The following is a 254,586-nucleotide window of genomic DNA, read 5'->3' on the forward strand; positions in this document are numbered from 1 at the left end:
GATACTGTATGGCGACCGGAAACAGGGATCGTCCAGCGATTTACCGCCAGAAAGGAGCGATATGGGGATTAAGGTCGGATGACGAGATTATCAGATGTTACAATCGCGAGGTTGTGTAGAGGGGATCTAGTGGGGGTTGGCATCTCACATGTAGCTTAATATGTGCCTGATTTTCCGGAGTTTTGTTTTCGTATCGGAGTTGCGATTTATATGCAGATGTGATCTGTGTTAAAGAAACTTATTGTTGAGAGTGTTATGGGCTATATTCGTCAGTTACCCGTAACTTCGAGAAGGTACCTCATAGAGCTTAGGTGTTCAACGACCCCATTTTCCATCAGTTGATCCCCTATGTTCAGGTGCGGGAGCTGCATGCACGACCAGAGTGTGCCATCGCGAACAGAGTCCTGCCTTCGCCAATACTTCGGCCAGATTGGGCCGTGTCTACCGAAGGGATCCCATCGACACGAAGCGTGGCAACGGTATTAGTTGCTGATACGAGGAGTGTGGTACAGAGGTGAGTGGCATAAAATATAAGTTTATTTTTCATCTTAACTCTTTTCAACTATGTATTTTTAGCTTACCACTCCCTGGGTCATCGGTCCGACTTGTATACGACTCATCCAGAGTCTCAGCTTCCGAATCAGTACTCGTCATGGGCTTGTTGCCTGAGAAAATTGATCCCGATCTTCGACTGGTGCACATTTCGATTGATATCGCTGGTAGAACATTTGAGAAAAAGTATGTGAATTTGTTTAATTTGGGATTTATTTATTTTTTGCTTGTTTTGTTTGTCGGTTAAGGTTCACTCTCTATGCTCATCAGAACAATAGAACACGGAAATACATTAATACATTACATTATTTTTGGGAATAAAAGAAGTAAAAAAAATCCGTTCAATACTTTCTGTATCCTTGGTGTGTGCAAGTGTGCTGTGCTCAGTTAGAAACAACAAAAATTTTATATCTATTAACCTCTTCACCATTTTTCTAATTTTACAGGTTGGCACCACGTGAAAATTTGACGTTTATATGGTCGTGGGATAGACAGAACATCTACAGACAAAGTGACCATGGAATGGTTCCTGCAAATGGTTGGTTATCGAAGGGACAGCAAATATTGTCGAAATTTTCAAATTTCTCCTGTTTTCTTTCCGTAATTAATTATCGATCTAGTGAGAGTTGGCTATGAGTATCGAGGATGCAGTCGACCTACTGAAATAGCGTGGATCAAACGACGCATCTTTATGGAAGGCGCGAGAGCACGACGCCTCGAGGGTGGGGCGTGGAGTGTTGACATCCATCATCATTTGGATGCTGTTAATAGTAAGTTGCTAATAGACTTCGGGTGGTTTGCGTTTAAAAAAAACGTCGAGTTAAGAATGCCCAGATTGGCTCATTCATCTGCATCCTTCCTTCGATAATAACTCGTACTGTTTTCTTCTGTTTAACAATTAATGCAAAATGAGTTTACATAGATATTTGAACTTTGAAGGAGAGGAAAAACAGTTACTACCGAGGTCGTAGAGCAAACGTATGAAAATTAAGACATCAATTTATGTGATCCCCTCCCACCACTCGTTTTTCTCTAAACCTTTAATGACACATTACTTGGAAGTTTAGGCGTGCTTGAAATGGGCAACGGTGGTCGACGATTCATATCAAATTCTGTGCCAATGTTGGAACTTTTTGTCGGGTCAAACAAACGTCGTCCATTGGAGTGTCAAAATTGCAACGGTCAAGCAGCCGATGTGAGACTTAATTTACAAAATTTCTCCACTATTGGCCACTGTATGGATTTTTACAGGCATCCCTTTTTCGTCCTTCAACGTTAGCGCACGGTTTGGATGGTAGCGTATTTATTGGTGATCACAATTTGATCAGAAGAGTGAGCCTTGATGGACAAATTTCAACAGTATTGTCGCTGAGGTGAGCAGTTTAGTTATTCAAACTTTAATTTCTAATTAATTAATTTAGTTAACCAGTTAGCTAGTTTTTTGATTAATTTTTAGTTGATTTTTAAATACTGTAATTCTAGTCTTCCCGACACATCATACCCGTACTATTTGACTGTGAGTCCGGTGGATGGATCATTAGCCATATCACTACCATTACATAAACAGATTTGGAGGGTATCAAATTATTCACCACTGGATCCAGCGGCTAATCATGAGGTAGGTTGCCATTTTATATTAGATAGAACCATAACGATGAATACTACTGCTATATCATCGCACAATAACGAAAATAGTTAGTTTGAAGTTAGAGCGGATTCCCTTTATTTTGTAGTTTACTTTATTCCTTTATTCTGTAGTCGCATCCGTAGAGAACGCTCATTCCACTATTAATCGAACTTTTCGGTTCATTACTAACGAAATCAAAAATAGTTGCCCAAAGACCAAGTTGAATCAGCAAAACTCATGAATACAGGTACTCGCTGGTGATGGAACGGTGTGCTCTTCTGCCGCAGACGCATGCGGTGACGGTGGACCTGCAGTGGACGCGCAACTATTTTTTCCCAAGGGTCTTGCCTACGACGGAGAAGGGAACTTGTATGGTGAGTAAGGTTGCTATTTTGTGTTTTTGGTAAAATGCTTCAAAAATAATAATAAGCAATGATAGTAATGGTAATAATCATACTCATAATACTTATGTTAGTGATACTAATGTTACTTATAGTTCTAATACCAATACTAGTTATAAAAATAATAGTTATAAAATAATACATAGTGCCGACGATAATGCTAATAGCAATGTAAGATAAAAATTTTGATTTATAATATAGTAGTAGTGTTAACAGTAGCATTAATAAAATATTGTAGAGGTTATGTAGTTTCACCATAACCTGAAGGTAACGATAGCGGAACGTTTTGTTCCTTCACTCTCTTCACTAAACACAAGATAACGGTCTCACTTTTATGTCTGTCTGATGCGGCCCAACCGCTCCGGGTGCAGTTGCGCCGCTTTGCGTCGTGGCCAACTCTTCCTGCATTAGTCGCTCTGGCGCCACACGCTCGAGCCATTCGCTTGGGTTTGGGTCCTCAAGCTGAGACTCCAAAGGAGTTCTGAGTCCTGTCGACGACCTCTCGCTTACCACAACCTCGGCTACAACCTTTCCCACTTTTGGGAGAAATTCTTAGGGACGGTGTCGCCTCTTTGAGTCTCGTCTCAGGTCGGAGGAGATTTCCAATCACTCGCAGTCGAACCTCGGCTCTTCGCAGCGAGGTATAGTACTAAGCTGGAGGACTCTTTCTGACAGTGAATGAGCTCTTTATCTGGAGATATTTCCCGCGCGATATCACATGGCTAGCGCGCACACCTCTCCACCTCGCGCACTTACGAATTCTATAGGGCAGACGTAATGAAAGGACTACAGTAACAGCATGCAACAAATAGACATAACATACTATATGTACCAGTACAGAGTATTGACGGTATTTTTCAGTCACTGACGGACGCCGATTACGGGTTGTCGATGCTTCTGGTACGATACGTTCCATAGGTGACACATCCTTCGACAGAGCACCTTCCTGCGACAAAGCACTATTTTCGCTAGCGAAACTTCAGGTTAGTGTTCACTCATCAACGGCCAAAATCTTCATTTATTTCCCTGTTTAATCTTAAGTTGGAATGGCCTACTTCGTTGACGGTTCACCTTCCCACTGGACAAATATTTGTTTTGGATTCTAATGTCGTGTACCAGCTGGACAGAGTGCAAGATACAGTGGAAATTGTAATTGGTGAGTTGGTTGACCTTCGTTTTTTTGAGGCACCGCATACAAAAAGTTATGTTTTAGGTGCGTTATCAACGTGCCAGAACGCATCATCTCGTCACATTCTACGAAATGCGCGTGATATCGCAGCGTCAGCAGATGGATCGTTGTATGTAATAGAGTCCGATGGAAAGAAGTTGAATCAGGTATCAATACGGTTTATCATCTTTGTTTACCGGGAAAGAGGAAGAATCACCGTGCGCGACGATTCAGATTCGTCGCCTATCAGCAGATCGGATGAGTTTTCCCGTATTCGCCGGACAGAAGACCGCGTGCGCTTGTGATCTCGCGGCATGCGGCTGCGATGACAGCGCATCTCCCTCGTCGGTACTTTCAGCCAAAGTAGCGCTATTCAGTTCTCCAGCTTCTGTCAGCATCGACGCTGTTGGTCGTGTCTATGTCGCAGATGCAGCAAACGGAAAGGTGAAGAGAATAGTTCAGCGAGTTGCACGGTATGATCCGGCGTCACGGCAGTACAGCGTTGTGGATGCGGATAGAAATGAAGTAAGTTTATGTGGTATCTCTTGTTATTGAGATAAAAAAAATGAAGGATCGTTATTTTAGCTGTACTCGTTCAATCGCTATGGGTTGCATACCTCGACGCAGTCTCTGATAACCGGAGCAGTGCTGTATAATTTCACATACAACGTCGACACAAGGTTGGCGAAATCATCTAGTTTTTGTAAACAAACAAATGAAAAAAAAAACTCACAAGTGCACAATAGACTCATAAGTCAAGAAACAGTCAAGAAACAACGAAAACAGAAACAGTGGAAGAGTTTGTCCCTTCATTCTCTTTACTATAGACAAGATAGCCGGCGTACTTCCTTAACATATTATCCTATTATTTTATCCTTAACACAAATACCAAATACATTGAAAGGATAAAAGTACAATTGAGCAATCACGCACAACCTCGCCTCTTGACTGTTCCTCCGCGCCCCTCGTTTATGCAGCGATGCATAAACGAGGGGCGCGGAAGAAACCTCTCCGGCTGCAGCTCCGCTTATTCTAGTAGCAGTACATTTAGAAAAAAAACTAGTAGATACCGAAATTTCGAAGGGCATGAAGAACACTTGCATTCACATTTTTGTATGCATTCTCTAACATAGTCGAAGCTTTATTTTTGTGTGAAGGTTGGGTTGCTAGTGGCTTTTTTTTTGAAGACAATTCTGGGAAGCCTGACTGTTTTGTTACGGTACCCTATTGCTTACGGTACGATGTTTAGCCTTGGCCGTCTCACATCAATTCATGGAGCTGGTGGTTATCAGCTGCGGTTCATTCGTGCGAACGAATCTCATTGCACGATTGAGACACCGTCCGGGCAACGTACTGTATTAGTGGCTAGCATCTATGATGGAGTGATAGAAAGTGTGCAAACGGGTACAAGTGGTACGTTCTGACTCTTCGCTTCAGGCATATTTGAGGAGCTTACGTCAATTTAATCAATTAAAAATGCACGAGTGATTTGCAGAACCAGTGCGATTGAACTACCTCTCTGGTGGTTTGTTAGTAACGCGTTCGCAAGGAGGTTCGGCTGTTGTATTCGACTACAACAGCAGAGGACAAGCGGAAGCTATGCGAAGAGATGGAGAGGTGTTCAGGATTGAAGATGAGGAGGTAAAGAAAGCTATTGTAACTCCGGTGATTTTAGCTACAGTATTTTGCCGCTCGCATTCTTGTTCCGATTCGCTTCGGAGTGTTTCCGCGCACATAATTGTTCTAAGTGGAAACTAAACTATTTTCTTTACCACCTTTTGTTCTCTTTTCTTTTTCGAACAAAACTATACGTGTAAAAACCTTCTGTAATCCGCTTTTCCCTCTAATTAGTATCAAATGTTTTTATGTGCTGTAAATTGGAGTTATTTGTGATTTCTTATCGAAGTTCTGGACCACTGTTCATTAGTTAAGGTTTCTTCTGGTCGTGTGTTCACAAATGTTCTCAGAAACGGAATCCCATTTGCCACCTTTTCCTCCCGCTGGTCAGAAGTTGCTTACGAAGGTTAGTGTTCCGATAAGTACGCGAGTATACAACAGTTTTTTTGTTTTGCAGCTCAGGCTACTTCCTGCAGGGCAAATCCGTTTTCACTGCTTTTTTTTAATACTAGCCTATTTTCTTTGTGGAACTTGGATTTTCTTCAGATTCTTCTCCAACACGCATAATATACATGGACGATGGATTCTCCGTGTCACATGCTGGCATGAATTCGCTGCTGGATGCCCATACACATCCGGCTCATGGGGAGACGAGCATCCTAAAGATGAAGACCACAATCGACGCAATTCAAGTAATTTTTTTGGCCTTTGGCTGGACAAAGATTTGGGATAGAATCTTATCGCAGTGCTTTTCAGAACCCTACAAGACGATCGTTGACATCGCGTTTCGATTGGCGTCCTTTCGTGAAGCGCGGAGGGGCGGAACGTCGTATCGCTGAGGTTGGGGCTCGGCCGAGGGTTAGTCGAGCAGACGGTAGCGACGGTTTGCGAGAGTGTAACTGGCTTTGGGTTGTATCTAATGTTTGAACAGCTTAATCGCATGTGCTTTATCTTCCTTACACACGAAGTTTGATTGTTCGTTTTCTTCCTGTTCTTTTTTAGCCGATTTAAGGCATTCTCATGTCAAAACTCATCTTTTTAGGTCCAAATTTTGATTGTAACGCACATTTGCCCTTGAGTCTTTATTTCCTTTTGTAGTGAGCGTGATCTTAGTAATGCCGGAGAATTAGCCACTTTCTTACTAGTCGACAAAGTAGTATGATTAAGAGCTCCTATGGTGGAAGAAGACTTACAAAAGCTCTTTCTAATCTTTGAAATTTCTTCCTTAAAAGGCTATCTATCCCTGAAAATCACATGATCTTTTTTAGTGGTAATTCACCTAGAAATTTTTTTTAATGGCAGGTATTTAGAGTAATTCAGCCAGTTGCCCTTTGTAGGAGATAGCATGCTTATACGCAACTCAACCGACACTGTTCCGGAGACTATTCTCTAGCAGTCCTCAGCACAGCACAGAACCCGTGCAACTGTGCTTACAAGTATTCCGATTTTGCCCACTCTATAACAAATCCCCCTTTTGAAATGGTTTCCCGCATCCCTAACTAAGTCCTACTGTGTGCTCGATTAACCTGTGGTTTGTTTGGTTATTGATTTTTTTGTTCTCTCAATATGTTCATACTCATACCGTTGATGTATCATGTTTAGGTGAACGGTGTGAATGCATTCACTGTTACATTCGATCGAGTAACTCGAAGTGACGTCATCAGTGCGAAATCCGAGGATGAGACTCTACGCTTGACGTATATGGATAGCGGGGAGTTGAAGACAATCGCTCAGGAGGCTGTGATGGATCTGGAACCGGGTTATCAATTAGCAAATCTCACTATCAATTACGATTCACTGGGAAGAAGGTGAGGGTTCCAGAATTTGAATGCAGTAGTTATTGTTTTAGAAATACGTGTATTTATTTGCTTCTCATTTTCCATTGTATTCATACTTATATTTGCCTGTGAGCGATATTTGCTGTTGCAGAAATGAAATTGTATGGGGGAATCGCAGTACACAGGTGGCGTATGATCGGCAGAATCGCATTGTTGAAAGAAGTGTGAAAGGTGGTGTTACGACAAAATACACGTACATCAAGGAGCTACGCCATCCAGCAACGGTTGAATTTCCCGGAGGCTTGAAATATTCGCTAAAGGTTGGTCAACTTTTGGGACAATCAATCGGAACATTGTTCTCCGTGCTCCTCAAAATTGAATGTCGGTCACCACATTCACCACTCACAGCATGTAAAGGATCCAATAAATCATCATTTCACTCCCATCACATTAGAGGGAGCACTGTAGTGACTAGCAAGGCGATTATACAGTTGATTGATCTCCGTTGTATACTGAATAAAAAAATAAAGGAGAAAAATTCCAAAAAAAAAAAAAAAACTGGCAACACCTCATCGACCCAATGTAATCCTTGTGAACAGCTGACGAGGTTTCCACATTAGTTTATTGATTATCGATAACTTTTCAGTACGACTCTCGTGGACGTCTTCGTGAGCTGACTACTCCTGCAGCTGAAACTCATCTTTTCTCAGCAACACCTTTTGGTAGTGGACAGGTCATCAAAAGAAGGTAATTTTTGAGGGTTAATTACATTGACAGGTTTCAATTCCACTATGATAACGATTTATTCAAAAATCGTTTGCTGAGTTTTTATTAATCTATGTAGAATATATTTTTATTTGAACAAAATTTCTAGTATTGCCCATGTTTAACTGTCTTTGAATCTTGAAGCGTAGTTTTTAATTGATTTTCTTGATCAATACCAATCTTGGCTACAGCTCAAGAAAATCAATTTAAAAATTTCTAGTGTTGTTTCCATTTCTGTGACACCGATGGGACATATGACTCAGGTGGCTAAGCTCCAAGTCCATTGTAGCATTGGGATTAGTGATTAGCGCCTTGAAGATGAAATAGTTCCTTCTGTTAGGAAAGATTTGCGGTTCTTTCTTTTTTACCATTGAGAAGTATCCTGGAAGCGGTCATACCTGAAAATCGAAAATTAGTAATCACCATTGAAAGATCACCTATAAAATTCAAATGTTTTATTTTATACGTGGAAAAAAACGAAAACATCAACGTTGTATTCCTTCTTGATCACAATTTCTTGTTCATTGTGGCTCATCCATAGTAAGAAGCACGCATTGTGTTAGTCTGTGTACATTGTGCATAAGCGGCGCTTTTAAGTCGCTGGTATACATAGAAACGGTCAAGCTGAGGTCTGCTTTAACCAGAATAAAATCCAGGCTTTAGTTTGTTTTGCAAACAAAACTGGGGGAGCTCTGGTGAAGAACGCCCTCTTTTCGAATTGTTCAATATTACATCCTCTTCGTTCTTTTTTTTTGAACTTTCAAAGCCTTTTATATTCTTTCACTCTAAAGATCACTAGCTACACTTAGCTACAACGCCTAAAAGCACCCAGCACGTTTATCAGATTCTATGTCCCAGGAAGTTACCTACAGACGACAATTTTATTATGTTGAGATGTATGTTTTTGAGAGGAAGCTGTTTGTTTTCGGTCCGACATAATTTGGAACTTGCTCTTTTTACTTATTTGATATTTTTTATAAGTCTGCTTAAATTTCGTTGTTTTTCACAGCTTAGTCATACACTCGCCGCACGCACAGGTTCGCTCTTTGCGTGAATACGGTTTTAGTGCGGCTCATCTCCAAATTCTTGAAATTCCAGAGTGCCATATACTAAGAAGCCGTTTGTGGCCGTTGAAGATAGCGAGGGTCGACTGCTAGAATGGGTCACAGCAGACGAACAACACCATGTCCTGAAAGAACACGATCAATACGGGAGAGTTGTCAAGGTGGGGACTAAGAGAAAGACGAAAACGAGTGCTATGTTGGGCGCTGCTCTGTTACACCTTCAAAACATCTGTTGGTTGATTACAGGAAGTTTGTGATGGAAGCCCGACCGCATTCACCTACCATAGCGACCGTATTGCATCTGTGACGTCGGCTCAACTTACGGCGAACTTCACTTGGCAGGGGCCGTTGCTCGTGTCGATTAGTGAGCGAAGGATGATGAAAAGGTATTGTTCGGACCTTACGATGGTTTTCAAGGAGCGCAGCGTGGTCGAATGACCTAAACACTCTGTTGAGTGTAATTGTATTTGTGTTCTGTTTTAGATGGCGTGATTCATCGTTTGCCGTTGAACATGATGAGCTATTGAGACCTACTTCTATACAAGCAGTGATAGCTGGAACTGCGGTTGAACCGATTCAGGTGAGCATTCTGAAGTTAAATGAAAACTCTATTGCTTCGGGATACTCTGACCTTTTCGTTAAAGTAATGAATTAATAATGACGAATACAATAACATTTTGCGAATAAAAAAGAAACAATGAAAATACTCTGACATTTGTGCAAAAAATAATCACCTACAAAAGTGTTTATAGTGATTCTTTTGGACATAAAGCATAACATTCGGTTTTTTCAAGAATCTTCTCGAGAAAAAATCGCTCTATCAGGTCCCCAGTACCCAGAATCTCCCATGGAGCACGTTTTCAGCTCAATTTTGCTGACATTTGTACAAAGTGCACACAGTCCTTTCGGGTCTACCGTATCGTAGTGAGTCTTTTCAAAAACGAAGCTTATTGTTGTGTTCTTCAATCCCGAGAGTTTGGATAGAGGATTATAGTTTTCTATCGCTAAAGGGAAGGTGAAAGGAACAGGCACAAATATAAACACACAGGGTTATTGAACACCTAAACCTGTTACTACATGAAAGACATGTTAAGATAGGGTTCCGGGAGACACAATGTGGTTTTGGGGGTTTCGTCCACCCATTCGAAGACTTGAAATAAAAATATTTTAACTTCAGCTCTCTTATGACGATCGCACCGCCTTCCTGTCATCCTTTGCCGGTTATCAGATTCTGCGAGAGTCGACGATGGTCAGAATTCAAGGATTCAAGGTCTGGTGATCTTTTTACCTATGACTAAAAAATCTCTTAGTGTTGTAATGATTTTTAGATGATGCACGAGACCTCATTGGATGCATACCGGCTCCCAGCTTCACTGAAAATTGTAATCGGTGATGTGAGGCTGTCGCTAGCGACAATGCGCGACAGTGCTGGGCGAACGAGTATGAATATGTGGCGAACAATAAACGGAGAGTTTCGAGAGACGAAGACATATGATGTGCAAGGCCGGCTAGCTAATTGTGAAATAAACGGAAAAGAGAGGTGATCCTGTTTATCATTAACGTGGTCCTGAAGAGAATGGCTTTATTCTAGAATTTTAAGATGGTCATTCACCTACAATGACGACAGTCGACCGCTACTCGTGAACGATCAAACTTTCGATTGGCATGCAGGTGGTGTTCCGAAGAAGGCGGGACGTTCGGAATATATTTTAGATGGAAATGGCTGGACGATTAAACGAGGTGAGTGGGCAGTTGGTCCTCTAGTACAAAATAGTACCGTACCAGATCTCTCGAGACGATATTCAGGTGACATATCATTCGAGTTAGACGGTTACGGTAGGTTAATTGGAGCACAAGGTCCTTCGATAGACATGAAGATGATATACGACTATGAGAGTCGATTGATCGCTTACAGAAATGGGGCGGTGAGTTGGCGCTAATCTTTTTGTGCAAAATTGTTTTTTGAAGAAAAATTTGGCGCCTGAATTCGTTTTCTTTTAGATTCTTCACTCGCTGTACTATGCATTTCCACATCTGCCTCGACACGTTTCTCACTTCCAGTCGTCCTCACATTCCTCTGCTACTTCTATTCTATATACTGAGGAGGGTGTAGCGTTTGCAATGAGCCGTGATGGTTATAGATATGCGTTGGCTGCGGATGACGAAGGAAGCCTGAGGTGAGGAGCAATTTTTTACTCATGGAGGAGTTTTTTCTAATGTGTATTTTTAATTTGGTTAGTATCACATGAGCTCTGCATGGTCACAAACCATGCTGAGGTCCTTTAACGCAACCTGCTGGTGCACTTCTATGTATAATCCATGAGGGTTGTCCATATTCGACTATCCTTGAATCTGGCTCCTTGGTCTGTTGAATTCGTAGCTTTCGTTGTGATTTTCTTGAGCTGTAGCCAGAATTGGTACTGATCTTTATTAACAGCTAACGCTTCGGCGTTATCGGCTTTGTCAAAGCTTGGAAAAATCAAATACATCAATAATTCATCCTCTCAAGAGCCCTATTATCCTACAAAAAGCATCCAGACGATAAGGATGCTCAACGAACAACATATCGTCTAGTGCTACCTCTTTAGTTGAATCTGGCAACGTAACGGAGCACCACGTACCACAACTACGAATCACAAGGGTTGAAACGTTGTCTGTTAGTAAAGATCAATAGTAATCTTGGCTGCGGCTCAAGCAAATCATTATAAAAACTGCGAATATAACACAACTTTTTCACACAGATACTAAAGGGGAGTTTCCATAATTTTTTTCTAGAAATTAAATCCTGTTGAATGCGGACTTTGTCCTTTATCATACGTTTGATTGTAGTAAGCAGCTCTTTACGTTTTCATCCTAGAAGTCACATAAACGATCCTGGAGTTTCATCAAGAATTTCCTTAAATCCGTCCGATGATTACATATATGACTTTCATGTGGTATAGAACTTACGACATCGACAAACATATACTTTTCAAAAACACCAAATATGACTGCAATTTTCGTAAGATCCTAGCTATGTTGAAAGAGATCGTTAGCGTATTTTTCTACCTTTACGTAATCCTTATCACATCTGACTTTGAATGGATTGGGCGAACTTGCTGGATTGCACTGGTCTTACTGTTTTTTCTTGCAGATATGTTCTCAGCGAGTCCGGCGTCGACAAGGAGATTCACCGTGATCCATTTGGACGTGTTATTGCCGACACTCAGTCGTCGTTGTGGATTCCACTCGGATTTCGTGGTGGTAAGTAAATTCATGTATGTAGTGAGAGCCCCACTTTTATCTTATCCCTTCAGGAGTGGATATACCCGAACTCTCTGTGGTCATAATGCCGAATTCTCGACCTTATGACGCCATGACTGGCCGATACATGTCGTTCGGTCCTACGCACACTGCACGAGTTCGTTTCAATGATATTATTCGCTCTGTGGATCCGTTCGCATTGGAAACTTCTGATACGACTCCATTGATACCGACAGGTATGTAGAATCAGTTCGATTTATGCAGTAATCACCGAAATTAGGACAGAGAGAAAGTCCTAAGTACATTTTGATCCTGAAAAAATCCCTAAAAAAATTTCATCCTGTTTGTTAATGATGGAAGTAATGCAGAGTAAATATATTATTGACATTAAGTGAATCTGAGCGCAACCACAGTGTCTGAAATTTTCAAAGATCGACAGATTGTAAAGGTGTGATCATAGGAAAGTTCTAGAGACTGTGATACTGCTAATGTAATAAACTAGGTGGTGGAGTTGAAAAATGGCAACCTTTAAGCAAGCGCTTAGTCGAATTAAACTAGTAAGTGCTTGAGGACTAAAGACAGTTCAGCTATAAAGATTTGACCTTTACGAAACAAAGAACAGTAGTTGGAATGCATATACAAGTAAAAACTATCATATTTACGCTGAACGCTGTTTCAGATCTGAAGTCATGGTTCCGATTGGCCGGCCTATCAACCTCCCTGCTACCGCCCTCCGATCTTCATCTCTCATGTCAGCACAGCGTTTGCGCTCGTTCTCTCGCCTCGTTCCCCTCACGACTGCGCGTGTTCTCCCAACTGCCTAGCCTACCATCTTCTGACCTACTGGATGAGACCTTCACCGGAATGTATCCGCTGAATGACATCACTTTAGCCGTAGAAGATGCTGGATTCCACGAATTGTTGGTGTTGACACCGAACAACAAGGCTGTAAGTCCCTTTGAAAAACTCATTAATTGGTTGGTTCGCTAGTGGAATATATCTAGCATTTTACTTTTAGACTACCGTCGAAACGCTGCACGGTTTGAACGCCAATGAATCGGCAATCATCAAATCGATAATTGAACCTGCTCATGAAGTGCGCTTCTTTGTCGGTTTCTTACATTGATTGGTAGATATTCGCAACATATGTATCTTTTTTCCTCATCACTTCGTTTTTAGACCGGGTGGCGAGTTTTCGGCACATCCTGGGAGCGCCACCTTGTTCGTCCTGATACTGTACCTCAATCGCTGACCTCAACGTCTCTGCCACATTTCACTTTAGTCGTTTCCCGTGACACTGTAGAACTTCGTAACGGAAAGACTAAAATATTTGTACATTTTGGTAGTAATGCGGTTAGTTGTCAGTTTTCAATACTTTACTTCAGACCAAGCTTCATTAGGCCTTTTTTAGGAAGCAGTGAATAAGGCATTAGTGGAAGATCTTCGTCGTAAGGAAGGTCCTGCTGTCTGGAGAGCAGAGCGCAGACGAGTGGAGCGTGGCGAGAGTCAACACCCATGGACAGAAAGAGAGAAACGGTAGGAACCTATAAGGAATCCAAAATAACAGAAATTAACGGTTAAAATAAACTTTCGTTTACAGAGAACTTCTGTCAAAGGGTGCTGTTGCGGGTTACACGATCGAAATGGACGAGTTGTCACGCGCACGGTTCCCATCGGTGCACATTTGGCATTTCGTCAAAGCGATATAGTCATCAATCTAGAATCAATTTATTCATTTGTTCCTACTAATTTCCGATTACTAGTTGCCATATGTTGATACATGTACACATTTATTTTTACACTCATTTTCTTTCACCACCATTCATTGTTCCGGGTCTAATGTATCAACTGATTTCCGTGAAATTACGTAAATTCTGTGAAGTGCTCAAAAGTATTGCGAAGTACTGCTAGTCTGCGGTATTACGTACTTTATACACTTTATATTGACTTTTATTCTTGATGATCTACTCATTCGGTGCTGGAATGCTTTATTGAATGCATTTTTTACGTCATTCTCTCGAATATCAGCTTTAAGCTGTTAATATTATTATTAATAATTAATTATTGATCAATTCTGTGTTACAGAACGTGTCGTTCGTTCGTTGCAATTACTGTTAATCATGTTGTGGATGTTGATAGATGATATATGAATAAAATTTCTCTATTCTGTTGAAATAATTGTTAAAATAACGAATTTTTCTATAGTAAAGTCGCCTGTCGTGTGTTAATTGCCTCACATCAATTCATGCAGCACAGGGGCAAAGCTCAATCAAAAAGTGATTAGGTCAAGGGGCTTGAGTTGAAGATATTATGGGCACACTTTCAGGTATGCCTGAATTATCCCAGCTACAGAAAAGTGTCCACCAACATACACATTTTTTTCTTTCACAGTTTTTGAATTTTTGAAAATTTTTCTTTTCTCCGGTTCGCTTTTCACGAGAAGTGTAATACTTTTCGGATAGACAAAAAAAAAGAAAAACAAACTAATGGCTAAACTAAATAGGAATGAACGAACTACGGTAGTGCGAAGTGGGTGACGGTATTTCCAATAGATCCCGACTATGTGTTATGCTGAAGCTGGATCTATATGCAATAAAATTTTTGGTCGCTAATTGGTGTTCTAGAGTCAGGTTATGACCAACCTTCCAACTCGTCATATAATTAAACGAGTAGAAAGGACGTAAATTAACTCTAAATTTAATTTTCCACTAAAAGTACACTCAATCGTAGCGTTCGTGGCGCTCAGTCGCTGACGTTTACTCTTGTGCAAAACCTAAAATGCAGGGTGATTACAAATAATCTAACGAGTTTTGACGTCTTACATTTTTAAACATGTAATGCCAACCCATTTATACTAATAACCAATAGAAGGGGCAATCTTCAAAGTTTTATTTTTGATGTTGCAAGTTCCATTTTGACTCACCAAGTGGCAAGGTGATAACAGTTTCCAAAATGGTGACGAATCAACAAAAAGCACTTTATGTCTTGAAATATGAGAAGACAGAATTCGTGGCCACCGTGAAGCGTGCGTTTTGAAGACAGTAAAACATACAGCCATCAACCCACCAAAGCATTCTGCGGCGGTATTGACAGTTTAGGGAAAAGGAAGAGGATCCGGACGACCACCTGCCTGGGGAGGGGGGGTGTCTTAAAATCATCACTCCACGAATCTGAGGTGGTACGGATTTCAGGTGGAGGATTCGTATACGGGGTCGTAGATTATGGAGAGGAGGGTGATTTCGTCCATTTCTTCCTAATTGCCGTAAAAAACGGCCCGGAAGATACGGCTTCGGGCTTTCTGGGCGCGATTTTCTACAAGGAGTTCCATAGGAGCGCGCCAGCCTTGTACCGCGTCGAATATTCCGGACCGTTTTTTACGGCAGCTAGGAACAAATGGACGGAATCACCCTCCTCTCCATAATCTACTATCCCTTATAAGAATACTCTGCCTGAAATCTGCAACACCTCAGATTCGTGGGGTGATGCCCTTAAGGTGGCTCTCAAGATCGCCCGACCTTACAGTTTGTGATTTTTTTATCTTTGTACACCGCACAGATATGAGTGGGCGAAACACATAAAACATTTGTATTGATCTATAAGAAACTTGAAAATATGTTCTTTCATCCAAAGTATCAGTCACTATTTTTTGTGCAATAAATTTATTTTGTAAAATAAATCCATTCAAAAGCCGATGAATCATTTGTAATCATGCAATTTGAATTTGAAAAATCAGAATAGAAAAATAGGTGAATCGGAGTAAAGATCTATCCAATTACAGTTGTTTTGATTCATTCAGTGAATTAAATATACGTTTCTGTAATAGTTCGTTGATCATTCATTGATCCATATTTTAATAAAACATTTATTTAAAAACTTCGCAAACAAGGAAATGATGAATGAAGAACGGGAATATTTCCTACAAACAAGAAAGGAGAAATTTTTAAAAACGGGAAGAAAAGAAACATGTGACTATTTTAGAAATGTGCTGCGATTAAGGAGTGTTGATTGTTTACAAAAGAGGACACCTTGCCTCTTAAATCAACAATAAACAAAAGCTATAGCTCAGTGGGACGAAACAAGTGATTTTAACTTTTCGCGTGACTGACTATCTGATGGAATGCTAACCGGTGAAATGGCGGATGTGTGAAGGGAATTTATACAAGCATCTATGAAGATATTCCTATCATCCGACTAACTTTAGCTCCATATTTACCGTAACCGGCGAACTTTTCGTATTTACTTTCTAAACCTTTTGGCAGCGGATGTTGTGCACATGTTATTACCTGGAAAGAAGATATGACAAATTGGTCCTTGAATGAATTTGACTTTAAAATAAATGAAACAGTAAAATTACTAGCCGCACCAAATTTGATCTACTATGTGCTTGTTTCAGGATACAATATTTGAATGCTTGGTTGAAGATGTTTTGTACCTAGGGAAATCATTTGTGTTATGGATGATTTGTTTTGCTCAGGAATAATTTTACTTTTTACCATGGTACCAATCACTTTCTTATGACGAATGCTTAAAACGTTGACTATGAGAGATCCTGAAAAATAGCACCTATTATCGGAAGGCTGTCTCTGATTGGTTGAAAAATTTGATTTTCTACAATTCTCGTTAACTGTTTTTTGATAAATCAAACTGGGGAAGTTTTTGTTCGTTGGCGTCTTAAATGCACTCTAAACATCATTCAGTCCGTTGATTTTCGATGCACTAGAAAAATGCCCGGATGTTCTGATGAGGGATCCTCTAGTGAAACTGCGACTGCGTTTCATGCGTCTAATGGAATGGTAACGTGCCTTTATCTGTGAGTAACTCTGCAAATTTCTTTACAACTTCTGGTACGACGAAATCGTTTGCTGGACATATAATCCATGCGTTGGTGTCTGAAGTGCATGCATCCACAAGTATCGCATCGTATTTTCGACCTGAATATGAAGTGTATTCTCAAATTTTAAAACACTGCTAAAAAAACAAAGAACACTACTAAAAGAAAAGTGTTGTGAGATCACTCGCTCATACACTATAAACTCAAATGATTTTTTGGTTTTTTTGTTCATTGTCGAATATTTCATTGAAAAAAAAGATTGCATTTGTCTTTGGTAAATAAAATGATGGACGAATGAAAAGTGTGGAAGTGTTGCAAGTCATAGTCCTTATTATTTTAAGGGATTAAGGACATATAAAAGCAACAGATTGAGCAAAGTGAAGTGGAACCACACGGCTCAACCCTTACTCTCTTTTCGCTTCAATTTTTCGGCGAGAATTTAAAACTTTATTATTAAGTTTGGCTTCGCGATTTTAAGAAATTTAAATACTGTTCTTGAACAGGCCTGAAAACATTTATGGAATTTATGGTGTTTTATCATAGAAAAAATTCCTGATTGTCATGCTGAGCTCTCTGTGAACCTCCGCGGACGTTATGTATTCCTTAGTTTCGAGATCCACTATGGACAAACAAGAAATTTAATGCGCTTTTGGACGTCCAAGACTTCTATGCTACTGTATTCAGGAGTACGTCAGAACATTTTTTACAACGTTATCAAATTCCATCGTACTTGACAAATCTCAAACGTTTTCCTACATTTAGAATTTCAACTGAAAACTGGGCCCCTCTTAAGTTTTCTTCTAGTTGCACTTCGAATTGTTCACAAAGACCCCACCTGCGTGGCTTCGAAACTGGTTCTGAGAACGAATTGGTGAAAATAAATTTGGAAAGAATAATCAATTGTTTTTGCACATAGTAATTTATTATTTTGTACCTTCAGTGACTGCGTTTCTCACAAAGTGTACTCCATCCATTAAAAATACTCGTTGTCGTTGATCTAATTTTAAACCGAACCATTTTTTAGAAATCTCCAACATCTGGGGATCCAGTTCAACAACCGTAATGTCCATCTAAAAAAGAAAGGAAATATATATTGACGTTTGAAATAATTACATCTTCGGAAGAACTACGCTTACGTTAGGAAACTTGTGATGGAGATAAGAGTTAATATAACCTCCACCAAGGCCAAGCATTAAGATGTGAGCAGAATTATACGGGGACATCTGTGCCGCTCCACTAATAAATATTTCCTCTATAAAAATGTTCGTAACATGAAGGCAAAGGTTCAGATAGAAGTGAGTGAGAACGCGAATTTGTGTTTTGGCCTGTTTTAAATGTTTTAGAGTAAAATGGATAAACGGGTCGTCGTTTATCGGATGTTCTGGGATGCGCCAGTCCAATCGAATTAAAGGCATCGCCCCACGAATCTGAGGTGGTACGGATTTCAAGTGGAGTATTCGTATACGGAATCGTAGATTAAGTAGAGGGGGGTGATTCCGTCCATTTCTTCCTAATTGCGGTAAAAACCAGCTAGGAAGATACGGCTTCGAGCGTTCCTGCGCGCTATTTTCTACAACGAGTCCGATTGGAGCGCGCCAGCCTTGTGCACGCGCCGCATCTTCTGGGCCGTTTTTTGCGCCAATTAACAAGAAATGGAATGAATCATTCACCTCTCCATAATCTACGATCACGTATACGAATACTCCACCTGAAATCCATACCACAGCAGATTCGTGGAGTGATGCCTCTAAAAATTGTTTGAGCTTTATGAACGTGTAATTATCCTATACAATTGATTATGTCAATTAACAATCGACTTCACATGTCACTGTTTTAAATCTTCTAAATAATGAACCACATCACAAATTTCTGACCACTCTACAATGCATCCACAGTTTAGGTCAAAGTGGTGAGGAACTGCCGATCACGTTTACTTTTTGCTGCTACTTCGATGGATAATGCAGATACCACAACTAACCTATCATCGTAGTAACGTAGCTCTCAAATGTAATTGCTCCGCTGTCAACTTCCCATTTAGTTGTATCCATGATGCTAGCAGTCAATTCTGAATTTATGGCTCTAAGTTCCTAAATATACATGGAACAGTTTTCGTGCAAAGACTCATACACCTACGAAAAACTTTCCGACAACGTGCAAGATTTTATGAGCCGCACCACAAAAAACTACTTGTAACGTAAAGTAGTTATTGAAAGGTCATTTTTTCGAACCTCTTTGAGTCAATGAGTGCCTATCTCCCAGATATGATTTCCTGGCTCACAACTCACTCTTTGGCGTTTTCAGAAACATCGTGGACGTTCGCAACATGCCTGCGGTAATTTCCCGAGCAACCAAATATCTTCAACATTATTGTTAATGCAGAAACGATATAGAATGGATTGTTCCAAACATACTTCCTTCCGTCATGCACAAGACGTTCGCGTATATCTACACACGTTCCATCCATTAGACACACGGAATGTTCGCTGTAATCCTTTATTATAATTGAGTAGCCAAAGAAGAGGACATCGCGACCATGTGAAGAGACAAAATTGGCAATTTTCTTCAGTGAACGGATACTATTCATGGTTTTAGTCACAAATATGATTTACATCCTGTAAAGGGGTTGTGGATACGAATCTTAGTGCTACGTGCTCGCGGTGGTCCTGCTTAGACAATCAGGAATTTCAATATACGCTTTGGGCACGTACGAACTATATATACTAATAACTTCACACATTCATATTGCGGCAGTTACACAGACATCCTTAAAACGTTGCTATTGTCCAGCAAATTTCCAAAGACCAACTCAAATAAGTCAAATACCAAGGGGGAGCGTAGGATCCCTGGTAGCAACTCTTCGTTTCTCTACGCTGAACTGCTGGACATTGTCGATCTGAGACATGAAACACTGACGAATGAATGGATTCTAGGCGAGCTTTTGCTGCAAATCGAGAAGGTTAGGCAATGTTGTGTCCATGGACGATGCGCATTAGTGTGGATTTGGGCAACCGCATTAGGCAGTGATACCAACCCTAAGATTGGGTGAAAAATTTTGTATCAACTCTTATTTCTGAAGTACAGTGTGTGTCATTTAATTCGAACTTATTTCTGCCTAATTTTTCTATTTTTGCAAAGATTTCTCCATATTTTGTGTGTCTGTTTAATACCGAAGCGAATCCACTGTTGCTTCCACGTGCAGCTTCTCTTGCATAATTCTTCAAAGTCGGCATGCTACTCTCTCGAAAGAATTCCATAGCGATAATTCGCGCGCCAATTTGACTTCACTCTTATGCGCTGCTGTTAGACCCGGGATTGGTGCAATCAGTCAGTTCAATCATTGGTTGTTGATATATCAGGTTGTTTTTCTCACTGACCAATTTCTCATTGAAAGCAGTTAAAGGTTTCAGTTATGCAGTCATAAGATTTTTCTGAGTCTATAATTGAAGGAAGCACAGCACCAAATTGACGTAGTATGGAAACCTGATGGATAACAAAGAGATTGGGATGAAGAGTACGAGTGTGAGCGTACTCATACTTAGTTTTTTCCAGTCGTACTGAAAAATGGCGTGGGAAGTGCCGCATGTTCTCATGAGGTACGTAAAAACGCTCCACTCCGCGTCCAAGAGCGACCGGATGGAGATCAATGAGGTCTCCTCATTGGCATATTCTAGTAAAACCAATGAATATGGTGCTGAGGGGACCTAAGCATGCACAAGAGGGCGCGTTTTAACATAGGAATTCGCCGTTTCCACGCATTTTTTTTAAAGACGATTAGGAGAAATTATCCAGGATCACGCATTCGTAATCTACACTTCGAACTCCGTTTTTCGTTAGTTCTCCACAATAACTAATTCTTAATATGCTGCCTGTAAAGATGTGCAACAGTTGAGTCTACTCTTGCCAGATTGAACGACGCCTGGATTATAGTGCTGTTGCCGGCACATGATTTTCCTCTGCGGCGTACATTATCATAAATTTCAAATTGTACTGGTAGCTTTGGATCATTTGTTGCCTTGTGTTTATTCAGATTTTTGTTTGCTTTCTTCTTTTTCCGTGGTGTTGGAGATGTTCTATTCGCTGCACACTATTTTACACCTCCGCCAATTGTCTTACTCTGAGTGCAACTTCGTTGTTACAGTGTGTTTTTTGTATCTCCTCCTTAATATAGTTCGACAAAAAGAGAATTTGCCCTCTTTTACAAGATTATTAAGATATACTTGAGAATTTCAACTCACATGATTCTCTCCCTTCCATAAGTTTTAGAGAACAGGTTGAACAATGTGCTCTCTTTTATATCTTCCTCATTTTGTAATCGTCTCAATATTTGTCGATTGATGGTCAAATAGAATAACGCCGCCGTCTAAAAGTTTTAGTAAAATGACGTAGTCACTGCGTGCTCGATGGTTTGAAACAGCTCTATTGCTAATCAATCCTTTCATTCCTCTGTGTAGATAAATTGCACCAGACTTGTCTGGGAGATTAAAAGCACTGACTCGATGCACCGTCTCAACCTTCATCCTTTCTCCTCTAGTAATCATGGTACATTTAGGCTAGGAAGTGGGCATCCACTCGATTTAGCTTGTTTTTTTAGGTTTAGTTCTCAGTGAGGTGAATTAGAATTAAATTTGTCGCTATTCCATATCCTTCGAAAACCTATATCTCTCCTGAACTGCCTATCCACACCGAGTGTCCTCAGGTCCTCTTTCACCACCTCAGTCCAGAACTTTCGTTTTCAGCCAGGTGGCCTTTTCCATCTTGAACCCGACAAACTCCTCAGAACTCGTTCAACAAGGCGATCAGCTGGTCTCCTCAGCACATGACTAAAGGAGCAAAAACACTTTTATGTAGCCAATTTTGACGGTGGTGCAAGATGTTGATATCATCCGTTTGTCAACGATAGGTTGTCGTCCATCCTGATTTCCCTTTTGAGGCTCTCGAAGAGATCCACATCTGCTTGCACTTATCAGGGCATAGACGTGGTCCATAGGCTGCAGCCAGCTTCGATACAAGGTTGACAATATGTTGAAGTTTTCTACTACTTTCCGCGAATATCACAATATCGTTAGCATACTCGAGATCGAGGAGTAACCTGATAATGCTTGGACGATATCGGCAGGACATCAATTGATCGTTTTTTGCATGGTGTAATAGATGGCAAAGTTGAACAGTAAGGATCCTGCTGCTGCCCTTTGCCTGAGTCCAGTTACCAATTCAAACGGTGTTGTACATCCTAGTGGTGTTCAAGCTGCAGCAGCTGTTCGTTTGTCTGCTTGATTCATGTCATCAGGCAGACAAACGAATTTTCCTGGTACTCCATCGCCGTGAGAAGACGGCCACGATGAGGAGAGCCAAAAGCGGCTTTAAAGTCGAGGCAGGTTAATTGCACTGGCTTTGAATACCAGCTTCCATATTTCGATCACTCCTGACGATGAACACCTGGTCAATCTTAAAGCGATCAAGACGAAAGCGAACTTGCTCCTCAATTTGTTTCTTCGCGGTGTTTAATAAGTCGCTTCAGGATAATCCGCTCTAAAACCTTGTACATAACAGGCAGTAATGAGATACAGCCTGTGTTTACGAGTCAGGTATCCTTTCTTCGATCCGTATGGAAACGGACCCCTATCGTCATCCATTCAAGCCGCAGGTGGATCCCTGAAACCAATTCCGTTGTCCCCACCAAAATTTTCACTTTTTTAAATCTTTTGGATAAAGACTAGAACCTCCAACTCAGTCGGTGGCTCCTGTTAACCGCGTGCGTCGATCCATGAACGTGCTCGAGTTCAGGAGTTGAAGGCGCTTGCCGGTTCAGCAAGATGTTGAAGTTGTCCCTCCTCTTTGGTATGGCTGCTTTATCGACAGCCAGTCCATTGGTTTTGTTGAAGAATGCGAACATCTTTTCATCTTGTCGCTGTATTGTTTAAGTAAAGCATAGATATTTCGCGAGTTCTTATCCGCCTACACCTTTTCGAGCTCCTTCGCTCTTGACGTCCATTCGTTTTCGCGGTCTTTTTACAGTTGGCAACGAAACTTCCTTCCCAAGCGCTTTTTCTGGCTGAATCGCCAGTACTGTGGGCACCACATGAAGAGTTATATGTGGATTTTGCGGTATGGTATTATGTGGTATTAGAAAAGGGGGAGGGGGCTTTTTCAGGTTGTTGTTCAATCTCATCTTCGCATTTGCACCGATTCTCACAATGATCACCTACTGGCCCGGTATTTGAGACATTAACATTTTTGAGATCTTTCTCTTGAATATCCGTTTGCCATTTATATGACCAAGTTTTATCGATTTCTTATATCCTTCATTTGTTTACTTGTTTCAGACTTACCTACGTTATTCATGAATTTCACATGAGCGAGAGCAATTTGGACTTTCAAAAGCTTTGTTCAATTTGGACTTCAAAAGTTGGAGGTTACAGAACATCCATTATCCTCACCTCCGTTACTTTTTAGAAGTATTATGAAGTAGAGTGATCTCAAACTTGTAACTGTACCAGAAGTAAAAGAAATCAGAAATCAAATTTGGGAAGGGTGCATGATGGCTGATGGCTTCAAGTTACTTATACAAATTTCTATGTTCAAAACAGTAGAGATTCCTCCAAGGCTTATAAGGAAATTCTAATGAATATTTCTGAATTCCGGAAACAGTTTGCAGTCTCCGAACTATTTCTAGCTTACTTCGTAGTTGTAGCTTAACCACAATTTTTCTGTTTCCAAGGAGAATGATCTCTATAACTTCGAGGTCTATCCCAAATAGACAGCAAATCTCTTTCCTTCAGTATATTTGTAACTTCTGGTAAAAAAAAATAGAGGACTAAAGAACAGAGTGCTTGCTGTTGGCCAATCCTACTGAGATGCACCAGTCCGATCTGCTTCACTCCAGAATCATGGAGGTAAGTGAACGTATATACGCTCCAAGTAATGGGTTCCAAGGAGGATCCGGGCAACAATTATGTGTCCATATGCTTCTAGACAAAACTGGTGCCGATTTATCTACTCTGGAGAGATGGATTGACTAAGTAGTATTTTGTGGCTGAAGATATTTCACAGATGTCAATAGAAACATTCACTTTTAACACACCAAAGAACTGGATACACAATGATTACAAAATTGTTCGTTCAAAACTACTGTATCCTGCGGATTCTAATGTATTTCTGTTGCAGTTACCTTCCACAGCAGAGAGACAGGATTTCTCATCTAATAGGAAGTTCAAGAACTAGCTCTTTCTGAAAAAGCCGCTGGTCTTTCCTTTCATTATGTTTCAATACAATCTTTGTGTCATGTTAATGATACTTCCATATAATCCTTTTGGAACTTATTCTGCCTTATTCAATTTGTTGATTTTTTCTACAAATCCATGGTACCTTAAAGATTAGTGGAGATGTACTGCTGAAATGATTGTTTTGCTTCTCTTCTCCCACAACAGAAGTGAATGTAGTGTAATCTTGTCCTTGTTGCGTAGTTGTACACTCACCAATAATGAAGCTGCAATGAATCTCTGCCACCTCTTTGAAGCCATGTCACTCATAAATGAGGTGAAATTTGAGGAAGATGAGATAACGTAAAATCTTGTTCATTACGTGTTCTGGAAATCTACAATGATCACGCAACTGTTGCCGAAAAAACTGTGTTCTTGTGCCTCATTCTTTGATTTTCGAGCACTTTGTTGTTCTTAATTCTCTACATTATGTGTGTTTCTCATTTTTTTTTCGTGTGTTCATACTAATAAAGTGGATAAAGTGCATTGACAGACGTTGATCAAACATTATGGGGACACACTTACGCGCTGAACTGGTTTTTTCTTCCAGAGAATGAAAAAGCCAAAGGGAATGGGCGACCACAGTGACTCATTCCTTCTAATATCTCTTCGTTTTTGTTCTGTGTCACACTACAACACCGCTACTAACTTGTGTCCCAAAATCCGTCGCCGACGGATTAATCCGTCGCAAACCGTCGGAATTCTTGGAAGTGGGCAAAATTAAATTTTGAAAATACCATTCGAAAGTAAATGAGCTGCTGATTTCAAATATACTTCGAGAATTTACTTTTGACAAATGTGTGGCCTGAAAACGGGCAAAGTTTCCTAAAGCCCCGTTAATTACTTTCACACCTCCGCAATCCTGCCATTGGCATATCCTGCGGATACATCTCCATGGAAGGAAGGGGTGTTCATAGGATTTCCGCTTATTTCTCGAAATTGGACAAAATGTTTATTACATCCGTAATCAGGAAATTATTTAGAGCATTCCGGTACCTCACATCATATGTTGGTTCAAAATTTCCATTCTCTTCAGAAATTGACGAAAGTGCTATATCGAAGACTAATAAAAAAAACCATACTTTCCAAGCTGTGAAAAATCTCCTTGGAAATTTTTCAGCGAATAAATTGTACTTGACAATAATTCATACTGAAAGTTTCTAGCTTTGAAAATGTCTAGTTTTTCCAGTGTCAAACTTACAACATTACTCTACTTCGTTACTTGGTCCAATTTCTAAACAGCTGTCAACGGCTTAGAATGAACGCTTAAGTCTCGCGATTCGGTACTTGCCTAGAACTCTTCTTCCTTTACGAGAAGTGAATTAGGCGCTAACATTGGATGACAGCCGGTCATGGTTTTCGAGTGACCAAATTGGAGAAAATTTCGTCTGTTTTCACAAAACAGGAATTTTTGCAGCCTCTATGAATTTTTCCCGTACCTCAAATAGCCAGTTCTTCTCACAAAAAGACGCTCTTTCGAGTGATGTTGAATTCAATTCTATTTACAAACTTCAAAATTTCAACACTGACTCCGCCCTCTTATAGAGCAGGCGATATTCTATAGCTGGAATAGTTGTCGCGGCCCAGGCATGATGCCAGGCATCTCACACCTTCGATAGGTGACTCCTCTGGCGATTCGGCGTTACAGAGAGACAATAATGTTTTGAACATAAATGAACAGTGACAACAATTCTACACAGTTCTTAGTCATCGGAACGTGTAGTATCCGTGTACGGGTTCGTAGATTAAGGAGACCGGGGTGGTTCCACTCATCTCTCTCATACTCCACCTTAAATCCGGACCACCCCAGACTTGTGCAAACAGCCGCCTCCAGAATGCTGTTTTGTGCGACATCATTTATTGCAACGCTCCACCCCTTGCGCCGCCTCCGCCCTGCGATTCGTCCTAAACCAATTCGGACTTCCCGTGATAGGCAGTAAAGGAGCTACGCGTGCAAGGGTGGCGCGCTGCAATAGAAGGGATCGTACAAAGCAGCATTCAGGGGCGCGCATTCAAATGTTCCTTAATTTGCGGTTGAGTAACTTTGTTGGTGATCGTCAGCTAATAGGTAAAGCAAGGTAAGTTAGGTCACGAGGGCGAATTTTTCGGGTGTCTTATTCAAATCAGAAGGGCCATAGAGATATGTCGTGATAATTGCCGCGCAATCGATGAGAGACGTTGTAAGGTAGTCAATTACAGGACATTTTTTTCTGAAAACTATATTTATATTTTCTAAAAAGTGTGGTGTATCTTTGAAGCACACTCATAGACCTCGTATAGACCTTTCTTTCGCTTTCTTTTCAAATTGAATTTCATTTATTTCCACGAATGAAATAACATAGAGAAACAGACACATTTACTCGGAATGCTGTGCTGTTGTCATCGATGTCGAAGTTCCCCAACGAAATAACAATCATTACTTTGATAAATTGCTGAAGTGTTTCATCTCATAAAAACAATCTGAGCATCCTTTATGATACAATGCCTCGCCGAGGTCTTTACAAACCCGTTTTCGTCTTGCGATTCGTTTGTTAATGTATGCTTTAATGCATCTTAACTGAGTTTTCCTTCATTAGTATTTATAAGAGCTACAACTACAACGTAAGAATATATCACTCTTACTCATGCCTTCATTCGCAGTAAAATCTCTTCAAAATCTAAATACCTCTACCACCGTCCTTCAAGCTACTATTGCTCTACCAAGCAAATCTCTAGGGATAAAATTTCTTTTTCAAGCCCAGCTTTTGTTATTTGAGCGACTAGCTATACTAACTTCATATTAGTAAATCCTAAGCAGTATCTAAGCAATACTTTAAGCGTCCCACAAATGCATATTGCACTGACGACTTGCTACTCATGCATATTCCTGATAATATAGTTGGGTCAAAACGACATGCAGCACGGAGAGTTGCGTAAGCGGCTGCATTCAAAGCGGTTGCATCGCGTGAAGATCCTCGCTACCGCCACCCATCTCAGCGGTTCGTCATAGTCCCATCTCGATTCCAACCGCTGCTTCCACCGCACCGTTTCGAGCGCAACGGCATACTCGACTGTCCGTGCTTCATGTTGTTTTGAACCGACTATATAAAGAGTGCGCCATAATCATAGCAAAAGGGCATTGAAATCGCTTAGAGCGTGTAGCGTGAAATATAACAATTTTGAGAAGTCAACGATGTAACAATATTTATCGGTCTATTGTAAACTAAAGACAACATTAGATTTCAAAAATACCTCCGTTGTCATCGATGCAGGCCCTGAGGCGCTTCGGGAAGGGATCGGCTGTGGCCCGCAAGTATGGAGCGTCGATCTCGTCCCATACCTTCTGGATGGCTTTCTTCAAAGAACCCACAAAGCGATGAGGTTTCGAGCAGGCTTTTGTTTCCAAAATCGACCAGACGGTATAGTCCATCCAAATCAAACCCGGAGATTGGCTAGTCAAAGCTGATGAAGTCAGAAAAGTTTGCCTTGCACCAGTTCTGCACTATACAGGCCTTGTGAGGGGGGTGCTCCGTCCTGCTGCTAGGTCCAAGGGCGGTTTCTAAAGTTAGCACAGTGTAGCAATCTGTTCTTCAGGAGACGTTTTCTCGTGACATTCTCGAACCGAGCGAGCCGGGTCTCTGCGAATTTGTCGCGTACCATTTTGAGATTACTCGTAGTGGTCACAGGTACATGTCTTTCTCACCCAGATCGATTATCTTCGGCTCCTAGGTCCTTGTAGCGTCTAATGGATCTATAGATAGCAGTTTAATGTGCTTCAAGAACCTGGTGAAGCTTGGGTGCCGAAAACGTTGGCAATGAAGCTCATTGATTGAAAAGCGGTGGTAGAATTGACCATCTTAAGAATGACATATTTTCATGCTTGAATGGGATAAGCGCGATCGAATCTCTTAAAATATCAGTTGAAAATAACAAGAAGGGCATTCATTAACAAGCAACAAGAACATTTTGGTAAAATACAGAATTCCTAGTCATATCAATATCGTTGCGATGTCACACCAACTCCACATTTGGCAGCTTTCGATCTGGTGACGTTGGGTACTTCATGAACACTCCGTACTTTTCTTCTAGACTTTTCGGTCTGGGATGATTTGTGCATGTCATGATCTGTTACAGAAATTCAGGAGCACTTTTGTATGAGTTCATTCATCCATATGCACTTATACGAGGATCACATGACTTACCAAATTGCTGTTTGGGGATTTTCGTAACGAGCAGTATTTAAAGGCACTGCCGTAAGAAGTCTTCAGCTAAAACCATATGATTTCTTTACCATGCTGTCATTGGTTTTTCTCGTTTTCGTTTTATATTCATGGATCAACTGTACCAAACAAGACATGGATTGAGGAGTCTTACTGCGCATTTGCCTACTTACTGCTACATCTATTTAAGGCTGGTGTAGTGCGTCCGGTAAGAGATCCGAGTGCTAACCAAGCCCTTCGCTGTTACATAGTCAACAAGTTGGTATCAGACTAGTACGGGAGGATAAAAGCACTGACTTATCCTTCCTATCTCTTATCTTAGATAGAGAATCGTAGTCCACTTTCTCCTCAATGCTATAGCTTTTGCACTTTTAACATTTGTTTTTTGTTCTTCATGATGAGAGTTCTCATGTGTAAATCCTGAGGCAAAGTGAGAAATGTTAGGCATTGAGGAATTCTTCGATGCTGAGAACTATCATCAGGGAATCATGTCTTCACTGAAATACAGGCTATTCCTTTTGGTGTAGCTGCTTGATTTTTTTGGTATTCAAAAGGAAGAATCTCGAGAATTGAAATCACCATTAAATGTGATAACTACGCCTTAAAACTGGAGAATTGAAGGGCAGTGCGCGGGTGCGGGACAAGAGGTACCCGTGAAAACCGGCTGACCGCTCCTGTTCCCCCCCCCTCCACTTCCCCCTCCTCCCCCCCCCCTTCCCTTCCCCCCCCCCCCCCTTTTCTCCCTCCCCCCCCCCCCGTGCGGGGTTCGGGCGTCGCTGGGGGTGAAGGGGGGGGGGGGGGGAGTTTGAGGGGGGGGAGTGAAAAGAGAGATATAAAGAAAAAAAATTTAATTTCCAGGAAAAGAAAACACATAATTTTCAAACATATTAATTTTTTATTTCCCTAATTTTTTTTTTAAAAAATAGTGTATAAATGTGTGTTTGTCACATCATTAACGAGTGGTTAACTTTCAATGCGGCAGTTATAATAACATCAACTTTATGCGCTTATTACTTTGTATACATTCTTCAAACTCCTTTCTACATTTTACCTTTTCAAAATTTTACATAGATATAATGTTTATGAGAACAATTTTAAATATCCAATATTTGACATATTTCAATACTTGCTCGTACGTCTTATACAGTTTTATATAATAGAACTTTGTATAGCCTTCAAACTTCTTCGTTTTATCGCTCCATTTTCTATCTTCTCTGCATAAAATCAAAAATACTTTTATGTTAGATATTCGCGCCCCGTTAATCGTTGGATGCCAGTTTTACCCAGCTAAAAAAACAAAAAGAAATCATTAAGAAAAAAAAAAAAAAAAAAAAACCCCAATCAGTTTGAAACATATCTCGCATTCCCAGAAATGGATGAGTGTTTTCCACCTAACAAGTCGAGACAGGATAATTTCATTTTCACTCGCATTTCTAAATGGCATATCACTTATACGAACCTATTTCATTCTTCCTCTTTTATATTAATTTACATTATTCTTCTTTTATATTAATTTACAAGCACACTTTATGTAGACCTTCAAAGAACATCTAATACCAGGTACTTTCCTTTCCGTTCGACTTTAAAAGGCATCATAAGAGCTGTAAGCGCGGCGGAAAAAAGTCGTCGTAAGATTGGCAGACGCGGCGAAATGGGTGGGGAGGGTGGCGTGGGTGGGGCGTCTTGAAGACATAGCACAAGAGGAGCAACCAGGCTACTGTAGCGATCATGACGGTATCAGGAGACGCGCGGTGCAATTAACGACACTCATTAGCCTCCTAGATACGCGGCGGCACATCATACGGGTACCCAGTGCGCAGGTAAGAGTGATAAGGAGTGATAGAGATAAAGGAATAAAGTGTCTGACGTTAATCAATCCTTGGGATGTGCCACGTTCACTTAAGTTCAGATTAATTTTAACGTGTAACTAGCCTATACAGTGATGTGGGCGCTAGCCACTGTGTCAGGTCAGAGTTTTTATCCTTTCAAACGAGTCTGCACCAATTCATCGGCTCCAGAGGAACGAAAGGCTTGGTTGCCACCTGCGGCTGATAGTGTAGACACAGTAGAACCTCTTATCGACAGGGCTACACTCGCTCGAGATCTCTACATAGACGGGGATAATGGAAGAGTTCAAATTTCACATGAATTAATGCTCTCAACCTCAAGCATTTAAGTTGTGTGCGGTTGCAGTAATTTTCCAATTCTCGTAATGCCAAGACAATACTTTCCTACATTTAAAATACTGTCTGTGGAAGTGGAGGTGGTCTTTACATGCTAAGGAAAGGTTTTCTAACATAGCTAATTGTAGAGGTGATATCATACACTTCTCAGCTCAATTCAAAACTGCTGCTACCAGTACATTAGGTATTACCAGTAGAATCACTGCACTCAAAAAAAGCAAAGCCTCCATTCAACGCGTCAGAGATCTTTTGGCATACCTGTTGTAACCTGTTGCATTTCTGTCGCCACCTGTCGAGTAGCTGTCGTAAACTGTTGCATAGCTGTTGCAACCTGTTGGAACAGGTACGCCAAAATTAGAAACCATTAGATATTGAAGTATTCGACAGCGCATTGACTGCTAATCCATGATTTGTAATCGCCACAATTTTATTTTTCACTCCGTTTTAAATCCAACATTACTGCGTTGAAAGAAGGAGCAGCAAAGTCTTTGTTTTCTTGGCGTATTTAGTGCACGAAGAAGCGAACGCGTAGCCAAATCTTCAACAAAGTGGCTCCATACTTTCCTTTCCAACCTACGTTAAAATCAGCAATTAATACCACCAGTTTTCTCGTAGGTCGGTGGTATGTGTCAGTAGCGAAAATGAAGACAAGAAATACGAATTAGATGGCTAGCCTACAATATTGTCATTAGAAGGCTTCGTGCCAAAGCTAGTTGTGAAGAAATAGAAGAATTGGACCGTTTTGACACTAAAGTTGCATAACGCACTGCCGAAGCAGAGGTACACTCGTTAATTTCACTCAGGGAAATGGTCTAATTTCCAAATTCCTACGCATAAAGTGCAATAAAGTTCTTAATAAGCATAGAAACTTGGCAAGTAACAGATAACGATCGTGATCAACAAATGCCTTCATTGCAACATTTTCAAATGACCAGGAAAATACTAATGAATTGAAGGACTGGCTATGAGACAAAGGCTTACTCCAGTTCTAGCTACTTGCTTTGTGAGCAGAACAAAACAGCCAAAAATAGAATGCCTTCCACACATGTACTCCCGATATATCGATTATTGCTTTATTGTAACATCAACACAATCCGAAATGGACGAGTGCTATAGAATTTTGGATGAACAATCGTGTACAATCAGTGGTGTGTCCTTTACCGGTATCGACGACATGTTGCCAGTTTGCAAATTCCTTCCTTGTGGAGCTGTCCGAGGACTTGCCTTCAAAGAATGACTAAGGGTTCGTTTTGCGCTCATCCTTATCGACGAAACAGTAACGTTGAGCCAGAGATCAGAACAAGTGGTAGTCGGACAACGCAATGTACGGGCTGTATGGTGGATGGGGAACGATGGTGTGGTTGAGACTTCGCGGATTCTTCCGAGTCAACTTTACGACATGTGTGCGCGCACTGTCATGCAAGAAGAAGACTATCTTTGTGTTCTTCTAAACTTTGCAGTCACTCAGGACAAGAGCTCGCAGCACTTCTCAGCATTGATAGTAGGATCGTGTGGCAGGAGTTCCCAATAAATGGCTCCCTTGACATTTCACCAACAACAAAAGCAGCCTCAGTGGAGCGTTAATGATTGAATACGAAGTACGCGGGATTAATAATCTGTAATACCAGATAAACTAAAATTCCTAGGGTGAAATCATTAGTTGCCATCATAATACAAGATGTTATACTGGTGAACATTTCAAATAACACTGTCAAACGACAGCTGGTTCGTAATAGACCCTACGATAAACAGTATATGTCGAAATGTCGTATTTGTTGTCCATGTGGTAACACTGGAGATTGCACGAGAATTTGTGTCATCTACTAGATGTAGTACCTAACGTACGATGCTACTTATATTGGAGAAACAGGAAGGATCCTGAGCTTGCGTATAAAAAAAGACGTTTCGCTGGTTAGAGGCGTGGAAATTCCATGACGCCTTTAGGACAGTACAAGAATGAGAAACATGATGGAAATAAGTTTGAAATAAAGTGCACGATATCAGCCGGCAAGAAGGAAATATCTGCTAGGACGGCAGCAGAAGCAGTTAAAATTTCTATCAAGAGTCCATCCAAGAACAACTTAAATGAGTGCTTATCAATAACTAAGGACTTTTTGCTGTTCACAACACTGTGAGCTAAAATACTGTCTCATATGCAATTCCTTAAAACTATTGAGACCAATATTTAGGGTTACTGCACAGTGTGTAAATCTTGTTCGTCCTGGCTGACGATCTACAGGAACGCAGTGGTTCACCAGCACCGCTAAATGGTGAGACTAGTCAGTTTGACGCAACTTGAAGATCATCAAGTCAGTGTTTACGTTTGCTCACACGTCAGGTACCAATTTATCGGCTGGAGGGATGAAAGGTTTATTTAGCACTAGAACCGTTTCAAACCATCGACCGATTATGCGACTGAAAGCTTGCCAACTGCCATACACCAACCTTGAGTACGAGATAGAGACTTTGAGATCTTGAGGGACAACCAAACCCCCAGAAACGATTTAGAGGATTTCGTTAGTGCCAGAATTGAGAGAAACATGAATGAGCAACGCTACCACTGACTTACCCAGGCGGAGAAGAAGCGCAGAGTGACACTTTACACTTGCGATGTCGTTCAAAAAGGAAAAAAAATTCGTTGTCGGATTTTCAGGAAAGCCTAATCTTGGTCTACGAAGGAGCTTGAGCCATTTCTGAGTAATTACCAAGCCTTTTTTGGGTTGTATGCAAATAAACTACTAATTAAAGAAATTGACTCAAAAAGTCTCCTACGTGAAACACTAGCAAAGGAAATATCAGTTTCCTTCCCAGTAACTTTTCCAGGAAAAAAGCGAAACCAAACAGTTTTTGTTGCAAACAAATGGGTCAGTGTTGGTTTTTGGCTGGGAAGACGAGACAAGCTTTTTGATGGTACTACCTGAAGACCGTGTTGGAGGGGTTCATTAGACATACTGAAAACGTTCGCAATGAGGGCACCTAAAAAACCCGCGATTCTGACTTCTACAATTATTAAAAATGAAATAATTTCTCTAGTATATTTTGACAAACCTTTGCCGTTGAGAAGCAGAGAAAACTTTTTTGCGGTCTCTTTCTTGATGGCTTTTCCCGCAGGACAAACATCTTCTAATGAGCAGACATCAAGCAGAACGATGTCGTACATTTCCCCTAGAGTGGTTCTCTTATTTTTAAAAACCTAAATGTTCTACCTTTCAAACGAGTTACCACACCTTTTTCGACTGAGGTGTCGATGAATTGCCAAGCATCTCCCATTACTAGGTGGTGCCTCCTATCCAGTGACAAATCAAACCATTTCTTTGCGATTTCAACCATTTTTGGGTACAACTCGACAACAGTAATGTCCATCTTAGATATTGGTTATGGCTATGTTTTTTTTTCTAGAATTGATGGAAAATCCTGCGCACCTTAGGGAAGTGGTGATGTAGGTATGAGTTCACATAACCGCCCCCAAGGCCTAAGCAGAGGACCCTCACGTTCGCCTCCTCATCCATCCTTACCGTTCCACTGAGGAACATCTCCTCTGAAAGTAATAGAAGACGGATTTGAACTTTTCTTTTTGCTAGTTTTCTTGCATTTCTTTAGTGGTACCGTGTGAACGAAACTTCAAAAAAAAAGAAGCTGTCGAGAAATGTTCTTCACCAGTTCCTCAAAAAAAAAAGATGAGAAAATGCACTATGACTTTCCAGAAGGAATGGTGAGCACTTTTCACAGTTAACCTATAAATTTTTGCTATAGCTACAAACTGCGCTGGGGTAAAAACCAGATTAGTTTGAAAATGGTAGTGGCGCCATTTAGAAACGATAATTTCGGGGAAGTTTTGAGAAATCAGAAACTTCGGAGTCTTTCTAGTTATCATTACTGCTGAAGACATGTGCACTATTTTTGAGGTTCTAGGTTGTTTTCTAATAGTGTGCCTACTAGTGTTTTAGATGGAACCTTTACTTGCCTGACGTTTCAGCTTTGTCTTCAGAGGTTGATTGGAACAATACTACGTTTATTCCGTCAAGTACCACACCAGTCTGTGTCAATATTTCGATAATCTTTCAAGGTAGTGAAAATAGAAGCCATATACATTGAAAATAGTCGTATGTAGTGTGTAGTGACGACGATTTGATCTATAATGATGGTTTGGTGATATGATCCACACACACGATATCAGGCATAGAGTCACAGAGCGGTACAGGTCGAAGAAACTCATTCGTTCGACAAGCATTCATTCGTATCATTCATTGAAGGGTTTCTTTTAAGTGAAAAAGCCGAAAAGTGAGTGAAGTAAAGGTTCCATCTTTCCTTGCCGTTAAAGTAATGCAGGCATTAATTCATGGTACCTATCATTGTGAGTGTGTATCTATTAAAATTGTGTGCTCCCTTATCCACTTTCCAGTTGAATGTATCCATTTTCTTCGCATTCAATCCTGAAAAATACGAATTACAACTTTTCGTGTAGTTTACTTTAGGAATAGTAAGTCAGAATTCTACTGACTTTCCGGATGCTTCAATAGCATGCTTGACATTTCCATTTTCCCAGCAATGATTTGACGACGGAATTGGAACCTGGTGGAAAGCAAAAGTAAAATGTTGCTGCTTAAAATTTAAAGCTTTTTGTACTGATCTATTATTTTGTGGAGTAGCATCGACATTTTCTAGTTGTTAAAACCTCATTTTATTAAGCTATTATTATTTTAGATTTGGAATGATAATGGTGAAAGAGATAGTTTTATGTGATATTTCCCGCCTTTGTTATAAAACCTATTTCTCGTACTTCCTCCTAGCAATTCTCGGAATTTGGATTCTGAACAGTGGTCCATGCTTGACGTGGAACATAAATGTTCGCAATTGTCGTGTGCAACACACCGCGCCTACGAGTGAGCGGTCGAAAACCAATGAGGTCCACTCAGCAGCACATTCAAGTGAAACCTACGAATGGAACGTTCTAACGATGAGACAAAGATAGGAAAAATCGCATTTTCCCCACCTTTGATACATCAAAAATTTGAAAGAACGGCGAGACCAGGAAATCGAGTGTTAAAACATCTGATAGAGAAGGTCATTTGCTACAGGTTACTGGGAGATGATTTGCTTCGCGCTAAGTTTCTCTGAGTCTGAGTTTATTCAAGACCACATACTTTTCAGAAAAAAAATTGGGATTCTGGCAAGTTTTCCCATAACAGAAAAATGAGACAGCGTTTCTAAAATCTATATATTCGGATAGTGGGACTAAGGAAACCCTTATGTGCAGAATTTCTTCTTTCCGGATCCCCTGGCTCTCTCAAAATTTAGATGGGACAAATCCAAAAGTAGTCGGAAAATGCTAAATTTTGTCCCATCGAAATTTCAAAAAGACTAAGAGATAAAAAACAGCAGTATGACTGTTTTTAGAGCAAAATTTCTTCTCTGAAAAGCTACCTAAATTTTTTTCTTTCGGGGCTCTTATAACGAAGTAATTCATGATCTAACAGACGTAACAATGTGCACATAATCTGAGCTTTTTTGGTCATTGAATCCTATTCAATCCACATTTAAACTGCTGTGAACTCCGCAAAATCAAATTCTTTATTTTTTTAGAAATGGTTTTGAGTTTCGAATTCTTCTGCAAAAATTTGACTCAGCTGGAAATCGAACCTACGAGATCTCCAACATTCTGTCGTGGTTATCATGTTATCCTCCATTCACTACAGCCCACCGCACATTCCCTTGGGACCCCCTTTCCTCGCAACTCTTTCCCATTACGACGTCCCGCTGGGAAACTCCCACCGCACGCTTGACGCCTGGGAGGGGAGGGTGAGCGGAGCCACTCTTGCTTCGGTTATCCACAAATTTTTTCTGAAGTTTTCGTACTCCGTCAATTTCGTTACGGGCCCCCTTTATAGCATTTTTTTAAATCTGCGTTAACAATCCTCTTATCTACTCATCTGTCAAGCAAACTAGCAAGATAGCACAGTCTCAGCAGACTCTGACTTGCTATAGCTTCAGGCTATAACCTTTCCCTCCTAACTGCTTATGTGACATCAAAATCTATCCCATGAGATACGCTTCCTCGTATGGATCATATTCAGCTTGACACTTTTAGTTCCTGAGAGGTTCGCCAAAACTCTGTGTGGAACGAGTAAAGTCTAAATTAACTTCGTTGAAGTGCAATTAAGACGGAAACCAACAGATCATAATGGTGAGACTTATGATGAGTTCGATATAGTTACCATATTTTGAAATGTTGGTGTAATAACGGATGATATTTTGAACAACAACGGATATAATATGATTATATTAATTAATATATTAATAATATTATTATAATACTACAATTAATATTTATACTAATTATATTATATTTTTAAACTGAAAAGGGCATAACAATGACAAAATCCAAAAATTGTTCTTTAAAGAACACTCACATATTATCGTCGTGTATGAATCGGTCTCTTATATCGAAACACATTTCATTGTTCAGACAAACTGATTTCTCTCTGAAATTTGTGAATTCCAAGTTTTCCATCATCATTTTCTAAATGTTCGATACGGTATTGTAGAAGAGGAGAAAAAGAAGAAAAAAAAAACAGAACATGGATAGAAGGCGACAACTCGATGTTTCCACAAATTTGAACTAAAATGCGCTACTGCTCCTTTTGTGCATCAAGCTGCTATTAGTTACGCTACATTCCGGAAATAGTACAAAACTTATAAAAATTGGTCGTTCAAATATCTGCGTGTATGGTTATACTGTAGATTATTTCAACACTTTAAACAGTTCGTAACAAGCATGCATCCATCCTTTCTTAAAGGCATCACCCCACGAATCTGATGTGGTGCAGATTTCAGGTGGAGTATTCGTATACGCGATCGTAGATTATGGAGAGGAGGGTGATTCCGTCCATTTCTTCCTAATTGTCGCAAAAAACGGCCCGGAAGATACGGCTTCAGGCGTTTTGGCGCACTATTTTCTACAGGGAGTTCGAATGGAGCGCGCCAGCCTTGTGCGGAGCCGTATCTTCCGGGCGGTTTTTTATGGCAATTAGGAAGAAATGGACGGAATCACCCTCCTCTCCATAGTCTCCCATCCCGTATACGAATACTCCACCTGAAATCTGCACCACCTCAGATTCGTGGGCTGATGCCTTTAAGGTGTAAGCAACCCACCGAGTACGTACGCCAAAAAATATCATGCAGTAATTCGATAATTGATTTTCCTAGTCATTTACATCCCATAGTATCCTGTTTTTTGTTACTTACACAATTTTTGGCTTCCCATATTTTTCTGCCATTTCTTTTATTTGGGAACGCGTCATTTTTCTATTCGCATCAATCACAAACTCATTCGAATCGGTTGTTATGTAGGATTGATGGTGTTCACGTCTGAGGTATACAAGCAGAGCGGCCTGAATTGCTAGTAGCCTATATTAATGGGAATGGAAAAGGAAAAATGCTTACGCGACCCACAAAAATGCAAACAAGCACATAAAATCGCCACTTCGCTGGTTGATGCATGAGAAATGGGAATGATGCATTTTAAAATGTGGATGTGATGGTGATAGCATCATCATCGTTCACTTAACATGTCAAGTGCGGTGTTATCTGTTGCAGGAATGCTAGTTTCTCTGACAATCATTAATCTGTGTACAAATTCTCTTTCTACAAATTATGGCAGCTGATTTGAGGACATAATCTCGAGTGAGAAGGAACACTTCTTAAATTGCAGGACAGCTGCGAGTGCAGCGCATAGGTGCGAAGTTATCGAAAACTCTACAGAAATCCAAATGAGAAAGTAAATGAGTAAGCGTCGCGCAGTGGAAGCAGCTCTCAACCAGAAGCACAGGTAGCACTTACCTTAGTTCAGCCGTCGCTCCTGCTCGGAGACTCCATGATGAACTCGTGCTCAGCGTCGCTGTCCCCTGTGCCGGTGACGGCGTACCATGTGTCCTTGCGCGGGCGGTGTCAAGCGGGCACGGTTTGTCACGCGTACTCTGGGACCTCTTATGAGCCCAACCGCGAAGGTACTCCGCCTCCAGTGACAGGGAGCTCCGTCCGTGCAAGGAAATAAACAAAATTGTGCTCTTAACCTTGCTCCAGACTTAAAAAGTCGGTCAAACGATCGATCAAACGATCGGGTTAAAACGGTATGACTTGTGCTGCTGCTGCTTAAGTGGTCTTCGTTGTGGAACCCTTGCTCTTTTCGGCAGCTAATGAGGATCCCCCACAACCGCTCATATAACTGCATCGAATACACTACACAAGGACCGTTTTGCCACACGAACTGAGATGTAAATGGTTTCGGGTGAGTTAAATCAGTAGGATGAGTCAAGATAAGTCAAGTCAGTCAGTCAAGCCAAGTCATGAGTGTAGTGCAACGGTTAGAGGTTCCGCTTCCTGCAACGAGGTTCGAATCCGCCCTAGTGCTCACCAAGCCTTTCATCCATTCGCGGCCGATAAATTGGTACCAGAATTGTCTGGGAGGGTAAAAACACCGACTTAACACATCAGCTAGCCCCCCAAGTCATTGTATAGGCCACTCACACGTTCGCAAACCTCAACCGATTCTGAATTGGAGTGAACGTAATGGCGCATCCCAAGCGGATTGATTAACTCTAGACACTCCATCCTTTATCATTGATGTTGATGTTTTTCTCCTAACAATGATTTCTTCTGAAGAAGCAACGTTTTTGACGGCTGAACTCTTCTTGTACTTCTCTGTTCTGTTGGTTCTCACATTTATTTTGTGCTGGTTTATTTTCGTTGACCATCCACGCTTGAAAACGTTGATCTCGTGATTTGTTATTGTCACTATGGAATATGTTTATCACTATGGATTTCAGTTTTTCAACATCCGAACAAAACACTAAATGAGATCCTTAATAGTCCTCTCTGCATGTATAGCGACAACTCAAGCATGCACTTGTGGAGCGTTTCCAACGTTAAAACAAACATTCTGTGCAATGGACTTCGGTGAGACCTGATTGTTCTCTCCAAAAAAAAAATCCTGCTACGAATTGAGCCTTATTACGCAACGTTTCAATAATTCAGAGTTATTATGTTACAATTTTATCATAGCTTCAATTCTTCTTCGATTTGGAATAGAATAGTGTGCGATAATAGTGTGGATAATTATATAGGGCCGTACCATCATACTGCGGTACCTCTCCGTTATTTCAGTATTTTCTCAAAAATTAAGGTAAAGACAAACTTTATCGATGTAAAATATGGTTTTCTTTGTTTACTACAATATCATTCAACCCTGAAAAAATTAGATTTCATGAAATAAAAAAAATTGGATTGGAAATTTTGGAAATATGAAATTGTGTAGTTGACAAACTGCCCTATTTATGGAATGACCATAAATACAATAAATGACAACTGATCGCAGAGAGAAAATTTCTTACGAAATTAATTAAATTAACTATTTAAATACCGACGAACCAACAATAAACTTCTTCATTGAGACGAAGAAGCTTATTGTTGGTTCGTTGGTATTTAATTAAAGTTCAATAATATTTTTAATTTAAGTGAAAAGAAGAGAAATATGTAGTATTTATAGCTCCTATTCAGTATCTCATGTTAAAGTTCTTGAACAAAACTCCGATAATTCGAAAATGGTCAGCTTGCTAGTTTATTCTGTCGAGCATTTGGATGTTTTTAAGGTGGGCATCATCTTTGTATTGTTTTTATTTTTATATAATTAGTTTTACATTTAAGTTTATTTGTCGCGTATTTTTGTTTGTTAAGTTCCATCCTAAGTTTCTGTAACTGATTTCATTCAGAAACCACTTTCGGATGAACTTTCCCGCAAAATAAAAACACCGTCATTATCAGGTTTTTGTGGGGCTCGTCTTAAGGTCGGCGAGGAGTACTTGTTGGGAGGTGCTGCTGTTCCAAGCAGAAGCTGTAGCATCAAGCGGTGGATATACTTCTTCAGGAATGATCGACAATGACGGAGTTGCTAATATTTCACTGTGTGGCCTCAACAAGGAGTGGAATGCATTAGAACCGAATGAAAAAGAGGAATTGGCAACCTACACATGCGAACAGAGCTAAATTTTTCAACAGGAAAAATTCTGTGGAATATTTCAAAATAAATTATGATGAAAACATGGCTGGTGTTATTAACAGTCAATAGTAGTGATTTTTCAATATTTTATTGCACCATCAGTAAAACAGAAATATCAAATAAATAAATAAATAAATAAATAAATAAATGATAAAATGAATGGTAAATGTATTCATATATGTAAGCGCCCTACGTGATCAAAGTTGCCCAATAAGATAGTCTGAAACAGTGGCTCATCGGCACCTCTAGCGATCCTCCTGATCCCGAAAAATGAATTTCTTTGAGAACGTAAAGTAAATGCGGAGTATCGAAAGTTAATATCGTTTTCGTTCGTTTTGTCTGATACCATCGTCCTATCGATTTTCTCTTGATCTCTACAAACCGGCTTTCGTAAAAACGCATGCATTGCAATTATTCAAGGCGATGATCGTTCCTTTGTAATTTTATGATTTGATCCTCCAAAAAAATTTTAAGCAAACAAAATTATAGTTCCTATAATCTACCAGTTATTATTTGAATTTCTTTGCTTCAGTTATTATTTTAATTTTTTTGCTAATTTGCTCTGCTCAATGTCACATCAATGTTATTCCACTTTGCATTAAACTGTGAAATCAGTTTCTTGGTGCAATGAACGGATGCAAATGCAGAAATGAAAATGAAGAAAAAAAAATCAAAGATCAAAAATCAATGCAATGATATGTATTTTAATAAAAAGTAACGATGATGGCAAACACTGCGAGTCGGCGATAGATTAAAATGATAATGAAAAGATATGGATTGCACCGTAATCATCACCTCGAATCATTCGACGTCCGACACAGATTTACTTGGTGTTGAAAGTATGAAAATTGCGGCTTTATGGCCGAACCACGAACATAACCGCATCGCTCTCGTAATCGCCTTTCAAATTATAAAAGTGTGACCAATTAAAACACCTAAATATTAAAAGTTATTAAGGGTTATTGCTTACAATGAAGACTTGTGAAGCTTTTTCCAGTTAGGTGTGTCAGAAATAGCGTAATCTTCTTCTACACCGTATTCGTCCCATCCAGATGCTGCGACTTACTTCAACTTAATTCCATCTAAGATTGTAGGTACAGTAAAATAGCTAATTTTTTGCTAGAAAGTAAAGAATGCGCGAATCTGTGTTTTTTTCTTTTTTCTTCATAACATGCCTCATTTTGATCTCTATTATAAATCTAAACATCGCATCTATCGATGGTTTATAATTAGAACTCTTGAAACCTACCACACAAGTATAAATGTACCACGCAAATGATAAAATGATCAAAGCTTTTGTATGGTAGGGTGCATGAAGCACGTACGCAATTGCGTACGCGGCACCTCTTGAGGCGGTGCGGTGGAGCGTAGCAGCTAAGGGCGTACTGGAACCCTTGCTGGCACCATCCATCACTGTAGTTTGCTGTGGTCTCACCTCGGTTCCAACCTCCACCCTATTTGTGTCATAATGGCTTTGAAGCAGCTTTCACGAGTGCAGATGTACCTACGAGTTTGATTGCTGCCTGCCGGCGGTGGCCCTGTTTGTACCAAACGGAAACGAGCATTCGAGGATGCACTCTGGGCACAAACGTGCTGCATAACTTGCACATTTCTACGGCCGAAGGTACACAATTACTGCAGATGGGTCATCCAGGAAAGCACAAAAACCCATGGATAGGTCGAATGCATGTGAGAAAGATGGTATTTTTGCCAATAACTGCAGTTTCGTTACGCTGAAATGAATGACATTGTCAAGATCTGAAACCTGTCAGCGTTGATAGGCAGGTCAGACGAGGCGTCAGACGAGTCGCAGAACACGAATAGGCTCTGTTCTGGATTTTGCTGTATATCGAGAAGGTTGAGCAGAGCTACGGTAAAGGAAATCAACAGAGAAGATGCGGGCCACAGCGTCAGAAGATATCGATGATGGATATAATGTCGGTTTAGTATCGTGGAGATCGAGTAATTCAGAAGCTTTCTTTATTAAAAAAAAAGCTCTCACCAGGAATAGATTGGTAGAAATGCAAGAATGTATAAAAGTTTGCACTCGATAACTTGATTCGCATTGACGAAGATAGCGTTCTTGTCTTGTAGATGTTAACATCAGTGTGAAACATTTCCTTTCAAAAAAAGAAAATGTTTTAGTTTCTCTGCCTAAAGTGCCTCTTGACAGAGTTAGCAGAGCTCTTGGCAGAGGCAGAGGCAAATAGCAACAGTAGAATGATATAGTTTTTCAGTACTTTCAAATTTATGTACGAGAATGAATGTTAAAACAAGCCGCACAGGACAAACTACGGATAGGCTCAAATGAATACTGAAGCAATAGCTATCAGCTGATGATTGTCTTCCTTCTCATTTCACATTCGATTTCTCACAATATCCAACCAATTTCTGACTGCTTGAAGGCATCACCCCACGAATCTGAGGTGGTACGGATTTCAGGTGTAGTATTCGTATACGGGACGGGAAACTATGGAGAGGGGGGTGATTCCGTTCATTTCTTCCTAATTGCCGTAGAAAACGGCCCGGAAGATACGGCTTCGAGAGTTCCGGCGCGCTATTTTCCACAATGAGTCCGATTGGAGCGCGCCAGCCTCCTGCACGCGCCGCATCTTCCGGACTGTTTTTTATGACAATTAGGAAGAAATGGACGGAATCACACCCCTCTCCATAATCTACTATCCCGTATACGAATACTCCACCTGAAATCCGTACCACCTCAGATTCGTAGGGTGTTGCCTTTAAAACTTCAACGAGAACAGAGTTGATTTGATCAAAATCGGACCAAGAGACAAATAAATACATGGAACGACAAGTATTTTCTTTTAAAAAAGCATATTCTAGCGTGGATCAATTGCTACCAACAAAAATACAACGACTATGAGTACAATTTGGTTGACAATTTTTTGTTGAGTTCCTTCATCGCACTTCTAATATGTCTTGGATATCAGATGCAAGTTTTTGTTCATTTTCAGTGGCAAACATAAAAACACCTTTTGTTCACCAATTATAATAGATGAAATTTTGGTCCGCAAGCTCCGCAGGAAGACACTTTGGATCAAAATACCCGATGTGTTGAAAACAAGTGTATCATCTCATAGGACTTGACAAAATATAAATTTAATAGCAACCTGGAGAGATTTTGACTTGGAGATATGCACTTTCATTCGAGAATGGGTGCTCGAGAAACAATATGTGAAATGAAGTTAAAACCTCAGCGAGCCTCAACTTCTTCAAGATGGATGGATTGGAGTCAACTCTCATGGAAAGAGAGCTGTATTGGCGGATAAAAAACCTCAAAAAACTATAAAAACCACAACGGAGTGGCTATTTTTTCAGATCTCATCCAATGAAATCATGCAAAAATCCTTCTCCATCCATCCAGACCGTTCATCTCATTATTGGAGACATCTTTGGTTAGGGTCCGAGAATTAAATATTACATTGCAATATTGCACAGAAATTACAAATTACAAGACTGAAAATGAGAAAATTTGAACATTAAAGAAAGGAAGTGAAATAAGGCAAAGAGCCATCAGATGACATAGAAAGGTACGTCTTCAAAATACAGAGGACGATCGTGCAAAATAAATAGGTTGGAAACATTTAAAGGCAGCATACCACGAATCCGGAGTGGTACGGATCTCAGGTGGAGTATCCGTATACGGAGTCGTAGATTATGGAGACCGGGGTGATTCCGCTCATCTCTTCCTGAATCATTCGCCCCCAGAATGCCATTTTGTACGATGCCTTCTATTGCAGCGCGCCACCTTCGCATGAGTAGCGTCCCTTACTGCCTATCGGGGCAGTCCGAATTGATCTTCGACGAATCGCGGGGCGGAGGCGGTGCAGGGGGTGGAGCGTTGCAATTGATGCCGTCCTTCAGCATTCTGGAGGCGGCTGTTTGTAGTGATGCAGGGAGAGATGAGCGGAACTATCCCGGTCTCCATAATCTACGACCCCGTATACGGATACTCCACCTGAAATCCGCACCACCTCAGATTCGTAGTATGCTGCCTTTAAAATAAACAAAATGTGAGCAATGATGGTGCGTCGACCCTCCTAACAGCCGTCTCAGCTGTTTTGGAATGATGGTTCATCTATGTGCATTAGAAGAGTGATTTTCTCTATTACCTGTGATGTGAATTTGAATCATCCGTATTGCTCCAGTGTGAATCCGTAGTGTGTGAATGCCTCAGATAGGTTTCAGTAGTTGACTGAACGACAGCAAATTACCAGCAATCCAAATCAATACATGGGATATGAAAGCTATGCCGGTAGAACCTCACTCAAATGCATCGAGCTAGAAAATATTTGTATATATTTTCTTGGAATAATATAATATTAATTCGAAGAAACAGGTAAAGAAACCACATGATATTAAGTAGATGGATTTTACACGCATGCGTTCCCTTAGCACATGTAGCTTTTCATTAGTCCAGATGTGATCCAACTATATCAATCACCTTCGACTAAAGCAATACGCCTCATATTTTTATCCATCTTTCTTCAAATTACACGCTATTTTTTTCAAGAAGTTTCTGGTAAGCGCCCTTAGCAGTTTGCAGGCGCACATTACCAGTTAATAGCTCCTTTTCAGCATTAGCTTAAAGCACTTCTCATCTGGTGGGATTGTGAGCAGGTAAAAACGATGTTCTCCTCTGAATTTGCGTCACTTTGTTGTAGTCAACATTGTGCTTTCTGAATGAGGTATTTGTATTGTTCAAAAGTGCGAATTCAGTAATAAGCAAAGTAAATCGCGTTCTAAACAACGTTGTTATACAGATTACCATCGCACCAATTTATTTCGTACCAGAACTCCGTGGAAAAATTTATTTCGAAGTCTACGTAATCTTGAAAGTAACTTACTTAAAAACTGGCGAACCGCTTAATTTTACTGCTATGCTTCGCTATAAACCTTATTTTGTGAATTGTAATATCAGGAGTGAGTCTTCAAGAATGTGGCAAAGTCCGGATCCATCGGGCCCTTGAAACATTCACACACATTCTGGTTCCTAACCCACTCGCTGCAAATTGGCAAAAAAGGCATTTTGTGTTTTTGGTCGAAGATCAGGGGGCAGGTACAGACAATCTGAGCGCGTACGGTGAAAATCGCTACAGTCACGATTAGGTGTCGCGGCTTTATTGTTACGAGGTCATTAATATTTGTTTGAGCTGTTTCCACTTCTGTTTGCTCAAGTCGAATTGTTCAGAGCGCAGCATCTTTCGCACTCCCCATGTGCTCATCGCTTGAACGCCACTGAGTCGTTCACAGAAAAATTATTGCATTCTTTGCTCTGAATTCTGATTGTTTTCCGGTATGGTCGTGATAATTTTGATTTTGAGATATTTGACAACGCATAGCTTCTTCCTCTTCTTTAAGGAAAGAGCATATTACGACCAAAACAGTCACATCAATTCATTCTTCTATTTGATTCGTTTATTAAATCTGAATGTTGTTTCTTCCTCTTTTTTTTCTTCTTTTTTCTTGTCTTCATTTTTTGAGTTGCTTTAGTATAGGCATTTTTACTTTTCGAGATTTGTTCTACACAATTTTCAAGTTCAGGTTTAAGAACTCCTGATTTTGATCAGGACTTCAGAAATTGACGCAAAATTCATGTGTATCTCAGAATACCCTTAGAAGCAACTCATCGTCTTCGTCGTTTCTTTTTGTGGGACTTAGACACATTTTGCCTTCTATGGGTCTTCGTCATTAGCCAAATGATCACATAATGAATGGTTTTTTCTAAACTGCACAACTGGAAACAGTGACAACAGTAACGAACAGCAGTTAATCACGTATAGAATCTCTTTCGTTTTTCTTTTCTCTTTCTAAATCCATAAAATTGAAAAAATGACTCGTGTGGAACTATTATAAGTTTGTGTAAGACAGTAGAAAAGAAAAATCTACAAATAATTTTCCCCGAAAAGTAGCATTGTTTGCTACTCAAAACTATATAAAATTCTTATTTTCTCTTTCGGTAGCTATTTACTGATTGAGTGAGCAACTAAGAAAATAAGGAAATTATAAACTCGGAGAGATTTTGACTTCGGAATTAATCCAAGAGTTATACTAGGAATTATATAACTGATTCTAGGCTTGTTACATTTGAAAAAAATTGAGGCGACGTTCTTACTGTTTTCTGACTCTTTATCGTTTAAGATGACATGGTGTCGCTTAAAACATCACTCCACGAATCTGAGGTGGTACGGGTTTCAGGTGGAGTGTTCGTACACGAGATAGTAGATTATGGAGAGGGGTGTGATTCCGTCCATTTCCTATCGTAAAACGAAAATCGCGCCGGAACGCCCGAAGACTATCTTTCTTGTCGTTTTTTACGGCAATTAGGAAGAAATGGAAGGAATCATCCCCTCTCAATAATCTACTATCACTTATACGAATACTTCATCTAAAATCCGTACCACCTCAGATTCGTGGGGTGATGCCTTTAAGGTGAGTGGCGGTCTGGTAATGTGGAACTGCAGGCCGTCTTACGAAGAAACCACCAGAGCATCAGCTGAAATCCCTTCACAAGCAGTACAAGGTTATAAAACTCGCATAGAAATTCCAACGTAGTTGCCAGCCATTAGGGCCTGGGTTTAGGCCCTGGAAGAAGGTTACTTCTCCTGCCACCTGGCCGGAATCAAACAACTGTTCTGGAGTCCTTGTGGCTACCTCCTTTCTTGTCTCCCTTTCGCCTAGCTGAGTCACGTAGCCAAACAGTGGTGACAACTATCCATAAATGCATATTTCTACAATAAATAGAATAAAAGATAAGGTGTTTGACGTCAAACTTTCATATAATGCACTTGCTTTTGCATAAACCCAGATAGGAAGATTTTTGAAAATTCCATTGTAAACCTTAGGAACATTTTCATAGGCTTAGGATCGTTCTTGACTTGTTGAATTGTTTTTGGTTGTTTTTCTTTGCAAACGTATTCGTTGGGTCTACTTTACCGGAATTACAAGACCATTTTTCCGTTTTGACCCTGGCTTATGATGAAATCCGAGAAATTTTCCTGAAAATTTGGAGTAATTTAGGATTCTTTAAGCAGGTTTATGATTTAGAAGTGTCATGACCTACCGAAGAGAATCTCGACCGCGTATCAGACTTGATGAGACATAAGAGGAACCAAATTTGGCGTTTGCTCACGGAACTATTTTGAATTTTGCTCCGTAACTCCTTGCCACATACAATTTTCGGCATTTTCACTCTTCTAATATTTTGTCGCCGCCGAAGTTCTGCCGAATGCTCCTGGATTCTAAGTTCAAAATGAAGATAATCCCTGCGTATGTTAATGTTCTTTGAGTAATTCAAGAGAAAGAGTAGTAATAAATTATTTCACCTCCTACGATTTCAGACTATCTTGCCCTCGATTCTCTTCTTAATTTTTTGTTTAATTTTTATTTTTTTTTACTTTTAACCTTTATCTTCGGTTTTCATGATGCAGTATTTGAGAAATTGAATTGAACACGAGATTGTTATAATCCTTTCTCCGTGGCTACAATTTCTTGGCGAGTTCGTCTCCTTCAGAATCTGAAAGGATGACGTCGAACGTGATTATCCGATCAAACGCCCTATCCGAGAAACAAGAAATCCTGAGTTTACTGTTGGGTCTTATAGTAGAAGTAGAGGCATTGAGGGTCGGAGAGCTTTCCTGTCGCTGCTAGCTATGCACCTGTAGTGAAGTGGCTACCGCATTCAGATATTATATTTTATGACATATTTTGATCGCAGAAGTGTGAGGTTCTTAGGTCTATCCACGGAGAAGTTATAGGATGGAGAGCAGTGCAACATTTATAGATCATAATCGAATAAACAAAACCAGTCGAGAGATAAAGTAAAATTAGACGTATGCTTTCTTCTATTCTATAAGTTCAAAACTCTCCTTTAAGCTCTAAAACACACTTTAAGGGTTAAAGACATCATCCCACGAATCTGAGGTGGTATGGATTTCAGGTGGAGTATTCGTATACTGGATAGTAGATTATGGAGAGGGGGTGATTCCGTTCATTTCTTGCTAACTGGCGTAAAAAACGGTCCGGAAGATGCGGCATGTGCACAAGGCTGACGCGCTCCAATCGAACTCGTTGAAGAAAATAGCGCGCCGGAACGCTCGAGGTCGTATCTTCCGGACTGTTTTTACGGCAATTAGGAAGAAAAAGACGGAATCACCCTTCTCTCCATAATCTACGATCCCGTATAGGAATAATCCACCTGAAACCCGTATCACCACAGATTTGTGATATGCTACCTTTATGAGTCTAACAGGTTGGACCAACTTTTGGATTATTTCAAAGTTTTTAAAACCAACTTCTGTTCGTTCGATTTTCACCAAACAATTCAAATGTAATGGAAAACAAAAAAATATGAATCTCATATTGTGATATTTGTGTTTGCTGACAATGTTAGACGTTTCCAGCTTAATGAATAACAGGATCTCGATACAGTATTGAGTAGATCGGGTTTTATCCTCGTTCCGCTTCAGGGCACGTATCTTTAGTCGGCTGCCTATTAGCGCCTCTATCGCGCTAAGGTAAATATAAGCGCCGCAAACGGTTGGCAGGAGCTGGTCGCTATGCGATCTCATTCTCGTTTTCGTCGCGCATATTTCAGTTTAGCTTCATCCGAGAAATAATCGTTGCAGCTTTTCTTTACAGAAGTTTTATAGGCTTGGAATTTCCAGTAAAATGTTACTTCCCACGTTGAATTTGTTGCATCTCTCTCCATCTAGCTCCAACCACATCTTCTTCGAATTAAAGACATCACTCCACGAAACTGAGGTGGTACGGGTTTCAGGGGGAGTATTCGTATACGGCATAGTAGATTATGGAGAGGTGGGTGATTCTGTCCATTTCTCCCTAATTGCCGTGAAAAACGGCCTGGAGGTGACGGCTTCGTGGGTTCTGGTGCATTATTTTCTACAACGAGTTCGATTGGAGCGCGCCAGCCTTGTGCGGCGCCGCATCTTCTGGGCCGTTTTTTACGGCAATTAGGAAGAAATGGACGGGATCACCCCCCTCTCCATAGTCTCCCATCCCGTATACGAATACTCCACTTGAAATCCGTACCACCTCAGACTCTGCCCCACGTGTTGTACTGCAGTTCGTAACCATTGAGGTTTGTCATTCATAATGCACAGTGATCCAAATTTACTCACAATTTGAGCTATTTATCTCAACTCCCAACTTTTCCTTACTCCTGTTTTAATTCCAATTTGGATTTTTTTTCGAATTTATTTTCTAAAATTTCAATTTCTTTAAGTCTAACTTGCTTTTCATTTTAAGCAACAGAAAGTGCGGCTGATCCCATCATGTCGTGAAGCATCCAAGAGTTTTTTTTCGCCATCTCGATCCTTTACCAGACTCCATCCAGGTGAATAGAATAGAAGCAGTCGCGCAAACATCCGACGTTAGTTTTTGTCTTAGCGCAGCCTTTGTGTATCAAAGAGGTCGTAGGCCGACACCTTTGCGCCTCCGCAGCTATTCCTGTGTTCGGCTCCGGAAAAAAAAGAACCGAATGCAAAGGTTAGATTTTATTTTCAGTAACGTTTTGCAATAGTACTTAGGAAAAAAAGGATTCTGAGTGCTACAATATAATCGCTTTGAATTCAAATACCTTCAGCCACTGGGAAAGTACTGACAATTTCATACAACGAAAAGAGAGTCTTTTTGTCTGTCCTTAACTTGTCCATGTAAATATTCCAATTTGACACACTTCATCTTATGTTTCCAGTCTTTTCCTGAATCTACGATCCTTTTTATGTGATTATTGGTGGGATTTTACTCTAATTTAATTTTAAATTTCTAGTTTTAACGCGACCAAAAACAGAGATATTTTGGGATAATTCAAAGGATGAGAAGACTTCCTTTGAAGAACCACTCATTGTCCGTCTTCCACTGGAAGAAGGAATGTTCTGTAACTCTTCTAAATGTTCACATCAAGGAACGACCATATGTAGATATAGAAAAGAGTTCGGAAAGTATGTATATGTCGAAGAACAGCGTCCTAATGGGACGTGATCTTCTGACGGCTGTACTGTAGATAATTATATCACTATATATTTTACACAAATCATTTGTTATAGTCCATCTTCTCCGGATTTTTTTCTTCCTAAAAACCTCCAAAAATCCATGTAGTATCTGGATTTTGTGATTTGAAACTGGTCTCTTTCGACGAGTGAGGACGGATATCTTAACTTTAAAACCCTCAAAGAGACTATCTATTTAGGCCAAAACTCTAAAAAATCGTAAAAAGATCGTAAAGACTCTTGTCCCACCCTTTCTGTTGTTTTTTTTTTCTTTTTGCACTTTGTTTGTCGTAGTGCTGCTCTTCTACAAATCTGTACTGTTGAAATGTTGATATCGCTCCAAATCATTGAACATTTTTGTCTCAAACTATCTAAATGTGTTTTTTTTTGTTGTTAGTTTTCATTCACAATAATGGCTATAAGACACTACCATCACACTAGAAGTTCCGACAATCGATAACGTTTCGGTGGCTAAGGTTGGTTATGGTTGGTTCTAATTTCTCGTTCTCATCACCACCATTCATGAAAAGCATTGCTTCCTATTCCTTCTATGTTTTCCTCCTGTCTTTCCTCCACTCCTATTTTTTCGCAGCTTATTTTGTTAAACCGCTTATTTCGCAAAGTGCAGCACATTCTTATCCTGTGGTTGCTGTCGCCATTCTTTTCGTTTCTAATTTCTCGTCCTTGTTTTTCATCGTTTTAAAATTGATATTATATCCATTTGGATATATATTATACAGATATTTTCTTTACGTGGGCGGGGGAGGCGGATTCGGCTAGCGATCCGCTGTGGCAGCACATTTGATGGTTCGAAACCGCTCTAGTGCAACCGAGCCCTTCCTTCCTCCGGGGTCGATACCAGTCTTGTCTGGGAGAACAAAAACACTGACTTGATGATCGGCTGACCCCAGCAAGTCCTTGTACAGGCCAGCACGGGTTCCAAAACCTCAATGATTACGAATTCCAGTAAAACGCGTAAGGGCATCCTCAGTGGATTCATATGCCACTGACTCTATCTTTTTATCTATACTTTCTACTGCGCTCGACATTTTTACATTTTTTTTCTGCTATTTTCAAACAACTCTTGTTAAGTAAGCGATTCGAAAGAGTCCAATCCAACCACTGATGAAATAAATGAAATGATAGAAATGAAAACAAAATGTTAATCATCGTACTTTCTATGAAAGAAGGAAGGGGAAGGAAAAGAAAGAAGAAGAAGGAAGATTTTCATTCCGAAATAGTCCTTTCTTAGGACCATTTCAGAATGAAAAATTTGTAATCAGAAACAATTCATCGCGGACTCGATGATTCAGGTGATTCTGAAAATATGCATATGTGCGAAATTGAAATGGTGCGATATGAATGCAATGGACTGGCCTGTCAGGTGTAATTTTGTCTCTTACGTTGCACGAGTACAGGAAGACTTCGGCTAACGTCGGACGCGAGTTACGAGGTTTCTCGGTTACGTTGCGCTAGTGTACAAGTTAGTAACCTAAGTAAATGTTAGACTACATGTGAGTGATGTAGGTATAGTCAAGTCAAGTCACAATGACATGAAGCCCAGTGCAGTTGCGAAAGCTGTTGCGCTCGAAGGGGTGGAGCTAGCGTTTAGGATCGAGGTGGGACCGTCACGAATTGTAGCGATGAGTGGTTCCAGCAATGGTTCCCTGCCTCCCACCCTGACTCTAACCTCTGTGCTCCTCACCGCAGCCGCCTACGCAACTGCTCCGAGCGTCACGTCGTTTTGATCTGACTATAACTGCATAGGTAGGCGGTCTTCGGGAGAAGTTGACCCATTGTGTTTAATTTTGCCTGTTATTTTAAATATTGCATGCTTCGCTGTCCTGTTTCTCTTAGACTCCCAGCAAAATTTTAGTATGCATTAGGTTGACGAAAAAAAGCTGAATGAAATCCTCCTTTTACTCGAGCGCTCATATGTTTATTACGATATGATCTCAATCAGTGTTATAGTTTTCTTCATGACCTATGAAACGTATCCAACGATCCGGTAGCTACTCCAACCCCATGGTCCATAACTGCGAGCTGGAGAAGTGTGTGACCTCAGTTTCCGACTTATTAAATTAAATTTATTTAGATTTGAGGGCTTCCGACTTACCTTTAAATTTCCTCTGATTCTAGTGCACTTGGAAGCATAGAACAAGTGGCATGAATAAACAATATGGGCTGCCATTTCCTATTCGGCTTCAGCGATGTTCTGGTGGATCAAATTCCCCACATGAGCAAGAGCGTTGTCGTGAAGCAGATGTACATTGTGGCTGTTTGGCGGTTTCTGGCGGGAAGCGTTGGAAAACTTGTCAAGTTGAGTGACGTGCACCTTTGCGTGCTCCGTGGCTCCGATGGAACGAATTTGCTGGGAATTCGCCTCGAATCCCTTCAACAATAAAGATAAATCTTTCTCTGGTATCAATCATCTTTGGGCCCTTTTTGAGGTAATTCATCGCGGATACTCACTGCCGTTGTCCCGTAGCGTTCACACGAATCACGAACTTGGCGATGTTCTAGTTTCTCATGGGGAATATAGGGTTTGTGGTGAAGAGCAGGACCCAACTCTCGCTTCTACTAATGATTCCCTCGAGAAACTTTTACATTTGTTAATGGAGAAGCAACGATCCACAGACATCGTCCTCGACATTTTATGCGAGTCACGTAGTTCGCGTGGTAGCCGAGCCGAGACGATTTTACGATCCTTGATATAACACCGTAGAGGTATTGACGATGATTTTCTGGTCGCATCAAAGTGTCGTCGGCAATTCGCAAGTACTGGAGTTGAACATCACTTTCAAAAGATCACATGGATTTCCGTTTTTCAGGACAGTAGAAGGTCCAGAACGAGGTTTTTCTCCGGACTGATCAGAAAAGATGTCACCAACAATGAATTTTGGGTTGGGCCATGATGTCTTTCCTCACGCAGCGGAGATGCTGGCGACGACGGTCGTTGGACTATGTATGGGTTTGTAGGAACTTTTAGTAGCTTCTTTTGATTAGTGGAGATCATAGTTTCTTTTCGCTGATACGCGCGTGCTTATTCCTCGAGGTAAAGCCTTAGGAACCTTCTACCCTATTCTAAAAATGGATCGTAACTGTTAAGCTATAAAGGAATTCTGGAAAAAAAAGAAAATTTCATTCCCGGCTTCCTCTCAAGCCCATATGTCTGCGTACGGTTGCCCTCAGGCAATAGATTGGTTTATCCCATGACCTTGTAATTTCCCGGAGAAGAGAAACTGATGCTAGACTTGTCCGAGAGGATAAGAACACTGACTTGATACGTCTGTGGTCTCTTGCAGGCCACTGCACATTTACGAGTGAACTAATATAAATAAAATATAGAAGTTGAATAAAAATAAATTAAATAAGGCTCAATGGAAATATAAATGAAGCATAAACTTCAAACGACTTCAATTTGGTTGACGTTGATGTTGACGCAATCGAAGGGCAGTGATCAGCGTTGAGTATTCTGTCGTTTTGCTTCAGCCTCTTTCGCATACTTTCTCGCTCGAGTTCTTCTGCATCGCTGCGTTCTTCTGTATCTGTGAGGCATGGCGAGTCACGGTTGAACTCCTCAATGAGGTCCCCAAAAAACATTTGCAATACGTCTCGCTTAGCTTCTTGCAGATTAACCACCCGGTTCTCCTCGAGTGATAGGAGGTTGCTTTAAATTTAGGTCTAATCCCTTAGTTCAAAGTGAGTTTAGCGCTAAGCTGATTGCTGAGAAAAAGTTCTAAGCACGCGATGCTTAGACGCAATCAGCAGTTTGGATGTGTCGTGTACTAAAAGACAGGCCAAACGACCTGGTTGTTAACTAAAAAATTGTGGAAAGGATAGATTTAGAAATATTTTTGACTTGCTGACTTCGCATGCTGGACATTGGGGCGCCAGGCACGGATACAGACACAGACCGAGCCAGCTGGCTATACTTGCTGCTACTGTCAATGCGATAGATCACTAGATTTTTTAACGATTCAAGATGCCAAAATTACTTTGCTACAGACTGCCGATGCACGGAGGTCAGACCATAAATCCTTGCAGAAGCGTCACATTTCATTAAAGGCATCACTCCACGAATCTGAGGTGGTACGGATTTTAGGTGGAGTATTCGTATACGGGACATTAGATTATGGAGAGGGGGGTGATTCCGTCCATTTCTTTCTAATTGCTGTAAAAAAACGGCACGGAAGATACGGCTTCGCGGTTCTGGCCGCACCATTCATTCTTGTACAAAAAGTGCGCCAGAACGCGTGCCGAAGTCTTGTGCACGCGCCGTAACTTCCGGACCGTTTTTTACGGCAATTAGGAAGAAATGGACGGAATCACCCCCCTCTCCATGATTTACTATGCCGTATACGAATACTCCACCTGAAACCCGCACCACTTCAGATTCGTGGGGTGATGCCTTTAACGCGCAAAAATGAAGAGGATCTGAAAGCGTTCGTTGTTTTCACGGTGTGATGTAAAGCGAGGGATGCAAGTACGGCTTTTTTTCCAAATGTTTGCGTAACTCGTCAGCAACTTTTATGACTTCTGGACTTAGACGTATCGAAATGTGAATGGGCACTTTTTACTGGGAGCTTTAGCGAAAGGTGATGATTAGTAGTTGTACCGCAGTGGTACATATTTCGTCTTTACATATCTTCTTTCCCACTTTGGTGGGGAAAAAATTGGGAATTTTCTATTTTGATGGTACAAATCAAGAATAAAAAGAATTCAAATACAACGAAAAAAATACAAAATCTAACCCGATATCGTTTCGTAAATATTCTTGAAAGGAAGCTTCGAGAATGTTCTACAACATAGTTGAATCGTTAAAGAAATTATTTTAAACAAACTAGAATAAAAACTTATAATGAAAAGTGGGAAGAGATTTCCGAAAACCCAAAACCTGGTGATAGAGCCGTCATTGTGATGTGAGTTGTGATGTGAGTGAAGAGCTACCTTCGTGGATTCGTTGGAGTATGCGTTCTCCGATGATGCGGTCCCATTCCGATCAACACCGTTAATCCGGTCATTTACGGTGATGCGTAAGCTTGGCATTTACGCTTACTATTACATAAAACAATACATAACTATATGTAGTTTTGTAAACTGGCCTTCCCTATTGAGGAGGCTCAGAGAAGGCTGATGTAAAAATGGAAATTGTCTAGGAAGAGATGAAACAATCCAATAATCCAACAATCGAAACAATCCTTTTTTCATTTTTAGCGTCTTTATTTGTTCTATTATTCTTTTTGATCTATTTTATCTCTTATTATTATATTCTGATCTTTATGGTTTTGCTTTAAGTTCTGTAGAAACATTGCTCAACTCTCGGTATTTAATAGAACCTAATTTAAGCACTTTGTGGAGTTGTTGGGCGATCTCATGCACTTCAACGGATTTGAATTAAAAAAGGGGGAGAACCTTGCAAGGAGGCTATTTCCGAGATCTTTTTTTGAAAGAAATTTTTCATTTTCGGGATTTTTTCAAAATTGTTCAAAGTCCAGTCCTTGTTCTCTCTTTGCTAGTAGTAATCAGAGGATATGTGTTTGCTCCTCTTGGAGATAAATCTTCCCTTTTTCTGGAAGTACCGTCGGGTCAGAACGTACTGATTTATGGTGCAGTTAAGTCAGATGTCGCGAAAAATTCGTGAACGTTTCAAAAGTAAAAGAGGAAGATGTAGAAATTTTCGGAGCCGTATCAACAAAGCGCTTATTTGATGGGAAAAGGTCCAACTGTTTCCTCTTTTTTGGAAATTTTTCTATGCATAGGATGTCCTCAGGCTTCCCATTTGTTGTATGTGCTTTGTTGTGCAGATGTGGTCTGGTTAATGACTCTTCTTGAGAGCCGGTCGTGTATGGATGTCAAGAACTTTTAACGACTGGTTGCGGCAAAGCCATCGGCGACCACATCAGTCGCCGGCCGGCGGCCCGGCCCATACGTACTCAATTTAGACGTCGCCGCTGCTCGTGCTGCCGCTATTCGCCTTCTTATCAGTTAATCTCCGGTGAGGATTTGTGTCGAATCCTGGCCAACACAACTGGTTTTCGTCGGCTAACGCCTGTGTGCTTTCGATGAGATTAGCGTATTTTGATAGGGCTTCCGTCGTTCTTCGTCGCTCGATGTTTGCTGAGAATGTTGATGGCGATGTTACCGGACACCACACGCACACGCATTTTTTGCCGTAGTCGCAGTTCTCCTCGCTGTCGCCATTTCCCTTCAAATCACATGCGTTGAATCACGTTAGCACCGTCAACGTTCTATCATTTGCAAGGCTGAAGCTTCGTAGACGGCTGCTCCGATTATTTTAGCTCCATTTTCGTTCCATAATTTGAATATCCTACAGCTATTCCGGGCACTGACAAAATTTTCTATGGTTGACTGGATTTCATCTATTCTTCCTGTCACACTTCCATTTTTCCGAGCAATATGTGACTTTGAACTCTAGAAAAAGGACAGAAACAACGAGAGCAGTGGGCCCATCCAAATTAACTTTGTGGATAATATTAAAGGTCCGAAACGTTCTATTAAAGATCTATTTTGCAGTAGGAGTGGATAAAGCTCAGCTCTCGAATTCCTCTCAATTTTCTCTCTCACTTTTTTTCGAATCCAAACACTAGTCGCAAGTGGTGGAGTGTTTTTTTTCACATTACGAAGTCTAGCAGAATTTTTTGGATTATGATGCAATGTGATGTGAGTGGTTATGTAAAAAAAAGCCTGCACCGGGACGTGTCTTTCATCCGTCGAAGTATCAAGAAATCTTGAAAAATTCTTCAACCTTTTTCTTAATCCCTGTTTTACTCAAACTTCTCTACATGTGGCTTCTAATTGATGTTGCTAAAGGAGGAAATTAGAGGTTCGGTTCCAACCTCGTAAATCAGTATTTCATTGAAAACGTCTTTTCGAAAGAACCCTAATACTTCACTTATTGAAAAAAGAAGTTCTTTTGATTGGAAAAAACCTTACAGCTTTTCAACTTAACCAATCTATATGCGTTAGATGGAAATTAGAGAATTCTGTACGTGTTTTTTTTTCTTAATTTCTAACGAAAACTCGAAGAATCAATGATTCAGACATGTAAGGAGGAACGAATGATGTGAAGTCTCTCCGAATATATGGTCCTCCCAAAATGGATAGATTGAAATTTGTACATTTTTCCTTGGAATTCTCCTTGGAACAACATTAACGGGGTGTAAGTCAAGGTCGCATCGATTCCATGGACTTCGGATAATAGAAGATTTTCCTCATCCTTCCCTTCAGCAACCCCATTTGTTATTTTTTGCCTTATTTTCCTTACGTTTTCCTTAATTTCACCACACACTATCGCAAACCCCCTACTTTGCTTCTTTTTCAAGAAAATTTCTGAGAAATTATTCCAGCCTAAATTGTGACCATTTTGAAATACGTTTTGTAGAATTTAGAAAACCAACTGAAAATTGTGCTCAAAATAAAGTAACCAAGAAAGGAAATAATAATAACAACAATAATAATAATAATAATAATAATAATAATAATAATAATAATAATAATAATAATAATAATAATAATAATAATAATAAAGTAACAGCATAAGTAAAAAAACAAACAGTGAAATAAATAGAAAATTTCTGAGCAAAACACGTAACAAAGCATGGTTTATCGGTCAATTTGGCACCGAACGGTTTTTCGTCGGTGCGGTTATCCTTGAACTTGGTGCCGTTTTTCCTGCTGTTCATCGTCTCAAGGAGTTCACTGAATGAGTTCAAATCGGCTGCTGCAAATGCAGTCCGCAAATACACATTACCAAATCTACCTTACTAAAAATATGAAAGTAGGCTAGCGTTGCCCTCCATTTGTCCGAACTCGATGCGTTTTTCGCTTATCTCCACTTCAAAGACCTCGAACAGACCAGGTCAATGTAAGGTGTGTTAGGTCAGCTCCCGCCTATGGGTTCAACGTAAGCGTAGGCGTTGAAGATCTCTTGACATCGTAACGGTTCTATTTAAGAGAGGAACCTTTCGGCTTCAGCGCTTAGCGCCAACATATGCCGTCGTTGCTGATGAGCGTTTCCGGCTCCGGCTCATATATTATTCTTCATAATATTATTATTACTACTATCTTCATAATATTTTCTCCAAAAATATTTCTTGTTCCATTAATTTCCTAGTTTATTCATTATTTATTATTATTTGCATTATTATTATTCGACAGTAAACTTAATAAACTCTGAGAATCTGCGTTCGTAATTAGCAATTGTAGGTAAAAACCACTATAACTGTTTAGCGGAGATGTGAACAGAACAGAATCTGCTATTTCAATAAATTTCTGTGAAAATATCCAACGAAATCACTATTTTGTTCCAGAAGTAGACTCAAATTCTCCAAGTTTTTTTTTGTGTAATTTACACAAAATCCTTTAGGTTAAGTAACATGCTCCAAAAATAGAACTATGTAATCCTCTGAATTCCTTTGAAATCCATGAAATCTAAAGAAATACCTTTAATTTCCTTTACCGCTCAAATTCTCAGGTGAACTTCTTTGGTATCGATGAAATCTAGGAGTTGACCTTACTGTAAACATTATTTTCTAGGATTTTTTCGTTATTTCATACATTTCGTGCCTTTTTAGCGTTTATTATCGTTTTATATTTCTCCAAAACCATTCTTATTAGTCAGTTCTGATGGTATGCAGGTATTTTCTCTATTATTTTTTTAAAATCTGTCCCTTTTTATTTGTACTTTTTTGCCTTTCCCTATCTCTTTATTCTTGCATCTCCTTACCTTTTCTTTCGCTTTTTTCTTCGTTCATTCGTTCTTTTCTTTCTTTTCTCTGTGTTTTCAATGGAACGAGATTCATGAAACTCCCTCTTCTGTGTCTACATACATATGTACATAATATACGTAATATGGTACTACATACATATTAACGTATTTTTTAAATATATTTTTTGTACATTGTCTGTATTTTTGTGCTCTACTTTCGTTGAGTATCTCATTTTTCCATCATTTCATAAATTCACGAAAGGAATAGCTGCTATTCAACCAACCCTATAATTGCCGTTGCCGACCGTAACCAACACCAAGAGCTTTTCCGTGGCGAATCCGCTGAGTGACCAATTAACGGATGGTTTTGTTAGCCACGCGAGTAGACTAGCCCAACCCAAGGTCGTTTATTTTTCTCAGCAACTGTCCTCAGCTCCTCAAATATGCAAATCATCTTAACTCACGGTTCTAATCATTAAAACTGACATTTTTTTCCAGAATTAATCCTGAGACCCTCCGAAGAAATGTTTCGTTGTCACATGTGACTCTAAACCTGACCTGAGCAGATGAGAAGGCGACGTAGTGGATTGCTCCTAGAAACAGGAAAAAACGCTGACCATTCTCTCATCCTATTGTCCTGGATGATGAAAAACGTCCTGTGTGACTTTTGCAGTTTGGAGGCTTTTAAGCCTAAGCCCATCTATTTTTGTTTGCTTGGGAAACTTCCAGAATTTGTCGCATTTTCTCTGCAGTTCGACTCGACTACTTTAGTACCGTAGTGCCTCTATAATTTATTTATTAGGTTTAGTTTGCTTTTCATTTAATTTTTATGTGACTCACTTTGTGTTTTAGGGATTCCACAGGACACAATTTGAGTGATCACCATACACTTTTTACCGTACTCCAGACACAGGTCTTGTTTTTCTTCCCCTAGTTGAAAAACAGGAATAATTTTCACAAAACTAAAATTAATTTGTTTTTGAGATTGGGGTGCATTCTGCAGCTTAAAGAAAAATAAAAAAAATTAGAGAATAGTGGGTTGGAATTTCTGCAGAGGTGGCAAAATTAACGTGAATGAGAAGTAATTTTGTGCAGTTCATTTTTGCGTTTAGGTTTCATTTGCCAAAAAAAAACCCATAAAAGTCAGACTTTGTTTCTGTTCTCATGTATACCCTGGTTATTTTTTAAAGTGGCTCTATGTTATATTTCTGAATGAAAGCAGGGACTTGAAGTCCTTCTGTCCAGGGAAAAATTGCCATTACTGTTCCCGTATCACGAAAAGACAACTATTCCCTCAATTTCAAACTCAAACCAACTGCCACGTCTTTCCTTTGCAAGTGTGAGAGGCCCAAACCTCAAGAAAATCCATGATCAGTTAAGAGCGAGTAGCGGATCCGTTTATATTCATGAGTGAAAACTTACCTGGGGAGCAACCAATCCCTTGAAACCTTCACCTTGATGGGAAATTTGACCACAGAAATTCTTGCAGTAATAATAAAATCTGCTAAAAAGAACAAGGACCTGTATCCAGCATAATTCGTCCAACTCAACAAACGTGGCCTGATGGATAAATAGGTCTGTACTGGACATTCCTATCTAGCAGAAATCCGTCCTTGGATAACTTCATCGCACAGCGGAGATATGTGTCCACCCATTTTAGGACTATAAATCTATATTCTGCTAACGGGTAGGTCCCGTGACGAAGCGCCATCGCATGGCGTCAGAAAATCAACCACGCAGTACCTGGTAGCATGGTTGGAAAAGAAATGAGCCGATGACTTTAATTCTATCGTATTTATCCCCCAAGAACAAACAAATTGGATGTAAGTCTACGTATTTCTGGTGGAGTTTGGAATTACTAATCCGAACATTATCTTCTTTTATTTGCTATTATTTAAAAAAAAAACAGAAAAAATGTAAAAAACGTAGGAAATAAACATAAAGTAGATAAATAAATAAATACAAGGTGAAAAATCTCTAAAAAATATTTGTTATAACCATTTGTTATCTTTGAGTTTATGATTGGTGTTGAGTCTGTTGGTTTAAAATTTGCTCGCAATAATCTTTCTAATCTTTCTAGTTCTTTCCAATCTAAAGGTTGATAGTGACTGCGCTACGACTTCCCTTACAATCCTTAGTTGAACGGTCTCCGGTGGCGCCATGTGGTCAGCGTTCGCAACGCATCGCTGCCACTTCGGCATCCCATCCGGTATCTCGTGGATGATCTCATCTACGAGACAACAGGCAGCCGACAAGTTATGTAAATGAGTGTGCTATTGTACTTGTAACGTCGGCCTAGTTTTTCGCAGTAAAAAAGACGTTCGGCGCGTCTTTTGTCGGCCTTTAGTCGCCGTACGTACGTACGTCGGCCTCCGTCGCTCATTCCGTCTCTTCATTTGTTGTCACCTCATAATTGCGACGTTCACTTCGGTAACGGTCAAACGAATGATTGGCAGCGATCCCCAACGAATACGAACTCAAAAACGTTTTATGACGTGTTTGCTTTCCATGACTTGCAAGAGTTAGAAACTTTCCTTTGAAATATTCGTAAATTGAAAGCAGCTGAAAAATCTGTGGTGTACATTCATCATCCTTTAAGTAACGGAGCTGTGATGCCCCAGGGAAAAGGGAAATATCTCAGTGGATTGTCGTCTAATCATCTACTTACCTCTTTCCACCTTACATCGAGGAACTGTTTCTAATTTCCATTTAATTTTGAGTAACCCCATGAATATTGCGATTTTTATCGGTACCATCGGTCCCATAAACTAAAGTTTTGGGTGATTATGGGAGAAGCGCATCGAAAGCCTCTTGGGGATGTGAGGAAGGATTAAAGGGAAGGAACCAGCGTATGATTCATATGAAGGAGTCCTGTTTATCTTGAATTTGAAAACAGAGTGACTGTGAAATTATTCATTATTTTAAGAGCGATGTAATAGTAAAAAAATTTCATCTAATTTCATGGATGACTGCATCCTCTCCTCTTTTGTCAGTTTTCTTTCCTTTCATTTCTGAAGAGAAGAGAATGAAAAAAACCATTTTGGTCCTCATCGACTTCGCTAAAAATCCTCTTTTCTTCTGTAAAACTGAAGAATATAGTCAGAGATCGCGTTTCATCTCTTATATCTGTCTTGTCACAAGGGGAACTTCATCTACTTCTACTTTCTTAAATTTTTTTTTTGAAATTTGTCCTCTCACATTTCAAATTTTAGTATTTGAGGCGGTTGCAAAGTCTTGAAAGAAAGAACACCAAACTGTCCACGAGAAACCTAAAAAAATCTTGATTTCTCATATTTTTGTTTGTTTAACATTTGAAGTCTCGCGAAAAAAAATTCTTACATGGAGAAAAATTTCAAGTGGCAAGATACGCCGCACTATATGTGTATAGCCGAATTTTGCATTTAATTGAATTTATTTGAATTTTGTCTGTGTGGGCGGGTGTAGTGTAGCGGCTAGAGGTTCCGCTTCCTGCACGATCGATTGGGGGTTCGAATCAGTCCTAGTGCTCACCAAGCATTTCATCCCTCCGGGGTCGACAAATTGGTGCAAGAATTGTCTGGGAGGATAAAAACACTGACTTGACACATCGGCTAGCCACCGCAAGTCACTGTATAGGCCAGATACACTTTCGTGAACCTCAAACGATACTGAATTGAAGTGAACGTGGGGGCGCATCCCAAGCGGATTGATTACGCCAGAAACTTTACCTTTTTTTTAATTTTGTATAGCTGGTGCCATTACATCAATGGTACTGTAGTTATTATGAATGTTGCCAATGTGATGGTTCTACTAATTGGTAGATGTAAATTTATATTTCAACTATGGTTAACATGTACATATGTTAGGAGTGTGGTGATATGAACAAAGGAAGAAATTTTTCTTCCATTCTTTCTACCAATGTACAGAATTGCGATGAGAATGAAATAAATTCCGAGGATAGAAAAACGATGAAGAAATGATTGTCAAAAGCATCTTCGAGGAGTTCTCATTCACAATTCTCTGTCTTTATTTCATGACAATCTCCTTCGGAAGTAGAGCACTTCCAGAACACGAGAACAAAACGCTCCACGTTCCAGAAAAACGTTCGGAACTATCGATTTTTATGGGATACTTTGGATTTTGAGTAGTTCTCAAGTGCACTCATCCTGTATGCGCTTTTTCGTTCGTCCTTCCCGCTCTAGGACACTCTTCAACGTTGACCGCGGAATGCTCTCAAAAAGTCACGCCTTGTCACGTTCTAGAACTAGTGACATCGAATTAACAAATAACTGAACGTACTCATACAAAGTAGTCGGTTAACTCGTGTAGAGCCCGTAAAAGAACGAGTGATGATGCATTCGGGCGAATTCCCGAAAAGAACTAATCGATGCTTTGGAAAAATAAGAGAACACAAGTATTTCTTCAGCAATCCTCTGATCAGCTCACGTCCGCCGTTACATCTTTGGAACTAAGGTCATCTCGGCGGTGTGCTAGGATCTTCGGATATGAGTTGAAAGCACGAATGAAGCCAATATTTCATGAACTGTTCCTAATACTGCTCTTGTATTATTTCGGCACTTTAAGAGAGAAAAATACCGAGACATTGCGTCATTTACGGACGCCTTTCTTTTTTAATTGGAAAAAAAATTAAAAATTAGAACTATAGGATTTTTCTTTCAGCTTTCCCTTGATCCTTCATTAGTCCTTACTAAAAAAAAATGTTTGCGGATCGTAGCACCAAACATGAGCTCGATACAATCAAACAGCAAGACATCTAAGGTGCTCGAAAACTAAAATCTGCTCCATAGGTAGAAATCTCGAACTATTAGCTAATTCTGAACTTTTCTTCTATTTCTTGAGGGATTTTGGTGGTGATCATAGCTTGTTCTCGTCTGCCTAACATTTTTGTCCTTTTCCTTATTAATAACAGATAAGTTAGAATCCATATTCCTGAAATCCTTTCCTTTTATAGTGTTGTATTCATCGAATCGAAAGGAAAAGGATCGAAAGGACCAGAAAACCTTTGAAAAAGACCTCATTAATTGAAAGAACCTGAAAAAAATCGTAACGTACATTTATCAACCTCTGAGATGAGGGAAGCTCTGAGAAGGTTCTCAATGGTCGTCCATGAAAACTGCCATAGTGATGTGTGAGAATGAGGACTCTTTCTTGGCGAAACTCATCTAAGCCCCGATGAGGTTCTGAGGCGTGGACGTCGAGCTAATATTAGAACTAAAAACCGATTTCCAACGTGATCCGACGACGATTATCCATGCAGATTACGGAAATCCCTGCTCGGATCGAATTCTATACTCCGTCGTTATGTAAGCGACGTAGTCAAGATCGCCAATGTTATGGATTCTCTGAAAATTGCGTTGAAACCTCATTAAAACTAATTTGGTGTCGTAAAAACGTCTATCTCGTACGACTCGAAACTGGCCTCGAAGACTTCTTCATTTGGAAGGAAAAAACTACCGAGTTTGCTTATGCTTTCAAGCGTGGCGAGGACGAGTTTGGACGACCTTTTCCTCCTCGAAATTCATTCATGTTTAGTCTATTGTTTAGGAGTATCTTGTTCTCCTCAGGAACTCAGAACAATACTTACTCCTGTCAATGTAACCTACTTTATTTACTTTTTTATTTATTTGTTATATTCAACAGAGCGTATTAGAACTGAGCACTAATAACCCTGAAGTTTGTATTGCGTTTAGAAAAAAATAAGCATAAAATGGAAAAATGGAAAAATGGAAAAATCAAATATTTATTTTAAGAGTACTCTCTTCAAAGTTCTTCGACATTAAAACCTCATGCACTGTAATTTAACGAAATTTGTACATGTAATTCTAGGTATAGTTGGTCCCAAATCTGTTCAACCGCGTGAACGCGACGCCTTTTGTCGCAGCGCGCACCTTTTCTTCGCCCCAAACACCTTTTCCTCGTTCATTCCGTTTTTCCTCTCCTTTGCTGAAATCAAAGCCGAAATACCCGATTGGAAACATTCGGCGGCAACCATTCGAAGATTGATATTAAGTGTAGAATTTCTGTAGTGATCTGGTCCAATCATAGAAGAGTTGAAGTTGGGTCCTGTCAGGAACTCGAATCTATTGTTCTGATTTCTTTTCTGCAGATTTTCTGTCCTAGGGATCAGGGATGATGTAATGCTCTTCTCATGGAAATTAGAGCTCAGCTCCGTCTCTCCAGGACGCCTATCACACGAACGCTACCAAAACTTGCTTGAAGGTCTTCTCTATTAATTAGAAATCACTTTGTAAAGCACTCAGCCATTGGACCACCGTCTCCATCTCCGCGCTCAAACCGGAACCTCAGCAGAAATCATCGTGTGACTAGTTAGAGTTACTTGCACGGTGTTTTATGGTGTACTGAGGTTTCGTGTACGAACGTAAGTTCATCCTCAGTAGTTACATTGTTGTTTTTTCTCGTCTTCATCGTTTCTTTGACTTTTTAAAGAGGCGGAAAGATGGTGAACTGTTACCAATGGTTCCACTCCATTCCTTACATTTGCCCTTGGCGCACCGGTCCAGTGATGCTGTGGATTCTCGCTTCGTCAAAGTTTGCCCTGATTTCCACTAATTTTATTTTGATTGACCGGTCCGCTTTAATCCTACATCGTACGTCGTCTCCGTCGACGGGGGCTGCGTACCATTGCGCAATTCGTTAATGGTGGTTGTACGGACCGGTCTCGCTCGTATCTCGTCGTTTTCCTGCATTACTGCATTACACCTAAGATGCTGGAATTTATTAGCAAAGTAATTACTCTTTTATTAAATTTCTCAAGAGTTTTGTCCCTAAAAAATGAAGGCACTTCAAACTGGTACTTGCACAACCACAAATTGGAATAAATTCCCATGAATTTATTCTAATTACCGTTAAAGCATTTCTATAAAATTCATATGAAAATCCAAGAATAAAATGAGGAGATCCTAGATGCACTTGATTGTTTGTTTCTTTTCTTTACCGCTTCGTCCATGGTCTTTTTTTGCTTTGGCCAGCTACTTCCGCAATTTTTTTTTTATATTTTTTAAACGTTTTTTGTCTATATCAGGTTCCTCGCACATATTATTTATTCATATATTTATTTATTATTAAACGCTCGTTCTAAAATGCGTCTAATCATTACTGCAGAACAGCTTCAAAAAAACATAGCGAATGGTCCTAAATGGAATAGGTTCAGGGAGTTAATTTCAGCAAAGTATTTTCTTAGTGTAAATCGTGTCAAATTTGCTTTGTGTCATCGCCAGATGCTTTCTGCAGTTTTTGCGGTTTCTGTCTGGCAAAGTCGGAACCATGGACGCCACGGTTTTTCCGCTCCGCAGCTGCAGAAAGTGCTTTTCATACTATGAATGACTGAAATGCCATCCCACAAACGATTCCGCTACTAATTTCACGGAAGGGTTCACTTCTTTTTTTATTCGAATGATTCGAAGAGATCTAAAGCTCTGGAAATTCGTAGACGCAAAATCCAGATATAAACTGTAACACCTTATGTTTGAGAGGAGATTCCTCTTATTTTTCTCTTTTTTTGAAACTTTTGTTGTTTGAAAACATCACCGTTACGTAAAATATGTTCCACATTGTCTAGTCATACTTTTTCTTCTTTCTTTCTTTTTTCGTTCCTCATTTCTTACGATGGAAAGCATTTTCTGCCGGTGTGGAACGAAAAAGCTGTTGCTTCCATCATCCATAGTTGCAAGGAACGGGATACCTTAATTAAATAATTCTTTTCTAATTTAATTTTTATTTTCACATTTTTATTCACTTCGTAGTCTTATTTAATTTCAATTTTACTTTTTTATAATTTTACTCATTTATGTTTATGTTATTACTTATCTAGATTTTTATTATTTTTTTCGAGATATTTTTGATTTTTCCCACAATCTGCTTCGGTCATTGCGTCGTTCCTTTTTATAGCCTGTATCAATCCCTTATAGCTGTGTTCGGCTAATCACGTGGTTGTCGTAAATAATCTGAAATCTATTTATTTACGTGTTAATCGCGACCGCACCGTAACACGCCGCGTTCATCGGTGTTTTCGCTTTGTTTTCGTGTTTTTTGCTTTGGTTCAACAACAAAATTTGCAGTATGGTTGACCACATGTTTGTGTTTGGATTTCACGACAAAAATGCGTTCGCAAACAAACAAATCCTCGAGGATCACAGAATACAACAATTCGGTTTCTTGCCCCTGGAAAGTTCTTTTCTCGTTCCTCCTGGTTCTGTTCACTCTTTGATGTTTAGTTATCTAATCCAGTATTTTGTTCGACGATCCATTTTCTCACGCTTGAGTTTGCCTGAGACCAGTGCTACTGGGTACAATAAACAGTAAACCGGAGATAATTGATGTGCAATCATCTCCAGAAATCTTGGTGGTCGCAGAGAGGTCATTTCTTCTGGGTAATGCCTATGGTGCGATCATTTTTCTTGGATACCAAAGCACTCCACGCAGGAGCATCAACTGTTCTCTCTAGTTCCATTATGAAAGTCCATCGCACATCTAAAATTTTCAACTCGACCGTACTTCGACTTTTTATGGATATCTATGACTACTTCGGCTCTCTATAAGTGCCTATTTTAAGGAATTAATCAAAAGAATTACTGATATGTAGCTCACATGCATTTTTGGAGTGCAATTTTATGGATTTACTACACCGCGGGTGGTCACCCATTTCCATGGGGCTAAGGAAAAGTGACCTACCGGTGACCCATGCAGATCACAAAGCGCAAAGGATACTTCTTGAGGCTTGTATAATTGGCTGCAAAAAAAGTATTTAATGTAGTCTTTTTTATCTCAGGACTAATTTTTTTAGCTTTTTTGAGTCGTTCAATGAAGTTCATTGTTTTTTTTTTGCTGAGCCTACATCTACAGATTTACCTTATAGAGACCCTCAATTCTGACATAATCTTTTCTCCAGGAATTGTTTTTGTGAGTTATTTATTATGCCTACTTCTAACTGCACTTATGGAGATCATAAAAAGAAAAATACTAAATTCTAGGACACGTAAAATAACATTATTCTTCCTTCAAGAATTTACCCGTACCCACGATCTATCGCTGTCAACATTATGACAGATGTTGGGGTTAGGGAGCCTTAGTTCAGGTATGGGTTTTCAAGCATTTATTTTTGTTTCACGTTTTAAATGAATGTGCCAGATCTGACAAGGAGATTATACAAGATTATTCTATTCTAATCTACAACCCATAAAATAGATGATCTGTTTCTAGGTTGTTTCTTTGTGTTTTCTCTGTTGTGGTAAATACTGATATTTGGCACCTAATTTTTGCATTACATTTTTGTACCTTCTAGAGAAACGAACCCACGTAAGAAAAATTTCTTCTTCTGAAAAGTCAGAGTCTGAAAATTCTTCTTTTCAGAACACTTATTTAGATGGTATTTAGATTTTTTCGTTTGATGCAAAAGATGTCACTTAGCCCAAAACTCCTGCAAGTTAAAAATGCCTTCTAACGTTCCGACAATACTTCTCGTTTCCCCCCGCCCTCCCTCTCTCAATTTCTTCCGAGTCGTAATTCTTCCTTGATATTCGTCAGTTTCATCCTCTTGAAGTTATCAAAAAAAAAAGAAGGAAAAGAAAGAAAAAAATGTTACACTGTTCGATTTTCCAAGAACCAGAATCCAGTTGTACTATTTTTCCTTAAGAATCAACATTTAAATGCATGTGAACAGATGAGAGCAATCCTACGGTTGAAATTGTGAAGAATTCAAATACCCCTGTGTTGACTTTAAATGTTCGCGTGCAGAATTCGCTCTCATTCTGAATTCGCACATGTGACTCGCCAACGTATCCATGTATGTACGTATGTATTTTCCATCGAATTTTCGATTTAGCTGCAAATGCAGCCGTGCAACTGATTGAATTCCTCTCTCCCTTTTTTCTTCCATAATGTCTTCACTCCCGACTTTCATTATTCCTGTCCTTAAGAGACGTTTTCTATACCGACCGTTTTCTTGATGATCTTAAATCCAGACCAATTTACGTTGTTTTTCACGGAATGCGAAAGGAAAATCCGTATGCTGGCGAATCACGCGGGCGTATTCCGAAGGGGGAACGAATGTAAAACATTTACTTATTTTTGTTCAAAATTTTCACATTAGGCGATTAAGTCAAGAAAGTCGATTTCTATTCAACAAAACTTTCATTTTCATGACTTCAAATTTTTACATTTCCCTCTTTTCAATTTCGGATCAGTTGAAGGGAAAGCAGATGCAAATATACAACATTTTTGGGGGAACATGGTTACTATTTAACGCCTTAAATGCATCAGAGTTGTTCTGTTAATACGACCGTTTTTTTTCTTAAGGACCAATATCTCAAATGCTTGAATTTCACCAAATTGAGTAGTAAATTCAAAAAATGATGGGAATATTGAAGCTGCTGGTGAGAATTTTCTCGTAGAGTAAACCCAGCGCTCAACTAATTATGATCTTTGGCACTGGGCAACAACTGCGTAACTCAGTGATCGTTATTAGTTTGAATAGTAAAATGTGAATATTGCTATTTCATTTAATTACGTTAATTACGATTTGATTTTGATTGATTTAATTATTTAATTATGTTAACTTATCAACTGAAAATAAGTGAGCTAACTTTTGATTTACTTCAATTTTTCTTGACTATATTAATTTTATTTGTATCATATTAGCTATTAGCTGTTATATTATTTGACACTGAAATGTTCAAATAAATTTTCAAAAAAAAAATAAAATAAAATCATGGACGGACCAGCTATGATTATGACTCTCCATTTTCTGGATTTTCCTCACGTGACTATTCACCGCTCGTTGCTCTCTGTTCCTGTCTTGTGACAGAGTTATTGCATTTCTTTCCCATAAAAATCTATTAATTCCCTATTTTTTGACTTTTTTGAAATCAAATTTCACCATTGGAGAATTTCCCTTTGTTAACTTTTTCTCCGTGCACACTTCTCGCAGCGTATACAGTACTATTCCGATTATTATAGTTTTTATGTACATTTTATGAGAATGAATTCTTTTGACGATTGTCCGTTAATAATTCTATTGTTTTCGCATCACCACTTCCTTTGAATCCGTCTCGCACCAATTCATATAACCGCCAATACACGCGATTCTTACTGTACTCGTCTCCGATCCCCTCCGTCAATGCACATTCGGTTATTCAGATGACGTTATCGTTCTCATCAAAAAAGCATCGATATTCCGTCTACGACGTCCTACTCGACACATCGGTCGACAGTCAACTCTACTCGGAGAAGAACAATAATAAAATTATAGGTGATTAACTTACATACTCTTGATTTGATCTGATCTTAATCTTCGGTTCTTTTTTCTGTTCACTTCGAAATTTTCCCTAATAATCAGGTCAACCGTTTCCACGGATAATTAGTAGCGATTTCAGCTGTCACCGGCTGGCACATCTTCGTTTTTTTTTTGTTGTTTCGCAGTCGTTTAAAGCGTTATCGTGCTTCTTCTCAATTGTTTGTCCATAACAGTATCAGTCATTCGCGAATTGATTGCGTCGAGGCGTGACGGAAGAATGATCGGTCGCCTGTCATTCTTTTCCTCGGCTTCTCTGCTCTTCGCTTCACATCTTCTCACACTTCACATCGACATAGTGAATATTAAACTTTTTTACACGGGTTGAAATCTTTTCAAGTAGCGAAACGCTCCTTTTAAATTACATCCAGGACTTGGAATTACTGGATTTTCTAGATTTTCTCACAAACTTTCTAGATTCTCCGGGTTTTATCAAGAAATCCCTTATTTAAGTGTTTTTTCTTTTATATTTTCGTTCCGACCCCTAATTTCTCAGCTATATTTTCTCCATTTTCATTGAAATAAAAATAATTTCACCCTTCTATGTCTTACTATTATAGATCAGCCATCCATTCCTCGAATTTCAATGTTTCTTAACTTCAATGTTTCTTCGTTTTCTTCTCTTTTTTTTGTTGATTATTTCTCTTTCTTTGAAATTTCCTCTGACAGCTCAATTGAGCTATGTGGTTTTCTGGACACAAGTATTCCGCAGTGGCGGAGTGATTTTAGATTTTTTTTTTAGATCCCTACATCCTATTTTTATTTAAAGGCGTTCTCGAGTAAGTTTTCAAAACGGCTCATAGGAACCCCAGAAAAATTCTAAAATCCTTCTTCGAGGCAGTTATCTTCGATCATAAAGTGGACAGGGCTTATTCACACATATTTTGATTGTAGGATCCGGTTAGGTGCTAGCCTTTAGAACCAGTTACCTGTTGCAATTTGCATATACATGTGTGTACATATGTAATTACTGTATAAGCATCGTAGCATAAAATGTTCACCGAATCAAGAAAAAATTCATTTTCACCGAAAAATTCGTGCTGTAAAGAATAGAATTCGTTGAGCACGATGATTTACTTTATTGATTCCCCTTTAATTATGTATCTGCCTCTTTCGACCCTCTCCTAACCTAGAATTTCTTTCTTTCTTTATTTCACCTTGTTATCACATAACAATAACTTTTTGATGTCATTTTAGGACCTTATTGGGAGTCCGATTTTAGGATTTTTTTCAGTATTTTTTGTTCTCCCAATGTTGGCTGTTTTTATTTGTTGTGGCTGCATTTAAAAACTACTAGTAAATAACATTTCTCTGTCCAGAGCTTGAAATTTGGCGGATAGAGTCCTATTTAATAGTATTTTCTTAATAGCATTACTTTTTGCGTTTCTTTTGTTCACCTTTTTTCTTCCAAGTAGAAATTTTCCAGTTTAAGGCACCCATCTGCGCTAGAATTGCAATTCTATGAGAACGTTCCTCCGAACGTTTATTTTTTGGACGATTTCGTTTTCTGAGAACACTTTGACGATTTGATCTTTTATTAAGATGGAATCTAAGCAGTGTGATTTTTATTTTTTTATCCTCTTCGATTTGTAGTTGGTGGGTTCAAGTGGTCAGCAATTGTTCTAATTTTCAACGATTTCACACAATTAACTTCAGGATTGTGTTTTTCCAGTTTTATTTTTATTGCGATCTAATCCGAGAAGCTAATGCTATCGAAGTCGGTTAACTTTGTGAAAACATCAAGGCCATTAGCGCTGTGTTGCGCTATGCTCGAGAAATCAGATCCATGGGCGCCTCTTTGATCTTTGCCTCGTAATGGCGCTATAACTTAGCGCTATTACGAGGTAAACATTGGGAGGGCGGGACTTTTTGTGTTCGATGCCAGTAAGGCACAAAAAAGTGTCCACATAGTAAGTGACATGGAAAATTCTAGAAATTGATAAGGATGAACTCTCTATGCACGACTTCCAAAAGCCTCTTCACGATAAATCTGTACTTATCTTTTTCTGTTGATCATGAGACGAGATGGTGCAGTCCCTCATTATTTGCTAACGTCTCACCGTGTTCGCTTTCTTCATATCCTGAAAGGGTGAAATCGATCGTTATTTATCCAATCAAACCCCTCCCCCCATCCGCTCAACAAAGAAAATCCTAAGTCTACTGCTGGATCTCATAGTTTTCAATGAAAGTGTAAGTCGTACTTCAGGATCCGCTCAAACGTTAGCCAACATTAAAGTACTAAAATAAAAAAAAAGTCAAAAAAAGTCACTGGCGTATCAATCCACTTGGGATGCGCCAACGCGTTTTACTGGAATTCGTGATCGTTGAGGTTTTGGAACGCGTGTTGGCCTATACAATGACTTGCGGGGGCCAGCCGATGATCAAGTCAGTGTTTTTGTCCTCCCAGACAAGTCTGGTACCAATTTATCGACTCCGGAGGGATGAAAGGCTTGGTGAGCACTGGGGCGGATTCGAACCCTCGACCGTGTGGCTATAACGGACCTCTAACCGACTGCGCCACACCCGCCCAAAGTACTAAAATAAAACAAGAATAAAATACTGCTATAGCAACCTCGTGTCACACTGAACACAAATGTTCTGTTAAACGTTATGCTCTGAGGTCCAAGTGCTACAAACAAAATCCCTGTGGGTGACGAGAAAAATCCTCGAAACCTGTACAGCTTGTCAGAGTCATTTAATCAAATGTTGTTGAGATTCATTGAGTCTAGCGACCGTAACTGTAGGTCAAAGATCTGAGAACAATGACTTTTTGCTGATGAATCACGGAATATGTTGGTGAACAGTGGAAAAATTAATTCTGAGATAAGAAAGGGCACAGTAAGATGTGCGATGTTAGTTTGATAAGCGGAGATTAAAGGCATCACTCCACGAATCTGGGGCGGATTTCCGGTGAAGTATTCGTATACGGGATCGTAGATTATTGATAGAGGGGTGATTCCGTCCATTTCTTCCTAATTGCCGTAGAAAACGCCTCGGAAGATACGGCTTCGAACGTTCTGGCGCACTATTTTCTACAACGAGTTCGATTGGAGCGCGCCAGCCCTTTGCGGAGCCGCATCTTCCGGGCCGTTTTTTTACGGCAATTAGGAAGAAATGGACGGAATCACCCTTTTCTCCATAATCTACATACGATCTCATATACGAATACTCCACCTGAAATCCGTACCACCTCAGATTCGTGGAGTGATGCCTTTAATTCCCATGAGTTGGTATTACTGATGATTGCACTAATTGGGCAACGGAGAAAGGTTTTTCTAGCGGACTTCTTCATAGGCAAAATTTTCTAGTCAAAACAGGAGATAAAACAAATGATTTAGTGGTTGTTGCTGGAACAAAAAGAAAAAGGTGGAGAGAAGAACGAAAACGTAGAATTAAGGGATTGGATATTCAGCCATTCATTCGTTATCCATCATATTTTGGGGATTCGGGACCATGCGACCGTTCTTCCCGTTCTCAAACTCGGAAAAAAAATTCGGGAAAAAAACGGGATGAAGAATATCTCTTAGAATAAGAAAGTCGTAATTGCAGCCAGTGAATTGGTTTGCTTGTGATAACCTACTTTTTGATGATGTCAAAAAGTGTCTATCAGAGAGGGTGAGGATTAGTTTATTTTACTCCATTTTTTTACACATGTATTACATTGTTTAAAATTACTATCATTACTTTTATTATTGTTATTATTACTATTAAAAGGGGTCTACTATTAAAGGTATAGCACTATTAAATTAAGCACCAGTACTATCAAAAGGAGTTCTCACCCGGAAATTTTTTTGTTCATTTCCCATATTGCCATTGACCTGCAAGTTTAGGATTTCCGCACAGCTCCACCAACGCGAGTAAAACGCGCGCGCGTAAAAGCAGCAAACTCGTGAATATCGATTGAACGGTTTAGCACAGTAGAAACTGAAGAAGGACGAATTTTCAGCTGCGCATAGGTACGGTAATAAAGTGGCAAGAAGTTACGTGTACATACCGTATGCACGCATACAACGACCTCTCTGCTATTCCGTGCTGGATTATTTAAAGGCGGCGATTAAAGGTCCCATTACTCACACTTATCGATCGCGGAAGCAACAATTTTCGGCCGCGCGCGTATTTTATGGGCGTTGGTGAGACTCTGGAGGCTCTCTTGCTCAATTACTCTTTGACTCTTGAATCAGGATAGAGCATTTTTACAGTCTTCAAAATATAAATGTACCAGAAGTCATTAAGAAAAATGTAAATTACTAAGTACTATTGCTATACTACTTACTACTATAGGGAACGTACAATTGCAACATAACTAGGTCCAAACGGCTTACAAAATGTAAATCTCTATTGAAGAGTTGCTTTGGTCCTGATTGGAAAAGTGATTTCGTTCACTTTTCGTTTAGAAAGTTCTTACGGTGACTCAGAACGAGGCTTTATTGAAGTGTGAGCAATAAAATCCTCTAAAAATCAACTCCACAGCGAAATAATCACAACGAAAGTGTTTATCCCTTCTAATCCTTGCAATAAGCAGCTGAACGCGCTGAAACGACATATTTTTTAGGGAAACAGATAAGAGTCACTCAAGATCAGCGCTCGTCCGAACTTCCAACGTCAGATTCCTATTTTTAGTATGTGTAGTCCCAGATGTACACATTTTTAAAGAATCACAAAGAAAAAAAAACTCGAAACCCTACCTACATACTATATCCAGAAATCAAAATCATTCAATTCACCCAACGAAGCAACTCTTCACATTGTGCAGGTGATGAAATCCATGAATGATGAAATTGTGCGCTTGATCTCATCATTCGTAACTGTCTAAAGGGTTGCTTTGTCGAAAGCTAAACTGTCGAAATATGCTAAGACTTTCTTTTTTTGAGAGGTTTCTCACGCCTGGATTTCGGGATTTTTTTTTTTAGTTTCGCTCTTACGTTCTATCTTTTAGTGGAAAGAATCCAGTTTTGATTCTTGTGGACATTATCGTTAATCTAAAATATGCTGTTGTTTATTGTTTGCTTCCGTTTCTCCAATCCTTTCTATCTATAATCAAATAATACTGCGCTGCTGCCATCCATGAAGCCATAAAGCAGCATGTAGGGAGTTCTCGGGTTACGTGGAACTCAAACTGCGGTTCCCGGTTGCATCGCCATCACTTTTTCCGCCATTCTATCATATCACTCTACAAACCAAGAATAGTACTGAAGGCTAGGTTATAAATATGCGCAGCAACAAATCTACATGGGATACTGTATCCCAAATATGCTCCTGTGTTATCCTTGTTCTTACTTTTCAACTAATACCGTCAGTGGTTGGACTGCACCTCTCGAACTCAAATCGTAATAATATAATATAAATCAATACAATGACATAATATTATATATAATAATATACAATGCAAAACAATATGTAAAGATCGTAAAAATTAATTCTGTAGTCTGTTACAAGAGCAGAACTAAGCAGATAACAGCATATCACTAGCTCTTCCGAGGCTTTTTCCGATATTACCGGAAAAAGTGCACTATTCGTGCGATTGAATTGTTTCGCAGAAATGTACTAAAACATGTAATCAGCTATTTCCGTTAATGGTCTGCTTTGTTTTTTCTTCCAATTGTTTTAAGAAGAATCTGTGATTATCATACGTGTCTATCTGTAGCGGCGGTCATTATCACCACAATTACAGCGACGTTAGCGACGAATGTGGTCCCATTCATAGTCCCACGATTCAACGCATACATAATTCATTGAATTAATTGCATATTATTTTATTCAACCAGTGCATTTCTCAGCAGTAAACTTTTAAAATTCCTATATATTCGCATTAGACCCGCACTTCTGGATTTAAACTGTTCTGGAGAAACCGGCATCCGTACCGTAAATAAAACCAGCCTTATGGCTATCTTGAAATCCTGAAATTCAATATCCAAATTCTTCTCCTACATCGGTCATGACTCATTTCACTTTATTGCATTGAATAAAACCAACAAAGTGTTGGAAAAGTAGTTTTGGGAACCAGAGTAATTTACTTAGTTTGCAGAAAGAAACTAAAAATTTAGATTCACATACTATTCTGTTATTTAGTAGTAGTGTTTTGTTATTAACTATAATATTAGTATTTAGTATAATATTAGTAGTTACATGTTAATTATGTGGTAGTATTAGAAACTGAGAATATGTATTATGAAGTTAATTCTCAGTAGTTTTTAGTTCTCCGTCATTTCTTTTCCAGTTTTGCATTTATTATGCTTTTTTTTAGCCCTATACACAAATAAATAAATATTTGAGATTCAAAGTTTAACTGTTTCATGTTGTTGGTGATAATTTTTAGCAATTTATTTACTTATAACTAAGTACTACTTTCACTTACCTATTACTAAGTTGTTGAAGCCAGCTGTACATAGAAGTAAGAACAGACACCTCTAGCTTTTCGACGCCGTGGGACCCACCCCATCCCCATTTTACCGCTTTTCAGCACTGATTCACCAAACTTACGCCGTGGGACCCGTCTTCCTCTCTTCTTTGATTTGGAATTTCGTGACACGCACAGACACAAAAAGGGACCAAGCGCTTTATTATACCACCGTGATTATTACTTACTCTTTTTACTTACTTATTACTAGCTTGTTAAAGCCAGGTGTACATACAATTATGAACATACACCTCTACCAGTTTTTTATCCTTGTTTTTTTTTTGAAACTTTCATGCTCAATTCAACTAAAAATTTGTTCGCTTATTGTTTACTTTTTGTTAAATCATAAAACAAACAAAGAGTTCTAATTTCTGCATGCACACTATTTCGTATTCCGAGCCTAGTCGAATCTATACAGCTGCCTTTGTGCAAATAAGCTGGAGGCTGGTTGAATTGACTCGTTCCATACCTGTCACACGCACAGTTCCTTCGCAGTCGCATAGAACCGATTACGATTCATTCATACAATACTTCAACGTACAACCTTTCAATCTTTTCGTATAGTAGTCAAATGTTCATTCTATAAATGTCGAATGTACACGCACACACCCGCGGCCGCACCGTCGGTTTTGTCATCCACCACTGATTCAGCTCGTTAAATTCACAAAGCAGTCGGTACTGGCCACTGCCAATGCACAAACGACTTTCTACTTCTGGATGCTCTCCTCACTTGCTCCTCCTGGTTTTTTCTCTCAGGAATATGCAGTTTTCTCAAATATGGTTTTTTCTTTTCAGAATCTCTATTATATGACTCGGAAGAAATTATCTATAGGACACCAATGGCTATAGTCGATCTACGGAATGAAATGTACGACATGTCGAGGAGTACAACTCCAAAAATGTAAGTTTCATCTCAGAAAAAAAGTAATCTACACGAAAAACTTGTATAATTTTTTCAGTGCTCGTGAAAATCGAATTTCTACTCACCTAACCAGCGATGAGCAACGTAGCATCCTTTCTTATTTGGAACCATCAGCGAAGGTTGGTCATTTCCTGATTTTACGATGGATTTTCCATCTATTCTCATAGATTTACAGGGCACTTGTTTATTTGTTTATTCGAATATACCTCGGTGTGTGCCAAGATCTAAACAGTGCACAACTCCACAAGCACCGAAAAATCTTATTGCGAACGTACTGTCTCAAAATACCATATCATTTTCACTTTATTATAGTACGTTATTGCATCCAGGACATGTTCCATGGTTTTTACTGTATTATATTTATATTATATTAATTACTAACTGACTGAATTATTGCTACCATCGACTTAATTGGAGCATGGTTCATACTGTATTTAGAGCTGCTGTAATCAGTGTATCGATACAGTAGAGAATCAGACCATTCTCCTCCTGGGAAAAATGGGAAAAATCCTCAGAAGGAATGATTAGGTGATTTTTCTGCGCCTTCTGTATGACCTACTTATGACGACCTGCACGACCGCGCTGCGAGCGCAATCGCGGCAGAGCGTAGACGGCGAGAGCGCGCGTGGACCATTGAAGCTGCTTGCGTTGCGGTTGATGCGTTGCGACTTCGTGGGTAAAAATGCGTGCCGGCGACTAAAACGTCGACAACGCTGAGTCAGGAAAACTTTTTTCTTCTTAAACACAAAACGATGATTCTTCCAGAAAATCCATGCTATTAGTCATATCTAGTGAACAAAAGCCTCTTATCGTAAGAATTGTGGTCATTCTGAGGTGTTGAAGAAAATTCTTTCTTTTTTTCGCAGCTATGTTTGCAAAGTCACAGTATACGGTATCCATAACTTCGCATCCACCTACGTAGCACTCATCCTTGAGTCAACCCCTTAGAAAGAAGCCGTGGATCAGAATAGCTCCTGTGTTCAGCAGCGCAACCGTTTACCATTGCTGAAACAATGGGGTGGTCCGGAAATCATCCAAGTTTCATCAAATTATTTTCTTCATCTTGTCAATTTGGCAAATATTTGTATATCTATGCGGGTTTTCTTCCATAGTTCTTGTTGATTTTTATCGTCTCGTCTTATCTTGCTTAAAGTAAATAAACAAATAAACAAAACTGGACGAAGAGCCTTGCAAATAAATATGCTCAGACAAAGAGAAAACACAAATGAAGCAAGAATGAGTTGTTCGATATCGATCTGCTCATCTTTGCTTAAAAAGCACAAACAGTTTTTTTTATTTTTTCTTATTTTCGATCTTCGCCACAGCGGGTCTCTTCCATCCGAAGTTTTGAGTTATTTTCAGTGATTCCCTTTATTTGTTCCAAATTAGATTTGGCGAAAGATCGTCAACAAAACTACAGATTTAGGAACTAGAGGAGGCATTAATATCAAATGAGTTATCAGTTCACCCAACGAGGCAACTTACTACACCAATAGAGTAGAAAAAAAATGAAACTTCACAGAATAGATTATTCGAGGTGGTGTAAAGGGATGTTTCATTGGGAAATTTAATTTTTTTTTTAATTTTTAACAACCAATGGTTTGTGTTATTCGATTTCTTCAATCGTATCTGTGTTAAGAGTTGTTTCGTTGGGTGAACTGATACCTAAAGTGTGCTGGATGCCTCCCTGATTTCTGAAGATGGGCCAGCACCGGAACATCTCTGCAACGGTGTCTTTAACACGACTGCTGACGTAAGAAAATGCTGGAAAATAAATTTCGGACTGAAATCCCATCACACGAGTGTTCCAGCCATAAAATGCGGAGATAAGCGAAGCGATTCCCGCGTTGATGACTTTTTATCAGACCGGCTTTGTTCCATAAAACAAAGTTGCAAGTCCTCCAACGAACAACAGCGAGATGGGAATAGGTCCGCGGGGGGATGTTAAAGGATCTTGGATACTATTTGGTTTTTTTGTTCTCGAACAGTTGCCATTTCATTCCACAGAAAAAATTTCATTTTGCTTCTCTTACGTTTTTTTCTTTTCTACAGTTTCCTTTTCAGTTTCGATACGTTTTGTTTCCATAAAGTTTATGACATAAAATGACCCCCAACTCTCCTTGAAAATTTTGCTTCTTTCTTGCTTAATTATTTTGATTAACGAGGTTGTTTAGTGATAAAAAAAAGATAGAGGAAACTTTAAAAAAATTTTTTTTACAAAATTTAGGCGCTCTGCACAGGAGTCTGTCAGTTGTTACAAGCGGAAGGAAACACATGGAGCGATGCCAAAGTCGGTGTAATCTGCTTCATCCGTGATCCTCATAAGAAAGAGGTAAACCATCAAGTATTCAATCGGTTTTAAAAATTTATTTATAAGCAGCAATATAGAAAAATTTGGAACAATTTGTATAGAAGACATAGAAGTTTTTGTAAAAAGTGAAAAGTTTAGTGATAAATAATAATGACCTCCATTTAATTTCTCCGAGTTTATTTTTTTTTGTATTAGTTAGATAGCCTAATCTGGATCTCATTTTCAAGAACGTGTCATAGTTTCGGGAGTTTTTTCTGGTTTATCCGAAATAAGGCGCCGAAATTTCTCTTTAAATTCAAAATTTTATCAGTCGATTAACTCGTAACCACTGCTTTTGGATCTATAGTCCTAATAATTGAACTGTTCGATTGGGAAACGAAAATCAAAAGGACTATGTACAGCAGTGGATGATTTATGTTGTCCTAAGATAAAACTATAGATTTTTATTTCTGATTCAAAGTTCACAGTTCGAATATACCGTGCTTCGCAAGTTCATAGGATATTACGTGGATTTTTTTTTCACTTCTTAAAGACTAAGCGGCCTAACATTTCAACATTTCTTTTTAAAAACTCCGAAATCTTGTTTTTTTTAACCCAACGATTTAGGTAATGCTTTAACTTCTTGTCTTCTCGTTTATTTTCTCGTATAATTGGGCAAATTTTGCCACAAAAAAGTTGTTCCCAATTTTCCATTTTTTGCTGTTAGAAATATAATTCCCATATATAGTAAGGAGGAGTGACCTAATCTGACTGAAGTAACTGAGATAAAAAAGGCTTGAATCTAAAGTTGCGCTCTCAGAATATTTTTAAACAACTCTTTCTTGGGCAATTCAGTGTGAATTATTGGTTTCATCATCTTAAATAAGCTTTTAAAGTTTAGTAGAGTTGAATTTACTTTTCTAGTACGTTTTGGCGTTGCTTTTACCAAAGCCGGACGGACGACATCCAGCAAAAGTGCTATGGACAATGAATGTGTAGGTTTATAACACGCTTTTCCACTTTTCTTCTTTATTCGACTGCCATTTTCAACAACAAAAAAAAACGTTTCGCTCATTTACTTCTGGGATTTTTAATCTTTTTTAATATACCTGTGAAGGGAAATTGTCAGCTTCACAAAAACAGATTCTGAATTTTCTCATCCTTCGTGAAAATAGTAAGAATATTTTCCGCTCTTCTAATGACTCACCGAATTTAGGTCAGCATTTTTCGAAACAGAAAGAACAACCGACGATCATCTACTCACCTTTATAATGGAATCATATCCTCGAGATGTTTGCGGCTTAAATTTCTACGATCCCTGTGAAGCGGACGAGTTCCATCGAATTCTCGTCAGCGAAAATCGAAGTCAGCTTTCGACAACCTTCCTTTTGATCCATTTCGATTTTTCATCGATCAGATCGATTTAGATCGAGTCTCAAGGCGAGCCAATCAGCCGAAGCGACAAGCTCCGCCCCCACCATCTCAGGTGAGCGATTTTGATTCCGCTGCAAGTAAACAATCCACGATTCGGTTCTTTTCGCTCACATGTTTTCACTTCTGATGAATCACTCTGTTGGGAAGAATCACCGATAAACGCATTAGTTTGTTATTGAGCAAAGAAAACTGATCGTGCAATTATTTATCTCTGGAACAACAAAAAATAGGGATTTTTTTTTGCAGGCAGGTGGAATGGAGGCGATTCAAAGGCTCACAGAGCTTTGTAAGTGATATTTTTTGGTAGTGTAACATTTTTTAAAATTTTCCTTTCTTATCAGTTTTCTTGGAAGTTTTTTTTTTCGTTTCATCCACGCCATCTTCATTCCTAGAAAATAGATTTTTTAGTTTTCTTTGGAACAATTCAAAAACGGCAAAATAATTTGAAAGGGATTACCCGTGGGGAGATTTGCAAATCATATAATAAAATCATATCAATCAAGATCTGCATGCCTATTTAGACAGGCTGAAATTTAGCGCTGCAAACGATTTTAAAAAGTTGTTTACCTTGAAAATTCACACGGCAATACATATTTAACCATTCCTAGACTTCACGAAAAAATTTTCCTTTTCGAAGGATTTTTCTTCTACTTTTTTCCTTCTTTTAAAACCTTCCTTCTCGGATGGTGAATTCGCAGACTTTAAGCATCTACTTTTGCTCTTCATTTAATTTTGGAAAAAAATACTGTTGAAATGTTTTTTTATGCTTCCTCTCTCCATAGATTGATTTCATGTAATTTTTTTTGTGAAAGCAATTTTATCTAGCCATAAATTATTTCTACTTTTTTCCAGTGGATAGAGATGAAAAGGAAAAGCAAATTCAAAATTTTATCCATTTTTTCCCATTTGTAACGGAGTTATTCGCTTTCCACACGTTCATATCCGTGGCTCCACCCATTTGAATGGATTCTCTGCGCCGCCTGATCTCTCCATTGACGTTTTCTTTGCATGTGGTGCTCAGTTACCAGAAATTTAACTACTCTTAATTTTACTAAAATAAGTTTTTCCATTCTTTCGAAAAACCCGGATGCTACAAGCCGTTGGCTGGTAGCTTCACGGCCGTATAATAGCGATCCCACAGTTTCATAACCATCAACTGTAGCCAATGCATGCTGTAAGAAACAAGTTGAAGAAGAGTGAGAAAAATCCTTGAGAATTGACATCCTACGATGCATTTGAGCTTTTCTCTTTTCAAGAACAATTTCTCTCGTTTCATCGAATGAACTTTTAAGATCTCTGTATTTGTTGTGCATTATTTGAAATCAATGCTAAACCAGTTTTTGTTTATTTTTTTGCTTTAAAATTTTTTTCCCCATGTGATTCTAGACATTTTTCCATGCAAGTCATTCGAAATAGGGAAGGAATTTTTTTCTCGGTTTCAACTCTCCTTCTCTTCTTTTGTTATCGCCTAACTCTTTCTCGCCTTCCACCACCTCTTCATGCTCGACCACCATTACACGTAATTTTACTTTTAGCTTCAGTTTTCCTTTTCATTATTTGTGGATAAAAAAATATGGAAAAAGAGCTAAATAGCAATTTTTGGTGCAAAATTTTTGCTTAGAACTCAATTCTTCGGAATACTTGGAGGCGACGAATCAGCATCAATTCCACTTATTTTTCTGCCTCTTGACGCCTTTTTTATATTTTATTATTATTTTGTTATCCAATATGATAGTCTTTCACGAATTGTGCTAAAATTTTGGAATTTTTTCAGCAATACCAACTCTTACAACAGACGATGGAGAAAAGAAGAGGAGAAGTGAGTGTAGATTACTGATCGGCATGTTTCTCTTTCCTTAATAAGGAGATTTTTTAAAGGTTTTCTGGGCGGGATTTTCACGATGAAAAAGAAGAAGAAGAAAGAGCGAAAGCGGCTCGATATTAGTGCACCTTCGCATTTCCAGTGAGTGTGGCTTTAATCTTTTCCTGGTTCAAGAGTATTTTTCGTCTTCCACTGCGAATAAATGCCAATCAGAGTGATTATCTCCTAGGGCGTTTTTTTTTGCTCTAAAAGATTTCTTTAAGTCAAAAGATTAAGTGATCAATCACAATGTTTTTTTTTTGATATTTTATTTTGAAGGAAATGGGCTCCGCAAACAGAAACGAAAAGAGTTTAATTTTTTTTCAAATTTTCCAGAAGATTCCAAATTGCTACTATAAAATTTTCAATTCTATTTTCCTTGTTTTCCAGCAGAAATAGCGATATTTTGTTCTCTCTGTTCTTCTTTTTATTCCGTACAAGGCTCTTTGACATTTTTCCCAAAAGTAACTTGTAAGTGAAAGAAATCTACTAGGCTTTTTTTGAAAACATTAAATCTATCACATTTCTATTCGGAAAGAGAGTAACCAATGTTATAAACAATAAAAATAATAATAACAATAAGCAATGTTTTCCGGGGTAAAAAATGAAAGTGACAATTGACAAGAATGAATGTTAGGAATGAAAGGAACATCCTCGCTCTATGAGATAACGGCTCTTTGATTTTTTTTTTGATTTTATTGGTTTTGTTTTTGAGTCATTAAAGTAAACAAAACGGAGCTTTTGCTACAATGTTTATTTGTTTTTTCTGTATTTCATGCAGATGATAAGACCTTTGAGGCTGACGTTGTTGTTGTGTACAAAGAAGTAGCAATGGAAGAAACACAGCTCTCCATTTTGCGCTCACCCTTCAAAATTGCGAGTTTGACCTCGAACACGGAATCAGCCAAATTCGTCGAGAAATTCTTGATGTTATTAACAAAAGAGAAATTTTTCAAGTCGTTTAGGAGTGCCATTGCAACTTAATCAATAGTTTATTCTTCGTTGTTGTCCCTGCTATCGTTTCCAACGTTTCCCATCCGTCTTTCTGAAAAGGTTTTTAAGCTTGTACTATTTTGGTTTGATCATGTCTTTTTGTTATGTCTTTTCCGAAGTTTTTTCTGAACTTTTTAAAGTTTCTTATGGCCCATTCGACATATACATTCAACGTATATAACCGTAACTATAAACAATGCACAGAAAAAAGAATTTCACGAGCAGCTTCGCCTATCTTAAGACCTTGATTAAATGCAAAAAAGCAGGTCCTGAAAGTTCTCCGTTGTGTTCACCTTATACCTCATTTTAATGATCTAAAGAGGAAACAGCGAATAGGAGAAAAATCGAAGTGCTGTGTCTGTTGTAACGAGATATCCTCCAGAATGAAGACTTTAGCTATCTTTTTTTTAAATTTTACGCGCATTTTTTTTACCTTGAAAACCCCTGACGACTTATTCCTCAATCCAGTATTAACGGTGGCCCTCCTCCTTACTCGTAACTGTTTCTTTATTCATTCTTTCTTTCTTTCAAAAAATTCTCTCTTTCAGGCACGTTGAACATCTTGGTCTCGAATCGATGTCCACCGAAGATCAAGAAACGTTTCACAATTTGATTAAGGCTGTGGAAGTAAGTCATACATGCACTCCAACCGTTGCTGCATCACCTTTTAGTTTGTTCTTTATTTTTATTATATCGTTTTCTTTATTTTTAAAAATAACTTCAACAAACATAGAAAGAAAGTGAACCCACGTACGCACAAAAAATTCATTAATGAGATATTGTATTGTCCTTCTCTCTATTGTTTTTCTTGGTTTCCATGAAAATCCATACGCTTAAAAGAAATAGGAAAGAGGAAATAGGTTATTTATGAGAATCTAATAAGTATTAGGAGGATTTGCGAGTGAACGAGAGGAAAACTCAGCGAACTTCTGTTTCTTTAAGTCTCTTACCCATGGATTGTTCATCCAAATAGTATTTACTGGTCTTATTATTTCTCAGACCTTTATCTCCAAAAATTTAGTTTTTCGTAGGAGGAACTTGAAAATAGGCGAAAAATTATTTTTAGCTAGAACCAGGCAACACGGCACAGATTGAATTGATCCGAGAAATTGTGGCTACACGGGGCAGTGAAGTGCGAAGCTCGTTGCGGCTAAAGGTGAGCAGCCAAGAAATTTCTGTACTATTTTTTTGAAAGTGACAAGGATTTAACACTAAATGTTTGGTGAATTTTCACGTCTTATTCTGGGACACATTTACATCTCGTATCTAACATCTTTCTCTGATCTTCGAAATTCAAAAAAAGCTACGAAATTCAGCCTTTTTTAATTCATCACTTTCTACGCGTGTGCTTCCAGGAAAATTCTGTTGTATTTTTCGTTTTTCCCTGAAATAACAGCCACTACTTGAACACCTCTGTTTATCATAGCCGCTCGATAGTTGTTCTTTTATTGACCCAGATAAGCACGTTTATCCTTGAACGATTCGATTTTCCGGAAATCGCTTTCACACCGATTCCTCTGACGCTAATCTCCTTTGGCCGCGTTATCTCACTTTAATCAAAAGAGCCCCCTTTTATTAGTTTTTTTTTTCTTGCCAAGAAAACGTAATTAATTACTCAAAGAAAATTATTAATAAAAGATTAGCTATGAATGATATTAATGGGAAATCTATTGAACCACAGTGAAGCACACTGATGATCACGTAGCGTCTTGTATCAGCAGAGTTTAAGCAATCTCGTGATGGTACGTCACTGCTTTCTCCTTATTTTTCGATGTCTTCCTTAATTTTCGAAAAAAAATTAGTTTTCCTCAAAAAGCCCTGAGGCGATGTGCAACCTAACCGCGAATTATTCCAGCGAAACACGGTTCGGCCAAGCGAAGGTTTCATACGCAGCCCACACAACTCGCTGGCGGATACGCGAAACAGCATGTGAGTTCACGTCGTCTGACCTCGTTTTCAGCCGGAATAACCTAAAAGTTGTTAATTGATATTCAGAACGTTGTCCTAGTAATCTGATTTCGAGAAGAAACATTCCGGTAATGTTTCAGGATGGTAGCACATAAACAACAACGGCGAACACCACGCGAGGTGAAGAAGGGATCGCTTCAAAAGGTATGCGTTCTCTGGGGAACTACACGGAAAATTCCTCAATTATTTTACTCATTCTTTTTCTTATCTTCTATTCTTCTTATTTTTCTTTTTATCTTTTACCTCAAGTCAAAACAATTACAACAAAGTAGTTTTTTGGGTTTCGGGAACAGCGAGAAATCACTTGGAGCCAAATGAAGTAAAGAGGGCGTTAGCGGAACGATATGAGCGGAATTGTTAATGAAAACGTTGAGAACAACCAAAACCATGTGAGGTGGTGCGTCGAAGAGTGAACTGAACGAAGAACTCAATTGGCAGGAAAAATTGCGAAGTAATGATAGCCGAACTTCTACTGGTTTCTTTCCCTTTGTAGCTTCCAGGAAAATGAAAACTACAACTCTGACCCCCACTTCCCCTCCTGAGGTACACGGACCCTTGCTCTGCTGAATCACTCTCTTAGAACAGCGTGCTTTTGCTGGACACGTGATTTTGCTCCCCAACATCCGAACCACGGTGATCTAAACTTGGCATCCAACAGAGGTTATCCATGTCGCCAAGGGTACTAGTCAAAAGGCCCAGTACTTAAGGACCAAGATTTTTCTTTCCTAACTAAATAAGATTCTAACTTAGATTCGATCGGTCTTAATCTCTGAATGTTAGCTTTGGAAAATTCTCCGACTGATCAGGTTTATCGATAACGACAGAATGTCTTCTATGAGTATAGTCCTCTATATTTTAGAAGAACTTGGCACAGAATCAATTTCTCATAGATTTTTTAGTGGATCTTTTTTTTCGTTGGCTTATTTAAGATTTTTTCAATTTGGTTGTGTGCTCTACACACGTTCTCCTTACATCCATCTTATGGTTTAATTAAAAACAAAAAATACTCATCGTCTTCCTTTCAGCATCTATTGTTTACACGTTAACGGTTTTGGTTTGTTTACACGATAAACGATTTCAATGACACGCTCACCTATTTGTTACCGATAATCTCCTGTTGTTACGAGAGAGAGAAGACTTATTTATTTATTTATTTATTTATCTATACAAATGGTTTGATTAGGAAACTGCATATAAAAAGCTACAGAAAAACTTGTTAGATCTGATTAGCTGATGGAACGTGATGGGTGCTTTTATGAAAAACTGCACTATGAATTCATTTCTTTTTGAAGTTTCGATCATCTTTTTAAGGAGTGAATTTTTTCCCACTTCATTTTCCTCTACATTCGTTTAGTGTATCTTCTCAAAAAAAAAATCCAAAAAAAATGCTGTTTGGGAAAGGGTTCGATCTGCAAGCATGCAAGCTGTAGTGGTGTCAAAAAGAGTCAAGAAAAAATAAAATTCCAAAGTTTTTTCTCGACGTCAGCGTCTTTTTTTCGCAAGATTCTTAACGACTACATAGTATGATGAATAGTATGCGCACGACAGTTCTTGAATAATCCTGATTTTCGACTATCCAGAGATTTTGATATGTTGATAACTGAGTTCTGCTTACGTTGACTAAGCTATGTACAGGTCAAAATTCTCTCGACGAAAGTCTATTTTTTTCCAAAGGAAACGTTTTGGTTCCTCATCATACCCAGGAAAACCGAATCCATAAGTCACATACAGCCCTCTTTGGCGTCCTGCAGCAAAAATCCAAACGATTCGCGTACTAAAAGAACAACACATTGAGGGGTGCTTTCTTTATAAGCTGGAATTGATAACGTGGGAAACGCTTCATGCCACAATTATTAATTACTGATTCCTGGAATTGACCCCCGCCTTCTGGCTATAAGTCGCATTCCGCCGTAAACCCACCCCCTTTGATGTGAGGCTACTTGTTTTTTTTTATCGCACTGAACTCATCCTTTTTTCTCATTTTCAGATTTGAGAGGGGGCGGGTGTGGCGCAGTCGGTAAAGGGTCCGTCGCAGCCACACGGTCGAGGGTTCGAAACCGCTCTAGTGCAAACCAAACCTTTCATCCATCCGGGGTCGATGAATTGGTACCAAACTTGTCTGGGAGGATAAAAAAACACTGACTTGGTCATCGGCTGACTCCCGCAAGACATTGTGTAGGCCAACGCACGTTCCAAAATCTCAACGATTACGAATTCCAGTAAAACGCGCTGGCGCATCCCAAGTGGATTGATACGCCACTGACTTTATGCTTTTATCCTTTAGATTTGAGAGGTTTTTTGAAAACATTTCTAGCGTCCTGCATGCTACCAGCCTTAACTTGATATTGTCATGATATTGTCTTCACTACAACATTTTTTTCGGTGTTTCCATAACCGATTTCGCGATGAGCTCCGTGGAAACCGTGGAGACTGTTCAGTTCCACTTCGTGGGCCCATCTTCACTCGAATATTGTGTCATCAATGACTCCCGAATCGAATCATCCAGTCAATCGGACTTTTCGATCGATCGAATCTTCTAATGTGTGGTCTTCTTCACATGATACCCCAAACAACTGTCATACCCAAATATCCTCCCTTCCATATACAATTATATATATTATACATTACATTATATTATTATCATTATTATTATTACATTATATATGATACAATTATATATATTATACAATGGACTATAGACACATCAAAACCTATTGCAGCCTCATGCAATTGCGTAAACCGCCGCGCTCGAAACGGTTCCGTGGAACTAGCGGTTGTGATCAAGGTGGATCCAATGCCAGTTCCACATATCTCTGTAGTTCAAATGTTGCGCGGCGAGGTTGGGATCGTGGTGAAACCAGCGACGGTCCCACCACGATCGCAACCTCGCGACTCTACCGCGCCGCAGGAGCTGCAGTAATCTTCAGGCCGTTTTGTTCCGAATTTACCCAGTCGGCTAGTAGTTGCAGCCCTGCAAAGACACATCGGTGGATTCACGGGCTCAAAACTTTGCACTCATCACAAAGCACATCGCAAAATATCATAATCCATGAGAACACCGAAGAAGAGGACGATCTGACCGTTAACAAAAAAACACAAACCGTAACATGCGGGGCACAAGCAGATTTTGCAATTTCTGGATAGTTTCCAGTAGTTCAAAATAAACAAGTGCACCGAGATTGCAGATGACTTAGTAGCCATTCTCCTATGCTAAGTCATCTTCGATTTTTGACCTACAATACGGACCGCTAGGGTCCATTATAAGACTGGCCATGCGATTTATACTTGCAATCGAAGGTGGTGGTCTCCAGGCGTTGCTATGTTCAGCTCATAGCAAGCAAAGAACTTGATCAGGTCTTGTCGAATCCATTGTCGATTCCCCTTTCAATCCAATTCGGGTAAATGTAAGGTGATAAAGTAGAAGTGAACTCGCTTTGGGTTTCTATATCTGATTTTAAACCGTTCGGTTTAGCTCAGAGGTCCCACATTGCACTGCAAACTAACAATGAATCCCTCTGCCTTTCGAATGTTTGGTTTTTATCAAACATTTTAAGTTTTTCATCTGAATTATTTAAATTGTTCAAAACATTTCATGCAGTTTTTCGCTAACGTCTGCTGCGATGCAAAAAAAATCATTAATTATTCATGTCATGTTTCAGCGTGTCGATCTAGAAGCAACTCTCACTCCGCAGGTGCTTTCTCTTCCAAAGGTAAGCTTGCATTTCTTTTCTTTTTTCTTTTTTTCCATTACTAATTGTATTTCTGTTCATATTTCTAATTTCAATTTCTTCTTATTGTGATCGTGTTTCTTCCATACGGTATCCGTTTATACTTGTATGCCCTGATCCTTATGTACGTTTGTTTTTCTTGTTCATTATGTACTACGTTTAAGGAATATTTTGAAAATTCTATTGTTTATGTCACGATTTCTTATCAGCCTCCGTTTTTTTGCATAAAACTGAAAAGGAGGAAACCTCTCCTTCCACAACATCTCTTTTTTCCCCTATTACTTCGTAATTTCATCTTTTTCAAACGTTTTTTCATCTGCAGTTACATATGGTGTCGTTTTAGGAACTTTCTCTGGATGACTACCTGAATCCAAATTGGGATGCGGCCCCATCATTCGAAACGCAATCGAAGCTCACGGTTGCCTCAAATTCGGGAGATTCGCGCTCAGAAACGACTAAAGTATGTGATTTGTGGATGAGATTTAAGGACTGACCGATTGGGCAACGAGTTGCTTGGAAGAAATCGTTCAAAGTCACTAAGTCGAATTTTCTTCCACTAATCGAAAAATTTAGGATAAACTACTTATAATTTTATCGTAGGGAACCTTGTTTGACGTTTCTCGAAATTAAGGTGAACGGATGAAGTCGTCACTTTTTTTTGTTTTAGGATCGTCCCAAAAATTGCAAGGAAAACTAAGAGGGTGATCATAGTTGATCACAATTTCGAGGGAAACTTAGGGTGGATTTTTTTTAAATTGAAGTGTTGTGGAGCCTGAATTTTTGTTGCAAAATTTCACTTTCTGCGTCTTGCTTTTCTTTAAAAAAATTCTTTTCCAAACATTTATTCCCTTATTTGAATATATTTCTAATTGACTCCCTGAACAAAAAGCTATATCGTTGATAGAAATCCTGCGAGAAATGAAAAACTGGAACATTTGGAACGTTTTTGAATTGCGCTCTAGTTCTTTTTTTAACGCTTCTCTTTCTTTCGGCTTGGATTTTCTCTCACTGTTAACCAGTGCGATTTTCTAGGCTCCGTTCTCTGGACATGCATCCTGGGTGACGACAGAAGAACTGGCACCACCACCTCTACCTTCCCGACTTGAGTCGATGACCTATCGCTCGCCTGTGGGCAGAAGGAAGACACCTCCAATGTTGCCAGGTATCATAGTTGATTACAATTTTGCTTGGGGCAGAAAAAACAATTTCTGAAAGCTGGTGGAAATCTTAGTTACAAATGAAAAGTTGATCGAACTAGTTTAGGGACGCTCTGAAGTTAAGCTGTGGGAGAAGTTTTGAAATTTTTAGGAGGAAATTGAAAACAGCTGATATTTCCGCATTCTCTCATTCTCTACTTTTGGATGCTCACTCAGAATCAAAGAATAATTAGTTTGTAAACATAGAACTCATTTTAGAATTATTTTTTAGCGTATCGCTCCCCGCCTCCAAGCGAAAGACCTCCTCGTTTGTCTGACAATAGGAAATCAGGTGAGCATCTATCTACTTTATATTATTTTGGGAGAAACGGCTAATTTTCGTCTCAATCTCAAGTTATTCTGCATCCAGAAATTTTTGGGAAGGGATATGATAGCGATGATTTTGAAATCTTTTTTGTCTAACATGGCTAATCGAGAGTCGTAGCATGTTCAGACTCATTCTCAATAATCGCTTTTATTCCTTGAATGCTACAGTTCCATCATGGCGGATTGAAATCCCTCTACCGAATGGAACTCAAGCGCCCACGCATTCACCGCCACCCACACCGCCGTCGAGCCAATCCTCGCCAGTCCCGTCCCATCACGCCACTGCCACCGCCCAGCCAACCGCTCTACTTACATCCACAGGTCCCACGTTGATTCCACAGCCGCCAAACGTCCCACCACCGCCACCACCAGGACTTCTCTCCCCCGCTCCCACTCCACCGCCTTCCGAGGTGAAGCAACGTGAATCGGAAGTGTCTCCGAATGCTAATGAGAGGAAAACTTTCTTAGAGGTTCGTGTCATTGAAAAAATCTCGATTCTCATGTGATGTTCTGGTTTTCTGAAGGAAATTCAAAATGTTGACAAGGCCAAGCTGCGACATGTCGACATAGACTCAAATTCACGGAATCTCCCCAATGGAGAGGTGCGTTTTGGTTTTTCAACTTCTTAGTACTTTTTTTCTTCCTTTTGATTCTTTTTTTCCTTCTTTTAAATTTTTATTAGCAGAAAAAAATTAAATTCCAGAATTCCACAGATCTTTTTCCAGACTTCACCGGGTGATGGTGGCCTGTTGTCAGCAATACAAGCAGAATTAGATAAAAGAAGAGAATATATTATGACCGATAGTGATGCAGGTGAGCTGAATTTTTGAAGGAGAAAAGGAAAAAAAGAAAAAAAAAGAAGGAATGGGTTAGAACTTTCTTTTTGAATCCCTCGTTATGGCTCAACCTGGAGACCAATTTCTAGGAAACAATTACGTATTACCATTCCTGAAAAATCGCACAGGATTTATGTCCTACCTTTCCTGAGATTACTTCTAAATCACAAGAGAAAACTGGGAAATCCCAGTTTTTCGCTACAACTAGCACTTTCTAACATATAATTGGACTAACGTGATTACTGATTTTACTAAACTTAATTAATTTATTTTATTAATTAAGTTTTTTAAATTACTTTTTAAAGTTACTTTTTTTTAATTTATTAATTTGAACTAAACTAACCGACATTCTTCTTTTCTACGAGAATTTTTTTGATTTTTTTTTCAATTTTTTGATGTGAGTTATCTAAAATTATCAAGGCGTTTGTGTTTTAACCCAAATCATCCTCAAAAAAGGGCTACAATTGATGAGGTGTTTATTTTTAAACTGCACTCATTCGGATGTCCAAGCAATACACATAAGTATAAAAAAATTACTCAAATTATCTAGGAATTCAACCTATTCAAGAAATCTGACTATGACTTTTCTTTTGATAATTATTTATTACCCTCCTAAACAAATAAAGTAAACAAATACTAGTCATAGTATATAAGTAAATAGTTATGTACTATGTCGCGACTGAGAGCTATGTGAGCCTAACACTGAAGTCTTCTTATTTCCGCCAATCGACAGAAGAAGGTGTCGTCACGTTTCCTTATGGAGGTCCGGTATGGAGGAGGCTCCGCTCTCATTTTCTGCAATTGAATTTGTAATTTTGAACGATTTGATCGTTTGCGTAAAACGAATTCGATACGATTTTCTGGCTGCCATGACCGAGTTCGAGTACGTAGAAGCAAATAACTCGAAAGAACTATTCTTCCATGGTCATAATTTCTGCCCATCATTTCTTGTGGCTGCCTTGGACTGTTGCTAAAATGATTATCTATTCCTGAAATAGAAGGATCTAGAATTCTCCAATAAATATTGCAATAAAGTTTGCGCTTACCAAGTCAACCGTAAAAAGAATTATTTTAAAGCGGAAACAGATTACTACTTGATTGACCTTTAGGACAATCAAGTAGTAATTTTTTGTTTTGAACTGCGAAAGGCATCGAATTCAGAATCATCTTTTTAATGAATAATAAATAATACAAATAAATACATTCATAAGCAGTTATTTCATGACGGTAAGCCTGTCACTCAGTGAATTTTATGGTGACTCACCCTGCCGAAAAAAAATATGAATGAACGGTACATTCCATGAATTCAACTCAGAGGAATATTCTGTTTGTCTTCCGAAGATCAAACCCTATTTTTTTTTCGATCCTCTACCCGAATCGTACTCGTTTCAGATTCCGATTCGACTGACAGTGATTGGACTGACTAACTACGTATGACAATTGTACCTGTACAAAACTGACCATGCATGAATTAATGAATTGTTTTGCTCAAATAGAATAAACATTTGAAATTATTCTGGAGTAAAAACGAGTTTATTTTCATATGTTACCAGTATTATTCATTTTTTTAATATGACAACACAATTCTTCGGATCACCGGAAGCCCGCATACGTTCCCGAATGTCTGCTATTGACATGAGCATGGTGATGATCTTCTCGTCGTCTTGCCGTTGATACAACATCTCACCTTCGAAATCCACAAGGCCATATTTACGTGCTCGGATCAACATGCCCACTAACTGAAACACAGTTCATCGTACTTTCCGCATAGATTCAACCTAAAAGGGCCAAATAGTCAAGAAAACTTATTGGAGCAAAAAATAGCTCTGTACGAAATCCTTCCTTGTTACAATTATTGTTTTTACATTGTCCCCTAAGTTCCCAAGCTCACTGTGGGAAAAATCCTTGTTGTTGATCCGTTTAGCGCAATTCATTTTACTTTTTCGAATGGAGTTAACAATGGGGATTTTCGACCACTGATTTGTTGGTTTGTCTTACCGAGGCGGAAACGAATCAGGTGAAATCTGATAACGTCACCCGGATCTGCACAGGAATGGTGGTTACGATGTGTGCATAAATATGTACGGATTAGCTTGAAACATCGAGAAACCAGATCAAAAATCGATATGTACGCAAAAAGGTATGAGAACCTTCCTGAACTACGAATAGAATTCCTCTGATGAACACTTACAGCATTCTTGCTTATTAAAAACACTTCGAGATCGAGCAGCTACCTGATATCAAACTTTTCAGGAAAACGAATAAATATTGTTCGATCAAGGCGAGCAAAAAATCTTTTGTCTTTTAAAGGTCTCAGATCTGAGCGATGACAGCAGTTTGAAAATGAATCAAGGTCTTCATTCGTTCATGGTTGCACGCATCAAGGATTTCAGCCAGAAAACACGGAGCTTTCTCTTCATGTTCATGCTCATTCTAAAGAAAAAAATGCTTCTCAACACCACCAGTTGTGTGCGACTGTTAGATCAGCAGCACCAAACTCATCCGGAAGCCAACAGAATGCTGCAAGTTGTAAGCTGTAATTCGCTTTAATTTTATTTTCGTGGACAACAGTTTCTGACGTTAACCAATCGGCTTGGGATGCACCAAAGCGTTCACTTCAACGCAAAATCGTTTGAGATTTACGAACGTTTTGGCCCTACAACAACTTGCGGACCACTGAATTCCGTTAACAGAGGAAATATTTGGTGCTAGCGTTTGGTTCTTTAGACATTTCTCATAAAATTGAGAAGACCGGGAGCAGGTGCTGCTCAGTTGTTAAAAGGTTCCGCTACGACTGCAAGACTAGTGGTTCGAAACCGCCCTAGTGCCAACAAAGCATTTCATTCCAACCTGGTCGATAAATAGCTACCAGAATTATCTGAGAGGATAAAAACACTGAAAAACACATCGCTCACCATCGCAAGTCATTGTATAAGCTAGACCAAGGTTCGTAAACCTCAAAAGATTCTAAAATGATTTCTGACTCGTAGCCGCATCCCCACAAGGATTGATCAACGCTGTGCACTGCTCTCCTTTATCCTTTACTCAAAAGAACCTTACGCAGGAAAATCTGGTTTTGCACGATTTTTGTGCATTTTAAGCACCATTCTTCAGAATAGATTATTTAGAAGAATTTCTGACGTTTTAAGAGGCTAGTTTCCAGGGATGGATTGCCCTACCTGAAGCTATACCGCACCTTAACTAGCATTTTATCCACAAAGCAAGAGCATCGATGCATCATTTTAAAAATAAACTGTTGTCAGCTAACCATAGTTGAGTGATGAATCAATGAGGAATCAATCCAGCAGGTGTTCCTTTCTTTCGTGAAAAGCCCCCATGCCTAATGTTATGACAGGATTCAGGAACCTGTCAGGAAGGCTGAACGTTCTCAGAAACTTGCACGAAAAAAAAATCGGATTGAATCCTCCTAGTTCTTTTATCAAAAGTGTAAATTAAAAGTCTCCGGCATATCGATCCAATTGGGATGTGCCCAAGCGTCTGACTACAATTCGGAATCCTTACGATTTCTATGAGCGGGGCCCAGTCGATGCGTCAGTGTTTTATCCTCTCAGGCACAGGTTTAGTACCACCTTATTGACCTCAAAGGGATGAAAGCCTAGGTTGACACCAAGGCGGTTTCGACCTATGAGGCGTCCAGTCACAGCCGGACCTCTTACCGACTGCGCTACACATTTCCAAGTTTGTATAGTAGTCCTCCTTTTTAGCTGGACACATTCCGAAGGTTGTACATCTGTACGCAACGAAAAGCAGAAGTTGGAAGCGAGAAAATGTAGAGACAACACAAAAAGGATTGTGTCAGCCTTATGCGTTGCCTTTCTGAACGGGACAGACAGTAATACTCTGCCCCTCTGCACTCTTCAATCGATGGGATCGTAATCGATAGCGCGATACCGCTGCCCATAACGAAATACGATTATGCAACCATCAATACTGAGGACTATGTACAGTCAAGCAAAATCAAAGAAAAAAGGGGAAGAACTGTTTTTGAAAAAACACAAGAAAAAGTCTCAAGGAGTAATTGGAACCATCACCCAATCGATTATCGTTCGACGACACATCAGACTGACACAATTCGACTGTGTCAGTATGTACATACAATATTATAGAGTATGGCAACTTTTCAATCGATTAAGGACACAGTTCTTAAATTTCCAATGTAGTTTCATGAAGTCAATGAAAGGGAAATAAACTAAAGTGCTCACCTTATCCGAATAAAAAGAATATACATAGAATAGTTTGCCGAATTTAATCCATTTATTAGGCTCTTCTCCTTCTGCATTTTCGTTGATGGTTTCGCAAAGAAACAGAATCTCTCGACACACATGGACACCTGCCTAGAAAAAAAAACGCTGAAAAAAATTACTGAAATGGTTTTAAGTGAGCAAAGTCCCATCACACCACTCAGCAAGCTTCACTTAACGCAATGCAAAACTTTTTTTTAAATGAAACCCGCATTTAAAAAGTGCTTTCCGGAACAGTTTATTGAAAAAGCCGATGCCAATAATAATGTTTGTTTTTTTAGCGAGAGATTATTTGTAAATATTTGTTGCAGGTATATTTTTTCTCACTAATTTAATTTTGAGTACAAATTGTTTCCCTTTTACTTTTTCTGGATATCAATTAGTGTTCAACAAACTACAAAGGATGCCATGAAGCACATGTTATTTATGTCTATTTTTATGATCCCTGAAATATTCCCCGAAATCTGTCAGATGATGCGCGTGGATCAACAGGAATGTCGCAGCTGTTACGTGCGCAATTCTTGCGTGACTGCCAACATCTCAATGTTAATGTTTTGCACACCTCGCTATCAAATTACCTGAATATTTTCTTTCCGGAAAAATAAGGTATTTCTAGGATAAAAGAAACAACAATCTCGTTAAAAACAGGCAAAATAAATAAAATAGAGGATAAAATTGAAAAATTGGTCGTTTCGCCTCTACCTACACGATCCAGTTTAGCCTTCCTCAAGGCTCCTCAGTAGGGAAGGATGGCTAATCCTAACAGAACAAAGTGTAAACAAAATCAAACAAATAAAACAATATAAAAACAAACAAAGTATGTAAATAAAACCAATTAGTGAAAGTGAAAGATGCTTGTGGAAATGTGCATGTCACGAGCAACAAAAGTAAGTAATTTCACCGATGCTCAAGTGCTACCAATGCTGTTCGAATACAGGAAGAAGAGCATTCCATAATAAAGAGAAGAGCGAGAAAATCGCAGAAAAAAACAGTGCTCGAAAAGGCTATTTTTCATCTTCATTTTCCCTCACTTCGTTATTATACGAATTTTTTCTTTTTGAAAATTGGGAGCTTGGAAAAATATCTTGCGTTACTCAGTACTTTTTTCTTCCCCCAAAACTAAAATTTGGAAAAAAAAAACTTCTCCTGAATCTAAAATATAATCTCTTATCTCTTTCTGCAACCCTCTTCCATCTTTCTCGTAGGCTTTCTACTCCCCGACCCTTTTTTAAAATTCATTTCAAAAAACACACCGCAGTTTTTTTTCCTTGTTCATGCATTCTGCAGATATTTTTTTCGGGACACTATAATGAATCAGCGGCAGGATCAAAATAATTAATTGATCCCATTTTACTTGTTTTTTCTTCTGAATTAGCCGGAAGATCTATTAAGGATTAAGGGAACTCGACGCTGCGCTTCAAAATTCACTCACCCTTATTCCGCGTGCCTCGGTTTTGCTGCCCGGAGGTGGTCGCCCATAGTCTGCCGCGTTCTTATCAAAATGTTGTACGCCATATGTTTCCGAGTATGGGTTCCTGAACGACTGAACTGACTTTTGTGGTTTTAATTTGAATGCTTCTGCTAAGGTCATGTGGAAGACAGTGTTTTTTGTGGAAAAGAGAAACAACAGCTGCCACCAATCAGCATAAATTACCGTAGAATCTGTTTCTTTCTATTTCAACAGAGAATAATCAAAAATTAGTACTTAAAGACATCACTCCACAAATCTGAGGTGACACGGATTTCAGATGGAGTATTCGTATACGGGATGGGAGACTATGGAGAGGGGGGAGGGGAGGGGGGTGATTCCGACCATTTCTTTCTAATTGCCGTAAAAACGGCCCGGAAGATACGTTCGTTCCGAGCGTTCCGGCGCACTATTTTCTACGAGACGAGTCCGATTGGAGCGCGCCAGCCTTGCGCGCGCGCCGTTTTTTACGGGAATTAGAAAGAAATGGAATCACACCCCTCTCCATAATCTACTACGAGTACTCCACATGAAATCCGCACCATCTCAGGTTCCTGGGGTGATGCCTTTAACACAGAGATAAGGATAGGGTTGTGGTACAGAACTTGGTTTAACTCATAGATTCTACAATTCGTTTACAACAAGTTGTTTGAACTCAGAGAACACTTTTTTGCCGCCATGATGAAGTCGTAGCAGACAGCTGAGAGATTTGCGGAGATGAGGCAAAGGTGAACGGAAATGCACGTAGTCGTCTGAGAAAAATTATGGGACCGTAAGCTCGAGTTAAGGCGAAAAAGCGATCAGGAATGATCATAAGTGCATGCAGTGAACCTGTTCCCATAAAAAGAAACTCGGAAGAAATTCCTGTATTTCGTTGACAGGTGGCGAGAAATATTTTTTATAGTTAAAAAATCCGAAAAAGCAACATAAAAGCATTTGTCAGTAGAGTTTCTTTTCAGCAACTTAGGAAAAAAATGAAATCCTAGCGTAAGAACTTCCAGAAAAATTGTTCTTTTAGCGTGATTACGTGATAAGTGCAACCGTTGAAGGCAACCACTTATTGATGTCTCTGTTCACATCCATTCAATGTCCTTGTCAGGTGAAAAAAAAACAAAAACATTTTGAAAGGTTGACTTCAAGGAAAATAAACATCATTATAACAAAGATGAGAAGCAATACAAGTATTTCAGAATCTTGTGCTCTAAAAGCGAGAAGATTTTGCAGTTTTCAAAATTATTAAGTTGAAAAAAAGCTGTAGTAATCACACCAAAATCCCCACAACTGTGAGATTTCAATAAACCGGTCTCTTTATTCCTTCTCCTATGAACGTTTTCCGCTCTTTCAAATATGTGTTGAAATACAAAAACAATTAAATCACACCACAATTTTTTTTTTGCAATAAAAGCATTCATAGAAATTTTTCTAGACCACCTATCTTGTGCTTTTCGAAATGATCTCGCCACCGTAATACCTCTGGGTGCACTCTTTTGGAAAGGAGTTTTTCAGGAGCAACCAAGAAAAGGGAAAAAAGTGAAAATCATTTTATGAAAAATGATAAGAACCAGCTACAATTAACTAAAATTTGTTGATGGGATAATATGGAATAGTCATACTCTTCAGGTAGTTTTTATGGTTCGTTCGGCTGACATCCATGCCATTTAGTCCTAATATGGAGCATTCACGTCCAAATGAATAGTGCTCAGTAATAGATGACATGTGGTTAAAAGTAACTTTTTAATAGCTATTAATAAAATTGTGTTATTTATTTTTTTATTAATGACTCTTATTAAAACGTTCTGAAATAACTGCTTAGTGGGTTCCCGACAAGATAATTGCAATTGAAGATCTACAAGTTAGCAAACGCAAACAATCGTAGTTTAAAAAACGGTGTGCACTCCACACAAATCCAGAAAATGTGGCAGAACGAAAATCAGTCAATAACGCTTTTTTTCAACAGATACTCGCGAATAGTGGTTCACTTAACAAAAAATGGCCCAAATATCCCAAATAGTAGATACAAAAAAGGATCCATTTAGTTTTTCATTGCAGTTAATTACAAAACATGACTCGCAGGCAACAATAGAAAAAACGCAATCTCAAGTAAATTTATACCTCAAAATACTGCAAATATCAGAGCAAACTCACTTTTTTAGGGTTTCCTCGTTCTTAGCCGCGACGGCGTTAAAGCGACGTATCGTATCACGCGCCGACATACAACAGAAAGTAATTGCGATAGCAGAAAATTATTTACTAGCACGGGTAAACGAAGAAAATTGTTCGGTTATTCTGGTACGGAGTAACAACGGAGCTGGACCGAACAATTGTCTGGATGGAGTCGTCCGCCCTGAGGGGCAGGGCATCGATTGAGCATCATGATCGCACAAAACGATGCTGTAAAGTCTCGGCACGAAGGTTTTCGAGGCGGAAAAAACTTGACGTCAATCGCTGCTAACTACCGAGCATAACAACGAAGCACCGAGTCCAATAATTTCAGATCATAGCACAAAAATTTCCAGAAATTCAACCTCGTTTGAACTGGTCCGTGTGTTTGGAAGTTTTTCATCGGACTACGTCTTGTGCCATATGTTATTGTCGCAACCTCCGATGACATTTTTCCTCGTGAACCTAAAATCCAGAAAATTCCACTCGTTCATTGTGCTATTTTTGTTTGAAAACTCTTGACAGAACATACATTGACGCTGTTATCAGTCTGTGTAGAATACAACAAAAACTGAATGTTTCCGGAACATCAAAAGATTATGGGTCTTTCAGAAAACACTCAGCTGACAATTTGCTGGTGATCAGAGAAGAAACTCGAACGGAAAACGCTTTCGCTGAGATATCGAGAATACTTTGGTAGAAGAAGCGCTTCGATGTGATGTTTACCCAGAGTAAAGGAAACCTGTTCAGCGTACGTCCAAAGTTACAGGGATTTGGGAAGTACATACTTCAACATTTTTGAGAAAATGAGACAGATTTATAATGCGGAATGCAAAAAAAGAAAATGAACGTTCTTTTCAAAAAAGAAAATGGACGTTCTTTTAAGTCTTGGGAAACAAGATCCTCCAATGAACGCTGGACGCAAAATCCTCCTACACATTTAAATTTTAATGGACGTTAACAATTACTCACACGAAACAGTCACTAAGTGAAAATATTGATAGAAAAAAACTCGACCATTCCGATAAAAAAAACAGAGCTGAAACAAACCTATTCTTATCCGTAGCAAAAAATCTCAATATTTCGATTTTTGTGAAAAAAACAGATAGGAAACGGACCTATTTTGACCCGTATATTTGTAAAACAAGAAATAATCACCGCCATAGTAGATGCTCTGAAAGGTTTTTGCTCAAAAGAGAAAAATAATTATTTATCCGAAACTGAAAAAAAGATGACCATTACGATATTTCATTTCGGATTATTTCAAAATGAAACTGTCTTTTTTTCCTTCTCTTCTTTCTTCTTTTTTTTCTTTCTTTTTTATACTCCTTCTTGGTGTTTCAGCACTATTTTTCAACCTCAACTTTATTTAAAGGCAGATCATAAAATAAATAGAAAAAAAATAAATAACAAATAAAATAAATAATAAAATAAAATATATGGTCATAAAATTTACATTGCAGCAATCTCTTCATGAATACATGGGAATAGGGGTGTACATGACGGGTATGAGTGCGAACACACTCAATTCTCCCTAGTAACCCAGGAAAAGAAATGTGGAACAGTTTTATGTGGTCCCGTCTCCTCAACGATGCAACTTATTACGCGATGGAACGCGTGAAACTGCCAATTGTGCACAATCGAAAACGAGTTGCTGGTCGCCATTGTCTTACTAGCCGTAATAAGTAGCATCGTTGAGTAGACGGATCTCTGTGAATAAAAACAGGATAATAACTTTTTACTTTCATATGACGTATCCCTTTCTTATTTGTTTTTATTTTATTACGCTTGCCAGTATGCTGTTTCACCTTGAATTCTTCTGGATTATTAGGGCGAGTTGAGCGTAATCACAATCGTGAAATACACCGCTATTCCTAATGTATTCGTTGAGAGACCCCAAATTCTTCAGATTCCTGTTAGGAATGCGATTACTCGCATGCTTTAGAGCGCTCAGTTTTTCAGTTGTCCAAAATTCTGCTCAGTTCCCCTTTGGGAAACACAATGGATGACACACTAGTTCAATCTGTGAAAAGAATGGTCACGACGAAATTTCTCAGAACTTTCTCAGGTCTTTAAGATTTTTCGTTCACAGAGAACTACTCAATTCATTCACTTGTTGTTGTCGAAAAGTTGTCATATATTACTTTTAAATCTGTTTCTTCATAATCGTGTAAGTTAAACGTTTATTTTTTCCGGCATTCTGAAGTTCAGGCCATACTTGGGCTAACTTACAGCCGATTTTTTTTCTGCTGAACGTTATTTCATTGACATTAAAACTCCTCTTCCCGTATGATCGCTCTCCTCTAGACGAGAAAAGAACAACAATGCTTTTTGAACTTTTGCAATCATTCGGTTCAGCGTTCGTTACGACGTAGGCGGCGGATTTGCTGTTGATGCCAATTCGACATTCCATTGCAACGACGCGTTAATGTGATTCGCAGATGATACTTACGAGGATTCATATGAAAGAAAACAAATCTCTTACGTCAAAGAGGTAATGCAAGGCTTACGTGAGAAGAGAGATGAAAAAACTTTCAAAAGACAACAAGAAAAAACCGGGATTCTCATCTGACCACATGCGTCTGTTGTTAAAAGAAGGAAAAGCCAACAGTTATTCTACGAAAAATATAGGTAATAAAAAGTGAAATTCCTGGAGATATATCTCGTATTGACTAGAAGATTGAACTACAAATTGAGATAACTCAACACTCCAACTATCAGTGAAAATCTTTTCTTTTTCGCTAACACAAAACACCATTCACTACTTATCTGAAGAATTAAAGGCAGAATATTACGAAATTGAGGATGTTGAAGTGTCTGTGGGTCAGTATATAGAGTTCGAGCCATAGATTACGAGTGTGGGCGTGAACACGCTTAATTCCCCCTAGTCGTCCTGAAACATGGCGTGGGAACGGCTTTGGTTCCTAAGAGGTACGTTAGAAAGCGCCTCTCTTGCTTACGCGCCGCGCCCACCAGCGAGCGGTCAAAATCAATGAAATCACCTCAGGAACCTATTGAAGTAAAACCAATGAATAGCCTGCTGAGAAAACCGCAGCGTGTACAACTATAGGGTGTTCAACGTACTTGGTATGAAGTAACACGTCGTTCCTCACGAAGACCAAGGGAAATTGAGCGTGGGAACACTCATACTCGTAATCTACTCCACGAAACTTATATCTCCTCAGAGAGACCCTAGCATAGCCAATTTCGTGATATGCTGATTTTAATAATATCTGCACGATGAGGCTGTATGTTATGAAAAGAATATAGATTGATATTCTCCGCACACAGAAGAGTAAAAACATGAATTACGGTAATTATGAAAACCTGAGGTCCTTAATCACAAAAGACGTCAGAACGCGAAGTGACAGATAAAAGTCCCTCGGCATTGTATCATATAAATGCAAGATCGAGAGAAGAGTCTGGACACGCCTGCCCACCTCTCAATTTTTGAACATTTCTTTCTGTTTGTGCTGTTGGCTGTGACTGAAAAACAGTGTTCGGAGAAAATCTGAAGTGTTTTCTACTATTTCAACATTGCTCACATGTAGGCATGCATTTATGTGAAGCAGTAACACTTGTCGCAAAGACAGACAGACAAAGATCAAAGGGCCTCGAACTCTATCAGGGAAACGAAGACCGCTGCTCAGCACTCGCTTCGCTATTCGTTTTCGTGAAGCATAATAGGGTTTTGTTTGTGTAGCCTCGAACTATGCTCAGCCTTTTGATGCTTTCCGAAAATCAGGGCGAACTGAGCGTAATCGCGCTCATACTCGCTACTTACACCGATAATCCTATACTTTTGTGGACTTTCCCGTGAGCAGCCGACGTGCCGGTGCAGTGATGAGGCTTAGAATGTTAAAGGCATCACCCCACGAATCTGAGGTGGTACGGCTTTCAGGTGGATTATTCGTATACGGAATAGTAGATTATGGACAGGAGGGAGATTCCGTCCATTTCTTGCTAATTGCCGTAAAAAACGGCCCGGAAGATGCAGCGCCGCACAAGACTGGCGCGCTCCAATCGAACCCCTTGTACAAAATGGTGCGCCAAAACCAATGAACCCGTATCTTCCGGGCCGTTTTTTACGGCAATTAGGAAGAAATGGACGGAATCACCCCCCTCTCCGTAGTCTCCCATCCTGTATACGAATACTCCACCTGAAATCTGCACCACCTCAGATTCGTAGGGTGATGCCTTTAAGTGAAGCATCAGCAGCTTAGGGATAATAAATGTAGAGGTAGAGCTTGGATAGAGTATGGAGTAGTTGACCCAGGATTGTAGTAAGTGATGAGACGTGAGGGACGTGAGTAACTGATGAGGACGCAGTCGCAAGAAGCGAGATTGCGCTGGGTCATAATCTGAGGATACGAAGTACTGACCGATGACCAACATAGCATCTGTCTACGTATACGTCGTGGTGTTTAAAGTTTCTAGCAAATTCACGAGAGGCTTGGTGGGCACTACAGCGGATTCGAACCTCCGATCGATCGTGCAGGAAGCGGAACCTCTGACCGCAACGTCGTGGTGTAGTCAGGTCAAAACGACCCGAAGCGCGGTACAGCTGCGTAGGCGCTGGAAACGGCGTGGTGGAGGCAGCGGTTGAAATCGGTGTGGGACCATCACGAACTGTAGCGATGGGTGGTGCAGGCAAGAGTTCCATCACCATCACAACTGCTACGCTCCTCTGCCCCGCTTCGAACGCAGCCGCTTAGGTCACTGCGCCATGCTTCATGTCATTCTGATCTGACAATAGGTTTATTTTCTGTTTGTAGTCGTGTGTTTTGTGATAGCGGATATTTGCAATACATTCCATAAAAACTTATAGTCCCACTTGATCGTTTTGGATTAGTCCTAGTTTTCGTTGGTTTATGGTAGAATGTTTATAGACTATGAGCAGAATTGCGCTTGTTAGCAGTTTTACTTTCCTTCTGTCCTTTCTTGGTGTTTTTTTGGTCTTGGCTTTCGTTTGTGATGCCTACAGGCAGTGTATTACGATTCTGACAAAGTGCGGAATCCACAGCGAAGACGTAGAGTTGGGCTAGTAGCTTGCGGAATCCAGCGTGGTTCCGCTCATCTTTCTCTAATCGTCGTAAAGAACGGCGTTTGACATCTCTTACTCCCTACGAGGTACGTCAAAACATCCCTCTATGTACACGTTCCGGCCTTTTCCGCAGCCTGTTAATTTGTATCACTTGAATAGGCTGATGAGAAGGCATCATTGACCTTAGACCGCTCGCAGAGTTCACAGCCGCGCGGCCGGCGGGGAGTCTTAGACCGCTCGCACTTCAGTGCGGCGCGCGCTCAATGATGGCGCGTTGCAACTGAAATTGTCGTGAAAACAGCGTCTTCCAGCGCCATTTTTGTACGATTAGGACAAAATGAGCGGAACCACGTTGGATTGCACAATCTTCAACCCATACTCGCCGCTTTCGCTGTGGATTCCCCATCAAGTCAAAATCGTGTTACGCTGACTTTGACTTGTCGTCGTTGGCGCGGCCTTGGTATTGCGGAATTCCTTATTAACCTTTTTCAATTCAAAACTTACGAAATCCCTCGGAACTGTCTTGAACACGCACTCAGATGTTGCAAAATCTTACCGAGGATTGGGCGCGGTGTAAGAAGTACCCACGAAAATCGGTTCACCGTCGCTGACCTGCCGCGCTCCTCCCCGGAAATACAGCTGCCGTTGTATCAGATGGGCAGCCCGTACGACCGCCTGGGACCATTCAGATCCTACCCTCTCCTATCAGCCACCTAATACATCGTTCAAATTTACACTATGTAAGTTACAGGAAGACACTCAACTCTACGAGGCAAATCTGTGATGAGGTGGTATCACAATCCCTTTAATGGATATGCTTGAGGTTTCTTTTTTCTATACATGCTGAAGTCCAGGAGGGGTTTCAATCAATGGAAAAGGTTTAAAAGATGAACTTCACATACTAGTCTACTAATACCGACATGTCCCGAGCTTCCTGACGGTAGAGATCGACTAACTGTGGCTAGAGCTTCCAGAATGGACATTTCCCGCTCAAAGACGCATGGCTACTACGCCAGCGACGCCGAAGCGACTACGCCGAACCCGAGCTTACCGCAGAGACTCCCGACTGGAGCGAATCCAGACTTGGGCGAGTATAATTACGTCCAGGGTTGAAGCCCGCTTCCACCACGTGAACGCTTACCAATCACGCTGACCGTCTCGAAGCGCAGAATTGCACTACTTTTGACTCCTACTCTCTTTTCCCTGAGCGCTCCTGAAGTTCGAACACGCCGTCCTAGCTGTCAGGAGCTACTTTTTGTTTCTTTCCATGTTCTTCTGTTTCACTGTGTCAGCTAACTCCTTGTAGTTGAAATCTTCGGAACATTCTCTTCTCCACGAGTAAAAAATTCTCACGAGCAAACGTGTACATGTAAGCCGCTTCAGAGGCAGCAAAGGAGTTCAAAAGAAACCCGACTACGTCTACTACGTTGTCAATCTCATCACCGTTTTTGTTGCGCCAAAGATCTATTTTCCCCTTCAACTTACTTCTTGCTCACTTGTTTTGAGATTAGCTCGCAGCAAATGCTGTCGCAGGTGGAATTACAACGCTAGCTTTCCTCTAATTTTGTTTCCTTGTGTGTCAGCGTTTTTTTTTTCGCTAGAATAGGATTGATATTTGCGGAAATCAATTATCAGTCCTTCATAACTGTGGAAACGTAGAAACGTAGGAGGAGTGAGAGGTGATGAGAGGAGTCGCATACCGCCGTTATATCGGTTATGGATTAAAGCCATCACCCTACGAATCTGGAGTGGTACGGATTTCCGGTGGAGTATATACGGGATCGTAGATTATTGAGAGAAAGGCGTTTCCGTCCATTTCTTCCTAACTGTCGTAGAAAACGGCCCGGAAGATACGGCTTTGAGCGTCCCGGCGCACTATTTTCCACAAGGAGTTCGATTGGAGCGCGCCAGTCTTGTGCACGCGCGCATCTTCCCAACCGTTTTTTTACGGCAATTAGGAAGAAATGGACGGAATCACACCCCTGTCCATAATCTACTATCCCGTGTACAAATACTCCACCTGAAATCCGCACCACCTCAGATTCGTGGTATGCTGCCTTTAATGAGTGAATTGGATTCATGAGTGGAAGCAAGAACATTTTTCTTAAAAACAGGGCATGTGATATTATTTATTGTTATTTTACGGTCTCTGTTTTGTGCTTACCGTACTCTCAACGACCAAAAAACATGGAGCACTCAGCTTTATTTGAATTTACAGAGATGTTTATAGCACCCACTTCAATTGAGGTGTCAGATTTTTCAAAATATTTGAAGTCGCTTTGTTACAAAAAAAAACGCCAATCTCCTCTACAAATAAGCGCTTACACTGATCTACAGTAATCAAGAAAAGCGCAACGATTTGCGAAATAAGTGTGAATAAGGTGAGAAGGATCACTCCATGTACAATCGTATGGAAATTGATCAAAAATCGTTGGAAATAGTTATTTTGTTGAAGTTGAAGTGAAGAGTAGTAAGTGTATATGTACAGAAATGATGTTGAATAATTTCGAGAATTTCGGAGAGGGGGGGGGTACTTGTCTCATTCTCAGTCCACGACTAGATTGAGTCGGTTCATTCATAGGCAGGTATTAATATATGTAAGCGGCAAGAAAAAAACTGGAAAAACGACGGAATTCATAAAAATGTAAAACCATGCGGAATTCATTCAATGACAGAAAAGTCGAGAACCATGGAACGAAATTGAGAACGAAGGACTGAAATAAGCTAATTTTATGACCATAGTCAAGTCTTCCTCAATTTTCGCTCGCTTCCTAATAATTTAAGCATATTAGAACGGGTTGGTATTAACAGCAGATACAAAAAAAATCGGTCATAAAAAATGCACAGCAACGGTGTTGAAAGATTGCTAGATATCTAGTCATTTATGTTACGTGACTGGACAACTATGTTTTGGGTCATCCATAAATAATGTTAATTAGAAACAATAGGTAAATGTTATAAATAACCGAAGTGATTTATGCTTCCTTCAGTTTTCAAAATTGAAAGGCTACTTTTTTTAATCTAAAATATACTACACATTTTCTGCATTCCTCTTCCGCCTTCTGGCAGATTTGCAATGCTATTCTTTCAGAATTCACTTATACGTAACGAAAAATAGCCTAAAAGTGCCGACTGAACAAAAAAAACGGATTATCCATGGGGTAACCCAAAACGTGCGGTGAGCCTAACTAAGTAGAAACAAATTGATGAAGTATTCAACAAAAAACCGGAATAGTGCCCATTCCGACCCGAGGAGAAAAAGAAATCAGAAAACGTTCTCCTCTATGTGGAGAAATCCTCATCGACAAGGGATTCAATGATCATCGATGTTGTGTGAGGAGTGGTCTCGGAATTGTTTGCTTCCGCAGTTGAATAAGAAGCTTCTCGTGGGTGTTGCACAGTAACACCTGCGAAAGATCACTGACCATGTTTGTTTTAGGAGGAGAATGGAAGGATGGCGGTAAAACGGCTGCGATATCCAAAATACCAGTTTTTTAAAGTTTATTTCAAACCGAGACAGTTTTTTTTTAAGATTCTAGCGATTTTAATCCATGTAAAACATTTTTCTGCATATATCGTCGCAAAAACATGAATCCTAGAACCGTTTTGTTGGAATTCAAGTTACTGGGGAAAAAATACACTAAAAAATAGATTCAGAGTTCTTTAAGTGCCGGCTGATCGAGGTTATTTAGTGATCATTCACAAACACTCCAAATATGAACCTAGCAATTCTAGAAACCACTCGTTTTTCCATCATTACTCCATATCTCGTCTTTTATTCCGTTTTATACACTTAGAAGTGACAGATTTCACGGCAAACAACAGACCGTGCATAAATCTCGTTTGACACACGTAAATCGTCCCCAGAATGGTCATCCTAAATTTTTGAAAATTGGTCTCAGAGTATACATGTAGTTTTCCAGAAGACAGCTCATCTTTGCGTCTCCGTTGATTCAACATCACAGTCTCAAGTCAGTAATGTTTGAAAAAACCAAGCGCACAGTAACACCCTACTTAGGGGTTGGCTTTGGCTTCCAGCCAAACGGCAGACTTTAATAAAGGGTTCAGTCGTTCAGGTTTCCATTTTTACAAGGCTCAGAGGAACCTCTACTGACCCTTAACTCTGCGGCATTCCTAGCCTACTTTCCCGTTAGTACTTCCACAGTGTCATCCACATATAGGATATTCGGTACCTATTTTGCCTCAGAATGTTGTCACTAGTTGATGTCGTACATTATTTAATTCAGTGTTTACAATAGTCCGAAAATAGAATTTCCTCATAATCGAGGGTTTCACGTTAGTGCTAAGAATAACTCCACAAATTTCGAGGAACAATTTATTCTCCAGCAATCATTCCTTATTTATTACAATAATACAATTTCTTAATCACAATTTTACACTTGATTCATACAGTTTAGACTCAACCTAGAGTTGAACTAAATAAATAAAACAATATTGAAGGTCTAGCTATTACTGAAAGGAAATGGATAAAAGAAAGTAACAACGGGATATATGAGATGACACTCAAAAACTGCACAGTAATCGGTTCTAAAACATGCCCTAAAGGCATAAAAAACAACGGAAGCAAATAATAGAGTGCGCTCAGAAGCGCAGTGCTATAATCACTGTTCAACAAATAATCACGAAAACTCTTACGGTGACCCATTACCACTATTCTCAGATGAATTTTGACTTTCCCACATTTGATAGTAAACGCCTTTAGCAGCGATCAAGTCGGAATGTCTGCAAGAATAAAAAAGTATTCGAAACAAAAATTAAGGGAGCTACAATTAGGGAAACCTCATTCAGATCTGCTTACCGTCCTCGCTCTATAATTCGACCCTTGTCAAGTACCAAAATACAGTCGACGTTAACGACGGTGCTAAGACGATGTGCCACAACGACACCTGTTCGTGTAGAACAAAGTTCTTCGAGACATCGCTGGATTGCCCGCTCAGTATTGGTGTCAAGTGCAGAGGTGGCCTGCAGACATTAGTTGCTCAAAAAAAGTGAAACCCTCTCCACAAAATGAGGAAAAGAAACTCAACAAAAAAGAAGAAACAATAACAAGAAGATAGATATAAATGTTTTCAATAAAAATTTAATGAATTTAGAAAAAATAAAAGTTTTCGCTCCACCTCGTCTAGGAAAATAAACTGTGGCTTCTTCAGTATAGTTCGTGCTATAGCGACTCGCTGCTTTTCTCCACCTGATAGTTTTAATCCTCGTTCCCCAACAAGAGTATCGTAACCTGAACAATGGAGTTGAAGTAACAAACATCTTTTTTTACGCATACAATATAAGAAACACTCTTCTTTTTTTTGATAAAAGTTTTACTGCTGTTCTCGTTAAAAAAAAGCTACTGCAAATAACCTCTAACGACCATTGCTTTTTAAAAAATGACCAGAAGCTGACTATTTGCTGCCAAGCACTACATCTGTACATTACTCACTTTTAGGTTCCTTAACCAAAACCTTTGACGTATGCCTCAGAAATAACATCAAAAGTTCAAAGATTTCATAAAGAAGGAGAAGGGGATAAAATTTCGTGGGGCTTTTGGTGACTAGGGCGCACTACCACGACAGGTAGTTGCACGCGACTTTTGAAGCAACCACAACGTTAAAGTTCTTTTCTCTTTGCCCCAAACTAGATGTAGAACTCGCCGATTTATTGCAGGGGTATCCAGAATTCTTTCATATCTACAGAGAAAAATCACATTGACCCTGGAGAATCGGAGATTTTTCTCTTCTATTTGTACGGATAAGAAGTCTCCACTTACCTTCAGGAAGACTGAGAATTTTATCGTGGATCATGGCTGCTTTCGCTGCTTCGTAGATCTCCTCATCCGTAGCAGTAGGACGACCAAATCGTATGTTATACCTACAAGACTTTTACTGATTAAAGAACCTTTATTTGAAGTTGAACGGATACATCCTCGGAGGCTAAAGAGTTGACATATATGACCCACAAGCTTAACACATTCGCTACAGAATCTGAACTGACGAATCAAATTCGTGAAAACTAAACTTTGAGCTCTTTCTTAATAAGTCTTACGTACTAATCTATATACTTTGCAGAAAGAAAAACGAAAAAAAAAGACTGTGAAAATGTTCCTACTTTATAGTGTCATTGAACAGCACTGTGTCCTGTGGAACAATTCCTATTTGTTTTCGCAACGATTTCAACTTCAATTTTCGTACATCCGTTCCATCGTACAAAATGCTTCCCTCAGGACATTCAAATAACCGGAACAGTAACCTAACCAAAGTGCTTTTTCCACTGCCAGATGGACCAACCTGGAAGACCAAAGATTTTTCTTTCATATTTCAAGGGTGAAGAGAAACGTTATATATGACAAAGTACTGACCAATGCTACAGATTGTCCACTTCCGACTTCAAACGAAATTCCATCTAGTACAACGCGGTTCTCGTTGTAGGAAAAGACCAGATTATTCACGGAGATCTTACCCTCCGTGGGATGGTACTCGATAGCATGAGGACTGTCACGAACCTGAAATGCTTGGAAACTCAGTGAGAACGAAGAATGACATTTTCAATAGAACGTACAAATCAAGAAACAAATGAAGATCATGTGGCTATCCAAACAGAAAATAAATGTTGGTAAAGGCATGTCAATGAGAACTTTATTTGTGAAAAAAAAACTCACGTCCACTTCCTCATTCATGAGATCAAACATGTTCTCCATGTCGATAAATGACTTTTGAATAGTTCTGGAACATTTCGTTACGCTTAAACATAGATGGAGTTACTAGGGTAGTGGACACACCTGTACACTGTCCCAAAAAAGTTCAATGGAGCATACAATTGAAGCATGTAAGTAGTAAAGAGAACGTAGTCTCCCACCTTAAACAATAGCAATGACAGGTGTTTGAGCTTGCAAACTGTGTTTAAGTTAAGGATAAAGGATAAAGTGTCCGGCGTTAATCAATCCGCTTAGATGCGCCACCACGTTCACTTCAATTCAGAATCGTTCGAGTTTTACGAAAGTGTAACTGGCCTATACAATGACTTGCGGGCGCTAGTTAGCTAAGTTAAGGAAGTTTGGTACAAATTTATCGACCAATTTATCGGATGGATGAGGGGCTTGGTGAGCACTAGCACGAATTCAAACCTCCGATCGATCGTGCAGGAAGCGGAACCCCTAACCGATTGCGCTTTTATGAGTTTTAGGGGTTTTAGGTTTAGGATGAGATGACTAGTCAATGCAAGTGGACAGTAATGGCTTAAACCATGGAAAAAGTTAAGCTGGAGACAACGGCCGCGCATGACTAAGATCCTATCTCTCGCGAACCGAACATGAGAGAAATATCTCGGCGTAAGGTCTTCCACCTTCTGTAACAGAAGAAAAATGCCATTCCATTGCCATGTAATTGCAGGCTCGAGTAAATGATTACATAGAATAGATAGAATTTCGATATGGGTCACTTGCTTTCCTTTTCTTTCATTTTCCGCTACATATTAGACTTATTTGTTAGATAAAAACATTACACTTGTAAGTAATCATCAATAATTTATACTCTCTCCTAGTAAAGATAATGCGCTTGAACTAGAATACTACTTAATCTTTTTCCGATCCTTACAATAAACATGGCTACAGCTCATGACTTAAAAAATTACTATTTTATCAGATATCTGATAAAAGTTATTTTTTTTAAATAATACATGACGTCAGTTGTTCTTTTTATAGAACGATTATAACATATACTATATATTGTATAATATGCACTGGACAAAATATAAAAATATTCGAGCAAATAAAATTTGAGCCCATTGGTAATTTTTTTCCATATCGTGAAGAATTTTTGTGTGTGCCATTTTATGTCTTAACAACCTTAATTCGATGGCTTAACCGCCTTACTGAGCTGCTCGCAACTACTTAAATTTTAATCTCTAAATCCCTCCGCAGTTCTCCCCTTTCATCCGGCTGGAATCCCTACCAATTCCTTGTGCCCCCTACCTCTTATCGTTAGTCAACCACTTGCTGAATGCTACGAAATCAACAACATTCTCATGCTATTTATACTTCTCAACAAAAACAAGCGACAATCAATTATTTTATGCCAGGTTGTGTAGCCACGTTATCGTGGCCGGAGTCTATCGAGTCGTGCTGCTAATCTCCAATCTGCACTCTGCAATCCTGCTTGTACTAATCCAAACAGTGAAGTATTTGAATATACACATACGAGCTATATAACTTGCACTGTTATATGGCAGAAGTCATCCAGATACATCGCAAAAAGGTGCTGTCGTCCAGAACACCATTAATACCCAAATAGGTCAAATGTCTGAGGGGCACGTTAAGTTTTTGGTAGTAACTCTCCGTTTAGTCACAATAAATTTTCAGCTTTTAATCGAACATTGTTGGAGGAGGAATCTGAGGGTACCCGGCGTCGGAGGCAGTTCTGTAGAGATGTTAAACCTGCCAATAGATGTCTTTTCGGAACACCTAACCGAAAACAGGAACAATCCAACCGCTGATAAAGTAAAGTATGTCATCCCAGCTTTGTAAAGAATATCATTCCACCTAATTTGTAATAGCAGGATCTGAGGGAAAAAAAAACAGTGCAAATTTTTAAGGACAAAGGATAGACTGCTGGATATCAATCAATGTCTTTGGAATGAGCGAACGGTTACGATTCAAATCTGGTAGCAATCTAGCAACCCTGTTGGGCGAAAGTCTTAGTTGACTTCGGACGGTTTCGAGCCATCGAAGGCCCAGACGATGGAAAAGTTCTCACCATTGTACTCTAACCATCCAGACGTTTGAGGGTATACTTATGACTGTGACATCTTTACTGTCTTGCACAATATTTCTTGAAAAAGCGACTCACAGTAAGCTGGTGGTCCACTGTAATCAAATACGCAACCAACACAGAACCAGCAGTCATGCCGAGTCCAATCAGTCCGTTCTGGAGGAAATTCAGTAACGCTAGAGAGGCATTAGAACGCCATTCAGCCAGCTGGAAGCTGGAAAGTATAAATCTTCGCTTTCAAAATGGGAGGAATCTCTGGATCGAAAACGAGATATCACTAACCATTCTATAGCATGTCGGAATCTGTCTACTTCATACGTCTCATTTCCGTAGTACTTCACTGTTTCATAGTTCAGTAGAGAGTCGGTGGCAATCGCACTGCTTGCGTTCTCTTTTTCGTTCATATCCCGACGGAATTTAGTTCGCCATTCCGTAACGTAGATGGTTACAACTAAAAGAAAAACGAGATAGAGATGCATCAGGACCATGGAAAGGGACAGCAGAAATAAAGGATAAAGTGCACGGCGTTGATCAATCCTTATGGGGATGCGCCTACGCGTTCGACTTCAACTCAGACTTCGTTTGTGGTTTACGAACGCGCGTGCAGCCTTACAACGACTTGCGGGAGCTAGCCGATTTGCCAAGTCAGTGTTTTTATCCTCCCAGACAAGTCTGGTACCAATTTATCGACACCGGAGGAGTGAAAGGCTTAGTTTACACTAGGGCGGATTCGAACCTCCGATCGATTGTGGCCACAAACTTCCTACCGACTGCGTTAAACCACTCCTCATAGTTTAATCGGTTTATAAGAAAACTTCGGTATAAGTTAAGTTAATGTACACATATTTGACTTATACTTCATATTTTTGCTATTCTCACCACTCCTCGATAGTATTGTGGTGAGTGTATCTGAAATATGAAGTATAAATCAAATATGTATTCATTAACTGCAACCGAAATTTCCTATAAACCGATTAAAAATTCGTACAAGTCATTTTAGTTTTTTACTTTAATAATTGTTGTATTGTTGCATTGTAAAATAAATATTTATTCTTGACAACACAAATTTCCTCTCATCTCTATTCATCGATTATTAGAGCAAACCCCTTACTGCCTCTCTCTCTCCCCTAGTCTAGACCAAGACAAATTTCCATGGACTGAAAGAGATCATATACCGATATTTTGTGAAGATCTTGTTAAAATCTTACCTAAATACAGGACCATTGTCACGAACACTATTCCTCCGAAATAAAAGTTGAACGTCGAAAAGAAGAATACAACAGCAATAGCGATATCAGTTATTGTTGGCACGATGTTGAACAGGATATAGCTGAAAATGCCCATAATTCTACAGAGAAAAAAGGTTGAAAGAAAAATTCTATTTAACCCAAAAGAAAAGTGTCATAATTAGGCGAAAAGGAATGTTCCCAGAGAACTTTTATGGAATTAGAATCACACACTCGGTGAAAAAAAGCACAACTGATTGGTGGTCATTGAACTAAGTTCAGTAATTAACACTTACTTTAGGATGCTATTCACCGAACTGGTACCTCTGTCCATGACACGCAGTACGAGACCAGTTTTTCGTGATAAATGCCATCTAAGTGACAAAGAATGCAAATGTGCGAACAGCTCTACCTAGAAAGCAAGCCGTTCTTTCACACACAGTACTTGAAGAGAAGTTTACTCATGATTTGGGTTTAAAATAACCGAAGATTTCATAGTACCTCCAGCTCTCGGGTAGTGTATTGCTGTATGGGAATCCAAAGATAAGACCGTAAAGTGTTTAAAAAACCACCCATAGCTAAATACATCTGCTTAGAAAAATATAGAATGCAGAGCACAGGTGCATCTGATAGCAACTTCTCACCTCCATTTCCTTGAAGAAATTTTAAAAGAGTGGATATATAAATAAGGGAGTACTGAAAAGTTTCCGGGTGTGCCAATCCATCGACTAAATAATAACTGAGATTAATCAAAATATACGAAATAAATCGATAGAGATGCAAAATACAAACCCATTGGAAAACAAAAAATCTACCAAAAAAGGGAATGAAAACTGACCTATCCATTTGCTGTACAAAGGTAGAGCAACATTAATGAGTCGGCCGAATAATAAGAGAAAAAGACAAAGAGCAACACGAATTTGCAGCGAAATACTCTTCTTTGGCCATATATAAGGGAGAATTAAAGAGATCTTCCGAGAGAAATTTGACCAAGTCTAAAATGCGTACAAAAAGGACTGATGCAAATAAACGCAGCTCAGTTACATGATTTTCAACCAAATTATTCAAACGATGAAAATTCCAACTGCTCCTAACGAGTAAGACCGAGCTGCAACAAGAGAAGTGTGTTCCTTTCCGTATTAGCATGGACAAAGAAAAGCAGGAATTGCGTACCGACTGAGATTCGCTTCGAAGCGTCGACAAACACATAGTTAAAACAAAAACCGTCATAGTAGGAGCTAAATCCATCAAATAAAAAACGAATTCTCCATTTTTGTATGTCCTAAAAGTGAAGAAAATCTTGAGCACCATTAAAAGAATTGCTTAAAACGCTGTTCATTGTTTTTTTATACAAGCTGAAAGTAGGTGTGAGAGTATAGTTTGAAAATATCTCCTTCGCCTTCATTAGTTGCAGAAATGTTTATCTACACCATAAAACTAAAAAAATAGAAATTAATTACCTGGAGGTAAAATACTCGTTCCACGCAAACATTGGAAGGAGATCAAAACAAACAGCTATTGAATACGCTAAGGCCAAAGAACCAGGAAGATAGGGTAAATCACGCCATTTAATAAAAGAAGACAAATTGATAACCCAGAATGCCTTAAAAAGTAAAATTATGGCAGTAAACGTGCTGTTAGAAGTCCTTTAAAAAGTTTCGAAAACTCACCACTCTTGCAATAGAAAAAGCCATGAGTGTATGAGTGTATTTATGAACGTAGAAAGAGTAGAAAATGAACGAAATCGAAACACCAATGAGCAAAAATTTGCAGATCACGGCGATAAAGAATGAGATCGGGAGATTACCTTAAATTATTCGTAAACTATTAAACTATTCGATACTATAATTGCAATATATATATATAGCAATATATATGCATAAAAATATTCTCCATAAAATCTCGTCATCATTGGTGGAAACACTTTTCAAAGAGGAGAGGGAACCGTATGCTAAGAAGAAATCAGTTGTATGTAGACGTAAAGAATTCACCTGATGGAAATATTAAGTTGAGTAGTAATGTGACCGTTTTTCTAAACTTAGAAATGCATAAAAGGATTTTAAAAAAACACTGACAACATGTTGTACCGAAACTTTATATTCTATTTGATAGAGAATTTCTATGTACTATGTACTTTTTTCAATTTTACTGATTCTTGTCTATTTAGGTCAAAAATATTGAGTGTCAAAAGGTCAAAACGTAGCATTTCCAAGACATTTTCTCTTTTTCGAGTTTATCGCTCCCCATACGATGACCTCTATACATAGGATTAATCTCGTGTGAAATTTGGGTATATAACCCCACGATTAAATACAAAAGCAGGTGCTCCGCTTTATTACGAAAACTTACGTCCTCGTAGGAGACAAGTTCTCCTTCAAGTAATATACAATACTCTGTCAACACTTTCAGTTTCATTACGCATTTTAGAGCTGAAAAAAAGTGACCACGAATTATTACTAAACCCAACGTAAAAGCAAAGATGTTGAGTACATAAGGAAACTCGAAGTTTTCAGAAAATTTGCTCTTCATACTACTCATCTCTTCCGGTATATAATCTTTTCAAGGACAACAAGCAAACTTTAAAAAAAGACTACGAAGTCATATGTAGCCAAACAATATATAACGGATGTAGCTACAAAATCACCAGTCTAATTCAATCCAAAATATCCCCATCATTTCTCACTAAACAGATACCAAGGTAGTATACAAAATCCCTACCAATACTTCCTTTGTTACTTACTTTGTTGAACTTGATTCAGAGTTTGTCCATGTCAAGTACTTTTCATACGTTTTGTAGACGGCTAAAGATTTCTACATTGTTTTAAAGACAGATGATAACAATATCCGTTTTCTTCTCGCTATCTTCAATAAAGAATTATTAACGAGCAGATTCGATAGTAATATCCGAGGTCTGGCAGAAATGTTGCAAAAACATAATATAATTATATTTTTGCAACATTTCTGATAATTATAATGAAATTATAATTAATTATAATGAAATTCAGGTATATGACAGTTCTCCCACCCCTCTAGAACGAATGCCAAATAAAAAGACATTCACTCCGAAATGCTCAACAGCGCTTACTTGCATTTTTGTTTGGAACTGAATGCATACAGATGAATGTCGAGTTTTTCAAGTTTACTTACCAACTCTTTGATAATGGATGCCTCTAGGCATGCACGTCACAATAAGGTTAAGGATAGCCAATCCAGTGTAGACGCCAAATCCAATCAATCGAGAACAACCTGGCTGAATCGGCCACCCACTCCGGCATTGGTCAAAATCGGTGGGAGGCATAGTCATGGTTATGAACTAAAAATTATTACTACGTTATCAACAAACAGAGGCGTTCCCATAACGTGAAACGAAGACATGAAATAATGTAAACGAAACTTTGACAGAGCTCTCAATGAGATAAAAGAAGAAAACGAAGAGGAAAAACCAGAGTTAGAGAACGAAAAATGATGGAATCACGAGACAAATAAAGGAACAAAAAATATATATGTAGCTGCGAGGAAGAGGTCGTGTCATTCGGTCACAACTACATATATATATATATATATACATACACAATATATGGTTACAAAATATAAAAAAGGGTTAAAGAGGTCGAAAGACGAAGATGACCTCTTAAAGCATAATATACAAACACTGGAAAGATACAAAATCAAAAAACATCTAAAGCCTTAAAGGCATCAGCACACAAATCTGTGGTGGTACGGATTTCAGGTGGAGTATTCGTATTCGGGATCGTAGATTAAAGAGAGGGAGGTGATTCCATCCATATCTTCCTAGTTGCCTTTAAAGAAAAATGGCCCGGAAGATACGGTTTATAGCGTTCCGGTGCGCCAGCAGTGTGCGCACGCCGCATCTTCCGGGCCGTTTTTTTTAACGCCAATTAGCAAGAAATGGACGGAATCACCCACCTTTCCACAATCTACGATCCCGTATACGAATACTCCACCTGAAATCCGTACCACCTCAGATTCGTGTGGTGATGCCTTTAAAGCAATGCCAGATACGAACTACAGAGAAACACGAGATTTGACCAACTTGTGTAGCATTTCTGAGCTTTTTATTTGAATTTCTGTGTGCGCAAAGAAAAAAGCAGATAGAATACATCATGGATCCTAAAACAATTCAATCAGTGAACCAGAAGGGGGAACCATTCTCCAAAATTCGACAATTTACTGGTTTTGCGAAGTTCTGTTCATTCATCAAAAATAGTGATCGGATGATATAATCACCCTAGAAACTCGCTTCTAAAAATCTTTCTTTTCTGGCTAGACCGTACTCTTGGGAATGGGTAGACAGCTGCCCACAATGGGAATGTAAAGCGTATTGATACAGTTGACTGGTACACTTTGCGTCTAAACGATAATAGAGAAAAAAAACTATATGTGGATTCAGCTTTCGAAATCTTGAGGTCTATGAGGGTGAGATCTTGAGCAGTGACAGTTCTCCATGCTTGCACTCACATTTTCGACATTTTTTCACTTCAAAAATGGAGTGACTAGAGTATAGACAAACGGCTATGGGACAATTCTTGACACAGTTATAATACTTGGACAAATCAATCATCAATGTTCCGCTTCGTATCCCCCAACCTTTCTTTAAATTTTTTTAACGTGAAATGCAGACAACTTCCCCGTCCTTTTTGACAGAGAAAAGGAGAGATCCCTAGAAACTCGTGAATTTACGAAGCGTGATTTAGAAAAGCAGGATAATTATCATTATAGCATCATATTTAATACAATACGCTACTAGCTTGATTGGTAATCTAGCAGAGCTGTTAGAAGGACTCTCTGAGTCTAAAAATATTGCTTCAAATGTGCTGAGTTTTCTCTACACGAATGCTGTAGTCTAAATATTTGGGCAGTGTTCTTAGGGGAATATGATGGCTGTTCCTGCATTTTTAGCATTGAGAACACAAAAAAAATCAAACTGTTTTTTTTTCTTCGGGGGCTCAAACTAATTAAATCCCTCATTGTTCTTGGAGAACAACTGATTTGTAGCACTTCGCTGATTAACCGCCAAATTTGCTCGGATTAATGGAAATACAGAAATATAAATGCATATGATTACAATAAAAAAAAGAAATTGCGCAGATAGCTGTCATGTGTACTTCTCTTTAACGAAGTTACAGAAAATGGAAAGCATAATTCATCATGTCCATGTTCATCAAAATTTGAAACATTATCTCACTGTGAATTATCCACAGATACAAGAACGTGTTTTTAATCCACAGGAAAAAGAACTGGAGTAGTGGTTAGCTTTCGAATGAACTGATTAATTGTGGCTTAGTTTGTGGTTCCTTATCAAGCTGTCTTCAGCACAATGCGGTGGTGTTTCGCAATGATAACATTACGCTCACTTCTTTAATCAGCAAAAGTGACGTAACCTAAGGATTGGATCAAGAAACACTCTTTGTCATTGCTAACACTTAACATGAAGGGATATCAAGGACGTTCTTACGTTAATAAATAACATAATATACGAGGAGAAATTAGTACAATAGATCGTCAGATTCCTACACTTTCAACATCTTGAGACATGTTAAGTAGTTAACAGCTATTGGGAACGATTTAATTCCTAGATAAGACTGAGATATTACGTTGAACAAGCAAAAAGAAGGATTTCGAAAGTCTACTGATACTGCTCATGTTTGACGTAAAAGCTCTTGCTCTATAAAGGTTGTTAGCTGTCTCGACGAAGTTTTACATTGTTAACACATATCAGTACAAGAATGAGAAATAACAGCCAGTTATTTCATTACGTACAAGATAAAACTTAAAGCAAAATTCAGGAGTCATTGCAAGGATCACTGGCAAAGAAAAATGCATGAGAACTGCATTAGCCATAAATCATGGAATTGGATTGAATAGTCACATTTCGTTTCAAAGCAAATACGTGTAGTTTCAAAGAAAACAGTTCTAAGGAATGAAAAAGTAATTAGCAAGTGCTCTTAGCAGTAGCACAAAAAGCAACAATCACGCATTAAATTCCCAGCAACGAGCGGAAAACACCTAGCAACGCGTACAAATTATCAGTATGAGCAGGGGTCGCGGTTACATGTCAAAACACCAAACTTTTCCTTTGAATAACTTAACTTAGTGATAAACAAAATAAAGAAGAATTGAAGTAACAAAACTATAGAATCAGTTCTCGAAAAAAAATCGATAAGCTCCGTCCACTGTTTATAAACTGTCAACGGTTTAGCAAAGAGAGCATAACGGAGACTGATTCCACTTGACTAAGGCGGAAAACTGGAAAAGGGCAAACATAGGCGATATTGGAAAAAGGAAGTGCGAGAGAAGATGGCTTCATAAAAAAAACACTACTCATATAAACTTGTTCATTCTAACAGATCAAATGCACAAGTTTGTTGTACATAACATTGATTTTACAGAAAAAAAAGCAACTAAAACAGTGTGGCGCAAACTTTCCCTAAGAGTTGGAAAGAAGGAATAGATTTTGAGTATAGATTTGCAACTCATTCTACAACTTTTTTTGATTTTTAAAGATCCGACATAGTCATTCGAATAATTCTGTCACAACATCCATATAAAATCATGTTCTTCTGGAGCACTCCTATCAAATTAAATGCAGCCGATGAAGGTGCAAAAGGTACAGTCATAAAACATCGACTTCGAGTTCTGCGACTAGTGAAACTAGTTGAGTTATTCTGGTTACTGATGTTGAAATATTTCCACATCGATTGAAACCAACCGTACTCCTGCCGGTATTCGATCAATTATCTTCAAAGAAGACATAATTTGTGGATCTACTACACATTTGTAATATTGACTCAACTCTAAGTTTTGCAAATGTTGTGAATGATCCTGACCTCTCCCAAAATGACATAAATCTCGGTGCAATTGGGTAATCGGCTGCGCTCAAAGCTATGCGTTGGAGAGCACCGGTTAGGATCGAGTGGGACCTAAGTAAGCACTTTCACCGCAATTCGCACTGGTTCCACCTCGATTTCATCAACCTTATATAAAATCTTCTTCTGTTTCTCATGTTACCATGAAGGGGGACCTTGGTAGCTTCTCTAATCGCCGCAGTTCGCGATGGTGGCGATGGTTCCCCACCTCAATTCCAGCCGCTAGCTCTACCGCGCCGCTTCGAGCGTAGCCGTTTACACGACTGCACTCCGTTTACACGACTGCACCGAAGTTCTTGTCGTTTTGACCGGGCTATAATAGGGTAGTAGCATCACAGCAGTACCACAGTACCTCAAATTGTAAGTATTGATTCCAAAGAGAAAAAAAAATACGCCCGTCTTTTGCGAGAGTCAAAGCTCGGTTTCTTCTAGGAACAAGTTCTGACGTATTGCAGAACGTAGTCTTCAGAAGAGGAGCCAGAATGGTTACAAATAGTTTTTTTTAACAAGGATAAACAGGAACGTTGCAATTTTAAGAAATAATAAGAAGAAGAATTAACCATAGAGAATATAATGCGGCGGACAGCGCAGTACTCTAGCTAAGTGAAAGCAATAAATCTACAGTAGCTTGGTCGCTCAGGGCAAATATTACCGAAAGTTCACACTACGTGAGATGTCCAAACATATGATAAAAGTTTCGTAGTTGTAATTTAAGATGACTGATGGAGCAAGAGAGTGAAAAATAGGCCTTCTTAGAATTCAGTACTCTTTCGAAATTTCGCGAACATGAACCTTTGCTAGATAAGGAATTGATGAGAATACGAAGAACTAAAGGAATGGATGGCACGCCACCGAAACAAAAAAAGCCAACTGCACGTCGTAAAGTCGAACTGAAGCCGCAATACTACTAGACAAGAGGTAAAAATCGAACTAACGAGATGAAGAGATGTGAACAAATTCATATGGGCATACTTCATAAATTTGCTGCAAACAATAAAATTCCTAACAAATCAGATTAAGAAATCAATTATGGAAATAACGAAGGTAACAAATATAAGTTCAAGAATAAAACGAATAGTGCGGATAGAGTGAAAAAGGCAGCCACAACCAAACTGCTTTTCAAAATCTTGTTTTACCGAAGTCTAACAGAACAGTAAGAACAATCTGTATCAAATATTGTCTTCCTAATTAGCACAAGGTAGCACTGAAGGTTTTGTACGGCGAATCTCTGTAGAAAGCACTCAGAAAAACAAACACGTTTCTGGACATTCACTACATATCCCACAGATAGTTAGAACCAGTGTATCTAAGACAAAAAAAAAACTAGAAATTTAGATACAAATACGAGATAGAGCTCAGATAGCTTAGAACAATAATTTTTGAACTTGAAAAATGACAAATGCAATTAAAACAATTGAGGACCAAAGAATAAAACAATAGCCTAACAGCCAACAACGCAAACACCCATTTGAAAAAAATCGAAAATAATGGATTTCAGAAACGAAAATAAAGAAAGTAATTAATAATCGTTCAGCCAGCAGGTAGAATCATGCACTTTGTCACTTTTTCTTCCAACGGCTACCTTCCTCACAGGTGCCCATATCTTAGCCATTCGAGGAATAAAGTCGTCAACGAGTAAAGAGCTGGGTAGGTTGCTCGTAGCTCTCCCAAGAAGAGTTAAAATTGACGTGGTAGGAGCAAGGTAGGTTCCGGCTTTATCTTCGGATAAACTTGTAGCTGAAAAAAACAGCCTTTAAATCCTTTCGAAGGAAAATTTATTTGGTCGGGAACCACCAAAAAAATAATACAATCAGGAGATGTGGTTATGCACAAAGTCAACTACTTTCTAATCGTTTTTTTTTGCGTTATGGTGGTTTAGTATAGGTGGTTTTCCATGACTGCACATGTATAAAACAGCTCTACCTCTGCGTATCTTTGTAGTTGACGAGTCAAAGAAGTGTTCTGCTAACGTAAAAAAGATAATGGAACGCAGAATACAAATTTTTGACGGTACTGTATATTCGGCATCGAATGTGCTCAATGGGAGCATGCGCGGAGTGTTCAGCATTGGGGAAACAATTACCAAAGGAAGCTGGCTTTCTGACGCATCTATGGGTAGACAGCACGTTTTGCAGCGTTAAAAGGCTCATTCACGCATAAGGTTAGGCATGATCAATATCAGATGAGTGTAGATAACGAGAACTACAAGCTTCGAGGACACTATTTCGGAATTTGGTGAAGGCGTAAGAATCCTTTGGAAATCTCATCACATATCCACTTAAACACTAAGTGGTTAATAAATTGTACATGGGTTAGGTAGTATTTGAAATTTGCTGCATGAGCAAACAAGCAACACGAAATGAAACGAATCGAGAGAGCAAAAGCAAAAGCAAAGCAAAGCAAAAGCAAAAGTTCAACACTAAAAGACTAAGAAATAGGCGGAACTGTTTGATGTGTATTGTATGGGTTATCAGTATGTTTTGATGAAGATGAAGCTTGGGGGATCCTAGAAGTAGTGAAATCCAGTTCACCAGACCTGATAGAGAGAGAGAGCAATTATAACAAAGTCAACCAAGTAGTGAGTCCTTGACTATCTCGATGCAAAGAGAGTGAAAAGGATAAAAAAACTATTTTTCAAAGCTACTACTAGTGTTTGCCAAAAGAAATGGTGCAGTCGAACGGCTGGCTTCCTCACCATCGAAAGAAGCCCCTCTCACGACAGGCGATTATTTGGCGGAGATTACCACGAGTCAAGTGTTAAGCATTTCGAAAAAAAAAACTTCGGCTAACCTGTCTCTACTGATTGAAAACATCTTTGATTCAATTGAGGAAAAACTTGAGGGAAAACTCGCATAATGAAATGCAAGTAGTATGTCGTTTTTAAGAACCACCACTGGAAATCGACACCCCTTATTCAAGAACCTTTGCAAAAAAAATGTTTTTAACGTTGCGCTCAAACCTATTTCTTGAAAAAAAGTTAGAGTGCTGGTTAACAAATGTAGAAAAACAAGATCACATAAACAAAAAAAAAGCAAATGAAAAAGAGTTGCTCCAAAAAAAAGTTCTGACAAAGGGCAAAACAGATACAACAACATACCTAGTATGGGCGCACAAGCTTCACATACACTGAGAAACGAATCTGGAAGTTCCATAGGTGAGACCGTTGCAGTCGCAGACGGGGAGATCACAGGAAAGTCGAATGGATTTGACTGAAGAGGAAAAAAAACTAGTTGGTTAGCAAGTCCTAAACATCAGACTTGGTTATTGTACGAAATCAAAAGAAAAGTGAAAAAGTCTGCTAGGGAAGATGTAACCAAATCTTATTCTGGGTTAGTTCAAAAAAAGTTAACCTTGACAAATATTTCCACAAGATTAATACTGCTTGATATTTTCGATGAGGAGAAGTCAAGTTGAGCATCTTCACACCACTTTTTTCGAGTCGACCTGTCCACGATATATGCCTAAGGAAAATAAATACCTTTAAATTCCAATAACAATGTTAGAAAAAAAAATCCCACCAGAGGAAAAACGCTGAGCGCTCACCTTAAGAAACAATACAATAGTTTCCAGGAAACGTGCCGAATTCCACGCCGGCCTACGAGAACTGCTCAAAAACTTGACAAAAGAATTGAACATATCAACGTTAGTACTGCAGAGGTCAGGGTAATTTGTTAACAGCAACGCTATGATAGAAAGAGAGAAGTTTCGAACACTGAAACACAAGTTCTGATACTAAATATCACCACATGACAACAGATAAAATAAAAATGTATCAACGAAAACCTCACCCTGTTTCATTATGTGTTAAAGCATGCAGAAGGTGTGCCACAAATAAGGTGAAATGAGCTGACATTGCGTGAGAAGAAACAGAACATATGACCCGTAGAAGAGATCGAAGTTGTCCGTTTAGTGCAGGATCGTGGCCCTTAACAACCGCATTGCGTAAGGAATTGAAAAGAACACTAAAAGCCAGTATGGATACTTCTAACAAATAGTCACTTTTGACATAGTCACATATCGATCTAAAACAAAAGGAAAAAATGATTTGACTGGGAGACTGCAACGAAAGAAAAAAAAACCTACACAATCAGAAACCAAACGAGCTATTGAAGGAATCAACGTCCGCAGATGGGTTTCAATCAAGTCAGGACGTGAAGTTAACAACTGCTTGGTGCCTAACAAAGCATCCCTTCGAACGCTCTATAAACTGACCGAACTAGCAAAAACCTTAAAAATGTGTGCTACAATAACTTGGATTCGAAGGGAGAACAGGAACAGTGCTTACTTTGTTAAAGTGGCCAAGTTGTCTACACAACTCCTCCAAAGATAGACCACGAAACGAAAGTGGCTTCCCAGAACTTTCGGATTTTTCCTGGAGCTGTTGTATTAGTACGACTTTCTTCGCTGAAGACAAGAATTAAGAGTGTAGTAATAGGGTCATTCATAGGATAAACAGACGAAGCAAATCACCTGAAATCGTGGTATCAGTAGTGGCTGTCTTCCTAAGTTTCTTGCCAACTTTCAATTTCACCTTCTTGAAATCGGCATTTTTCTTTGCTTTCTTCTTTGAGCCCATCTACAAATGACCGATAAGTAAAAAAAAACTAGCACTTCACCTCAAAAAATAAGTTCTAACAAAACTGAACGTTACCCCAACACACTCACCTGACAATGAACGGAATAAAAATATTTAATTCGAAGTCGAAGTCTCCGACTACACTACATCTTAAAGGTGTGTGATTGACGTTGGAGCGCGAAAATTTACCGCTTACGCAGTACAGTTTCAATTGCCTACTCTCTACGCATGTAAGCACATAGGTAGACAGGGTGCTACTGGGTAGAGACATAGTAACAACAAACGTGAACTATGCACACTCACATCTTCAATCCCCTTTGCTATATGTATATCAGGAAACCAGGCCCATAGTAACAGCAATTAACAATAGTTCCACATCATCTTCTTCAATACCTTTGAACCTCAGGAAGAAAATTTTTATTCTTACGTTCGTAGTTGGCGGTGCGAAATATCTGGAGATATTTCAGAGGGAGGCCGCGTATACAAATCGTTTTCTGCTCGGAGTGGCTCCGCTTTTACTAAATACAGTCAGAGATCTGAGCACCCATTTCTGGGCACAGTTGGATGGCGGAAGCTACCTAGATATTACAAAAAGACGCCGTTGTCCAGTACACTTCCAAAGCACATGCCAAATGCTAACAACTCTCCGCTTCGCTACAGTGAACTACCAGACATTGCCGACCTAAGGTACTCGCGTCACTCGGCGTCCATAGACAGTTCACGCCAGACGCCAAGTCCCGCAGGGTATGGAACAGTGATGGATTCTGCGCAAGTTTTTGTTGTGAAGGTTGGGTAGAGCAGTGTTCAAATACTACACGACTCGGCCAAGATGCAAGCAACCGGGTCAGGAAATATTACCAGCCCGCCGATTAAAGCCACCATACCACGAATCTGGGGTGGAGTATCCGTATACGGTGTCGTGGATTACGGAGATGGGGATAGCTCTGCTCATCTCTCCCTGCATCACTGCAAACAGCTACCTCCAGAATGCTGTTTTGTGCGACGTCATATATTACAACGCCCCACCCCTTACGCCGCCTCCGCTCTGCGATTCGTCGAAAATCAATTCGCACTGCCAAGATAGGCAGTAAGGGACGCTACGCGTGTAAGGGTGGCGCACTGCAATAGAAGACATCGTACAAAACAGCATTCAGATGTCCGCTGCTTGCAGTGATTCAGGGAGATGGGTGGAACTACGTCGGTCTCCATAATCTACAACTCCCTACACGGATATTCCACCTGAAATCCGTATCACCACAGATCCGTGGTATGCTGCCTTTAAGTCAAGTATGCCATTGTGGAAGGATGCTCCGGTGTGCTCTTTAGTTTGTCTGCAATCTACGCAAAATTACTGCAAAAGCAGACGCCCTGATTAGTCATTGTCCAGGTGCAGCGAAGTTATTCACAGATGCTTTTCTATCTTCATTGGTATTTTCGCTCACCTATGGCAAATGCTGGAATTTTATTGCAGCTTCCCTACATGATACTCTTCTAATAAGGTGTCTACATATCGGTGAACCAACATAACTCCTGCAACCTCTCACTTTCTAACGGCACGTGATTTGTGACTTTCGCAATCTTCGTAATTACTCTATGAGTGTAAAATCCTATGCGTACAATACAGTTCTAAGAACTTTGCTCCGTGAATCATTAGCAATGTTTATTCCAGTAACATGCCGTTCTCTATGCTGATTCCTTAAATGCTGAGACATTAGTAGAATAGCGTTGGAATGTAAACCAGATATATGAAGTCATCTTTTTACATAGCTCACTTTACACATATGCCGCGTAATATACGGATAAGAATACAGGTGGTAAGCACTGGAAAGCAGACATGAGTGAGTGTATTTACAATACACGAAAAGAAGAACGGTCAAATATTAAGCTTTCTTCTAACGTCCAAAATATCATCTCTACGAGATCTGCGACTGGTCTCCACTTTAGCAGACGCTCTGAAAAATATCACCCATTCTATTTCTGCATAACTTTCGCTTGCTGCAAGTCAGCTACTTCATCACATATCTTGATACCTGCTTCTGGCCTTGATTAGTCCGTTGGCAACAGCGAGTTCGTATTCACGATCAGAAAGTTTGGTAGTGTCCACAAATGCGCCGACCGCTCCACGCCGAGGTGTGTATGCAACCTTTTGACGAGCTGAAACGATCAAATTACAGGAACTAACTGTTTGTTATAAATTGGAGAACTGAGCACCCTGAGCCGGTGCCATTCCCTTTGGAGTAGCCAAACGATTTAGTGATGAGTTATTCACTGGCATCGTTAGGCCGAGAAAACCTGTCTTTTTCCTTTGATTACCAGACGTCTTTGTCCTTGATTTGACGTCTCTCTGAGAAACATCTTGATGAAAACTTCCGCGAGATACATTTCCAATATAACTATTGAAAGCATACCTGATCACGTGTTTTAGAAGCCCTTAACGAGAAGGATGTTGTAACCGTACCAGATGCGTCCTGGAAAAGCAAAGTGCTTATTTGACGGTACCACCAATTTTGCTGAATCATTGTGAGCACTGCAGCGCTAAAAAGGTAGTTCAGCCACCGGAGGACTATACACCTTATACGACAAACCGATGTTCTTTTCAAATCATTTTTGAGTCTTATTTTCAAATTCGTTCAAAGACAGCATTCAAAGACAAAAATCTAATGACTGAAAAGCACAGGTGATCAATCAAGAATCGCACTATAGCAAAAATAAATAATTACCTGCAAGAGAAGCTGACAACAAAATTTTAGTTATTAGTATATGTTTCTTTGAACGCACCACGAAAGCCTTACCTGATTTTGTTCGTGGCGGAAGTCTTCAACTTTGCCAAACGTAAAGGACGTTTCTCTGACGGAGGTTTTAGCTTTCGACGCGTCAAACACGTATCTATTAAAAACCATGAATATTAGAGAATATTAAACGAAAGGGAAAGGAAATATTTTAGTATTTTTCAGAAGGATAAACTTTCGTTTGAAACATTCATAAAGATGTTCCTCACGTTAACAGTATCTCTCTATTACAATTAACTATGGAATATTCACAACTCAGGTTTGACACAAGTAAGCAGGCAGTAAGCAAAAGCGCGGTAAAAATGAAATTGAGTCCCATGGGTCGTCAACGAACCGAATACGTTTTATTATATGTGCACAGAATAGAAGAAGTGAACTAGTAAGTGTTAAGGACTGTAACGCTCTCAAGAAGATTACAACGCTTGAAAATATTAGAAGTATGCATTCAGACAGCTACAGGGTCAAATGAATCTTCTCAGAGGATCTCATCCTCAGTCGCTTAGCCCATGTACTTTTTTCTCTGCTCCTTCTTGAATTTATGAATCGATCGAAAATTTTCGTTCAAGCTATGACAAGAGATCTCCAAGGTTTTTCAAGACATACCCGCTCTCTTTTCCAACAGATGAGTTGGCGTCACGTAGAGGATTTCTAATAGCTTTTGGAGTGGCCAGGCGCTTAAATGAAATACAATTATGTTGAAGTGTAGTCAGTTAATGATGAAACATGTCAAACCCTTCCTATCCATCTTTTGTGTAATATTAATTCGAAATTGCTGCCTCAGTAAGTACTCAAGTTTAGTAAGGACATTCTACCTTAGCTACGTCAGGGACGGCTTTCATGTTTTCTTCATGTTTGCGCGCGATCCTCTTTTGTTGATCAAGTATTGACTCCATCTCTGCGAAGAGAAGAGCATGTTGGCGCGCGAATTGCGCAGTTGCTACAATTGGTGTAGTCGATAAGAAAAGATTGAAGATAAAATGATTTGAACTCGACGGAACAGAATTATTAACGAAGAAGTTGCACTTGCCATTCCCCTTTTCTTTTTTCTGGATCGGCCGTGAAGTGGACGGTAGACCTTGAAGTACATCCTTTTTCGACTTGGAACCTAAGGTTCTCTTAGATCTAACACTATTACAATGTCGAGGTGTATTCGCGTTGCTTTTCTCATTTATCGTCTTCGTGACATCATTGGGAAACAACGCTTCTCTCTGAAAACGTTGTCATTAACCACTCGAAATCGCATCAAGGGAAGGCAACCCAGCGCAGAGTTACGTAATTTTGATAATTTTGATTTCACCCTACTTTTCGGGATGTACTTCTCGCTGTTGATGAAACAGTAGGAGCTGCAAAGCCATTGCGTGATCTCCCGACCGACTGTGGAGTCGATGTTCTCATTGTGATAGTTCTGCTTTCTGACGTAATTGACTTCTCTGAATGTTCGCGTTTTGTTGAGTTAGTTCTACTTGGCGTCCTGAATATAAGCTTAATATAGAAGCACTGAACCATCGACTATAAAGAGAAAATATCACATCGCCTCTCCATCCTGTTTTATATTTTCCTTCGGTGAAGCATCGTTCTTCGCACTAATGTGTCCTGAAAAGATAGAACAGGTAGCGACTTATACGAAAGAATAAAAAAGCAACTCCAACTTGAATCAAAAGTAGGATCGTCTCGTTTTTTGTCGCCCTCATCATCAGTAAGAAACTCTGGAAGAAATCACCTTTTTTCTACTTACTGAAGAAGGAAGAAGTGGAGATAGTGACAGAAGTCAATAAAAAATACTATAAACACGTCGAAGACGCCTTAGCAGTGATCAGTTCTTCTCTTCATACGCTGAATTCCTGGTCAATTATTATGAACAGATATTATATTACGAATATAAAATGTATAACATTACGAACAGAAGGCGATGAGAGAGATGCGGACGAAAACTAAAAGGAATATATGGAAAAAGGAGAGGAAACGCGCGAACTTTATTCGCATTGCTACTGCTGTTATAATACCAAGAGTTTTCTAATGTTCGATGGACTTAACATAGTCCGCCACATCGTCACTGAGTACGCTCTTGACTACACCTTTTGCGAAGCTTTTGTGATATGGTTTTCAACATGCTGTATAATATAAGAAACAATAAGACTAGTGAGAAAAGATGCGTACTGAAAGTAAAAACAGGATAAAGCATAGAACCTCGTGCATACCAAGGTAAGATAAAAGGGAATAAACAAGATTTTCTCACCAGGAGAAGGGACTGCTTCGGATTTCTGTTCCGCCTCGTCATCGGTCAGAGAACCTACGAGAAAGATATGTGTATTCTATCTTGAATTCAAAAAAAAAAAAAAAAACACCTGCGCGGTCGACAGTACTAGATCGCTTTGCCTTCCTAGAACTTCGAGGAGTCTGAGCACGAACTACCTCATGCGTGACACCAACGCCTAGAAAGCTTCGTAAAAACCAGAATCCGAAACATCAAAAATCTACTTTTCTTCTGATCTGGGCAGGTAAACCATTTCTTTTGACTTTCTGAGCAGCAGCGCCTCTGATCAAGAAATTCTTTCCTAATTTGGAAAAAGAACTGCGTGCTTCGCTGTAGGATTTGAGAATCCAATTTGAGAAAGATTTGAGAATCTACGATCCAATTCTTCGCAACTTCGAAAATTCCCGCCACGTCCTCGTTGAGATTCAAGACTCAGTGAGAGAATTATCTAGTTTTTAAATAAAATGACTCCTAGGAGCCTTCATTGTGCGCCTTTACATACTTTTAACTTAAAACTCCGCAAAAAACTGTAGCTGAGACCAGACAACAGTGGTCACATCTTCTTGCGAATTATAAAAAAGATCACTAGACTTACCGCTGTCCCCTCTTGAACGCCTGTCTTTCGCCTGACGACTGCTCTTTCGATGGGTAGCGTCCACAAGTGAAGCAACACACTTAACTTCTGGCGTGAACGCTTGGGTTGTGTCTGGAAAAGAGCTCTTCCAGAGAACAAAAGTTCCTACACTTGAAAGATTCAACTGACAATTTAAAGATAACCTATTCTGTTCCTCTTCTGGAAGTGATCTAACCAGAAGCAAAAATTTCCCACCTTCATCATCTTCTACGTACTCGAAGGTTTCGTTCAATCTTGAATGGCTTCGACGTTTTTTCGTCTTCTTCTTGGTCTGTTGCCTTTCAGAAACTTCTTTAGAGCGAATCAGAACCTTCAAAACAGGTTTTACACACAGAGTGCTAAAATGATCAACAATGTCCCAGTCTGGGATTTCTAAAACTATCTAACCTCAGGTAAAATCTGTTCTTCGGTTGTAGCAGGGCTCACACTGACTTGGTCACCAGTACTATTCCTACCACTTTCATATATGATAATATGCTAAAATCATAGGAGCAACTAATCCAATGAAATCATTAGTTACTAGAAGAAAAACCAAGCAAAAGTCTGCTGCTCACCTCAGTAAGTCGCGCAAGAAGATCAGCTTTTTTGCCAGCGCATGATAGTCGACGTTTGCTGAGCTCCTTTTGTAGATCTTTAACTTTTAATGTTGACAGAAGTCTTCCAGAAGGGAGGGTGACCTCCGGATCCATGTCTAAAAAATCTTCAGCACAAAATCCTACTGATTAAAACCTAAAAAACGAGGAAATTTGCTAAAATACTTACCAAACCCTTAAGTAGAAAATGACGCCGGTTTCAAAAATTGCTAACCTCGCGCCAATCATAGCGTCGACAACTCGTACTACCTGCCGCAGCTGTGTGTCGCGTGCTGACCGCAAGGAGATGTCTACTTTACCGCCTGCGTGGATCGCTGCGTTATGTGCCATAGCGTTGTAGTTGTAGTAATTACAGCAAGCATCATTCAGTTTGATTCGAATATCTGAGCACGATTGGAAGATTCAGGTGAGAGATGACCGATGTCATCACTGGCTGCACGGTGCGAGCATACATGGGAATTGGCCATGACCTTTAGATTCACCAGAACTAGTGGAGATCGGGGATCAACCGATTTCGCTGCGTCTGATGGTCTGAAGTTGGTACCTGCAGGAAAGCAGGAAGTCGACTGCTGTTGAGATGCGGACGAGCAGCAAATGTTCCATACCGTTAACTTCGAAACTGTCTTGCTATCTATAATATACACGTTAACAACATTTGGATAACAACTGATATCGCATCGACAGGTTTAGCATAGTGAGGATAAGCGTATTAGTTTCCGTAGTCCCCCACGAAAATGACCGCACTTCAGACATTACTCAATCAAAGATCCTACCACCGCCACCAGATGTCATAACCTTTTGACCAACCGTGCATGAATGTGGTTACAAACAACCGGTATTCGATAAGAGATAAGATAGTGTATTGGTAGCCTCAAGGTCTTAGCAACGAGCCAAATGCATATATGGGGTCAAACGTGCACAACACTATTAAAATTACATTTTGATTTCGACAAACACAAGCTACCGCTCCTGTAATGCCTACAGAAAACAATAGTGCTAGTTTATCGGATAGTTATCACGAAATCCAAGCCCTACCTCATCGAATTAGTTGGATCGATATTTCTAAGAAGTGGAGATATTCACATAAACTCATTCTATGACGTTTAGAACAAAGTTACATTAGAGTTAGATGATGAGGGAGGTGCTTCTCAGTCACAGAAATCAACAGTGAACAAATAAAATGGCGGGTAAAGCAGAAATCGGTAACAGCAGAAAGATATCTTTGCATCTATCAATATGTACGAGTCACATCGACTGGTTAAAAGTGATGAGAGGTGTGAAACAGGAAGATGTTACCCGTAGATGGGACGCGCGGTGACAGGTAGATCGCAATACACAGCGGTGGAGACGGGAAGTACAGTACTGTCCGGTCAGAAAGACCTGAAGCTCGATGTAGTTGCGCAAGCGCAAGGCCGCGTTCGAAGCGGCGCGGTGGAGTTAGGGTTTTGGATCGAGCGGGACCGTTGCCAGAGCCATTCACTGCTGTAGTCTGAAGCTAGCGATGGTCCCGCCTCGATCCCAACCGCTAGGTCCATCGCGCAGCATACACAACTGCATCGATCTTCATGAAGTTTTGACCTGATTATACTACTGTGGTAGCATGAATAATTGAGATCTAAAGGTGAGATCTTGAGGAGTACTTTCCCTAACATCGCCTCTTCTTGCCATCTTCTAGAAGTCATAGTTCCTGCCGTTTTTTCATTCACTACTTGTTGCGGCTGGTTTCTGGAGCATTTATTTTACTTTCTGAAGACCTTGAACTGCATTGGTCAAATCATTCAAACGTGATTGTGCCAATCGGGGATGGACTGCGTGTAGGCGGGACTCATGAAGACACTTTTTAAAAAAGTTAGAAATGATTACTAGCACATCACGCACACGGCGAGTATTCCTTAATTAAAGGCATCACCCCACGGATCTGGGGTAGTAAGGGTTTCAGGTTGGTTATGCCTATGCAGGGTCGTAGATTATGGGGAGGAGGTTGATTCCTTCCATTTCTTCCTAACTGTCTTAAAAAAGGGCCCGAAAGCTGCCACTTCGAGCGTCCCGGGGCGCTATTTTCTACAACGAGTTCGATTGGAACGCGCCAATTTGAACGGAATCACCCTCTTCCTCACAATCTACGACCCTGTACAGGCAAAACCCGCCTGAAACCGGTACAACCCCAGATTCATGGGGTGATGCCTTTAAACTGAACGATTGCGTAGCTCTTAAAGGCAACCACGCTCAATGATAATAGTTCCAAAAAAACATTTTGCGAAGAATTGTTGTATTAGTTCTGACTAATGGTTTTGGTACCCTCCACAACGGCTTACCGCCTCATAGTGGCGCGGAGTTGACACTGGGCGTCGAACTGCGATGCACAGCGGAGGTTCATCCTCCGGCAGGGTGTCCCAAGCTGAGAAGGAGTTCGACACATCCGACATTCCGACTTCTCGGAATCGGACGCCTAGCTAAGAGTAAGTCACTGCTAAGATTCACCACCGTCTTGGTAAAATGTCGCAAGGTGGTTTCCTGATCCATATTGGTTGGGCGACGACCTGTGGTGAAAGCTAAACTCGCCGTGGCATGGCTGCTTGGGGAAAAGTCTTTTTGCCATTCCAACATATTCACTGCCTCAGTACCCTGCACACTGGGCCCTGTCGTCTCAGATGTCGGACGGTATGGCGACCGGTGAGAGGCGGTCAAATCTCAGGTTGCTCAGGACGTCATTGATTCTGGACCGAGGCGACATACGCACGACTCGCCATGGAGACTGTGTACTTACAACGCGAGAACAATTCCCACAGACGCTGACCTTCATGCCCTTCTCGGAGCTGCAGAGCGTATCAAAATTTCATGTGATTGCTTTGCAAGAGACCAAGTGCAGAAGGAGTGACGTACGACAGATGAATGACGGTACACTCGTCATTCGTGGAGAGAAGGTTCCGTCGCGAAATGTAGGCGGTGTTGGTTTTGTTGTGCACCCATCTGTCGTCCATCTTGTCGATTCTCACGAGATCCTTTCACCTCGTCTGGCCATTCTTCGCCTCCACCCTCTGCGCCAAAAATTCATCAGTATCATCAACTGCTATTCACCAACATCAGCAGCTGATGATTCCGAATTGGACGCGTTTTACGAGGAGCTGGAGGAAGTAGTCCGCAACGAGAAGTCCTTCTACAAATTCGTTGTCGGAGACTTCAACGCAAAACTAGGAAAGGCCACAGAGGAGGAATACAGGATTGGAAGATTTGGACTAGGGGACCGGAATGAAAATGGCAATCGTCTCGCCGGGCTGTTGTCCGCCGCTCGCCTCTTTCATGGGAACTCTCTTTTCATGAAAAGAGATCATCGTCGGTGGACATGGGAATCGTCCAATGGCGCGACTCGTGCGGAGATCAACCACATACTCACCAACCGGAGGTGGTGTCTACTTGACGTCTCAGTAGTATCATCCTTTTGTAGTGGTTCTGATCACCGTCTCCTTCGTGCGAAAATACGACTTAGCCACACTATGGAAAAGAACATCTGCTATCGGCAACGAAGGAGAAAAGAAGTCGTCTACGACGATTGCGTTTTCGAGAACTCTTTGTCCCAAAGTGACTGGCACATCGAGGAAGACCCAAACGTGGACTACGAGATGCTGCTCAGAGGATTACGAGCCTGTGCTGAACGTGCCTCGAAGCCGCGCACGACAAAGTTGGATCGAATTTCGAAGACCACCAAGGAATTGTTGAAAAGAAGGGCTTCGAGGCTTGATCCGAATGCATCGCACATTGAGCGGTTAGTAGCAAACACTAGCTGCAGAAAAGCGTTGCAGGAGGATCTTTTGAAGTACAGGCAGAAGAAGATTCTGGAAGCAGCACAAAGAAGAACGAGTCTAAAGAAGTGTCGCAGGGATCTCCGCGAATATAATATCCTGCTAGCGACCTTGCTGAGCGAAGACGGGACTCGCACGTCTTCTCGTCGTGAGATGGAAATCATTACGGAGAGGCTCTACTCGAACCTTTTCCGTTCATCAACTCCTGTGTCAAGCCTAATCATCCCCACTGGCGAAGCTCCACCACCGATTCTCCCTTCGGAAGTACGAGTCACTATGAAGAGCATGAAACCTGGCACAGCCCCCGGACCTGATTTTATATCAGCAGACGTTTTTCGGGCTGATGGCCATCCGCTTCATGTAATCTTAGCAGCGCACATGACATCCTACCTTCAGAAAGAAAGGATCCCAGACCAGTGGAAGACCTCGCGAACCGTTCTTATTCATAAGAAAGGGGACCTTCGGAACTACCGTCCGATATGCTTGCTGAGCGTGTTATACAAAGTATTCACCAAGATCATCCTCACACGCATATCTAGGAAGCTGGATGAAGCCCAGCCTCAAGATTAAGCTGGATTCCGCCAGGGGTTCAGCTGCTTGGACCACATCCAGATCGTGTCGAGGGTCATAGATGTTTGCCGGGAATACCGCCTGCCCCTTGTTCTAACCTTCGTCAACTATGAGAAATACTTTGACAGCGTAGAAACGAATGCAATACTGTCAGCGCTGGTCGATCAAGGTGTGGACGCGTCGTATATGAGGACATTAGCCAATTGCTACGATCGATGCACGACTAGGATACAGCTTTTCCACCGCCTTCTCACGATACCCATTGGAAAGGGGGTACGACAAGGCGATATTATATCGCCGAAACTGTTCACGGCTGCATTGCTATGGATAATGAAATCACTATCCTGGGAAGAAAGGGGCATACGTGTTGATGGAAGATTTCATTCGAACCTTCGTTTCGCGGACAACATCGTTCTCTTTTCGAGCAGTACCAATGAAGCAGAAACGATGCTCAACGAATTGAACGAAGCAGGGAAGAGAATAGGACTACGAATAAACAGAAAGAAGGCACAGTTCATGAAGAACGCCTACTGCGAGGACGGAGGAGTACAACTTGAAGGCTCTCAAATCGTGGAAACTTCGTCACCTCGGACGTTCTATGATCATAGAAAACGACTTGAAGGAAGAACTGAATAGAAGAATGAGAGCAGCATGGGCAGCATTCGCAGCCGTCAGGGAAGCTACGGACCAACTGACGGACTAAGATCTTCGTGCCCATCTGTTCGACTCGACAGTCTTTCCAGCGCTCTGTTACGCAGCGGAGACGTGGGCAGACACCGCGGCCACGTCTTGGAAGCTACTTACTACCCACAGAGCCCTTGAGAGATGTCTCCTAAAGTTTAAAATGCACACAACACCTATCCGGTCTTCGTAGCTCCGACTTAAGAGGAATGTCCCGTCTTCGCGACTCTTTCGATACATATTCCGCGACCTTTCGCGGAATATGCATCGAAAGCAAAACATATATGGGCCGGTCACATCATGAGAAGAGTCGACGATAGATGGACTAAGAGAACGCTAGAGTGGATCCCAAGGGACGCTAAACGCCCCCGAGGGAGACCGCCAACGAGATGGGGTGACGTGTTCGCTACACTGATGGACCAGCTGAGAGCTCAGCTGGATACGGCTCAAGGACCTCGTCAACGTCACTCACGAAGTTTGAAAACATCTTGGATGACAATGGCGAGGGAACGAAACGAGTGGAAGAGATGCTGGGGCCCGCACGTCCAGTGAAGACGGGCCATCTAAGTATCTAAGTATCTAAGTAATAGTTTTGGCATACCCAGCAGCTCTTTAGCGAGAAACAAAGATGCGTGTTGATGCCGATCGAGTCTTGGGCTACTCGATTACTTTGCGTTTTTAACGGCGAATCAATAACTCGTGAGAATATTACAATCCAGCAAATTTAGGCCTCAATTACTGACTAGACCTAGAATTTAGGTGGTCTAGATTTTCGCAAAATCAACGGCTGCTTTTATTGGGTTGAAATCGGAACAAGGGTGAAAACGACCGGCTCGAAGTCATCCGTGTGAGCGCGACGCGTCCGCAGCAACACACACTCTTCTCTCTTTTACATTCACTCATTCTTACTTCTGTGCTCACCAAATGAACATATTCGGTACCGACTATGGTTAGAACACATGAACAATAGGAGCATCTTTCCAACTGTGTTGACTAAACCTGTACGCATAGATTTGTCAGATTCCATAATCTTTGCATATAAAAACACCATAAGTTGAACTAAAGGTTCAGAAACATAGTTGAGTCAGAAGAAAGACTTTCTTTGATCGACTTGCTTCTCGATAGCAGTTAAAAGCGGCGTATCACGAAGCTGACGTAATGTGCAAACCTGATGGAAAATACAGAGTTCAGATCAATTTCCCCCAATCGTCCCCGTCCGTAAAAAGGCGAAAAAGGCGTGAGTACTCCTTATTCTCTAGAAGGTACGTCAGAACGCCCCACCCCTGTACATGCTCTGGTTTTTTCAGCAGCCTATTCATTGGTTTTACTTGAATAAGTTGCTAAAGAGACCTCATTGCTCCCCAACCGCTCGCTAGGGGAAGCGGCGCGTGCACGCACGTGCCGCGTTCTTATGTTCCCCGTTGCAATAAAAGTCCTTCCTTACGCCATTTTTCAGAACGATAAGAGGACTGGGCGAGGCCACGTTTAATTCTCGTAATCTACACCGCCGAATTCTATATTTTCCAACCGGCTTTAACGTCACGTACATAAATTTCGTGACTTTAATTCTCCATTTTTCATTTACTTGCTCTCAGTCCAGTCCCGGAAGTTCTTCAACGCAACTGAATGGCGTAAGGCAGCATACCACGAACCTGACGTAGTGAGGTTGAAACCGCTGGAAAAGCTAGAAAAGTGGTTGCTGATTGCGGAATAAGGGGTGTTTCCACTCATCTCCTAATCGTTATTAAAAAAAAAACGGCGTGAAAGACTCTGTTTTCAAGACGACTTCAGTTGCTCCACACTTATACACGTGCCACGTCCACCTGCGCAGCGGTCGGAAGCCAATATGTTTTTCTCGACTGCCTATTCAAGTGAAACCAGTGAATATGTTGCTGTGAGGATCAGAACGTATACGTAGAGGAGCGTTCTAACGTTCCTCGAAGTAACTAAAGTGGTTACCATGCTTTTCTTTAGGACTATTAGGGAGAGATGAGCGAAACCACCCTTGATTCCGCAATCCACAACTCCCTCTCTTGCCTCTCCCTCGGATTCCCTCACCACGTCAGATCCGTGGCGTGCTGCGTTTAAATCAAAAAAATGTTTGATTGGGGTTTCTGATGAAGTTGGAAATAACAAGTTCCTGGAACAAGTGATTGGCTACCCGACCTTTAGGAAAACAATGCTATTCGAACGGTCCACCCCCCTGCTCTCCTGGAGTAACGAAATAACGGCAGCGTCGGTTGGCCCCCAGTGCTCCATGGCTGGATGGTCTGTAATTGCGTCTTTTGACTTCTACGCGACGACATTTAAATAATGCTGCTGACTCGTTTCGTCTTCTAGTCTATGCATAACACACTTTGCGGGTCGTCTTTGACATGTTGTTTGACATGTATGTTGTGCATGCGAGTGTTTTGCCATCTGCGGTTGATGCTCCCCATTGTTTTCTTCTGGTTTTGTGGGTTTACCCGATGATTTTGTCTGCAGATGTCGCTTACAACTAAGCTTCGGCGCACTCGCAAACAGCCACCAGAAGGATGGGATCTCATCGAACCTACCCTGGAAGAGTTCGAGGCGAAAATGCGAGAAGCGGAGACGGATCCACATGAAGGGAAAAGAAGGACGGAAACGCTTTGGCCCATATTCAGGTAAACGGAAAGCGTTCTTTCCGGTATTTCTATTTCTGTCACCACTTCAGTTTACAATGAATTTTTTTAATGGCTGTGCCGCGATATTTGTTGAAGTTCCCAGGAAAAGCAATTACTGTAATAGCATTCAGCTTATGCGCGTTGTCCTTGATTTCTGAGGTCAACATTTCAATACATGCATATCGATTGTTGGACCTGCCAAAATTTTATTCATAACATCCATAGTTATTGAAAGTTATTATAAGTTGTGGAGGTAATCGCTCAACAAAATTCCACGACATCGAATAGATCACTTTTGAGCTAGTTTTTCTCCACAATTTAGCGGATTCGGGGTTCCGTGGATTTAGATTGTAAAGAAACGTTACATTTCCTTGTTTACAACTTCCTCTCTTTTCTCTTGTCATGCACAACCACAGTCTCTGGGAAAGAAAATCAAAAAAAAAGTAGTTCGTATGCGTCACACCAAATACGCGATTAACGGTGGAATCGTAAACCCTCGTTTCGGTACTCGGTCAATAATCATCAGTTTGTCGAAACATACACAAGCTATGTAGCTGTGTCCGTGAACTCTACTTGGATCGGAACTGTTTTAAGATCACAGATCTAACTAGCAAACGCTGGCAACCACCTCGCCCGTGTAGTTCGTCACCACGGTGCTGGTCTCGTATTCGCCTGTTAAACAGCAGTGGTTTTATTTCTACTGATGTCTTACCTATAGCAACCTTGACAAAGCTACCTTTAGCAACTACTTGTTTCTGTTGTGGATCCACTGGCTTACAACTCTTGATAAAAGACTAGACCAAAAAATGGGAACTGAGATATGAAGTTCCACACAACAACGCTTTTTTGCGACATAATGAAGAACTATTGCGACAAGATTGAAGTGGTCATTAGGGATTTCACGTCTCCTTTGGATGGGTTTGCGCCTATCTCCCACTGAAGCCACGCTGTATATTTGAGAAACATCGTTTAAAACAGTAGCATTATTTATCTACATCTTCCTGGCTTCAAAATAGAGGCATGCTCTCCGCTTAATTTGGGCAGTAATCTTGGCAGTAGTCCGTTCCACTAGTAAATTGTGCCTACTTATGTTTCATGGAATATTTTACATTATGATTCCTCTTGTACTGCACAGAAATGTTTTTTTTTTAAGAATTCATCACCAACGAACCAGATATATCTATGATCTCTACTACAAGCGAGAGGCTATTTCTCGGGAGCTTTACGAATTTTGCTTGGCAACGAAAATTGCGGATGCTCAACTCATCGCAAAATGGAAGAAGCAAGGATATGAAAATTTGTGCTGCTTAAGGTATTTCCCTCTTAGTTTCTGTGGATTAATTTCATTTTCTATTTCTTGTTGAAAGTGTGGTTCATTCACGCCCATTGTGATTCAGGTGTGTTCAAACAAGGGATACGAACTTTGGCACGAACTGTATATGTCGAGTCCCAAAGAGTAAACTCGATGCGGATAGAGTCATCGAATGTGTCCACTGTGGTTGCCGTGGTTGTTCTGGTTAAGAATCGACATTTCCTATTAAATTCGTAATTTATGGACTGTTTGGTGTTGTCCGTGTATAAATATTTGGTTACGAGAAACGATGTTTTCGTTCTCATTTATGTTTACAGAGTCATACCTATCAGATTTTCGTAGGAAGTTCCCTGTTAATTTCTTATATTTCTCATTATCTACGTTTTTGTTCAAATAGGCCATACGAATGGAATCCGACTTCTTTCCTTCTTTTTCTAAGCATGAATTTCTTCCCCAACTCTGTAATGGCGTTTCTGTCAGATACGAGGCAAGGAGAGGATTACACGTTGTGGTAAGCAAAAATATTTAAGCAGAAAAATAAAGGAAAACACATAAGAAGTAATGTTCATTCGATATTATCATCATATTTACATTATAACTCTGATGCAATCACACACGACAAATCCTCTTACAGTAAGTCATAATTAACATCGCACATAAGGAGCAATCCATTTTTCATCCACAGTCTCCCGAGGGACGAAGGGGCGAAATTTATCATTGACAAGCGTTGTTTGGACAACCAAAGAATATTGAACAAAAAAAGCTAACGAAGTAAAGATGTATGCTCCTCTTTGATTTACGGAAGATTTGACTCACTGTTCTACCGTGCTAACAAAGCTAATCTGTGTGATTTCTGCGCCCAAATGTTGGCCACATAGTCTTTCGAATAGTTCGTTTTTCAGGCTAATCGCGACATACCTTGTGGAGAAGTTGTATGTCTCGAGGTTGGTAAAGTAGTGAATCTTGATGAAACCCTTTGTTGTTACTGTCTAAAGGCTCTCCCCACAAATCCCACCAACTCGTACGTTTAAACGTTTAAACTTAACAAGGAGTCAGCTTCTCAAGCACAGTTCAGTTATTGCGACGATTGTGTAGAACAGGAGAAGCTTTATGGACCTTTCGAGCGACCTTTCATGAAGAAACTTCAGGTATGCAGGGAAGTTGAGGTTTTTTTTTTCAAATGACAATTATTTGCTTATGCATCCTATTCGGCCATGAACGGCTGTCTCACTTTTTCTAGGAACTTGGCATGTTTCGATTAGCTGTACACTTGGTGTTATCCTATCCTTTAGACGAAATACTGTCATCCTTAAAAACCGGAGAACTTCGGAAAGGTTTGTCAGAACAGCTTTCAGTTTTGTGTATCTCCGTGAATGTTAACTGACCTGGATATTCATTGTTTTTTGGTACTTATATGTTCTGTTTTCTTGCATATTTTTTTCTTCTTTTCCCTTCTCTTCTTTTTTGAAGCTTTAATGGGATTATAATATATTTTCTTTATTAATTGGGATTAATTATGTTTCTTGTCGATAATGTTAACTGTTAATTGGATTTCAGAAGGGTTTGATATCCTCACTGTGAGGTCCGATTCCTTGGCAACTGCGCTTTCACTCCAAGTTGATGATTATCCTGTAGAGCTATCGGCAACAGATCCATTGGTCAGAGACATCGTTGCTACGCTCGGCAAGGTATGGACTATAGTGAATTCGTTTGAAAGAAGGGGAGGGGAATGTGAAAAGTGACGTCAGCACATACAGCTCTATACAGAATACGATTTAATGAACCCCCGTTCCAAGCGGTAATTTCAAAAAAACAGAAAAAAATGCAGAAGAAGACTTATATTTCCGAAAGGGAATCATTTCGTTTTCTTTCGCTGGGTTTTGAGAGTAATATCACAATAGTAGCGGCTGTGACTGGCGATGCACTGTCAGAGTCGTCCTTTAAGGATTTCTATCAATCTACGGTGATCTAATGGCAGCAGATTCCTCACGAATATCTCTCTTAACTTCTTCAAGAAATTGAGATCAATATTGATAAACATCATTCATGATGTATCCCCATAGGAAGAGTTACCAGAGTTCTAGATCGGGGTAGCACTCGGGCCATCCGTCAGGCAAAGAAGAAAGTCGTTCCAGTTATAATCTCTAAAAATTCGGGACAGTGAACAAAAAAAAACTATCACTGCGCCATAGTTCCATTCTTTTGGAACAAAACATATCTGAGTCAACAAATTTCTCAGATCTAGGCCAGAGGAAGTTCTCTAACAATCTCCAACCCTGCCATTTTGAAAGTCACCATTGTGTATTGAATTTTATGCTTTATATCTTGCCAACGAGATTTTTTTTAATGGTTTGACGTTTCAATATTTTGGTTGTTATCAAAAGTCTGAAAATTTCTTGAAATATTTGGTACTTTGCATATAGTTGGGTCAAAACTATCTTAAGCTTAGTGAATTTGCGTAAGCGCCTGGCCCGAAGCGGCGTAGTTGACTCGGCGATTGCGAGCGACGAGTACTGCAGTGATGAGTGGAGCTGCTTCGGGCCTACAGGTGCGTCCATTTTCAGCTCGTTCTGACCCGACTATACCCCATCAAACTCCATTCTCTCGGCTAAAATCTTCGACATCGTTCCAAGGCGTTGGTAGATTGTAACCCCAGGTGCATGGGTTTACATATTTTGCAGTATGCTGAAAACGTGGTATCTGGATGAAGTTAGGAGTCTGTGCATGCGACAGTCTTAAAAGTGACAGCGCGCTTCTAATATATTATATTAGATAGTATTTAATAGTATAAGCAGAGTAAAAGAAGTGTAGTCGGGTCAAAACGACAAGAAGCACAGTGCAGTTGCGCAAGCGGCTACGCTCGAAGCGGTGCGGGGGAGCGTACCGGTGAGGATCCAGTGAGGACCCTTGCTACCACCGTTCATTGTTGCAGTTCGCGATTGTTCCACTTCGATTCCAACCGCTATCTCTGCCGTACCGCTTCGTGCGCAACTGCACTGTGCTTCATGTCATTTCGACTCTACTGTACTGTATGTATCGGAACTACCGGCACTTGTTAAGCATACTGCGTAGTATGGAATCTTATCCGCCTGGGTTGACAATCTAACGAAGCCATGGCTAGCTAGCTCTGGTCAGTTTGTTTTCCTATTGGAGAGGTCTCTTATAGTGCAATTGGAATGAAATCAGTGCTTGGTTGAGAGAGTGAACGAGTTTGGTGGGGTAGGTATGGTGTCACCAAAACCTCGTTGACAAATGAACACCATCAAGCAATAAAATCCAATTCATTTCACCACCAGTGCTTACAATCGTTTTCATCACCACACATGAGTGAGATACAATGTGCCAAACAATGACTCGAGGATTATTCCTGATGTTTACGGATTTTAAGAACAACTGCTGGAAAACAACGACTCCTGAGGCACTTCCAAACTTCCTTCTGTGCTCCGACTGCGAAGTCATCATTTTCAAGGATGCTTCCTAAGTAGTACTGCGATGTGCATAAGACCAAATCGCCTATCGCTTAGTAGACGTCGATATCTACTGAAAACTAGCGATACGCTCGAACTATTTTCATTTCCTCACACTCATCCTTTAACAATTACCACAGAATACGTGATTCGGTTCTACCGCGTTCTGTAGAAGGTGAAGAAAAAAGACCATTCAAGTAATGGTTCTCTAAATAATCACTTATCAATTGAAAATCAGCGATGCAGATATATTTATGAGTTCGATCAAGTGGAATAATAATCCTCGAATCTTTAACCGTCCAAAACCTCATTCGCTTGCCCGAAAACCGTACTATTCATCGTAGCGATTAGAACAATAGTAAAGACACGTGCCACTTAATTTCTAGTGATAACTAAGACTTTCTTCTGGGAATAATAAAACCTTGAAACTCTTCTCACTCTAGCGCTATGTTGTGTTCTATTTTCTTTAGCATCCTAGTTGGAAAATGATACCTAGCGCTCGACGTCTCCCCGCTTTCCGCACTCTTTTGAAGCGCATATCTTCCAGACTCATGAGGAATGCACATTCCATTTACTTTGTCGATTGCATAGAACGCCGTTCCGAGTAAGCGATTTGTCTTCAGTTAGCTTGGGAAGTAATTCTTTTTCTGAATTACTTCAGAGTATCGCACATACCCACTCCTATACCTGCAGGGGTTGGTCTTTTCCCGGTTGCTAGTTGGTTCAATCATTCCTGTCGCGCAAACTTGAATAGTTTGTGAGTTTCTATTTTCACTAATTTCATCTTCATATCCTTGACTATTTTTTCAGCTTCTATGAGAACAAACTGGTCTTTGTTAGTACTGGTATACGAAAGGGTGAGGAAGTTTGTGATAGCTATGGAGTCTCTTTTTTCAATCATACTGCGCGAGAACGATCTGTAAGTTTTCATTCTTTTCCCACAATAAATGATCAATTCTATCCCCTTTGGTTGTGGGTTTCTCTATCCATATGTTTGCAGGATTTCCTGGCTGGTCGTGGTTTCAGTTGCAACTGTTCCGTTTGTTTGACAAACGACTCCATTGATGATATGCTGGAACCTATAATAGAGCATCCTGACGTATGTTAAACATTTGCAAGGGAATTTTTTGCAAGTTTCCCTATGGTAAACTGCAGCTAGTCATAAAATCTCTTCCAAACGTAACGGACTATAGACAATATCGAAATGCGCTTCCTGATGGTCATAAAATTATCGAAACAATAGCGGAAATGTATGTAGGATCAATTGGCGGAAACGGTAAGCTTATTGGTGTCATGGTCACACAGCTTCAGAAAGGGCAGATTGGCTTCCTAGATACGAAGGAAAGGTTGTTTTTATATGGCGAAGTGCTTGAGTGCCAACGTCGACGCGGATTACACTTCTCGCCTGAGCAAAGTATGTGCATACTATTTTAGTTGTACCAGCTGTACTATTTAAAAATTTAGCCTAGCTGTTTAAGTAAGGATTCTTTTGAACTGCGTCGTTGCAGATTACGATGCTGCAGTGAAATCGTGAGTTCTTTTTCATACACATCTTGGTGAGGGTCTTGGAGCACGCTTTCAGATCGCGCAAAAGGGAGAAGTACATGGAAAACATGCAGGTTCATCTGTTCGCAGCCCTGATAAGAATGCGAACCTTCTATGGAAAACTGTATCCTGCTTATGATGCTGCTAATGTATGTTTCGTTTGCAAATATGATAACACATGATAGAACTTTCTCTTTCAGTCAGTTGCTGAAGAACTAATATTGATGCAGGATGAAGGATCTTGTAAGAATTTGGCAGATGCAGTTGTAAAACTTCGCACAATCTTGGAGTATTTAAAACCAGCTTTACCAACGTTGGAATGAATGAGTCTCAGGTCACAACGGCACTGTCAGATTCATGCAGATGAGCTATTTGGTCCACACATGTTTTTCATATAGTATGAAGGTTTTGACGTGTGGCGTTCATAGTTAGGCTTCATAGTTAGGCCGTCGCATCTTCTGTTTTGATGCTATCGGATACAACACAAATAGTTTTAATAAGAATGAAGTAGCGATATAATGCTTGATGTGGCATTGGTACTAGAAATAGAAAGGAAAGGGTGTGTAGTGACAGGGGCATTGATATTCTCCCACTTGGCATTTGCACCAAATATTTCAACCTATATTATTCATCGGATTTGATTCGATGAATAATATAGATTGAACAATATAGGTTGATGTTGCACGATGTTGCATACTTCTTGAAACAAAAAATAGAAACAGTTTCGTAAAGCATTGTTTCAATCTAAACATCTGATTTGGATTCCTTCTACTACAGTACTTTTCTGATGTTAGAGTCTTTCTCAGTTTAATATGGAGTTTTAATCTATTAATGGAATCTATGAGTTGTAGAAGGAAACCACAATAGTATAAAAGGAAGAACAGTTTGAAGTTATATTTGTAAGAAAGTAACATTAGTGACAGTATAAATGGGTTTCCAGCCAAGATGTGATTACAAACCGCATACAGAATAAACCGACTACAAGTTAACCGTACATACAACCGTTATAAAATTAGTGGCGCAAGACAAGTATCGACAGAAGCGAGAACATTTAGGAAGCGGTGCTTATCCTTGACCACATAGCCGCGATCAGCGTTCAACTGGGGCAGAGTAATCGGAAAGACAGTACACCGGAAAGAACGCATCGCAGACATTTGGACAAAAGTAATCACCAGCAACTGTGTCTTTTCATTCTTAACACATAAATTAAGAACTTTCTCTGTGGCAGAACAAATACCAGTATCAAAAACGAGAACAAATTGATGGTTGGTCAAAATATGGGGTGACCCACTCACTCATCTATTTTTGGTAGATGTGGTGAAGGTGGTGGAGGCATTTTGCATTCAATAACATCAGAAGTTACAGCATTGGTATGAGCCACTGGGCGAGGAACGACGGGAACTGCTTCTGAGTCACATCGTTTTTCGAAGGAAAACAAAGAGCCAAAACGGAAATGTTGTACCACTGGGAACTTTTTGAGTACCTAAAGATACTGTTAGTGCTAAAAATACTTAAAGCTAAAAACAACTATAACATGCAAGTTTGTTTCAGGACTACTAAAGAGAATCATTCATTTCAGTTTTTGTAAAACGATTGTAACTAGTACATGTATCCTCTGATAACAAGTGTGCTCTGAAAATGGAACATACCTCCCCTTCATACATCTTGAACAGACCACTATTCACCTTAGTCCAGGTTGGAACAGCAGAAATGTTCCACAACTGATTCGAATGTTGGTAAAATGGTCCGCTTTTTGTCTGAAAAGATAACTCATAAGCTGTTTAGTGGCAAGTGAAGTAATCAAATAAAGTTCACCTGATTTATGAAATTTACACAATCGAGGAAGAGGTATTTATGAGCATTGGTCTCAACCACTGTAGGTTTCAGATATGAGTCAGGTATAAGCGATTTGTTACCTAAAATGTGTTTACATATAGCATTTTCAAATCCTATGTTCACGAGTGTTTCTGTGATAATTTGGAGGTACAGAACCAACCAGCCAGCTGGGCGCTTCCCCATAAGAAAGGAATAAACTGATAGTCATCTAGGGAATGTACGCCTTGGCTGCCAGCTGGTTCCATCTTGTATGTCGTTTGCAAAGATCGGCAAAGCTGGAGGTATCTGAAGCAGTGATTTGAGTATTGAAGGTTTTGAATTGGGTAACTAATTTGTCATCATATTTAGTACATTTTTATTAAATTCAATCATGGAGAGTTAGAAGCAAAAAGATAGAATGTTATGACATCGATCAGCCGCTTTAGGGTACGTCAAAGCTGACATAAATTCTGAATCGTTCAAGGTTTATGAACGCAAATGCGTACTACACAATGATTTGGATCACTCGATGGATGTGTTGAATTATTGTTTTTATCCTCAAAGACAACTTTGGTATTAATCTGTCGACGCTGGAGGACGAAAAGGCTGACTGGGCTTACGGAGGTTCCAAACTATCGAAATAGCTGCGGAACCATTGCGCTGCACTGCACCCGAGGAATTTTAGCAAATTAGATCATAGAATCTCAGAGTCATAGCACCTAGAAAAGGTCACCATCACGTTGATGTGAAATTATGCAGTCACTTCCTATGTCCAAATGTGCCATGACCTGATCCTGAAAGCACAGCAGAAAGCGCGTTCATTTCGGATCCTCAAGGTAAGTTAGTTTAGCGATGGATCAAGGATAATTCCACTGACAACATTACTACAACTACCAAATGCATGGAGATCCAAGATATTTCCAACACACGCTTGAAAGGAACAGGAACAAATTGGCTAATTCTTGAAAATAGGAACAGAAAAAGTTTCAAGCACTTACTTTACAAAGATTCGAAGAACAACGGCACGGTTGTCAGTAGCAGCTAAAAATCCAATGCGGTATAGACAAAGAAGGAATATTACGAACGTAGACTCGTGACCTATAAATGAGAACAGCGTTAAAGTTGGATAAATTAACCCTATGCAACTCGCGGATTCTACGAAGGCTGATGGTATGGTCGGGTTAAAAGAACATGAAGTTCGATGCTTGTGCAAGCGGCGCGTTGGAGTTGGTGGTTGCGATCGAGGAGAGGCCATTGCGAGCTTCAGTGATGATTGGAGCTAGAAAGGGTCTTCGTCGATCCCAATCGCAACACTCCCCTCACCGCTTCGAGCGCAGCCGCTTACGCAAACAGCTTCACGTCGTTTTGCCCCACTATATCTATGGGCGAAGCCGCGTCAAATTGGGAGCGATATGATTTGTGTGACAGCAAATCTGATACTGCCTGCACAAAATTTTTGAATAAAACGAAAAGGAGGCAAATATAGTGATTATAGTCGGGTCAAAACGACATGAAACACGGTGCAGTTGCTTAAGCGGTTGCGCTCCAAGCAACGCGGTGGAGATAACGGTTGGAATCGAGATGGGACCATTGCGATGCAACGATGAGAGGCGTTAGTATGGGTTCGCAATCGATCCTATCCGCTATGCTCTACCGCTTCAAGTGCAGCCGCAACTGCGCTGTGCTTCATGTCATTTTGACCCTACTATACCTTCCCGAAACTACAACATATACGTGATTATTAACTCCCAAATTTCCCATGCGCTTACCTGACCCATAGTCAATTCGAGTTGAATTACCGAAGGAATCTTCGATGTAGGCACATAATTCACCAGCGGCTGGCTTCAAGTGATCCGGCAAGATGTCTTCCACAATCTTGTTCTTCTCCTGTTCAGTTTTATATGAGAGTCATGTGACATGTACAAGATACGAGCACATTATCACAATAGAATAAAATAATACGATGCACGCTCACCTGGAGAAGGTGATCATACCATTTCCTGTATGATTTGTTCCCATATCTTTGAGTGGGATCCTCTTCAGGTGGGAATAATTCTATCCAACTCTAGGAGCTATATGTAAATTGATGCTTACTTACAAAAGTGCAATATGGTCAGGGTCAAGCATGGTGATGGGGCACAATCCTCTCGAATACGTCCCCACAGAATTTTGACACCACTTCTAAAAGAGGAGGAGTTTAGTTATACGTAGTTTAGTTATACGTAGTGTTCAGCACTTTAAAAGTGGATTGAATGCAATTTAATGACCGAAAAAAAAAACTCTTTTGCCCTACAAGACAGTTATATCGCAAATTCTTCCCTAGTCTTTTGGGAATTTAGACGGGCCGACAAAGGTGAGAAAATGCCATCCTTCCCATCTCTGTACCATCAAAAATTTGGAAGAACGGCAGGGCCCTGGAAATCGTTTGATACAGCATCTAATAGAGAAAATCCTTGGCTACAAAATACTGAAAAAATGATATGCTTCGCACTAAGATACCATTAAGTTATCAGTCTTTGTTCAGGATCAAACAGTTTTCTGCGCGCGAGCAAAAACGGGATTTCGGCAAGTTTTCCCATTCTAGAAAAACGGAACTACGTTTTAAAAAAATCACCCATATATTCAGATAGAGAGACTACGAACATCTCTGTGTGCAAAACTTCACGCATTTGTAATTGTAATTATTCTTCATCTTTTAGGAGTAGTGTCAAGCTTCAATCTCTTTTGCAAAAATTTGCCGTAGAACCTGCGTATTCTCATTGTTACATTGTCAGCAAGCTGTGCATTTGTAAAACAAAATGCTGGGGCTTCCATACTCTACTACGCCTGAAACTAAATATAATATTTTGTAATTTATGTTGTCATTTTATGTTATTTCTTGTAATATTTTATAATTAATTGTCTAATACCACGTAATATTTTGTGCTGGTTATCATGTTATCCTTTACCCACTATTGCCCAACGCACACTCCCCTACGATCCTCTTCCCTTGCCCCCCTCCCCAGTTTACGATCCCCAATGGGAAAATCCCATTACACGCTTGACCCTGAATATGGTTCAAGAACTGCTTACCATTACTTTGTCCAGCATATCAATAACCTTCATCACATTTTCACTCACAGGCACATCATCGCAAGTTTTTACGTTAAGAACGGCATCATTCAATTCGTGCAAGAATTCAAGTAACATTTGGTATCCCTGCATATGAACAAAATCATTACGCTCACTGCTCAGAGGTACAACCTAGAAGGATGTCTTACTTCAGAGAAATAAAAAGGATTCATGTCGAAGATGTTTAGAATACGTCGAACTGGTTCCACATAACTATGATTTTGAACGTCAACAGTCTTCATTTCTATAATTAAGCAATTTAGAGCCGTTTGATCACACTTTGATATTGCCATGACAATTGTGATAACGAGAATTACTGAGGAGTTACTGACTCAGACCACTTCATTTGCGAAATAGTGTTAAGCTGTTGGCTTCATATAGTGTTAAGCTAGGAGGAAGTAAGGTGTGAAACAATAGTATTTCCAAAAACATCTAAAATTTACAGTCTTTCCTTATTGAGAAGATATAGAGCATGAAATAATTTAACAACCTAGCTGAAAGAAGAAAATTCAGTTCATTGACTTAGCTGGTTACTTTTGATGCAGTTGGGTGAAAACGATCTGAGCCTTAGTGCAATTGCGTAGGCGGCTGCGTTCGAAGTGGTCTGGCGGAACGATTGTTCAGCGTGCTTTCTTGCTTTCTGCAGCAGCGAATGATGCTAGCAAGGGTCAATCCTCGATCTTAGCCGCTATGCTCCATCGCACCGCCTCGAGCGCAGCCGCTTTCGCAACTACACCGAGCATAGTGTCGTTTTGAGGCGTCTACCCGTGATGTTTCTAATGGAATGACATGCAAAATTTACTTCTGATGAAGTAAATGAAAAGCAAGAAACAGGCAAAGCGGTAAATTATGAAAAGCGGAATTCGTAGAAAGTGGAGATGCCGGAATATTTCTAGCACTAGTAGAGTATTGGGAAATATATCAAAAATCTATTCTTTTCTCAAGGGAACAAAGGGTGCGATGTTATCCTTTCACCTGATACGAAGTGAGCTCTGCCTTATCGCCTACGTGTTTTGAGCAAGTTTCACTTAAAGAATTTCTGGGCGTAAGCAATTCACACACATTTTGTAGATAGCTCCGCATAAATATGAGAGTGAATAGTCATCATTTAACGTTCAACACTCATGATATCTTATTCTTTCCGTTACCTTCTGCTTACCATTTTCCGATCAATAGCTTGATATATCTCAATACTCAACAAATGAGTACTTCCAAATACAGTCATGCAGTAGGTACACTAATGGCTATCCATCGGACTTCTGTCTCTAGGATATGCCGGAGATACCGTTTCAACTGCGAGACATTTTTCGCGTCTTATTAGACTATCAGTATCAGAAAGAATCACTCGAATGAGAATAGATAGTAGCTTATTGATCTAGTAACTCTGATTCAAACTTAGAAGCAAACTAAAAGTTGAAACAGGAGAATAAGAATCGGAATAAAAAGATAATAAACGAACAAAAATATGCTAATAGTATTTATGTTTTCTTGTTTTGCCAACGAGGTTTAGGTGAAACTTTTTTATTGGCCTGACGTTTCGACAAACTCGTCTTTTTCAAAGGCCAGTTTCACCGACTAGCGGGGTTGGTAAACCACCGCGTTCTTAAAGATAGTCACCAAGGCGAAACTGGCCTTTGAAAAAGACGAGTTTGTTGAAACGTCAGGTCAATAAACAAGTTTCACCTAAACCTCGTTGGCAAAACAAGAAAACATAAATACGCTATCAAATGCCGAGGTTTCAAGAAGAGAGGACTTGGAAAATGCTATGAAGTATTTCAAACTTCAACCACAGTGGTGCACCTCGAAATCTATCCATAGTTCAACGCTGTTGTTCTTCATATTTATAAATCTGAAGAGCGATAATTAATGATTTCTACAGGTTTAGCGTTTTTCACTCATGGTACGCTAGTACTAGATGGGTGGGAAAAAGGTAGGAGCAGCGAAACTTCCTATCCTTCCTGCCATCCATTTACCCTGAGGGTATGTTGTCGCGAAAGGTGGAAGATGTGGGTTTTTCAATATTTAATACGAAACAGAAATATCCGGAATCCTCCTACGTAAGACTTGTCACTCAACGCTCTATTCCAAGCATCCCTCTTTAGATCTCGTGATCGCAAAAGCGCTGCGAGGAAAATGTATTTGAAGGTGCCGTCACGCAATCGCAATCGCGAGTATTCGTATACGGGATAGTAGATTATGGAGAGGGGTGTGATTCCGTCCATTTCTTCCTAGTTGCCGTAAAAAACGGCCCGGAAGATGCGCACGGAATCACCCTTCTCTCAATAATCTATCTATCCCGTATACGAATACTCCACCGGAAATCCGTACCACCTCAGATTCGTGGGGTGATGCCTTTAATTAAGTTGGTTAATTACTTCCATAAATAAGCGCGCGGTTAATTGCCCCTCCCCTCCCCTCCCCCAGCTACACTTTACCTCAGCGCTATTCATCGGTTCGTCAAAAAACAAGCTAAGAAATTGTGCAAACATGTTCTTATGAGTAACAGTAGAACCGTTCTTGCTAACGCAACCGAAAAAGGAGGATTTCACTCAATAGTTGAAAGAGCTATTCTTAACTTTAAGGATCCCTGCTTAGGCAAGTGGACCAGGGTTCACGTCTGACATTTGACCGGACTATATGGGGGTTGTAAGATCACGTTCCTTTAGTAGGTTATTCGAATAAGCCCACTTTCACAACCATCAATTAAAGATTTCCCAAAAGTCTTAGTTACCACGAGTTATGCGAGATTCGTGAGCACTGCAAGTATGAATGAATATACGTGTAAGCAGGGCTACAACTTCTTATGTGCATGCAAAACACCCACGACAAGTAGCAAACAAAGACATAAACAACATCGGTTAGTAAGAATAACTAACAATAACAGTGTGTGATGGCCGCGACTGGAAATATGTGTACGCCCACGGGGTGTGCTCGAATCGATTTGTGCAATCGCACTCTCCGAGCATCTTGTCGTAAATTTTTTTAGTCTTCGTTTCCGAATGGAACGTTCTAATGCTTTTAAAAAATTAAGTAAATATTAATAATTGACCATTTAGCAATGCAAGTCTACTTAATACTATGAATTCATTTGAAGAAACTCCTTTTCTTACTGCTATCCCGCTGAATTGTGCATTTATCTGCCTTTTTTTCAACGAATTTTTCTCTGTAATTCGTTTGTAAACGCATGATGCGGTAGTTGGTAGTGTCTACATGCTATTTCTGTAGGAAAATATCATTAAAAAAGTGTATTGTTTAGGCTGCAGAGGTTTATGTCCGCTGCAGTCGCTGCTACAACGCGAAATCGTGTACTCGCGATATACAAAGAAGTTTTAAAACTTGGTAACTTTTGGGATATATTTGTAGATGTTGTCATCAATGTGGTTTAACATTAGAATTCTGTTATAAGGGAGAAACTGGGAAGCTAAAGATGCTCAACAGACGCTGAAGGAACGCAAGGACATTCTGGATGAAGCAAAGCAAACTTTTCGTGAAAACAAACAAGCATGTCATTTCCATTCCATACGTCCTCCTTTGACTGATTTTCTCTTGTTCTAAGATATTAATTTCTAAGGTGACCGATCCAAAACGAATAGCCGATCTGATATTGGAGGCAGAAAAACGAGTTGTTCTTGCTCAACATTATGGAGTTCCGTACGCACGTCCTGACTACCTCCCACCTCAAACAGCTTATAGTTAGTTCTTTAATTGCATTTGGTTTAATTATCACTTATTCCTGTTTTTCTCTTTCTCCTATTGCTTCTCATTTTTCAATTCTGCATAAGATTTTTTTGTAGACGTCAACGCTGCTAACAAACAATTTCACAAAGTGTTGCGAAAGCCCCGAAAGTGAACGAAGCTCTGAAATATATTCCATACACTTCAAATCAGTGGGTTCACTCAGTGTTCACATGTTTACCATATTCTCTTCCACTTAACTTTCTGATTTTATTTTTTAGTTAACCTTTTATAAAGAGGCTTTCTGTTTAAAAAATAGTCAGAATTCGAGCTATATTTAGGTAGCCGTAACATCATTTATTCGTTATTATTTCTCCGGTTCAAAGATATCCGAGGAGGTTTTGAGCGATGTTCTGAACCAATGTTGCCTCGATGAACACTTTTATTCCGATTTTGTTAGATTCGTACTTTGTAATCCATTGTTCGAGAAATATCCAATACGTAAGAGCTACCGCCGTAATCTGTTGAAGCGTGTGATAGATGCGGTGAGTTTTTCTCTTCCATTGTAGTTTTGTTCTTATTTCTTTATTTTTCGTTTGTTGTTTAGATGGAGCAGTGTGGCACCGATGTGTCAGACGAGTTATACACACTTTGTGCATCTTGCATGCTGGACTCGGCGGAGAGTTCATTTCGAATCTTCTTGAATCAAAATCTCGACCAAGTTCTTGTTGTACTCCGAGAGTCAAATCAACAACTATGCTATGGGACTACTGGGCTCTCACTGTGGCAGGTATTCCTCATACAATTTTGGCTTTTATTTCATGTAATATTGTAATTTCAAGTTCTCAGGCTTCCTGTGACTTGTCGAATTTCCTATGTTGTTTCATCGACCTATCCGGCAAAAAGGTGCTCGAGCTGGGTGCAGGATGTGGTTTAGTAGGTGATTTCAGCATTACCTTATATGTACTAATGAGCAATGAAAATAACAGTTTCCCACTTTTTTATGTGACGGTACTTGTTCAAATTTTCCAAAACTTTGTTTTTTAAGGTATTTCGGTAGCAAGAACTTTCCAACAATGTTCTGTTATTCTCTCCGACTATGATCCAAAGGTGCTAAGTCAGCTGGAGTTCAACGTTGACGAAAATATGGACAAGGTTTGTGATACAGCCTTCTGTCTTATTTTTTCTTTATTGCACATTGCTGCGCTTCTTTTTAGGACTGCTCCCAAATTAAAGTCCAGAACCTTGACTGGAGCATGTTTAGCATCGATCAGTTGAGCGAGATTCCAGATGCAGTAGTAGCTGCAGGTTTGTTTCCATCAAATTTGTTTTTTTTCTTCTGACTGTCATTGAATTGGAATTGTTCACCAGATGTTGTTTACGATTGTGCAATTCTTCCTTCCCTTTGTGACGTTCTGAGGAAGTGCCTTTATGCCAAGAAGGGTTGTGTCTCATACGTTGCAGCCACTCTTCGTGATCCTTTAACGTTGAGAGTTTTCAAAGACAAATTAGGTCAGTTTGTACATGAAGTTGTTTCGTCTGCTCTTCGTTCCGAAAGCTGCATACTTCGTTTAAGATGAAGCTGGTCTTCGAGTAAACGATGAAGTGCGTTATCAGTACGGGGCCTTTACCTTCAGCGATGGCTCAAAATTCAAATCTGCATCACTCTTCCCTCACTCATCAAATCTTGATGCTCCTACTATTATATTTGCAATTGTCATAAAGGAAGATCTGTAGTTATTTATACTAGAGTATGCATAGTTTCGATAGTTTAGTGCTAAAATCGAAGCAATTACACTAGTTGATTTTTGTTAACTAATTCCACCTGAATAAACATTGTTCTGAAAGCCGTATTTTACATCTGCTTTACAACAGGTCTGAATATCCACCGCTTCTTGAGGATTGTGTAGATACTTGTTTAAGTTGCGCAAGTGCTTTTTTTTGTTATGAATACGTATGTGCACTCATTAATTCACGTAATGAAGGAATGTCGTGCTCCTCTTCGTCATCTACACAAGTCTCCCGCACAGAAGTAGAGGCAGCATTTGCAATGTGCAATGAAGAACGACCTCACCTTTTGAAACTTTCTGATTTGAAGGTGCGTCGGTGTCGTCTTGTTTTCCTATTAGAGAGAAGAACTTCTCACTCCTGTTATTCTTCTCCAAGTGTAACGTTATGTTGTGGAATATCTACAATTCCAACAGTTTTCCTTCCAGCTAGTTATGCGTGCTCTTGGTTTCGACCCGCGTAACGCTCAAATAGACCGAATGACAATGCGGTTCAGAGAGATGCAAAGAATGAGAGTAGGAGGACATCAGGGCAAGTTGCTAATGCTACTGCTCCAGTGCATTAAAGTACTTGTTGACCACATTATTGCGTTGTAGAAGTTGACCATATGGATGTAGACGAGTTCCTCGAAATTCTCAAAGAAGATGGTGGAGAAAAAGATGAGACTGCCGATGAAATGCGTACTGCCTTCAAACTTTTCGATAAAGAAGGGAAGGGATGGATTACTGCCGAAAATCTTAAGCAGGTAGAAGTGTGAATGACATCTGAATTCTTTTGCAACAAAATACTCATTCAGGTTGCACAAGAGTTAGGAGAGCAACTTAGCGAAGAGGATTTAGAAGAAATGATAAAAGAAGCGAGCCAGGATGCGGAAGGACGAGTAGCGGAGGCGGATTTCTTTGCAATCATGAAGAGAACTTGCCTGTATTAAAAGACTGCCTTTATATTACCCCTATTTTCTTCCTGGTATTTGTTCATAGTCAGATTGAATTCTCAGCAATATTGGACAAAAGTAAGGAGCATATTGTCCCCGCTAAATACATGAACTCTTCAATACTCCACTGTAACTTGGCCAATATTCTCAAAGTTACATCTGTAATCTGCCTCTTCTTTACTCAGTACTATTCTTCATCGATCTTCTCATAACGTTATGTGCATATTGTTAGTACGAGTTCTGTATTTGCTGTCGATCTCTAATTTCCAGTGATTCTCTATTTCTAAGAAATACGTAATGAAAAGTTCTTTTTAAATGATTAAATACAACATGTTTTCAAAGAAAACTCCTTTGAGCAACATTAAAATGTAGCTTGTCAAAAGATGGAACTTATAAACAACATTCTTTACAAGATTTATTTCCCTAATGCATATATAATCTGCTTAATATCATTGAGTGATTTAAGACGGCTAATTCAGTCAAGATCATTTCGTCCTTTGCTGGGCTCCTATTTTCATTTAGCCTGACTATTTTCGTTTCACTGCTAGTGCTAGTGGAACTGAGAATATGCTGTTTGCAAAGATTGAGGTAGAAGAGTAGAGTAGTGTACAAACAGTTAATTGTTGGCTCCACGCACATTATAGAAAAATCATTTATCTACTGACTTCCTTTCGTTACTTTTCAAGAAGCATTCGTGCTGGTCCTCAAACCACGATATGTCGTTGCTGCAAACCTCATTACGTTTAGTGTGTAATTTACGAAAAAAAAAATCATTGATAATGAGGAGTTGAGCATATGAAATCATAAGCTGAGAGTTAATGGGCACAGTTGAAAACTTAGGAATTATTACAAGCAACGACCTAAAGTTGTTGAATTAGCAGCGTGGAGGATGCGAATGATGGCAGTGTTAGAATGAAAGGGATGTGTTTAGAGCCAATGTCATTTAGCTCATAACTGCTATCACTCATATCTACCAGGATCAAAAATCCTTCAATACCCAACACGGGTATCATAGCAAAATTATTGACAGGATTTCATTCAGAGCCCCATCTCGGGCGCCACACTTGTACTGGATCGTGCATGGATTTTTTTCTCACCAACATTTCCAGGTAATGAAAGTTTATATTGGCATTTTTGTTGCACACATATCCCACATAAGCGCCACAGAGAGGAACAGAGGCATCTCTTCTCACCAATGTCCATTCCACCGAGCAATTAAACAGGAACATGTGGTTTCTAGCTTTTTTTTATTGGTAACATTGGAAACTGTGCCTGGGAATGAGTGCACCGTACGCAATCACGAATTCGTCAAACGAATCCGAGGATTGCTGCACTCTTGACGTGAGTTGAAATGAGTATTTGAAGAAGTCCGTTGGTGTCAATGTTTCCATAATCATTTTCGATGATGGAATCCCTTACTTAAATATCTTACGATTCGCCCTTTTTTTTTGTTTCTTGTCCTCAGAGGTGAAACGTGTTTCTTTTCGATGCTTTTCTTTTTTCTTTCGGTTCCTTTGTCTAGTTCTATAAAATCCCGAAGTTGTATACTCCTTTTGATTACAAAGTAATCTCACAACATTCTTTTCTTTGGATGATGATGTGGCAGTAGAACGCTGGTGTGAAGAATGAGAATGCTATTGTATTCCCGCGTGATCCTTCTTGACCATTTCGCAACATATTTTCACAGAAATAGCCAAGCATTGCTTGTTTTGAATGATTTTTCTGCTCGATTTCCTCAAAAAAACAGAAATTGCAATCATATATGCTGTGTACTCTCAGCCTTATTCGTTCCACGCCACCTCCTCCAACTATGACTGCATCGGAGGCTCATAGCGATGCAGAGCAGTCTCCAAAACAGGACGGAAGGTCTGACCAGTCCGACAAAAGTAGTGGCACGATAGAGCAGTCTTCAGAAAAGGGAAATGGAACCGATCATGGCGATGACCAGGACGGAGAGACCCACGTTAGTTCCTTTTCTAATCTATTGTATTTCTGATTTCTTATATCATTGTCACTATTTACATTATCATTTGTTTTTATTAGGTTGCAGTGTTGTATCCCTCAAATTGCCTTTTTTCCATATTTTTTCTGTGATTCAGAAGAAGTTTAGGAGCGCCGAACTGGATCTTGTAAATGGTTCAACGTCCTCAAAGGTTTTGGATTCATCGTCCTTGATGACACTCATGAGGATGTTTTTGTGCATCAGGTACTGGGAGTGTTTTCAATGTTTTATATTGATCATTATTTCCTACTATCTGCAGTCGGAACTCCAAATGGAAGGTTTTCGTAGTTTGGAGGAGGGAGAGCGAGTGGCATTCTACGTGAGAACTCGAAATAGTGGACAACGAGCCGGTGCACTAGAGGCATTTCAGGTTCCGCAATTCTCCTGTGTTTCTATTTGTTCTTTATTTTAATGTGTTTTGTGAGAAAATCATTAGGAAGCTGGATGAAGTATCCTAAAACGTCCGAGACACTTTGGTTCATCGGAAAAGTTGTTTATGGTGCGAGCATTAACGTGTTTGGGTAATTAGGGACCTTGGTAAGATGTGGTTCTGAACAGGCATAGAAATAGTATCTCATTCCTGCTCGGCCAATTCGATATATGGATAAATTTCGTGAAATTTAAGTAGTATTAAAGCATCGGATTTATTTGATGCGTTTTAAAAGCGACATCGATTTCGTGTTGTAAGGACGTTTACTTTTCTGATTTCCAGGACTTTGGTTTGAAAGATTGGGAACTCTGTTCAGGTTGGTCCGGAAGATCAGAACAAGACGCTAGTTGGTAGCAGCATTCGTCCGTTAGGAGCCAAAAAGGATCGTATGATTAGGCAAGTCTGTTCTGTGAGATTTGTTTGAGTTCATTGGTTGTTTTAGTCTTCACATACATGGATGCGATAGTCGGAGCCGGTGCTCTGCCGCCTTCACTTTTGAACGTTTGGGGAAAGGACTTCCTTCACTTTTAAACGGTTGGCGCAATTACTCCCTTCACTTTTGGACGGCTATCAAAAGGACCCCTCCACTTGAGCTGCACCCCATGAGCTGAACCCCCTTCGTCTGAGGAGGGTCCGGCTTCTCCCTGTTGCACCTATGTTCATATATGAGCTAACTATTCAATTCTGTTTTCTCCGGTCATATCTTCGTTAATTCGAACTTCGAAAAACGATTTGATTATGTGGTTTTGAGAGAAGAAGACAACCGAATTGAGAATTCGGACTAATGATATTTATTTGAAGATTGATATATTATTTTCCACACTGCTCTTTTCGATAGAATTCATCTATTGATAATTATCAATTGGGGATTAGGATTAGGGCAAAGTGGTGGATTCCTTCCTATTGGAGACGAAGAGCTTCTTCAATATTGTTCCCGATACATTCATTTTTCAGATGCTACAAATGCGGTCGTTTCGGGAACCATATGGCTCAACGTTGCAGAAAAGTGGAATCTGATCAGAAGGTGCTGCTTTTCTCTTTGTAGTTTTAAAGAGAGAATTCGTACTAGCGACATTATTTGGAGATGGATATATCATTTTCCATACTGTTCTACTCGATAGAGTTTATAGTTGGATTACAACGAAATGAACCACGGTGCAGTTGCGTAACCTGTTGTACGGTGAAGCGTAGCGGTTAGGATCGTGGTGGAACGCTTGCTAGTACCACCCATCGCAGCGGTTCGCGATGGTTCCACCTCGATTCCAACCGTTCTCTCTACCGCTCAGCAGCTTACGCAACGCAATGTCGTTCTGACATGTGAATTTTTTAAATCGAAGAGAAGGATGTTACAGGTCTGTTACGGATGTGGTGCATCAGATCATCTATTTAGTGGTTGTCCAAAAGTAGCTCATCGTACAAAGCGAGGTATTAATGTTTTTTGTCACCGAAAGTTTCTCTATCTCATTCATTTATCATAGGAGGGAACAATGAAGAAGTCCACAGAGAAGCACAAACAGCCCAATAGCTGAATTTGCTGGTTACTTATCGTGAGAATATTCAGTAACATCCTGGATCTTCACTGAAGGCTACTGTTGAACGATCTTCATAATTTTTTTGATGGCAAACTTATTTTTGCCATTGTTCATATCCAAATTCTAATTAGTTACGATCTTCTGTTTTCACAACAACAATCGACTTCTATTTCGTTGGTTCTTTACTCGTCGTAGAGTTTTCTAGTGTTAGTTCCTTTTTGATGTTTCCCTTGCATTTGCTTCTACTCAGGTTATTATATTCATACTACTCAGGAGTCTTCACACAGGTTTCATTCTACCTCAAGCATTGTCTAATTACAATACCTTGTGGCGGTTCTCGTTTACTCGTTGACAGATGTTTGTTATTAGGCGCTGATTGATGTGAAACCTTCTTGAATGTTTGTTGTGCATGTAAATGTAATTTAATCAAAGTATTAAATTGTTCATTTTCACAGGTTTATGATGTTGGACATGAATTTTACGGTGGTATCCTGGGAATATTAATAGGAAGCTCACACAACTAAGTTCATACACTCTTTTGCCTGTCTTGATTGAACATAGAAAAGAAAACTTTTGCTTAACAAGTGAATGACAATATGACTCTAACGCTGTTCCGAGCGATAAATGGAAAATTGTTTGCAGTCGTTGTATTGAATATCCTTAAACGTATAGCATATTTGGTAAAGTGCAAAAATTTGAAAGCGACGAGAGAAATTTTCCACAGAAACACTCGTGTAGGCCTCACATTCATCAGAGATAGTCCCTTTCGCAATGCATACAGTCTAAATAATCCATCTGAGTATTCTTTTAGGCCGCATACCGTGCTTATGAAACTACTAGACTATGAAACTATAATCTATACTAGTGGATTTAAATTACTGGCGGCATAGAATAATTAGCTGTTATTTTCACAAGAACTTCCGTTTGCACTTTTCTGAGTCATGAAAACTTCACCGAAATGAAGAAAATTGATGTTTTCGAAAATGTGTTCTGCCTGTTCTTCTTTGGTTTGAAAGCATTGTTCGCGTATCATGTGCTAATGTGTTTTATTTCGCCTTTTTATGTTTTTGACCTTGAAAATAGCTTCGAAGCTTAGCTGCAGTGTTTTCAAATAGAATTCTAGACACCTGTAAAGGTTTCTGAAGGTGTCGAGGTTACATCAATCTCCTCCTAATACACATGAAAAAATCTTGAGTTTGTGCACATGTGAGACATCGATATAAAACAATAGTTCCGTTGTGCGAATTTCTGCTTTCTTTTCTGGTGAAATCAGCGCTGTCTTTTGTATCCTGGGGTTTTTTTTGCGTCATTGATCCACGTAAACACACGGGAACCTATGTCTTGCGCGTCTGCGGCTCCTTGGCTCCGGTTAGGTGCCCGTTTAGAATAACAGCCGGATGCTCACTGGATTCGCTTATTTATGCAGTGTGTTACTATTCCATTCTACACTATCGCTTCGCTTTTTTTTTGCAGAAAGAATAATCACCTGTTGTGTTGTATTATCCAAGTTTCAATTGTTGCTGTTTCACTGTTGCGATTTTCAACCTTGAAATCTCTCGTCTCTTAACCGGTTGTGCCGCCGCAACCATAATATGTATCTCCTGGAAAGAGTGTGAGCGCTTGTTTGAACTCCGCTCAGATCGATAGAGATTCGGCACTCCGGGTGTTGTTTACGACGTTTTTTTTTGCTAAGCACTGCAATCCATTGAGTGTTCATCTTCATCTCCTTACTGCATCTCATTCTCTTTACTGCGTTAGTTCACTTTTTTTCTTTATTACGAAAAGAAGTGAACAGTTTAAGAGAAACCAGCACAGGTTTTTCTCTGTGTGTGTTTTATTTTTGTGATTTACCTCTTTGTCATTGTTTCAGCAGCACTTCATTATCTCTTCTTGTGACTGTGGATTTCTCGTGCAGGAAGCTTTAATATGATAAGTATGTGGACAGAGATTTCCAAATTCATTCATTTGAATTTTTAGCAGGTCTTCTTAGATGTTGGTAGCGTGACATTCCCAGAGGTTTTTTTTCCTACAGAAAAAATTAGAACGAAATTCTCCATCTCTCATGGCGATCGCGGCAGAGATTACTCATCTTATTGCAATTCCAAGCATGCGACATTTCTTTAGGTGCAGATAGTTTGCTGCAATCTACAATAATAATTAATTTTCGGTTGCGGTAAATAGGCTTCTTACCTGGCTACAGTTAAAATTGACTAGTGATTTGGTACAATTCTTCATTTAAGCTTCATGCTGCTTACCTCAGTGTGCTATGGGATACTTTTGCGTTTTTAATGTCCTTATCATTTTTCTACACCCATCGTTGCTTTTATTTCATAAGCAAGTTGCGTTTCTAGATTGGTTCTCATTGGAACGTTTTTCGTTGTTCTTTCTTTTTTCATTTCCTTAATGTGCTTCAACACGTGCATGTTATGAATAACGACAGTAAATTGCTATTGATTTGTATGAGTCGTTTGCCACATGGTAGACTTTGCAGAGAAAAACGGTAAAAGGTAAAAAAGGTTGCGTCAAATTGCATCAAATCGCATCAAATTGCTGTACAGAACCACCTTTTTTTGATCATTGTGTGAGTATATTCGTAGCTTATATCCGCTTAGATATTTATTTATCTTTTATGTATTAGTTGAAATACTGATCAATCTGTAAAATAGGTTTCTGCAAGCTTGGAATGGAAAGTTCTATTTCAACTTTTATTGGGTCTGAAGTTATGTTCCCCATTAGCTAGTCGTAATGATAACAGTTCCAAGAAAAATCGATTAACAGCTGGTTCTACAATTGTTGCTCATTTTAAAAGTGTGATCATCCTATTCAAAAACTAGCCATACAATCTCCAAGAATTGTGCTGGATTCTAGAAATAGAACTGCTGTTACTAACATCTGTAAATGTTCGAAACAGCCAAAACATATGCTTGCCTGACTGCTGGCATTCCTGGGATTCGTTTGCTTTATTGGAGTTCAGTTCAACTGTAACTTATGTCCCCTGCTTGAAAAACAGGATCTCTCGCAACCGTGCTATCAAATATTTGCTCATCTATGTGTGAATAGGACCATCATTGTGAAAGAAAATTTTTGTAGTTTTTTTTTCTTCTCGAAATTGAGATGAATCACTCCTCATTTCCAATCTCTGGTGGATGGTTGGCTGCTTTCACAGGGTTTGCGCTTCTTTAATGATTTGTGCAGCTGATATCAGCCAGTCGGTACGCTGTAAACTTGGATGCTCGACAGCGTCGCAATGAGGAATGACCCTCGGTTCGCAGCTAGCCATAGCTTCAAGTGTCTGTCGCTTCGCATGTTGAGCAGACATGTGCTTCTTCTAGTTGCTTTCCACATCCACGTTGCTCGCTTATTTTTTTTTTCTTTTTTTTTCCAGGTAGATGCGCTAATGAGGTGCATTTCTTCGTTTTAGAGGATTGGTTACTAGGAGTTTTTATACTAACCCTTCCATTGCGAAGATGGACGGCAGAACGCTTGGGACATTTAGTGCGAAACGCGTATTTCGACATTCCTGGATATATTTACATTAGTTATAATGTTCTCACTTTTAGATATTTTGTCGCCTAGCAACACAGATTGTTTAGCGAAATCCTTCCAGAAAAGCTGAATGAAATGGCCAATGTATTTATTGAATGCTGTTTTTATCAGAATTGTCGTTTTCTTTGGTGTCCAGCTATTAGCTTGTGGACTCTCACTTTATTTTTGCACTTCCAGTTTTGGTGGAAAAATTTTATATTCCCAGTTAACATAAAGAAAATTTAGCAGATAGTACAATAATACTACTTTTAGTTTCTCCTGTGTCGAGTCTTGTATCGAATACTGAGAAACTTCCGGAAAGCATTTTCAGAGAATAATTTCTCGAATCAAGAAGTTACGTTCTCGAGATATACTTTTCTACCTGTTTCTTTGAGATCACCTCAGAATCAGTCAACGGTGGTTTTCATCGAACCCCTCTTCGCTTCGCAGTTTCTATTAGTTTCATTTACAGACACGCAACTTATCCTAGCGTGAATGTGTAATTCTTTCCTCTCTTATTTCATAACACCTTGTTTTTTAAAGGCATCACCTCACAAATCTGAGGTGGTGCAGATTTCAGGTGGAGTATTCGTATACGGGATGGGAGACTACGGAGAGGGAGGTGATTCCGTCCATTTCTTCCTAATTGCCGTAAAAAACAGCTCGGAAGATGTGGCGCGTGCACAGCGCTGGCGCGCTCCAATCGAACCTCGAAAAATGATGCGCAAAACGAATGAAGCCGATCTTCCGGGCCGTTTTTACGGCAATTAGGAAGAAATGGACGGAATCACCCTCCTCTCCGTGGTCTCCATCCTGTAATACAAATCCACCATCCGTTTGCCTTTAAACATACCTATAATAAATAGTGAATACGACCAGATAAATCTATCCTTTCAAAAATGTGTTAGCTGCGCCCTTTGTATCTGCGCATTTTATTCGTGTAAGTTGTCTAGTGCTAATATTTAGCTGCTAATCGCCCAGTTATCGCTGTTACATAGCTGATTGTCGTACATTGAATGTTTAATTTTCTGACTAGCTGAGACGATTATAATGTTTGTACGGGATTCCGTTAGAAAGCACTCATATTTAACACAGACGTATAGCTCTAAATATTTGTTTAGTAGATGATTATTGTCATTTTTTGCTACTCGTTAACCTCTTTGAATATTTTGTCTACTTGTTTTTGTCTCTTGTTTCAGTCGATTGACATAAACGGGTTCTATTTAGCTTCACTTAATGAAAAAAAAACCGCGATAAGTGATCAGTTGGCTTCGCTCATACTTTCTTAGACCAATCTTTGTATGAAGATCCACTGACTGAGAAAATGTATCTGAAGGAATATTTCAATTTCCATTGAATAACATTTAAAAAGGAATCATCCATTTGAGTCTGACGTTAATCGCTATCGCCGTCGCAGTTACGGTTTAGTTCCTTTGTGTTGAGCAGCACCGATCGATTGAACGTCCAGCAGTGACATTCAAAAGTCAGTCACAGAATCACAGCATATTCCATGCAAATCTGAGTTTGAATCATAGAGGAATTCTATCGAAACGTTTTTGCTCGAGTGAATCATTGAGTTCATAAGATCTCCATTTCAGAGAAATAGTTTTTTTTTTCAAATGCAAATCGTTAAAGTTCATCATTTCCGTTCATCTAGCCACATCTGGTGCAATCGTTTATTGATTGTACGAAGTTGTCGTTCAGGGAAATTCCTACTTTCTTTTATGACTGTTCTCGTGCTCGCCATGAGCAAACAGTAAGAATTCAATGTCACATGCGTTTCTTCTCCTCATGTTGCCTTCCTCCCTCTCTTACGACTTTGTGGTAATTAGCTTTGCTTAAACATGATCTAATGGCAATTTCGAACCTTTTTACTTGTCGTTTCTTTTTCGTTTTTTTTTTCTTCTCCAGAAAACATATTTAGTGCTCTTCTTTCTAGCGCCTTAGTTTTTTTCTATAGAGATAACCGCGTTGCAATAAATTCTTATCATAACCAGGATTGCTGTCGCAGTATAACGAATATTTTTGGATAGCTACGTGATATTCTAAAATTGCTACATTTTTGAACACATCAAACATATCTTGAAAAATCATTTTTTCTACCTATTTCTGAATATCGCATTGTGTTTTCCTAACGCGCTCAAAAACTATGTGCATATTGTTGCATTCTCTGGATACTCAGATTTGGAGAAGATATTAAAGCTGAAGACCTCGGTCTTTACGTATTTGGAGTGGATAGAACTATGTGTGGTGTAAAAAACACTCAAGTTATGTACGTATCCTCAAGTATACGTTAGTAAAGTTATGTTAAGTTATGTTTGTTAATTGTTAGTGAACAAATTGAGTCTCGCTGCTATATTTAAACTCTACTAGATGCAAAACTTGCGCGACAGTGGCCAGAAATTAGCGAGCGCCTCACTACCCCAAGTACCCGACTACCATAGGGTTTAGAAATGGTCATTATAACATCATGCATATTTTCGTTCGTTCATGTGGAATACCTCTGCTGATATTTGTTGGTGGTTGACTGCACATACAGTCACCCATGCATTTATAAAGCATTTGGGAACGTTTTGCATGAGGTTATGCAGGGAAGTGAAGCTATTGAGGCGAGCTCGAATAGAAATATGTGGAGGACTGTATTAAACGGAGGACTGTAAAAACAGTGAAAGTTGTGAGAGGAAGTTAGTTTAACGCTAGCCAAAGTGCAAGTGGTCAAATTACAGATAGGATTCGAAACGTAGTTCTCAAGGATGGCAACGAAAACGTGAACCATCCAACAAATCTCAGCAGAGGCTCTAGTTTAATCTACAGTGCATCTCTTTACACTCATGCGACTGACGGAATGCATTTTATGCGCTTCATTTGATTACTCGTAAAGAGTTGCGCAGTCTTGGAGTCTTACATTACGTGCTTTCATCAAACAGTCTTATGGATATGAACGGTTACCACACAGTGCAAATTGAGCCATGTAGGTGCTCTTCGCGTGGAATTGTAGTAAGTGTTTGGCGTTTTCGTTGTCACTTTTTGAATCTACGTCTTGAACCTTATATATTAATGGAGAAAACACAATGTTGGAGATTTTTGGAATTCAAATGTTGAGGATTTTGTTTCGACCATTGTCGTACATATGTATATCGGACAAACTCGTTGGAATGTCGATGCGTAGAGTGTCAAGAACCAATAAGTCCCAGATTTTTTGTTCTCAACAGAATGCTCGTTCACACTAGTTTCCGGGAGTAAAAAAGTTCTTTTGCTGACCCTCATCGCACATCATTGACCGAATTTAAATGGTAGCATATGTCGATGAAAAAATTTATTGCATTACTTGAGACTTTTCATTGTTTTGGTATCTGGTTTTTGGTTTGTAGTGGAAAGTGCAGAACTGTTGTACAGTCCGAGCAGAATAGCAACACAAGTGTATACAGGAATACAGCAGTATGTCGGTGAAAACTTCTGATTTACGGTGCGTTTTGGCGTATTCGGTTATGTGCGAAGTGAAACAATCTATAAGCGCGCTTTCGTGTTTTGACTTTACGTGATCCTTCTATGGTACCGTTGTTATCATTGTGTACATTGTAGCTGATGAGCTAAAAAAGCAACTAACAAAGAGTCACCACAGTGGGATTCTGCGAGGAGATAACGAATTTTTTGACCGTGTTGCTCATAACCGTTATTTTGTACGCTTAAGAATTGTAAGATGTATGCACTAGACGCATAACTGCGGAAAAGGAGGGCTAAAATCCTCCTAAAATCTACTTAAAATCCTCTTGAAGGAACAATTAAACATTTTAACCTTTATTCTCTACAATTATACAAGTGACTGCTCGTTCTCATTCATGCCCTGACACAATATTTTAGTTTAATAATTGTGTTCAGCCCGGTTAGAAAACGCGCGATTTCCATGGTGGCGTCTTATTGCCGGGTGTCTGTATTAGAAAACCTACTGTTAGATTAGAAGCAGCGGAGCTTAGCAAGCCAGCTGCAATGATGTACAGTGATAAAAACCGTTTCATATGCGTTTAATCGTGAAGAAATCATGTGCGGTCGCGAAAAAACACGATTAGAAACCGTTTACGTAACCACGTGCGTAGCTGCCATACCGCACCAAAAATCTATGTGGTTTGATCGGACCACGCTTCTCCGTCTTTTGATTTATGTGTTCGTAGAATCTATGGTTTATTTGATACTTCTTTTGTGAACTGAGAGCAAAGCTCAGTGTTTTGTTTTGTGTAAATAACTCCCTTTACAAATTTCATCTTCGTGATTTTCTGTTTAATGGCAGCGTTGGGGAGGATTTTCGTTGTTCTGTTCTCTTTAATAGCACACATGTATGGTTCGGATTGTAGTTTAGTTAGTGCGTATCACAGTGAAAATGCGTAACACTGCGTACAAAATAAGCAAACGGAAACGTAAACAGCACAATATAGCCTCAAGTTTATCAAAAGAAGCGACTTTTTGCGCGCTTGGATTAACGAGATGAAGCCATTTAGATTGGATTTCATTACTGGTACGATTGAGTTGCTTCGCCGGGTGAAACGATGCCTCTAGTGCTTTTGATTCCTGAATTTGTAGGAAATGTTCCGCAATTGAGCTGTCATTTAAAAAAAAGTACGTCTCGAACAATTTCCAGTGGAACAGCTGGCAGAAAGTCAATGTCGAAAATTTTCCCCATTTGAAACGGGTTCCGCTTTTTATTTGTAACTTTGTAGGAACCCTCTGTGAAAGAACAATGAACAGACTCTAAACAGAATTGCATTTCCCTCTCACAGTCATTCTTTGGAGGGAAATCGTTAGAACTCAACACACTATAAGAACTTGAAGGCAGTGTACTTGACGGGTTGTTAAGTCAGGGGAACGTGACAGCTGTTACTGGGATCTCAGTTTTTGGATGCAGGGTTTCTGCACGGATTAGAATTTATTTTTCTCTGTCCCTTACAGTTGGGGTTACTATAGTTGAGTAGTTGCTTATGTGTACTAATTTATATGTATCCCTACTATTTTTGATCACTATTTGCCAACCACTTTCTCTTTTGTACATTGGATTCAATACTTTGACAGGGAGAGACGTATCAGCTAAGTTCTTCCTTCTGACTGCTATCCATGAATACTGCGGTATTTTTTCCAGAAGAAAATCGTGCTTGTTAATGGCACCCTGCGACCAATATGTATTTGCCAGTCATTTGCACTGTTTAGCATTCAACAGACAGTTATCCTCGAACAACGTATTGTCCATTGGTGGTCGCCTGGCGTTGTGTTCGCTCGGTCCGCCCTAGTCAGCATGCAAAACACTCGCTCTCAGTAGTGGATTACCACTGATACTTTAAGCTGAACAGTCGTCTCCGTCACTGCCCCTACCATATCACACCTTGAAATAAAAACTATTCAATATTAACTTTCGCAACAGCTGCTGTTGCTTGTTTTTTCAATCGCTGACTCAGGAGGGTCCAGGGTACCATGGAAATACTGCAATGTTGCGGATTCAGTAAGTTTCTTGCTTTCAAGTATATTTATTTGATACGATGCTTTGATTTCTTTCTTGTTAATTTGCGAAGAAATCTTGTTGATGCTACGTAAATTTCTTCTCCGGTGCATTAGCGTTCTTTTCTTTCCAAGAATTGCAGCCATTTGCAAGGGGTTTCCTGGATTGGATCAGCTTGCCACATTAGCTTCACATCTCTCATGTTGCCAAAGCAGCAGACTAATATCGCTTTTCTTTATTTATGTCTTTGTTTCCGGCTTCTCTTTCCTGATGTTGCCTGGTTTCGAATGTTCGGCTGCGTGCCTTGTCGTATCGATTTCGTCAGCAGGCAATTTTGAGTAGCCTCGAAAAATAGACTGCTAGAAAGGAGTGCTCTTTGATCGGCCTTGTGCCCAACCACTTATAACAGCCTTGCTGCTGTTTTTCTCCGCAAACGTGTTTCAGTAAAGTTGTAAACGCAGCAAATTAATATTGCTTTACGGGACAGTCAAATTAGGCAAATAGTACCTACGAGGAAATGGAGGAGGAGGAAACTCCGTGGAAAAATAGACAGCCAATGGGAGTTTGTTTGTGAAGTTTACGTTTCAGCTTTCCCTTGGGAATGCCTCTCTGAAAACGTTAATGGTGGCCGTACGTACGTTTTGTTGTCTCTTTTTTTTTCTCTGTGGTAGTAAATACAGATTGAGAGCTGGAGGGAAAAAAACAAGGAACGCATACACTTTCATTTTTACTGGTTTATAGCGTCTCTTCCAACTATTCTAGAATATTTATTTACTTTTGTATATAAAATGTAGAAGAAAGGAGGGAGAAGGTAGGAAGAGGGGTTTTGTCTTAATAAAACGAATTTCTTTACTCAATGTAATAATAAATTACGAAAAATTGGTTAGTACATCTTAGTTCATCACCTGTATTTGTCAGGAAACTAACTAAGGGGTGATCACTCATATGTTTCATACAAGAAATTTTTTCCAGTAAATGTTGCAATACAAAAAACTGGTCTGAGCGACGATCTGTACCCTTTTGGTTGCGTTGCACAAATTGCATTATGAGAGAGAAATAGACTTTCTAGTTTCCAGTTCTCATAGAAAACTTTTAGACGACCTTGATTTTAGTGAATTGATTCTGCCAAACCACTTTGTATTGATTCATTTTAGGCTTAGCCGACATTAAAACGTTGGCTGAGCCTGAAAAAATTTATTCGAAGATGTTTATGGTATAAATAATATAATTGTATTCTTGGAACACCTTCAGTTTATTTTTGAAATATTATTATCACATCGCTGTAAAGAATCTATGGGGAGGTATGATGATGGTAAGGAAGAAAATGGAAAAACGGCTCCTTATGTTTTATTAGTTTGCAGCGCGTAATTGGAAATTGGCTGCACACCCGCCATAAGTCGATGCTTATCTTTCTTTAAAAAAGAAGAAAACAAGAGTACATTCAGTGTTTTTGTAACATTTTTCAGCTCTTTTTGTACACTGATCTCACAAATATTTTTTTCTCCATGTCCTCTCCAGTTTCGCTTCGTATTCCATGTCCTCACAAGAAGTCATCTAAGGCAAACAATTTCGCTCTATTTTTTTGAAGTTAATCAAAATAACTGATTCTTTAGTTATACTTTATCCTCACGCAAATATTCAATTCTTTTTTGTTTGTTTTTTTTTCTTGACGTAATTTCTATTAGAAATACTCATTGATGATTGCATTCAGGGGAAAAAGGACGATTTTTGTTACTATCTTCTTCACACTAGAATTTTATCGTTTTTTTTTTCTTTTTCAAGGATGAAATTAGAAAGAGAGAAAAAAGACTTTTAAAATTTAAAATACACGGCTTCCGACGTTTTTGTGGAAGCGAAGATGTTAAGGGCTTCCATTCCCCAGTGCAAATGAGGATTTTAATGCACTCAAAATTTTAATTCTTGATTCATTTCCCGCGCAAAGCACTTGAAATTCTAGCGAAGTTGACTGTACATGCGAAGTAGTCCAGATGAAATCCTAGCGAGAATTCTCATCCTGCAATAGTTGTCTAGTTTTCATCGCAATGCTGCTGAGTTAAAAGTGCTGAGAACGTGAGGTTTTTGTGCGGTAGTGCTGTAAAATTGCTCTTAAAAAAGCTTTGTACCGCAGTGTTCACTGTTTTGAGAGATGTCACGTAGTTGTGTGTCTTGATTAGGAAGCCCATGTTCAGGGTAAACAATCGAGCTGCATGTTATTGCAAAAAAATCAATACTCTGTTACGACTCCAACCACAAATCCGTGAACTTTTGCCTTTTTTTGTTCCCGATGATTTGCTACAGTTACGCAGTTGCTTAAAGGCATTACTCCACGAATCTGAGGTGGTACGGATTTCAGGTGGAGTATTCGTGTACAGGATGGGAGACTATGGAGAAGGGGGTGATTCCGTCCATTTCTTCCTAATTGCCGTAAAAACGGCCCGAAAGATACGGTTTCAGTCGTTCTGGCGCACTATTTTCTACAGGGAGTTCGACTGGAGCGCGCCAGCCTTGTGCGGCGCCGCATCTTCCGGGCCGTTTTTTACGGCAATTAGGAAGAAATGGACGGAATCACCACCCTCTCCGTAGTCTCCCATCCCGTATACGAATACTCCACCTGAAATCTGCACCACCTCAGATTCGTGGGGTGATGCCTTTAAGCAAGTCATTAATCGAAGTGTTATTTGTCGAGAAAATTGATTTACTTCTAAAAAAGCAGAGATCTTAATGTTTGATCGTCAACTTTGTTTTGACATTGTGTATTGCGAATTTAGATCGCTTGAAAAGCTAGAGGATCGTAGATGAGGAGCATAGGAGACAAATTTGTCATCTGCGATAACGAAAGCCATAGTTGCACGTTTAGCCACTTCGCTCGTAGTCGTATTTTATCGCTTTCTTAAAACAAAACCAAACCAAAGTTTGAGATGCGCTTTAAAAATCCTGTAGTCCTTAATCTTGCAACAATAACTTTTTGTTATATAGGTCTTTGGCCATCGATCGCTTTGCTTTTTGATAAACAACCCCAGCGCTTCTGCTAAGTCTCTTGTCAAAGCTGTCTCTTTAAAAAACCATCCATGCAATAAATTTCTGTGTAGTTCGTCTTGCTATTCATCAGGTTTCCAATATGAGAACATTTTCGCTTATTATGTTCAGAATTATTGCATGGTCTTTCATGTTTGGGATCAGCTATTCTTATTGGGACTTTCTTGCACAGTTTTCTTTCCGCTGTTTGAATCTATGTTGTTTTGTATGCTTTTCACGTTTTGTTGAGTTTTATATGCATTATTTTTGACAGTACTTAATACATATTATCATTGGAACACCTCAAGTTTCCGAAATTTAGCTATTTTATGGGGTTGTTTCGAATTGAATAAATGTGAAACGACTGGGTGAAATGTCTTTATCATAATAACATCTATTTAGAATAGTGTAGTAGTTGGAGAGTGATAAATACTGGCATTTACTTCTTCCTAAATATTACTTTTTTTCTGCGATGATTAGAAATTACCATTTCCTTTATCGAAAATAGTTTGTTTCCTGTATTACCATCCGAAAAGAGATGATCCTTATTTAATAATTCTCGCAAATTAATTTTATTTTCACAAAATTTATTGAATAGATGGTTTTTTTCTGGAGAGGCGCAACTTTTTTTGCTTGACTTGAAGGCGAACTTACATGCCATCCCTCTTAATTTAACGTTGTTCAGAAATTCTGCGATACCATATTAAAAACAAACCGCGAACTATAAGCAATACTGTCGATGTTGCATGTTTTTCAACCGGCTGACCGCCATGTGTGTTCGATTGAAACAGGGGAGAGGGAGGAGAGAGTTTATTTGAGGCAAAGAAGGAGCACACGTTGCGATGGAAGAGTCGTGATCACTCGGTTGAAGGCATTTGGACGCCGATTGTGCTGTGATACGCAAAGGTTAACCCTTGGCCAAAGATATGTTTATCTGATCGTGGCTCGCTGCTACTTCATCTACATTCACTGATCTGTATTGACGGATTGACGCCATCAAGACCTAATTTATGTCCTCTCCTCCGATATGTGGGTTAACCACATAATCTATCTGGGTCCTGCTCAAATTCACGTCCATACGTATTTGTTTAATTTCTTTCCTTTTTTTGCATTAGGTTCCATTCTGCAAAGAAAAACGTGCAGAACATTATTCTGTTCGTATCTCTAATCGGTTGTCATTTAATGTATTGTGACTTTATGATATTTGCAAGTTTTCCCATCCTCCACGTTATATGAATTTTTCTTGTAAATACGCTGATTTAGACAGTTCCATGATGTATGTTCGTTTCTGCGTTTCTTCTTCGAATTCTTTCAACAACAAAAAAGAAGAGGAAGAAAAAAGAAATCCTACAGAGAGTACAAAATTCTTAGTCATCGAACGAACAAAACAACCTATTGTCAGACCAGTCCATTATATGTTTCTTCTTCGAGAAATGTTTTTTCTAGCTGCTCACGTCCAGATCCAGTTCTGATCGTTTGTTCATGTTTCTGGGAAGAATAACTAAGTATTCAGAAGGTTCAAAATGTGTATTTCACGCAGTTTTTGTTCGAACCACTCGAGAATCTCGCTGCCGTCGTTCGAGCTGCATCTACCGTAGTCTGCAATAAGCGCTGAGTCACGGGTCATCCTCAAATTAGCAAAGACCGCGAGCAATGCAGAATTATTTCGAAAGCGTGAATCTGCAGCTTAGCGTAGTTCTGCGATGAGTCACGTGCCCTAGGGGGGATGCGTTGAAGTAATTGCTTGCATTGTGAAGAAATGACGAATTATTTGGCACTATATAAGGCGCATCGCTGAAAAAAACGTTCTTCCATACTAGCATCTGCACTATGCATCCTTCTCCTACAAGGGGAAGAGCGACCGTTGGTACAGACACATTGCGCTCTCGTGAACACATTTGACGTCAACTATGAATGCGACAGTTCATGTAACACTGCGTATTTCCTTTCCCCATACTTCATCATCGAGAGTTTCTCAGTTTAATGTAATACATCCAATTTAATTTACAGAATTGCAGCGTGAAAAGCGTGAAAATTCTTGAATGCAATTTGTTCGCATTTTAATGTGGGAGCTTTTTAAAACAATTTTCAACGTGTAGATTGTTGCCTCGCTTTTGTGCGAAGTGGAGCGTGTAATTGCAGGTGCGGAAAATTGGCTTTTTTAAAACGAACTGGGAACTTTTCTGGTGGCAGCGGCAGTTAGCCCGACAACAGCCATTGCTCTAGGGAACTCTCGATGCTGAAGTCTGGGGAAAGGAAACACGTAGTGTTAAATTATGTGTTGTACTGTCGCATTCGTAGTTGACGCCAAATGTGTTCGATCAGAAGAGCGCAATATTTCTGTTCCCAACGCTTGCTCTTTCTCTGTTTGACCATTCGTCCCTTATTCGTTTTCTGGCCTGTAGTAATCGGTTGAACACGGTTTTTTAGCGTTGACTATAACTGAGACTAACTATATATAATAATTAAATAATATATATATATATATATATATATATATATATATATATATATATATATATATATATATATATATATATATATATATATATATATATATATATATACTTACTAAGGAGCTCTATTTTTGAGTTAATGAGTCAAGCTTCGGCTCACTTGTGTGTACTTTGTCCGTGCTACGATGCGCTTTATGGGCATTAAATGTTTCCGGTTTTCGTGACTTTGACTCTTTTGAGTCACCAAAACCTGAAAAACCCGTGACTAACGTTTAAATGTTGCATCGAATTTTTTTTTTGTTTTATAACCAAAACCTTGTGAGCAAACTCTCACATGTCCGTGTTGTGTTGCTCATGTCCACGTTCTACTTCTTTTACAGTGTCGTTGCATGTTCTAAAAGAGTTCGTGTCGTTTAAAAGAATAACAACCATAAATAAAGAAGATACTGAAAATTGTCTAACTTTTTCAATATGAAACTTTAGAATTCTTTCTCAGAATGCAATTCAATGATGCTGTAAGCAGTTTTGTGCATTTTTAAATCGAATTATCGAGGTGTTAGAACTAATCGGACGAATGAATAACATTCGTTGTCGGTGCAGCAAATAATTCGAAATCAGATCTTAACCATTGAGTTGTGTGACCATTCAAAACACAAGTGTCTTGATTTTAACATAGGGTTTGAGTGTTGGAGATATTCGAACTATTCTACGTCTCGAACGTGTGTTAATTCGATTTTCTCGATTACTCGCGCTTTTGTGAATTCAAGTATTCGAGTGTTTTGCTCTCTTAAAGCAGTGATTTTGGAAGTATGAAACGATTACACATAACTCTTAGTAATTTCGGGTCTGCCTAGTCGGGAATTCGACTCATATTACGCTAAACCAAACCTTATATTTTACTACTCTCTACTCTTTGCAAAGACACAGGGGTTAGAATGTTTTGTTTCGTTTGCAATTTCTTTCTACACAATAGGGATTTTATTGCGAGAGAGGCATATTCAACCGATCGGAGATTTATTTTTATTTTATTGCTTTTCTCACAATTGATTCGTCATCCTAACGCGCACGCTTTGCCTTGAGTGGTTTGCAATTTTTAAGTCGCTAACTTTATAAATTACACATTTTTAGACTTGTTCTTTAAACTTCTCTATATTTTGCTCTTTCTGGTGAGAACTTATTGCATCCTAGCCTTGAATTTTTAAGTACCTCGAAACGAAATCTCTTGCGCATCTTTGCATTTAAAGATACAACTTGTAAGTTGTAAAGTGAGTATTTCATGTTAGTTTTAAAAATGTAACTCCTTCGTGCTGTTAAGAATGAAACTGCGTTCCAGTATGATTTGCCAGAAGAAATCACATACAATAAGTAATAAAGAATATAAGTTTATCGAGAATAACCAGGAGAAAACCAACCATATGGCGACGGGAGCCAAAATAGCGTGCGATCTTTCCTTCTGCAACACCATGGGAGAAAGAAAACATACCTCGTGCCATATGTTTCAGCGAACTCTCGATAATCGGTGACCACTAATCGTTTCGACATTTACAGTTTTCGTCGACACGCTGCGGTGACCTGTTGCATTTTGATGCAGTAATGACGACCGAAAGTTTACACAAAATACATTCGCCTGTTATCAAGGTCTTTGAGAATGACGCCTCAATTGTTCGTTACACTAGCGCCAGCCAGATTTGCAACCATTTTGCTGCTTCCAACTCAAAAACACTGAACTTGTCACCGTTTGTTGGTGTATTGCGGAATAAAACGCGCTTATAAAATTATTTCTTGTGGTTTCTGACTTTATTTCTCTTTATTTTCATTTTTTTTCTAAGTTGCTATAGTCTCAAAATTCTTACAAGAAATTTTCTAGAAACGGGTTAATTTTATTAAATAATTTGTTGTGAGTTTAAATAGTACCAGCGGTGGCTTCTTTTAGTCTCATTAGAATTTCTGTTCGATATCTGTGATCAAAGTGAAAATAATAGTGTTTAACGGGTTGGCGATGTTGTTGTTGCATCGTAGCCATCGTTATTTTGCCATCAACACACTGCATTGATCCAGTGTAACGTCGACCATTAAAACTGCACTGAATGACTTTTCTACAATGGAGCGCAGATTTCATAGAAGCCGACGACTAATTACTTGTTCTGCAGCTATTAACCTCCACATGAGAATTTCCTTTTTTTTCGTAATAGGTACATCTCAAAGTAATATAAAATACTCGTATGAAAAAAAAAACATGAAAAATATAAAGAAAGTCTCAAAAAAGTCATTAAAGGTTTATAAAAATCTTTGTTTTCCATCACTTACTTCGACTCTTCGTTCTTTTTGAGTTACTTTCTACGTACATTTGTTTCTTGACGGAACAACACCTTTCAGAAGCATGCTACTGATCTACTAAAAAAAATTCAAGCAGAGTTCTGTGAAGCAAAGATAAAATGCTCGGTGGAACCTTTTTCATACCAACCGTTGTATAGTTGTCATGAAAATTATTTTCTGATCAACACATCTCTTTATCCATCTCTCTTACTCCAAACTGTGATGAAGTTCGAATGAAAAAAGTTTTTTTCTTGTGAAAACTTTTCAAGCTCTGGATGATCCGTTGTGTTTGTGGCTATCACGTGAGGTGTTCTATTTAAAGGCATCACTCCACGAATCTGAGGTGGTGCAGATTTCCGGTGGAGTATTCGTATACGGGGTCGTAGATTATGGGAGGGAGGGTGATTCCGTTCATTTCTTCCTAATTGCCGTAGAAAACGGGCCGGAAGATACGGCTTCGAGTGCTCCAGCGCACTATTTTCTACAAGGAGTTGGACTGGAGCGCGCCAGCCTTGTGCGCGTCTTCCGGGCAGTTTTTTACGGCAATTAGGAAGAAATGGACGGGACCACACCCCTCTCCTTAATCTACTATCTCTTATAAGAATACTCAACCTGAAATCTGTCACATCTTTAATTACATCTATATGCGGACATAGGTATTCAACTACATTGTGTGTCATATGTGTGGTTTTCAGAGGCGAAAAGGTGTTTAAATAGTTCGCAATCCATCTCAGCATTACTGGTCCAAACAAAAGAATCGAGATAATTTTAAAAAATTCAAGCAGTTAGCTTATAGTCTATCCGAATGATCTCGTACATTCACTTCACATAATTAACACAAAACTGAATGATTGTCCGATCATTTGTGTACATCAACCGAATATGAATGAATTGAGAAGTTGGACCTTCGAAAATTTTGCTATCAGATATCTTCTGATGAAAAAAGGTCTTCTTTGTATATACAAGTTGAGTATTCTATGTCTCTGTTGAATCAAGGGCAAGTCTCTGCGACTAAACATGATTTCATTCAGTATGCTCTTTGCACACAGATGACTCTTGGTGTAACGCTGATGACTAGCATCAAATTTTGCGAATTTCATTATATTCCGGTGTAAAGACTGTATCATAGGACTGGGTTTCTCAGATGGTTGATGGTTGATAATTCCTTGAAAAAAGGCTATTGGCGAGCTTCGTTGTAAAAAGAATAATTTACTTGCTGTATACATATGTGTAACGATTTCTTCAAAAATATGTTTTCTGATTCGCTCAAATCTATTCTTTCAGATATATTTTCCTTTGATTTCTCGATCATCTTTCAATGTAGAATGGCGTCTAAGGTTACGGTGTTCCACATTAAGAACCACTTTTCATGCCTTTTTGCCTTTTTGATCTACAAAATTTTGATGGCTTTGAACATCTGGGGTCTAATCTTTATTTTCGTTGCTGTATCCTTTTTTCAATTCTAATTTTTATTATCATACCAGTACCATTTTTTTTTAAATTCAACTAACTGTACATATTTTGTTATCTGCTTCACCACAAAGCTTCTCCACGTCTGCTTCTTTCTCTATCGCCCTGTCTTTTATTGTTTCCTTTCCCTCTTCCTGCCTTTCTCCGTTCCCCTTTCTTTTCTTCTCGTCTCGCCTCCTCTTTTCTCTTCCCTCTCTTTCCCAACAGCTTGGTGCACTCTCGTTTCGTTGTCCTGTTTGCGACCATTCTAATATATAAATATTAGATGAACTTTCTCATGATTCATTCATGTTCGGAAACTGAATAGTCAGATGCTTCACTTTTCGTGTAGATTTGGATTTGTCATTTACTCAGACTTTTCCTGCAAGTAGAATTCGTAGACTACACTAGTTAGTCCACGTATCAGACAGACAACGTGACTCATAAAATCGGTCATTGCCCGTAATGTGTTAGTGTACATTCGTCAAAAAAAGATTGTAATCTCATTGCCATCACCAAAATCTTCTTCAGATCCAGATCGCGCCGTTGATTCTAACGATCAGTACCAGAAGCATAACGTAAGCAACGACCAAACAGCTCCACCACAAAAAATGGGGGACGAAGAGGTTATGCAAAAGGTACCTATCCTGACTTCATTATTCAGTTCGGGGAAAAACTCAAGCAATCTCTCTTCTTTCATGCAGGTCGAGGTGAAAGGGGATGAGTTCAGTGGTCTGATTGGAAATATCGCTGGGAATTTGATCCGTGATAAGGTGAGAAAACTCTGTTATTGGTGGTAAGATTATACACTAGTATTATTCGAAAAAATCCCCCTTCGAGCGCCACTACGACATAAGTTCTGGATTCCAATTAATTCATGAAGTTTTGCCTATTTTTGTAAAAATGAACCATCAAATTTTGCATTTTATTTTTGATCGCATGAGAAATTATGCACCTTCATTTAGGTTGGTGGACCAGGAGGTGACATCCTGGCAGGACTTGCTGGAAATGTTTTAGGCGGCGGAGGCGGTGGTGGTAGGTTTTTTGTTCATTACTTTCTGTTTTTGCTGCCTTGAGCTTACATTCACTTGTCAAAATATTCCTTGTATTTCACCTCAAGTCCTTTGTTGCTCCTGTTCACAATTCCTCTTGAGGCTTGTGCCTCGTGGATAATCTGACTCGATATTTACTTATCACAGCACATTTATAATCTACTTGAAAAGGTCAGGTGACGTTCCTTGGTTGCAATTCTAACGCTTTAGCCTTTTTTAGGTCTTTTATTTGTCTAAATATTAGTAGAAACATTTCATTGAGATCAAGGTTTGTTGTGTGTAGATAGAACGTCTATTTATGTGTCCCTGCATTTTCATATCACTATATCTTCGTTCCTTCACGTTTCTCACTCTCCCAAGATTTTATATTCGTATGTCAAATTGTGTATGCTCTGTCTAGTTGTATGTGCTTCCACATCGAAATCCGAAAATGTAGGAGATGTGAAGATTAACGAAAGCGTGCTCTATTTGTGTTGTACCGTGCTCAGTTCAGTGTCGTGGTTTGTTCAGGTGGCTATAATAATAATTACGGTGGTGGAGATGGCTTTCCCGGTGGTATGTCACCGGAGCCGCCTAAGAAAAAGAAGTCCAAAGGAAGCAAAGCTCTGAGTTTTCTTGGTGGACTAGTTGGTGTGAAGAAAAAGGAAAAGGAAAAAGGTTCGACGTGGACCCCGTAGGTCCAGTGAAACCCCGTTAGTAGCTAAACTGCTTGCTGTTCGTTGCTTTTGTGGTGTTCATGAAACTTTTCGGGGGAAACGGTCATTGACGTGCATAACTTTTAGTTAAACATCATTTTCATTAATAATCTGTGTTCCAGCCCTATCTCATATTTGATTTTTTAGCTGTTACAATATAAAACTGATCCTTAACTATTACGATATTAGCGTTATCGTTATTATTATAGCATTATTATAGTATAGAGAGCGTTTTGCTTTACTTATGCATAGAATAATCGAGTACACTAGACTTTTGTTTTCTTCCTTTTTCCCGCATGTTTTATTCCCGCCTCTGTTTAGAATTAACATCTTACCGAAAAACCCTTCTTTAGAGGTTAGTCCAACTCGAGTTGTTTAGGTCGAGATCCTATGGGCGACATCATCGGTGGCATCTTAGGTGGCGGAGGTACGGAGTTGCTATTGGAGCGAAAAGTTCCTAGAAATAGAAAACGGGACAGCTTTCACATGCTTTCTCGCAAAGTGGGACATCATTGTTTTTTACAGGAAGCCGAGGTGGAGGTGGAGGTGGATATAATGATGGAGGATTCGGCGGCGGTGGTGGTAGGCCGCAAGGAGGAGGCGGCGGCGGGTTCAACCTCAATGACATCGGAGGTGCGACTATTTCATTTTGTTGCTTTCCTAACAGAAGAAAAACAGAAATGATGTTGAGTTTTTAGGCCAACGGCTGCTTAATTTGAGACTGAGCGGAAAAAAGTGGCACTCGTAGAAGTATTTTATCTCTTCCGTATTTTTGCTATCCTTTTGCTTATTGACTTTATCAAATATTCGTTATAATTTTAGCGATGTGTATTATAAAACGATAGTTTTTCTAAAATTTAGACGGCCATGTTCTCGGAGACCTTCTCCAACTGCTGTGTTGAGATGTTGATTTTGTTGGGATTGTTTATTTCGTTCAAATTATTCAGTTTCAGGCATTATCAACTCCATCGGTGGTGGCGGTAAAGGTGGTGACATCGGTGGCATCATCGGAAGTCTGATTGGTGGTGGAGGAGGCCAATATGGCGGTGGAGGTAAATCGAAGAGTGTTGCTACTATCACGGTCAGTCCAGGGTTAATCCGAAGGATTTGTTGATTTCAGGCGGTAACATCAATCCAAACCGTCTAAACGGTGGAATGGTAAACATCATTGGAAATCTTATCGGTGAAGCCGCTCACCGCTTCCTTGGTGTGGATCCTTCGACGGGAAGAATAATCGGTATGCTGTTGCCCAAATTTCTCATCTTTTATGATAAGATCCATAAGTAACATGCATTGCAGGTGCTGTTGCTGGTAACGTCATTATGGGTCTTGGCGGTAAGGATAACTCACTTGGCAATATCGGAAAAGTCATCCTTGACAACATTATTTCCGGGAAATTCAGAAGAGATGTGTGTTTTTTGCCCGATGATTTATTTTACAAGTAGACAGACACCAATATTCTTATAGGTGGATCCATTCGTGCGTCCCGAACCTCGTCCCAGTCCAGGAGGTGGCGGTGGACCAAGCCCAATTCGCCCGGTTCCAGCTCATGAGCCTTTGGACTTTTATGAGCAAAGAGACAAGTGTCTGGCGGTGAGGAATACTGCCTCCATGTTAGAATGTCATAAGTTCGAATTCACAGTAATTCTTCCTCTTTCTCAGGAAAAACGTCTCTTCGAAGATCCACATTTCCCTGCACAGGACAGCTCGTTGTTCTTCAGCAGGAGCCCACCAAAGAGAATTGAATGGCTTAGACCGGGCGTAAGTTGTTATTATTATTTCCGTAACAATAGCTTCCAGCTGAACAGACTCCGTGTTCACTACAGTTTCATAAGGTTACTGGATAAAAAGGTTTTAAAAATAAGGCAAAGATCGGTTGCGAATGACTTTCCTTTAATTCGGATTATCCTAGAAACCATGGAGATTTTTTAAATTAAAATTGACAGCATAGAATTGGTAGGAATAGGCCACTTTGTGGGACAGGTTTCATGAGAATTCAACTCATTTATTTTTTTAAGGAGATTGTTCGTGAACCGCAACTTATCACAGAAGGACATTCTCGTTTCGATGTAATTCAGGTAAGACCTGGTTTAACTGTGGCATTAAAAAAAAACTTTTTATATGATATGTAAACACGCGGCGGTGTAGCGCAGTCGGTAAAAAGTTGCGCTGTGACTGCGCGATCGATGGGAAGCTCTAATTTGCCACAGTGGAAACCAAGCTTTTCATCTCTTTGATAAATTGACAGCATATTTGTCTGAGAGGATAAAAACACTAACTTGACACATCGGCTAGCCAGCAATTTATTGCAAGACTGCACGCGCGTTCATAAACCTCAAATGAAGTCGAACGCGTAGGCGCGTCCCTGTAAATATTGATTAACGCTGGACACTTTATCCTTTATCCCTTCATCTAAATACCAGAAGAATTGAAAAGTGGTTCAGGAGAGACATTGGGTGTCTTCTGTCTTGCTTTTGTGTTCTTGCTAAGAAGGTATATTCAAGCACTTTGTTCGAAAAACCGTCACAACAGTCTGACAGTTACAAAGTGTTGTAGAATCTTTGGAGAAGGTGTCAACGAAGAAGATTTTCGAGTGAAAATGTTAATATGTTTTATATTGTGCTTCTTTCGCTTCTTCAGCATTCTTCAACCTACTTGTTTTCTTTTGGCTAGATTTTCTTTAACGACAAAAATTCAAAGCCATAAAAGTTAAGCAAAGACGCAAAACGCTATGTTTTTAACGTGATTGTACGAAATTCGGTGAAACTGTCTCCGAACCTACAGTTGGTGGATTCTGTGGATGCACTTTGTAGCCTACTTAAGAAATTTCGAAAGAAGAATGTAAAGATTCGATGAAGATCTTTTTTGTTACTTTATCACACAAATGCAGTCTCCATACAGAGTTCCCACAAAGTTATTAGAATACTGGAAAATGCATGTTATTTTCTCCAGAGGCAACGTGAGTATCTTCAAAGAACCCTCAGACCCTTCCCGAATTTTGACACTGCCACCGTATCACATATTACTTTCTCAGAGTATTCGGCGACATTATTTACTTGCGCATGAACCAAGCAAAGGTCATAAAATCCATGCACGGAAGTTCACAGGTTACTGAAAATTCGCGACTGTATGCTAACATATCTAAATAAAGGTTCTTTGATTCAAAACAGATTTACTAATTACGTTATTGTTGTATTTATATTCTTATTGTTTGTTGCTTACTATTTTTTGAAAAAAGAAGAGCTAGAAACTTTGTGTTTGATTTTGTGGATACCAATGTAACATTCAGGGTGAATTGGGTGACTGTTGGCTGCTAGCTGCTGCTGCCAACCTCACATTGAAAGACGAACTGTTTTACCGTGTCGTTCCTCCAGATCAGTCTTTCACTGAAAATTACGCCGGTTGGTTTCCATCCTCTTATTCCCAAATTTTAATGGAAACATTAACACATTTGCAAAGATAACGCTTATAGAAGAGTTAGCATGTGGTATGTTTGTGTTTTGCTATGCTCATTTCTACCCAGGTATCTTCCACTTCCAATTCTGGCAGTATGGAAAATGGGTAGATGTTGTGATCGATGATCGTCTACCAACGTCGAATGGGGAATTGCTCTACATGCATTCGAAAAGCCATAACGAATTTTGGAGTGCACTTCTGGAGAAGGCTTACGCAAAGTACGTCCTAAGTAAGCTCATTAACTGTCCGAACAAGTTGTTTTGAACTATTGCAGGTTGTACGGATCCTACGAGTCCTTAAAAGGAGGTACCACCTCGGAAGCTTTAGAAGATATGACTGGAGGACTGACAGAGTTTTTCGATTTACGTCAACCTCCAAAAAATCTCATGCAAATGATGATGAGAGGGTGAGATACTTTCAAAATTAGGAGTCGGAAAACCTTTATTTGTCTGAAGAGACAACTTATTACATCAAAGTCTTTTAGTCGACACCTCTCATTCCCCTTTTTTCACTGGAATTTTTGGAAACTACGTTCGAACTTTATCAACTAGGAACAAAATGTCATGATTTTTTTTTTAATTTCTGGTAAAATGCTGTACAGAAAACACCACTGTTGACAAAATGGAAGAAACGAGAGACTGTTTTCTGTTTCGTTTCGAGTGCAAAATTTTTTTTCTAGATTTGAGATGGGTTCACTTTTCGGCTGTTCTATCGAAGCTGATCCACGTGTTTGGGAAGCAAAAATGTCGAATGGTCTAGTAAAGGTTTCTTTTTTCTGGAAAAGTCATTTTTTTAGTATGAGAAATACTGTACTTAAATAGTGTATATGTTCGTAGGGTCATGCCTACTCCATCACTGGAATGCGAATCGTGAACGGTCCGAATGGACAAGAATGTCTTCTTCGAATTCGAAATCCATGGGGAAATGAGCAGGTATTAATCTTTATCTCCAGCAGTTTTTCTAGAACTTTTTCCTTTCTCGCTGATCTTATTTTTGTTTGAAATCGCTTCTAGAACCACTGGAGGTCCGAAATTTGATTCCGTTTCACGCATTTCAATTTCATTTTGTTTCAAAACTGAAAAATATCTTTGTTATATAGATAAACAGGACAAGAAATTCGTCTATCATCTGGGACAAGATCATTGATTACATCACTGACTGGGAGTAAAAATACATCGAAAACCTATTTCGTTTCAACTGGCGAAGAGACATCATGTTTCATTTATCTCGTAGTTGTTCAGCTGTTGTTTTGTTAAGGAATGGAACGGCCCATGGTCCGACAATTCCCGAGAATGGCGTAGTGTTCCAGACAATGTGAAGGAAGAGATGGGTCTGCGTTTCGATCATGACGGAGAATTTTGGTGAGACACTCTTGTAGAAGAAGCGTCTAAACTAATATTTTATCCACAAATACTCAGATGAGGTTGAGGAGGAGACTGGTCGTGAGCCTAACCATCGGATATTTCAGCTGCATTATTAGTATATACTATATGTTAGGGGCGGGTGTTGTGTAGCAGTTAGAGGTTCCGCTTCCTGCACAATCGATCGGAGGTTCGAATCCGCCCTAGTGCTCACCAAGCCTTTCATCCCTCCGGGGTCGATAAATTGGTACCAGACTTGTCTGAGAGGGTAAAAACACTGACTTGACACATCGGCTAGCCACCATCGGCTAGCCACCGCTAGTCATTGTATAGGCCAGTTACACCTTCGTAAACCTCAAACGATTCTGAATTGAAGTGAACGTGGGGGCGCATCCCAAGCGGATCGATTAACGCCAGAAACTTTATCCTTTATCCTTTTATTATATGTTAGTGGTATAAATCAATATATTCTGTACCATCAAAAGTGTATGGCACTTTTTTCAGGATGAGTTTCGAGGATTACATGAGAAACTTCGAGAAAATGGAAATTTGCAACCTTGGCCCTGATGTTATGGACGAGGTTTATCAGGTTTGAGCAAATACTGGTTAATTGCTATATTTCCAGGAGTTCATCGTTTTGCTTCTGAATTCTTTTTCTAAAAGATGTTATATTCGTGAAATTATCTCTAGATGACTGGAGTTCGCGCCCCAGGAACTGTTTGGGCGGCAAACACCCATGATGGAGCATGGATTGCTAACCAAACCGCAGGAGGGTGCAGAAATTACATCAGTAAGTTGCAGGAAATTTGCCTTGCTGCTGTGGTATGACTTCACAACTCATGACGTCACTGAGGTTTTTGACAATCCATCCTCGATAAGTGTTGTTTTTTTAGACACCTTCGCTAACAACCCACAGTATCGTGTACAACTTACGGACTCCGATCCGGACGACGATGACGAGTTGTGCACAGTGATTTTTGCTGTAATGCAGAAGTATCGAAGAAATCTCAAGGCAGAAGGCTTAGATAATGTGCCCATCGGTTTCGCCGTTTATGACGTCAGTCACTCAATTTAACTTTAAAATTACCTTTTTCTCGGTTTTGATAATTTACTAGCCCTTGGTTTCTAACGATTTCCACTGGGGTTTCTCTCGCTACTCTTCTTACTATTACCCAGAATTTTTGGATAACACTGACAATTCAAGTACCGGTCGTGCTTCCGTGCTGAGCGCTTTAAATCTTCCAGTTGAAATCAGTTCAAATCTCTTGAGACTCTTCAACACATCTTTCTACGTCTTCGTTATCCCCCACTTCCTACTAACTTTTAGAATCCAAAAAAAGGTTTGAAATACTTGGTTCCTTAATTTTGGTTTCTTGTTTAAGTTGGTTCTTGCCTAGGTTCAGTTACTATTGGGATAAAACTGGATCCTCTTATCCTAAGGATCCTAGTTGCTACTACGACTCCAGTGGAATTTGACTGGGGGTATATGGGGAATCTTGAGCTGAGCATAGCATATCAATTATATTTGACTATTGACATAACAGTAAAAAATGTTACAGCCTATGATCATCAGTTTAAAGGTCCTATCCCAGTGTGACAGTCTTTAAACTACCGAACTTCATCCATCAAAAAATTGGTTACCTTATTTACCTTACCGCTGTGCTTGGTATTTTAAGACTGAACGATATGCTATAAAATACAGATGTGTAAGACAAATATTTTTAATTTCTTCAAGCCTGAATAAGTTGACCATCTTTCTGTTCTCAATTAGTTTGGTTTATGTTCAGAAACGAGTATACCTTTTATTTTTTTTATATTCAACCTGTATAATTGAAGTTTTATCTTCGATTTTAATTCTATTGAATTTGCAGGTGAATGTGAGTCTTTGGTGAATGGTAAACTTGTTGTGCTTTGCGGTATTTATCTGCTGCACAGTTGCTTTATTTAGTTTCCTAGCAACTTTGTGTGTATTCAAGTTTTGTTCAGCTAACTTAGTGTTAAGTAGTGTCCTCCAATAGATGCACCCTTAGGGCGTTTCTAGTGTGTGCTGTCTCACTCTAATCATCACTATTGTTGTTTGTTACATTGCTGACCGAGTGAGTGTTCTCTATACCCTTTTTTTAGGCTGGCAGCATCCACGGACGTTTGTCAAAGCAGTTCTTCCAGGCCAACAAATCATCGATGAGGAGCGCTGCTTTCATTAATTTGAGAGAGGTTAGCGTTTAGAACGAAATGTTTGAAATTGAAGCAGTTCAACGAAACTGCGAAGAGGGACTTCAAAGAGTATATCTAGTACGTCAAAGAGTAGTCTAGTACGTGAAATCATAATCTAGTGGTGTTGAATAACCTGGAACCAAAATGCACGCCCAAGTCGGAGCTCAACGTGTTCAACCTTCAACCGCAACGCATCCGCGGCGAATAGGCGAAACCGAAGCTCTGCAGAGCCTATTGGCGCAGCCCAACTGTACTATATAGTGATGAGCATGCCATACAGTGTAGTGCACCAAACGTGTCCAACCGAACTGACGTACAGCGCACGCGTCGGCATCGGCAGTACAGTGCTTCTGGTGAAGAGCACTTCACCAACGAATTTCACATCCTATGATTCCGTTTGGATTTTCGCGAAATGGAGGAAATTAACGAAATTTAGGTTCCGGTAACAAATAAAATGTGATCAAATTCAGATGACTGGTCGATTCCGTGTCCCGCCTGGCAATTATGTCGTCGTTCCTTCGACCTTCGAACCCAATGAGGAAGCAGAATTCATGTTGAGAGTGTACACAAATGGATTTATTGAATCAGAGTGAGTTTAAGTTGTTGAGATGTGTTTCATGTGAATATTTGTGATCTGTAAGTTCTCGCTTGTAATTTTCAGAGAACTATAACTCGCCGATCGGTTATCCGTCAGTTATTTACTTCGCGATCTTTTCTAGTGCTTTTGTGCTCGCCTTTTCTAATTGTTTGAAGCTGTCTCTCCTTAATTTTGTTGGAAAAGTCTTTGTATAAACATGTAATCTCTTTAAATACAATAAATCTCTTTTAATACAACGCTAAATAGATTAACTGTCGAAACAACCGGATTTCCAGTAATCTCTTTGCGGTAAATTTTCAGACCAGTTTTCCGACATCTGGGAAATTTCAACAATTGATCCTACACATTCCTGACAAAACCCAAACAAATAGTCAGGACACTTCAGAATAAATTTCAATTTTAATCTAATTGCCGCTCTTCTTCCGCGTCAGTTTCCCACATTTAGTTGTTTCGATGGATTTTCCATTCCTAATGCTACACACCTAAAAACCTATTTCTGGTCGATTAACGTCAGTATTTTACCCCTCTATTTCCCAAGGCAGACAACTGAAGGATGAGAATTTCCGATGAGTAGCATGACGTAGCGTAAGTCACGCAATGATGACAAATTCGTGTCATGCAATATGATTAGTATGCACCTGTGAAGATTTAGGATTTCCAGGAATGGCATTTGAAGGAGTACAAAACATCACCGATGATTAGTATATCGCTGATAAGTGACTCTTGGATTGATGACACCTTGCTTGCTATCTGCACATCTCCAATGAAGTTATCAAGAATTCAGTTGAAAAAGAGCGTTCAGGGAAGTTTTCAATGTCGGAGGAATGACAGCGAAACAGCGAACACTCTCTACAAATCTAGGAATCAGAGGTTTTAGGAACACCACGGCCCCTGCTTCTCCAACGATTAAACTACTTACATCTACAGGGTTTTATTAATCTATTAAGCGAAACGGCTTGACAAAATAACCTCTTACACAGCTACGATTAATAGCAGCAATTCTATAGGGTTTTAATCGATTAGATGCTGTGAGTATAAGGAGCTTCCTCGTTCGGTAAACTGAAACCTCCGTCTTCTGGATTTGTGAGGCTTGTTTTGTGTTTCCGCTGTGACACAAACTACACCCTGAGTATATCTACTACAGAAGAGAGGTCGACATAGAAGGTCACCAAGAGTGCTGCTTTCAAGTGTCCCGCTTCACAGGGTGACAGTCAACTACGCGGATGCGTCCAAAGTGGTCGCATTTGCAAAAGTGGATACGATAGTATGACTACAAGGCAGTTCGGAGAAGAAAAATAGAAAACAAAGTTGCGGATCGAGCAACTGCGACTACTACGCATCCATCTTGGAAACGAAACTAGTTTCAGTTGAGAAACAACTACAAAAAGACACAAGGTCATGAGTGTATCCGAAGACTACTTAATCTCTAAGCTGGAAAACAGTTACTTACTTAAAATAGAAAACAATAAAAAAACATGCTTTTGTTGCAAAACATAAATGAGAGGTTAGAAGAGAATCTCATGGGCCAGTGTTTATTAAATTGTGTTACAGTGTTGTAGTTTAAGCATTCTTGCACAACTTTCACAAGAATGAACATGAAGCAGTGCTTTGTTAGCGAAACTTTTATATGCATATGGACAGTACGGAATAATGGGTGACACGCAAAACAATTCTATAGGCCTTTCGATGAACTCTCCTTGAATTCTTTTCACAAAATAAAGTGTCATAGAAATTCAGGACTCAACAACTCTTCATTTGCCAAAACAAGCGCTATAATTAGCGCAAACCCACACTAACAGAACACCAGAAAACAGTAACGGAAACAGCAAAATCAACAGTTAGCAGAATTCTCAACACCATCTACCACCGATTGTCCTTGCTCCTCTGGCCGCATAGCAGGGAAGAAGAGAACGTCCTAAATCAACGAACAGTATGAATTTACGAAGCGACGCAATCATAAACGATGACCACCTTAATATTGTTGCTGTCGGTTAGAATCATAGTTAAGCGGTCGATTCCCATTCCCCATCCAGCAGTAGGTGGAAGACCATACTCCAGAGCAGTGCAGAAGTTCTCGTCAATCATTTGGGCTTCATCGTCTCCAGCATTCTTATCCTACAACGAATGAGTGTCCTTACTTTTCAGGAGGCTACCAAACTCATAGCGGTGATACTCACAGCAGCTTGTTGCTCAAAGCTTTGTCGTTGTTTGATAGGATCGTTCAACTCAGTGTATGCGTTAGCAATCTCTTTTGTGACAGCAAATAATTCGAACCTCTCAGTAAGACCAGGAATAGATCTAAATTACCAAAAATTATGAAACAAGTGACATACAAGACCATGGCTCCCTAACTTACCTGTGCCACTTAGCTAGTGGACTCATTATCTGTGGATGACCAATGAGGAATGTAGGGGATATAAACGTACTCTCGAGGTACTCGCCCACTAACTTATCCAAAAGACGTGCTGTTGTGCGTGGTTCCACACACTCAACACCTTTCTCACGGCAGAGTTTGTCAAAAAATTGACGAGATTCTGGAAAGTGTTATTCGTTAATGAAATTAAACTGAACGCAGACACAATAGTGTACCTTCTGTGTTGAGTGTATCCGGAGATGGAAGCTTCGCCCCAACTACTTTCTCCAATCCTTCGTACATGTTAACACGCTTGAATGGCGGAGTAAAGTCAATCTGAACTGTATCGATCAAATCAGAACATTAGACCGAGAGTTGCGCTCATATGCTGTTACTTACGTCCATCACCGGTTCGGTCCCAGGTCCATTTGGATGATATTGAATCTTATATTTTCCGTGAATAAACATTACCATCTCTGGAGGAAAAAAATCAAAAGAGTGCTGGCAGTTTACGAGTTAATCAAATTGTAGTTCTCCAAGAGCACACAAAAAGTAATCAGCTATTAATTGAAAATGAAAAAGGAAGAAAGCTTTTAACTAGAAAGAACTACTCTGACCGGAAATCAAAAATAAACTGTCAAACAGAATTGATAAACGACCAGTCGTCAAAAATCGCAGGTTACTTGTCATGGAGGAAGGCTACTAAGTCACTTGCAATCGCGATGCACTTGCTCATTTTGAATTTGGAATTTCATTTGAAAATTATTCAGAAGTTATAGTCTTGTTAAAACGACATGGAGTTCGGTGCAGTTGCGCAAGCGGCTGGGCTCGAAGCAGTGCGGTGGAGCCAGTGGATGGGATCAAAGTGGGACCATCGCGAACTGCTGTGATGAGTGGTGCTGGCAAGGGTCCCCTCGATCCTAAGCAGTACGCTTCACCCCACCGCTTCGAGGGCAGCCAATTACCGCTTAGCTTCATATCTTTCTGACCCGACTATGCATTGGTAACTAAAAAGTTACTGCTATTGGATTTTGCATTTAAATATCAACTTGTTCTAAGTTCAGAAGAGTAACACACTCCATTTTTATTTGCGAAAGACTGGTAGTAGCTCCAGTAGATTAATTCATTCACCAATCTTTTTTTCTTGAAAAGTCAAAATAGGATGAAATGCAGTCCTAGTTATGCTTTAATGATCAATTGGAATATGGCTTTCCCTACATTTATTTGACGAATTTTATCCAACTCCTGAAAGATCCTGCAGATGAAAAACACAAACAATGGGATATAACTTACTGCTAAGCAAATCCTCAGTCAATCGAATCACATCTTCATAATCAGCGTAAGCCATATAGAATTCACAAGTTGTGAACTCAGGATTATGGGTCATGTCAATTCCTTCGTTACGGAACAATCGTCCAACCTCATAAACACGATCAATACCACCAACAACGAGCATCTAGAAGAAATACATCTTGACCGCTTCGACCGCCCTTGTTTCTTCCAATATCAAACCTTATGATAGAGTTCTGGTGCCACTCGGAGGAATAGATTCATATCAAGTTCGTTGTGATGGGTGATGAAGGGTTTTGCTGTGGCTCCGCCAGCAATTTGATTCATAATTGGAGTTTCAACCTTAAATAACGCTGTGTCGTGAAAAATTTGCGCAGAAGACCAGAATCGAATAGAGCCGAACCTCCAGAAATCCCAAGTTATCGAGATACCTCCGCAAGAAAGTTATTAATTTGCTGCGAACCACAAACTTGTCCTTCACCTCAGGATTGATAATAAGATCAAGGTATCGCATACGGTACCTGGAGACCGAAAATGAACCCAATAATTGAACGAAAAGTACAGAATAAAATAAGCAATTAATAAAAAGAAGAAGAAATTATACCTCAACTCCTTGTCTTTAAGACCATAGTGTGTATGTGGTAGCATCCTTAAGCATGGTGTAAGCTGCTCAACTTCAACTGGCAGCAATGAAAGCTCTCCAGTCTTGCTTCTAAACAACAATATTGTAAGCAAATCGAGTATCCTTAACATGTGATCAAAGTGATCAAAGTAGGTTATAGTTTCTATGAAATACGGTCAGAAACAAATGAAACTGCATATGATTTTCAATTAATTCCCACAACAAACACTTGATGCAGGAAAACGCTTGGTGATGCTATCTCCTTTCCCACAACCCGCACCTGCAGCAATACAAAAAGAAGAATTAATACAGCCGACCGGTAACGAGAAGCGTTGGTAGGTGAAATATATAACAACTATATATAATACGCAGACATTTTGATTAGTTCTTGCCATATTCACATTGTAAAACAATCATAAAATTTAAGAAGTTCCGAGAGATTACAGTTTTGTCAAGTGAATGCAGTCTAAATAAGCGGGATGGTAAACTCTCTGGAAGGAAGCGGGGAAAAATATAAGACTATTTCTTCATGAAAAAAATAATTCTGCGATTAATTTTACCTTGTTGGGTGACCAGTAAATCCCACAATGTCTCCGCGTCTGATCCTTTCATGAACTTTACTGAAGTCATCTGGGCCAGCAGCATGATATCTGGCATTAGCCATCACCTGAGACAAATCGAGATATCATAATGTTTAAGAGCAATGAAAGCTCAATTTAAAATCACCTGTAGCCGTACACCTCCGCTATGCACATCGTAGAAAACAAGATTTTTGCCTGATTCACGCTTCGAATAGATACGACCTAAAATCACGTCTATAACAACCAAATCAAAAAAAGAACAAAACATTAACCTCAACGTCCAGATAATTATTCTGCATCTCTCTAGGTAAAGCATTTTTATGTCTCAAAAAAACGAATATTCATCAGCATTATTCTAAAAAACAGCAGTGCTCAAGAGCACTTTAGCTAGCGGCCACCTCGTGTTCGTTCGAACACATTTAATAAGACCTCAGTAACTTAAAAGACAATGAATGAGGCCGGAAAAGAAACTCAAAACGAACAACGATTAGATTTCAGCGCATTCACCAGTAATATAAGCAGGGAGGAAACAATTAAGAAAGAATTTATTACAACCGGTAAACACGCGGAAGTTTGTCCGATGTAACATTTCCATGAGCTTATAATAACTGTATGAAGATCGACAAGAGGTTGATGCAAATCCAGAAGAAGTAACAGCTACGTATAACTTTCTAAACTTTAAAAAGCTATGACCAACCGGCGATGCTAACTCTGACTTCGTTTAAAACCTCCTCGTTCTTGAGATACTCATATTTTTCAGTAAAGGCAGCGATTGATATCGTAACGTTAAACTGGAAAACAGATCCAAGTAAAAGTAACAAATAATAACGATAACCAGAAGCGATAAAATAGAGCTATCTGGTATACAATACCTTGTGAGGAAAAGGATTTTCGCCCGCGGCTCGTCGGCTATTGATCATGCCAACGCGCATATTGAAATATTCTTGAGGATCTGATGGATCAGCTTCCTTTGCAAGCTAAAAAAACCAGTGGAAAGTATGAAGGCTGAAGTTTTAATCAAGTATTATGATCCAACCTTTTCTGCCTTAGCGCCTGTTTGGCCTGCGTCGGCATTTCTTTTGGCTTCTTTTTCCAATCTTTCTTTCTCCTTTTGCGCCTGTTTGGCTAGCCTTTTCTGCTCACTAAAGCGTGAAATGTGGAATGGAACTCTCCGCAATCAGTTCAGGTCAGATAAGGCTTATTTCATGGATTGAGTAGATCTGTAGCGATGCCTCACAAACAATAAAGTTTTATTTTCTAGGTGCATTCAAATCTCCTTAATTATAAGGCGTCAATGTCTGGTGATGGTTAGAATATGACACGGCGTTTGTTTCCTACTTTAGTTCACCAACGGAGCATGTTAATGAATGAACCAATGAATGATACTGACGAATATAATTCTGGCTACTAAAAGCAGCATGTGCAGAGAACATGTCCACGGCAAATGTTGGCACAGTTCGGCTAAAACGACCAGAGACCTGATGCAGTTGCACAAACGGTTGCGATCGAGTTGAGACTACCACTAGCTCTATTCGGTGTACATAATAGATGAGTGCAAGTCCCACCAGGACACTTCGACTGCATTCGCAATTGCACCAGGTTTCAAATCCAGGATTATTTCGACCCGATAATAGTTGGAAATTTAGTGCTTCTACGATCTGACACTAGTAATTCTTCGTAATGACCTCTAAATGTCCTATCAACAAGTAGTAACTTGAAAGGTGTCACAATTTTCTGAAGATTTTTCTGGATAATTCTAACAATTATCTAACAATTTCGATCACATCTAGAATCTAGGAATTCGAATCTTTGAACACCAGAGGTTTTTTCGTATTGAAAAATGAAAGTTTAGGAAATAATAGATATTAATCTATGGCACCACTTAATATCAACTCATCCTTGAAACAGACTAGAACTGACCTTTGGCTGAGGCCACGAGATGCAGAGAGATGGCGCGCGACGGAAAGCACCAAAGCGGAAGATCCGCCGCGCACCAAACATCCAGCAATCATCACTTACTTTTTGCTTAACTTCTTCTCACCATCCGACAACATCTCCAGCTTCACAAACTTCCTGGGACCCAAGGAACTTTCTGAACAATAAGCTTTAGAAGTATGTGCTAGAGTAAGTGAACTGGTGACGAATATGCGTAGAAGAATTGGGTGTCGTTCAGAATGGACGTCTTTTCCCACATAACAAGTTTAGAAATGAGCACAAAATATCAAAATCTAATCTGATAATGTGATATGAGTCCAATTTCGCGGACAGAACACCGCGATCCTTCCTGCATTGCTGTTCTCTTTGAATTGATGTGCATTTATCAGTGATATACTTCTTTTTGACAGTAAAAGCTCTCATCTGCAGTGTATCAAGTAAAAAAATGAATGCGTTAACTTGAAATATACTCTTTTGGCAGAATCAGACTTGTTGAACCATAATCTTTTCTTCTTAGTTTTACTTCTGCTGATGTTAAAAATGATGCTGGTTCCCTCTAAAATACTCGAATTAAAACGCAGTTCAGTGCAAATGATTTTCTTTAGATTATAAATATCGTCCCATTTCTTTAATTCCTCCTCTGAACTACAGATGTAAGGCTCCTTAGAAACAAGACACACTAGAAAGAATGGCAAGAATAGCTGCGGAAAATGAGTATGTAGTTCGTCTCAGAGATACGCTTATCCATCACCAAGTGAAAACGAATACACCTCGAATATTTTCGAGATTTTTAAGATTTTAACCATATTCAAAAAAGGTCCATCTCTGCATCAATTAGAAGCGTTGCGGGAAATCTAAAATTCCTCATTTTTTTCCTTTGCATCATTTCTCGCTGTTTAGCGTAACTCATACTACTTGTACACATAGCATATATCTCAGTTCACGGTAAGAATCCAAATTCAGAAGGTATAGGTGCTCTTTGGAAAGGTTATGCTTGCGAAAGTAAGAATTGTGATATCAACACCTATTCTGTATGAATACAAAAATCTTGGAAATAGTGCTTGAATATCTCTCTTCCTGTAAAAGCAAACAAAAACGAGCTCGGCAGCAGCCTCACACCCAGTGATCTGGAGCAATACCTATGAGCGGCATCAACAGGTTAATCACTCAAATGCTTATCAGACCACAACAAGAAAATGCAAACAAATTGCATCACCGTTACCCGCAAAATGGCTGTGACGTAAAGGTTCCTAAAAACGGTTAGAGTAATGTTCCCGCAGCGAAAAGGTCTTCTCGAAAAGTCCGACCTTTAAGGACGTTTCAAAAGCGGCGGGCTGTCGTCTCACTTGCGATAATTTTTTCCTTCATTGCGTTGTTTGTTTTTGTGAGCTGTTGCTGCAACTGTTCATCTCTCATTGCTTCTACTTTTACATTTTGAAGATGTAGATTGAGGTGACCAACATCGACTTGACTTCGATATTTCCAGTATGGCGGTCCGTCAGCCATCAGTCATTTGGGCTCAAAGGGAATCTTTCTTGTATGTAACCATCGAGATTGACGATGTGAAGATTGAGGATCTCACAGCTGACAGCTCAAAATTGCATTTTAAGTGAGTATTCCTCAAGTTATTACTTCCTTTCTTGGATTGTGGCCTATTTGTTGTAATTTGGTGAGATTCTTTGGAATATTCACTGTTTTCAGGGGTATAAGCCACACTGAAGTTTACGAAACAACAATGGAGTTTTTCGCCGAAATCAATGGTGAAGGAATGAAGCGGACTCCTACAAATACTCGAGTTATCGAACTGACTATCCCTAAGAAGGAGTCCAAATGGTGGCCTCGACTTTTGAAGGAGAAGGGGAAGGTAATTTCTTGTGTATTATGCACTTTATCTTATTATTTCATACTTCTCAGTTATCGTAGGTGGTTGGGCGCGTAGCCGACATTGCAGGCTATGAAACCAGAGTACTTGACATTATTCAGTTCACTTTGTTGAGAGGGGTCTCATTAGTCTTGATGTTGATGAGAAGAAAAACAGCCGATTTATTTTCATTATCTTCTCCTAAATTGACAATATCTCTTGTTAGTTTATCCCTTGTTTTGTTTCTTCAACGTTTACTTATTGGTAGCTCCTCAGTGCTACTCCTATTTCGAATAGAACACCTGCTCTGACCACGTGCTTCTCGGGTTTTGCGCTTACTATTGATTTTTCATGGCTTTTTGGATAGATTTCACGGAGAACTGGCCCCTGCTTGATGTCCTTTTTATAATGAATATCCTGGAACGATATAAAATATCTTGGTTGAATCCTTCTCCTATTTGCGGTCAAACACATTGCCATCTGGTGATTAACCCCTTTCCTCTTGTTTTCTGCTCGATCTAAATTGATTATTGCTGCCTGTTGAGATTTGGGTTATCAGATTTCCATTTTACTCAATTCAATTTCGTAAACCAAAAGAGTTGCAGAAAAAGCCTTACAAGGGAAGAAGAAACCTGTGTCATTCAAAGTGCAAAAGTCATTTAAAGATGTTTCATGTTTTGCGGCGAAGCATAGATTTATCTTATCATTCATTAACTGTTATCTATCGCACGCGTAGTATCTGTTTTAATACGCTTCTATGCACATTTCTGTCCTTATTCAGCTTTCTTTCACAGTGAACACAAAAACGTTTGAGCCAACTCTACGCTCATTCGAGACCACCTGTCACTCCTTCCTTGTGAATGGTCTCCTGTTAAAAGAACAATTATTTGAACTTCTTAAAAGGGCCTGGCCGTATTCGTATAGGGCCTGCAGGAATCACTGGGTTGATACTTTCATCATGCTTTCAACACTCTTATGCGTTAATATCCTCTGTACACGATATTGATAAACGAATCGAAAGTAATAGAAAGTTCTATTATACTTGTGTGGTATTGCTTCTTCCTACTGTTTAATTCATTGCCTGCTAGGAAGTGTATCTAACAAGGTTGCGAAGATATCTTTGAAATACAAAAAGGAAAGATAGGATGTGGGTGGAATTCCTACGGTCAAATGTTTCTGAGTTTGATAACAGCATCCTCAAAAGCTGATGTAGTGAGGATTTTTTTTTTGCTGAAGCATATATTTGCAGATTAATGCCATTCAAGTACGCGAGGAAATGTGAGTGTGACTGTTTTCTTTTTAAACTCACTGACGAAAATACGATCCACCATTTCGTCGCATGCTTCTAGTAGGGTATAGTACGCAACTACATGCCTGATTCTATATTTGCACTATTGTACAGGAAGAAAAGAAAACTGCCAAAAACAGGAAAAAAGAAGTGTAGAAGTACTGGCACCGCGAGCAACACGATCCGCTGTTGGTCGTGTGGGAGTGTGAGAGAAATTGCATTCGTCTGTAATACAACAACGAGCGAAGCCATGGCCATCAAGCATCAGACTTTTCGCTTTTGTACTAACAACAATTGAGCTCATTTTATGCTGAAAAGTGCATCCAAAAAGATCATTAGGATATATTTGAAATACAGGCGCGGGTGTAGTGTAGCGGTTAGAGGTTCCGCTTCCTGCACGATCGATCGGAGGTTCAAATCCGCCCTAGTGCTCACCAAGCCTTTCATCCCTTCGGGGTCGATAAATTGGCACCAGACTTGTCTGGAAAGATAAAAACACTGACTTGACCCATCGGCTAGCCCCGCAAGTCATTGTATAGGCCAGATACACGTTCGTAAACCTCAAACGATTCTGAATTGAAGTGAACGTGGGGGCGCATCTCAAGCTGATTGATTAGTGCCAGAAACTTTATCCTTCATTTTAAATGGAAAAGGGAAGGAAAATAAGTGGGTGGAATTCCTGAGGTGAAGGGACCACTGGACTCCAATAGTTGCAGTAGCTAAGAGCTACTATACATTAAATCCTTACAGCAATACAAGTTGTAGTAATTAGAAACGACCGTCTGTTTCTGCTGGAGAAGCAAATAAACTTAAGAAATGCACCATTTTAGATCTAAAAAAAAACTGTGAAGTTTCAGGCGTATTCTTAACTATAGACGATTAATAATCGGCGACTTGATGGCTGAAGAGTTTCAAAGCAAAGTGAAAGGTCTCCTCAATGTTGCAGTGCAGTGAATCGTAGCGTAAAGAAGTAGTATCGTTTCGAAACTGCAGTATAACACGTCTGGAAACGTAACATAGTACAGATCTCCACGCTCTCATTTCGTTTGACACAATCTTTCGGAGCATTTCCTGTTCGTTTATTGCGTTCATTAGATTTCGTTTGTTGTTTGCGTATAGATATAGACAGCTATTATAGCGATTAAATGGAACTGTTAGCTGCCCTAACTTTTCTATCTCCGTCGTATTGTAGGTGCACTGGCTAAAAGTAGATTTTGATAAATGGAAGGATGAAGACGATTCTGGTGCCGAAGATGGTATGCCATACGGTGGTGACGCAGGATTTGATCTCAACTCCTATATGAACCAAATGGGAGGCGGTGAGTCTCTAGTGATTTGCTTTCATGTTTGAATTTCTGCTATAAATTCATGACCAACTCTCACACATAGGTGGTGCTCCTGATTTTGATGGCCTTGATGATGATGACGACGGTGGTGAGTTTAGTTCTGCAGTTTCGCTTGTTTCTTGCGATTTCATGAATTCTTTTAGATATGCCAGATTTGGAAGACGATGATGATGAGGCGAAAAAGGAAGACAAAAAAGAAGAGAATGCTGAGAAGGAGGAAAAAACAGAGGAAAAGGAAAATAAGGACTAAGAATACTTAATTTGAGTGTGATGTTGTTCTTTTTGTTATAATTCTTACGGCTCTTCTGGTACCACCGTCTTTTCCTAGTTCATTTCTCTTCCTTTGATCTTAGTTGTTCAGAGATAGTTTACGAGCAGTGATGCACAAATGTCCCCGTGTGGTTGCGTTCAGCTCGGTGTTTGTGTTTCACTTGTCAGAGTTGACTGGTTGCCAACTCAAAAATTAATGTCTGTTAACTTTTCCAACACCATGCTCGCTGTTACGTGGACGTTGATCTTGATCTTTGTGTTGTAAAAGATGTTTTGTTCGAGGTTAAGATAAATATGAATAAATATTACATCTTCGCTTGTGAACGTGACATAGAGGAGTATAGCGCGAATATTTCAACCTATTCGGAAGATTTCGATCCAAGACCTAAAGTCTGGGTAGTACCTAACCTGTAGATGTGAAGCATACATTGCGTAGTACTGCCTCCCGAGAGTGCTATACTCACCAGAATCAGTTGTGCTGGGAGCAGTAGTGGAGAATTGAGGCAACAAGGTATCAAAACAGCATAGTTAACTGTCTAGGCTATATTTCATGATATTTAGGAGATTGAGCTTAAGGTTCTGGATAATTCTTCCTGAGCATACTTTTTATGGCTCACCAAAGAGCTGGAATTTTGAGTCGTATATTTATGCAGGGGTCAGCTTGCACTTCCAGAGGACAGCACGCAAGATTTGAGAAAACGTCTTAGTTTCTACGTGTTTTTAATCGCTTTATCATACTGGAAAGTCTGCAGAAGGAATCGTACAAATGCCCATGGAGCAAGAACGACATGTTTCTTCATCGTATACATTTGCGTTCACGTGATATTCTTTTGCAGCGCAGAAGCTACCAGTAGCGAGTGCCGCATTAGAACGTTGGATTAGTGGGATTAAAATTGCTTAGCATGAGCATCTCAGAAAAAACTGGATTCTTGATAGCACTTCCATGGAATCAAATCTCTTTGGTCAACCGCTGCTAGTCATTTCATCATGCAAATATTTATCGACAGAAGAGTTGAAGTCTGCAATTTGGAATTCTCCCCGTTTAAAAGTTCAGCAAACAAAATGTTTTGATATTGGGGATAAGTGCACATCAAGTACAGGAATTGCACCAAGCATTAATTGTGATCGCCACCGATTCGATACTGTTGATAACCGTTGGTCTCGCCTCCTAGCTCCTAGCTTCTGTACCCTGCTATGAGTAGAAGGGGTTCAGACTTTGCCGTAGAGGTTCAAATTGTACTCGCGTGATATCTGCTAAAACTGCATCATTTCCACCAATCATAGGTCCTGCATTGTTATATGTTATTATATTATAGTATGGTGCGCTAGTATTATACTACATTATATTGTTGTAATAGATGTAACAAAATTAAGTGCTTCTATGTGTGAATGTGGCGCATATACTATGCGATGATCCGTAGTGGTCCGATTCCCGATTTCCGTAATTACGTCCTATTTTGAACGACGGCATCATTTCGAAATGGATACTGTTGAAGTAGAAAGAACGAAATTTTTCCAACGTTTTACCCTCAAAGTGTCACTCTAACTCCATTGTTCTTTTTACTAACTTTGATATGAATAATCTTCTCTTTATGGGATTCAAACCCATTCATCTGACGTTTCCGATGAAGTTGATCTTTTTACTTGGGAGGGTAAGAAACGTGTCATGCGGACGTTTCCTAGCCATTACTGTAGTATTTATGGCGCATCAGACATGTTTGAAACCTAGTTTGCTACAAACAAAAAGAGGTGGTTGATATAGTAGTGCAGTAAGAGCTTAAGTTACTTCAGGGCGTGGTTAACCAATATGTCCGGTCAACAGGGTGGATATGGACAGCTTCCTCCTAACATGCAGCAGCAACAGGTGATTTTGCCTCTTCGATAGCTTGTTAGATATGCTTCATCAGAAAAAGTATGTGGTTGCTTGCAGATGATGTATAATCAACAGCATATGATGGGGAGAACAATGGCTCAAATGGGAGTGCAGCGGCAGGTACTGTTTCGCTTGAGATAATGTTAATAAGTTGTTAACTCAATGTTGAAGTGTTGAATGCCAAACATTGTTAAAGTGTGACATCCTGTAGAAACTTGACACTGAGTATTGATTTTGAAGTATTGTCTTCCACAGTTCCTTCTCCCGAATTGATGTATCTTTACACTCATAGTGTGTTTGCTAGGTTTGATCTACAGCAACAGAGAGGGTAGTAATGATAGTTTATCTCCTGAGAATATCAACCCAATGAAACCTTCTAGTGAAAGTGATCTAGACAGAAGTCACCGACTTTCTGAAGGCCTCGCTTTATTTTATTTTATGGGTTCATGAAGCTACCGAAGGCACCATTGAGAAACCAGGCCTCGAAGCTTCCAAAATGGAGTCTAGGCTCTTATTCTCAAACGAATGTGCAGCTCAACTTGCCATATTTTATACGTCTGTTTGTTGATAGTGGTTGGAAATAACTGAGAATATGTTTGCAGATGTATGCCCAAGATTCTGGCATGCCTCAAGGTCAAATGCAGCAGCAAGGTCAAATGCAAATGCATTTTGCACCTCAACAGCAACAAATGCAAATGGGCCAACAACAAATGAATCAGATGCCACAACTTCAACAACAGCAACAACAACAACAGCAAGTGATGGGACATCAACAGCCTATGCAGATGGGTCTTCAACAACAACTCGGCGGTCAACAAATGGGAATGCAACAACAACAAATGGTGCAACAGCAGCAGATAGCTCAACAACAGCAACCAGTTCAACAACAACCACATTCACAGCAAGGGCAACCGATGGGCCAGCAAAGTATGCTCTCGGGTCAAACACAGGTTTGAACATTCATAAGCACTTATGAAATTTGACTTTTATGTCTCTATTTTCCCTTAATGTCAGTTCGCTCAACGCACAATTTGTGGTTGATAATTGGGAAGCATAGTACAATCGAGCTCCTAAGTAGCGGTCCTTTACTCATTGTTTTTTTTTCTCTCTCAAATCTTGCCGTATAACTGAGTCAAGTAGGCCCAAGGAGAGTAGTCAAAGATCCGAATAGTTTTGTTGCATCGTAGTGAACCAGACCATAATCGAAATGAGCGCGGTTCGGTTGTGATTGGCAACAGGTGTTAACGCCATTCTGCCCATTTACTCCTGATCTACCATCAGAGTTGGATTGTCGCTAGGTACACCGCTAAAAGACTGGGAAAACCCCTAAATCCGTACAGAAGCCAGAAAACGCGGCCCATGTGGTCGCACACTTTTTGCAGGCTGGTGTATGACGGGGTATACAATTCTTTTTTGCAACAGTTCATAGTCGTCGGAATACGGGCGCGATAAAATTAAGAACCAATGCGTTTAACTTAGGATATAAAAGCGATCTACAAAAGTAGCCAAAGGAGTACCCAAAGCAAAGTTGCTTTTGCTCCTCGGCTAACACGGCTTGTGCAATATTAGCTAGTGAGGACTTTCGTTTCAGCTTAAAGATTTCCAATTTAGAAATGTGCTTATTGAGAATGATGAGTGACATAATAGAAGTGTTGCGATGTGCAGATTGAAACTTTTTTGTTGTAGATGAATGAAAGTAATTCCAATGGAATTAATGTGCTTTTGTTATTTATGATTCAGACGGATCATTCTGAGCTTTTAATAATAAACCTTCCACACGTGTGTGAATTGGTAAGAGATCACTTTACTTTCAAATTCTTCATGTGTGCCAAGAAAAGGTAAGTTCTCATCTTTACTTGCCTATTGGTGCTACACTACCATTCTATGTTGTTAGTGTAATGTTCCTAGTATGATTTCCACTAGTTTTCCGGGTATTCAAAAGCTAGTACTAGCGTTTCAAACTTGCACTAACTTAAATTAGCTTGAATTTGCCTGATTTCTTGCAGTATTATTTGTTTATTTGAATCCGCCTTCACTTCAAGTTTTCATAGTTTTTCTTTTAATCCATTGAAGCTCGGGTCAATGCTTGGAAGTTCATTGGGATCGGTATCTCAGCAACACATGCAAATGCAGCAGCCGCGAAGCCCGATGACAACAGGTTCGATTGGACCGGTAAGTAATACTACTATTATCCTTTTTGCGCGCAGTATCATCCGGTAACAGGACAAGTTTAGGAAATTTTTTGACTTTAGTTATTTGATCGACGCACACTTTCCTTGCCTTCAGTTACATTTGCCATTCCATTTTGGTCATCCTAGAGCTAGATTCGGCGTCAGATTTCATTAACTGTGAAGATTTACATCTGATTTTATCGTTTGCATGTACTGTTAAAAAGTCAGCTACTTCGTCAACTGCTAACGTCATTTTTTCTTTCTTTTGGTTACGCATGAGGTGGTTTCCATTTGGAAATTATTGGCTTCACCGATCAATAACAGTAAGCCACAGCACAATAATTAAGCCGCTTATTCTGAGCTCTCACTGCCCTGCCAGTTTCCTTCCATGTTTTTTCTTCAGATTTCATACAGATTGAGAAGGTAACCGAATAAGTAAAACACTACATCTTATAGCAACAACTCACCCCTGGTGGTGGGCCAGGATCGCAAGCACCTGGTTCAACCCTCGCAGTTGCGAGTGCTGGAGGTCCCACCTCCGTTGGACCTATGTCGGTTCAACCACATACTCCTATGAATCCAGCGTCACAACAAGCGCTCGCCCAGCCGTCATCCGTTCAGCCAGGTCCAGCATCTGTTGCTCCTGCTACACCTGCTAGTAATCAGGTATCATATTTAATATATTTATATAGTAGGGTCAGAACAATTTGGTGTACGGTGCAATTGCGTAAGCTGCTGCACTCGAAGCAGTGCGGTGGAGCGTAGAGGTTAGGATCGAGGGAGGACTCCTGCTAGCACGGCTAATCCTTGTGGTTGGTGATGGTCCCACATCAATTCGAACCGCCATACCCACCGCCCCGCATCGAGCGCATCCGCTTACGTAAGTGGACCGTGCTTCATGTCTTTTTGACCCGACTATACGTGCTATTATATTCTGGTTTTATTTTTGGAGAGAAGTTTGTTCGCGCAAATTAGTGAATTACAGCCGGCTCCTCAAGCTTCTTCGGCAGTGGAACCCACTCACCCATATCTCCAAGATCCTGTAGCACATAGTAAACAGCTAATTATGAAGGATCTGCGTTTTTCTATTATCGTGAGTTTTGCATCGGAAATAATTCAGATGTATTAGGCTAAAGTCTCAGCCTCAGATATGTCTCTCTGTTGTCATGGAAAACTCACAGTAGATGAACATCATAGGGATCATATTTTAGGATTTAAATCGTCGAGCGGGTGAAGCATTGAAAGATCTTCGTGCTGGAAATACTCCATCGAATTCGAATGAGTATCTCAAAGCTATGGATAATCTTTTTGCAGTTTGCGATGAAATTGAAGGGAATTTGGTAATGATGATTCTAGACTGCTTTCATGTGCTCGTTATTTCAAAAAGAATAGTATCCTTCTCTTTTAGATTTTGGTTTGTGAAACTCAGAAGCAGATGAGCAAAATGGAAAAGATTTTCGACAAAGATGCATTAAGAGCAGGGGAACAACATGTGGGTTTTCCAGTTTCCAAACAAAGAAGATCACTGAAAATGATTTCATTCATATTGTGCTGTGTACAATGCTTATGCGAATGCTTATGATTTAGAGGCATGCGAGTGGCGATGAAGATTCTAGTACACATTTATCAGCTGTGAATACTTATATTGACCAGACGAAGCAGGTAAAGTAGAAGTTCTGTTGAGGGTTATTGTTGTTTATTATTGTAAGCCACTCATTGTTTTGTTCTCCACTTCTTGATTTGGTGCGTAATGCGAGATTTACGTCGTATGTCGAGCAAATATTCCTATGTTGTACGAGATAGCAGTTTAAATCTATACCACCTCTTTTAAAGTCGTGAATAAACACACTATCTGTGTTTTCAGCTACAAGCAGCTTTCGATCGGGCATTTTCTCACGTTGGCCGCACGTTGGAAACAATACGTCGTAGACAGAACATGGGCTCGAAAATTCCAAAAATAGAAGGGATCATGGATATGGAAGAGTAGAGGTAACTAGTTCCCGCAACTACTCTTTAGAGTGCGTGTCAGTAAGAAGTCCTGAGCTTAAGGGCTCTCCTAAGGTTAACAGAGAAAAAACATTTCAATGTGAGCGCGAATAAACAGGTTCGGAGTAGTGGTTTTCATTGTCAGGCGTGACAAAGAAACCGAGAAGAATCTCTTGAATTTCTAGAATAGGAAGAGCTTTATCAGCACACACTTTAAGAGGAAGAAAAATGAGTAGAGTTCAAGCGAATCCAACGTCCTCTGATTCAGATTGGAGCAGAGGTCAAGAATTAACACAGTGTGTTGGTTTTCCTCCATAGTAGTATTCCTTCATCCTGGATAAACCGAAGAAGTGAATAAGCTCCATAAATAAAATCCATAACTCCAGGCATTGTTTCAGAAATTATGTGCATCTCTCGTTGCATTAACCGACGCAACGTTCCCCTCCGAAGACTTATACTAAGCTGCGCAACACTTCGCAAAGATGCGTACATCTACTTTGTTGGAGCTCAAAATTGGAACCACCCGAACTGCTTCGCGGTCTGGAACTCAGAATTTGATGTTATTCATCGGTAGAAATTTCACCTCTATTGTTGAGAAAACGTGGTTTTCATGTCTTCTCTTTTTAATCTCCCAAACTCGCAAATTTTGTCACGAGAAAATTTCTTGTCATAATGCTTGTCTGTACATTCTTGTTCAAACTTCCTTAATTTATCACCTTGGTATCATTGGGTTAGTGCACATAAATAAATAAGTTGTAAGATTGTTGCATTCAACTTTCGTCCTATCCTTGAAAACTCATGCCACTGATAATTCCTGTATGCACTTTAAGGATGGTATTGTGTCAGGTGTCCAGAAATGATGGTCACACTCGTTTATCCCCTTTGTTGTAGGAGCAGCCTGTTGCTGCAACTCTGTTTCTTTACGAAAGTTACTTGACGAAGACCTTAGGTGCATAATATTTCTTTCTTGTACCAACGTGAAGTCCACTCTAGCTATTCTCCTCTTACGATTCTTCCTTTTTACTAATACCTAAACTCTCATGAATATTTTTGGCTCTGAGCGGTGTTATGCATCCTCAAAAGTTACGGTCAATACGGATTCAAATTTAAAGATAACTCATTATGTAGTAGTAGTTTGCATTTTCGGTACAAAACTGACAGAATGACAGGTGTTTGTTATGTGAAGATCAAATAGCCCAAAACAGACAAGCAATGCCACCAAATTTAATTGAATTGATTTCAGGTGAGTGAAGGACTGAAAAGAACCATTTTATAGAATAGTTTATCCGCTACACACATCGCTGGAGATCACGAAACATATAATTTGACCCCACAAAAGAGTTCAGATCTTTGTGAAAGGGGCGCTTGTGCTACGATTTCCTCCAAAATCGCGTGATAAATTAAGAAAAAAGAACGAAGGAAATCGGAACACACCTTCACTCAGACATCACTTTTCTGCAGAGATACGTAACAAAACACCGTTGTAACAAAACAGATTCAACTGATAACAAAAAAGCAACTTTAGAACCCTGAATAACTGAATACATCCTGTTGCTTCGCCAACTCCAAAAGCATAGGATCGTCGAAGAATTTGTTAACCGACACATCTTCGGACAGACCTTTTCGTCGTCTGCAAAATATGGTGCAATTGAATGACAATACACAAACAAATTACAGAGTGAACGCAGGAAGAACACGAGCGAAATTGATTACCTGGTTTTGATCATGAACTCTCTGGCAAGATGAGGAGTCGGTTGCAACTCTAAAGGTCGTATAACGATAGATTTATCCAGTGGATCTCCGGGTACAATCTAAAACGGTATTACTAACGAAAACGTAAAGCTTGTTCGTCGTGTTCGTGAAAGATAAAAGTAAACAAAAAGGACAGTGGATCGACAGAAGAAAATATCGGTTAATTTATGCAAGAAGTGCATAAATTAACCGATATTATCGGTTAATTTATGCAAGAAGTGCATAAATTAACCGAAGTGAAGAAGTTAACAAACAAAAGGCAAAAATGACCCTGAAAAATAAGGATAAGTTAAAGTGATAGATTGATCAAACCTGCCAGTGGTTGAAAACGGACATACAAAACGCCTGTCCTTGCGTATGTGTACGTAAATCGGTTTCAAAGCCAAAGGAATCCATTACAGGAATGAACGCCTGAAAAAATGTTAGTAACAGCAATTAATATTGACTTGAAATTCTCATAAGCCCCAGCCAGCCAGCTTGAAGGCATCACCCCACGAATCTGAAGTGGTACGGATTTCAGGTGGGGTATTCTTATACGGGATAGTAGATTATGGGGAGAGGGGTGATTCCATCCATTCCTTCCTAATTGCCGGAAGATGCGGTGCCGCACAGGCTGGCGCGCTCCAATCTAACTCCTTGTGGAAAATAGTGCGCCGGAACGCTCGAAGCTGCATCTTCCGGGCCGTTTTCTACGGCAATTACTAAGAAATGAACGGAATCACCCTCCTCCCCATAATCTACGACTTCGTATACGAATAGTCCACCGGAAATCCGTACCACTCCAGATTCGTGAGGTGATGCCTTTAATGAGCATGCAAATTAGCTCCATTAGGTGAAGCAGGAAAAAAATCTTTGAAAATCACCTTAATCGAGTACATGGGAGATCCAGGAATCGGTGCATCAGTCGTTACGTGTCCTCTCCGTTTCGCTAATACTGTATAAACTGATGAAACGCAATCTGCTGGCGCAATAACTTCAACGACGAAATATGGTTCCATAAGACGAGGAGTGGCCATCTTAAAAAAATGAATAGTGGATCTCACTAGACCATGATCTTAGGAGTAGTGGATCTACCAAGAATGCAGAGTAGGCGCATCGACGCGCTGTAGGAATCACTTGACCACCACCTCTGTACAGTGGTTCTTTTGCAATAACAGCATCCAACATTTTAAATTTCACATTTCGAATAGCTGAAATGAAACATGATCAAGGATAGGAAAGGAAAGGTGAATGCAACAGTGAGACAGAGTGCGAGTTCCAAGAAAATATCAAAAGACAAAAACTGACGCTCTTCACAGAGTGGCCCTTCACGCGTAGCCCACTGGAAGCCTTGAACAAGTGATTCTCGAACAGTACCCAAAAGTTGCTTGTCAACCTTAAATGCTCAGAATAACGCGCAGCGTATTTAAAGAGCTTGTGTTGCAACCATGGTTTTCTCCGACCAAAATGTTGTAGGTTTGCAGATTGGTTTTTTTCTACCAAACAAAAATATTGCTTTAACATCTGTATTTCTTCAGAAATACTAACCTCAGAAGGAAGAGTATCATCAAGAAGAACGTTGGGACCCGCTATATCTGGACCGAACGCCCATATAGAACGAGCTGCTAGTAAATCCCAATCATATTTCGTTTGGAAAAACTCTCCTATTCTACGACGATTCCACCCAATTTGAACAACCTAAAGTAGAAATAAAATGTCTAGAATTAAAAATGAGGTATATGGAAACAAAGAACTGAACTGACCTCGTTCTCAATATCTTCAGCCAGACCCTTTTCGAGAGGCTCAGAAATCATTGTAATTTTGTTTCTAAAAAAAAATCAATGTGTTCTTGAAAAACAATGAAAGTTGCTGAGAATCTCAAACTTTTTGTTCGGTGTCTCAGCAAAACACTTTAGCGAGGATGTTTCCACAACTGTTTCACAGAACGTAACCACAGGATCGGCGACTTTGATGTCAATTTCAGAGAACACCTGTAAAATTCATACATCGTAGAGGAAAAATGGTGCTTCACACTAATAACGAAAGAGTGCTATCGACTCTCAAAAGCAAGAAAAAACACCTTTCTCATGTCATGCATAACGCTGTCCATGTACAGTTCACCTGTACCGAGCAAGACATGTTCTCCAGATTCTTCGACACGCGTTGTCAGCAGCGGATATGACTTGTTAACCTGATATGGGGGATCTTGTTGGCTACTCTATTACACAAATAATAGGAGTTTGCAATGCTACCTTCCTCAATCCATCCAACATTTTAGGGAGTTCGGAAGGATTAATTGGCTCAATAGCCATCTTCACTACACTCTTGGTGTTGAACTTGAGAGGACGGAAAATGTACATCTGAAAAAGATCATAGAGTTATGATCTCCTGGGTAAAATGTAAAATCAAGTTGCTTTTCCAAAGAATGATCGCAAATCTTAAACGAAACGACAGATATACTCTAAAAGCCTACATCTTCTTCATATTCCAACTCAGCAATTGTCGAAGTTTTGACAATGGGCTGGTCAATTCCTTCAATGAGCGCCCAACAACCAGCTGGAACGCGGGAGACTTCGATCTGATACCTAGAATAGGAAAATAAAGGTACAGAAATATGAGATATAAGAAAAGATGAAATTAATAAAGCCTAAATGTGTCAGAGACATATGATTCGACATACCTCGCCACATGGACCCAAAGTCGACCAACCGTCAAGCGGCGACAATCTTCTTCATCCTAGATGAAAGTAATAAGAAAGGAAAGAAGCAACTGATAATTGAAAGAGACACAAGGAATTAGATTTATGTTAGAAGGGGTTTTCCTTGGAAACAGCAATTTATTGGAGCTTACAAATGGTTGGTAACAATTTAATGTTGATGGAATGAAGCGAAACCATCACTTAATTGTTACAAGGGTTACCGAAAGCAACAGTGAGCATAGCTTCCGACTCATCATTCACCTGAATACTGTAGTTTTCTCCAAGTACGCGCACATCTGCATTACTTTCGATTGTTCCGCTCATAACTCGTCCAAGAACTCGGAATGATGTAGCATCCGCTGTTGGGTAGTTCTTGGTTGTATGCACCATCAGCGGGCCCTGGAAAAAAAAATCTTAGAGACTATGGTTGGTCTAGAATTAAACATAAGTAAGTAGGAAAAAACGAACACTTGCGTCACATTTTGACATTTCGGCTGCGAGCTTGCTGTCTGCTGGGCCAAGCCAGATATGCTCCACCTTATTCTTAGCATTTTCAATTGGAGATTTTATATTTTTCACGATCAGATCCACAAATGCTGAAAAGCAGATTATAAAAGTGCAGTAATCATAATTAATAGATTATCATCACGTACATTTGAAGTCGCCGAAGAACCGTTTGCAAATGAGTGCAATAAGAGGTCGCACGTTCATTTTCTGTTCTTCTCTCGTGAGTTTAATGTTCAACTCAGACATCATATGTGGTAAACATGTGTCCACATCTCCCACAACCTTAATTTTAGACCTATTATTCCTGAGAGTACCCTCTAGTTCATAATAACCTACCTGGCTGAAGATCTTATACAGAGGTTCCAAAATAAATTCAACAAAAGTTCTTTGAGTGTTAGCCGTTGGTGGCTTCTTCGAAAACTTTCTGGTGTTTTTGTTGAAATAGATGTCGCCCCAGAGACGACGTGCAAACTCGGTTGCATTAATATTTCCTAAATGTGATGCGACGTAAGATGTAGGAACAAAAAAAAATCCATTAAAAAAACTACCGCACCATAACGCTCAGCATAGATATTAGCAAAGGAAAGGAGCGAGAAGCAAACGTTGAATCGACCAGAAGCGAAAATGACGTTTTCTAGCAAAGGTGACAGGACAGTGTTATCTTCTTCTGAGAACGTCCTGAAAATTCCCATTTCAATAGATTCTTGAATTCTTCGAACGGAGAATGGAAGACGAACTGTAGCAAAGCGTTGACTTGATCGATGACCAAACGAAGCTTGTAGTAAGCGTCAGCCGGAGGCATTTTTAGCTCAAGAATAAGGCGGTCAATTTTATTAACACACAACGTAATGGGCAAGCGTTCTTGCACAGCGTGACGAATAACTCGTTCCGTATTCATCATTACCTAAAAATCACTAATCAGTGCAAGATAATAGCTATCTGCAAACATCCATGAACTGTCGTCATCTTATATTCTGCTCCAAATTTTAAGCACTTCACAACGTTATCGTAGTCTCACAACACAGCTTATAGCGTTAAAAAATTACTATAACTTTGTTTTAGCTCAACGCTTTAGGACCTAAGATAACTTAAAGGTAGACAAATGTTAAAATCTTTCAAAAGTTCTGTTCTACAAACTTTTCTCAAGGTTTACCGATACGCAAAAACCCAAGATGGTAATTCTATTACTTTACCGCTACTAGAAAGATATTCGGCAAAGAAGGTCTAAGGCCGCTTCTGCATTTAACTCCTTAAGAAAGTCCCTGTGGTCGATCCTAATCACCAACGAAGAAAATCCGCCGGATTGTGCAGATCCAGCACCAAGCGACTATCACCATTTTCAAGCATTTGCAAAATTTTCTTGATAGTACAAAACTGGCCCCAAGAGAGGCTTGTGAAAGTGAGGTGGTCAAATTTTTTGCCAATAAGGACGAGGACATCTTCGACTGCGGGGCTATAAATTGCCATCAAAATGGACTGGAGTTGTCGAACAAAACAGCGCATGTTTGATCTCAATCAGCTAGTCCTAACTATGTTAATTTCATCGTCGAAATAAAGCGGAAAATGCCCAGAACTTTTTAATTTACCTAATATTTCACAGCAGCTCGAATTGAGCAGAGATTGGATAAGTAAAGCAGACTTGGCATGAACTAACCCCTTCATGAGCATCCACAACAATCACTACTCCATCACAAAGTCGATAAGCAGCGGTCACTTCATCGGAGAAGTTCACGTGACCTAAAAGTTAGTTTTAGCGAGGAGAAGAGACGTTACTCAACAAGATCTTAAATACCTGGAGTATCGATAATATTCAACAGATAGCTCTTATGACGAGTGTCTTGCATCACGATGGTAACTGGCATTGCTTTGATAGAACAACCACTGAAATAAATGGACAATATGAAACTATGAGATGGTTAGAATTGGAATAGAAGGATTTAATGTGAAACCGCTTACCGCTGTTGTTCAATAAAGAGGGTGTCTGTGTACCTCGTATCGGCATCTTCTGCGCGGAAGAACTCCGGATGGGTTTGCTCCATAAGACAGTCCAAAAAAGTTGTCTGAAGAAATAATTTCCTTGAAACTATTCAGATCTATTATACTTTTTCTCTTTGAAAATGCTACTTTTCCATGGTGAAGATGCCCTGCGATGGCTACGTTTCTCATGATGTGAGGACAATCCATGAGATCTGCCAGATACTCTTTGTTGTACACAGTCTCAGGCAAATTGTGTTCCACGGACTGAATAAGAACAATTATTTCAAGCGGATTTGTGGTGCACCCATAGGACAAAATATTCACTAATGTAGCGTCTGACAGGGTAAAGACTTGCCTGGAATTTCCTCTGGATAACAGGCTTGATGATAGGCTCGGTGAGGGGCTGTGCATCTTCTTCTTGAACAATGGTCTCCACAGTATCACCATACACCTAAAACACATTAGGTATTCTTCTCTTAATGTTGAAAGATCAGTTTTAGCTGATCGATAACTTTAAGATATACCTCAACAGCCGTTGCGTAATACTTTTTATCCTCATGAAGAACTATCTGGTTCTGGGGAATTTCTTCAGCATCATCTTCCATTTCCTCCTGAACATATAATTTGTCTTAGAAAACATTCCTATAAATCCTATCACAACATCTTACAAAAGCAATCTTCAGAAAGAAAAAAAAAATCAGGAAATCAGTGCATTGCTCGAGGACCATCCCAGTCATTGTAGAGTACCTACTGTGTGCTTAAAAATAGAAATTCGAAAGCTCTGACTGAATCTATCATTTAAATATTGATATTTCCAACGTTTCACAGATCTAAAACATCCCTTCGTCATGTTGTTAAACTCATTGTTGAAAGGAACCCAAAGATACCTGGTCATCTCCTTCCTCGGCGTCCTCATCACCGTCTCCAGCAAGTGGAACATCATCTTCATTCTCATCATCATCAGAACCTATTTCAGGACCTATGTAGTTTCCGAACTCGTCGTACAAATCAGAATCCATGTCTCTTGCGTTACCTGAAGCTAGATCTGTACTTCACATTGCAACAAAAAAGTTGTGTTTCTTGGGCAAAATGTAGTTGGGGGAGGCACTCACTGACGCCTTTATTTCCCGACGCTCTAACTAACTTTTTCTCTTGATGGCTTTAGTTTACATGTCACAGATCCTCCGAGGCTAACGCTTAGGCCTTTGGGCCCCGGTTGATTTATTTTCCTCGAGAAATGAGGGTCCCACTGAGTACCCCCCTCCCCCCCAACAACAAATTACCCTGTTTCTTGCTTAGGAACAAAACGTAGGCCTTGGAAAAATTAAAAACAAAACACAACAAGAATGGACAAAAGGAGACACAATGCCGCGACACGGAAATTTCGAATCCGAGCGCAGGTGTTGTGTCAGTGCGCGTCAGTTGACGTGTTTTGCCCTCGACGTGGCCTTCCAAATACTTCTTCTTGTACTTTTTTCGTCTTCCGCACAGATTTGTCGTTTTCTTCCTGTTAGTCCTACTTTTTTTGCAGGACAATGGGCTATCAATTTGAAAGTCCTCAACTGGAAACAATACGCACCAGACAAATAGGTCAGTGAATACTGTTTTCTATTTTTTTTTTGCCCATTTTGAAATGTGTTTTTCTCATAATAGGCGTTTCTTGCTCGAGTTTCCTGCTAGTTTTTTGACTTTGGACGTTGATTATGATTATGTTGGTCATGGAAAGGTGATCATTGCTATTCTTCACTCAGAATATTTTTTAAACTCTAAAGACTGCGTTCAAAAGTATTAGTACTGCTGACATGTAATACGTAGATCATATTTAGCAGCTTCATTTAGAAATGCCAAAAAAGATTATTTTTGTCTACTTTGCTGATATATTCGATACAGGAAAGCAATAGTAGCATTAAATGCCCCGGAAACCCGAAGGGTTCGTTTTACGGATTGCTTCCAACTCACTCTGACTCGACAATTTCACCAGTTCCAGTCGGTGCATATTTTCAATTCCAACCTTTCGCTATTTGCGTAAGAAATTAAATCAATGCACAAATCATTTCTGTACATCTATATACATATCTATTTGTTAGCGTAGTTCTTACATTTTGATTCGAATAGTCTTGAGGTCATTTGACAGTTGTGAAGCAACGAGGGTCATGCTTCATATTTTTCTCTCTATACTAGATCTTTGGTAAGCTATTCTGGTTCTTCTAGAGATTTCTGTCCTCAGTCAGATAGTAAATGGAAGGAAGACCTTCGAAATTGTTCGAAATTTTAATGAAAACAAAATGTGAAATTTTGGGCCATGTGTGACTGTAAAACTCTATAAGAATAAATGGGAACAGACAGAAAAAGAAGGATAAGACTATTTTTCTATTTCTTTCCCTCTCAGTCTTGTCTTTGCTTCTTCACCCTTTTTTCCTTCTTTTTTCGTATCGCTTTTTCTGTATAAACTGCTGAAGCATTGAGAGCTTCTCCGCTGTTTTGCAATTTTTAGCCAAATCTTCCCTTAATTGACTATGTTTAGAAAATCATTCCTCTCTTTTTTATATGGTTAACACCGTAAAATTTCAGCCGCGCTGCGCAATGTGATTAATCTGAATCAACCTATAACGAACGCTATGGTTTCGGAACCAGTGTGGAAGATTTTAATTATGGACAAGCTCGGCCAAGACGTAATTTCACCACTTTTACCGGTCAAAGTCCTGCGAGATTTAGGAGTGACGTTACATTTGTAGGTTTCTTCATTTATTTCTGTATCCCTTTAGTTTCACTTTTGTTTCTCTTTGTAGATTGGTTGGCTCGAAACGCGATCCTCTCACAGATGTTCCAGCTGTTTACTTTGTTTCCCCTACCGATGAGAATATTGATCTACTTTGCGAAGATCTCAAAAATGCTATGTATGACAGTTTCTATATCAATTTGATTTCTCCACTCTCTCGCGCCCGTCTCGAAACTCTTGCTTCTGCAGCTGTTCAAGGTGGCACCGTCGGGCAAGTACAAAAAGTGAGTAATTTTATTATTTCCCTTTTTCTCCTCTTTTTTCCCAAGTATTGTTCTTTTGTAGATTGTTGACCAGTATCTCAATTTCATTTCCTTAGAAGATGATTTGTTCGTGTTGCGACGATTTAGCGAGAACAGTCCTATGTCGTATTTTGGTAAAGTTTCCCTCGTTTTCTTTGATCTCTTTTCTTTCCCCCCTTAGTATTGCTGTAGTTGTCTTCTTATAATAAACGCTTCAAGCCATCAACGATCCTTCAACTTCTGATGATCAGATGGCAGCATTCATCGATTCTGTTGCTGATGGATTATTTGCTGTTTGTGCAACAATGGGAGTGGTACCAATTATTCGATGTCCCAAGGACAATGCGGCTGAGCATGTGGCTAAGGTCTCTCAAGATTCTTCTTTCAAGTAGCCAACATCATCGGGATTTAATCTTTACAGCGCTTGGATCAGAAACTTCGTGACAACCTTCGAGATGCCCGTAATAATCTTTTCACAGTCGAAAGCATACGCGCTGGTCAGTTGAATGCCAGTCGACCTCTTCTGTTAATTGCGGACAGGTCTGTTCCTTAATTCCCGTGAATTTTATTATTTCCAATCAACGCCGTTGTCCACTTTTTTGGATGAGGAATGAGCAAAATAGCTGCATAGTAATTTCGTTCCTTTGGAGTTTTATAAGTTTTGATATTTAAAGTGGAGAATATGCGATCAAATGTTGTTTGCCTTTGCTTATCAGATTGCTCTAAATTCGTAAACATTTAGATCAGCTGATCTGGCAACTATGCTTCACCATACGTGGACTTATCAAGCTCTTATTCATGATGTGTTGGTGAGCGTTTTGCGGATAGCCCTACTGACTATGACATATTTGGCTCTTTCCTTGCAGGAATTAGACCAGAATCGTGTGACCATTAGTGAAAAATCTGGGAAGAAGAAAGAATACGACATGTCCAGTGGAGGATCAGACAAATTATGGACAAAGCACAAGGTGACATTTTCATTCACGATTCTATTACGTTTTCGAATGACCTTATTTTGATTATCCTCATTTGTTGCCCTTTATTATTAGAAGATTTTTGCTTCATTTGCAATTATTTTGGTTGGTTCGTTCAATTTCAGTCCACAAAATCAGTCTTTTTGAGGGCAGCGCTTTTCCGCTTGTGGCTGAAGCTGTTCAGGAGGATTTGGAAGCTTACAGAAGTAGCGAGGATGAGATTAAGCGTCTGAAGCATGCTATGGTGCGTTCCCGTTAATTTTGAAAGAGATGCCTTCTACAGACGTTTAATATTATTTCTGATCTTTTTTGACTCAAAGTGTACTACGTTTTAAATCATTCTTAGATAAGTAGTTTATGAACCAATCATTCCTTTTTTCAACAGGATTTCTTTAATATGGAGAGTTAGATGATTCCATAAACAAAAGACAAAATAATCGACAATGGCAATTTTGTGCTCAGCATTCTAAAAAGCTTATTCATTATTTTTTTCCAAATATCTTGTTTAGGGAATGGAAGGTAATGAAGCTGATGCTGCAATATCGTCACTGTTGTCGGATACTACGGCTAAATTGGGATCTACCGTGACTTCATTACCTCAGCTACTAGAGGCGAAAAGATTGATCGATCTGCACACCAATGTAGCGACAACACTTCTTGATTACATAAAACAGCGAAAACTGGACGTTCTTTTTGAGCTCGAGCAGAAACTGTTGCAGCACTCACCTCTTGGTTAGTGATGTGCATTTTTTTCGTGTTTTTGTGTTTCCAGTAATGTTTTTCAGAAATGCCTCTTCTACAGCTCCTCTCCGATATTACCAATCCAGAAGATGTTCTTAGAGTCATATTAATCAATTATTTATGTCAGGAAAATATGAGTAAGGTACGTGTTCCAAGAGGTTTAGAGGTTCTTTGTTTATGTAATTGCACGAGAGGTGATTTAACGACTGTGGTCTTTACAATGAAGAATGTAGATATTAAATTGAGCTCTTCATTATTAGTTTAGAAATACGGTTTGGCCGAGTTCACCGAATTCTTTCATCTTTATGCGCTTTTCTATTTTTTTATTTGTTTGTTAGTGTTTTTTCCTTGAACGGATAGGGTTTGCTCCTTGCTTAACAATGCTACTCAATGACGAGTTCAATTTTTCTTTTCCTTTACTTTCCTTATAACTTGCATCTATTTTGAGCCCTTTGGCTAGGTTTCAGCCTAATTTTCTCCAAGAGAATTTCCAAAAATGGGAAGAGAGTTGATCTTCGACTTTGATTTGACTTTTTTGAATGGGAAAATTCTATTACGGTGCTTTTGCAGTAAATACATGCTTCATACAGCGGGTGTTAAGTCTGTCGTAGATCCACCGCATACATGTGCAAGTACAAATCTATAAGAAAATCAAAGGGCACGTCAAATTACTTCTATTTCAGGCAGAACTAGAGGAGCAGATAAACTTTTTAAGAGAGAGAAACGTAGAAGAGTCAGCTATTCGATTTGTTCAAAAAATGAGGTTATCCATATCACTCTTTTAGATTCAAATATTTTTGCTTGGTAATTTTCCTGATTTAGATCGGTATCACAACTGGGGAAAACGGCGCCAGAAGAACATCATGGTGCTGGCACCAAGACAATTAACATGTTTAGTAAACTACTTAGCCACAGTTCCCGATTCGTAATGGAAGGTGTTAAAAACTTGGTTCCGAAAAAGCATAATTTGCCGTTGACTATGGTGAGTTGTTTTGGTGCTATGACACAGTATTCTCGTGAGGTCTTTTTTCTCTTTTCTGGACCTTTGGCATAAAAAATCTCCTTTTTCGCATATGATTCATTTAGAATGAAGATGTGGGACTTTAAGGATCATTTTTTCCTGTGCTTGTTGTTACGTGGAAAGTTCTTTACAGAGATCTGAATATGTGAATGACAAATCATGCAAATACGTTCGACGTTTATGTTTTGTTTTCGTTTTTATGTTTCGAGCAGGATGGTGATTCGATAAATTCGCCGAAATTAGTGGAATTGAAACGCCCATTCAGATGCTGGGTGTGCTTCAAATATTCGAATATCCTTAACGGTCATATTATCTTGTCTCAAATTTTTGCTTTTTTCATCTGTATTTCGTGTACCTTTCCCATTGCTCCGAATGATCTTGCGAGTATTTTGGAAAATATTAGACTCTAGTTAATTATTAGTTGTAGATGTTGTTTGCAACAATACTATCAGAACTGTTCCAAAGTATTCGAAGATTAAGCAGCGCTGATTTTTCTGACCAATCCTTCTTATTCACGTAGGTTTTGTTTCAGATTATGTCGATAGACCTGTTTTGGTCTTAAGATCCATGGAAATTTTCATCTTGCCTGCTTCTTATCAATTGACTGAGGACTAGAAATTGAACCGATGAGACTTCAAAATTTGTATCCTTACGTAGAACTAAAACTAGATTAGTTAAGCTATATCGTCAACGAAAAATAGCGACTGTACACCATCGATAACAGGAGGAAAAATAGGTACACGAATAAATGCAGTAGGTCTTTGGCTTTTTAAATCCATTGGATATGTTACCTGTTTGGAAGAAATTTATGTTGGATGCTGCCGATGCTCTATGTTAGATTATCATAGACTTCATGCAAATAAGAAATTCTTTTCCTTCATCCAAGCAAAAGAAACTCCCTGGATAAGCTTTTCTCATCTTTTTTTCTTGGTATCATTGGTAGCCTTTTGTAATCTCATTCGTATTTCCCATTGAGAAAAAGTGAGCAGATGCATTTACTCTACCATTTATTTTTCTTCAAATCTCTTCAGAATTTTCGCCATTTTTGACTTGTTACGGTGTTAGATATTGTCGCGGATCTTGGACTCTTTACCTCTTACATGTTTCTACGTGCCGCTTGTTTTTTCCGATTGTCTACAACTCATTATTTTTTCTAAACATGGAAGTAATGAGTAAGAGGATTGTCCATTTTGCATTGCGCCCCTCTTCTTCGAATGCATCACTCTTATATCGGAAACGAGCATCGCAAGGGGGATTTGTGCGTCGCGAGTTGAACCCACTTCGGCCTCCGCACCGCTTCATCGCTAATCTAGACAAATGGCCACATTAACGTCGATTGACCGACCCGATGAGGTGAACACGTGAAATTTTTGGTTAGAAGAAAGCACGATCCTCGTTTTGTTACACGGTCATAAACTTGGTTTTTTCGAACATGTGCAAGGGATTTACCCGAATTCTGGCGACCTATTTTTAACATCTCTTTTGTTGGTAAGCCCTCGAACTGTGATTTATTGCGGAAATAACCTTAAATTGTTTTTCTTCGATACAGATATTGTGTTTGGAGATTGTCAATTTTCTGAGTTAATGTCACCGTTAAAATCTCGTTGCTGTTAGAAGAAAAAAGCGATCAAAAAAGTCACCTGGAGGTCTTATAACGAAAGAAAAAAAGAAGTGAAATGCTGAATCTTACTTCTGCAACAGTCTAGTGTTGAGATTGTCCTTCCAATTTTCGTTTTGTGTAGCTGATCAACAGATAAAAAGACAGCAAATGGTTTCGAACCTTGATGTTTTTTGAGAACGAGTTTCAAAACCTGGAAAACTGATGGTTACAGTAGATTTTTCAGTGATGAGAAATCACTTGAGCTTTTTGGTCTCCATTGTGTTTAACTTCAGATGGTGGATTCTCTGGTGACCCCAGCATCGTCGTCAACAGTTGGCATCAACCAGATGATGGGTGCGACGCAGATCAATGAAAGCAATGAGTTATGCTATTTGGATCCGAAGGTTATGCACGCAATGTCCAAGGAGTTCGTTTCTTTCGATTCGGTTGACTAGCTTCCAGTTGGACCCTTATCAGTTGAACTATACTTAGCTTACTAGTAAATATCGTTGTTTTCCATTAAGCGCGACGAAAAAAGCTGGGATTTTGTAGCGCAAAAATTATTCCATGGTAATTCCAATCTTTAGCTGCGAAAGTCAGTGAAGGAATTTCTTCCAGCAGTTGTGTCGGATATGAAAAGAAAAAAAAACATGAGGTTTACTAGAACAAAATTTCATTATAAAAAAACATATGAAGTTTTCTAGAATACAATTCCGTCATCTTTCTTTCAGATGTCTTTGTATTTAAATTAACGAATAACTTATCGAGACCACCAAAGTTGTAATTGATCTCTCGAAGTTGGCGATTTTTTTTTCGAGAAATCGAGATCTTTTGTTTTGGGTTTTTTTGAGTGCGCTTTGATTTGAGCATATTTAATTAGTATGTTTTTAATGAATGCAAAACTAATGAGATGAATTAGCAATGTTAGCTGAAGTTGGTTCCAGTTGAGTTCTCCAATTTTCATAATAGGTTTTGCTGAGGATTCACGTAGGGTCGATACTGCATTGATATTTTTTAAGTATAAGGAACAAGGACCAGTATTGAATAATTGAATAATACCTTGCTGATATTTGAGGAAAGAAATCATCTTTTGAAGCTATTTCGTCAACTTAGAACAACTACCTCAAGATTTTTTTCCAGTAAAAAATGGACAAATTTGAATGTAGCATGCTTGCGCGAGAGGTGAACACTTTCGCCTAATTTTCCGGAACCTGCCTAAAAATGAAGAGGGGTGATTCGGAACTTGATAGATTGATCGAATTGCTATTACCCTGAAAGAGCATTTTCTTGAAATTCATGTCTTCTTGGCTGTAAAATAGTGTTTTTAGTTGCTGGAGCTCATGGTAAATGTTGCGAAACTGATTTAAATTGTGCGTAATCCAAGTCAAAAACATTGACGTCCAAGAAAATTGTTTTAAAAGATTAGAAAATACACGGGAACAATCTAAAGGAAATCTCTCGGTGATTTTGTCGTCGAAAATTATTTCCATACTTATTCTGATCGTGAGGTTTCTTCAACTATGATTACGACAATCATAGTTTTCTTTCGATGTCCGTCTTTTACAAAATCATGAAAAAAAAAGGTTTGCGAAGGCTACACCTGTGGTGGTGCATCACGAGAACGATATCATTCCCTTTTTGTTTTACCGGAGATCAGCTTCTAACGCATCAGAACGTGGTCACGACAAAGGCCAGTAAACATTTTCTTCATGAATTAACGAAATTGAGTAATAGAAAGGTTATCGCTTAACGAATCCCATTCGCATATAGACTCAGCTTACAAACTGTAACTTGGAAATCCCACTTAAAGAAATATTCAGCCATCCAGTTATTTTCCCTTCTTTTCGAGACCAACCCAGGAATCCATTTTCGAACAAAGAGTGTTGAAGATTTCTGTAAAAAAGGCTTAATGTAGATTGAAATGCTTCACTACCTAAATCCTAGCAACAGCTTTATATGGGAATACCCAATTAATTTTATTTGATGGTCTGTTTTTTTTGCAGCACATCAAGTATTGCTCGTGCCCGCCAACCACCTCCACAGGACGTTATACTATTTGTTATTGGCGGAGGGAATTACGTGGAATATCAGAATCTTGTCGACTACGGTAAATCTAAGAATCTGCAACGTGTCACGTACGGATGCACAGAACTCGTGAATCCTAGGCAATTTACTGACCAGGTAAGTTGATTCGTTGAGAAAAGTGTGTGAGCATGAGGTCCCATATGGCTCTTTTCAATCCTTTTCACGCTTTCAATCCCTCTCTTGCATTGCGGCGTTGTTGGTGTTGTCGTCTTGTCACAGCGTGTAATACGATCCGAAGAGGAGTCGGCTTGCCGGAGAGATCGCTTTTTACGTATATCAACTGGCGCTATGATCAAGTGCAGTCAAGGATAGCTTTAAGTTTTAAAGGCTGTAATCCGTGGAACTTCTGACGACTTATAAGTGTCTTTCCCTACAATAGATCGACTATCAGTGCATTTTTTCTTCGTTTTAATTTTTTTTTGCATACTAAAGGAATGCCTTTGAAGTTTCGAAAGTTAGTTAGAAACGTTTACAATTGAAAAGGAGAAGTGGAATGTTTAGACGAAACTTCGAGCTATATTCATGGTAGATGAAGACACTTGTCGCGAGAGCAGATGGGGACGTTAGTTATTTTTATCAGAAGAGGGATTTTCAAGCCTTTTTAAAACAGCGACATTGGACAGGATGTCACAGTTATAATTTGCTGGATAAAGGGTCTGTAGTATGATATGAAAGCAAGGAATAAAATAAGTAAAATAATAGATGAGTAGATACAATGTATGTGATATTTAATATATGTAGTATAGTAACTGATACAATGAAAGATATGTATATAATCTTTTTGTATCACTTTTTCGTATTTCACTGGTTTTGTTCAGCTGTGCTCTTAGTTTGTTGCCACAATATAACAAAGCAAAAAAAAGGGTAACGAATGCGGCCACATTTTATAAGATCCTCATTACACTTGCTCAAGCTTCTTTTCTCTATCGATATTAGATCGATTATCGATAGTAATCCGTAACTTGAACGAAAAAAAAACAACAAACAGAAAAGTAGATAGTGGATAGGATTGTCAAAGTCATGTTAGTCTGAATTTTTTTCCATATCAAATTCAAATTTCAAAGAACATTGCCGTTTCGATCAAAATTAGCGATTCTGCTCCAAAAATTCTGAGCTTCCAGGTTATTACGAAACCGTAAACCACCGAACTCTATATAAATTACTATTAGTCGTGTATTCAGTCGATTAACGTGAAATCCATGGTGCAAATCATGCGGGCAAATTCAATAACTCTGAATTCACATTATAAAATGAGCTGTGAAACGGATGGAAGTTGTTATTCCTATGCTGAGAAGACCTCTCTATCATATGTTCACTTTATATAATAACAAGGGCTACGATACAGCAAGACAATAAAATGTCTCTGGCGTGTCAATCCACTCGGGATGCTCCAACGCGTTTTGCTGCAATTCGTAGCCGTAGAGGTTTGGAACGCGTGTTGACCTCTACAACTTTCTGCTGTATATCAAAACAATAGGATTCGAAAATATCTTTAGAAGATTATAAATTGCACTACCTTCGAAATTATTTGAGTACTAGTATTACGAATACTTGTAGCATTAAATTTTTTCTCATTTGAACAGCATTGCGTGCTTGAAAATCTCTTGAAAGAGACGAGAAGCGCGCTTTCAATTCTACAAGGAAAAATAGTGGACTAGCTGTGATAACCAGGAAGCCGTTGGTTTTAAATTTTTGTTGCTGTGGCTCACGTTTGTCTTTCCCTTTCATGACAAATTTTAGTCAAAACCCCCAGTGAGGTCGTGCAAAAGTTTACTTAATTCGCGTAATTTTATTTCTTTACTGTTGCCAAATAGTAATACACAAACAAATAGATTTCTCTTCTTCTTTTCATCGTGCCATCTTCGTTTTGTTGTTGTTTTTCTTTTAGTAATCCATTAGATTCAAGTTCCACATTTTTCACACGGAACGTACACTATGAAATTCTTATGTATGTTGTTCTATCTAATTACTAAAACAATTTCCGGTTCACTTCAGCTGACCATTATTTCGTTTCAGGGTCCTCGAGCGGCTGTTTGTTTTTAGCATAATGGTTTCCTCTTTGCATTCTAGATATTTTACCTGATTGCTTTTCCTCATTTTCTGAGAAAGCCCAGGAATTGAAGTTCTGACGAATTAAAAAGAAAAGTTTGTTGGCTTTTATGACTCCCTGCTTCTCTTTCTCCGTATTTGAAAAGTAATATTTTTCGGCCGGAGAGATTCATAAGTTATACCTACCGTACTAATAGAAGAAAACTCCTATAATTTTTTTTAGCAAAATAAATTTCAAGGCTTGTTAGCTCTATCTTTCCGAGAGCTTGCTTTCATGCTCATTTTTGCACTCTGAAATATATTTCGGCGCTCTTAATTAGGTTTAGTCAACTGCTTCTCGGAAATGTGGGCGTTGATTGTTGCGTTATGTGTCCTCTATTCGATATGCTTTTAGGATTGCTTACGTCAATTCGCAAATTAAAATGATGGGAAATGTGTTCAGTTGAGCAGTTTTTCAGAGTCTCTCTTCCTAGAAATTTTGGCTTTGCAGTTGCACGATGAAATCAGGAAATTTCACTCAGAAATCCTTAGCGCTTTTAGATTTTTTTTGATGATCTAACTTTTGTGACAAAATTATTAATGACATTAGCAGAAAAGATCTGACTGGCATAACAAACCAATATACTATTCAATACACGTTGCCAAGATTTCAACCCTCAAGGCCTCAAGAGAGGGCTTGTAGAGTATTGAGTTTCACTCACTCTTTCCTCTATTTTTTGTGAGAAGGTAAAATGAATCTAGTTTGTATGACAAATGAGACTACAATTAGCACTGGAACGTAGCCTCATTTGTTATCGAATGCTAGATTTACCTTTTAAATCACCTTCACTTCCTTAGTGAACATGGAAGAAAAACGTATAATAAAATGTCTCCCGTTATTGAGCCGATATTTATAATGTAGAGAATAAGGCATTTAACAACGATAGTTCACTTTGATAGGGTGGTATTTTAGCGAATCTAAGGAAACAGACTAGTTGTGATATAGTGCAAATTTTTCATATTCCATCTTTAATCATAGCTTTTGAATTTTTAGAGGACTTCTAGGAATTCTGCTATTCTTTTAAAGGTGGAATATCAGGGAATAGCCGGTATTGGAATCTCTCCACGAATAAATAGAAGTAAAGCTGTAGTTCACGACTATGAGCGTGATCACACTCAATGCCGTCTAGGAAAAGGTAATCCAGGAAAAGAAAGCGTGAGAGACAGTTGTGGTTCCCTCTATGTAACTTGTGAGCGGTAGAACGGAAAACGGGAGAGGGATTCCCTCTCCACGCAACATTTTCGATCCAACAATTACAAATAGGGTAAGTAGCAGAAGTTCTCCGGCCTGCATAATCACTGACGCGTTACGGATTACCATTATTCCACGGCCCGTAATAAGTTGCATTGTAAGTGAAACGGGTGCAACCAATACTTCTTTGGATGTTGTTTTCCGGATTAATAGAAGAAGTAGAGCGTGATTACGGTCATAATTATGAAGTACCGCTAACTGCCTACACCATACACCAGGTACACCTCTAACTAACGCTAACTCTATTCCTAGTGAAATCCCAGCATAGTCAGTTTCGTGGTAATTTAGCTGTCTTTGATGATAGCGCTCTTTTCGGGCCACTTATCTGTTTGAAGTCAGAGCATCTATTGCCATTCTTCCGAGTCCATTGGGATCTTTTCGAATCCATTGGGACCTATCAGAAATTACTTTTATGGTCTGTATGAATGAAGATTTTCTGTGGATAGTCTCCTGAGGTTTGGTTTGGTTGTTTCTCCTCCATATCATGACCAGACACCGTAGGGAAATCGTTGTGGATTTCTCCAAGCTGTTTGGATTTGTAGCTGCAGTACGTCTAGTCTGGCTAGACTGCTCCGTTCCCATCGCTATGTGTGGCGTAGTCTCATTGGGGGGTTCACTGAAATAAATCCGCTGTGGCGTGTAGCGCATATTTTGAGCTCACGACTGATGTCTTTGTTCAGTCTCTTGTGGGAATTGAGATTGGCAGAGTCTGACTGGTGTGCACTACAGGATGTTTACAGGATTTATTGTGAAACTTGAGGGGAAAAGAAGCTGAAATATGCTTGTTGAGAGAATTGGGCAGCAATGTACTTGAATTTTGGAAGGAGAAGCTAAAGGATGTAGAGAGAATCTTTGAACAAAGGGAACTTTGACGTTGAAACAGAAATAAATTCAAATGATCGGAATTTTCTTGTGCATAAAAACGTCTCGGATATTTCGAATCCGTGTTTTCATGAAATTTCTTTGTTGTCACTGCCTGATGGTGATGGTGTAGCATAGTGATGAGTTTTCGGTGCATCTGCACGGTTGGTGGTTCAAAATCGCCGTGGGTTAACTCAGCCTCTCATTGTTCCGGGTTCCATAAATTGGTGCCGGATCTGCCTGAAAGGATAATAACACCGACATGATACATCGCGTATGCAGCCTGTAGATTACCTTTGCGTTCATAAACCTCATACAGTTGTGGGTTGAAGTCGTACTCCTTGGCGTATCCCAAAGAGATTGATTATTGGTGATATTTTATTTGTTGTCCTTTATAGGCATTCTTAGAATAACGAGGTCGACATAATTATTCTGGGTGTTATTTACACAATTTGAACGTCGGATGGATGAAGCACAAAGACAAGAAGTTCAAGCATCGTCTTCACTTTAAATGGTTCGAAATAATATCGGAAAGGGATTGATAAAATGGTGCCAAATCTGTCTAGGAGAATTGAGATCCTTAATACATCGGGTCTAGGTGATCCTGAATTGAGATTGGACGCGTTGGTGCACCCCATATGGGAGTGATCAACGCTAAGCAATTTGGCGTTTAGCAAAAATGTGCTCAATAATCGTTAAGATGTCTACTCGGGTTTAACCTAGCTGTGCAATGGGTCCTTTTGCTACACTAATCTCAACATCTCTTCCGTATCACGCTGTATTTTTTAAGACTAAGCTTTTCATGCGCTTTCTTATTAGCTTCGATTCGAGAAAAAGATCACTGAATCCCCTTCCTCTTTCTTCCATTTCTAGCTGTTGGGAGCACTGTAAAGGCTTAGTTGTTGTGAAAAGCGGCAGAATTCCCATCCGTCATCGTCCTACTCTCACCCCTCGTCCTCCTCGTCCCCCTCCCCCATTGCGTTTTGTTTGTAGGAGTAACTTCGGTTTTTTTTTTGCAGCTATAAAAAGCACAGCTGAACTTTATTTTTTCGTTTCATAGTCTCTTTTATGCCAAATTTTCTTCCATAATTGAAGTACTTTCATACAAAGGAAATGTATTCGATTTTTAATGAGGCTTTGTGCCTAGTCTTCTCAAAACAGCAATATTTTAAATAATTAAATGTTTCATAATGGAAGGAATGCGCCTTCAATGCATTTAACAAGAAATGGGAAATGTTTGAAGGTGGAACATTGGGACGTAGCAGCAAAATAAAATGCGCAAGCAACGAATAGAGTTGTAAACCACAGCTTGAAAAAAGAAGAGGGAAATTCGTAGAACGAAATGAAAAATGAAGAATATCGTAAGAGAAAAGTAAGAAGAAAAATTGTTTAAAAGATGTAATGAAAAAAGTACAACACTTGTCATCATAAAACTATAAATACCTTAAAATTAAATAAAAATAATCTGGGTAAGATGTGAGGTGGTTCATATTTCTTTCCATGCTTGACACTGATCAATTTGTCCAACATTTGTTTCTCGGATAATCGGTTTTGTAGTCTTCTCGGATAATATCCGTCCAAAATGATTTGTAGGCTCTGGGCTGATGTGGAAAATAAGTCTTCAACTAGTATGGTTGGTATGAATTTTTCCTAAATTGTTTTGAATCGCCATTTGGTGCGATCCTGAATTGCCTTCCCTATAGCGACGCATTTCACATGCTAGGCACGTTTCATCCTTGTTTTTCTCTGTTTTTTTTTGCATAAAATTTGATTCTTCAGCGTAGTCTTAGTTCGGAACCAAGAAATTCCTAACATCTTCGTCAAAGATGTATTTGGAGACCGAAATTTTTGAAAAAATTCGCGCTTTTTCTCCCCTTAGCGTACTACTCATCTCATTTTGCTCTGAACGCTGACGTTCGATAAAGACGACGACGACGACGGCGAGTTTACCCTGGAGAACACGCTTCGCTTTTCGTCATTCATAATTTTGATTCGTGCATGTAGCGTTGACATGTGCCAGAAACGGTGAAGTATCGTGACAAGCACGTGCCTCCAACGACTACACGCTGCTTGGAAAGTGTTCAGTAACACCATAATGAGCAACTGGCATATTGTTTTACGTCGTGATTCGCAAGTCTTAGTGGTGAATCCTTATTTTTGGTTTAAAAACTGCATTCCTCCCGGGAATTTCGCTCGAGTTTCTGCTTGAACTATGTGGTGTACACTAAATTTGTTGGTTGTAGAACTCTTAGTATTCAACGAAATCTTGTTCTCTTTAACGCAAATTTGAAAATCACAAAATTAGATACAAGATAATAATTGCTTCAGACGAGAAATAAGGGTTTCTCCAAATAATATAAAGTGAAAGAAAAAAACAATTTTCAACGCTCGTTTGGTAGCTCCTGTGCCGAACTAAAAGTACGTTAGGTCTAGACGTTAAGCTGTACTCACGGTCCCGAAACTATTGAAATAATCGACTATACGCATCATTTTATTTCTCTTCAGAAAAAAATATATATGTAATTTTTGTAGACAGTTCGTAGAACAATTAGAGACACTTGCCCATGATTCCACCTTATTTTTATCGCAAACAACTGCATAATATCATAAACAACGTAACGTAAACTTCTGAACACTAAAGTTGTTTTTTCTTTCATTGAAAGTTAACAATTAAGAACTGCCATGTTTTTCGTATGCATTTAAATTTTCCATAAGTTTATTGTTTCTTGATTTGTTTTGCTGGAAGGTTGATAGGGTTAAAGGGGGATCGATTCTTTGGAGCTTTATCTTATCTTTATCGATCTTCCTGTTAACCATAAATCCATCTTTGAAGCATTACATAAAAATTTTTTGTACGAACTGAATCATGTTTGCCCAAGAGTTCAATCGTTATCAAGGATAACGATTGAACAACCTACCATCAAGTTTTTTTGCGTCTCCAGTCAGCACTAAACACTTGTTTTCCAGAGCCGCTCTATTTTCTTTGAAATATTGTGCAGCATTTTTCTTTCTTCCACTGTAAATAGTCCAATATTCCATTGTCCCTCGTCTCTTCGTCCTTTCGCAAATCTGATGAGAATTTCGCATTCATACGGCGAAAGATCACATCTCTTCTATTCCAAGAACATACGTTGGATGGACAACGTCTGACAACGACATGTCGGAGATGTTCCTAATTGTAATTGCTTCGTCGCCTGTGTGCTTCCTTATGAAGGTCGCATGCGTGCGCCTTAAAATTTTTGCGGAGCTAATTTTTTGGATCGATCGATGTTTTGTGGGAGGAATACAATTCCCTTCTCTTTCTTCCGCCCTAGAAACTTTTTTAACCTCCGTTGTTTTTTTTTCTCCCAATGAAGTACCGCTGCTAAACAGCGTTGAATGTAAGGACATCCGTTATGCGTATTTCTGTTGGCATGGCGTTGATTTCATCTCTGACTGAATGATTGAACATCCTTTTTTTTTTCTTTCACCCCAATATTTACATTTATACCATTCTTATTTTTTCAAATAATTGTAATTTTTGATATTATACAATTCATATGTAGTCTGTGTATGAGTTGAAAACCATCCGTATTTTTATGAGGGAGATCGATTTGGCTGAGGCTTTGCGATACAAATAACTGATATGAGATTTTCCATTTATTTTCTCATTACTTTTACTGCTACTTGTTATCAGTCAAATTTTTTAACTTAATTATTTAATTTAGCTCCAGTTATTAATTACTGATCAATTATTTGTTATACTACTATGGTTATCATTTGACGCAGCTATTCTACAGTAAATTCTTTGATTTTCCGACAACTGCTTGTTTATTTGATGTTTTAGCAAGGGCTTAGTTTCTAGTCAATGTTCTTGCGGCTAGTTAATATTGGTCAAGGTTTTTAATTCAGGGAGATGGTACTGGGTTTATTTTATATTGTATATTTGATGGTTTAAAATTTATAACATCGAACTCGAGAAAAAGTTAAATAACGCCTTTAATGGCCTGCGATTATGAGGGGACTGTTAGAAAGTTACAGTTACATGTTAGAAGTGAGAAAAACTCTTTTTTCATCTGAAATAAATAGCAGTTCCCAGAAATTTGTTGCTACAAAAGATTGTGGTGAAAACAGTTCGAAAACGTCGGATTTAAGCAGAAGAAAAACAGCTCATGAAAAAAGAACAACAGCAGCTTAAAGGCATCACCCCACGAATCTGGGATGGTCGAGTTTCGGATGGGTTATGCCTATACGGGTTCATAGATTGTGAGAAGGGGATGATTCCGACCATCTCTTCCTAATCTCCGTAAAAAAAAACGGCCCGGAAGATGCGGCGCGTGCTCAAGGCTGGCGCGCTCCAATACAACTCTTCGTAGACAACAGCGCCCCAGAACGCTCGAAGCCAGATTTTCCGGGCTTTTTTTACGGCGATAAAGGAGAGATGAACGGAATCACCCCCCTTACCATAATCTACGACCCCGTTAGGCATAACCCATCCGAAACCCGTATCACTCCAGATTCGTGGGGTGATGCCTTTAAGCAAGGAGTAAGCATAAGCAGGGGAAGCCTAAGCATAGGGATAATCTTTATCACTGTTTATGAGGCCGTTGTTTTCATGGCCTTCATTGTTCAGACCTCTGTAATTTCTCTTTCTTCTCATAGAAAATCATTGTTGGTCGTTCTATGATTTCAGAAAAATGAGAATATAATGAAGCAAGAACCCGTATATTCCACCTGAGCCTAACCATTAGTACGTGAAAAAATCTGCTGCTTTCCTCTTATAATTTCTTGTTTGAGTTATTTAAAATGCTTCTTAGTAATTGTCTTCGATAGAACAACTAATTGTAGTTCTTTCGCGTGTTCGTTGTTGCAATTTCGTGAAAATTACTTTAATTCTTCAACTTTTTCTGGCTGATTGCTTCCTTGACATCTTTATCTTAGTCTTGCTCGCGACCAGCGATTGACAGAAATAGACAAGTACATTTTCTCTAACATTTCTACATTTCACTTTTTTTCTTCGCTGCATTTGCCTTCCATGTTTATTACTCTTCACTCTGAATAAATTGCGCAATTCTTCTTTGCTTTCGTTCATACTGGAAGTTTCGTGCTTGAAAGTCCGTTGGGATTCTGCTCAATGTCACATTAGATTCATTGATAAGAATATTGAAGGGTACAAATGTGTGCAGAATGGGTTTGCAGACTGTTCCAGTAACCCAGAAGTTGGTCCTAGGAGACATTCTCATCTCATGCAACTCACAAGCGTAACTTTTGCTAATCGGTTAAAAAAGGATAGTTAAAGGCAGCATTCCAGGAATCTGCGGTGGTGCGAATTTCAGGTGGAGTATTCGTATACGGAGTCGTACATTATGGAGACGGGGGTACTTCCGCTCATCTCTCCCTGCATCACTGCAAACAGAATGCAGTTTTGTACGACGCCATCTATGCAACGCCCCACCTCTTGCGCCGCCTCCGCCCTGCGATTCGTCGAAAATCAATTCGGACTGCCCCGATAGGCAGTAAGGGGCGCTACGCGTGCAATGGTGGCGCGCTGCAATAGAAGACATCGTACAAAACAGCATTCAGGAGACGGTTGCTTGCAGTGATTCAGGGAGAGATGAGCGGAACCAGCCCGGTCTCCATAATCTACAACACCGTATGCGGATATTCCACTTGAAATCCGTACCACCCCAGATTCGTGGTATGTTGCCTTTAAATAAAGCGTTGAAGGGATTTCCGATGTTGGCTTCTTTTAGCAATAGGTAAGGTTTGAGATGTAGTTTGCAAGTTTCGCAGCGAAAACGCGCGATATTCACCACAGATGTGCGTGTTAGAACCCGCGAATCCAAACTACCGAGGCCTCAGTCCAGCCTACGATGCAACTCTTCACCCTGCTTCGAGTGATTACTGATTAGTGAATCTACTCTACGCGGATTCAAATTAGAACTCATACAAGTTTAAGGGTTGCTTCGTCGGAAAAGTGATCATTTCGGATGTTTCTTTTTCATTTGAATCCTGCAGTTGTAAAAAAGTTTCGTATGTTCGTTGTAATGCCTGTTTACTAAGTTCCGCGCTATATTTGTTTCAAAAGAACCTACCATAGATGATTGCTCTGTACATGTGCTGTCTTTAAATCATATCTCTGCTAAGGCATTTTAGGGATTTTCCTTGACGTTCTAGTTCTAGCAATGTTCGTATGAGGTTTCATACGACCTATTCGGTGGAAATGTGTACACGATTAGCACTCGGATGTCATTCGATAATTCCTGAGAAATTGACCGCTTAGACTAATTATTTGTGCGAAAGTAGTGAGAAAAGAAGAAGCATAATTAAACTGGGTAGAATGGGGAAATAAACGTTCATCGTTCATAACACAGTACGCTTAACTACTAAATCAATTACTGTGCTAAGAAAAAATTGCTTTGAGAAATACAATACAAATGAAATGATGAAATTGAGACGTCTTTTTTTCGAAGAAATGTGAAACAGCTCGTTAACTTAAGGTAAATAGAGATGGATTTTGTAAAATAAATAGAAATTTCAGTTTGAGGTGCTTTTGTTGTGGCATGAGAAACCTTTCGGGGACACTAGTGTAGAATATCGTCAGCAGTGGTAAAAAAGTGTGTGTGATTAATAAATTCGTTTCAAAGGTGCTGCTGAAATTCTTGCAGCTCCAGCTAGGTTGTATCCGTAATGCTATTGCTTATTTTATCTCCTTTCTTGACTATTCCACAAGTTTTTTTTTTAAATTTCATTTTAAAGAGTGCACACTGTCGTGTGATATGTAGAATGAAACTGTAGTATGCAGTAAAAGCTGCTCAGAAATGTTTCTGCTGTGAATTACGATTGTGATTTTTTTCTCGTCTTAACACATATTTCTTGCCTTTTCATCCCTATTGTGGGCTGATGCGGCTGTTACATAAATCCGTATGATAAGTTGCAATTGGTAACCTAAGTGTAATTTTTTTGAGTTCTTCGTCTTGTGAGATTGAAAGTGTGTTTTCAATTCGAGGAAATGATCATTACATGGCGTAATTCTCAAGCATAAAGTGTATGCGCAACTTGCTCATCATTAATCAAAGTTCTTCTGGCGGACTCTCGTACTGAAATCCAGGAAATTCCACAGTGCAGAACTTCTACATAACTAACTGTTTTAGAAGTAATTTGGCAAATTGTACACCGGTAGATTGCGAAGTTTATTTTTTCTACACACTCAATAGTTCGAGACCGCTTTAGGCAAGCCAATTCGTTCCACCTTTCGGGATTGATGGATTGGTACCAGACTTGTCTGGAAAGGTACCAACATTAACTTGATACATCGCTTTTCCCTCGAAAATCATTGTATAGGCTGCATAAATGTCCACTAACCTCAGCGATTCTGCTGAATTCATGTTGTTGGGGCATCCCATAGGGATTAATTACCACGAACAACTTTATCCATCTATATTATATTACATTAATTTGTTGCCATTGGAATTACTATTATTGAATCTTATCTTCTGCCGACAGCATATGTGTGAAGTGTATAGTTTCGTTTTTCATCTGAGTACAAACACGTTTAGAGCCCACAAAAAAATTGCTTCATATTACCAGATTTTTCTGGTTGTTTGGATGTACATTGTTGACTTCTAGCTGAACAATTTCGGCCAAAGATCGACTTCTTGATTGTGTGTTCCGTGTAGAGCGCTTTTCGTAACTTTCACACATTAAGTCCTGGATGAGAAGTCCAGTCGAGACGACATTCCCACCACATGGCCGTGGGCATTCTCATCTTCTTGCTTCACTCTACTTTTTCTCTCTGCTCATCATAAGCGAGTAGATTTTTTTCCCTGCACATCGCATCCTTAAACGAATTGCCTAGTTTATCCGAAGAACCTCTCCCGGGGCGATCGGAATGGATGAGCCAGGTGCAAACTTGGCCGTGGGCACCTTTTAGGTGCGGGTCGAGACACAATCTAATTTCCTCGAGAGAGTGTTGTTTTTCTTTCTTTTGTTGCTCTACATAGGAGATTTGCTTCTATAAGAAACTGAATTATTGCTGAGGTCTAAATGGCTGTCACTCTCAGCAGTTATTCTATTATTCAGAATATCTCGGATAAGGTTAGTTATCGGAGGAGCTCGTCCTTTCATTCGATTTCTGGAAAACGTCTAATTGAGGTAGAGTTCAGAATGTCTGAGTACCCTTATACTTTGCTCTTGGGCGTAATGAGTCGGTGCTCTTGGAATCCTTTATGCACTTCTTAATGCTTGGAATTAAGCTCATGTTAGGGTGTATTGCTTGTCCTCAAAAATGTATACGAAATATTCAAATTTGTAGGAGAAAAAGTTTTCAAAACTAATTTTGGTGCTGCTTCTTTTTTTCGAACAGCTGCTGTATGTAGTTTATGACCAGAAATGTAATAATCATTAGCAAGTTTCTCTCATCATCTCATTTCTTGTTGACCGTTAGAGAGCCACTAGAGATCAACGAAGGTCTCCATTTTCCGGGCGAAAATCTGCGAGTAGGTGGATTTTAGACATCATTTTGCTCCCAGTTCTTCTTTTTAAGGCGTTTCACTTCGTTTCTCAAATCCTCCATAAAAGGCAAAGATCATTGATACAAGAAATTCCGATGCCGGAACGTATAACGATGTCACGAATCAAAGAAGATGTCGTACGTTTCGTCATTTGATACTAAGCTTAGTAATCCGAGATGGCACTTGCTGCCTGAAAAGGGCATTAGTCCTCTAAGGCATGTTCTCATTGTAATTGAAAAGGTACCGAACATTCCAGTGCTACCATATCCATTCTTTAGATAAGTGTGGTTCATCGGTAAGGATGGGTTTCATCTGTGGATAAGATGCGTATTCGATTCTGCTTTGTTGTGCTAGCGCATAAGAAATAAACTGTTCAATTACGAAGATTGAAGACGTCATAGGGTGAAGGAAAAAAGTGTGGTTAAGGGTAAAGCTATGCTTTTGGTGCCCCTGTCATAGCTTCGTTTAAATGAAGGATGAGAAGCGAAGTTCAAGGAAAGACTGACTCATTACAGAGATTGACATTTCGTTCCTCGTTTTTCTGTTAAATTCATCGGATTATTAGTAGAGTACTGCATGAAAACGCCATGCAAATACGAATACATAAATTTGTAACTATAAGCTGTGGAGAATTTCGTACTGTCTTACTTCTGAATGACTTTTGTCATTTGATTTAGCAATTGTAGTTATTTCCTACTACTCGACATTGAAAATATTGCCGCTAGGACTTAAAAAATATGAAGCATAGTACTCTCCAGACGCAGTTCTCCACATTACGTTCAGTAAATAAACCCTGGTATCCGTTTATCTACCGTAGGGTTCTGGGTCTGGGAAAAGGATCTCGCGTGAGGATTTCTCACCTTCTGTAGCAGGAGTATGACCTGCCAACCCATCAGTCCTCATGCTTTAAAGGGCCAGCCTTGTTGTGTAAAATTCAGGCGAAATTCTAGTGACTTCTGTTCCATCTTGTTCTTTTTTCTATTTATGGCACACCTGTAGGTGTTTCAATAAATAAATAAATAAATAAATAAATGCCGAAGGTGTTCAACTGGATGAGGGCGAATCGTGTGCTGAAACACCCGCTCTTTCTCTACTTACTCCCACTTCCTTGCCCACATCTTCCAAATAGCAGACGCGTTGCGATCGCCTCCCATTAAACACTCTTAAGGCCGGTGATAAGTATTTAACATAGAATAATTGCATTAATATTAGGAATGAATTCTCAGACACAATTTGACCTCTTAATAGGAGAAAATATTTCTCGCACTAAGAGGTTAAATTATATACGGTTTTTTGTGTGGTGAAAAAGCGTGGTTTGCTGAAGAATTGCACCTCCGAAGCTAGGAATTTGTTTCATGATTTTAGTCATGCAGCTGCGTTATTTCATGCGTTACGGGTTGAACACATGATAGAAGGCATCTTAGTATTCAGAAGCGAAACATGATCGAAGTGTTTTTTTTCGTTGTCCGCAGTCGACAACTCTAAATTGTTGAGGGATTTCCTAATACAATGAATAACTTGTTTTTTTTTTCTTTTTCTTTTTTCTGAAGATGAATATATTCTGGTGGAACATTAAGATTTATAGATGGATTTAATTTGAACGTGACGGAGTGCAACACAATAGAAGAGGTTTGTGCACCACTTGCTAGTTACTTCGAAACTGTTTGCACTAGTTAGATGGTTCGAAACCGTGGGTGAAACTTCTTTCCTTCGATGATGGATTGATTGATTGATATTAGACTTGTCTGGAAGGAGAAGGTCTGGTTTATCAGCTGACTCCCACAAGTCTTTGTAAAGGCCGCATACGCGTTTATTAACCTCCAGGATTCGTAATTAAGCGTTAATGCATCCTAAAAGGAAAAGGATCAACACTAGCAGCTCTTTTTTTCTTCTTTTTAGAAATTAAACATGACCTTTCTCTTCAGCAAAACTACCACGATGAGTATTATATGTGTTTTTTTTCTATTAATTCTTCTGTAATCTCTATTCTATTTACATCTATCGTACTTTTAGTCACTAACATTTGCTTCGGAATTGTAAACAACTATGAATCAACAATCTATTCAACGGATTCGATGTTTTAGACAGTGCAACGTTTTTATGGACCGGCATTGTATTGGAGCTTTAGAGGAATTAGCACAATTGAATGCAATCCTATTGAGAAGTGGCCACGAAAAATTCGATGAAAAATGATGCAGTCTAGATGTACTTATGGTTTTTCCACAAATTAAATGTCATGAGCAGCTGTCGAAGCCTAAAAAGGCGGAAGAGTGGCACAAAAGTTCGATTTTCATGTTCGCATCTGGCTTTTGATGAGTTTTTTTTTTTTCAAAATAATCATACTAGAAATTCAAAAATTAATTAACATGGCGTGAATTGAGGAACATTTCGCGTAACTTCACTGCAATTAGTAATTTCTAGTACCTTTTCCTTTTTGCGTGGAACTTTCTGAGTTTATGAAGGTGAGGAAATTCTCCTGTCTACCCATACCTTCAAAGGCCCTTACCTAAACTGGGGATTGCGACAAGGCGTGAAATACTACCTGCACATCTAGGAATCAGAGACATCAAGTGTCTTGAGGCATCTTTACTACCCAGCAAAACAACTCTTTTCAACCACAGAGGCGACAAAATGAAACCTCGTGAAGTAAATTAATACTGAAATTGCATTTACGAACTTTCAACAAACTCTTAACTATTAACAGCTACGAACTATTGAAATCCACTCTTCGAGAGACTCTACTACGTCAAACATCTGGGTGTAAATAGTTGTATCGTTGGATAAGCTGATGTAACTGGTGGTCTAAATGCCTTTCACGTCTTCGCTGTGACACTTGCAAACCGCGTTCCGAACCCTATCCAGTACTTGCGACCCAAAATCGAAAGTTCACCCGAACGCTGCCATTTGATTATGAACCGCTTGCGGGTTATACTGACTTTGATGGACGACAGTATCATAACGACTATGAGTGTTCTGGAAATATTCTCAGGAAATAAAGAATCCAAAATATTTCATTTGAGTACTTTTCTGTTTAACGAATTGGCTGAAAATATTGAAACATTCGATATTGGTCGATGTTGGCGGGATCTCGATTTTTTTGTCCCCACAGAGCGAATGGCTTTGGTCTAGACCCTAAGGACTAGATTTTGGCCGTGTTTTGTTGTGGTCATCGTTCCCCCAAGGGCACGATTCATCGTAGTGGGCGGAATAGCATGGCGTAAATATGCTGACAGTTTCGCACATGCGGATAGATTATGGAGAGCTTTGAGTGTACTAGTAAGTATCTATTAGAGAAGTTGGTCTTGAGCTATTGGGTAAGCAGTGCTTTCTTCCACATCTTGAAATGCTAGATTCTAAACATTTCTTTACCCTGTGCTGCATCTTCAAGGGTTTTTCTCGTTGAATATTTATGACCTCTAGGCAACGGATGACTTCTTGTGGTTTATTGCCGTAACTGAAATAAATTCTTTATTCGTAATGATATCACTGTCTAAATGAATTAGGTAGGTGGCCTGAAGTCTCCTTCTGTTTGGAGTATTTTTAATTTCTATTAAAAACATCAATACCAACATCATAATTTTTATGGGATCTAGAGAAATTCTCTGCTTCTGCTGCAATTTTAAAAGTTTATTGTTACCAACTATTTCCTTTTAAGTTTAAGTTTATCCGTGAAAGTTTTGTTGCTATGTTTTTTGTTAACAACACCGAACGAAGCGAATGACATGCGTCATTCGCTTCTGTTGGATCACAACTGCTGACTGAGGTCGTAAAAAATTGCTTGTACGAGCGACTTCGACTTACAATTATTTTGCGAGTTTTGCAAACTTCCATGAATTAGCAAAGAAATTTTTTGGATACTGTGCTTTCCTTTTGTTAGATCACTAGAAATCTTGTGGATGAAATCGGTTCCAGTTTTGATTTCCAGGTGATAATTTTTGGTGTAAAATTTCCAATTCATCAGTCTGTAAGAGAAGGAAGGGTTTTAGGATTTAAAGGCAGCATACCACGAATCTGGGGTGGTTCGGTTTTCAGGTGGAGTATCCGTATACGGGGTCGTAGATTATGGAGACTGGGGTGGTTCCGCTCATCTCTTCCTGAATGCTGTTTTGTACGATGCGTTCTATTGCAGCGCGCCACCCTTGCACGCGTAGCGTCTCTAACTGCCTATCAGGGCAGTGCGAATTGATTTTCGACGAATCGCAGGGCGGAGGCGGCGCAAGGGGTGGGGCGTTGCAATAGATGGCGTCGTACAAAACAGCATTCTGGAGGCAGCTGTTTGCAGTGATGTAGGGAGAGATGAGCGGAACCACCCCGTCTCCATAATCTACGACCCCGTATACGGATACTCCACCTGAAATCCGCAGTATCTCAAATTCATGGTATGCTGCCTTTAAATGATGCCTGCTCTGAACTGTTATACTGTCGGAATAAGGCAATGGTCTTCCAAGAGAGGAAATTTTCGACAGAAATTTCTGAATGAGCTCCACTGAATTTCGCTCATATCGGATTTAGCAACGTTGCAGTACTTTTGAAGGGTTGCCCTGCATGAATAATCTGAGCAGTTTTTCGCTTTTCTGTTCTTAACATTGTGACTAGAATTATGCAATTGCGAGGACTTCGTTTTCCATTTTTTGTACTTCGCATTTTTAAATTCTTCGTTCTTATCTAGCTAATTCAATATTTCTATTTTTTCCATCATATTCGCATGCACATACAACATATTTTTCGAATAGTACAATAGTTGTGAATATTTCACTGTTCGATTTCTTTTTGAAAAAAGAATGAAGTCTGGTTGGATAGGAGCATTGTTTTCACGTTCCTTTTACAGCAAGCTTCAATTGAATTTTTTTTAATGGGGTAATCAGTTAAAAACGGTCTCAAAGATCTATAGTTGATTTACATAATATTCTTTCCTGCAGAAAATTTATGAAATTAGAACTTAAGTGTCAAATGCTTTTCCATACGTTACATATTCTTCGGTTTTGGAAGCTACGATATGTGCACAGGAAGCAAATGGTTCTAGTATATTACTTGTGCATCTTGACAAGAAATTCCCGAATAATCGCTACCGTACATCTTCAGGTAAAGGGTACTGATGTGGTTGCTTCCGTCGGTTTTTTTTTCAGATTTACTAGTGCTTGAGGATGAAACTGTTTAATGTTGATCAGCAGTTGTTTCAGCGAAGCATCAACGGATTGGACCTTAGTTCAGAGGGGTCTAGGTCCATGAGATCGTCCTTATTCCGTTGTTTGGGGTCCAGCCGATGTCTTTTGTCAGTGTTTTTTTTTGCTCTCGGATAACGTGTTACCAATTTATTGAGCTAGCGGGATGAAAGAGTTGGTTAATAGTTTTGAACTATTGACAAACAAACAAACACTGTGGAACCTCTTACTATTGTCTTGATCGTGGTGACCAACAAATCGAGGAATGAAAGAGAAAATTCTCCTTGCTCTGAATTCTCAATTGAGGATTGCTAAAATTCCCCGCAGAAACTTGGATTTTTTTTTACTAGTGCTTCGAAATGATAATAAAGGTGACGGAGATTGATAAAGTTTTGTTTCTGAACTCACTCCCTTCTCATACTTTCTTAAAATTATTTTCAATGGTGCGATCATTGCAAAACCCCGAAAGTCTGGCATAAGCCGAACATTCAGGCGTACTGTAACATAAAACTGGTAATTTGTCCGAGGGAAAATCATGATGCCTCAAATTTGGCATGCTAAAAATACGTTGAAAATAGTCATGTGGAAAAGGAGGGCTCTGTTATGGTGGGGATTGTTTGAATCCATGTATTTTCCAGAGCAAGGTGTGTTCACATAAATTCCCCCTCTGACTTCTGATCGCAACCTGTGCGAACACACCTCGTTCCCCGTGTGAGAAAGTGAAATAAATGCGGCCGAACGCGTTCCTTGCAGAATAATTCCACTACTTTTTGTTACAGCTCACTCGTCTCGGTCGAGCGCTGCAGTAGATGATGGCGCAGGACGACTCCGCCTCATACGATCATCCCTCCCGAGTCCGCCGGCTCCACCCCTCATCGCCATCTCCTCACAAAAGCGCTTCTCAATGCTATTTGACTCTTCTTTTCGTTCGTAGTTCGACTCGATGACGACTTCCTTTCCAGCAACGATTAGTTTCTGTTCTGTGATAAAACAAGCACACTTTATACAGGGGTCTTGTGGATCTATACATAGTTCTTATTTATTGCTTCTCACATGTAATCATAATCGCATGTCCCTTTTTTCGAAAAGTTTATTCTAGAGTGCATATTTATTGTTGGGAATACATTGAGAGGATTTTTTTTATAAAAAAAAAAACATGTGATTTTAAACATTATGTGAACAGTCTACGGAAGGAATGTATGTAAGTGGCCCGGAAGTGTCCGGAACTCTAGAATTAACTCGAGATGATTGAGTCTGCATATCCAGTCCATGTATGGCTACAGAATGGTTAGGTTGTAGTGATTGCATGAATATGATCTCACACGTTTTTCCGTTATTCCGTGCAAAAAATGTGGTGAAATCTCTTAGAGCTCTTGATTAGGCGATTTTAAGTACGGTCGTGCGGGAGGAATGTGAGAGAAACGAGGCACGCAGCCGGCGAAAATTAAAACTTACCGTAATTGGCTGGAGATTTTGCTGATTATTTTGGAATTTTTCGATTCCTGAGGTTTCTGTTGGAAAGTGTGTCACACATTTCAGTTTGGAATCCATCATTTCCTATGATTATGTGTTTCGTATGTTTAGAAAACCTCGTATCTCGATCCTGTGAACACCCAGGGCTTCGAACATGTGTGGCTCCTCGATGATTTGTGGGATTCCTTCAGTAACTAAGCAGCGCTATCAACTACTCTCTTTTGGTCATTTTGCTCTATATGCGAATTTTCGGTCATCAAAGTTTTTGTCTAGGATTTCATAATGGAAATTTTCTTTAATGTTCTGGATAATCGACGAGAAATTCCCGTTTTTTTTCCGTTACCGAAGTTCATTGATGCTAATCTATGCTTTATTCCACTCATTTTCAAACTCAACGAATCTTCCTTAGAATTTGTTTAGGCTCCGTTTTGAGCCATTCAGCATGTTTTTTTTTGGGAAGAAAGAATTAGGACAGACTTTTAGAAGAATGCTTGGTCGAAAAATTAAGATTGCATGAAAATAACATGCTTTCTATTTCGTAATTTATGTAATTTGATGGGAAGATTTAGAATTGAAAATTAATCTTGACATAATTTAAATATTTATGGATAAACCACTGTACTAACAAATATTTAAACAAAAGTGCGAAAATGGATATGGTTATTTGTTGAATCTAAGGGCTGAGAAAATTTTGCCGTCGATTATTACAAGAGATACTACGGTCAGATCAAAATATACGCATATAACGACGCCATGATCCTCAGGTGACAAGGCGATGTGATGCGAGCTCGCGTTACCGATCCGTCGATGCAGCGACGTACGCGTTGTCCCTGATTTTGTCCATAGAAAGTGTCCGAGCAGATATCAAGCACAGGGGTTGAAGTTAACTCCGTAAGGTTTTTCTTTCTCAAATTAAAAATCATCATTGACCTATTATAACAACTATACTAACAAATCAATCAATTATGTATTCTTCGTGGTTAATAACGTCTCCTTCCATCTTTCGATCAATTTGTTGATGTCACAGCTCGCCAGAAATCGCTCACTTCGAAATCCCCACTTTTTTAACCCAGCAAACCTCATCGTTCATTTCTGAGCAGGGAATTCGCCCACTGACACCGTCTCCGGAAACGGCACAGATATCTCGAAGTGCGTCAGTCGAAACAGTTCTGGCCTCAGTGAAAAGCGAAGAAAAGTAGGTGCTGGGAATGCAGAACTTGGCGGGACTTGGCTGTCCAGAAATTCCCTTTTAGCTTAGATTTTGCCAGTCAAGGCTGGGCTCTTCGAGAAAACAATCGCAACACGCATGTAGGGCAGAAAAATCTTTGAAATGATGTGCATACTTTGCCAAATAATTCCGGACAAACTGCTTTCGAACAAAATCGATAAGAAATGAAAACGCGGCGAACTTAAACTCCCACGTTAAAACTGAAACTTCTGACCGTATTTCAACTCGGTTCAACTCGGCAAGAAAAATACGTAGCGTAGATCCGGGCGAGGCTTATCTTTGATTTCTTGGTTTTTCCTGGCTGTTTCTGTTCCCGAATGATGATGGATACATTTTCAATTTATCGTTCGCCAACATTTCTAGTGCAATTTTCGAATTTGATTTGGAAACGTCTCCGAAAAGCTAATGAAGCTTATAGTTCGATTGCTTTTTTCGTTGTATAAGAAAGAATTCAATGAGGCTTCGAGAACGACTTTTCTATTTTTTCTCACCCAGAGCAGAATGTTTTTTCTCACCCAGAGCAGAATGTTTTTTCTCACCCAGAGCAGAATGTAAAGGATTCCCGACTTTTCATTGAGGGGTATTTTGTACATATAAATTTTTGGATTAATTAATTTCTAGGTCAGACTGGTTCCGCCTTTAAGTTTCGTCTTAAATTCTTAAAATTCTAGAGCATATCTGAAAAGAGTGGAAACTTTTTCCCCTCTTTTCAAATAGAACTCTCTAGAACTGTTTTTATTCGGTGAATGATAGCGTATCTAATTAGTTTGCGTTTAAAAACATCACCCCACGAACCTGAGGTGGTGCGGACTTCAGGTGGAGTATTCTTATAAGGGATAGTAGATTATGGAGAGGAGGGTGATTCCGTCCATTTCTTCCTAATTCCCGTAAAAAACGGCCCGGAAGATGCGGCGCCGCACAAGGCTGGCGCGCTCCAGTCGAATTCCCTGTAGAAAATAGTGCGCCAAAACGCCTGAAGCCATATCTTCCGGGCCGTTTTTTACGGCAATTAGGAAGAAATGGACGGAATCACTTGCCTCCCGATAATCTACTATCCATTATACTCCACCTGAAATCTGCATCATCTCAGATTCGTGGGCTGATGCCTTTAATTCGGAATATGGGAAAAAGTTTCCCCTCTTTTCAAATATGCTCTAGATGGATGGCTTTATAGTTTCTCTCTTTTGAAATATACTCTAACATTAGTAATATTGTGCGAGAATACCCCTCGAAAGTACCTATGTATAAATCGCCTACGTTCGACCGTCCTTGAATCTTGGCGAAGATCCTTGAATGTTGAATACGTAGCTTTTTTATTGATTTGCTTGAGCTATGGTCAAGATTGATATCGATTTTTCTCCATCAACAGCCAACGTTTCGGCGTTATCGTCTTCGTCAGAGCCTGGAAAAATCAAAGCCATCAGTGGTTTGTGCTCTCAAGCGCCTCATCACCCTGCAGAAAGCATCCAGAAGGAAACTAAACTCAAACAACAAAGCATCAGCTGATGGTTACCTACAAATCCTCTTTTTTCCCCAAAGAACATCATCCTTCTGATTCATTCTCCATTCTTATGAAATGAGATCCTCTATGGATTTTTAGCTTTGTGCTGTGCAAAAAAATAAACCATATACTGCGTAACTCCACCTCGATCAATTTTATTCTGGATGAGAATTTTCTGGTGGCATATTTCATTATCTTTATTTTGTAGTCGAGACGTTAATTAGTAGTCTTGCACTATACAGCCAGTTCATTACGCTATCTATTGGTGCATCTTCCATTATGTTCGATTTCCCTGGTGTGTTTGTTCTTTTGGATGAATTTTTCGGAGTGAATTTCCTGATTGGAGACTGATTTTTCTACAAGAAATTCGACTTCGAAATAATCAATAAATACGAGCGCTCGTCGCGGAAAACTCCGATTTTCTTCTCCGCTATTTTAGCTGGGAAGAGTTAATTTTCTTTGCCGACGAATTTGTTTAGGGTACTTTCTTGAGGCATGTAATTAATTCCATCCATCCAATCAGAGAATGCCGTCATTATGCTGACCGACTTAAAACACTTGGAAGATTTATTGCTCTGGATAAATGGCATGTAGTTAGGGATGTTCTCCCGTCAGCAGAGTTGCCAGCCCAGATTAAGTAGGATTGGGAACGAAATTCGCCCATCCCCTCCTCTTTTTTGAGTTCCAACTCAATTAGTTAACATGATTAACACTATGTAAGTATGTAAGTGTTAGTCAAAATAACTTTAAACAATTTCTAATTTTCTCATTTCTATATTTTTCCTTCTTAACTCGACAATACAGATATTTGAATCAACAGCCAAGCGATCTAGATAGTCCATCCGACAATCGTCTATGGATCCGTCCGATTGTTGATCCCCTTGGCTCAGAATTCAGGCGAGAAGATGAATTGAAGGATGTGATGTGCTCATTTACAAAGGTCCTTGGGTAATTAACGACGTTTTCTGGAACAATTGTTTAAGTGCTTCAAGTAGTCAGAATGAGGCAATGTCGAGACCGTAGGCTAGGTGGAGTGGAGTCTTCACGTCTAATTCTTTTCACTTTTGCTTATCGATTGAAGCGATTAAAGTGCAGTGTTATGGATGTACCGTACTGCGTAACTGACTGCGGTCAGTTTTTATCGTTTTTCTACAGTAACCTTTGAAAGAATTATCAAAATGCTGTTGCCATGGAGGAACACGTAGTCAGATAGTGACTCCATTAAAAAAAAATGAAGAGAACGTTCGAGGGCAGCTTGGTATTTACGTGGGGATGCGCAGCACCGCACTGCATTTTGGACGAGTTGTTCCCCGTCTCTCACGACGGCGATCGTGTCGCTTCTCGTACGGGGAATAGCGACGGGCGATGGGAATTGTGTGTGCGTGTGTGTATGTGTGTGGATGTTGTCGCAACGGCGAAGAGTGCTCATTGAATTTCGAGCAAGAAGCTTCTCTTAGAAGATAGTGTCCGGCCTTTCCACATCCATCCATCCATCCACATGACCCTTTTGAAGATACGATGAAGAACGCTTCGAATTCTTTCAAGTACCTTAGACTCGTCATCCTAAAATGTCCTTCTTATTTTGTGTGGAACTCTTAAGAACTTTGAATCATTCTTAGTTCTCCTCATTCTTTTTTCGGCATCGATTTGTTATCTGCAGAGGGTAGAAATGTGGCTGTAGTATTTTTACTACAATTTTTTTCACTATAAAATTTTTTTTTAACAGTAGCGCCAAAAACAGTACCATTAAACACTTAAAAATTACAAACGGAGCATGCAAAACACTAGAAAAAATGGAACGGTGACAGAATATTACATGTAAAATGCACAGAATAAAAGTAAGGAAATTACAAAATAAACTACACAGGCAGTAATTGACAGTGTCATATAACCCCCTCTACTTCAAAGCCTACTTAGGTGTTTTGCGATGGTATTTTTTTCTCCATTACTTTATTTTTACTGGTAAGTAAAATAAAATGATGGAGAAAAAAATAATCACCATTTTACCATAATCCTACCATAATCTTTACGGCTTACTACTTTTTTTTCTGGTTATAACAGCACGAAGATAATCTAGTAGAAGAGCGTGAAGATTTACTTTTGCGTCAATCATTATATTTGATCTTTAATCCATCAAAATATTTTTGTTGTTTTTCAAGCTTAGCCAAATTAGCTTTGTTCTAATCTAACTTCTTTCTTTTTTCTCAACCTCTTTAAAATTCTTCTACGTCTCAAAAACACTAACATTTTCCTCTCTCTAATTAATCGTCTAGCTATGTAATTGTCCAGCTTCCAATGAACGATAAACAAAGTATAAAAATCAACAAATAAGTATACAAACATTGCGCATGTGAATTTTCTTATGGCTTTCTACTAGAACAGTGAATTAAACTTCCATAATCCTTAAAATTACTGCTCCCCGCTAGCCTGTAGCAAGGTGCTCGCTTGCAGATTTTTCAGAAATAAAATGATCTCGCTGTTTTCGCTTTCACTGCTCAAATATTTATGTATAATTGCTTGGCAGAATTCCCACGGTTCCGTTTCTAATGAATTTTCGAAAATGTTTGTTAGAGTAAGCTTTATCTCAACAAGAATCAAACTTTTGATTTTATACATTTGTTCCTTGTGATTTATTTCACATCAACTCTCTTCTTTTTTGCTTTATCTTCCGAAAAAGGGGATAGGAGGAATGTACTTTTTCCAGTGCTTCGAGAAATGGGTCCCATGTGAGGAATTTACGAAGAATACTTAGAATCTAACGTTAGATTTTTTACTGAAAAAAACGAATACAATGACTCTTACGACCAATCTGAGACTACATTCTTCTCGAATTTTCGATAAAATGGTAATTTTCCTCTGGGAGAAACTTTTCGATCAGTAACTGTCTCAGCAAAGAAGAACTCCAATGGTAGAAAAGTTGGAAGTATTGGAGAAGTTTTTCACGGGCAACTTCAAACGCGTGGATTTATGATGCCGGCCGGTTCTCGTGTGGTAATTTGTGGCCTGTCGATGTGGAGAGTTGTTCCATATCTTACCGTTGGATTAACTGTTATTGGACGTTTTTCTCTGTAATTAGGCTCGATATCTACCTTCGTTCGAGATTCTTCGAGAAGATGCAGTTTTTTCCCCTTCGAGAGAGAGAGAGAAAACCTGCAAAGAGTCGAAATTTTTGCGTTAGTGCGTGAGCGAAGGAGAAGGCAAAACAAATGAATGTGTTAAACAATGCTTGTTTTGTTTGTCAATAAAGAAACAAATATGCTAAATAAATAGACAATCATATCAGTATCAAAAGAAAAGACGATAAAACACTTGAAAATACATCACACAAGTTGTCATTAACGAATTTATTGTTATTCTCTCTGGACATGGGGAATTAATGATTTGGAGAAAGAAGTAAAACAGTAATAGGCGAGTTTTTAACACCTAGAACACCATTAGCTGAGAAGATTTATCTAGAAGATTTTAGAAAGGAGAAAAAAGTGCAATCAGACATAAATTTGTCATTATTTGCTTAAAACCATGCAAAATCATAATTTAAGCGCATAGAATTTTTCTGCTTTCTCCAAAAATAAAGAAAAAATACCTTAAGAAGTCGCCCTAAATTCATTTCTTCTTCTTACGCTCCACTAGCGGAAATTTGACTTTAGTTACATATTTTTACTAGTGGTACTGGCAAAAAACTTGTATATACTAGCATCTATTAAAAAAATATTGGAAGAAAAACGTATGGTATTACTTCTAGTATGAGACCAGCGGTGTATTTAATTGAATGCACTATGCATTGAGCATTTTTCTAGTATTTTCCTCCATTTTCGGTTCCTTGAAAATTCCTGTTGAACGAGAAAAATCCTGATGTTATGTCAAAACGACTGGTTCTGACATCGCAATGAATAAGCAGATATTTACTTAGTTATTTTTGGCAGTAACTCCAGGAAAAAGAACCATACAGTATCCGTAGGTAGTTAAATTCCTTTTACTTTCTTTGCTTTTTAAAGGATTTGCCAAAGTTTACGCCGCTGTTGGCTTTCATTTGAATTCTGAAGCGTGAAATTCTCGAAAGTGACATTCACAGCAATAAGAATGGTGTTAGTAGTTGGTTGAAACAAACAATTCACCTTCTGTTTGAAGCGTTTGTCAATGTTTGCTGGAAAAAAGTTGCAGGATCGAAAGGAGTACCACGTCCGCTAAGAGATCTATATAGTAGTCCCTGTATTATCTTGTTATCTCTTCTTGTTTATTATTATTTCTAAAATTTATTTCTAAAATATACCATTTACTGGATGATATTTTATCTGTAATTTTTTCCTAAAATCAGGATATTCTGATGGTCAACTGGACACCTCCGCACCTCCAAAACTTGTATTGAGTAAAATCCAGGAAAAATACTCATTTCTACATCACCATTATTTCTTTTTTCGCACATCGATACTGCCGGCTTCAGTGCAAGTCAGTGTCTGCCGTGTTCTGTGTTCCGTTCGCCCATTACTTGTAAACATTTCCCTCCGGGCCCATTCGGTACCCTATTTGAACCGAAGCGACAGCCCATTTCAAATCTGGAATGTGTTCGGAGTCGTTGTTGCAATTGGTAACGGGTTGCTAGCAGTTTACTCGGCAAAGTTTGTACAAAGTGGATAGAAGATGGATTTCTGGAAAAATGGATTTGAATGGATGAAAAATTTTCATTGATTTGTTACATTGTAATGTAATTAGATTTTTACCGTACAGTAAACCGGTAATGAAACTCCTTTCACATAGTTCCTTTCTTTTTCAGTTCCACTGCAAATTTTGAACCTTGCAGTCACCTTGATTGAGTTCGGCTATTGATTTCGAGTGATGCTTTGCGGTATCGCGTCGTCATCCTCATCCATTAGCAAGTTCCCTTAGTTCATGACATCACAACTTAAGCTAATTGTTCCAGCTTCCGTAATCTGGTGTGATCTCTTAGTCACATTTTTTAGATTGCTGCTCGTTTTTGAAAAAAAAAATCATTGCCTTTCTACCCAATTTTTTGGCCTTCCTGTTTATTTACTTAAAAAATTAGTATATATGGAATTCCGTGTAAGTTAGCTTTAGTTTTTTTTCTTTAAAATAAGGTTCTGATAGCTAATTGGGAATGTCCTTTGAAGTTTCTTTTTTTCCCTTAAACATTTCCTTGTAAAACCTTTTCCCGATTCAGAAATTTTTATTGTGTAGAATTACTTCTCTAGTGCGATACTTCTTTGTTTAAGCCGCTCACATAAAATTGTTGCTCAATATTCAAAGTTTTTTTCGTTTACTACATTCTGTTACTTTGTCTTCCATTGTGCCTGAAGGAGAAATGAAATAGTTACATTCTATTTTTTATAAATTGTTAGTTAAAGTTACTTCATTTCCACTTCCTCTCTCCTTTTTTCCCACTGACGAAGACGATTTCGAAACAGAGCGCTATTGGAGTTGCTTTTAGTTCCTTCTTCTTCTAGTTCGACCGCAATTTCCGAATTTACCCTCATGGAGTGATTTTGAGAAATGTTTAGGCATGGCGTTGCTCCTATCCCCTTACAAGTTTCCCTTAGTCAAAGGCAGCATACCCCGAATCTGGTGTGGTACGGATTTCAGGTGGAGTATCCGTATACGAGGTCGTAGATTATGGAGACCGGGGTGGTTCCGCCGTTGATTTCTGTCTGAGTCACTGCAAGCAGCCCCCCCTCTGAATGCTATTTTGCACGATACCTTCTATAGCAGCGCGCCACCTTTGCATGAGTAGCGTCCCTTACTGCCTATCGGGGCAGTCCGAATTGGTTTTCGACGAATCGCAGTGCGGAGGCGGCGTAAGGGGTGGAGCGTTGCAGTAGATGGCGTCGTACAAAACTGCATTCTGTTTGCAGTGGTGCAGGGAGAGATGAGCGGAACTATCCCGTTTCCATTATCTACGATATACTCCGCCTGAAATCTGCATCACCTCAGATTCGTGGTATGCTGCCTTTAAATAAACAACGTGTAAACGTGAATTTCTCTTTTGCATGGTTTCACAGAATAGAAAATTTTCAGTCAAGACATAGGGGAAAATAGCAGATAAAGTTCCCTGGAGCGTACAGACACAATGTTCGCGTGAGAATTGTTCAGTTAACTCAGAAAAGGAACAATTCTTCACAAAAGTTCGAATTAATGGGAATGAAGCACTTTTAATAGGTTTTTTTTTGCAATAAATGGAAAATTTCTCGCAACACAATAAGGTTGAGGATGCAAACAATGGCTTTGAGCGCCTGAAATAATTCGAATGGGAATTAGGTGGAGAATTCCCTGTTAGTAATTCGTTTTACCGTACCCTATTGTTCTGAAACGGTGCAAACGTTGAAAGGCCATGTATAATATAATACATATGTATGAGTATGGATAGTATAGGTATGGCAGTACAAGTATGGGCTAGTTGAAGTCGAGGGGATTTTTTTTCACACGTTTACCACATTGAATCGTTTGAAATTTCCATAGACTTCGCCTACCAAGAAAACATTCAAATGAAGCTGTTTTGGAAAAATAAAAATTTTAATTTGGCATTCTATTCAGTATCTATTAAAGACATCATGACGTTCACGTAATATTTTAACGGATGTTTTAGGAGTTCCAATAGAAAATGATAAAGTGTCATGACTTTCGTGAAGTATAATCAAGGATGTTATATTAGCTCCAATAAAAATTATGAAGTGTCCAGCGTTGATCAACTCTTTTAAAATGTGTTAACCTGTTCTTCTTGAATCCAGAATAATTTGAATTTTATGGAAACCCATGCGGCGCATAGGTGTGATATATGGGGTATGCTGACGGTATCTGGGGTATCCCACTTAACTAGAAGTGTATAAAGTCATCTTTTTACACTTCTAGTTAAGTGGAATATGAATTTATTGACGCTCGGGAGACGAAGTGATCTGCTATATCCTAGCTGTTGTCAAGCCATCGACCGGCCAGGTCAGTAGCGCCGACCTCTTACCACGGCTCTACACCCCTCGCTCGACGATCATGCAAAGAAATCGAACTAGAGCGCCTCACAGATGGTGTTTTCTCTAGGAATCCACAAAAATCAAGGATTGGGAACAGTATCACAGCTTTTGAAGCAGAAATACGAATGAACAATATGGGTTGTGACCGAGTAAATTTCATTGCAAACGAATATTTTCTATTGTTTACAGAGAAAAGTTTTTCTGTTTAATTGTTTAGTGTATTAAGTCATTCTGGGTCGAGTGTAGTGTAGCGGTTAGACGTTCCGCTTCCTGCACGATCGATCCGAGGTTCGAATCCGCCCTAGTGCCCACCAAGCCTTTCATCCTTCCGACGTCGATAAATTGGTACCACACTTGTCTGGGAGGATAAAAACACTGACTTGACACATCGGCTAGCCACCGCAAGTCATTGTATAGGCCAGTTACACGTTCGTGAACCTCAAACGATTCTGAATTGAAGTGAACGTGGGGGCGCATCCCAAGCGGATTGATTTAAGCCAGACAAATTGACCTTTCTCCTTTATTAAGTCGTCTATTCTAATTCATTCGGAAAGGACGAAAAAAAATTGCAAATTGTTGCCGTTCATGGCATTTCGTGCAAGCCATCGTTCTCACGCGGTTGAGTTTCAGCTCTTCACAATAATGTCCTTATTTATGCAAGATAATTAATTTGAAAGATTTGCAAAATGTCTCAATCTTTGAACAGTTTTATTCTATTGTGGATTCGTAGTTGAGGTAAATAATGAGATTTTCAACCTTAACATTCTAAAAAATTTTCAACGTAAATGACGCCGCTACTTCGTTGTTGGTCTTGAAATGTTATCAAGTTTATTATGTTAATGCATTCCTATTTCTGTTATCCTTGAGAACCAAGTTTTGGTACTTGGACGATGTAGTATGAATTTAGAAAAAGGTGTAGAAATTAGGTTTTTTCGTAAATGTTTTTGAGCAAATACAGGAAGCCCTTTGGTGAGAGTCCTTAGGCGGCTTTTTTAACTTATGTTTCCTCCTTTTACTTAAATCTGTAAGAAAATTTTGTTGCGTCATGTGTGCGTTCATTCACAGTGTGCGAAGCTCCAGTAGCAGTAAAGGTTAGTAGTACGTCTGAGTGACGCAAGTGCTCATGGATTGAAGTATCTTCAGTACAAAAAGAAGACTTCTGTCATTTTCGCTGCAATACTTTTCTAATTACATCAAACAACTTATTTCACTTTCTATTTGTATTAGTTACCGACTACCTCAAATTCTGGTTACTTAGAATGGAGAAA

At 39.5% G+C, this 254,586-nt stretch overlaps 24 protein-coding genes across 37 annotated transcripts in view; 15 read left to right on the plus strand and 9 right to left on the minus strand.

The window, feature by feature from the left end:
- The window catches only part of RB195_009519 (uncharacterized protein), a gene marked incomplete at both ends in the record, with an annotated part of 55,413 nt that extends 41,489 nt beyond the window's left edge, over positions 1 to 13,924 (plus strand). For 2 of the 3 annotated variants that reach the window (XM_064190100.1, XM_064190101.1), the window contains 36 exons: positions 357 to 514; positions 577 to 738; positions 999 to 1,090; positions 1,173 to 1,322; positions 1,620 to 1,747; positions 1,804 to 1,925; positions 2,035 to 2,170; positions 2,427 to 2,553; positions 3,442 to 3,563; positions 3,622 to 3,736; positions 3,794 to 3,915; positions 3,983 to 4,273; positions 4,334 to 4,428; positions 4,998 to 5,161; positions 5,244 to 5,389; positions 5,681 to 5,771; positions 5,912 to 6,057; positions 6,122 to 6,223; positions 6,968 to 7,173; positions 7,295 to 7,463; positions 7,790 to 7,890; positions 9,007 to 9,133; positions 9,219 to 9,358; positions 9,456 to 9,552; positions 10,150 to 10,242; positions 10,301 to 10,512; positions 10,573 to 10,712; positions 10,779 to 10,897; positions 10,974 to 11,149; positions 12,106 to 12,215; positions 12,269 to 12,451; positions 12,895 to 13,163; positions 13,234 to 13,311; positions 13,395 to 13,568; positions 13,627 to 13,751; positions 13,816 to 13,924. In XM_064190100.1, the coding sequence (XP_064047683.1) occupies positions 357 to 514; positions 577 to 738; positions 999 to 1,090; positions 1,173 to 1,322; positions 1,620 to 1,747; positions 1,804 to 1,925; positions 2,035 to 2,170; positions 2,427 to 2,553; positions 3,442 to 3,563; positions 3,622 to 3,736; positions 3,794 to 3,915; positions 3,983 to 4,273; positions 4,334 to 4,428; positions 4,998 to 5,161; positions 5,244 to 5,389; positions 5,681 to 5,771; positions 5,912 to 6,057; positions 6,122 to 6,223; positions 6,968 to 7,173; positions 7,295 to 7,463; positions 7,790 to 7,890; positions 9,007 to 9,133; positions 9,219 to 9,358; positions 9,456 to 9,552; positions 10,150 to 10,242; positions 10,301 to 10,512; positions 10,573 to 10,712; positions 10,779 to 10,897; positions 10,974 to 11,149; positions 12,106 to 12,215; positions 12,269 to 12,451; positions 12,895 to 13,163; positions 13,234 to 13,311; positions 13,395 to 13,568; positions 13,627 to 13,751; positions 13,816 to 13,924 (5,097 nt within the window). The remainder of the gene's footprint in view (positions 1 to 356; positions 515 to 576; positions 739 to 998; positions 1,091 to 1,172; positions 1,323 to 1,619; positions 1,748 to 1,803; positions 1,926 to 2,034; positions 2,171 to 2,426; positions 2,554 to 3,441; positions 3,564 to 3,621; positions 3,737 to 3,793; positions 3,916 to 3,982; positions 4,274 to 4,333; positions 4,429 to 4,997; positions 5,162 to 5,243; positions 5,390 to 5,680; positions 5,772 to 5,911; positions 6,058 to 6,121; positions 6,224 to 6,967; positions 7,174 to 7,294; positions 7,464 to 7,789; positions 7,891 to 9,006; positions 9,134 to 9,218; positions 9,359 to 9,455; positions 9,553 to 10,149; positions 10,243 to 10,300; positions 10,513 to 10,572; positions 10,713 to 10,778; positions 10,898 to 10,973; positions 11,150 to 12,105; positions 12,216 to 12,268; positions 12,452 to 12,894; positions 13,164 to 13,233; positions 13,312 to 13,394; positions 13,569 to 13,626; positions 13,752 to 13,815) is intronic. The other variant, XM_064190102.1, reaches the window with a different exon arrangement.
- A 2,457-nt stretch (positions 13,925 to 16,381) lies between these two features.
- RB195_009520 (uncharacterized protein) lies at positions 16,382 to 24,575 on the minus strand (the record flags this gene model as incomplete). 2 transcript variants are annotated; one of them, XM_064190103.1, is made up of 11 exons in its annotated part: positions 16,382 to 16,498; positions 16,579 to 16,647; positions 16,709 to 16,764; positions 17,018 to 17,146; positions 17,981 to 18,116; positions 18,183 to 18,298; positions 19,025 to 19,111; positions 19,332 to 19,402; positions 19,458 to 19,529; positions 21,282 to 21,406; positions 24,522 to 24,575. In XM_064190103.1, the coding sequence occupies 11 exons, from the start codon at positions 24,573 to 24,575 to the stop codon at positions 16,382 to 16,384; spliced, it is 1,032 nt and encodes a 343-aa protein (XP_064047686.1). The 2 variants fall into 2 exon arrangements, with proteins under 2 accessions (XP_064047686.1, XP_064047687.1); XM_064190104.1 differs by having other exon boundaries at positions 24,522 to 24,566.
- Positions 24,576 to 28,295: 3,720 nt separating this feature from the next.
- Positions 28,296 to 38,187, minus strand: RB195_009521 (uncharacterized protein; the record flags this gene model as incomplete). 2 transcript variants are annotated; one of them, XM_064190105.1, is made up of 12 exons in its annotated part: positions 28,296 to 28,409; positions 28,487 to 28,552; positions 33,605 to 33,663; positions 33,736 to 33,852; positions 33,915 to 34,050; positions 34,110 to 34,225; positions 34,294 to 34,350; positions 35,034 to 35,120; positions 35,189 to 35,259; positions 37,098 to 37,169; positions 37,933 to 38,078; positions 38,140 to 38,187. In XM_064190105.1, 12 exons carry the CDS (start codon positions 38,185 to 38,187, stop codon positions 28,296 to 28,298), a joined length of 1,089 nt encoding a protein of 362 aa, XP_064047689.1. The 2 variants fall into 2 exon arrangements, with proteins under 2 accessions (XP_064047689.1, XP_064047688.1); XM_064190106.1 differs by lacking the exon at positions 34,294 to 34,350.
- Positions 38,188 to 39,539: 1,352 nt separating this feature from the next.
- On the plus strand, positions 39,540 to 40,728 carry RB195_009522 (uncharacterized protein; the record flags this gene model as incomplete). 2 transcript variants are annotated; one of them, XM_064190107.1, is made up of 4 exons in its annotated part: positions 39,540 to 39,642; positions 40,243 to 40,334; positions 40,455 to 40,554; positions 40,610 to 40,728. In XM_064190107.1, the coding sequence occupies 4 exons, from the start codon at positions 39,540 to 39,542 to the stop codon at positions 40,726 to 40,728; spliced, it is 414 nt and encodes a 137-aa protein (XP_064047690.1). The 2 variants fall into 2 exon arrangements, with proteins under 2 accessions (XP_064047690.1, XP_013292796.2); XM_013437342.2 differs by having other exon boundaries at positions 39,633 to 39,642.
- Positions 40,729 to 56,713: 15,985 nt separating this feature from the next.
- Positions 56,714 to 58,478, minus strand: RB195_009523 (uncharacterized protein; the record flags this gene model as incomplete). The annotated part of the gene is made up of 2 exons (XM_064190108.1): positions 56,714 to 56,980; positions 58,221 to 58,478. The coding sequence occupies 2 exons, from the start codon at positions 58,476 to 58,478 to the stop codon at positions 56,714 to 56,716; spliced, it is 525 nt and encodes a 174-aa protein (XP_064047691.1).
- A 12,179-nt stretch (positions 58,479 to 70,657) lies between these two features.
- On the plus strand, positions 70,658 to 94,190 carry RB195_009524 (uncharacterized protein; the record flags this gene model as incomplete). The annotated part of the gene is made up of 22 exons (XM_064190109.1): positions 70,658 to 70,769; positions 78,004 to 78,109; positions 78,168 to 78,249; positions 80,358 to 80,462; positions 81,345 to 81,415; positions 81,637 to 81,785; positions 81,848 to 81,906; positions 82,101 to 82,140; positions 83,629 to 83,673; positions 83,733 to 83,817; positions 85,257 to 85,335; positions 85,775 to 85,864; positions 86,564 to 86,637; positions 86,757 to 86,820; positions 90,336 to 90,386; positions 90,748 to 90,864; positions 91,437 to 91,566; positions 91,833 to 91,892; positions 92,096 to 92,397; positions 92,452 to 92,529; positions 92,653 to 92,740; positions 94,156 to 94,190. The coding sequence occupies 22 exons, from the start codon at positions 70,658 to 70,660 to the stop codon at positions 94,188 to 94,190; spliced, it is 2,022 nt and encodes a 673-aa protein (XP_064047692.1).
- Positions 94,191 to 94,322: 132 nt separating this feature from the next.
- Positions 94,323 to 101,104, minus strand: RB195_009525 (uncharacterized protein; the record flags this gene model as incomplete). 2 transcript variants are annotated; one of them, XM_064190110.1, is made up of 4 exons in its annotated part: positions 94,323 to 94,502; positions 96,987 to 97,118; positions 98,458 to 98,560; positions 101,019 to 101,104. In XM_064190110.1, 4 exons carry the CDS (start codon positions 101,102 to 101,104, stop codon positions 94,323 to 94,325), a joined length of 501 nt encoding a protein of 166 aa, XP_064047693.1. The 2 variants fall into 2 exon arrangements, with proteins under 2 accessions (XP_064047693.1, XP_013305572.1); XM_013450118.2 differs by lacking the exon at positions 101,019 to 101,104 and adding an exon at positions 100,639 to 100,706.
- Positions 101,105 to 110,349: 9,245 nt separating this feature from the next.
- RB195_009526 (uncharacterized protein) lies at positions 110,350 to 128,872 on the minus strand (the record flags this gene model as incomplete). Of its 3 annotated transcripts, XM_064190113.1 has the most annotated exons (27): positions 110,350 to 110,440; positions 110,517 to 110,680; positions 110,836 to 110,948; positions 111,477 to 111,577; positions 111,815 to 111,993; positions 112,065 to 112,208; positions 112,365 to 112,428; positions 112,485 to 112,561; positions 114,550 to 114,685; positions 114,754 to 114,922; positions 115,680 to 115,801; positions 115,994 to 116,109; positions 116,199 to 116,275; positions 116,342 to 116,425; positions 116,536 to 116,692; positions 116,871 to 116,979; positions 117,158 to 117,300; positions 117,368 to 117,504; positions 118,845 to 119,010; positions 124,167 to 124,321; positions 125,682 to 125,793; positions 125,935 to 126,045; positions 126,128 to 126,296; positions 126,373 to 126,509; positions 126,668 to 126,784; positions 126,870 to 126,988; positions 127,055 to 127,160. In XM_064190113.1, the coding sequence occupies 27 exons, from the start codon at positions 127,158 to 127,160 to the stop codon at positions 110,350 to 110,352; spliced, it is 3,375 nt and encodes a 1,124-aa protein (XP_064047694.1). The 3 variants fall into 3 exon arrangements, with proteins under 3 accessions (XP_064047694.1, XP_064047695.1, XP_064047696.1); XM_064190111.1 differs by lacking the exons at positions 124,167 to 124,321; positions 125,682 to 125,793; positions 125,935 to 126,045; ... (3 more) ...; positions 126,870 to 126,988; positions 127,055 to 127,160 and adding an exon at positions 123,520 to 123,561; XM_064190112.1 differs by lacking the exons at positions 110,350 to 110,440; positions 110,517 to 110,680; positions 110,836 to 110,948; ... (14 more) ...; positions 117,368 to 117,504; positions 118,845 to 119,010 and adding an exon at positions 128,795 to 128,872 and having other exon boundaries at positions 124,104 to 124,321.
- Positions 128,873 to 129,033: 161 nt separating this feature from the next.
- RB195_009527 (uncharacterized protein) lies at positions 129,034 to 133,526 on the minus strand (the record flags this gene model as incomplete). The annotated part of the gene is made up of 18 exons (XM_064190114.1): positions 129,034 to 129,112; positions 129,191 to 129,314; positions 129,372 to 129,504; positions 129,569 to 129,628; positions 129,953 to 130,046; positions 130,553 to 130,623; positions 130,762 to 130,886; positions 130,977 to 131,024; positions 131,085 to 131,157; positions 131,252 to 131,420; positions 131,479 to 131,542; positions 131,599 to 131,655; positions 132,186 to 132,239; positions 132,295 to 132,381; positions 132,799 to 132,909; positions 133,033 to 133,147; positions 133,225 to 133,314; positions 133,392 to 133,526. The coding sequence occupies 18 exons, from the start codon at positions 133,524 to 133,526 to the stop codon at positions 129,034 to 129,036; spliced, it is 1,689 nt and encodes a 562-aa protein (XP_064047697.1).
- Positions 133,527 to 136,081: 2,555 nt separating this feature from the next.
- RB195_009528 (uncharacterized protein) lies at positions 136,082 to 137,800 on the plus strand (the record flags this gene model as incomplete). Its single annotated transcript, XM_064190115.1, has 1 exon — positions 136,082 to 137,800. The coding sequence occupies one exon, from the start codon at positions 136,082 to 136,084 to the stop codon at positions 137,798 to 137,800; it is 1,719 nt and encodes a 572-aa protein (XP_064047698.1).
- Positions 137,801 to 137,986: 186 nt separating this feature from the next.
- On the plus strand, positions 137,987 to 138,436 carry RB195_009529 (uncharacterized protein; the record flags this gene model as incomplete). Its single annotated transcript, XM_064190116.1, has 1 exon — positions 137,987 to 138,436. The coding sequence occupies one exon, from the start codon at positions 137,987 to 137,989 to the stop codon at positions 138,434 to 138,436; it is 450 nt and encodes a 149-aa protein (XP_064047699.1).
- Positions 138,437 to 138,781: 345 nt separating this feature from the next.
- On the plus strand, positions 138,782 to 139,033 carry RB195_009530 (uncharacterized protein; the record flags this gene model as incomplete). Its single annotated transcript, XM_064190117.1, has 1 exon — positions 138,782 to 139,033. One exon carries the CDS (start codon positions 138,782 to 138,784, stop codon positions 139,031 to 139,033), a length of 252 nt encoding a protein of 83 aa, XP_064047700.1.
- Positions 139,034 to 140,965: 1,932 nt separating this feature from the next.
- Positions 140,966 to 142,647, plus strand: RB195_009531 (uncharacterized protein; the record flags this gene model as incomplete). The annotated part of the gene is made up of 3 exons (XM_013442908.2): positions 140,966 to 141,126; positions 142,280 to 142,438; positions 142,524 to 142,647. 3 exons carry the CDS (start codon positions 140,966 to 140,968, stop codon positions 142,645 to 142,647), a joined length of 444 nt encoding a protein of 147 aa, XP_013298362.1.
- A 197-nt stretch (positions 142,648 to 142,844) lies between these two features.
- RB195_009532 (uncharacterized protein) lies at positions 142,845 to 147,773 on the plus strand (the record flags this gene model as incomplete). The annotated part of the gene is made up of 14 exons (XM_064190118.1): positions 142,845 to 142,949; positions 143,341 to 143,459; positions 143,514 to 143,586; positions 143,679 to 143,772; positions 143,996 to 144,126; positions 146,376 to 146,509; positions 146,567 to 146,662; positions 146,716 to 146,824; positions 146,906 to 147,004; positions 147,061 to 147,181; positions 147,239 to 147,319; positions 147,384 to 147,435; positions 147,488 to 147,599; positions 147,651 to 147,773. 14 exons carry the CDS (start codon positions 142,845 to 142,847, stop codon positions 147,771 to 147,773), a joined length of 1,449 nt encoding a protein of 482 aa, XP_064047701.1.
- Positions 147,774 to 148,741: 968 nt separating this feature from the next.
- Positions 148,742 to 152,618, minus strand: RB195_009533 (uncharacterized protein; the record flags this gene model as incomplete). The annotated part of the gene is made up of 9 exons (XM_064190119.1): positions 148,742 to 148,933; positions 149,100 to 149,207; positions 149,266 to 149,366; positions 149,447 to 149,571; positions 150,264 to 150,363; positions 151,035 to 151,152; positions 151,241 to 151,330; positions 152,338 to 152,463; positions 152,526 to 152,618. The coding sequence occupies 9 exons, from the start codon at positions 152,616 to 152,618 to the stop codon at positions 148,742 to 148,744; spliced, it is 1,053 nt and encodes a 350-aa protein (XP_064047702.1).
- Positions 152,619 to 155,645: 3,027 nt separating this feature from the next.
- On the plus strand, positions 155,646 to 157,788 carry RB195_009534 (uncharacterized protein; the record flags this gene model as incomplete). 2 transcript variants are annotated; one of them, XM_064190121.1, is made up of 12 exons in its annotated part: positions 155,646 to 155,715; positions 155,783 to 155,877; positions 155,948 to 156,068; positions 156,171 to 156,204; positions 156,233 to 156,263; positions 156,393 to 156,596; positions 156,659 to 156,841; positions 156,901 to 156,991; positions 157,100 to 157,206; positions 157,269 to 157,359; positions 157,423 to 157,563; positions 157,628 to 157,788. In XM_064190121.1, the coding sequence occupies 12 exons, from the start codon at positions 155,646 to 155,648 to the stop codon at positions 157,786 to 157,788; spliced, it is 1,329 nt and encodes a 442-aa protein (XP_064047703.1). The 2 variants fall into 2 exon arrangements, with proteins under 2 accessions (XP_064047703.1, XP_064047704.1); XM_064190120.1 differs by lacking the exons at positions 155,646 to 155,715; positions 155,783 to 155,877 and having other exon boundaries at positions 156,018 to 156,068; positions 156,171 to 156,263.
- Positions 157,789 to 158,038: 250 nt separating this feature from the next.
- On the plus strand, positions 158,039 to 158,770 carry RB195_009535 (uncharacterized protein; the record flags this gene model as incomplete). Its single annotated transcript, XM_013442902.2, has 4 exons — positions 158,039 to 158,149; positions 158,268 to 158,370; positions 158,436 to 158,584; positions 158,636 to 158,770. The coding sequence occupies 4 exons, from the start codon at positions 158,039 to 158,041 to the stop codon at positions 158,768 to 158,770; spliced, it is 498 nt and encodes a 165-aa protein (XP_013298356.2).
- A 1,813-nt stretch (positions 158,771 to 160,583) lies between these two features.
- Positions 160,584 to 162,730, plus strand: RB195_009536 (uncharacterized protein; the record flags this gene model as incomplete). Its single annotated transcript, XM_064190122.1, has 7 exons — positions 160,584 to 160,736; positions 160,884 to 160,979; positions 161,035 to 161,145; positions 161,522 to 161,601; positions 162,160 to 162,229; positions 162,558 to 162,630; positions 162,684 to 162,730. 7 exons carry the CDS (start codon positions 160,584 to 160,586, stop codon positions 162,728 to 162,730), a joined length of 630 nt encoding a protein of 209 aa, XP_064047705.1.
- Positions 162,731 to 171,719: 8,989 nt separating this feature from the next.
- RB195_009537 (uncharacterized protein) lies at positions 171,720 to 190,429 on the plus strand (the record flags this gene model as incomplete). Of its 2 annotated transcripts, none has more annotated exons than XM_064190124.1 (24): positions 171,720 to 171,747; positions 181,512 to 181,618; positions 181,685 to 181,753; positions 181,946 to 182,015; positions 183,107 to 183,154; positions 183,253 to 183,360; positions 183,681 to 183,779; positions 183,848 to 183,964; positions 184,027 to 184,136; positions 184,195 to 184,320; positions 184,390 to 184,488; positions 184,746 to 184,805; positions 186,017 to 186,128; positions 186,251 to 186,401; positions 186,458 to 186,589; positions 186,863 to 186,947; positions 187,020 to 187,115; positions 187,441 to 187,544; positions 188,049 to 188,133; positions 188,235 to 188,334; positions 188,438 to 188,601; positions 189,669 to 189,758; positions 190,229 to 190,347; positions 190,420 to 190,429. In XM_064190124.1, 24 exons carry the CDS (start codon positions 171,720 to 171,722, stop codon positions 190,427 to 190,429), a joined length of 2,289 nt encoding a protein of 762 aa, XP_064047706.1. The 2 variants fall into 2 exon arrangements, with proteins under 2 accessions (XP_064047706.1, XP_064047707.1); XM_064190123.1 differs by lacking the exon at positions 171,720 to 171,747 and adding an exon at positions 181,446 to 181,449.
- Positions 190,430 to 192,187: 1,758 nt separating this feature from the next.
- RB195_009538 (uncharacterized protein) lies at positions 192,188 to 197,256 on the minus strand (the record flags this gene model as incomplete). Of its 2 annotated transcripts, none has more annotated exons than XM_064190125.1 (16): positions 192,188 to 192,271; positions 192,328 to 192,471; positions 192,534 to 192,654; positions 192,713 to 192,890; positions 192,946 to 193,045; positions 193,109 to 193,185; positions 194,003 to 194,165; positions 194,222 to 194,341; positions 194,403 to 194,520; positions 194,604 to 194,711; positions 195,182 to 195,288; positions 195,348 to 195,424; positions 195,900 to 195,993; positions 196,075 to 196,179; positions 196,239 to 196,344; positions 197,222 to 197,256. In XM_064190125.1, 16 exons carry the CDS (start codon positions 197,254 to 197,256, stop codon positions 192,188 to 192,190), a joined length of 1,737 nt encoding a protein of 578 aa, XP_064047708.1. The 2 variants fall into 2 exon arrangements, with proteins under 2 accessions (XP_064047708.1, XP_064047709.1); XM_064190126.1 differs by lacking the exon at positions 197,222 to 197,256 and adding an exon at positions 197,123 to 197,214.
- Positions 197,257 to 197,825: 569 nt separating this feature from the next.
- Positions 197,826 to 201,882, plus strand: RB195_009539 (uncharacterized protein; the record flags this gene model as incomplete). Of its 2 annotated transcripts, XM_064190128.1 has the most annotated exons (7): positions 197,826 to 197,851; positions 198,452 to 198,511; positions 198,624 to 198,746; positions 198,839 to 199,001; positions 201,479 to 201,605; positions 201,676 to 201,720; positions 201,776 to 201,882. In XM_064190128.1, 7 exons carry the CDS (start codon positions 197,826 to 197,828, stop codon positions 201,880 to 201,882), a joined length of 651 nt encoding a protein of 216 aa, XP_064047710.1. The 2 variants fall into 2 exon arrangements, with proteins under 2 accessions (XP_064047710.1, XP_064047711.1); XM_064190127.1 differs by lacking the exons at positions 197,826 to 197,851; positions 198,452 to 198,511 and having other exon boundaries at positions 198,625 to 198,746.
- Positions 201,883 to 202,196: 314 nt separating this feature from the next.
- Positions 202,197 to 208,393, plus strand: RB195_009540 (uncharacterized protein; the record flags this gene model as incomplete). 2 transcript variants are annotated; one of them, XM_064190129.1, is made up of 14 exons in its annotated part: positions 202,197 to 202,312; positions 202,556 to 202,585; positions 203,694 to 203,766; positions 203,833 to 203,895; positions 204,378 to 204,725; positions 205,849 to 205,947; positions 206,403 to 206,612; positions 206,932 to 207,039; positions 207,158 to 207,286; positions 207,355 to 207,438; positions 207,534 to 207,608; positions 207,811 to 207,854; positions 207,908 to 207,935; positions 208,331 to 208,393. In XM_064190129.1, 14 exons carry the CDS (start codon positions 202,197 to 202,199, stop codon positions 208,391 to 208,393), a joined length of 1,470 nt encoding a protein of 489 aa, XP_064047712.1. The 2 variants fall into 2 exon arrangements, with proteins under 2 accessions (XP_064047712.1, XP_013298351.2); XM_013442897.2 differs by lacking the exons at positions 202,197 to 202,312; positions 202,556 to 202,585; positions 208,331 to 208,393 and having other exon boundaries at positions 203,710 to 203,766; positions 207,811 to 207,933.
- Positions 208,394 to 209,453: 1,060 nt separating this feature from the next.
- On the minus strand, positions 209,454 to 215,864 carry RB195_009541 (uncharacterized protein; the record flags this gene model as incomplete). The annotated part of the gene is made up of 26 exons (XM_064190130.1): positions 209,454 to 209,562; positions 209,646 to 209,743; positions 209,997 to 210,095; positions 210,548 to 210,700; positions 210,759 to 210,874; positions 210,972 to 211,059; positions 211,212 to 211,361; positions 211,427 to 211,490; positions 211,548 to 211,654; positions 211,744 to 211,854; positions 211,916 to 212,023; positions 212,137 to 212,248; positions 212,344 to 212,399; positions 212,623 to 212,760; positions 212,830 to 212,957; positions 213,015 to 213,150; positions 213,205 to 213,359; positions 213,422 to 213,546; positions 213,606 to 213,772; positions 214,523 to 214,605; positions 214,661 to 214,749; positions 214,825 to 214,928; positions 214,993 to 215,109; positions 215,201 to 215,296; positions 215,370 to 215,456; positions 215,733 to 215,864. The coding sequence occupies 26 exons, from the start codon at positions 215,862 to 215,864 to the stop codon at positions 209,454 to 209,456; spliced, it is 2,928 nt and encodes a 975-aa protein (XP_064047713.1).
- A 516-nt stretch (positions 215,865 to 216,380) lies between these two features.
- On the plus strand, positions 216,381 to 242,951 carry RB195_009542 (uncharacterized protein; the record flags this gene model as incomplete). Its single annotated transcript, XM_064190131.1, has 16 exons — positions 216,381 to 216,435; positions 217,417 to 217,576; positions 217,635 to 217,848; positions 217,910 to 218,000; positions 218,086 to 218,231; positions 218,288 to 218,406; positions 218,609 to 218,675; positions 218,733 to 218,834; positions 218,989 to 219,084; positions 219,350 to 219,572; positions 219,626 to 219,723; positions 220,265 to 220,344; positions 220,404 to 220,563; positions 222,496 to 222,629; positions 224,206 to 224,383; positions 242,922 to 242,951. The coding sequence occupies 16 exons, from the start codon at positions 216,381 to 216,383 to the stop codon at positions 242,949 to 242,951; spliced, it is 1,953 nt and encodes a 650-aa protein (XP_064047714.1).
- Between the last annotated feature and the right edge of the window lie 11,635 nt (positions 242,952 to 254,586).

This window comes from Necator americanus, chromosome III (assembly GCF_031761385.1).
Source record: "Necator americanus strain Aroian chromosome III, whole genome shotgun sequence".
NCBI lineage: Eukaryota > Metazoa > Nematoda > Chromadorea > Rhabditida > Ancylostomatidae > Necator > Necator americanus.